The 236,016-nt window shown below is 37.4% G+C and overlaps 5 protein-coding genes and 1 long non-coding RNA gene across 17 annotated transcripts; 5 read left to right on the forward strand and 1 right to left on the reverse strand.

Annotated features, from left to right (window-relative positions):
* The first annotated feature begins 2,002 nt into the window (after positions 1-2,002).
* On the forward strand, positions 2,003-51,976 carry slc22a23 (solute carrier family 22 member 23). The gene is made up of 10 exons (XM_067362293.1): positions 2,003-3,386; positions 24,815-24,918; positions 26,164-26,318; positions 37,000-37,168; positions 39,182-39,309; positions 40,986-41,088; positions 41,795-42,030; positions 43,890-43,922; positions 44,941-45,064; positions 46,540-51,976. The coding sequence occupies exons 1-10, from the start codon at positions 2,964-2,966 to the stop codon at positions 47,837-47,839; spliced, it is 2,775 nt and encodes a 924-aa protein (XP_067218394.1). The 5' UTR covers positions 2,003-2,963; the 3' UTR covers positions 47,840-51,976.
* Positions 51,977-59,738: 7,762 nt separating this feature from the next.
* Positions 59,739-64,521, forward strand: tubb2 (tubulin, beta 2A class IIa). The gene is made up of 4 exons (XM_067362302.1): positions 59,739-59,850; positions 60,153-60,261; positions 60,804-60,914; positions 62,983-64,521. Exons 1-4 carry the CDS (start codon positions 59,794-59,796, stop codon positions 64,053-64,055), a joined length of 1,350 nt encoding a protein of 449 aa, XP_067218403.1. The 5' UTR covers positions 59,739-59,793; the 3' UTR covers positions 64,056-64,521.
* Positions 64,522-66,956: 2,435 nt separating this feature from the next.
* ssx2ipa (synovial sarcoma, X breakpoint 2 interacting protein a) lies at positions 66,957-80,224 on the reverse strand. 2 transcript variants are annotated; one of them, XM_067362300.1, is made up of 14 exons: positions 80,069-80,224; positions 76,509-76,634; positions 75,604-75,770; positions 75,175-75,375; positions 74,047-74,157; positions 73,475-73,610; positions 73,057-73,132; positions 72,793-72,973; positions 72,438-72,585; positions 70,129-70,265; positions 69,408-69,578; positions 68,668-68,785; positions 68,335-68,485; positions 66,957-67,924 (listed from the first exon to the last, which is right to left on the reverse strand). In XM_067362300.1, the coding sequence occupies exons 2-14, from the start codon at positions 76,564-76,566 to the stop codon at positions 67,813-67,815; spliced, it is 1,767 nt and encodes a 588-aa protein (XP_067218401.1). In that variant the 5' UTR covers positions 76,567-76,634; positions 80,069-80,224; the 3' UTR covers positions 66,957-67,812. The 2 variants fall into 2 exon arrangements, with proteins under 2 accessions (XP_067218401.1, XP_067218400.1); XM_067362299.1 differs by having other exon boundaries at positions 66,959-67,924; positions 69,408-69,581.
* Positions 80,225-82,876: 2,652 nt separating this feature from the next.
* On the forward strand, positions 82,877-223,251 carry LOC137002553 (NLR family CARD domain-containing protein 3-like). 11 transcript variants are annotated; one of them, XM_067362283.1, is made up of 20 exons: positions 175,205-175,264; positions 175,792-175,951; positions 177,504-177,600; positions 178,072-178,176; positions 178,752-178,829; positions 179,038-179,122; positions 179,382-179,577; positions 179,682-181,512; positions 188,480-188,650; positions 189,529-189,702; positions 192,157-192,327; positions 194,706-194,876; positions 195,845-196,018; positions 203,674-203,844; positions 214,932-215,105; positions 219,059-219,232; positions 220,343-220,516; positions 220,916-221,089; positions 221,272-221,433; positions 222,222-223,251. In XM_067362283.1, exons 3-20 carry the CDS (start codon positions 177,578-177,580, stop codon positions 222,226-222,228), a joined length of 4,215 nt encoding a protein of 1,404 aa, XP_067218384.1. In that variant the 5' UTR covers positions 175,205-175,264; positions 175,792-175,951; positions 177,504-177,577; the 3' UTR covers positions 222,229-223,251. The 11 variants fall into 11 exon arrangements, with proteins under 11 accessions (XP_067218381.1, XP_067218382.1, XP_067218386.1 ...); XM_067362280.1 differs by lacking the exons at positions 175,205-175,264; positions 175,792-175,951; positions 177,504-177,600; positions 178,752-178,829 and adding exons at positions 82,877-83,003; positions 83,574-83,670; positions 84,261-84,368; XM_067362281.1 differs by lacking the exons at positions 175,205-175,264; positions 175,792-175,951; positions 177,504-177,600; positions 178,752-178,829 and adding exons at positions 82,877-83,003; positions 83,574-83,670; positions 84,267-84,368.
* LOC137003027 (ribonuclease inhibitor-like) lies at positions 144,970-156,812 on the forward strand. Its single transcript, XM_067363034.1, has 6 exons — positions 144,970-144,977; positions 146,647-146,820; positions 148,263-148,436; positions 149,859-150,029; positions 151,675-151,848; positions 156,773-156,812. Exons 1-6 carry the CDS (start codon positions 144,970-144,972, stop codon positions 156,810-156,812), a joined length of 741 nt encoding a protein of 246 aa, XP_067219135.1.
* On the forward strand, positions 161,303-163,874 carry LOC137002570 (uncharacterized). The gene is made up of 3 exons (XR_010891890.1): positions 161,303-161,424; positions 162,050-162,208; positions 163,004-163,874. It is a non-coding gene; the product is annotated as an uncharacterized lncRNA (long non-coding RNA).
* Positions 223,252-236,016: the final 12,765 nt, after the last annotated feature.

Genomic DNA, 236,016 nt, shown 5'->3' on the forward strand with positions numbered 1-236,016 from the left:
CATTCAAGACCCATTGACTTTTGAACCTGCCATTCAATAGCAATAAAAATACAGCTTTTCTATAAAATGCGAACACTTTATTTGCAAAGTAAATTTGCAACTACATGTCAACGTATTCAGTTCAGTAACAGTCTACTAATACTCAAATGAGAATTAGTTGACATGCAGTTGCAAATTAATGAGTTGGCATGTAGTTGCAAAGTCACTTATATTTAGTAGAATCGAAAATAAAGTGTAACCTGAGAGTGTAATATTATATTTCATACCCAACCTGAAATACCCTTCTCCTGAGAACAAAAAATCATTCTGCTGTGACAGCGTATGTCTTAATGCCAATGTGGTTTGTTGTGTTAATCTGTGTACTAAGAAACACAAAAACATACTAACCACAAGCATTTCAAATGGGATGTTTAAATCATTACATTTGACCTTCCTGTGTGACAAACAATAGCACCAGCCTCCTCTATACAGTATTTCTCTTTTTTAATCAGACTGTTGAAAACAACTAAAACCGTAAAATAAGTCAATAGATAATCCAGTGTCTGCTTCATGACTCCCGGCTGGGATCGAAGGTTGAAGACTTTAATGAAAGGGTGTGACCAGCATCTCTTTTCTGTCACTGGAGGTGAACGTTCACACATTGACTGCAAACATAACAAAAGCCGGTGTTGATGTCAAGGTGAAAAACATAACTAAACAAAATGAAACTAAGTTGCAAGCAAATAAAACACTTCCTAATTTTGACACCCCAAATCACACATCAAATAAGATCCTAGTGTCTCGGGATTTTATTAAAGTATTGCTGTTTTCTGTTTATCAGGTGACTTTCAGTCAGAATATAAAGGGTCAGTGCAACAATGAGTTTAGTGAATGTGAAAACATGTGAAAACATGTTCTCTAAGCAAACTGTATGACTGCCTTCCAATCCACAATTTACTGTTCACTTTAAATGTTTTTTTCTCTTCTGGAAATAAAAATACATTATAAATAAACTATTAAACTATCTGTAACACTATTGGTGACCACTAGATGGCAGGGTTATTTAAATTATGCATTCTAAAAAATGCTTGGTTAAAAACAACCCATGTTGGGTTGAAAATGGACAAACCCAGTGATTGGGTTGGTTTTTAACCCAGTGGTTGAGTTAAATGTTTGACCAACCTGCTGGGCAGTTTTATTTAAACCAACTATTGTTTAAAAATTGCTATATGGCTAGCTTAAAATGAACCCAAAATAGTTGGGAAATTAAAAACCAGATGCAATTAGAGGCAAAAAATAATAGACAAAAGGTGAATGTTTATTAATAAGCTTTAATATTTTATTAATATTAATTTAATAGTTTAATAGTTTATTAATATAAATGTATTAATAAGCAATTTAATAAATGTTTATTGTTTAATAATTATTCATTGAACATTCATAAATGTTCATTTCCAACATACTTTGGGTTCATTTTAATTAAGCAATACAGTAATTTTTAAACAATAGTTGAGTTAAATAAAACTACCCAGCAGGTTGGGCAAACATTTAACCCTACCGCTGGGTTAAAACAACCCAATTGCTGGATTTGTCCATTTTCAACCCAACTTGGGTTGTTTTTAACCCAGCATTTTTAGAGTGTAGAGGCAGCAATAATAATCAAACTGAACATTTATTAATAGCCTAAGCAATTTAATACATTTTTATTGTTTAATTATTTTAAATTAATAAACGTTAATTTACAACATACTTTGGGTTCATTTTAATTAAGCAATACAGTAATTTTTTAACAATAGCTGAGTTAAATAAAACTACCCAGCAGGTTGAGCAAACATTTAACCCAACCACTGGGTTAAAACAACCCAATCGCTGGGTTTGTCCATTTTCTTGCAAAAAATGAACCCAAAATAAGTTGTAAATAAACATTTATTAATACGTTTAAGGAATAATAATAATTAAACAATAAACATTTATTAAATTGCGTATTAATAAATGTTCACCTTTTGATTATTATTGTTGCCTCTAGTAATTATGTCTGATTTTTAATTTCCAACCTACTTTGGGTTCATTTTAAGCCATATAGTCATTTTTAATCAATACATTTAACCCAGCCACTGGGTTTGTCCATTTTCAACCCAATTTGGGTTGTTTTTAACCCAGCATTTTTTGTTTGTGTTTGTTTTTCATAAAAATCCTAAGTTTTGGCTTCAAAATAAAACAAATAACTTCAGTGCAAGTTGTATGTTAAATTCAGAGTAAAATATATGCTAAATCAAAACAATATTTGTTCATGTTTAACACTTGCTCAAACTTATCTCGTCATTCAAATAGTTTTGCACCAGTTGGGGCCGGCAGAGAGCAGCAGTTACTGCCAAATGAAAACAGGAGGATCATCCTCACACTCAAAGATTTGATTAAATGCTTATTAATTGCTTGGTACTGTAAAACATAATGTTTTGTCCGAAAACACAAGTAGCACAGGCTTCTCATGATGAGCAAAAGTTGAGCGCACAGCCGAGACTGCAATCAATGCCATCCAATGAATGAGTGTTGACGGGGATGTTCACCGAAGTTCCGCCCTCGTCCGCTGTTTGCTCGGTCCATACCATCACCGGAGAGCGCGAGCGCACGCGAATTCAACAACTTGTGTCAGAACGCGAGATTCCTCAGCTCGTGAGGGGATCATGACGCACGTCTGCGCGTAATGTCACGCGCAGCGGGTCTGTGTGTGCTGGGACAGGTGTGTTACCTGTGGCTGTGAATGGTGGAAATGGACACCAAATGAACTGCTGTCCTTCAACATTGTTGTTTTCCGACTGGGAACTAGTGAGAGTGAGACTTTTGTCTATTGATTGATCGCGTGACGCTTTTTTAAACGGGTGAAGACACGCGCACCACTCCCTCAGCACTGGATGTAAAGCTCTCTTTTTGATTGCTGGTTCAGTGTGAACGGAGTTTGCCGCATTACCGAACCCGGCTGCAGTATGTGCGAGACGGTGATGGCCGTGTCTCAGCTGGACATCGAGCCTCATCCACCGGAGAACGGCTTCGTCACCCCCGAAACCAATAAATCGCCCGAGTTACTTACGCAGATCGACGGCGGCGTTTTGCCGAACGTGGGCGGATTTGGGAAGTATCAGAAGCAGCTGATCGTTTTAACATGGATCCCGGCCATTTTCATTGGCTTCAGCCAGTTCTCGGACAATTTCCTCCTGGCTCAGCCTCAGCCGAGCAGCCCGTGTGCTCAAGTGCAGCCGAACAACAGCGAGCTGTCGACGACCCTCCAGCCCGAGAGGTTCACCCTGGCCAACAATGAATTCAGAGGCACTGAGGCGTCATCACTCTGCATCTGTATGCAGTCAGGATATGAACTGAAAAACGGACTAGAGCAGAATGTTGTCACCAAGGTAAGAGTGCGTGTCCTAAACTGCAGTATTCCTTTTCCTTGGATAGACCAGGGATAAACCTGACTGGCAGGTAGTTTCATTGAGGGGAGGATCCACATGAATGCATGTGGAAAGGTGAGTTTGTTTACAAAGCTCGGAGGGCCTGCGGTACAGTGGAAAGGAGCCGCTCTCTGCACACACATAGGGAAAGAATGGCATTGCTGACTGAGATGAATATGAGTCATCTGCATCAACAGCTGAGAGGTGCCAGCCGTCACGGGGTGTCATGTCACCGGGTTCCCTCATGCTGACCAGATGACATAACCACGCTCTGTGCAATTTAACAAAAACAATCAACAGCACCCTTTTAACCGCTGGTGTCCTGCCCTTCGGCCTCCATTAGCGTGTCGGTGTATTGTGCAATGAGGAATATGGGTCAGCAAACTCTAAGGATTACATAGTAATTCTGAGCAGCCTACGGAGATAAGGGAAAGCCACCATATAGGCTTCTGGAGTTTAGTGTCACATTATGTCCTTCGCAGCTAATCTGCCTGTGCTTGAAGCAGAGGTATCTGCTGGAAGATTCCCTAATGGTAATAATAATAACAGTTTAGTGTGCTGGAGGTCTGACATCTTCATCTTTTTTCTCTGCCTGGATGCTTGTGTTTTATCATGTGCAACTAAATGGCAGATTAAAGGATTAGTTCACTGATCATTTACTCACCCCCGTGTCATCCAAGATGTTCATGTCTTTCTTTCTTCAGTTGAGAAAAATTAAGGTTTTTGAGGAAAACATTGCAGGATTTTTCTCCATATAGTGGACTTCACTGTTGTCAGTTTCAGTGCAGCTGATCCCAGACGAGGAATAAGAGTCTTATCTAGAGAAACCATCGCTTATCTAAAAAAAAAAGGCAAAATGATATACTTTTTAACCATAAATGCTCGTCTTGCACTGCTCTGTGATGCTCCACGCATTACGTAATCATGTTGGAAAGGTGTAGGCAGAAATTTCCATCTCATTTTCTCCTCCAGCATAGTTTTTACCTTTTTTTGTAAAGGTATTTTGACTTCGTGCATGTTCGCTTTGTAGACACTGGATTGGTACTTCCGCATACGTCATGCGTGACCTTTCCAACATGATTACATAATGCGTGGCGCATCGCAGAGCAGTGCAAGATGAGCATTTGTGGTTAAAAAGTATATCATTTTGACTTTTTTTTTTTTTTAGAAAATGACTGATGGTTTCACTAGATAAGACTCTTATTCCTCGTCTGGGATCATGTAGAGCTGCACTGAAACTGACATTTGGACCTTCAACAGTGAAGTCCATTATATGGAGAAAAATCCTGGACTGTTTTTCTTAATTTCTTTTTTCGACTGAAGAAAGAAAGACATGAACATCTTGGATGACATGGGGGTGAGTAAATTATCAGGAAATTTTCATTCTGAAGTGAACTAATCCTTCCATTCTCAGTAATTCTGGGTACTCCGCCATTTTAGTTCTGCTCAATAACTAGAAAAGTTGTTTTTCTCAAATGTGAGTAAAATAGACACGCAGCAGTGCACATAGCCTGCCGAGGAAATGAATCAGCAAACTTGTAGAAAAGCATAATTTTATCAATGACCTGTTGGCATGCCTCTCCATCATTTATTTATATATTTAGAAACTATGATCCATCTGTTCAGTTTGCAGGTGCAAGATAAGGCTGCTTGGTTATTGGCTTCATGGCAGTGAGGGATCACATGCTGCACTCTTAACAATGCTGGGTTAAAAACAACCCAAGTTGGGTTGAAAATGGACGAACCCAGAGGTTGGGTTAAATGTCTGCAGGGCAGTTTTAACTCAACTATTGTTTAAAAATTACTCTATTCCCAAAGTATGTTGGAAATAATTATTTACCAATGTTTAATAAATGAACATTTATTAATAAGTTTAATGAATAATAATTAAACAATAAACATTTATTAAATTGCTTATTAATAAATGTTCATCTTTTGATTATTATTGTTTCCTCTAGTAATTATGTGTCTGATTTTAAATTTCCAACCTATTTTGGGTTCATTTTAAGCCTGACATATAGTCATTTTTAAACAATAGTTGAGTTAAATAAAACTACCCAACACGTTGGGCAGACATTTAACCCAACCAATGGGTTTGTCCATTTTCAACCCAACTTGGGTTGCTTTTAACCCAGCATTTCTAGAGTGTGTGATGTGAATTCAGACCGCAATTTGAGAACTAAATGGTTTCTTTAATATATGACCTCCAAAACTGAACAAGGGATGATGTACAGCCAGTCATTTTTTTGTGTGTGTCGGGGTCCTGATCACACTGTCAGGTTTAACCGGCTAGCTGTACATTATCCTGCTTATTTACACAGCTGCTTGCCACCAAAGTAGATAATTTGGCATGAGATATTAACTTGAGTTGACATCTTATTAGCTCACTTAATTAACTTGAGTAACTCAAAACTACAAAATGTTATTCCTCTTTTAGGGGACTTCAGGGTTGAGAACCACTAGATTAGATGGTGTCGTCGGGTCAGATTGGGTCTAATTTTGTTGGGTCTGTCTGTCCAAAAATGTGCAATGCATATGGAAAGAATCTCACGCAGCCGAAATGAGGATTGTCAGTAACAGTGTCTTACATTGTTCAAACCGGAGTCGACACTGATGGAGAGACTCAGGAAGAAGTTACAACTTTTAGACGTTTCTGAATGGTTAGTGGATAAATTGATGTAGTTGCTGTTGAGTTGATTCAACTCATCCACTAGCATGTGCCGTCATGTTCATCCCAACATGGCCTCGCCTCCTTTGTTGTGTGTTCTCGGGGGCGGGGTTTATGTGAATTTTAGGGTTAGTGATGTCACTAACCCAGGAAGAAGCTTGTTGTAGGCCCTACCAGCTGTTTGTTGTAGTCCTTAAGCAGCGATTTCTGTAAAAAAATCTCTCTTTGCATTGAACTTTGAGCGTCGTAACATTGCAGATGTTGCTGTTTGAGCATAAACAACATTACACACTAACTAAAGTTAAACATGTGAAATCATAATCAAGGACCCCTTTAAACATGTAAGAATCCCTTACATATAGACCACGTCAAATATGGTAAACAGAAGCTCAAACATGCTTGACACATGAGAAAAACCTCATTGGTTCTTGCATGTGAAGAAAGCACGTTTGAGCTCCTGTTTACCATATCTGATGCATTTATTGAAACTGATCGTCATATAAACCGATTGCATCTCTTCAGAAGACTCAGTTTGATCCATTTGATTTATATGGGTAATTTTATCATATGGTCTTTATGCACTTTTTAAAGCTATTGATTATTACTTCGACTTTGAATGGATAGACAAAAAAATTATGAAAGGATAATTCAATGAAAGTCTTATGAGTTTAAAACAATATGAGGATGAGTAAATGATGACAGAAGTTGCCAAATCCAGAAGTTCCAATAACTTCATCCTCAGAATTTTTTAATTGATTTAGTTAAAGACCCGCTGTGATGGAAAACAACGTTTTAATGCTGTTTATATGTCTTTGTGGTGTTTTTAATATGCTTTAACACAAACCATGTGAAAAATTAATGTCAGCACCATTGCTGAGTATTTTCTCCTCAAAATTGCATTGAAAAAAAGACCCACGGATTGAAATCGCTGGTGTCTGTGACGTCACAAACTATCATGTAACCAATCACATCAACGTCTCGGTGGGCTTTAGCATATCATTAACTCACCGCTCTGAAGCAGGGGGTCTCAAAAGAAGGTTATCCCACTATATTTTTCTGTTATGAAAAATCGTCTAGATTTAGCAATATAGTGGATGAATGATGTTATGATGAACTATATGCCTTTCTCCACTGACGTTCAAAGCGTTTCTAAGGATAATGATTGTTAGGCAGCTGTCTGACTCGTGAATGTGAACATGGTTTGTGTAACATTAGCAAAACATTATTAGCTGTTTGATAGCGCAGTCAAGCAAAAGGATAATCATATTAATTACCGTTATGTGTCTGATGTTGTAAAGAGCGGAACCATTGTGCAGCGTTTACCTCAGTAAGTTGACCGAGTGGAACCGAGTGGAGGAGGGGCTAATTTGCATATTCATTGGAGCATATTAAATGAGGCAAGGGTGTAGAGTTACATTCAAATCAAGAAGAATTTTTTTTCACGGGAAAAAAATGTTTAAATATGTAATTTTGGAGATCAAAGATGAGTTTTAAGGGATACAATTATTAACTACAGGCGAACTTTAGATTTTTTTCATCTTTGTCGAGTTGGTGTCCTCACCCTCCAAGCCAGTTCTTTGTGTTCATTACATGAAGGATTGGTTTCAGGTAGGACACACTGACAGTAAGTCGCTGCCTCACAGGTTATTGGACATCTGTGCATTTCCATTGTGGCATCAGGTGTTTTGATTTACAGTCAGCTGAGAGACCTGAGACGATGCCCTCTGTTGCTCCAAAACCTGTTTATCACCTCCAGTCTCGCCTTTTCAGGCTCTGTTATGAGTGTATACTGTGAAAGGTGAAGTTCTTCCTTCTTCCTAACATCATCTTTTTCTTCCAACTGTGGGGGGAAAAAATCACACTTGCTTTTTACAATGTTCATCATGTTTTTTGAGCTTGAAAAAGCTCTGCGAAGTCCCTCCAGCGGGAGTTATTCTCTATGTCACTGTTTCTGAACTCCCTGAAACGTTGAATTTTCTTCCAAGAACATATACGTCACAATATTCCTCATTTAAATAATTCCAGCAGAATATGGTTGAGTTAGTTAGTAGTGTGTTGAAACTTGCGGTTATGGTAAGGGGCGGGACATTTCCCAAACACGCTCGAAGCACTTGACTAACCACAACACGCTGCTCTCCTGGGAAGAGAGGAGCTATATGAGGAAAATTATGAACATTCAAGCATGAAAACCTGTTCTAGTAGAGCCAACAAACAAAACTTTGAAAAACAGCATAATCCCAAATAGGTCCCATAGATCTCATTTCCTGCATTTAAATAAAACAACAAATAGTACAACAAATTAAATAATACATTTGAGTACTAAACTAAACACAGACGCTGAGTTTGTTTCTCATTTAAAATAATCTAATGTAATCTTTTACAAAGTGACAGTCTTCAGTATATTTGAGCTGTTGTCTGTAATGTTAGACACTTGCTGCTCCTAACAAAGACGTTTTTGCCTTGATGACATCTTAAAAAAGCTGACATTTATGCCAGAAGAGGTTTTTTAGCAAATATTTAGTACCTATTCAGTCTCCACTGACCAGTTCGTAAGTCGTGAGATGTAAATAAACATGCACACATCCTCAACACATAAAACACATGTAAGCAAACGCAGCAATTATACACAACGGAGTGAGAAAATAGTTTACATGCTTAATTTTTTCATGTTCATGGGATTTCTTTCAATCCAATCCAAATTTCATTGGGATCGTGCTCAATGGGATGGACTGAGGTGTTTATATGAAGGATTTTCAGTCCGTTTGAGTCATCCATCTGATTACTAACAGATTATTCGGGTGAATGTAAACAGCTATTGGTGTAGTATTTCACCTGCTTTAGCTTTAATTCAACATGCTTTGCATTTCTAATTCATTTCAGGGATAGCAACTGGACAAAAATTAATGTTTGATGATCTTTTGTTGAGTGTTTGTGTGTTTTTGAAGCTGACTTTTCTGACTGTGTGCCGGCACCATGTTTTTGCATAAATGATAGCTTCGGTTATTTCCTTGTGCATTTTGAGCTCCTCTCAGAAGGCATGATGCTCTGAAATACCCGAAAGATCAATATTTGTTCAGTTGAGTCAGGTTGGCTTTGAGGTGTGCTTGTGTTTGTTGATTTGAGGGACTTTGTCGTTGTGCATTGGTTATGTAGGTTTTTATGGCGCCGTCTCAAATATTGGTACAGATTTGTTGTATTGCACGTTGTAATCATTTGACACGTCTTGCAAATTACCTGGATCTCTGAAACAAATAGTTTAAAAAAAAAAAAATAGTGATCACATAGTGTCCCAAACTACTGATGTACAGTTTCTCTTTGGCAGGAAGTCATATTCATGTGTACTGTCCTCCCTGTTTTGTTCTCTCACTTGTACATCTAGTACGAGAACTACACAATGTCATCAATAATGTGAGCACAAAAATATCTATTCAATGCAACTATTCAAAGTTCCCACAAACAGAGTACAGGATGCTTCACAAAGTCTCAAAGAACTCCCAGTGTTTCCCATACATAGACTAGACTGTGGCGGCCCGCCACATTCTAATTTGTCCCGCCACAGTCTCAGAATGAAACGGAAATTAGGTTTATCGCGATGTATAAATTACCGTCTGATAATTGCGCTCTTTTATATGGCAAAAGTGGGAGACATAGAGCAAAATAAGTAGACTAGCACCAAATTAAGTTTTCGTGCACTATATTCAAAGTCATCTGAAGCCATTCCATAGCTTCATGTGAGGGACAGAAGAAATATACATCGATAAATTCACGTCAGAAACTCGTCTTCTCTCCGCTACAGCTGTCAATCATTCAGCATTCGCGTTCGGTAACGACAGTCAGCACGGTAACACTCCCATTATATTCCCATTATAATACTTGATATGTAGATAAAGAGCTGTGGATTTGCATAAAATGACTTTATCTTGCTGGAGTTTATTGCTGTTTCTGAACGATGTCATCATACTGGCTACAGGATGTCTGTTAGATCGGACTATGAATTCGTGTCACACCCACAATAACTGGAATTTAAAAATGAAAGAAACATATGATTAATAAACTGTTAGATGCAGATATACACAGGGATTCTCTTTGTACCGTGAACTTTTTATTGCGCAGCACAACTGCGCGCTCTGACTCGATATTGCTTCAAGCGCATCATTCTGCACCAGGGATGCGCATTAGCGGTTTTTGCTGTTGTTTTGAAGCGTTTCATATTATCATGGTTTTTCACACTGAAAGATTATTAATAGCCTATTTTGTTCTGTCGTATCTATAGCTTGTTGCCCCATTAAAAATCTGCACAATACATTTAAAATAAGCGCCTTTTAATGTTACATTAATATAAATACATTTAATTATTTACATATAAATCTAATATAAATCGTTTTTTTTTTCATTTCAGAATAAAAATAGTAATTTTAAACTTTTTATTAACATTTGGATTTATAAAATTACTGTGCAAAGTTTTTAGGCTAGAATATTTTTTGCTGCTGAATTATATACTCGCCTAGTTTACTTATTTATTTATTGGTCAGCTTATGAATATATTTTTATTCATTTGTTATTTTTCTCTATAATGAGATATTGTGTTTAGTGCATACTGGATTGGTTAACAAATCAAAGATACAGGCTCCCACTAATAAATTAATTCAACAAAGGTAACCTCTTTTGCTACATATTTTTAATGGTTTAAATGTGTGCTCTACATGTTTGACCACTTATGAACAATCATTTAGCCTACTATATGTTGTGTACATGACTAATGTGCCCTACCATCACCGATAAATAAATTACTTTTAGAGCATAAAATTGTTTACAAGAGAACAAATTTCTTTATTGATCTAGTCACATAATTTTGCTCTCAGAATACACCAGATTTATGCATTTAAATTTAAAATGTACAAAATTTTCCTAGAGGAACCGATGTCTACCCACCACAGTCTCACAAAATCCTGTGGGAAACACTGACTCCTGACTCAAAGAGATCAATTATAAAATAAAAGCTTTAACATGCTGACTGTTAATGCACTAAAGTAAAGTACAGTATCAGCTCTTTCAGCAACTCTCAACGTGCATTTTACAGTTGTTTGATAACTGCGTATCACTGTAAATGCATCGTAATTAAATGCACAACATTAACCCCCAGTCGATCTTGGCACATCCCTAACGAGAAGCAGCTTTACTGCGACAGTTTGCTCGCACAGATGATTTGGAGTTGTTTTGTAACAGTTTCACATTGGGTAAAAAAGCTCATACAATCTGTGAGGCATGATAATGGTCCAAAACTTGAGAGCACATCCCCAAAGGAATAGCTCAGAACAAAGAAATTATGTTTTTGGAAATACATTAATAGTGGAAAGAAGAAAAAGATATGAAAATAACTATGGCTGAACTTGATTCAATTATGGACAGCAGTTCCACATGGAGACTTGTTATCTCTACTCAGATACTACGTCATGTAAGATAAACTTGATTAAACTAAGTTTAGATGAGTTTACGCACTTCATTTTAGTTCATCCTACATGTTTTTATCATGTGAAACTGCTGTCCATGATTGAATCAAGTTGGTACTGGTTACATCAATGGTATTAGTGGTTGCTTTTTATTACGCCTATTATGACGCTTTTTCTTTTCAATTTGTAAAATAAGTCTTTGATGTCCCCAGAGTGTGTATGTGAAGTTTTAGCTCAAAATACCCCACAGATCATTTTTTATAACGTGTTAAAATTGCCAATTTTAGGGTGTGAGCAAAAACGTGCCGTTTTTGTGTGTGTCCCTTTAAATGCAAATGAGCTGCTGCTCCCGGCCCCCTTTCCAGAAGAGGGCGGAGCTTCAAGATCTCATGCTTCACCATACCGGCAACAACAAAACAGGACAATCTCACACACTGAAAATGTAAGAAACTGTCAGGAGCAGTGTTCAGCCTAGCGTTGTCTCTGATTGGCCATTGTGTTCACGCGTTCAACAGATATGTCTGTGATTGGCTACAGTGATCAATGTTTTAAAAACATGTTGTGAATTGATGCTCTTCAACACTAGTTCAGCCCGGGTGTGTCTCATACGTTCTGAAAAGTGAAGCCACGGGCTCTTTGATCGCCCCCTGGAGGCTGGATGCAGTACAGGTCATAAACCCCACCCTCTCAATGCAGTCGAATGAGACTTCAGTGAAAACTTAAAAATAAATTCTGCTTCAAATAAAACTTTCTGAAAGATGGTTCTGGTCATTTAAGGTAGTTGTTATCACGCTGATATATATTCAATTGTTCGTTTTTGTGATGATTTAGATTTTAGCTAGCAATTTGATGCTAGAAAAACGGGGCGTGTCGTCATAATTCAAAGTTGATTGACAGCTTGTCTGAGGACTGTCGGAGCTTCGAGGGGAGATTGAAGATGTAATAACTAACTGTTAATTTTCGATTTCTTTGTTATTTAACACCAACAAAATGAGTTGTTCAGCAGTAAACTGTACTAAGACCTACAGGATCTGACGGATATCTGAACCTTTTTCTGTAACATTAAATATGGGCGTTATAAGCTAATTAATAAATGTTATTAGTTAAGATAACACACCTAAGGTTAACCATGTCGGGAAAAAGCAGGTGATCGTTATCTGGCAGTTACTTATTATTTTTATGGGTATAAAATAATAATTAGCAGGACAAAACTAATGATAGCTTACTCTAATTACAGCAATCGATCTCCTGTAACGTTAGTTGAACTTGATTTAAAATGGCAGGACCGTTTCTGACGATTTAGAGTTGTTTCTAGTGGCATATTATATTGATTTTATCTACTGAATTTGCTGTTTCAAAAATATTATTGCTCTAGAAACAGAATAGCCTATTATTTTCTAGGTAGAATTTTAAATTGTATATAATTTTTATAGTCTATTTAAAATACATGAATGATGACGCAGTCGTCTGGGCGGAAGTTTGATATCGCGACTCCGCCTCCGGCTCCACTGACGATTCCTTCTGCGCATGCCCAGGCTCCAAACTTTTTTTTTTTTTGATGCATTGCGTAACATGTCAGCGCCCATTCGGTCGGCCATTTTGGCTTCAGTTCATTACAATGGAAGGAAGCGACGTTGCGTCGTCCATCTTTTTTTACAGTCTATGGTTCAGCCTTATATGCACAAAATGGAGGCGCTGAAAAGACCCTTGTTTGTGAAGCAGTCTGGCGCAAAATGATTGGTGCAAATGTGTAGACTTTACCAATTTTATTCAGGACATATCCTCAGTGACTCTGGTCCTCAGTTCTCATCCCTGTCCAGCCCCATGCTAAGCATGAAATCATCTTTTCTATATTTAATCGAGTTGAAACATGTTCTTTCTACATGAAAACATTGAGTTAAGCCAAAGAGTAACCATTTCCAGTTAAACATGATGCAGTCGAGTTTGAACGAGAACCCTGATACAAAGGAGCTATGTCAAAATGAATTATTGAAGTAAGAACTGATTTATTAATATCTTCTGGCCCGTGAAAGAGAGAGTCCCTCTGACAGAGTTGGGCAGGTCGGAAAAGTCCCTGTAAAATAGTCCGTGTTCTTATTCTCTGATCTCCTCAGACAACCTTTGAAAGTCATGGCCCTTTCAGATTTTGAGGACTATTCTAATTGCATCGGAGGCCCCGCAGGCTTTGACTTTAATAAGATGAGGTAAAATGAATAGGAGAATATCATCACTGGGAGAGGCAGAGCTGGAGAATCATGTGGACTGTCTAAAGTTGCATTCTGATGACAAGGGCAGGATCAGGCCTGAAGGCATTGGATTCAATAATAAGAGAGTAAATACTGAGCTCATGAAGTAATTCCCTTGAGGAATGGGACTGCTGGATATTCACTGTTTTGAGCTTCTTTCACTGGCTGTCTTTATCAATGATAAACGCACTGAATGGTACGGCTGATCCACTCAACCTTTTTATTTAATGAAAATAATAATGAACTCTTAGTTTATTCTGTGTACCGACATTCAAGCCATCCATAAGTCAAGGCCTGTGAATGATTGTGAAATAAAGTATGTTCTATTGAATTTAAGTTATTTGGATGACAGAAGTAAAGATGATGCCAGATTCTTATTTCCTATTAGATTGGCAGCTGTTTGATTGAATTACTTCTTCTTGAGTGTATTAGATTCTTGAGTGTGTGTGTGTGTGTGTACTTGTGCGTCTATTTTTGTGAGGACCGGTTTGAGTTTTAGACCGTCAGAGTGAGGACAAAGAGGGTAAAGTGAGTACATTTTGTCCGGTCCTCTTTTTCTGAAAGCCCTTTAAAGGCCTGTTTGAGGGTTTTAGAGATAAGGTAATAATTAGGTTAAGGGTCGGTTTAGGGTAAGGGTTCAGGTTAAACATTTAATTGTGATGGTAGGGCCCTAAGGAGCTAGAGATTGCAATATGTCAATGAATGTCCTCAAAGATTGACGTACAAGAATGTGTGAGTGTAGACATACTGTTCAAAAGTTTGGGGTCAGTAAGATTTTTGATTTAAGATTTAAGATTTTTGATTCATTTTCAGAAGAGCAGTATTTTTTTGAAATGGAAAACTCTGTAACATTATAAATGTGTTCTCTATTCTAAGTGTGCACAAGTGTAAGGTGTGTGTTTGTATGAGAGGAGGAGAAATGGAGAACTAAACCGAATGATACTGGGAAAACGGCCCTTTTTAATGCCATAATCGAATTCGTCAAGGAGCACATCATGCATTATAAATAGTTGGTCAAATGATCAAACATGTTTGATATCATAGGTAAGAATCACAGGTAAAAATAACCAATAACCATCATATAATCTGCAATTTTATGTGAAATCTGTTATCTTCAAGTGGACAAAATCTGCAGCAACGAACTAATGCTGACTGCAAAAGTCATAGTGTATAACAGCCTTAAGCTGCAAAAACAACTCTTTCTAAACTTCCATGATATCTTGATCCATGATCATCACCCACATTTACATACCAGTCATGCCTGTTGAGTGAGTCTCCTTTATTAAAGTCTTTATTAAAAACTGGAAATGCCTGTGTGTCATGGGTTCGAACAGAATGTTGGTCAATTAGAAATAATGTTCCCATGTTCAATTGGGTGTAATTTATTGGCCTAAATTTATCATACAATTTAAAAATCACATTTATTGGCTGATTTGATATATTGTGCATCCAAACCCTTAACATATATATAGTAAAAGAAGCCTAAAAGCTTACTTTGGAAATGGCTGAAATATATATTGTATATCAAACTATATTTTTAAAGTTTCAGAAGAAAATGCATGTCTTAACATGCATAAAGACAAAGATAAGGGGATCATTCAGGTCCTTGGATTGTTGCACTGCATGTGGGATTGGGAATGTGCTCTCTTGTTACCCATAGTTCTGTCTTCAAGAGAGAAAGAGAGAGAAAGAGTGGAGAGAAGAAGAGATAGAGAGGGAGAAAGGGGGAATTGTATTTGCCGGTGAAACAAGGGAGAGGCAAAAAGGGCTCATTGTGTTTAGCCTGCGGCGATGTGTTACTATAGCATAGTACAACCAGAACAATGAGAAACCATACATTGTATTTATTTTACAGGGATTAATTACTGTAAGCATGCAAATCAATCATTTCATTCTGTTCACAGGTTTGACAGAAAATGTCCTAATTCTCAGCACTTTTATTACAATAAATCAATGTATTGATCAACAAACTAAGCAATTTTCAAAATCATTATCATTCCTACATGAGAATAACATGAGACTTCTTTGAGGGATCATCACAGCAGCAGCAGTAAAATATGTCTTCACCAAATACACAAATGCATGAGGTACAAAACTAAAATACCTATTTGGAAGTGAGTGGAGAGGAAGATTATAGATTTGAGAAGCTGAGAACTGTGTCAAATCCAACTTTTTGATAAAGCTGTATTTTAAGACACATTTTGTTATTCATAAACTGTCGGTTTGTTTCTTTAAGGTCATTTTGAGTCCAGCTTATAAGTCTGAATGGAAATCTATGAATAAGCATTTTGTGTTTCCGACTAAAAGATCAAGTCACGCCAACTGATAAAGGATCAGTGAGTTGACCTGAACAGCTGGGTAAATACAGTGTGTGTGTGTGTGTGTGTGTGTGTGTGTGTGTGTGTGTGTGTGTGTGTGTGTGTGTGTGTGTGTGTGTGTGTGTGTGTGTGGGCGGGCCTCTGCAGAAAACTGAAGCTTACGTCCATCACTAGCTCAGAAAACGACACGAGAGCTTGTTCATCAAATGCTCGGTTAGCAATTGATGTGTTTTAAAAATTCATCAGAAAATGTATGATAATGAACAATACACTACGTCATCTGATCATCTTTCATCTTAACATCACATTTGTAGTATATATTTTCTTACTTTTTTCAGTGCCTGTTGTGTGTAACCTGTAGTTGTTAAGTTTTTCTAACCAGCAGTGGCAAATCGAGCAGAGGATGTGATTGGATAACTGGACTAACCAGCTGACCAATCGCATCACATCATCTCAAATGTTGGTTTGGTGGTTCTGAAGCGCCTGAGTCAGTCTGTCATCAGAATGATTTTGTTTAAAGGGGATCTATAATTCCCATTTCACAAGATGTAATATCAGTCTCTGGTGTCTCCAGAATGTGTCAGTGAAGTTTCAGCTCAAAATCCCCCACAGATCATTTATTATAGCTTGTCAAATTTGCCCCTATTTGGGTGTGAGCAAAAACACACAGTTTTTGTGTGTGTCCCTTTAAATGCAAATGAGCTGCCACCTTTCCAGAAGAGGGCGGAGCTTTAACAGCTCAACAACAACAAAGCTGGAGAATCTCACGCAGCCAAAATGAGGATTGTCAGTAACGGTGTTCAGCCTTACATTGTTCAAACCGGAGTCGACACTGATGGAGAGACTCAGGAAGAAGTTACAACTTTTAGACGTTTCTGAATGGTTAGTGGATAAATTGATGTTGATTCAAGTTGATTCAACTCATCCACTAGCATGTGCCGTCATGTTCATCTTTTGTGTTGAATTGATCCTCGTTTGTGAAGCAGTCCGGCGTAAAATGACGGCATGACAACAACACTCTACTACAACAACTCTTCCTCTTCTCTAAAGCAGCCCAACATGGCCCCGCCCCCTTTGTTGCGTGTTCTCGGGGGCGGGGTTTATGTAAAGCGTATTGAGATAAGAAAATATCTCCCTTTGCATTGAACTTTGAGCGTCGTAACTTTGCAGATGTTGTTTATGCTCAAACAGCAACATTACACACTAACTTAAGTTAAAAAAGTGAAATTATAATCAACCAACCCTTTAATTCACAAACACCAGCATCCGGACACAAGAGAACATGACAGCGTTCTTTGCATTTCATAAATTAAATTCACAACTTTGGAAGGAAACTGCTGTCTGTCTGATATTCAGAATGAACACTGACATTTACACATTTTGCTGATCTAATGTCGACCACTCTAATGAAGCTGAACATGACACACACACACACACATACACACACACATACACACACACACACACACACTTCAATAAAGAGGGAAAATTCCAGACTCTAAATAAATAACCAATTATACAGTATGTAGGAAGTTCAGGCAGACTTCAGATATACAAACAGTAACAGGATGGTTAATGTTAATGAGATGATTAAGAAAGCATCTGATCATAGTGATGTGGATATTTTTGCACATTTGCATAATGCCCGCCCACTTGCTGCTCTGGCCCGCCTTCAAAGAACATATGACATTTCGAGTCGCTGCTGTTTTTCTTCGCTGTTAGAGCATAAAACATTGCATGGACTTTAAGAGTGAGAATCGGTAATTTTAGCATGATACTTAAGCCACGATACAATATTATTGCTATTTTAAACATTTTGCGATATGCAGAGTTTTGAAATAACATATTGCGATTTATTACCTTTTTTCAACTGCAAATGTCCTCAAAGGAAAATTTTGTCTGCATATATTTTGGTAATATAAAATTAGCAAACAGGTTCGCTCCCGTGTGTATCTATGTAAGCGCTCGGTGAAGAGCGTCATTTATAACTATTTACTGTTTTTACAGCGTTGATCATTGAAGCCAATCACAGACATATCTGATGAGCGTGTGAACACAATAGCCAATCAGAGGGGTTTACGAATCCACTCAACAGCGCTCAAAGCGACACATTTTTAAATTGCAGCACCGACTGGTTCTGAAGTCAGTACTTTTGACAACTCTAAACTTCACTAAATTTAAAGCTCATAAAACCTTCAAACTTTAATACGGCTTTGTTGAGCCAACATCAAAGTTTGTCCCAGCCAATTTTTTAGCTAAATTTTTGCAATTCAGTTTATTGCAGAGGAAACATTTCTCATTTTCATTTAGATTTGTTTAACTAATATTTATATTTGGTTGCTTATGTTTGTTTCTCAAATTTTGCACTTCATTTAAGTTAACAGAAATGTTTTTAATAGTTTTAGTTAATGATAATAACCCTGATGCACAGAACATAAATTCATCCAAACAGTTTTGGGATGTTCAAAGACAGTAAACATTGCTCAGGACTTCTTTTCCCTCATAACCAAAGAATGGAAAATATCTTTGCTGTGAGTATATGAGGGCCTTTAGGGCTCAGCAGAGCGAACAGCCTGTAAATCCCTCCAGCCGGTCCTCAGACAGCGTGTCCTCCAGCTCCTGCCGTTCTCTGCTTCCTCTCGCTGGCCTCTTCAACATGATCAAATCACTGTTTCAAAGACTGTTGTAGTGTTTATTCTCCTAGATGAAGATGGAAATTTTATGCAGTGTGTGATCACAAACAATATAATGACTAACGTTCCTCCAGCGGGAGTTATTCTCTATATCAGTGTCACTGTTTCTGAACTCCCTGAAACATTGAGTATTCTTCCGGGAATGAACACATCAAAATATTCCTCATGTGAATAATTCATGCGCAGAATAAAGGGGCGTGGCCTGGTTGAGTTAGAGTGTGTTGAAACTGGCAGTTATGGTAAGCACTTGACCAATCACAGCACACTGGTCCAGCCAACCAATCAGAGCACATTGTGCTTTTCAGAAGGAGGGGCTTCATAGAGACAGGAACTAAACAGAGCGTTACTGACAGACTGGGAAGAGAGGAGCTGCAACAATGGAGAATATGAGCAAAATAATCAACATTCAAGCAGGAAAGCATTATGGTTGAGCCCAAAAAACAAGACTAAACAAAGCGTGTGAAGACTTCTGTTCTGAGTGCAACGTTTGAGGGGGTTCGGTTTGTGCCAAACGCAAAAGTTTATAAATAATCTTATTAATAAAAACATAAAAACACTAAAGTACACAAGGACAGTCAAAGATGTTCTTTATATGACAAGAAGGCTATAATCTATATTATTATATTATATTATATTATATTATATTATATTATATTATATTATATTATATTATATTATATTATATTATCATTATTATATCATATTATATTATATCATATTATTATATCATATTATTATATCATTATATTATATTATATTATATTATATTATATTATATTATATTATATTATATTATATTATATTATATTATATTAATTATATTATATTATATTATATTATATTATATTATTTTATTTTATTATAGGCTCCAGCATGAATGTAAAGTCGACCAAGTTTAAACTTGAATAAAAATAGAAATATTTTTAAAATATTTTGATATTTGCACATCTTAATAATGCACATCTGTGATTTTTCTGTTCTTCATGTGCTTTTTTTAAAAATAAAATGAATGTATATTAATTATGGCAATGGTATGTATGTATAGTCTTTAGCATCACATCTAATGTAAGTCTATAAATAGTATATTTCCTCCGACTCTTTCTACAGTCCAGAATGTTGAATCCTGTTCTCTGTAGTAAAGAGTCTCTGTCTGTGTGCGTCTCTCTTCCTCTGCTCTCGTTATGTGTCTCTCACACTCATGTTGTTCTTTCCTCTGAATTATAAAGTAATAAATGCCGTCGGAGCGAGGGCTGCCTGTTTATATGTGGTGTCTCTCACACGGGTCTGTTGCCAGGCAGAAACTATGCGGCAATCTCTTGTCATTTCCTCACTGGCGCTCATTCTGTTCTGCGCACCTTCCTTTTCCCCGATTCACTTATCAGTGAGGAAAGGTGGCTGATCGAGTATACAAATATACATATACTTACATTATTATAACATCTTCTCATAATCTCTCTCTCTCTCTCTGTTCTGAAATACGAACATGTCTTCATCGTCACACATTTGTTTGAAGAGTTAGCCTGTTTTGTAAGGTTATATTTGTTTTGTAATGTAAAACAGCTCTTATTACTTCACTTTACTTTTACAATGGCACCTACACTGTAAAATAGCATTTTTTTTTATTTTAAACTCTATAGTTATTTACTCTGTTTATCCAATTGATCCAATGTCTTTGAATTGACTAAATAAAAAACTCAACTTTCAAAGTGGGTAAAACCCAACATGCAAAAAATAGACAAAATATGAGTTGAGATTTTTTTGCAGTGTATTTTCTGCTAAAATATAATCGTGACTGCAGTTGCATGCATGTTTATTACTGTAAAACCATAATCAGGACCTTACACTAATATGGTAAATGCACTAAATGATGTTTGTTTTCTTACAAAAAGTTTGAATTAATCCAACACTACAATTTGTGTAAAAAATCAAATGAATGTAAAAGTGAAATGAAATGAAAGTATTATCATTTACTATAATGTATATACACTATCTACAGTATAATTTTACTTTTCTGGTGACAATTTTATGGAATGTAACATTTTTTGTAACTTTTTTTATTAGATTTAATTATGAGATGAAGTTAATTAGAATACAAACAGAAAAAATGAAAAAAATACATACACATTACCAGTCAAAAGTTTGGGATCGGTAAGATTTTTAATGCTTTTAAAAGAAGTTTCATCTGCTCACCAAGGCTGCATTTATTTAATTAAAAATACAGTAAAAACATTGTATAAATATATTTACAATTTAAAATAACTGTTTTCTGTTTGAATATATTTTATAAAGTAATTTATTTCTGTGATCAAAGTAATGATTTTCAGCATCATTACTCCAGTCTTCAGTGTCACATGATCCTTCAGAAATCATTCTGATATAATGATCTGCTGCTCAAGAAACATTTATGATTATTTTCAATGTTGAAAACAGTTGTGTATTTTTTTTTTCAGGATTCCTTGATGAATAGAAAGTTCAAAAGAACAGCATTTATCTGAAATACAAAGCTTCTGTAGCATTATACACTACTGTTCAAAAGTTTGGGGTCAGTAAGAATTTTTAGTTTTATTTTTTTGAAAAGAAATCAAAAACATTTATACTTTTATTCAGCAAGGATGCATTAAATCAATCAAAAGTGGCAGTAAAGACATTTATAATGTTACAAAAGTTTATATTTCAAATAAATGCTGTTCTTTTGAACTTTCTATTCATCAAATAATCCTGAAAAAAAATATTGTACACGATAAATGTTTCTTGAGCAGCAGATCAGCATATTAGAATGATTTCTGAAGGATCATGTGACACTGAAGACTGGAGTAATGATGCTGAAAATTCAGCTTTGATCACAGGAATAAATTACTTTATAAAATATATTCAAACAGAAAACAGTTATTTTGAATTGTAATAATATTTCACAATATTACTGTTTTTACTGTATTTTTAATTAAATAAATGCAGCCTTGGTGAGCAGACGAAACTTCTTTTAAAAACATTAAAAATCTTACCGATCCCAAGCTTTTGACTGGTAGTGTGTGTGTATATATATATGTGGGTATCTATATATGGATATTTTATATATATATATATATATATAATATTAGAGAGACAGAGAGAGAGAGGGAGAGAGAGAGTATATATATGTAAAGGAATGTCCCATTTTATATGGTAGAAGGTCGGAGTCACCAAGTTTTCGGGAACTGAATCTTGAGGTTTTTTAGGTAATTGAAAAAAGTTATTAAATATTTTGTCTCCAATTATTTAAATAGCAGATTTCATTCAAATTATGACTAGCAATTTTAGAAAATAGTTTATAGTTAAATATGAAAATGTTTTGTTAGAAATTACCATGGTAAAATTTTAGTTTTAAATCTTTAAGTGAATTTAAATAATTGAAATCCATATTTTTTTTTTTCTGTTTCAGTCACTACAAAATATTATAGAATTATAATAAGCCGAAAGGAGCTTGCTTGTCATTACTGATTTATGTTTTTGCCCTAATGTTTCTTTAAGAGACTTATTCTTTATTAACTTGATTAAATTAAGGTGAAAAAACAACATATGTTGTTCTGTATGACTGAGATGAACAGAGATGCGTGACACAGAATGACCAGCTGACACAGCAAACATTAATGACATTCACCCCATGTCGTAATTATCGTGATTACAAGATTTTAACTTGTAAAAAGCGTTTACGTTCTCGTAAAACTCATAATTACAACCTGTAAGCTGGGAATTTTCTGAGAACTCCTACTTGTACCACCTGACCACTGCAGATTCATTTTGGCATTGATAGTGTTGCCATAGAAGTGCATAATTCCCAGTCCGAGGGCGTGAACAGTGGCAGAACGTCACATGTGTCATCTCGAAATTACAGTAACTATGACATAGCGTGAACACAGCCTTAAATACACAGAGGAAGGTAATCAAACAAACAGGGAACAGGTGTGTACTTAATCAGAAACCAGGGAAACAAACTATGAACTAGAGCTCAGGACAGGGAAAAACCATGACAAAGAAACTAAACAATGAAACTGTATGTGTGACAATGACTGGCTGATGTTGGTCAGGAGGGTTGCCAGATGACACTAATCCTGAAGCATGCGACGGGAGCGGCTCAATCATGACACAATAGAGGAAACAAGATCCTGCAGCAGTTTCGCTTTGTATCTGTGGAACAGCAGGGGAAACCCAGGAAACACTAGCGCTCGTGCATGACAACTCAGAAACTCAGTACAAAACAATAAAACACAATTCAGCTGGTGGGTTGTGTTTTGGTTCTTTGGAAAATATGATATGGGTTTTTTTGTCTTTGTGCGCCTGCTTTGGAATCATTTGTTCAGCATAATTGAGCATTTGTGCTTTGTTGCACATTTTTACAGCACAAAATATTGAAGTGCAAACAGTGCTGATTTTCTAGGGTTTGACCTTTTAGAGTTTTGGTAGCCAGTGGTTTTCAGAAGAAAAGGGGAAATGGTGTGTAAGGTTATTTAAACAAAAAGTGATTTGTCTGCATGTCGTTGTGTCAGTGCTTTCACAAAAGTTTGTTTCTAAGGCCTCTAAATGATCAACATGATCAAAACTTTACTGATAAACCTGTCGCACATAATCTACTACATGCCTGCTGTCATCTGATTGATACTTTATACTGTTTTTAGTAAGAAAAATATAAGATATTTATATAATTAAGTAAAAAAATGTGGTGTAAAAATATTGTAGTTCACTTGTTGTTTTGCCGTGAAATCTTTGATGGTTTTTCAAAAGTAAACATAAGAATAACTTTGATATTGTTAGTAATATTTCAAGATGAACTGGACTGAAGCGACTTCAGTTTACTTTTTTTTAGAAAAAGCATGAGTATTTAATATGATCATCAGGCTTTTGAATGTTTATTTGTTTATCTCTCAGTCATCATTGTATTCCGTTGCATTATATGTTTGAAAAAGACATTATTGGAAGATATTGATATTTATATCATTTTCTGTAAGTATCTGCTTTACTGTTATAAAGATTGATTTACATTACAAGCATCAGAATTTCAACATTTGGCCATATTAATATCTGAATCTGCAGCAAATGTGTGCCTCTGAATAAATTTTAGGTGTTTTCCTCCTCGAGTTCGAGCTGCATATTCTCACCGTACCGTGCTATATGAGTCACAAAAGCCTGATGCATCATGATACAACACATAAAACACATAGGCAACTTTTTTTTATATTTTATTCCATCTCTCTCTCTCTCTCTCTCAAAAAAAAAAGTTTTTCTGACCTGTGATTTCATATGTCAGACTTTATAGGGTTAAAACATAGACATGAAAACAGTAATGTCATGCAATGTAAAGATGAGAGAAAAACAACAGCAAACAAACAAAACAATTTACCCCTAAAAAGACTAGAGCCTGTAAACAACCGCTGACAATCATTAGGGTCATGCTAGCAAGTTTTGCATGGTCAAACCTCAGTTTTTTCTATGAAAAATATTAGTTTTACATAAGAACTATATCCCCCTCTTAGTGGCTGCTGTGTTGAAATCACATGACTCACCTTATCTTGGCAATACCCCATTAGCAAACACTTCCTTTTGGGTTCATTGTGGGTGACAAATACACCTATGAATACGCTATACCACGGCATTGGGAACAAAATTACCATTTTGTGTGATTATTATTATTATTATTATTATTATTATTCTTTAAAAGTGAAGGGAAAGAAAAAAGGAAAATCTGTTCAAGAACAAAATCCCCTAAAACACTCCTAACAGATGTCATTTTGATTTTAACACGTCTGAATGTGTTTTTTTGTATTTGTAAGTTATACCACCTGTTCTTGCTAAAAATATTCTGAATTTAGTACAAGCATGTTGATTATTCATTAAAACAAAAACAATCCAAAAACAACAAAAAATGGCCACCAAATTATTGACAATAATGGCACATTTTAATATTATGTTTCTGCCAGTTGTGACAGAAAAGGTTGAAATGTTTTGAATAATCATTGTATCCCATCTTTCTGTCCCAACAGTGGAACCTAGTGTGTGACTCTGCCTGGATAGTTCATATTGCCAAATTCTCCCTGTTGGTGGGCTCCATCTTTGGATACTTGGTGTTGGGAGTTCTGGCAGATTGGTGAGTATGTCTAAAAATAGCTGGTGTAGTCGATAGTTACCTCGGGACGGGCATCCCGAGAAACAGAAAAGCAAATGGAAAATAATTAGTGTAGCTGCTGTTCATAACATTAAGCAAAGATAGTCATGGTCAATTGATCTGATATAACTGGAGTAACAAGAGATGTATTATGTAAATGCTTCGCTAAAGAGATGACTTTAATCTAGATTTAAACTGGGAGAGTGTGTCTGAGCCCCGAACATCATCAGGAAGGCTATTCCAGAGTTTAAGAGCCAAATGTGAAAACGCTTTCCCTCATTTAGTGGACTTAGATATCATAGGTACAACCAGAAGCCCAGAGTTTTGTGACCTTAAAGAGTGTGAAGGGTCTTATAGGTCAGTAGCAATACTTTGTAATTGATACAGAACTTAATGGGTAACCAGTGTAGAGATGATCAAATTGGTGTTACAGTATCATATTTTCTTGACCTGGTAAAAACTCTAGCAGCTGCATATTGGATTAGTTGTAGCTTGTTTATTGAGGAAGCAGGACAACCAGTTAGTAATTCATTACAGTAATTTAGTCGAGATGTCATGAACGTGACACCACAGCTCAGAAAGGACAAGTTGCTGTTTAATATAACACCCAGGTCTTTAACTGTCAGGATGGAGTAACAGATGCAGATTGTAGTCTGAGAGTTTCTGTGTACAAGTTTTTGGTCCAATAAGTAATACCTCAGTCTTACAGAGGAAAATTACAGGTCATCAAATATTTTATATCTTTAACTTTCTCTGCCAACTTGGATAATTTGGAGATTTCATCTGGTTGTGATGAAATATATAACTGAGTAGCATTGACAGTGGAAACTTAATTCCATATTTTCATATTTTCCTGTAATATTGCCAAGTGGCAGCATATATATTGAAAATAGCAGAGGGCCTAACACAGATCCTTGTGGCACTCCATATTTTACTGACTTTTATCTTTGATTTTTCCCCGTTTAAACAGACAAAATGGTAACCGACTGATAGGTACAATCTAAAGCACTTTAATGCCTGTCCCTGAATACCAGTGTAATTTTGTAGTCAATCTAAGGGTATGTTATGATCTATAGTGTTGAACGCAGCACTGAGATCAAGAAAAACTAGTATTGAGACATGTATCTGTATTAAGTCTGATTTTTTTTGCATGAAGGAGCACAATTATCTATCTATCTAGCAGCTTTTTGATTAAATGGTTCTTCTTTTGCCTTTTCTAACATTCAGGTTTGGAAGGCACCCGGTCCTGATCCTGTCCGTCTTCTTCATGTTAGTCTTCGGCATGACAGTGGCCTTCTCTGTCAACGTCCCAATGTTCAGCACCCTGCGCTTCTTTGAAGGGTTTTGCTTGGCAGGAATCACACTGTCCCTCTATGCCCTGAGTGAGTACTCTCTGTAATTCAACACCCGAATGAAGTCATGGTGCTCTTAGATTAAGCAGATTTAGAAGACAACATACCTTTGCATTCTTTGAGTCATCATTCTTCATTTTTGTGTAATTTTCATGTAGTATTGTTTTTTAGGAAATGCATTTAGAGGGCATTACTTACACAATATATACACATTCACATTATATATGCTTACTAATACACATTGCACTGTACACAAAATGTACAAGTACATTAACAGACAGAATGATACTGAGATATGGATACAATTCAAATCTGTAGGAATATTTAGCATTCAAACACCTGTTTTTACATATTGACATATACAGTTCTCTGCTTAATGCATTGATCACTGTTTTTAGCTTTTGTTTTTAGCTCTTTATCTTTCTACTTTGGCCACAAGTGTGACAAATACCCTGAACAGTCCTTGTTATAATGTGGGTCATGTTTGGGAGCCACAGAAAAGGATCAGGGTGTTTAAGTGTACAAAACACTGGCCAATTGGATGGAGAAAGAGGAGTGCTGTAACAGAGCATTTTATCCAAATCTTGCTTTGTGAAGGTCACATGATGCTAAACTCCCTTATGCTTGACTGACTGGATTGTGTGATTATTTTCAATCCTTCATCAGAAAGTCATTGCTGCTCTAGAGGAAAGGAAAGGGATGTTGTTTGAATGGTGTTTCTTACTGGACTGTTATGGATTCTGAGATTATTGAATGACAATGACTTCTAACTCATCTCTCTTCGCCTCAATATTTACACAAATATGCTATGTCTGCTAACAATTGTTTGTTAAAAAAATTGCTCTTCTTTGTTAGTATTACGTAGTACTAAGTTAGCAGTGAATTTTGAGTAAATGCATTGTGTTTGTGTGGCTGTTGGCCTTATAGATTTGTTCATTCTGCAACCTGAATTCTGGAAATGTTGGAAAGTTTTTTTAAATTGGAATTAGATTAAACTTAAAAGATTTTCAAATCACATGAGCCAATATTTTATTCACAATAGAACATAGATAACATAAATGTTTAAAGTGAGAAATTTTACAATTTTATGCACAAAATGAAACATATTTATATTTAGAGCATATGTTGCTCTAAAAACTTTATATACCTTTCAGCATTCATAATGCCATAGAGCCCAATTTGGACTCGTCTGACCATAGAACACTTTTCACCTTTGAAACATTTTAAATGAGCCTTGGCCCACAGGACATGACAGCGCTTCTGGACCATATTCACATATGGCTTCCTTTTTGCATGATGGAGCTTTAGTTGGCATCTGCAGATGGCACGGCGGATTGTGTTTACAGACAATGGTTTAGTTGGCATCTGCAGATGGCACGGCGGATTGTGTTTACAGACAATGGTTTAGTTGGCATCTGCAGATGGCACGGCGGATTGTGTTTACAGACAATGGTTTAGTTGGCATCTGCAGATGGCACAGCGGATTGTGTTTACCGACAGTTGTTTAGTTGGCATCTGCAGATGGCACGGCGGATTGTGTTTACCGATAGTGGTTTCTGGAAGTATTCCTGGGCCCATTTAGTAATGTCATTGACACAATCATGCTGATGAGTGATGCAATGTCGTCTGAGGGCCAGAAGACTATGAGCATCCAATAAAGGTCTTCAGCCTTGTCCGTTACACACAGAGATTTCTCCACTTTCTCTTTTGATGGTTATGCACTGTAGATGATGAGATTTGCAAAGCCTTTGCAATTTGGCGTTGAGGAACATTGTTTTTAAAGTATTCCACAATCTTTTTATGCACTCTTTGTGCAGGCATCAAAATTTGAAATGCGCTCATTTAGTGTATAAAAGTGAAAAATGTCTTAGTTTAAACATTTGTTATGTTATCTATGTTCTATTGTGAATAAAATATTGGCTCATGTGATTTGAAAGTCTTTTAGTTTTCATTTTATTTAAACTGAAAAAAGCGTACCAACATTTCCGGAATTCAGGTTGTAGACTGTTTTTAGTCAACAACTAACTCAATATATATGATTTGTGGTCTTCCCCTTAGACACAAAGGTTAATTGGCGTCTCTCAACTCTATTGTACTGTCTTCTCAGTTCGTTATATTGATTCAGATGGATTACTCATAGACTAAAGGTGACCTTCTACATGCTTAACAGTGAAGACATTTTCTGATGAGTGATAATCCTCTTTAGATGAACCCTGTCATTTCAATGGCCCTTGCAGTAATAGGGTTTGCCTCCAGTGCCTCACCTGACTGTCTGATGGCCCTCTTGCAAGCTTTGGCTACATGTTGTAATTACCTTACAGTGGGTGCGGTGGACTCTCAATTTACTTGTCATAGTAATTTGCTCGAGTCCATCAACCTTGAAAAGACTCCCCAGCTCTCCCAAAAATAGACCTGGCCTGGACTAGTGGCGTGCATCAGACATTTCCAAATGTTAAGGGGCTGTTTTATGATTCTGAATGGGTGCTAATGAAATTATACAATAAAAAGGGTGTTGAAACAATTTTTCACTGAGAAATTGATGTTTTCCTGTTTTACTGTACTTGCCCTTATGATATTCAACACTCAAATGACTATTTTTTCTGCTATGGAACACAAAACAGAACGAACCAGAAAGTATATGACTTATGCCTTAAATTTGATAAAGTCTTCTGAAGTCATATGATAGCTTTTTCATGAGCAGACCCTAATTTGTCATTCACTGATAATCACCTTCTGGCAGCACTCATATATTATTCTTATTCAAACTTGGTGGGTGAAGGGGGGAATTTCTGTTGCTATGCAAATGTCTTCCTTGACAAGCCCCACCCTTGAGCCTGATGCCTCTGGCATGAGACCAGGACAAAGTTGTACAGATACAGATGAAAAACAGTCTATTTGAAAGTTTAAAAAAAAAGTAATGTGCAGAGTCGGCTGTTGGCTATCCACTAGCATCCTCATTCATCTCAGTGACAGTATAAGAAGTGCTTGCTGCCGTATTTCCACAAGCCAATAACCTGAGCTGTAAATTCCATGTGACTAATCTAAAGCCACAGGGAAATTACATCATGTTAAAGCTGATGGCCAGATATCATCACAAGAATGCACATTGTTCCAAGCCCTTCACTATTGACTGTCCTGAGCTGTGGTGTCAAAGGCATCATACATACAGCACACAGTCTGTTGTCACTGGTCTACTGTGTTCTGATTGGTCAGATGGTTATGAACTCCCATTACTGTCTGAATTTCAGCTCTGGATCTCCCTCTCCAGTGCGTTTGCAGTGTTTGGTTCACTGTGTTAATATTTGTAAACCTGTGATGTGCAAGCAGGCCAGGGTCATTTGATAACATTGGCCAGTGTTTATGAAGGCATCTTCTGAGTGTCAATTGTATATGTTTTTTTGTTCATTTGACATTGCTTCAGTATCTGACAATATGGGGAAATGCCTTTCTCTGATCTACTGTATTCTGAAGCCCTGCTGAAGTTGCATAGGAGCCTGTTGCATAGTAACCTCACGAATTGCGTAACCTGTCTGGGTAGCATCCACGCAGAAGCAGCTCTCATGAAAACAGACTGGCCTCACTGTGTGGGCATGAGCTTCAGGAAGCGCTGGTCTCGCATCGCCCATCGCCAATCTGTGTTTGAGCAAAATGTCAAGAGGAGATTTAAAATCCAAATATACTTGGCTAGAGTGGAAAGACAAGAGGTTAGGTATAAATGTAAGTATAGTATCTAACAACATTGACTTTAGATAGTCAAAGATTCATTCTGGTTTTGATCTTTCCTCAGGTAGACTGTATATTATCTGTGTCTGTTGCGCTAATGTGTGGCATGCTGTTGAGTTCTGCTCAAATCTTAATTGTAAATAAAAGTAATTGGCTGAAAACAAGAATAAACAGTAATACGTGAGCACTAGCCAATAGGATTACTTCTTTCGCACTAGACCCCCCATCTGCCAAAGCAACCCGCTTGCAGAGTCTTCTGCTTGGTCTTAAAGGCTCTGTTTTTTTTTAAATGGTTATATTTGCAAATCGGACAATGATTTGTCAAAAAATAACCATTAATTTCCACTCAACAGCTCACAAAAGGCAGCAGAGAAGTCTGTAGATTGAGAGCAGTTCAAAAGAGGAACTGAACAGAACTGAAACTAGGCAATAACTCCAGAATCCAACAGGAACAACCATAGATTGAACACCAGACTGACTGAAACACGACTAGGCTAGACTGACTGGAACTGGTTGGAGACGGACCAACTTGGGGAATGATTCCCCAAATAACTGAGAACAAGATGAGAATATAAAGGAGAGAGAACAAGGACAGGTGGAAATAATTAATGTCAGTGTGGTCATGAATCAACTCAACAGAGGAGACTGGGGTTCGCCACACACAGCGGGTCGATCTATCCTGGACAACAACATGTTCTGTATTTTCACCCCAATAATGTTTATTAGAAGCACACTTATGGATTATAAATAAATGTACTTACTGGCGTTGCCTCAGAGGATAAAATACTTGGCACTGCCATGGATTTCAACACAAAAGATTTAGGGAAAACTGGCAGCGTGTTGAGCATGTTGAAAACAGTGACACAAACAAACAAAACTTTGTCATTTAATCGCTCTTGTAATTGATGGTGTCACTGCCAAGGAGGCCATCCCTGAAACCTCTGCCTGCCCAGTTATGGCTCTTTACCTGCCCTATTATGGCCAAAGAGGTTGTTTCTGTTTCATGATGTCCCAGGATAACAGTATCAATCACAGATGTGATTATTCGGGGTGCTTCAGGTACTAGGTTGAGACGACTGCTGGCTATATTTCACACACACTAAAAAAGTGTTACGTTTCTCTCATCCTTCGAGTCCTTAGCTAATGAGTGCACTGATTCAATCATGTTGTTTTGTGTGTACGTGAACAGAGACCTTTCAATGTATATGGTGTCCTAAGATAATAAGATGGCCTAGATAACAACACTATATGCTTAGGGTCATTATGGGGTTAGATTAGCCAAGACAGATGCTCAGTGAAACAATCATGTCCGTGTCCATCACACATCATGTTGCTTTAGTGAAATGCCTTTTAGACACAAACCTAGACTTCCAGGAAAAAAAACTAATAGTCCTACTTGGAAATGAATGGGCCTCTTTTGGAAAAATACTATGGAAGTCAATTGGGGCCAGAAACTGTTTGGTTAACCACATTCTTCAAAATATTGTCTTTTGTGTTCGACAGAAGAAGGTCATACAGGTTTAGAAAAAGTTAAGGGTGAGTAAAGGGCGACATTTTCATTTTTGGGTGAACTATCGCTTCAAACCTGCTTTTTGAGTCATGAAAACAAACTGATAAATGATCAAATCGGCAAATAAAACATTGCAATCACTTTGCATTGTTTCATTTATTTTCTTGTTAATAAATGCTTTTTATTGTATCTATGTTTGTTTTCTTGCTATCAAATCTTTAGCTCTTTTGTAATCGTAGAGAAGATGTGCAGTCAGTGTTTTGTTTGCTGACTGGAGTAAAGTTCAGTTGTTGTGCTGAGATTGTGTTCTTCAGAACTACATCAACAGCTGTTTATCTGTGACCTTTGACCAAATCTAACACCACCTGCACTTGACGAGCAGGTGTAACACTGTGTTTTTTCTCCAATTACTCTCTCCCTTCTCTCTTCATGTATGCTAGACACCGAAACACTGTTAAACCATTATAAATCAACTCAAAGATACCACCAGCTTCACATTAACATTTTATTGCATTAAAGATATACATTTTATCACTCAATCAAACTCAAATGCATTGCTAGCCCCATTCTCTTCCTGTTTGAGCTACAGGAACACTTATGAAAAACAAATTCTGTTATCTTTTACTCGCCCTCATGTCTTTCCCTGACACAGAAAGCCGGTGGTCCTGGCATGATGGAATGCATTTCAATATGTGACATAATGGCATGAAGCCATGAGTGACTCATGTGACAGGGGAAGGTCATAATGTCAGCCTCAGGCCAGACAAACAACCCAGATCCCTCATGGCGCCCTCTTCTGGTGCACAGAAAACCAGTCGTACTGATCGGCAGCCACAGATTTAGAGTTATTATTAGTCATTGTAATCAAAGTCTTGAACGTTGGCGGGTAGCAAAGTTGTTTACTATTATTATTATTATTTTTTTTTTAAGGAATTAAAGGGAATAAAGAGTAATAAAAGAAGTTCTAGGTCTGATTGTAGTTATGAAGTAATCAATTTAAACTATTTGCAATTATGTCAAGTATGTGGAAAATGCAAAACATTTCTTGTCTCGTCACATTCAGTTATGAATGAATTGAATAATGTAAATCAGGAGTGTCCAATCCTGATACTGGAGGGCAACTCCAATTAAAAGGGACCTATAATGTCCCTTTTACAAGATGTAATATAAGTCTCTGGTGTCCCCAGAATGTGTCTGTAAAGTTTCAGCTCAAAATACAGCACAGATAATTTATTACAGCTTGTCAAATTCGCCCCTATTTGGGTGTGAGCAAAAACACGCTGTTTTGGTGTGTGTCCCTTTAAATGCAAATGAGCTGCTGATCCCGCCCCCTTTCCAGAAGAGGGCGGAGCTTTAACAGCTCAACAACAACAAAGCTGGAGAATCTCACGCAGCCAAAATGAGGATTGTCAGTAACGGTGTTCAGCCTTACATTGTTCAAACCGGAGTCGACACTGATGGAGAGACTCAGGAAGAAGTTACAACTTTTAGACGTTTCTGAATGGTTAGTGGATAAATTGATGTAGTTGCTGTGGAGTTGATTCAACTCATCCACTAGCATGTGCCGTCATGTTCATCTTTTGTGTTGAATTGATCCTCGTTTGTGAAGCAGTCCGGCGTAAAATGACGGCATGTCAACAACACTCTACTACAACAACTCTTCCTCTTCTCTAAAGCAGCCCAACATGGCCCCGCCCCCTTTGTTGAGTGTTCTCAGGGGTGGGGTTTATGTAAATTTGAGGGTTTGTGATGTCACAAACCCGGCGAAGAAGCTCGTTGTAGTCCTTAAAAAGTGATTTCTGTAAAAGAAAATATCTCTCTTTGCATTGAACTTTGAGCGTCGTAACATTGCAGATGTTGTTTATGATCAAACAGCAACATTACACACTAACTAAAGTTAAAAAAGTGAAACCATAATCAAGGCCCCCATTAAACACACCTGCACCAGCTAATCAAGATCTCACTAGGCATACTAGAAACTGCAGGCAGGTGTGTTGAGGTAAACTGGAGCTAAACTCTGCAGGACAGAGTTAAAAATTAATAAATAATGGCATATCATTTCATAATGCCCCACCTTCTTTGATTTAATTGACCATCTCAGTCATTTTGACATTGACAAGTGCTGTTAGACCGCTGAGGCATTGTCCCCCTCAGTGTCAATGGTGGTTATGACCCCTAACTTAATTATAAAACAGTAAAAATGGTAGGTTTAGTGTTAGGGGATGGAATATACAGTTTATACAGAATAAAAATCATGTCTATGGAAACAAAACTGTGTGTTTAGTGGTTTTTCAGGAGCGGCTGAGCTGTGGGGACATTGGGGATTTGGATCAGATGGTTTAAGAAGCTCAAGGTTCTCTCTTCTGGCTTTGTCCAAAACCTAGTAAGCTGCCTTCATAGGCAGCTTTTTGAAAAATTATAGGGGTGACGGTTGTTCCAAAAGCAAGAGACATGAGGTTCATTTATGAGGTTCAGTTCCAGTTGAGATAATGTTGACTTAGAAGTCAGCGGTCTAAAGTCTGTAGGCCGTAGACAACAAAGCAAATGACTAAGGTTTTGAGCAGAAGGGCTTTTCTCACTGCTCTTAACCCGGGTTATCATCGCCCTAAACCTCGCTTTTAACTCCAGGTAAAGTAGCGTTTCACACTTGTGATTTAGAAGCAGGTATAATGCTGCTATAAAACCCTGCTTTTGCACTGTTAACCCTGCACTGCAGTGCCAAACGATCTTACCGTACCTTTTTATGTTTTATGTCTTTTAGTCTATTGAAATTACACTCATTTTTACAGTGCAATGCATGATTTAGTAATCTGTACTGTCAGTTCATAAACCACACTCACAAATTTGTAAACTTGTTTCCATTTTAGCAACAGTTTTATAAACCGTACCCTTAATTTCGCAATCTGTACTTACAGATTCATAAAACCATACTTGCTTTTTTTTTATTTGTAGCAAATTTGTATATCTATAAAAGTCTTCCCACTGATTCACTGATATCTGATATGATTACAGTGAGTGCATTGGTTACTGATTATTATTTCTGATTTATTTAGCATACACTTTTTATCCAAAGCGACTTGCAAGTAAGAAATACAGAAATACTGCCTGGTGAAAAACACTCATGGCATATTCACCTTTGCCCACTGGCATTTACACATTTCAAAGAGTGATGTTTCATCAGAAAGCTCCCTTCCCTCTCAATAAAACTCAGTGGAAGCATTCACTCGTGCACGTAATCTTCTTAACAGATCTCCAAAACTGCAAGCACATTATCTGCTTTACACCCTGTTTGAAACAGCAAAACAAACCGTTTGCAAAACACTAAGCACACTTCTGTACATTAGACACATTATTCAAAAATAACAGCTCTAGTTTTTCACTTGAAAACACAATCTGTTGATGTAGAGCTTGAGCACTATGCTTTGCTTTAAAACAATTTCATGTGGAAAACATAAGACATTTTCATTTTATTTATTTGATTGGTCAGTGTCGTTGTGGATTTTGGTTCTTTTGCTGTTGACGGCTGTAAGGACCTTTGAAATAACATTTGGTGAAGTGATATGAAACTAATGCGGTCAAGACCTGCCTGGAACTACTTTAGCTGTGCTTTTACTGGAAACTAATCACACACATTACAACGTTTGACAACCAATCAGAATCAAGCATTCAGCAGCCCCATTAGTATAATTCTAAAATATTAAATAGGCACACTGTGTTTATACTGTATATCCTCTTGTATATATCATGTAACATATTTTGTTATAGTTTGTGTGCTTGTGTTCACTTTTGTTAAAGGGTCATTGATGTGACGTGTCATTTTTTTGTTCAAAGGCCTTAATAAAAAAATAAAAAAAGATATGACACCCAAAGTATGTAAGGTAGTACAACTAGATCTCTTTTATTGAATCCAAAAGGTTTTAATTATATTTTGTTACATATAAAGGTATTTTAAAGATTCTGAAGTGTCAAAAGGTCATTCGGTTTAACCGTCCAAAAACCAATACAGCCATTTAATTTGTGATTAAAATCTCTAAAAATGTAATAAATGTATATATTTTTTATTCTGGCATGATTTTATAACATCATATATCAACATAGTGCAAAATGGTATTAAAATTATGTGTAGAAGTCGTTGCTTTGTTATGAGAAACAATGTCCGGAAAAATAAATTTCATTGATGTCATTCGGAGTAACCAATATAAAGGGACCATTTTGGATCAAGTCATGTGATCAATATCGTGTAACAGGATGTGACATCATTCAGACACCTGCAAAGGACCACTTGGTCATGAAATACAGTAACTAACTCTCTTTTAACTATTTGAAAAATTTATGTTTTCACTTGTTCAAAACATCAGGTCATTCGGTGCAACCGCTATAAAACATGGAAAATGTTGTAATATTTTAAAAACTTGTACTAAATATAAAATGTTTGATTGTCCTTTTGTTAGCTAGATATCAGCCTGTTAGCATTGTTTGAAAATATCGTCATTCGGTAAAACTGAAATTTTGGTTAAACCGAATGACTCTTTTGGTGACAAATTTTGTCCATCTTGTAAAAAATGACCAAAAGCAGTGATAATTGATTATAAAATCCACATAATCTCATTGTTGACACTTTATAAAACTTGAAAATTATGTTTTCCATTATGTTTTTTTTTACACTTTTAAAAACCTTTTTCATCAATGACCCTAAAATACATGATGACATTTAGTATCTAATGCAATGACAGTCGGACATTTTTAAGTGTAACTGAAGTGTTTATGGATCGTTGTCCTGCTGGGGTTATATTAAACAAACGTCCTATCTTAATTCTTGATTTCAGATTAGAAAAAGTCTTAAGTGAAATTACTATGGTTACTAAACAGGTCGGACAGGATAGTTCCTGCTGTTCATCATCTACAGTTAATCTGAGAATAGCGCAGTTTTCCTGTCAACTCCGTGCCTGAGCTCTTTTGAGCGCAGAGAATCATCGGCTTTCCTGCTCCTCATTGAAATTCTAGGCTTTTCTGAGGGATTGTGCAGTCTCTGTGTTGCAGTCGGAGCATTTTCTTGAATAGCTCTGTCTCAAGCTGTTGGCCCATGTCAGCAACTGCTGTATGTTCTGTGAGTTTGCCATCATTTGATATCGCAGTATTGGTCTGTCATTGAAGACCAGCCCGGCTGTCGGCCGTGTGCTTCTGCATGATGAATACTAATGAGTTTGAGTTCATTGACAGATGACAGGACAGAAGCCTTTGAATCAGGCTCATGCATGTCTTTTTAAAGTCCCATAAATGAATAAACCCTTTGAAACAGTCTCTTTGGGTTTTTCACAAAAAAAGATTGCAAGTCAGTATGGCTTAAATGTTCTTTAAAAGCTTAAATAAAGTCGTGTTATGTTGAAATGGTGTTTGCAATGTGCCTCAAGTCACTTTAAAATGGCTTAAGTTTGAGTTATAATGATGACCCTGATCGGACGTGTTTTTGGTCCGCAGGGATCGAGCTGTGTCTGCCGGGATGGCGCTTCTCCATGACCATGGTGGCAAACTTCATGATGTTGGCCGGGCAGCTGCTCATGCCAGGACTGGCTGCCCTCTGTCGGGACTGGCAGATTTTGCAAGCCGTCATAATCTGCCCTCTCATACTCATGCTGTCCTACATCTGGTGAGTACCGCTGTTCAATGATCCTTTTGTTCGGCCATTTTTAAAACCAACATTTGACTTTATTTATTTTAATTGTTTGACTCTTTTGAGTTTACAATGAAAGTTTATAGCAAACATTGTACATGCATTCAATACTGCAGCGACTGAAATAAGAGCAGCAAACACATCAGCTGTTTCCACACTTCATTAAGCAGCATAATCATTATCATCTGTGCAAGTAATAAGAAAAGTTTCTTAAGAACCACATTAGCGCATAGGAGGATTATATAACACAATGTTTCTTTAGTAGTCTGGAGGAATAACTGCTGAAAACTGGGCTTTGCATCAGTTAAAGATCTAAAAATTGTCATCTGACCATACATGACTCTATTTTGTCATTTCATCTGAATATCAACATTAGTCAGATTTAGTCAGTCAAAACAGTTTCAAGGTTAAATGATCTAATTTTGTGTCTAAAATAGTGATCTATGACAATTTTTTTGTGTCTATTTGTTAATGAGGGATTTGTGGACACATTAATGTTTTTACATTTATGGACTAAAAGCTATAATTTTTATTTTGAAGTTAAAAAAAAAAAGATAAAAGTAGACCATTGGGGTAAGATGAACCACCACATGGCATGTTGTTACTAGTATTATTATTTTTAAATTGGGTAACACTTTATTTTACAGTGTCATTTAATGTTACTATAGTAATAACTATAAATTACCAGTACATGTAATTAGTTACTAAATTATTCTGTATTACTCGGTACTTAAATATATAAATACAGTGTAACCGAGACACCTTAAAATAAAGTGTAACCATAAATTTAATAACTATTGTAATTAATCGGGTTATTATTATTCAGTATTTTCTTGAATTAGATGTACATTTCAGACATCTTTGCTTTCATTAAAACGATAACACTTTTGTATTGGGATATTCATATATTCACTATTAACTATGACTTTTCCCTCAATAAACTCCTAATTACTGCTTATTAATAGTTAGTAAGGTAGTTGTTAAGTTTAGATTTTGGGTAGGATTAAGAATGCAGAATAAGGCATTAATATGTGCTTAATAATTACTAATAAACAGCCAATATCCTAGTAATACACATGCTAATAAGCAACTAGTTAAAAGACCTTAAAAATAAAGTGTTACCATTAAAACATATAGGTTAGTTGAGTGAAATAATTAAATTTGCATTCATAGTGTGTTGCTATTATGACATATCTTCAATTTCTATTATAATATCTTCAAATATGGGCAATTAAGTATGTAAATTATCATATGCCTATATAAGTCACAGAATAATTTTAGCTTTCAGATGAATCTCTTTTACTAGGATTCTGCTTTGTCTGTCATCAGTTATTCAATTATTATCAATTAAATTGTCAAATTAAAACACTTTAAAAGATATATAAATATTAATAATAATTATGCATATGCTAAACTTCATATTTAAATATGTTACAGTTCAAAAGTGAATCCACATCATTGTTCTTAAGGGGGCATCTTCTTCCCCTTGTTACCCTACTTCAAGCAATATTTCAAGCAATATATATATATATATATATATATATATATAATATAATTATTATTATTTTTTTTTTTTTCAGGTGTTATTAATGAACTATTTACCATCAACCATGATTAATTTAAGGGCAAAACAGTCCAGTAACAGGGGAGTTATCTAACTGGTTATTAGATATACAAAAAAAATATAAATTGCTCTATAGTTCATGTTAGTTAATGCATTAATTAATGTTAACCAATGAGATCTTATTGTAAAGTGTTATGATCACATGAGACATGGAACAGTTAACGTATTGTAGAAAGGGTCATTTTTAACCATTTCATTCTTTACTTTATTGTTTATAAATTTTGTAACAGTTTCTTTGTTTCAGTGTTTTAGTCATTTATTTAGCAACTAACATTCAGTGATGAACATTCAGATTAGATTAGGTTAGTGCCTGTAGTTTAATACGATGTGATCATATGTAGTAAAATATATCCTTCATGCTTCAGGATTTTTCCAGAATCTCTGCGCTGGCTGCTTGCAACTCAGCAGTACAGCCGCTCCAAATGGATCATGGAGCGCGTCGCCAAGAAGAACGGGATCAATCTAGAGGAGGATGCTGAGGAACTCGTGACAGGTATACAACCAAAGACAAGACAAATGTTGGGCTGTATTTATAATGAGCAAAATATGATCAATAACCAGTGAAGCCAACTGTCGCAACTATAATATAATAACAACAATCACCACCAACCACCCGAGAGCGCTCCATTCGACCGAAGCCGACTGCACAGTGTATTCCGCCATCTTAAGTGAGATTCCAATCCGGAGTGAAAATGTTCATTTTGAACTGAAGGGCACTGCGAAAGGCATCGAATATATTTATTAGATACATAACGTGTGTACGTATTTTAAATTAGAAAGTAAGAGTGTAGGGACCCTGAGAGTCGGAACACTCCTTAGGTTTCTTTCTCATTTTTGATAATGCACTGCAAAAGGCTTTTTGATATCCTCAAATTGCAAACCATTAACCACACTTTTTTATTATTTATTTATTTATTTTTATATTTTCAAAGGAAGATTTGTTTTTTATGCAACAGTTTTGTCAAATTTGCCAAGGGAAATGTGATGACTCAGCAGCTTTTCTCATGTTTCTCTAATGTTGTTCAAAACTGGTATGGCTTTTTTTCAGTGGAACACAAAACTGGTTTTGCTAATTGGAATAATATCCCGTTTCAATATTCTGTCAGTCAGAGGCGTCACCGCAGGTGAATGATGCTTGCTCAATCTAAAGTCAACACTGTAGGTTGTGGTTGTGCTGCGGATGGACGGCTGCTGACAATGTAAACACTCAATGAGCCAAAGAGACTATCTGTGACTACCAACAGGAGCAAAAGTCAGCATTACATCACAGTGTATCCTGTTTATTTTCTTAATGCATGGTCATATTTGTGAATGAAGAAACAATCAAGCAGTTTAGATTTTATATACAGTCAAACCAAAAATTATTCTAATAGTTAATATAATAATAATATAATATATAATAGTTCATTTATGTAAGTGAGGATAGCAAAATACAGTAAACTGTGACATATTATGCCCAAAAATTCTTCATACAGTGGACTACCAGTAAAATTACTAAAAATTTGGAACCAAAAATTATTCAGACACTTTGACCTGACCATGTTTTGCTTAAGTGTTATCTGATATATAGTTTCTGACACAGTTTAATAATGAGATCTTGTCATATTTTATTACAATTTTTTTAAACTATAGTGAATAAACTGTAATAATGAATGAAATGTTCAAGGTGTCTGAATAAATTTTGGTTTGACTGTATCGTTTTACATAAGAATACCAAATATAGGCAGATTAAATTGTACATACTTATATGTCCAGCTTTAAATAAAGAGCTGGGTGATAATATAGTTTGATTTTGCAATGAAATAAAAAAAAAAAATCGGGAAGTTGAGATTTGCTGCGAATAACGTTGGATATAATATACTGTAATATATATAACTTTATGTATAGAGCTGTGCAATAAGACATGATGTCTTTGCACACATACAGTGATATAATAAAACATAATGCCTGTATGATGTATTATGCACTACTGCATTTTATATATAAACTCTTTCTCCTGCAGAATGTAAATTTCAGGGTGATAAAAAATGGTTCAAAATTGAATAGGAATATAATTTTTATATGCTAAGGTTTTTATGTGTTTGGAGCATTAGCAGGCAGACAGTGAGGCCGATTACTGGGATTTTGAACAAACCTCATGTTTTTCTTTCTTTTCTACATTGATTTCAGAGATGAACAGAGCCCTGCCAAAACCATCCAAGAAGACGTGCATTGTGAAAATGGTTGGCACAAGGAACCTGTGGAAGAATATAGTTGTGCTCTGCGTCAACTCGTAAATTTCTTTTTATTATGCACCAATCTGAGTCCTTTTGCACTTGTAGTCTAGTGTGAAATAGGATGATTATTAATTATTAAAAACATTCTGCTGCTGTTAAAGGGATAGTCCACCCAAAAAAATAAAATTCTGTCATTTACTCATTCTCATGTCATTTCAAACCCAGACTTTGGTTCGTTTTAATGAAACCTGAGAGATTTCTGTCCTTCCACTGACAGTCCAGGTAACCAAAACTTAGACTATCCAAAAAGGCCATAAAGCTGCTGTATAATGAATCGAGTGGTTTAATGCAAGTCTTGTGAAGATATACGATCACTTTATATGATGAAGATTTAATTTATGATTTTATTCACATATAAACAAACATGTGTGCATCACATACATTTCAGCTTCTATATGTGACGTGCTCCATGTATGTGTGTCGATCATTGTTTAGATGTAAATAAAGCCTAAATTAAATCTGTTCATCATGTTTGTTCTTCACAAGACTTGGATTAAACAGCTTGATTCATCTGGATTCGTTTTACGACCTTTTTGGATCTCTAAGTTACCTGGAAGGGACTGAAACCTCTCAGATTTCATTAAAAATGTATTAAGTTGCATTTTGAAGATGAATGAAAGTGATGACAGAATTTTAATTTTAGGGTGAACTAAACCTTTAAATCTGGCATCAAATAATCCTCTGTGTCTCTCCATCTCTCAGACTCACAGGTTATGGCATACATCACTGCTTTGCACGCAGCATGATGGACCAGGATGTGGAGATGACCACCATGTTCCATAACTTCTATGCCGACTACTACACCATGGCGGGCATCGCCGTGGCTTCATGCGTGGCACTTTGCCCTGCGGTGGGCGTGATGGGCCGGCGTGGAGGACTCCTCATGTTCATGATCATCACAGCCCTGGCGTCCCTCCTTCAGCTGGGCCTGCTAAACTGTGAGAGAACACACTAATAACAAACACTGCCTGAATCGAATTATACACAATCACCGTCATGGGAAACAATGACTACATTTACATGAACATGCAGAAAGCAGCGTTCTGAACCTTCATGTGAACACTTCCAGAGGTAATTGAAAACGCATTTGACCTTTGTGTTCAAACAGCCACAAAAGTCCGTCTACTCTCCGTCTGCTGATCTAATGGAAGCACTCTAGCCAGTCAGGATTTACACTTTGTCGGCTGAAGACCCAAGATTGGTTTGAAGATGACAAATGTACCCAGCACAATGTTCTCTCACCATTCCTGATTTCTGACACACACTCACAGCGTTCGAAATGAAAGTTAATGCTCTCCGTATGTTTTCTGTCATCTCTGGGCACATTCATATGAGCTTATTTTGTCGATTAGATTGAAAGATACTGAAAAAACCCTCCCCCAGTGCTTCCCACACATAGACTTTACTTGGGCGGGCCGCCCAGGTATATTAACGGCCGCCCAAGTATATTTGGAGACACATTTATGCTTTTATTAGTTTTATCCTCTTATACTTTTGTGTCCGCCCAATGTGTTAACTAGTGGAGAATCTCCCCTCGCCCTACGTGTTTCGTACCCAACAGCGCTTCAGACTGCTTCAAAGTGATTCTCAATCAATGAAAATCACAGATTTATGCCAAACGATTGCTAATGAACTCAAGTTGATGAATTATGACCGTCTACTTTATGACCTTTATATAAAATGTTTCAGAAGGTTGTAAGAATCTGAAGGATCAGCCCGCAATTGTGTAGACATTTCAAAATAAAAGTCCCGGTGTATTTCGGGCTTGTTTATAATTAAAAGTCCAAAGTTTTTTTCTTTGGGGCATTATTGGTATTTTAGTTACACAATATATTGTATTTAATTTAATTTAATTTCCATTTAATTCATAGTAAATTATTGTAGTCTCCCCCACAGGAAGAAAAGACTAAGAACATTATTTGACACTTATATATTATTCATTATATAAATTTTACTAGTAAAATCTGTGTCCCATTCACTGAGAGAGACACTATATGACAGCAAGAAGAACATAGGAGAAGGAGAACCTTTTAAATGCTGTAATTTTGCATAATTTACAGTGCATAATAATGCAAAATATTAGTATGTAATTAAATGTAATAGTATGCTATGTAATTAAAATTAATTTCAAAAAATAAAGTACAGCTAAAAATCACACATTATTTGTTGTTTGTCACATGTAGTAGACCATTTTTGTGCCGTGGGTAATAGGAGGATTTTAGTATATTTCAAGTGTATTTCAAACCTGTGGGAAGCACTGCTCCCCTTAAAGAAATCAGGACAGAAGTGTTTGAAATTGGACAAACACCATTAAAACAGACAGGAATGTGTCTTCCTCGTCCACTTGTGATCCGATCGACCGAAACACAACTTAATACCAGGTGTAAACCGAGCCTAAGAGATTAAGAGAGTTTCTGGCGGCCTTGGCCTTCTATAAGCTAAGTTCTTACAGGATCAACAACTAAACTAACGGAGCTTTAGCCGTTTTCTGGTGGAAGCCGCATGTACAGGATAATCAGGTTAAGAGAACATCATTAACACACACTTCAACAGCAGTTTTTTCGCTATTACTGGCTTTCTGCTGTGCATGTAAATATTGTGAATGTATCACAAGCTAAAAATGTTTGCAAGCTTTGTAGATCACATTTTTAACACTTACCTTTGGCATACACTACAAATTATTTTGGGGGGAATTTGAAGCACACTGCTTTGTACACTGAGCTGCAGACCACCTAGTTTCACATTTGTTGTTTTGTTTGTTTATCCCCTGCATGTGCTCCGTCCCTGATGAATGAAGTGTTGGGGAAGTACAGTGTTCAGCTCAATATTGGTAAAGTACAATGCTATTTATGCAATTTTCTCTTTATTTTTTCTCATTCTTCTGATGTTAAAATATCACCTATGCCAGTTTAGTATGCAGAGCAAGACATTTATAGGTTTATTTCACTAAAAAAGTGTAAACATTAGAGACAGTATCTGTGTCTATTCTGATAAAACATCAAATTACAAGAGAAGCTTGTTTTAAGTCTGATCCCTTCAGGTTTCATTTAACAAATATTCCTTGTATAACTAGTAAAATAATATTTTTTTATTATAAGTATAAAATTTCTTTAAATTTCTTTAAATCTCTTCAAATTAAGACAACAATGCTTAATGTTGAGTAACAGGAAACTGCTCTTTTTATTTCTTTATTATTTTCCAGAGGTACTTTGTGTAGAGTTATGTCAGGACAATCATCCACAATCTCAAAAATCTTACATACTTCACCTTCAAACATTGTTCTCAAGAAAAAACATAACAAAACAAGTTATTTTGGTGTGTACATAGTCCACATACCACAGTGTGAAAAATATTTTCATGTATGTTTTGTCTAAGCCACTATCAATTGGCTTGAGTAAATCAGCCAAAGCAATGTAAGATGCATGATTCAAGTTCTCCAGAAAACACCTTTTGTCAAAAAATGCCAGATAATGTTGTCTAAAGTGAAATATACCACATTTCACCAGAGAGTACTTGAGGAGAATGTGAGAACCAAAGTTGAACATTAATTTGACATTGCAACAAGATATTTACACAATACAAAACATGCAATAAAGAGCATGTGCAAGTTTAAACTTGAAAGTATTTGCAAGAAAGCCTTCAAACATCAAAACAATTGTTGGTGCTCTATGCTTAGAAGTGGGCAAAAGATTATCCAGGTAGATATCCTCAAATGCATATCTGTTGAAAACACACATTTCCCATGAGTTATCCATCACTTTTATATTGAGTTGCATATGTGATGTTTCTTTTTGAGGAAAAAATAATGAATGACTCATCATCGTGTCTTTCTCTCTCGCTCCCCACAGAACGCTCAGATACGCTGAAGTACAACTTTTCGGTGGCTTTCTCCATCATTGGCATGTTCTCCTCCCACGCTGTCAGCAACCTAAGCATCTTTTTTTGTGCTGAAATCACCCCTACTGTGATTAGGTGAGCCACGCCACATGGGAGGCTTTGAAGATTATAGTTTTATAAAGAAAAAAATCAAAAATGCTAGAGGTCTTTCTTGTTTAGACCTTCCTGCTTATTAATAATATGCATTTCCCCCATTGATTTTTATGGATATTTTGTTCCAGTTATGTTAGATGACACTTTGGTGGTAAAATGTGATATTGCATAAAAACCCTTTGATGTTTGATTTCAATGGGCCATTTATCAATATTAGTTATTGTGAATATAGTATGCAGTGATACTGCATTTTACACATGGCTGCTTTATCCACCTTATTTTTCCATAATTTATGACACAACACTTCATGTAATTTACTTTATGTAAATTTGCAGCAATCCACGTTTTCACTGTTATAAAAGAGGACAAAATCTCCAGGCTCAAAACAAGCGATACAAGCAATACTTACACGCATGTAAAATAATGTTAAATAATCACCAAACTTTGATATATGTTTTTAGCACATAAATCAAAACTGCCTAACATTGCTGAATGCAATGTCGAACCCATGATCTGTGTTTTGATCATCATTCTGAATCTGGACCTAGTCTTTGCCAAAAACATGATTTTTTTCAGCAATTTTGCTTTTTTGAAACTTAGCCATATTTAAGAGCTGATTTTAAAAAAAGAATGATAGAAGACACACTGCAATCAATAGGACATTTTTTTTGTTTGTTTTCTGTTCTTTCTTTTGATATTTTGCATGTTTAGTTTTTCATTCAACAAAATGAAAGTCATGAAAGTTTTGTGAAAATTATCAGAAATGCTGGCAACTTTTTTAAAAATGCTGGCGGGGAGAGAGTTAAAGGGTTAGTTCATCCAAAAATGAAAATTTCTGTCATTAATTACTCACCCTCATGTCGTTCCACACCTGTAAGTCCTTCATTCATCTTCAGAACACAAATTAAGATATTTTTGATGAAATCTGAGAGGTATCTGATTCCTTCATAGACAGAAATTTAACCACCACTTGTGCAGAAAGGTACTAAAGACATTGTTTCGTCTGCCCGAAACTGAGCTGGCATTCTGACGTAGAAGATATTGTTGAATAAAGTTGTAATTTTTGTTTTGTTTTTGCACACAAGAAGTATTCTCTTCACTTCATAACATTAAGGTTGAACCACTGCAGTCATGTCGACTTTTTTTTAACAATGTCTTTAGTACCTTTCTGGACCTCAAAATGTGCAATGATGTTGCAGCCTATGTGTGGTTCAGAAACCCTCGGATTTCATCAAAAATATATTAATTTGTGTTCTGAAGATGAACGAAAGTCTTACGGGTTTGGAACAACATGAGGGTTGACATGAGAATTTCATTTTTGGGTGAACTAACCCTTTAAAATAATATGGTAAAAAATACCAGTTTGCAATATCAAGCTGTTACAAGATGCCCCCCAATCTTACATGAAAAAATAAGGTGGATAAACCCCTAACCTTGTTGTTTTGTGTGCTGTATAGGGGTGGTGGGCTAGGCCTCGTACTGGCCAGTGCTGGTTTTGGCATGCTGACAGCACCCATCATGGAGCTGCATAACCAGAAAGGCTATTTTCTGCATCATATCATCTTCGCCTGCTGCACTCTTATCTGCATCATTTGCATCCTGCTGCTGCCAGAGACTCGCAATCAACCACTACCAGAAACATTAGCGGATGCAGAAAACTACACTCGCCAACCATTACTGCCACCTCGCAAGCCAGGCGAGCAACGCCTTCTGCTGACCAAGTCTGACAGCCGCGAGTACGCAAGGGTAGGCGACACGCCTCTCCACGAAGCAGCCGCCACTGCTATTTCCACTATGGACTCTACTGCCTCATCCGCCATCGATCTTCACATGCTCATTGACCAGCAAGTGACAGGTCAGGTAGAGCTATTCAATATGAAGACCTTGACTTCTTCCCAAGAGCAAAATGAACTCAAGCAAACCATTGAGGAGTATCCCAAAGCTGCAACCTCTGCCGAGGATCCTCTCCTAGCCTCTATCCCAAACACCTCTACACCAATCGCTATTAGTTCCATTCAGACATCCAAAACAGAATCTCCTCCTGATGTTGTCCTAACTCTTCTGTCGTCTTCCTCCACGGACACTCCTTTTTTCAGCAATCATGTCTTGGATTCCTCTACTTCTCCGTTATCGACAAAGATCCAGACTCCTTTGGAGTCTCCCATAACAGGTGCTGATGATTGCAACATCCAAGTTGAAGCTGCTTTTGCCTCTTCTTCGCCACAGCTTGTCGTCCACCCGACAGTGTCCTCCCCAGTAGACGACGCCATTCCTCTCTGCGCAATAAACCTGTCCGATCTACCACCTACATCCACTGGACAATCACCCAATGACATTCCTCCCTCTTCCTCAATAGACTCTCCTGTTAATCTAGTCACTGATATTCTAGCCCCTTCCCCAACCCAATTGTCATTACCTCCGATATTAGACCCAACTGGTCAAGGTAATGGCACCCCTGCCCAATCCCTCTCTTCACCCATAGATTCCGGCACTCCGTTGTTACACTTAGTTGCTTCACCTATGATGAACTCCATAGATTCTGGCCCATCTTCACCAGCTCTGCTGGAGTCTTTAGGTAATGGTACTACTCCTCATGCCACTGCACCTCATGCCACAAGCACTGACTCTGTTACAGAATCTGGCCACCCCCTCATGGCGGACTTGACCGTTTCCTCGCCTATTGACTCAGGTGTACCTAGAGACGCTGACTTGCACATCACGGAAACCAACACTGCCAGTGGGGAGACGTCTTCATGACGGACACATTCGCTCCACGTGACTTGATGGGCAGCCTTATTATTCTTACTGCTTGTTATCAAGAAGCAGTTCTTGCCGTGAGGGAGGCTCGTTTCAGTCATTGTTAGAAGTATTGTTATTTTCCAGCAGCCATGACCTGAGAATGGCAAAGCAAGGAGAAGGTATAAAAGGATCTGACTGAAAGGGAATGACCAACAGTCAAAGCTCAAAGGGTTTTTAACTCTCCCTTGGTTTCCAAGCCTTCTTACTGTGGTGCCAGTATCTGCTTTTTGGGCAGCTAGATCCAAAATTCCATGCGTTATCATTGAGCTTCTATTATTAAAACACTAAGACCAATAGTGACAAGTTCTTACTTGAGTTACTCAATGTAGTCTAGTGGTTAGGCTTACTCATATCTGCTTGTTTGATCGTAATTAACATTTAGGATCAAATGTGATTTTCTGTAATTAATTGACTGGAGTTAAGTTGCTATATTCAAGTGGGAATACAGCATCGGTGAGGTCCAGTATCAAAGGGAATTTCTCAAAAACCCAACAGTGTAGATTTAATGCTGGGAATGTTTGCCGATGTGTCCTGAAGTGAAAGGCAAATACCTCTATGAATTAGGTGTCAAATAAGCAATGTTCGGAAGTATATGTTGTAAAATAGATACTGCACAGAGACTGCTCAATGGTATGATTTATTGAGCTAATATGTTTTAATCACTGATTCTGGTGGGGAAAAAAAATAATTTTGAGGAATACAGATGATACTTCATGGCTGTGTAACACTGTCTAAGCGACCTACAATACACAAAATCAAGTGTATGCAACAGACTTATTGTGAATGTGAACAATTTTGTAATTTATGCTATTGTGGTACTGATGTACAGTGGTACTGACTGCTTTACTTTAAAAAAAAAAAAAAAGAAAAAGATTTTAGGTTATATTGTCTGTATCAATGAGTGTACGCCCATTGGTATTTTGTTACCATGTCTGTGTAAATGTATGTGGCACTTTATCGTTCACAATGACAAAAAAAGCATGTGAACATCTAAAATGAAACTTTCAATGAATGATTTCAAAGTAAGAAGAACAAATATGAATTTTTGAGGAATGAGTACAATTGCCATCTTTCATTTGTGGTCACTTTATAATCACAGCAATAATATATTTACAATATGTGACCCGTACTATGCCAGGAGTTTAAAACATTTCAATTTTATTTTCAAATTGTTTTATATCCTTAATCACAGTAAAGAGAACTAATTTTAATTTTTTAATGTCTGAAATTGTCCCCTAAAATTGGGGTGGGTGTGTTTATTCGTAAGTTTGGCGATAGTTGGTCGTGATCAAGGCTAAAACCATTCAAAGAAACTTTCACGGAGCTAAACCTGTTCTTGGCACAAAATGTAACATTACTTTGGATTTCTTGGGAAAAATGATTTCCAGTGATATTTTGAATCAATCCAGCTAACGTTTAGTTTCTTTTTATCTTCAATAAAAAGTATTATGGCCCTACAGTATGTAAAATTTTTTAAAAAGTTTTTGATTATTTGTTACTTTAAATGATGTCTTTTGTATTTTGTTATTTCAAGGACAGGGGCATTTTCTTCTCAAATATATCATGGCCTTCTTCTATCTGGTGACGTCCTTTAGCTTTTACTACTGTATTCTCATTTAGCTTTTCAGGATATCTTGTTACATTTGATATGTCCGCATATGACTGAGCATGTTACGACGGTCTCCAAAATCTCAAAAGAAACATCACACTTTTCCATTTTCCATTTGCAATGTGACTTGTTAGCGTGATTGATTTCAAACAGTTTAGACAAATATCAAAGACTCACATTTTTAAAAGTAAAAATCCCTACCGTTCAGTCATTCAACCTAATTTCCTAGCCAATAATTTTTTGAGAAAAATACATTACATAAGTGTGCAAATACTGAAGTGAACGCTTGGTCAGTGCATGAGTAACTGAGTTAATCTGTCCTCCACCACACAGCTCACTATTTGACACTCCACCAAACATTGAGTTTTTCATTAGGGTCAAATCGGATCACAAACAACATTTTTCCTTTAAACAATTTATATGCCTTAGTTCAAAGCCCAACACAACGCCGTGTGTCCACAAAAACTGCTGAAAACGCCTATCTGTGAACGCTTGAGAGCTTTTTCAGTTGAGACGCTTTGCATGCTATGATATGGAATATCTGGGGAAGTGTTACTAGTATATAATTTCATAAATAGGTTTTTTCTGTACTGTTTTTATATAAAAGAATGTCGATACAATGTAAAATATTTGCTCTGGCTCTTGTTTTAAATGATTTTGTTCCGCCCTGATAGCACACATACATCTCAGAGACGTCTATTTAATGTGCATGTTTACATCTGGAAGACGTATTTTTTTGTGTATCTGCAATACATCTATAGGACGTTTTCTGTCAGATGTCAAATAGATGTCTAGAAGATGTCTTTAAGATGTTTATGATTTAGAATGTATGTAAAGCTGATATCTTAAAGACGTCTATCAGATGTTTGTAAACAGCAGATGCTTCTTGCAGACATACGTGTGCTATCTGGATGTTGTTGTCCTGATAGCACACAAACATCTCGGAGACGTTTATTTGATGCGTTTTCACATCTGGAAGATGTATTTTTTAGAGTGTTTGCTCATCTGCAATACATCTATAGGACGTTTCCTGTCAGATGTCAAATAGAAGTTTAGATAATGTCTTTAAGATGTTTGGGATTTAGAATGTATGTAAAACTAACATCTTAAAGACGCTTTCCAGATGAATTGATCTTTAACAGATGGTTGGTCGTGTTGTATTTGTCCCGCTTTTTCTCCACTGTGATTGGACGGCTGGGTACAAAGTAACAGTGTTGAGCACTGCATTTTACCCAGAAAGTCCAGTTAAACATTCTTCAATTCAAGGCGACAGGTAAAAAAACGCAGAGCGAGTCTCAGTGCTTTGTTAAGCCCCGGTTATACTTTCTGTGTGCGCTAGGGTTCGCGTGATGTAAAAATCATCATGGAGTGTGTACGCGGAGGCTCTTTACAGACATCTGCGTGCATCCCATTTTTTTGTAAGCTACAAAAGCACCAACTGCGCATGCACTGGAAAAACAACGAATTTGAAGAGAGGCTGTGTGAAGAAGACTGTTGCTAAAACAATATGAAGACAGATGTGCAATAATAATGATGTGCAATAGTCCGTTTGTTTACTGTTCAAGTCGATGTACTGCGCATGTGTGGAAGACGTCTGCCGAGCGGACCCTAGCATACACTTTCAGTAGTATAAATGCAAGCAGTCCGCGTCCGTGCTGTCTGTGTATGCATCTGGAGTGGAGTATAACCAGGTCTTTACGCTCTTGGCGCTCCCATTGAAAACAATTGGAAAAATACGCTAGCCTCGGAAAAAAACGTTTGGTGGACACACGGCTTAAGAATACACTTAAGAAAGCTATAGTGTGACGATCCTCACATAGTCAAGACTCATTAACATTACACACACAGAAGTCACCCCAATAAGAACAATATTCCTTCGCTGCGTCCCAATTCAGAGGCTGTATCTCTTGAAGATCAGACTTGAAGATTGATAATAAACATTATATTCCTTCACGGACTAGGAAAAGAAGGCCACATTTGAAGGAGCTTTTGAAATGGGACAGCCTTTGGCGTTGCGCCACTGTCATGCATTCAACCTTTTAATGCAGCCTCTGAATTGGGAAGCACAACTTGTTTTCAAGTAACACCACTTGACATGCTAAACTTACATGCATAGCATGTGAAGGTTGGATGTCAATGGGGAAAAAAGTGCAGTGTTTAACGCTAAATTGCTGGGGTACTGTATACTTCACATTGGCGAATCAACCACTATATCATATATGAACCACATCAAATTTAGTAATTTTTTTGTAACCTCTTTCAGATTTTATAACTAACTGTGGTAAAGCCAAAATATGGTGGTAAGCTCTTCTGCACACCAGATCTGTCCGCTGTGACTTGGCCTGATCTAGAAAACTGAATATTAACTAGTCAATGCAAACTCTTCCAAATTCTAATTTGTGATATTTTGAGTATATACCTCGTTGACAAGGGTATTTAATACAGGTATTCCCTCAGAATGTACGCTCCGCTCCAAGAGCAGTGGCAAGAGGATGAATGTCAAAAAAATTGATTGTTTTGAGTTTCATGTACATTTTGTTAACATACATAATGCATTTGTATATAAAGTTGTATGTGTCGTAATATACTTTATTGAATAAAATATATTTGTTGAGATATTTGATTTACTGATGGATGTGTAAATATGTTGGCTGATAAAATAGTTTACAGAAACCTAAGTTAAGCCTATGATAGAGTTTCCCTGTAATACAGAATAATCAGTCAGCAGTTTGTTCTGTAAGGGACCAGGTTTCTGCATTTTATATTTACTGCATTTGAATCAGATTTGTATACAAGTTTCAGTGGTAAAATGAAGCAGAGTTAAAGTTAATGAGATAATTAAGCAATTAATAAGGCTGTGACTGAAGTCAGTTGTAGTTCTTGTGTTTCTTTTTTCTTCAGTGATTCTGCTTGTTAAATTGAGCTGAGACATGATTACAGAGGGTTTTTTCACAGCCTACCTGACTGAAAGGCCTCATTAATATGCAAGTCATTTCAGGTCATTAATATGCGATTCTTTTGTCTTCTCAGGTGTAAATGGCCCATTATTCATGATGATTCACGCCTCCACGCATACTGTGTTTCTGGACAAAAAGTGTCTTACAAAAACTAAATCAATATATTGTTTTATACACTGTAAAAAGTAATACCTAGATCTAACTTATAAAAAGTGAGGCAAGTGGCTGCATTGGATGTTTTAAGTTGAATCAACTTGCAGCCTTTTTTAAGTATAATAAACACTGTAACATTACTTAATACAAACACAACAAAATTAAGTTGAGTTAACTAATAGTACTAGTAATACTCAGTTGAATAAACCTACTTTTATTGGTACAGGTCACTTATTTATGGGTTGCTACAAGTTACCTGTACTCATTTTAATTAGGTTTTATTAACTTAATGTTCTTAGTGAAATTAACTTAATCATATGTGAAAAACATTTTAATTGAGTCCTGGCTATAACCTCAGAAAAGAAATCTAAATGTCTATATTCTAAGCACTACAGTGAATAAATTTACATAAACAGACTTTGTCAATAACAATTACAAATTCAACTGAAGAAGAAAAAGATGGGAAGATAGATTGAAGATAATAACATTTATTCAATGTCAACCAGTGATTTTTTTTACAGTGACTACAAAACAGCCAATAAATGTGGCCGTACATGTACACAATAATATAAAACAAACACTGTATAAGTGTATTTTCAACCTGTTCTGAACAGTAAAGTGAAATATCCAAACTGCCCAATCTACAATGTTTAGATGAAGGTAAATGTGAGCCATAACATCACATTGTATCACACTGGAACTGCAATGTCAAAAAGGATTACAGTGTTTCTATATTTTGAACAACTAGTCTTAAGGTCAAAAACAAACAAAAATCAAAAGTACTGGTAAAAGTTGATATTTGGTAAGCTCAACTACCAAAGTGATTGCATTTTTAAATTATGGCAAACAATTCCATATGCCATTAATAAATCATCTAAAACAACTTGGTGAGGACATTTGCATACTTGGATGATGGCTTAGGATGCATGGGGTCCAATCCCACAAAGAGCCTCTGATATACAGTATCTCAAAAGTGTTCACCAGTTTTGAGGGAAACATGAGGTCGAGGGCATAGGTATGTCCAAACAGGAGGCAGCATGCTTTCGACAGATTTGGCACCTCTGGCCACGGGCTGTCCTTCCTTCTATGATAATCCCAATCGTTTTGGGCTGATGGCACATGTAAATTTTCAGTGAGCAACTGCCAAGCTCAGCGTGCACCTCTGTTTCATCATGACTCTATTGGTGGAGACAAAAAAGAATCAAGAGTTTGGTCAGACAAACAGGTAATGAGATGAATATAGCAGACAGGTAGAAGACAGAGAAGACACAAAGTCAAAATTGTACTTTTGTTGCTAAAGGTGGTGGATACTAGATGGACACTGTGGCTAGAGCATGTGACCAGAGTGAAGTCTACCATGACAATGCCATAGTGTGGGTACTAAACTATCATGATCTACTGTAGCATGAGTGTTGTCTTTTTCTGGTTCAAAGGATGCATTACAATAAAACAATGCAATTGTCCTTGCCTGTACCCGATTGGTCATCACATAACTGTTTATTAAGCTACAGAGTTTAAATATCTTTCAAGAGCAAACATAATAACCCCATATCATCTCAATATTAATACATACAGACAGAAAAATAGACAAGTAGCTTTAAGCCCAATACATACGTGGTGGACACTGATGTGGTCTTCCTGTCTCTCCCCCATGTACTCAATCAGGCATCTCAGGACCACTTCTCTCCTTTTCTCCACAGAGGCATATGGTTCATGTCAAAAAGTACACTTTGATGATGTTGCCTTAAAAAGATGACAAAACAACATATTATTTTTACATTCAGTCTGGCATTGTTTATCAAGCAAACTGCCTCAAAGAAACACTGGTTGGTAATAAGAAACTGCTCTATTTGGTGATTTTTACCGTTTTTGTTTTTTTTTTGTGGGGAGAAGGAGACGATCATAGATGATCATATCTGCCTGGTAGGTACATAAAAACATCTTCAGAAATGTAATTGTATGGAGCCCAGACTATTGTTTGCAATTTTGCCTATGTTTTACTTACCTGGGAATAGTTATAGCTGTAATTGTATTTATTCTGAAGTTTTCTTACCTGGATGTGAAGCTTGAAGACCTCAGGTAACAAAAGTGCTTTGGTATCTAAAGACCAGGAAAATGCATGTTAGAATAAGGTTAAGGTAAATGTAACTTATTTAAGAAATAGGTTAGAAATTAATTGTTATTAATTGACTATGCAGCATAAAAAATATCTAAAATCAGACGACTATCTGTTGCTGATAACACGATCACCCCACAACAGCGGCATTCCCCCACCAGAGACTGTGTTGTTAAAAGTGCTGTAGTCATTTCTACTATGTGTTTTAAGGCTACTTTGGCTTTAATTTTACAAATAATATATCTTTTAATCATTAGTTAGCGTTAACTTAAACTAATATTTGACAAATGATAAGGTAAAAGTAGAAAAAAAAAAACTAGGAAAAAAAACATGTTAATATTAGTACTACTATAGTAGCTAACTAACGATTAAAATATATATTATTGGTAAAATTAAAGCCAAAGTAGACTTAAAACACATAGTAGGCATGACTACAGCACTTATTTAATTTCATATTAACAACACAGTCTCAACTGCCGTTGTCTGCCGATCGTTGCCTACAAGACCACACTGTTTAGCACTGTGCAGCCATCTTAACATGCCATGTACGTGTGCAGGATAGCCAGCTATACAGTACAATTTGCAAACCTAACCTCAGCTCCCTAGTGGAGTAATCAACAATCAACATCAACAATAATTCGGCTAAATTTGCTCAACTTACCGTGTTATCAGTCCCTGAAATTCAGATCCGCTGCAGCAAACAAACAGTTGAAGTGCCGAGAAAGATGCTGCATCTGCCTGGGAGTCCCGCGCCAGTGAAAAACGGATAATGCCAACTTAAAAAATTTAAAATATTTATGTTTGATGAACACACCTGCCACACCGACAGCTGCTCTAATAAATTGTGTTATGTCAACTCACTTTTTTAACATTTCTTGTACACAACAACCATATACAAATAACTACTCAAATAAATTGCAATAATTTTATATAAAATATATTGTTATATAAAAACTGAGGTATTTTAAGTAATGAGGAAGTATATTGATACTTTTTAGTATAAAACAAATAAAATAAACTAGATTACAACTATTTAAAGTATATAAAACCTACTTTGTGGGTGTAGCACTTTTTACAGTGTATGAAGGAGTAGTCAGCATAATGTTTACATAATTCTGAAGTAAAAACTCTAGTCTACAAACTCCAATAACCAGAAGTCTTGTGAATACAGATTTAATATATATTTTTTGGCTTTATTTCAGTGACTTAAGTTTTTTGTTTTTTCAATAACCACGCATAAACGTTATTCCTTCAAAAACACAAACATGTACATACATGTTCCTCACATATTATTGTAGCATAGTTTGTGCTGAATACAGTGTAATGACACTTGTGTTATAATGTGTTTATGAACAACTGAAAAAAGCACAGATGTCAGGGCATGTCAAAACTTCTCCTGGCCCCAAATCAGCCTCAGACTCCAGAGGGTTAATTAATTGCTTACAACAAATGCAACATTCATTTGCAGCGGTGGGCATAAAGTGTATTTAAAATAAATATAAAAAATACCTCAGTTGAAATGTATCAAAATACCAAATACTGTTGAAGAAAATACAAATACTGTATTTTGAAAATACACCAAATACATGTGAAATTGGCCAGTGAAGTATCACTATTAGGATGAAATCTATCTGGATCTATTCTGAATGCATAGAACATTTTGGTGTGTACAACTGCTTAGAAACTTTTGTTTTCATTTCACCTACCTCTACCACCAACTTCTTAAAGACTGAGTTTCTGGCCAGGTTAAAACTGCAGCCTATGACTTGTGGTAAACGCTACTAAATAAAAAAATTTAAAACTGTGGGAACCTTTCCTGCTGTCTAGCAAGGAGTAGCCTTGGGTGATATGGCCAAAATCATATCATGATATGACTAGTTTTCACAGTATGATATAGGTTTTGCCATGGCTTTGGACAGCGATTTGCAGGGAGGGTGGGATTGTATGCTTTCAATGCTAGCAGGCTAAAGTTAGCATTTCCCAGATCACCTACTGCACCTTAAAAAAATGAGTGTCAAGTTTTTCAGGTAGGTCTACAGTACAGAAGAAATACAGAAATTTAATAAAGGAATCAGATGTAAAATATAACTGTCTTCACTGTATGAATTAAATACACAATGATATTTATTAAAGCTACAAAAGTGATTCAGTCAAGAGCAGTGAGTGATTTTCTCTGACTTTTGTAGTTTAATTAACATTAATGGCACACACAGCAGCAGGATTATTAGGATGCTGTCACTTTAAGAGCTTATGCACAGACCCATTATACTGAAACATCCGGTTCTCGTTTAATTTCACTCAAGATATAAACCTACTGATATCTTTTGTGTTTATTCACATACAGAAAGCTGCCTGTCAGTGTGCGAATTCTGAATACGAGTTCTCTTTTCACTTTTTCATAACTCTTTTTAACATCTTTATTACTCATTTATTACTTATTTGTCCATGTTTCATCTTTCTAATGTGTCAATAACTCATGTCCACTAAAAGCTGCACAGATGTATTTGCATATATATAAACAATATAAAAAAAGTTAAATCAATTCACACATTATATCATCGTCACAATATATATCATCATATCACCTAGTCCTAACAAGCAGCAATGCTTAAACACATTTGACTGATTAACTATCAAGACTGACTGAAGACAAATGTTTAATTTTAACCTTATCAACAAGTAGATTCGACCATGACATCCTCAATTTATCTTATTCCTTATTAATGCAGAAAATCCGCTCTTACCTTCATCTACACCTGGTTTAGTGAACTGCTCATCACACTGAGCTTAACTCGTGTTTAAGGCCTGTTGTATGATCTGGGTTAAGCAAAGTTTCACAGTTGTAATTTTGAAAGGGACCACAAATTGCAGTACTAGAATGCCAGAATGTAGAAAGTGAGTCATGTAGGCGACAAACAATCAAAAATAAACCTTGCCTCAGCATCTCAGGGAAACAGTGACAATTCAACCGATAGATAAGCAGTCTAAACACGCTTGTTGAATGCTGTACATGTCCAGTTAATTTACAAAGCGTTTGTCAGTCAGGGCTGTGACCACCATAAAGAGGACAATTCTTCCTCTAATAAATGCTAATCTATCACTTTGCCCCACTTGTTCCATGAAACCCAGTAGCTGTCGTTGGCACCTTCACAACTCAGACATCATGAAGAAATATAAATGCTCTCACAGAACAGTGATAATTATATATATGTTGTTATGTATGTGTTTATAGTGTTCTGTGGAATGCATACTGTCACAGCCCACATGAAATAATACTATAGTAATTTATAGTAAATACTACTGTTTTGGAACCATACTATAGTAAATTGTAGTAGTATACTGTATATATTATAGTATTTACAACATGAATGCTACAGCATACTGTGGTATTAACTATAGTGAACTGATAAACTGTAATAAATACTGTAGCATAGCCTACTTTAGTTTTTATTACAGTAAACTAGTGTATTGTCATATATATATATATATATATATATATATATATATATATATATATATATATATATATATATATATACCCTAATATACAGAAAACTTAGTACAGTATTGGGTAATTTGTTTATATTACTATAGTTGTTATAATACCACATCAAATTAATTCAAGGACTTTACTATAGTGTAGTTCAAAAACACTATAGTATTTACTATAAATTACTATAGTAGGCCACTGACAGCATAATTATTTACAAAGTCATTTTAGTCATTTGAATTTCATTTCAAGAACAAAACTGGTTTATTTTGGTTTGATTTGCATGTTAAGTTAAACAGTGATTCAGCAGGTCTTGTTTCAGTTTATAGCTATAGCTATAACATGCAAATTTTTCATCTGAATTTAATAATATAGCACAGAAGTCAAAAATGAGAATGATATACGACAATAATATATATTTTATGGACCATTTTCACATTTCCAGGGTTCTCGGAAATGAAGTCATCATAGCTGGGAAACAACAGCAAATCTATAATTGTTGTAGCCCCATTTGCTCCAATAGCAATAAGAAAAATCCATGATAACGTTTCCATGACTTTCCAAAGGGGGGAAAGAAATATCGAGATTGATTACAGCAGTCAGAACAAAGGTCAAAACGTGTTAAAATATTATTTAATTTTGTTCACATTAAAGCTAGTAGCACATTAGCTAGTAGCCTACCACAGGTTTTTATTATATTTTTCCATGTTTAAAATATCCTTTTATTTCATCACACACACACACAAATGCTCTTAAACAATGTGAAATGTGGATAATGGATAAATAACTTCTTTAGAGCAATCGATTTAAACCCTTACTCAAGATATTAGAAAAATCACTAAAGGGGAGCATTGCTAATGTTAGCTTGCTAGCCTACCAGTTTTTATTTGTTTTCATGTTTTAATTTTTCATGTTTATTTCCTTTCATTTCATCGCAAAAAAAATGCTATTAAACATATTCTGAAATGTGGTGGTTTGATTTTTTGAGCAATGGATAAATATCTTCTGTTGATTTAGGCCTTGCTCAGAATATTAAAAAAATCACTAAAGGAGTTGGTTTCAATAAGATGGGCCTCCGCGTGTCTATAAGCGTGTCATAGTCAAGTGATTAAAGTTATAATTAAAAAAATAAATAAAAAAAAGTTTATTTCTTTCTTTATTTGGGTGTCTGGATCTGGTCTGCACACTAGTTATAGTCACTATATAGAGTCTCGCTGCCCTCTGCAGGAAAGAACTGGGAGTAAACAAATAAATATTCGTTTTGACTGTGGACTAGTAACAAAACTAGGATTACAACTAATTTTTACATGAAATTATTCAATATTATGTGAAAGGTGTGTGTGCTTTACGGCTTCGCGTTTTGTCGTAAACGTTGACTCAGCACTTTGAGCGCTCGAGCGCGTCACCGGTGGGTGTGACTGAAGGACACGCGCTGCTGCAGCACTTCCACTGCATCAAACCCGCGCCTCGTGATTGGCTGAGGGCGAGTGAGCTGGAGCTGACTGAGAAGATCTCTGATCGAGAAGCAGAGCCGCATCAGCTGCAGTCACAGACACAACGCATCCTTTCAGCATCACAGACGGTACAATGAGGGAAATTGTACATATCCAAGCCGGACAGTGCGGCAACCAGATTGGTGCCAAGGTAAGATTATATTTAATTATATCTCACAGTTTTTCGTAAATGTTTAGAATTTTTACTTTCTATTGCAAAAGAAAGAATTAAAAGAAAGGAAAATATGGGTTATAACTCACTGCTATTTGCAAGAAAATGCTGAGGGTGATTGTGTTTTATGATCATCCGTCATGGATGGGTGTGGTGAGGGTCTGCAGTGGCTCCTGTGCGGATCAATGCATCACACTGCAGTGTGCGTCATTTAATAACTTAGCAAATATGGATGGACATGTATTCAGAATTAAACCTACATTAACATTTGTGCGTTTCAGTTTTGGGAGGTGATCAGTGATGAACATGGGATTGATCCCACTGGCAGTTATCAAGGTGACAGTGAACTGCAGCTGGAGAGGATAAGTGTTTATTACAATGAGGCATCTGGTAAGTCAGCTTTGGCTCGATCTGATATTTTTGCATTGAGTATTTTGATGTGCATATCAGTTTTTGATTATATATACCGTGCATTTATTAGGTCACGGGGTCCAGATGGTCAGTTATGTCCCCATAGACTGCAGCTGTCGGTTATTGACTATTTCAGAGGCCCGTCTGACCTCATTCTTATAGGCTACATTACAGATTTTCAGTCAAATATAACCCAGTTGCATTATTTATATATTGTGGGGTATTAGCACAGTCATTCAACAATACCCAGATGTGTCTTTGTGGTTCTGGGGAAAAGAGTATGTCTGTAGCTGCTGTTGTCATCAGAAGGGTGGAGCAGGGTAGTGAAGATGGATGACGATGCACTTATTCACGAGGGTCAGCATTTACGATACGGACATGATGTTATAAAAATGAATGCATTAATTGCATTCATTGTATATTCTATTTCATTGTTTTAAGGTTGAATTATTTATATTTATTTATTTATTTTGTATGTTCCAACCTTTGCATGTTTACACCAAACCTATTTTATTCCACAGGAAACAAATATGTCCCTCGTGCCATCCTGGTGGACCTGGAGCCTGGCACTATGGACTCGGTCCGCTCTGGCCCATTTGGACAGATCTTCAGGCCAGATAATTTTGTGTTTGGTATGTTTATCACAAATTAAATTTTTTCCACAGCTTTTCCATTGTCTAGCATATAAAATCTGTGAAATTACGAGATTCTAACGTTGCTTATTTTAAAACAGAATACAGTACTCTTTTTTTTTTTTTTTACAAAACCAAAAATAAAGTGGGACTGAAGATGCTAAGCTCCAAAACAGCACCATAAAAACAGCCAATACTATTCATGTGCAATATTTCACGTCTTCTAAAGTTATAGAACAGGTCTAAATCTATAGAAACAGACTGTAATTTGCTTGTTATTTACTGAAAATCTTCCCCTCTGCCATACTTCTCAATCCACAATCATGCTTGCATTCAATTCAAATATACTGCACATGCATAACAAAAAAAAAAAAAATATATATTATTTCACTGCTGTTTGCATGAAACATGATTTTTCTGTCCATGTGAAGACCAACAGCATGTCCTGCTGATTAAATGCTCAAACTGTGCATGCATTGAAATGTCAATTAAGAATACTTTTAAAGGCTTAAGGCCTAGATACACCAAGCAAAATTTAAGAATGAATGGGTATGATGCATTTTGAACTAAATCTGGACAAAACAAAGTCATTTTTAAGTTTGTAACCACTTGACAGCACAAATTTTTTCAAAAAAATTCACAACGACAACATCTTCGAACTGCATGCAGTTGGGTCCATGCCGATTACATTATACTTGGGTGGGGCTTGAGGCTCCTCCCTCTATTTTGACGTGAATCTCCAGTTCAGGTTCTACAAGAACATGAACACACTGAGCAGCTGCTTCATAGCTGAATGTGTTTGCAATTTTAACTGAAAATCTGATTGCTGATAATGAAGAAATTTGCGAGTGGCAGTGTTTTTTTAGTCCTGTCTAATTCTTAAGCTGATTTGAAGCAATAGAGCGATATAAAAATAAACATTCATGGATACCTCTGCAATTCGACAGTCCATTCATGTTGTCATGTTTATTTTTTGAGAAATTAGCACGCAGCGTATATTTACGTTCGTCCAAACTCTTGTTCCCAGCAGCATTTGCAACCAGTACATCGCTGGCCATGCATTTCGAATTTCTTGTTTTACCCCTGAGCGAAAAATAAAACAGAACTTTGGCATTAGTATAAAAGGTCCTCGACATCTCTTCTCTGTTGATGAGGGCGGGGCAACCTGTCACTCACATGAGATTGACCAATAGCAAACCACAACCATCCAATCAATTCCCTATGGACAAAATCAAGCCCCACCCTACATTTGTTCTTGTTCCAGAAGCCATTTCACTCGGATATACACAATTTATTAGTGTATATTAGTAACGTTTGGCATCTGATAGAGTATTTGGAACCATGAAATGGTGACGCAAATGGTGAGCAGTTTGGGAAGAAAAGACTATTGCACCTTCCATTTTATGCTGACTTTAAACAGGAATATATAGGGGGAAACTGTGATCTAAATAGTGACCTACATCTATTCCTCACACAGCTGTATCATGTTGTATGGCAGAGGTTCTCAACATTAGTCCACTTTCCTACAGAGTTTAGCTCCACCCCTGATCGAACTCAGTTGTTTGTAGCTTTCTAGTAATCCTGAAGACCTTGATTAGCTTGTTAAGGTGAGTTTGATTAGGGTTGGAACCAAGATCTGCCTTAAAGTGGACCTCAAGGGCCAAAGTAAAGAACACTTATTATATGGCAGGGATGGACAACTCCGGTCCTGGAGGGCCTAATCAAACACACCTGAAACAGCTAATCAAGGTCTTTAGGATTAGTAGAAAGTTATAGGCAAGTGAGTTTTTATCAGGGATGGAGATAAACTCTGCAAGACACTGGCCCTCCAGGACCGGAGTTGTCCATCACTGTTATATGGACTACTTTTATGGTGCCGTTTTTGTCATAGCTCAGCAGCCCATCCTATAGATCATAAGTCGTTCAGTTTTAGAACAACATGAGGGCAAGTGAATGATGACAATTCATTTTTGGTTCAGCTAACCCTTTAATTCAAATCCTTGAAGTCAATTAATCAGTGTTTTTAATTTTATCAAGTTTAAACTGGGACACATGGGCTTTCTTTCAGGTCAAAGCGGAGCTGGGAACAATTGGGCCAAAGGCCACTACACAGAGGGAGCAGAGCTGGTGGACTCAGTGCTGGATGTGGTTAGGAAGGAGTCCGAGAACTGCGACTGCCTGCAGGGCTTCCAGCTCACACACTCCCTGGGCGGAGGCACCGGGTCTGGTATGGGCACTCTCCTCATTAGCAAGATCCGTGAGGAGTACCCTGACCGGATCATGAACACTTTCAGTGTCATGCCTTCACCCAAAGTGTCAGACACAGTGGTGGAGCCCTACAATGCTACACTCTCTGTGCATCAACTGGTGGAGAACACAGACGAGACCTTCTGCATTGACAACGAAGCACTCTACGACATCTGCTTTCGCACACTCAAACTTACCACTCCTACTTACGGCGACCTGAACCACCTTGTTTCGGCAACCATGAGTGGAGTCACCACCTGCCTGCGATTCCCGGGCCAACTTAACGCCGACCTGCGCAAGCTGGCAGTCAACATGGTGCCATTCCCTCGCCTCCACTTCTTCATGCCTGGCTTTGCACCTCTGACAAGTCGTGGAAGCCAGCAGTACCGTGCCCTTTCAGTGCCAGAGCTAACGCAGCAGATGTTTGATGCCAAGAACATGATGGCAGCCTGCGACCCACGCCACGGCCGCTACCTCACCGTGGCAGCCATCTTCCGTGGCCGCATGTCCATGAAGGAGGTGGATGAGCAGATGCTGAGTGTTCAGAACAAGAACAGTAGCTATTTCGTGGAATGGATCCCAAACAACGTCAAGACCGCAGTCTGCGACATCCCACCACGTGGGCTCAAAATGTCTGCCACATTCATCGGCAACAGCACAGCCATTCAAGAGCTGTTCCGCAGGATTTCAGAGCAGTTCACCGCCATGTTCAGACGCAAGGCTTTCCTGCACTGGTACACTGGCGAGGGAATGGATGAGATGGAGTTCACAGAGGCAGAGAGCAATATGAATGACCTGGTCTCTGAGTATCAGCAGTACCAAGACGCCACTGCTGATGAAGTGGGCGAGTATGAGGAGGACGATCTTGAAGATGAGGAAGACGTTCGCCATTGAGACAGCTCCCCAGAAAGCCAAGTGAATGATGTCCAGCACCCGTCTCTGGACGTAATGGGTGGAACTTGATCTAGTCCAGCTTCACCTCTATGGAGGTTAACCTAATTGAGTTTAGGGAGTGGCTGGACCTTCCAAGCTTGACCCATTGTGTCCCAAGAGGGGGATCTGGATGTCAAGCAACACCCATTAGCTTTGCGGTGAGCAGCCTCTCCAAAAAGCTGACCGCTATGTAGTTTACCATGTAGTTTTCAAAACCATTGCATTTAGTTTATCTGAAAATTTCCATAGCAATGCGAACAGTGCCGCTACATTATAATTCGAAAGGTGCTATTGTGTTTAATTGATGTTCAGAAAAGATACGAGTGAACAGTCATTCAGTGAACAGCGATCAGTCCATCTTGGGTACACTTACGATATGTTTTGTAACATATGCTTCAAACTGCAGTTGCCATGTAAAAAAATTAAAGTGGTCACTAATATACATTACTCAGTCTCTTGTCAATAATGGTTCAATTCAAGTTACACATACATTCATTGTTCAAATAAGAAAGAAAGAATTGGTTTTACCAGTTTACCCAGAGAAAACACACAGTCACAACAAACCCCTTAAGCCAGGGGTGTCCAATCCTGCTCCTGGAGGACCACTTTCCTTCAACGTTTAGCTCCAACTCACCTACCTGGAAGCTTCTAGTGATCCTGAAAACCTTGATTAGCTGGTTCAGGTGTATTTGATTGGGGGGTACACCTAAACTTTGCTGGAAGGTGGCTCTTTAGGAGCAGGATTGGACACCACTGTCTTAAGGCAAAAAAAGACCTTAGTATACAAGTATACTTAGTTGGATTCCCCTAAATCAGGGGTGTCAAACTCCAGCCCCACAGGATTTAGTTCCAACCCTTCTTCAACACACTTACATAAGCCTGAAATACATGATTAGCTGGATCAGGTGTGTTTAGTTAATAATTATAATAATTTGTTACATTTATATAGCACTTTACATATGGAAGGGGGAAATCTCCTAAACCACAACCAATGTGCAGCATCCACCTGGATGATGCAACGGCAGCCATATTGCAGAAGAACCAGCTTATTGGTGGACAGGAGACTGTGATGAACACCCTGTTGGCCTCACTTACACCTCTTCCAGTAGCAAGCTAGTTTTTTTTCAGCAGGTCTCACATCCAGGTATTGTCCACGCTCAACTCTGCTTAGCTTGTAGCTTGTAGCCCAAGACTGGTTGCCCAGTGCTGGGTTGAAGACTAACCTGATTCACCAATGTTGTAAGTTTGGGAGCTGGACTACTAGTTTGTTGACCAATGGCACCTGTATACATTTCGCTTTGTCTGTTCAGTTTGGTGGTGCAGAAATTACACCTTTATGATTTTCCTTTTTTACTGGAACAAAGTAACAGTTTAGGTCAAAATGAAACAGAATTTGCAACCAACTTTTCCATCATAATATAAAATTTCAAGTCAAAATGGTGAATATTAAAGTACACCGACTTCCTCTCTGATTTTTGCCACACTTTACGATGGTAGAGTCATTCTGCAGATTTTAGCCAGGCTGAGATAAAGGATTTCACAGAATATCGCATAGTATGTGATGGGCACAATTTTTTTAGCTTACATGTACATTACACGGTTCAAGTGACCTAATTCTGATTTTAGCTGTGACATGTCCCAACTGAAGGACACAAAGGTCGAACAGAGCATTGGGTAAATTGGACAGCCCAGCCTATGGAGGACTGCTCTTGTCACCTAGCAACTGTGACAGCTGCCATTGACGAGCAACAGTAACATTTGTACCTGCCTTTTTTTTTTTTTTTTTTAAATATTTTACTAAAATTGCATCTTAGTAAGATATATATATATAAAAAAAAAAAATGTAACCACTTTAAAGTTTTTTTTTAATGTTTTTACATTTGTATCAGAGCAAGTTCAATCAAGTTGAAACCCAATGTTATAATTAACAGTGTAATCTGGCATTTTCTCTCAAAAAAATCCTGTCGTCACCGGCACACAATGAATCTTGGGATAGTCTGGTCTATAAAGCATCCACTCATTTGACCCTTCTTGGCCGAGGAAACAAAGGATGCATTTGTAGGCTGCATTTAAAAGGCGGCTTTGAATTGGGACAGCCTTCATCACACCACTCTGACGCATTTGGCCTTGGAATTCAGCCTTCGGAGGATGAGGATGCAGCCTCTAAATTGGGACACAGCTATTGTTTTCATTTGGTATGCGTCTCCTAGCAACAAGGCACATGTTTCTGCATGAGTGCTGAGTTCACTAAGGCTCTGTTTTGGTCAATCGGATCACAAGTAGATGAGGCAGACACATACATTTACATCTAGTGTTTTAATATGTCTCTTTTGTCATATTAAGATGCCTAGTGTTTTAAAATCCTTTCCGATTTTAAAAGTTGTGTAGTGCATTTCGGCCTTTAACCATTTTGACCAATTGTTGATAGGATTGTGAAAAGTGAGTGTTGTACACCTGAATGAGGCAGTGTTTGGCTCAACTGCAGTGTGGCCTTGCATATGTCAGCAGTGTCTTATTGTAAGCATTTAAAGGGGTTAGTGTGTAATGTTGCTGTTTGAGCATAAACAACATCTGCAAAGTTACAACGTTCAAAGTTCAGTGTAAAGGGCTTAAGGACTACAATAAACGGCTGCTAGGGACTACAATGAGCTTCTTCCCTTCTTCCTTCCAACTCCACAGCAACTACATACATTTAGGCTGAACACCATTACCGACAATCCTCATTTTGGCTGCGTGAGATTCTCCAGCTTTGTTGTTGTTGAGCTGTTAAAGCTCCGCCCTTTTCTGGAAAGGGGGCCAGGAGCAGCAGCTCATTTGCATTTAAAGGGACAAACACAAAAACGGCGTGTTTTTGCTCACACCCAAATAGGGGCAAATTTGATAAGCTATTAATTTTGAGCTGAAACATCTCAGACATATTCTGAGGACACCAGTGACGTATATTACATCTTGTAAAAGGGGCAAAAAAATAGGGTCAATATTGATTTCATCAATGTTCTTTTTCAAATCTTTCAAACTTTATTGCATTGAATTAAAGAAATCGGTCTTCAAATGTGTAAACATGGATTCAAAAACTTCTACCAAAGACATTCTTGATTTTTCAATATAAATATTCAACATTCAAGTGACGAAAAAAGTGAATGAAAACAACCCATTCCATGTTTTGCATTGAGAGATGCAATTAATGCATAGTACTTAACATCAATCAATTATGATAAAAGTACAAAACTTTGAGCAATTCTAAATGTGAAATCTAGCCCAAGATGAGTGTTTTTTGCAACGACATAACGGCAAATGAAAATATCAATTTATAGTAATATTTAAAAGCTACATTAAACATTGCTCCTCTTAAAAGTGCTTTATGAATTAATGTCACATTTACATCCCGCACAAACATCACACAATCTGACTGCTGCATTTTTAAATTACTCTTATTACTACTATACAAAAAAAACCACATTGGCCACTTTACATATTTATCATCATGTGATTCAGAAGTGGTAAACACAAACAACTAAGCAAATGATTGTCTCTGAGATCAATTTGATCCAGCTAAGCACACCATCTGTTTTATTCAACCCTAAATCCCTTCAGGGACAACACAGCAGATAAGGAGCAGGTGGTTGGTCATCCAGTGATGAAAGGAAGACTCCTGTAACAACGGAGTGTGTCTTCAGTAGTGCGAGAAGAGTTTGATCAGTGTAATACTGACGTACCGTCAGATGGGGCTGTTCTCATCTCTGACCAACGAGATGACGCTGCAGTCTGTAGAGCAACTGCGCAGACGTGACTTGGGCAACATCTCACCACTCTGACATTTCCCATGGCCTCTGTGAGAGAGAAAACACATGGCAGTTATGATAGCAGATATGCTACTTATTTACTCACATTTCTCTGATACTATCCTATATTCTCCAAAGGCTATAAGGCTACTTGCCTCACAGACATGAGAAATATAAAAGCTCTACACACACTTGTGGTTTTCATGACCACTTGGGCCAAATCCCAGAAATACATCATGCAAGTAAACAAGTTTAATCAAAGACTGCAAGTGTGGCTATTGGGACAGACCTGCTCACAATGCTCAGGTCACAATGACCTGAGCCTAAAGGCCTGTATCAAGATTCTAAAATTCTCCTTTTGTGTTCCACTGGGAAAAAAATGGTCATGTGGGTTTGGAATGACATAAGGGTGAGTAAATAAATGACAGGAGGAATATTTCTTTAAAGCTGCTGGCTACCTGCTCTCTGGAATGAGCTGAAGCGTGCGGTAGAGGTCAGCAGTGGAGGGCATCTTCACCGGAGCAGCTTTAGGAGTGGAGAACACTGTGTAGGACAGGGACTTGGTCAGGAGGGGTGGAGTGGACTGCAGTTTGGCCTCGGGTTCAGTACCTAGAGATATGCACACCAAATGTGGATTCAAAAAGATCCTAAATGAATTAACCTTAGGAACTTACAGCAAAATGCTACAAGCAGAAAAGTGATGCATGTGAAACCGTAGGTCTCCCCCTGATTCTCACCATCAATCATTTGGTCACCACAAAGGAAATTGTCAGGTCTCCAGAGATACTCACTGATTGATAAAGCACTGTGAGGTTCAGGCAATGCAGGTCTTTTGCGGTCTACAAATGGAGTCATGTTCAAAAACTGGGTCTTCAGCCATGCAGCTCGATCCTCCTCAAATGTTTTCCTCTAAAGAGGGAAGAAACAAACAGGAAGTTGGTTAACCCTGCTTTGGTTTAAACCAGGTAGATGAAGCCCAATTTAATTAAAGAGGACCTATGATGCTTTTCTCCATGTTCATCTTTTAGTGTGTAATGTTTCTCTTTGAGCATGAAAAAGCTCTGCAAAGTTACAAAGCCCCTCCAGTTATTTTCTATATCAGTGTCAAGGTTTCTAAACTCCCTGAAACGCCTCCATTATAGTCTTGTGTGTTGTTCACACCACAATATTCCACATTTTTAATAATTCATATGCAGAATAAAGGGGCGGGGCCTGGTTGAGTTAGAGTGTGTTGAAACTGCCAGTTATGAATGTGTGAAGTCATCGATGCGCATCACAGAGCAAGTACGAGACGAGCATTTGTGGTTAAAAAGTATATAAATTTTTATTCTTTTTAGACTGATTGTGTCTGTACAGGCAGTCTCGTGCTGATGTATTCATCTTTATTACATAATATAAGCCCAGAAGAAAATGCTGTTTTGGCAGCTTGGTTTCAAAAAAAGTTATTTTTGCATTAAAGCATTTATGATTTCTGAAACTTGCAGTATGTTTTTAGTAAAACAATGACCTCTTTAATCCATTTATTCAGTACCTCGTGTCCCAAACGAATAGCAGCTTCAGTGAAATTCTTCCTTTCACGCTCAAAGTTTCTTTTCTGCTCATTGAAGAGTCTCCATTCCTCTTTCAGTCGCTCCTTCTCCTCCAGCGTGTAGCAGTCATTCAACAGAGCTGCCGTCTCATCGTCACATGGTGCGCTGAGCTGCTGCTGTAAACACACACTGCCATCAGAATCAACACATCCAGACATTTGAGTGCAAAACACACAATATGATCTACGTTGATCTAACCAGGTTTCAAAAATAAAAATAAATAAATAAATAAATAATACACTGACAGTTTGGGTCGGATTTCCAGACAAATCAAACAGAACAAAAATAACAGCGGTGAGAAAACAGCAGTTAAAAAAGCATCTGATCACAGCGATGTGGATATGTTTGCATCAGCTCTGCAATTCAGCACTCCAGTAAAGTCACATTATACAGCACTTTTACAGTAATATATTAATTGCAATATATTGTATTGTAACCCCTGTATCATGATACATATCATATCGCAAATTTCTTCATGATACATAGCACAATTCTATAAACAAGAAGTCAATTTTAATTTCATGGTGACCTTAAGTGCATTCAAATACTCGCACATCGTTGAACGTTTGAACACAGGTCTGCACGGAAAGAAAAATCAGACAAGTGAAATTAACTTCGGCCTCTCCTGAACATTAGTGTTTGATGTGTTCAGATGTTGGTCACCTGTAGAAGCTGCTGCTGCATGTGGATGAACTCTTTACACTGCTGCAACTCCAGTCTTATCCGCTGCATCTCCTCCTCATGTTCCTTCCTGGACATCAGCTCCTCTGCCTCACGCTCCTGACACGCCACCAGAGACACTGCAGCACATTCAGAAATATTCATATACCATGTCCATATACCATATAGCTTTTTGTTCAAAATTATCCATCCTGCTTTTCAAAAAGTGCTTTTGCATTGCCCTGATTCTACTACAGTAAGCTTATAAGTAGGAAATTGCATTTATACTTCACTCGCCAGTGTGTGTCTTGTCATCGGTAAATAGAGATATTTACTTTGACGCATGTCTGGTGTGGGAGTGGCAGAGGGTAGTTGTCACAATGAGTGAGAAAGGTTGACATGGAGCAGCTAAATCTCCAACCTTCGGAGAATCACCTGTTTTAAACAAACGCTGAAGAGAGGAGAGTCTGCTGGCAAAAGAGAGTGCGGCTCGTAATAAAACAAGAATCAACATTAGCTTAGCTTTTCAGACATGCTGAGAACCGATGGATTTGAAATGCCATAATAGCTACGGAGATGACGGCTTTTGATTGAACATAAATTGCCATGTGTAGCTCTCTAAAGAGTTGATTGTAAAGCATTATCTATTGTGAAGTTATTTTTAAGGGAGTACCGTGTCTATTAATGGGTAAAGCTACAGTAACGTCTTCTGCTAGTCAGCTAGAGATCTTTTCCATATAAACTGGCTATATCTCTTCAGCTTTGTGAACATTTTAAGAGCAGTAGGATAACCATATTCATCCACAATGTCATGCAGAACCGAAGCACAACCAAAAACAAATGTTATTCCACAAAATGAATGCGGTAGAGGGCCAAAAGGTATACTGTTACCATGTTTTTAACTAATATTTATGTTTGATTGTATTTCAGCTTTATTTCAATTAACAGAAATGCTTTTAATAGTTTTAGTTAGGAATAGCAACACTGATAACTCCCAAGTTATCTTCCATTCTTCTTGAAATCGCCCCATGCGTGACATCATGACGTCTTCAAAACCACCATGAAGGAGGTGTGCTCTTAAAGGGTTAGTTCACCTAAAAATGAAATTTCTGTCATTAATTACTTACACTGGAATTACCTTACGGGTGTGGAACAACATGAGGGCAAGTAATTAATGACAGAAAATGAATGTTTAGGTGAACTAACCCTTTAACAACATCAACCACAAGAATGATACTACTGTCAGGTAAAACTGACATTGTTCTGTCCCTGGATGTAGACTGCACCTCCATAAGCTGTGCATACCCTTTCAAAAGATCAAACTATTAGAAACGCATGGCTGAAGTTCATTCCTACGTGCCTGAATTACAATGCTTTTGTGTGTTCATCTCTTTTCACAACATGCTGCCGGTTTTTCTAAATATCTTGTGTTGAAAGCTACATCAGTGCCAAGTGTTTTGTCCTCCAAGGCAATGGCTGTGGTTACAAATTTTAATTTGATTTAGACTGAAACATGTATGACTCTATTGCTGTGTCCTAAATTCAGAGGCTATATTTTTTTTAAGTCTAACAGCGGAACAATGAAGGCTGTCCCAATTTGAAGACTCCTACAAATGCATCCTTCTTTCCCTGGGCCATGAAAGATAAGCCGAGTGGATCCATTGCAGTCTAGCCTATCCTAAGATTCATTAAGTGCTGGTGACAACAGGACGTTTTTGAGAGAAAATGCCAAATTACACTTTTAAATACAAGTATATAACAATATTAATGTTTAGAGAAAAAAACAACACTTTAAAGAGGTCAAACGTTGACATATCTTACTAAGATGTGATTTTATGGATAGTTTATACTCTTTATGTACAGAAATGGACCAAGGTGAACATTAGACTGGTTGTAAACCCTGTTGTGTTTTCAGACAGTTGAATATAACTTTCAAAGTTCAAAAGTTACTGCCACAACAGCAACGGCAGCTGTCACAGTTGCAAGGTAACAAGAGCAATCCTCCGTAGGCTGGAACGTCCAATTTAACAGAGCTTCTCTTGGTAACTTGGAAATGGGACACAGCTTATTACAGTTCAGGTCATCTTTAGCATCAAAACACACAGTGCAATGAACTTAGCCAATCACAGCAGCGGCCGTTTACTTGCGCTCCGTGAAACGAAGTGTTTGTGAGGATCAATTTTTACAAACATCTGAACTTTTTTGATGCAAAATAACTGCATAAGAACCTCCAAAATCATGATATAAAGATCTGAAAATGCATTTCATGACCCCTTTAAGAATTGAAGCATGAGATGACACTCAGGTTCTACCTTGGCTGTCGAGTCTCTCCATGTGGCTCTTGAGCTTCCTCCACTGCAGGCGGATGCTGTTGGTCAGCTGCTCTCGTGCCTGCTCACATGACTGCTCTAGAGTCTCTCGACTGGAGTCACCCGTCTCCTCCTCGCCCTCAGAGCCAGCCTGATGTCACACAATGAAAACATGTCATCACTCCCCCTCCTGTCGCTCCAAACCAACAAGTCAACATAACTTTTGTAATATTTAACATATTAAAAATAATATTTTTAAAGTTCAACTGACACTGTTCTGATGCACTGTTTGAAACATGCAATTTACAACCTTATTGCAACATATTGCTTATAAACAGCATGTGAGAAGACCTCAGACCTGCTCCAGGCTGTCATCTGGTGGCTCCAGTTTGACACAGAGTTTCTTTGGACTCAGAATGGCGATCATGTCCTTCTTCATGTGCTGAAGGACTTTTTTAAGCTCCGAGTTCTCCAGCATCAGAGACCTCTGCCGCGTCTCATAGTCACTCAGCAGAGCCCTGTACATCTCACCCTCGTGCCTAACAACACAAGAGCACATGTTTTACACTGTAAGAAATAAAACAGTCATGACACAGAGACCCACATGAGCGCAGGAGGTTACCTGGCCTCCATCTTGCCCGTCTTCCAAAGGCTTCTCTTGCCATCTGACCTTCCCACATAGTTTGACACTTCAATGGCTGAACACATGAGGACAGAGAAGAATTTATTAAACGCCAAATGAAATATTCCCATCAACACTGTTTTTCATCAGTCCGGATCTAAAAGGATCATCTTCATACCAGAGGGATAACTCTAAAAATATCCGGCAGGTAGCTGCACGTTTAAACAGTACAGACAAATCTTCCTGCACTGACTTCAGGGATAATACTATTATGAGATCAATCAATCCTTGCACCACAGGAAGTCATTAAAAACATCTTACCTGTGATGGAGGATGACTTCTCATGCCTGTGTTTCTTGGGAATATCCCAGACGAGACACCAGCTGTTAGAATAAAAGTAAAAAATAAAGGAGCTCACCGAGTTTCTTGTCTCTCTTGTCCACGAGCAGCTGGTTGAGCCGCTCCTTCAGTTTGGAGCACTCTCTCTCTTTACGCTTGGTGTCATGGTTGTACTGTGTGGCACGACTGGAGATGATGCTCTGCAGTTTCTGCACCTGCACCATATTAATCACACAGAGGAGTTGTGTGATTCATATGCACAGACACTGTATCTACACTCAAGTCTTAATATTTGTTTCTTCAACAATAAGTATATTGAGTTTTCAAACAAATTAATAAAATGAAAAAACAGACTTTATCTAGCTTTTTGCTAAGAATTTAGAGAAATATCAATGCAAAAATAATTTTTTTTTCGAACTTTAAGACATACATCATTTCTCAATTCTGTTTTTTGGAATACACTGATCATTCAGTTTGGCATTTGTGTAAAATTGATGGGTTTTGTTTGCTGGGGTTATAGTGTAAAATTAAACAACAGAATAAAAAAACGCTTTTTTATATAAAAATAAAACGCTGAGTACAGCAGCATGATGGGTGCAGTCGTCATGCCTGTCTGAGCATGAGCGTGTGAACTGACTGAGGTTCTCTTACTTCCTCTTTCTCAGACTTGAGGCAGTTCTGTAAGGTTTTGATCTTCAACTGTAGCTGTCGCTCACCCTCATGCAGGCCCGAGTTCTCTCTCCTCGTGTGCTCCAGCTGATCCTGAGAAACAAACACACACACACACACAGCAAATAAGAGCAGAAGTTCAGGATTTGACTTTACTACTAACAACCGTTTCCTCCTTAACTATTCGATTTTTGTTATGAATTAATCAATAATTAAACTCAGCACTACAGCATTGTGCAAAATAGATCTTACATATTAATTATTTAGATTAAAAAAAAAAAAAAAAGTACAACTCAAACTATGAAAAACATTTATGTTGACTTTATTGTATATAATTGTATTTTAATTCAGAATTGAGTTCAAAAATTTTGGATCTTTTTCTCACAAAAATATGAAGCAGCACAACTGTTTTCAACATTATTAATAATCAGAAATGTTTCTTGAGCATCAAATCATCATATTAGAATGATTTCTGAAGGATCATGTGACTCTGAAGGCTGGAGTAATGATGCTGACAATTCAGCTTTGATCACAGGAATAAATTACACTTTACAATAAATTCACACACAAAAGAGCCATTTTAAATTGTAATAATATTTCACAATATTGCTGTCTTACTGTATTTTTGATCAAATAAATGCAGTCCCGCTAAGCATAAGAGACTTTCAAAAAAAAAAAAAAAAAAAAAAAAAAAAAATGGTAGTGTAAATATTATTTGAAAAACTTAAACTAAATAAAAAATTAGAAAAGTCCCCTTGGCAATAAACTCTGAAATATGTTTAAGTTTAAGCACTAAAATTATTAACTGGAAATAAAACCTAAATAAAATTAAAATAAAAATTCAACCTAAATGGCAATATATAAAACTAAGAAAATTAAGAAGAAAAAAAATAGATGACAAAATTGCTAAAAATTAAACTAAAACCAAAAATAAAAAATGCTAATTCAAAATATAAAATAAAAATAAAATTTAATTAACAATATCTTGCATATGAAATATTTTAAAGTAGCAATAAAAGTATATATTCACTAAAGAAAACACATTATAAAATTCCCTGAGGTTTCCAACTCATTAGTTGTTGTTGTCTGGAGTAAGTAGAAAGCGAGTACTTTGAGTCTACAGTTGCTGTGCTGCAGGTGCTCGAGGTCACTGCCGTTCTTCAGCTGCTGGCTCTCCAGCTCATGTAGGGCACGCTGAGCTCTCCTCTGCAGCTGCAGCACTTCATACAGCAGGTTCAGAACCGGCACAGCGCTCAGACCGCCCGATTTACACTCCAAACTCACTCCAGTCAAGCCCAGCGAGCACACCTCCTGAGGAGAACCAGGAAAATGAGATCTGATCGTCTGCTCTGACAATTAAAATCAGAGGACAAACACAATCTCAAACCCATGATACCATGCATACTCCACATTCAAACTCAAAACTTGCTTTCTATCCCACCCAGGTCATTCATTAAAACAAAACTAGTAATATGAAAAAAAATAGTAATAGTTTATCAGACACATGAGCAATACTTTAAAACACCCTGTGTAATGTACCTGACTGATATATGCGATGCACTGCGATATGTTCTCCTCAGTGCAGAACGCACTTAACACGCTGTAGGAGGTTTTGGGCAGAGCCATGGTGGAGAGCAGTGAATGGGGAGAGTTTCGCCTGGAGGGAGACATGCTGATCCCAGAAATACTGGAAAGCTCTTTGGTGTCTGTTCAGAAGACAAAAGAAGGGCAGAGCCTGTAATTAAAGCCCGTTTTGACAAGTCTAACGTGACCTTTTTAACATGGTGTCAGGTAGCTGCACAAAAGGTAATATGGCAGAGTTTAAGTCCAGAAAAAGCTTTAAAACAACAACAACGTATATAGACACAAGCAGCAATTACGGGGCCAAGCAGAACAGATGCAAGATGAAGAATTAAGTGAGCATAACAAGGAGTACAAGAGCATGGTCATGATTTGACATAAGTTTCAACACTTTAGGCAGTGGTGTTGCCAAGATATTGAATCAAAATAAAGTTTTAAATAGCATTTCAGGATGATCTGACGAGGATCTGTGGAAAATTTGGTGAAAACGGCAGAATATATAGTCAGAAATTGATTGGGAACTTAGACCATGCAATGCATTCGGCTCGGCATGAGCTCAGGAATCAGAGGAAAAAATAAATTGTCTTTCTAGGCCTTATGGTTCAAGAGTTACAAGCCTCAACATGAGTGCAAATTTGACCTGTTGGAAAGACATAAATTATGACAATTCTCTTTTTGGGGTAAAACTACTCTTTCCAACTCATTACAGAAAGAAAAAAAGAGAACTGGGTTTCAATATAATGCAACGTTACAGATTAATTATAAACCATCCTTAAATTAGCTCAGTCTCTTAACAAGATCAGTCCAACTCTGAAAACGCTCACATGAGTCCTAGACACAATCTTTCCATGTTTGATGCTCACCGAGAGACGGATCTGGCATCATCGTTGGAGTCCACCAATCTCCCATATCAACATTCATCGGTTGTCCTGCTCTTCCAAGAGAGACGCAGGCCAGGAACTGCGCAGGCTAGCACTCGGCCATCACTCCTGAAACAGAAGAGCAGGCAGACTGGATTACACCGCAGCGGGCCTCTGAAGCCGGATTAAACAGCCATGGAATACCACTGTGGGATTACGGAGTTAGCGGGTGACGGAGGGGGTGGAGACAGGGAAGCATGAAGCACAGGAGGACTGAAGTGTTTTCAGCTTGTATAGCTGCACAGGCTGATGGCTTCTCTTACAAGAGCTTTAAACTTTAAGTTAATCAATCTAGATATCTACATTTACAAGAAAACGTCTGTGGTGCAGTAAAACTGTGACATAAGAGCTGCTGACTCACAGAGCTCCAGGTTATAATCTGACCTCGGTCACGTCTACGGCTGCAACAACAAACTGTCAACTAACAACCAATATTCAATGATGAAAAGGACCAACAATGGATTTCATCATTGATTAGTTGGGTCTGTGTGTTGTGTAAGCTATTAAAGTATTTTTAAAGTAGATAAAGAAACATGCTGTGTCCGAAACGGCACACTTTACTGAAGATACTACATTTGCTTTGAAACGTACTTTTGACCATTAAAAAAGTACAATCTATATATGAATGTGTGCAGTATAGGGGAGTAACAATTATATTGTGGCACAATATGACGCAATACAAAAATGCAACAATATTGTATCTTGGATAGTGGCAATACGTGTTTTGCATGAAAATTACTATGTGAGAAAAAAAAAAGTTTACTAGTTTTAGTGTCAGTACCTCATTAAACTACTATACATAATGTTGAAAGTAATGTATAATAATGCAATGGAGGAATAATTGCGTGTCCTGATAATGCCAAATGTCTTGTGTTACCAGTAAAAAGTGGCCTACATTATTTTAAATATATTTATCTAGTCAGTGACAGAGTGCAAAAATATTAGTCTAAAATAATTCTGTGTTTCAGCATTAGAATCATGAATATCTTTATTCTGGTGTCAACATTGTCCTGTTCATCAAATCCAAGCCTATTCATTTCCACTCCCAACGCAATACCAAATTTTACATTTTAATCAACAGTTCATTTTTTGTTATCCTTTTACCATATGTCTTGAAGAGTTTCTTAATAACATTGTATCATGAGTTCAGTATCGTGATATTGAATCGTGACATGAGGGTATAGAGTATGAATGAAATTCGGACTTGTGACCTGTGCTGCACAGTAACTGATTATATGTAATCTGGATTATGTAATCAGATTCCAAAAATTTGATTATATTATGTTTTAAAATGTTCATAATCAGATTTTTATTGATTACATGAATACATATTCATATAATGACAGCAAGTTGCACATAACTGATTTTCCCCAATGAATCTTTTCTATCAAATAAATTTTACTTTCTAAAAAAAAAAAAAAAAAAAGCATACTGCTTGTATACATTAGGAAACTTACATACATTCAAGCTTTTAGTCATTAGTCAGGTGAAATATATATAATAATATGTATTACATAACACATTTAGGGTAATATAATCAGACTACTTATTGATTACGTTCTTTTAGATAACTTTGGACCTTACTTGTTTATCATGTTGATTTGAATAGGATAAGCTTTTACCATTTTGATATAAAAATACAGAGAAAGAAAATACATTCCATTCTTTGTTATCAACATGAAGTGCATTAAATACTGCATTATATCAGGGATTCCCAGACTGCTGATCATGATGGTTTCGTGACTTCAATGAAAAGCTATTAATTAAATATTTTTTTAAAAAATTAAAAATGAATAATTTTAAACATACTAAAAAAAAAAAAAGAGGAAATATTTTTGTGTACCTGCATGTGATGTGACCATTAATAAACATCAGAGAAGAACCATGGACGAAATTATTATTATTATTAACTGTTTTTATTTGTTTTATTATTGACCTAACTTATTAATTTAAATCTCAGGGTATATTTATAGTAAATATATTCGGTCAAAGAGGTTCGGCTGTCAACAAGTTGGGGAATCCCTGCATTGCATCTAAATATGAAATGATGTGAATTTGAACATTTTAATGTGTTTGAAAGACAAAAGCCTTCCAGAGACAGAAATACATGATTAAACGACTTAATGAGTGATAATTCAAATATCAGGCCTAATTAATGTGATCATTAGGAGCTATTCTCTCAACAAGAGAGCACTAGTTAAAAGTGAAATGATTTCTGTAAATCCTGTGAATGTGATCAAATGCGGCGTGTGTCTCAGTTTTCAGAGATTGTCACATGACCAGTGGCTGATCTGTGTGTGCAGATCCACAAACCTGGAAGAGCTTCTAAACGTATATAAGCAGTATAATTTTAGACATGGAAAATTTAAAAGATAGAAAAGTAGTAGTAGGGAGAATCAATGAATTATGAATAGTTTACTGCCATTGTGAGAATAACGTAAATCAATAAAAAGTTGCATTATGAGAACACAAGTAAAACGAGTATTTTAAAATGAAATATAATCCAATTACAAGCACTTAACTTAAAAATTACACTTAATTTTTGGAATTTGATTACGTAATCCAGATCACATGTAATAATTTACTGTGCAGCTGTGTTCAAGGTTTATAAACATAAAGGTTTATGAGTGTGTGAATAATTAACCATCTATCCTCATGTCATTTCTTGTGTTTAAAACTGTACTTTGCTTTCAGTATGTCAGGATATTAAAAACTGCTTCCTGTAGTGAAGGTCACTATTGTTCACTAAGGTCAGTAGACCAAGTACTTTTACTCTCAAAAATACAATATTTTGCCCAGTCCACAAATCCTGTACCAGATTACTGCCTCACAGTAAAGAGTTAGTTTAGTGTTGAGCCTGTCCTATTTATAATCATTTATGTATATCTTTTTTATTTTTATTCATGCGTATTGTAATCTTGAATCAAAATAACTTAACTTCCCCTCCCTCTTTCACTAACGATCTCTTCTCTGATGACGTATTTACTGGCGTGAGGGCGGGGCAACTTGTCACTCACATGAGATCCACCAATAGCAAACCAGAACCATACAAACAAAATCGAATAAGTTTGTTTTCTTTGCTAGAATATAATTTTCTATTTCACTATATTGTTAGTCTCGTTTTAATCACTAGATGGCGGAAACGTGCACTGTGTGAAAAAGCTTCGAGTAATTAACACACATGATATATTTGTATTTAAAAACACCACTGTTTCAGAAATGTTGGTTTTGTCAACACTAACAGCTGCACCAGTCCAATCTGAGTTCTCACTACAACATTACTGAACAGAAAAGATATAAGTTATTCCACACAGATTTGTTTATTTTGAAATGAATGACCAGTGGGTTTCAGTTATCTACCTAGACAGCATTTTTACGCGGATTCAAACAAGTCCATTCAACCGTAGACACCCAGTCTATGTAGGAAACACCCGACATTAGAGACACAGCCAGAGTTTAACTTTTAGCACAGCAGCTAACACAGTAAACACAGACCGACTCACATCAGCAGCAGCTCCGCGGATCCACACAGATCACCATAAGCTCGAGTCACACTGACTAGATGAATCCCACTGATCAGTGTTAGAGAGAGAGACAGCAGTGTGAGGATCATCCACCTGCCCTGGAGCGAACGAGATGTTTGGGTGATTCGAAGCGCACCTCCGTTCTTCTGAATAAACAAACTCGACGCTCATTGGCCAGCCTGTTGTCAAGCAACCAGCACCTTGCCATTTCATTGGCTGGATCATTGCTCCTACCTGTCTGTAACGACACGCAACAGGTGTTAAACGACTGTGTGGAGGAGAAAACATTAATTATTAAACAAACAAACAAACAAACAAACTTTGTAACTGTAAATAATAATAAAATAAATAAATAAATACAAACGTAAATATTTTAATAGTATTTGTATATTTACCACAATATAATTGCTCAATTTATTTACATTTTTATATAGCTGATACCATTTATTTAGTAATTTATTATCTATTTGTTTCATTCACTCTTTTTAAAATTAATTTATTTATTTATTTGTTTCAAATATTTCTTCTATATGTGATACTGAAAAACAAAATAAGCAAATTATAAAAAATATAAATATAAAAATATATAAAAAATAATTTATTCAACAAATATTGTTCATGATAAACTCAACTAGAGCACTAAAGTATTTGAATTGTGTTACACAATGATGAATCACTACATATTTCTTTTTAATCTCTATTTCTCTTTAATTAATTAAATGATGATGAATTAGAAAGCTTTGGTGGCAATTAAAATACTAGCTATACCTATTTTCTGCATATTTGTAACCTATTTTATCCCCAAAGATGTCAAAGCCCTTCAGATTAGAATAAAGGTGTTGATTGTTAATGTTGAATTTCAGAGTTTCGCGGATTAAAGTCCGTATGAAACAGAAGTTGAGCTCATCTTTTCTTCTGTATTCTGATGTGTATCTGAGTGAAACGCTTCTGGAACAAGAACAAATGTAGGGCGGGGCTTGATTTTGTCCATGAGGAACTGATTGGATGATTGTTGAAACTAAAACTAATCCATATGAATTGAGTGGTTTAGTCCAAACTTTCTGAAGAGACATGATCACTTTATATGATGAACAGACTGAATTTCTGCTTCTATTCACATATAAACATTGATGAACATAAAGAGAAGCTCAACTGAACACAAACCTCATCGGCTCTTGATGAAGCTCAAACGTGTGGAGAAACACGAGAATCAAACTTTACAATTCAGATCATGTCATAATGAAGTTTTGCAAATGAATGAAAAAAATCTTTGGGAGACTTAAAAGATTTGTGAGCGAATACGCAAAGTTTCTGTGGGAAAGCAATACTTTTGGAAGCTGATGCTAAATTTCTTTGGACAATGCAAAAGCTCTGAAATATCATCCTCCCTCCATCTCATATTTTTGTCCCCTCAGGGGCTCCAATAATATCCTTCATTGTGTTTTTGATGTGGTTTTGTTTGTTCAGTGAACATTTCAATCTGCAGTAAGTTCATGATTGAGGATCAGAGTCACATGTTTACATTATTCTGTTTTGCCTTTACTTTATTTACACCAGCTGTGACACATTACAACATTTGCACCACTGCTTTGAAATATGACATTTGCATGTTGTTTAACACTTCACATGGTCTATAAAACTTACAGTTACGTCAATGATTAACCAAACATTAAAATAAAAAAGATAAAACGTGTACATCAGGGACAATGATATCAATGTAAGTGATGTGAGATTTATTAGACTCTTTCTGACACATGTTCAACATTGCCATCTGCTGGTTCTTTTGAGGAACACATTTAGAGTAAAATGTAACTGGATCCCAGTTTCAGCTGTTTAGGGGCACAGATTTTTTTTCTTTTTTCTTTTAAATTAAATAAAAATCATTTGCAGAACAAGAGTGGATCTGTAAACAACACAAGCTTGACTGCTGGAGAGAACAGAACCTGACATTAGAAATAATGCTCTAAAATGAGCGGCTAAACCTTTTCATGCTTTAACAACAACTTTTTTTATTTTTTTATTTTTTTATTAAGTTTTTATTACTTCTTAGGAAAGAGGAATGCTAATTTGTTCTAGAATAAACTGAGATTTTAAAGTGAACATTACTTGTAAGCAAACAGAAATAATCTCTAAAGGCTCTGAAGATGTTCTCAAAGATCAAAACAGCTTCAAAATTAATCAAATATAAAATGCTTCCTCAGGTCAGGTCAAGTAATATATAGTGTTTTGGGTGATGAACATTTAATTGATTGATGTCTGTAGGTGTCAACAACACTGTATATGACATGCACAAATCACATACTCTGGGAGGCCTTATAAATGTGTTAAGATAAAAAAATATATATATTAAATTAAAAATATATACATAGATATTCCATATTTTAGATATAGAGAGGCTGTCTTTAGAGGCAGATGGATCCACTATGGGCTGCACAAGATGGTGTCTGAGATGTTTATTTCTCCTGTGTGTTTCTATAATTTACTGCATTTATTTTTGTGCAAGTGAGATGAGTAAAGAGCATCTGTTGCATAAATCATTGTCAGTCTGGATTCTAATAGCAGTCTGGTCTAATACAAAACAAAAGGATTGAATGTACAAATACAAACCTCAGGATGTCATTTACAATATCCAGCATCTTAGATTATAGTGCAGAAACAGGGAATATAACAAATGCATTGTTGAAATGTTAATTTAAGTGGTCTTAAACAGGTTTAGACATAATGTGGTAGAAGATCCTCGCTCCAGTACAGCAGGTGGCGTTCAGCCTGTAAAACACACGAAGAAGAGGAAAACGAAAGTAACGTCACATCGCAGTGAACAACATCAACAGAGAATCCACAAGGAGGAGGAAAATGAGGAAGTTTATAAAAAATACTTATAAACTCTCTTCTTAGTGGACAAGACTTCAAGAAAGTAAGTGAGGGGGTGGGGGTGTATTTCTCAATTACCTTCAATAATCAACTTATTGAGAAAGAGTTATTGAAAATGAATATGTTTCTGAAGGTTTAGGCTGTTGATTTTGTGATGCGAAATCTTAGGTATTTTTGTACATTTGCAGTAGATGAAGCCTAAGTTCTTTTAATTTATTTTTATTAAATCGAATATTTCAGTTCATAACAATTATGATTAGTAGTTATACAGTATGACCATTATAATTCAGGTTACTTTTACTTTTTTAATCATTAAGTAATGATTAAGTGACAAACAATTCAGCAATTAATACATATTGTGTAAATATGATTGTGAAATTATATTAAACTGGAATAGATATTTAAACAAATTAGGTTTATGAATTCATATTTAGTGTCATGAGTCAGTTAAACTCATTAAACAATCTGAAATTATTAAGATCATTCAGTTATTTTACATGACAATATATTTGTAACTCACTTTATTTTATTCATTGTTTTTTCTGTTGTGTCTAACTCATCATTCTTCATTATTTTCATGTTCTTCATCTCTGTAAAATCTTGTCATTTCCAGGTCCTGCTGAACGATTGATTGTTTTCTCAAACCAGTGCTGATCAGAGGAGCGAGGAAAGGACTCTCTCTCTAAGATGAGTCTCTCAGAGAAACACAGGTAACACTGCGTCTGTTTCACACCATCATTTTAAACTCTATTGGAGTTTGTTTTTTCCTGTGAATAACAAAACTTGAATCAGTGTTTTATATTTCTCCAATTTTTAACTTTTTAAATTAACTCTGTCTATAAAAGGCGTTTGCCACAGGACTCTATAGACATATCACTGTTAATAATTTGTTAATTTCCTTCTAGACGTGACCACACTGAATTAATCCAAACATGACTTTTGTTTTTAGGTCATAATATTAATGACAGACATTAGGAAGCAACTAAACACTTAATTTAATTGAAGTTTGCTAACAAAACTGTGTTACACACACATTTCTGCTCCTCATTTCTGTTCATTAAAAAAACTTGACATTCTCTTAAAATGTTCATTTTTTTTTAACATATTTAATCTCACTCATGTACATTAAAGAAATCATTAAACCAAATGTGAGCCAGTAATATCAAATGATTAACTATAAAACTGTACATTGTGTGAGTGTGTGCATTTCTGTGTAGGATTAGATAAAGACACCGATGTGTTTCAGACACAGTTGAACCTCCTTTACTAAAGTGTTTCTCTCTGTTGTTTGTGTCATTAGTGTAAGATCAGGATCACATGTGTCCAGCTCTGTGTCTCTGAAGAGTGATCGGTCAAAAGAAGGAGAACCACCAAAGTTCAGTGGAGAAACACCATCATCTAATAAAAGGTATTTTGTGTGTTTACATTATAGAGTTGCATTATTTGTCACAGTGGTGTATGTGATTGAACTTGACTGAATAAAATAATGTCACAATAAAACTCAATTCCTGGGAACCTTATGAAACTCATTCAGTAACACAATTACACAGGCAGCCACAAAAAAATAGATCATGCTAGGGGTGTGCGATATAACGATTTTTGATCGTGGACGATTAAAATATCTCCACGATCTGCTGATGAAGAAACATCATAGTATCGTGCTACAGTGCTTTCTATAGTTGCAGTTCCAGCGCCTCCGTCTCAGCATACTGTTCAACATGACGTACATTCACATCACATTTTAATGCAGCGGTAGAGTAATATTCGCGGGACACTTCAATCCACAAAAGTTCATTATTTCATGTACCTTGCCGGTTAAACTTTCCTTTAGTGTGCTGATGCGCTGTTCTCACATGCGTTTTTCAGACCGCGTTCACCTGAAGCACACAGGCACTAAAAGCCTGTCAAACAGCGCCTGATTAGTTGATAAGTTATCTTCCGATTGCTCTAATACTGTCAAATACGCACAAAGTTTACATAAACACAGCTTGTTATGTCTAAAGTGAAAGTAAACATTTGAGAGAAAATTGGATGTGTGGCTGTATATTAGATATACGTGCAGGTCTTTACGTGCAGAGCAGCCTAATATTAACCATGCTGTCGCTTGTCCTTAAAGGGATAGTTCACCCAAAAATGAAAAATTCTGTTATTATTTACTCACTGTAATGTTGTTTCAAAACTGTATTAATTTCTTTCTTGTGCAGAACACAAAATAAAATATTTTGGAGAATGTGGGTTAACCAATCAGTTGCTGGTCTCTATTGACTTCCATGGTAGGAAAAACATAGTCACTGTGGACCAGCAACTGTCTGGTTACATTCTTCAATACAACTTTTATTTTCAACAGAAGAAAGAAACTTAAAACAACTTGAGAGAGTAAATTATGGCAGATTTTTTTGGGGGGGCAACTATCCCTAATTATCCTTAAAGAGAAAATCACCCACTGCTCTTGACTGAGAACTTTAATACATTTGCTTTATGAAGAATCAATGTATAATTTATACAGTGAAGTCTAGTGTTTTATTTTTATATTTGTTCATTTAATTTTTTACTTGAATGCTACTGTTAAATACACCTACTGTAGCTGAAAAAAACAAATAATTTTATTAATTTAATTTGTATAATGTGTAGCCTGTGTTTTTCTTCATTTTTAATAACAAAGATAAAATTAATAAGAAATAATAACAAATAACAGATAAAAAATAATAACAAAGATTTTTATCTTCACCACTTTGGCCTAAATGTCTGCCATTTTTTATTTTATTTTATATTTCGTTATAAAAATTTTTGTTTTTAAAATAGGGGAATTAGTTTGGCTGTAATGCTCAGTCACTTGCAAAATAGTAAAAACAACATGAAGAATCGTAATAAAAATCGTGAATCGTGATTTTCCTGAAAAAAATTGTGATATGATATTTTTGGCATATCGCCCACCCCTAGATCATGCAACTAAACATGTATATATCCATCCAACCATAGTCATAAATGGACAAATGCAGAGCTATACTGCATTTAATAATTATTTGCAACATTAAACCTTTTCAAATGAGACTAAATATCTCCTGTAGTAAAGTGTTTCTCTCTGTTCTTTGTGTCATTAGTGTAAGATCAGACTCACATGTGTCCAGCTCTGTGTCTCTGAAGAGTGACCGGTCAAAAGATGGATTACCACCAAACTTCAGTGGGGAAAAACCATCATCTAATAAAAGATATTTCATGTTTGTAATTTTTGGTCACACTTTGACTGTGGTAAAAAAGTTGTATCAGTGAATACCAATAATTTTTATGGCTAATGTTTTTTTTTTCTAGCTTTTTGTAATATTTTACCTAGAAAATCAGTATTTTATTTTATTTATTTGATTACAGGCTTCAATATGAGACATTAGACTCAGACGTTCAGACTCACGGGAAACACAAGACTTTCAAAAACAATCTCCTGTGGATATTCCAGGTAGGAAAACACATTTTCATACGTGTTTTAATATTTATAGCGAACAAAAATATGTTATTGAACAAAGAAGTTTTATTTAATTCCTCTTCATCACTTTTTTCCTTTTTAAGCACATTTATATATATATATATATATATATATATATATATATATATATATATATATATATATATATATATATATATATATATATATATATATATATGTATGTCAAAAGTAACAGCTGGTTAGCATGTTAGTCTTTTAAGTTTTTTCATACAAATAAATAATTATTGAATAAATAGTGTTAACCAAATGTAGATGCAAAATTTGGTTTAAATTGTGTTATTCTGTCTTTTTTCTTACTTTTGTTTGTAGGATCTTGAGAGCAAAATAATCACATTTCTGAAGGAAGAGCTGGAAAAGTTTAAGAAAATATTACAAAATGAGAACACACACAACTTTGTGAAGGACTTTAATGAGAATAGATGCAGTATCAAAGAAGCAGCTCTTGATCTCACACTACATTACCTGAGAGAGATGAAGCAAGATGAAGCTGCTGATGCTCTAGAAGGTCAGAGACTCATGACCATCTGTCAGACTTATTAATGTAGACTATCTATAAAACTGTAAATTAAGACTAAAACTATCTACCTTTTGTCCTTGTGTTTAGATGAGCTGATCTTCATTCATCAGCTAAAATGTGGCCTAAAGAAGAAGTATCAATGTGTGTTTGAAGGAATGGCGAAGCATGGTGACTCCATACTTCTGAATAACATCTACACAGATCTCTATATCACTCAGGGTGGCAGTGAACAGGTCAATACTGAACATGAGGTCAGACAGATTGAAGTTGCTTCCAGGCGTAATGAATCTCAAGAGATTCAGGTTAAATGCACAAATTTGTTTGAAGCTCCTGAACAAGATGAGGAGATCCGAACTGTACTGACAAAAGGAGTCGCTGGCATCGGAAAATCAGTCTCTGTGCAAAAGTTTGTTCTGGACTGGGCTGAAGAAAAAGAAAATCAAGATATCAGCTTCATATTTCCTCTTCCATTCAGAGAGATGAACTTAAAGGAGAAAGAAAAACTAAGTTTGATGGACCTTATAACTCATTTTTTCCCAGAGACAAAAGGACTGAACCTTACAAGAAGAAATCAATTCAAAGTCCTGTTCATCCTTGATGGATTGGACGAATGTCGCCTTCCTCTGAAGTTTGATTGTAATGAGACGTGGAGTGATGTATCGTCACCAGCCTCTCTGGATGTTCTCCTAACGAACCTCATGAAGGGAAATCTGCTTCCTTCTGCTCTCATCTGGATCACCACCAGACCAGCAGCTGCCAGTAAGATTCCTTCTGACTGTATCGACCGGCTGACAGAGATACGAGGATTCAGTGACGCTCAAAAGGAAGAGTACTTCAAAAAAAGATTCACAGATCAAAATCAGGCCAACACAATCATTGATCATGTTAAAAAATCAAAGAGTCTCTTTATCATGTGCCACATCCCAGTCTTCTGCTGGATTTCAGCCACTGTTCTCCTGAATATTCTGGAGGAGAAAAGAAATAATGATGTGAAAAACAATCAGGCTGATGAGATCTCTAAAACACTACAGGAATCAAATACTGAAGACACTCCCAAGACTCTGACACAAATGTACACACACTTTCTCCGCTTTCAGATCCAGCAGAGCCGGCGAAAGTATGATGGAGAATACGCAGCAGATGTTTCCTGGGATAAAGACGCCATCCTTTCACTGGGGAAACTGGCATTTCATCAGCTGGAGAGAAACAACGTGATCTTCTATGACACAGACCTGGAAGCCTGTGGTATTGACGTCTATAAGGCATCAGTGTACTCAGGCATGTGTACCCAGATCTTTAAGGAGGAAACAGGGATCATTTTTGGTACCATGTACTGCTTTGTTCACTTGAGCATTCAAGAGTTTATTGCAGCCCTTTATGCACATCTGTTTCTAGACATCAACAAGAAAAGTGTGTTTGTTCATGAGTCTACAGAACAGGAAAACAAAAATGAAACCATGATTGATTTTCTGAAGACTGCAGTGGACGAGGCGCTCGAGAGTGACAATGGACACCTGGACCTTTTCCTTCGCTTCCTCCTCGGTCTGTCAGTCCAGTCCAATCGACGACTCTTACGGGGTCTGTTGACACAGCAAGACAACAGTGACCAGATCAACAAGGAAATAGTTCAGTACATCAAGCAGAAATTAGAAGGTAATCTGTCTGCAGAGAGATCCATCAATCTGTTCTACTGTCTGAATGAACTGAACGACCAAACTCTGGTGAAGGAGATTCAGACCCACCTTAGCAAAGGAAGTCTCTCATCTGCTGACCTTTCACCTGCCCAGTGGTCTGCTTTGGTCTTTGTGTTGTTGACATCAGAGGAAGAGCTGGAGGAGTTTGAGCTTCAGAAATTCAAGAAATCAGACGAGTGTCTCAGTAGATTATTGCCAGTCATCAAAACCTCCAGAAAAGCTCTGTAAGTCATTTAATATGTTTTGTCATGTTTTGCTCTCATCTGAAAAATGCATTTATCCACATTAATCTATAGTGAAATCACAACATGAAAATGAACTTAAAGGCCCTGATATACTTCAAGTGAAGTTCTTTTTCGTTCTTCGTTTAGGGGTAAAACGAAGTTCGAAATACGTGAGCAGCGATATACTGTAATCGAACATCAGTAAACACAATAAAACTGAGAAACTAGCAAGGATTTGTGGATATGTTTGTTTGCACAAGCTCTGTAATTCGGCACTCCAGCAAAGTCACGTCGCGTTTATATTATAACACTTTATACAGTATATTCGTTTCGGCCTGATTTTGTTCGAAATTGTCATATCAGTTTGTTCTTCGATTTCGTTTGAAGTGTATTGGGGACTTTACCCAGTACAGCCTGACATATGAAATAATAGTCTGAAAAATACTATTTTTTTAATGGAGACATTTTATCAGTTTATCAAATATTTAGACAAAATATAAAAGAACATTTAAAAATGTTTAAATACTTGTTTTGTATCATATGATACAGCAGACTTTTATGACTCAAATTATATATTGGCTCATATTCCTAAGGAAGGAAAAATAGATACATTTTATTCAGATGCATACAATAATTGTAATTTGGTACAGATCTTTATTTATATTGACAGAAAATAAAATGAAATTCTGAAAGGTTATGATATAAAACAATGAGATTTTTATATAACAGGCTAAAAAAGTACAAATATATTATCAGTTGGTACTATGTATCTCCCAATAATTTGATATTTTAAATGCTTAGTTTTATGAGTAGTACTTTAGTTTTAATTGTGTTTGTACTGCAGAACGTAGATGATTGAGAGATTTACAAATAAACATTTATCAAAAGTCTGTTGTATCATATTTGATGTACACATTTTAAGATGGTTTTCTAAAAGTATTTTTTTTTTTATCGTTTAAATTAAAATATGTATTTCTAATTTAGTAAATATTAAGTAAAATAAATATAAATTTAATTTCAGCAATTGTTATGGATGTGTTTATACTATCATTAAATTAATGGTATTTCACCCATTGGCCACCCTGCTCTCTAAGATATCAGCATCGGCCATCGGTTGACCACTATGAATAATCAAGGAAACCTCAATTGCTTTAATCCAGTAAATGTTAATCTTGTAATATTAATAACTAATACACTTTTTTAGGTTATTAGATTTAAGTAATCTTAGCTTTACTTAAATCATTAAAGATTTCATAGCAACAAGACATATATATATATATATATATATATATATATATATATATATATATATATATATATATATAATGTGTGTGTGTGTGTGTGTGTGTGTGAATGCAGGCATTTTTTCAGACATCACTAACCCTAAAATTTACATAAACTCCAGAACATAAAATTTACATAAATTCTCCAGCTTTGTTGTTGTTGAGCTGTTAAAGCAACGCCTTCTTTTGGAAAGCGGTCTGCAAGCAGCAGCTCATTTGCATTTAATGGGACACACACAAAAAAGGCATGTTTTTGCTTACACTTACAATAGGGCCAAATTTGACAAACTATAATAAATGATCTGTGGGGTATTTTGAGCTGAATCTTCACAGACACATTGTGGGGACACCAGAGACTTATATTACATCTGGTAAAAGGGGCATTATAGGTCCCCTTTAAGTGTCCCCAAAGAAGCGATCCAAAGGCAACAGTGGCAAGAACCCAAACTCCATCAGGTGAAAGAAATATAGAAAAAATCATTGGAGAAACCAGGCTTAGTTATAAAAAGCTAGAAATCTTAACACATTTTTTTTTTTCATTCTTCATATTTTTCACATGCTTCATTTTACCCAGGAAATTTGTACAGGAAATACAAGTTTTTGAAGAGTATTCCTATTTATCTCAGCCTCTTTACTGTATATATGCTGTTTATGTAAAAATAATAATGAAAAATATATTTAATATTTGTATGTAGAAAATGTATTGTATGTGTTCCATCTAATTCTGTGATGTGATTTATTTCTCTTGTAGGTTAAATGACTGTAACTTAACAGACAAAAGCTGTTCAGCTCTGGCAATTCTTGGAGCAGATACTAATCTGAAAGAGCTGAACATGAACAATAATAATCTGCAGGATTCAGGAGTGAAGCTGCTCTGCACTGGACTGAAGAATCTAAACTGTAAATTGGAGATACTGAGGTAAGTTGAGCCACAGGAGTCAAATGCCGAGAGTGAGGTGCGATGACTGACAGGATGTTGTCAGAGGCAAAAGCGCAAGAGATCTTTTGTTAATAAATGTTGCATTTCTTTGTTTAAAGTTCCCCCTATTATGGACTTTTGAAAACAATCTTTCATGTAGTGTGAAACAGCTCCAAGTGAATGAAAACATCCTGCAAAGTCTTTAAACTTAAATCTTAAATCTGAAAGTGCACCGTATATTAAGTTATTGTCTCTCAAAAGTAAGAGTTGACTCTGAATCAATAAAACGAGTAATTTGTAAAACGAATCTTAAGCTGTTTCATTGTGACGTCACAGCGAAACATGAGCATATTGCCCGATCACTTATTGCGCGTTGTTACGACTCGCTCATTATAAGCCGTAACATAAAAGAGGCATTAGACCACAAAATCAAATTTCCAGAAAAATTTAATTCAACCAATTATACAAGCAAAAATAATGAGCAGAAAATCTAGGGGTATATCAGAAACAAAACAAAAAGAATAACAAAGGAATTATGCTACATGCACCAGGTCAACACAAAAATGAGTGAAGCCCTGAGGAATGTTCCCCAGAGAGTGCCTGTCCTCTAGGAATACAGCACCATTTTTATACTGTTGGTAATTAATGGGTGTGAACCAATTAGAAGCACCGCATTCTGCACCAGTAGGTTTAGTAGGCTGGGGTACGTCACAGCGTGCAGACGCCAGGGAAAACTTGAAACCCGAACCTTGTGCTGTGTGTTATCGTCATTTTACTGACGACTGCTTCTTCAATCTAAATGCGTTCAACGAGGGATTCGCAGGCTGGTTGTTATTGAAGGATGGGTCAGTACCCAGTTTATTTGGACCAGCTCTTTTCCTCCTCTGAATCATAACCTGTAAGTATGATTAATAATTGTTGCCACGTTTGACAGACTGACTGTTTTGTAGGAAAGAATGTAAGTTTTTTTTTTTTTTTTAAAGCCAAGATATAAAATTGCCCCAAACAAAAAGTCTCACCTGTTCTGATGTGCAATCCAACTGAAACTGCACAATTCTGTATGTCCTCTAAGTAAAAAAAAAAAAAAAAAACTTCTAGACAAATATGCGATTTAGCAAGGACTAAAATCCAGTGTCTTACATCCACACAGTTCTGAGTTTCAGTTCAATGGCCTAAGTAGAGTAACTTTACTGGACTGAAACCCTTATACGGTTCAGTCCGAACATGTCAGTGATGTCTCCGCATCCAAATTCCAAGCCAGAGTGACCTCATTCTCTGTAGCATGTACAATATGTATTTATCCTAGTTGTGTGTTGTGTTTTCGCTCCGTGCAGTTTGTACTGTAGATCTCCGGCTAAACCAGCTAACAGCAATATGTGTTCGCTCACAATTGTCTAGAAATGTGTCAAATGTTTTTTTTGTTGTTATTACTTGGAGTTATGATAAAAGATAGAGTAACACATTGGTGTACAACTGCAGAGCTTTATCAATATGGTTCTGCGTTGCACTAATGCATATACCATGACTGTTTGTGTGTTTACCACTGAGCTGTGGGCTAGGTTCGCTAACATAAACATCTCTGAGTCTTTATTTTTAGAACAGAGTGGAGTACTCCATGTTAACTAGCAGAAGTCATCTGACCAATCACCGCAGATTAGCGTCACGCAAACAAGGGGTTCGGCAAAATGAATCGTTGAGCGAATCATTTGGGAGTTTTTGAGCAAATAAGATAAAAATAAATGTTATAAGATAAATAAAATAGTATAAGACAAATAAAGTGTTTTTTGACGTTGCATGCTTTTAAACCTGTTGTTGGGGACTTCCAAAACAAAAATAGGAACCTTTCAAATGTCATAATAGGGGCACTTTAATATAAGTGAGTTTGTCTTTGTTTTATTGTTCCTGTGTTTTTCATTAAAAAATAATAATCAACTGAGAACTAAGCATTCGTTTAAAAACCCAAAGATCATTTATTTATTTGTTACAATGTGGGCATACCATATAATTCGTCTTATTCATTTTGGTAATAAAAGTCCAATGTTTAAAAAGCGCAATGGGCTCAGTGCACAAGATGGTGTCTTTGAGCTTTGGCGGTATGAGTGTGTGCATGTTTACCTCCACTCATACTCTTTCAGTCTTAGCGGTGTTCACATTTACTGTAAAAAGTAACTTGTATGAAGCTTGGCTAGGTATAATGAATGTTTTTTTTTTTTTTAATTAACCTGTTAGCATTCCACTGTACAACCCACGGTACACATACCTTTCAAAAGACACCAAAACCTAGCATACACTGCACATGGTTCAAGAACAGCATGCAATTTAGCCTTTTTTTTTTTAGGCGTTTTAGACAAATTTTACAGGAATGCTAAGGGGTTAAAGAAGATGGTGGTCTATACGTTCAGACTGTCAGTCCAAATCTGATTATTTGTGTATCCGATTGGAATCTGATCTAAAATTATTGACGTCCACATTGTATATCACAACTGTAAATATCTGATTTGTGTATTCATGCTGATCTTTCGTTTTCTGGAATATCTACATTGGTTTCTATTGCAATGATTTTGCGTTGGTAGGTATACGGCAAAAATAAACAACAACAACCGCAGGATGGAGGGGTTTGTAATACAGATGTTGTCTTATTTACAACATGACATTGTGTAGCCGCCACGCGCTGAACTACTGCGTCTTCTGAGGCAGTGACAGAAACATAGGAGGTGGGTATGTGTGGCTTTATTCCGCATTTTTATCTCTTCTGGTTTCAAAACATGTCTCCATTATATTGCTATTCTGCTCGTCCGGCACTTTGCAACAACACAACCTTGTTTCTGCAGCGACTTTCAGTATGTTTCCTATAACAATGTCTAACGTTTACATTCACATAAACCACACAAAATCCGATCAGAGCAGTCAGACTGAAACAGATTTCCAGAAATGTGTGTACTAGCAATAATCTTCGTTGTTCTCGGGCAAAGAATTGACTAGGGTCTTCGTTCAGATTTCAATGGTTTACTGACTGAATGTTCTTGTACAATAAACAGAAATAAAAAAAACTCTGGTCAAAAAACTGTAGCTCCGTATTTCTTTCTTTCTCACTAAGGGGCGCCAAAAACAAAAGGCGCCAAGGCAGTCCAATAATAAAATGGAGCAAACCATTACAGAATAAACATGGGGGTGTTTAACGAATATACATATATATCCAAACACATAAAAATGTATCTTATTCATGCATATCTAACTTTAATATTAAATTGAATTATTCAAATAATGGCTCTTATATGCCCAGCCCCTAATTGTATAGGCTGGCAAACTATATCAATTACCACTTAAAATTATCTAAAGCCATAAACCTTCAGAGTAAGACTCTTTGGAGTCACAACTTGAACTTCCATTCAAACTAAAGTCAGACAGCTTCATGTATAAGACATATTTTGGAGATGGGTCGATTCAGCGTGCTGCTCTTCGTCTGAACACACACACTGCGAACACATCCCTTAGAGTCAGGCATTGTCTTGATGATGCGGCCTATCATCCAGGAATTCCGAGGTGCATTGGAATCCACAATCAGGACAATGTCTCCAATCTCAAAATTTCTTTTCAGCCTGGACCATCGCTGACGTTCCTGCAGGAGAGGTAAGTATTCCAGCGTCCACGATGCCAGAGAAGATCTGCCAGGTATTGGATTTGTTTCCATCTACGCCTGGAATAGACATCATCTTTCTTGAACACACCTGGAGATAAGCTTACTTGTTTCCTCATCAGCAACAGATGGTTAGGGGTCAAGTGCTAAAAGTGCTTCACGCTTAGCCTCTGCCTTGACACGAGCAGAACTGGCCGAAGAAGCCACAGAACTACTTTTCACAGATCCACTTTTCCTTCTATGATGAGGAGCCATCACTTCTGACACACTATCACTTGGTTTAACACCATTGTCATCTTCATCTTGAGATTCATGCTCATCAGACTCATTTCCTTTATTTGTGGTTGAAATCCATTTTTTTTACAACAGGAGTAACATTTCAGCATTCAACTCCTCAAACTGACATAAGATCTGGCAGAAGACATCCAGTTCCTTTTCAACAGTCTTCACATCTTCTTTATCTTGCATTAATCTGTCAATTTCATTCGTCTTGCGAGTTAATTGTGCCAATTTCCCTTGTATCTCATTTTTAAGTCGATTCATTTTCTCTTCAGCCACCTTTGCAGCAGGCTTTGGCGCCCTCTTGTGGCCATTACCAGGCACATTCGCATGCACAGAATCATCCGCTATTCTCCTTAACACTCTGAGGTCTGAGGTATTGCCGGCGATACCACCGCGTTTTTTTTCTTACCAGTGTGAAAGAGACTCAAAATACTCCATCAGTGTTGCACATGCAATTAAGAGCTACACACCATTTTAATCTGTGGAATATCTTCTTTTATTTGTGTACACTCAGAGTAAAAACAAAATAAAAAAAAACTAACAAGATGCGTGATCTCTCGTCTCCCTCTGAATGAACTCCAATCTGATAGTTCTCAGAAAATGAACTGTAACTTAGTGAATACTAATGACACAAAAATGAGACTGATGTCTAACAAAACGTTGAAATGTCAGGTTTTAAATCGTGTAAGTCAAATCGAAAACAAAAATTCTGTGTTTATATAATCTGTATGAAAAGAGAGCCATGTCAGAAGTCCTTGATTCAGCTCATTATCCACTAATGCGGCCACGCCCACGGAGCCAGCGCTATTCAGAGGCAAATTCAGTCAATACATGCATTCATCGTCTCAATCGTGTATTTATTGTCTTGAAAAGTGTTTTGAATAACCATAGTTAGCGATCTCTGGCCTCTGTTAGTTCAGTTATTTCCTGGATTGCCTATTCTTCTTTGGCATTGGCATTTTTGGACTAAAAGTGCACAGAGCGCCCTCCGGCTGCAAGTATGAATTGTAAACACAGTATCCAGCGTTCACAGTGACGACAATAAATAATGAATAAATGCTCCTCTGTATAGAAAATTGACATAAACATGAGAATCCATCAATATTTCTCCAAATGTGCATGCTTTTAAGCTAAAAGCCTATATGAAATGCCATAGAGGTAACATAACTGTTCAGACACTTTGTATCATAGAAATGCATTATATTTTAATAATAGAATACCATTATTTTAAATTGTAATAATATTTCACAGTATTGCTGTTTTTTCTGTATGTTTGATTTACATTATGATGAGCTTGAGACATGATCAACAGAGGGTTTTTTCACAGCCTATCTGACTGAAAGCCCTCATTAATATGCAAGTCATTTCAGGTCATTATTATGTGATTCTTTTGTATTCTCAGGTGAGAATCACCCATTATTCATGATTATTCACGCCTCCACGCATACTGTGTTTCTTGACCAAAGATGTTTTAGAAAATTTAAATCTCTCTATTGTTTTATATGAAGGTGTAGGAATGATAATTTTTACATAATTTTGAAGCAATAACTCTAGTCTACAACCTCCAATACCCAGAAGTCTTGTGAACACAGATTTAATATATATTTTTTGGCTTTATTTCAGTGACTTAAGTTTTTTGTTTTTTCAATAACCACGCATAAACGTTATTCCTTCAAAAATACAAACATGTACATACATGTTCCTTACATATTATTGTAGCCTAGTTTGTGCTGAATACAGTGTAATGACACTTTTTCCATTAATATGTTTATGAACAACTGAAAAAAGCACAAATGTCAGGGCATGTCAAAACTTCTCCAGGCCCCAAATCAGCCTCAGACCCCTGAGGGTTAAAGTATATAATATAATAGAATACCATTATTTTAAATTGTAATAATATTTCACAGTATTGCTGTTTTTTCTGTATGTTTGATTTACACCATGATGAGCTTGAGACATGATCACAGAATGTAAATTTTGGTGTGGGTATTGCGCATAATTTTACTCATTCTCGCAGGTTGCGCATTTACAAAGTGGGAAATTATCGCAAATGTTTATTAGTAAATGAATCAACACAGATTATCACATCAAATCAGTAATTGGTTACCACTTATAGCACACTTGAACCCATAATCTATTACAAGTGTTAACTAAATACATTTTTAAAATACAGAGATAGTATATTAAAAGCACATTTTAGTTCATATTTCATGGTGTTTCAAAATAGCACAGTTGAGTACACTTAGATGTTCTTAAGATGATCTTAAGAAGTACTAAAGAAGAATCTTTAGTATATTAAGTACAAAAGTACAAAATTAGTGCATGAAAATAGAGCACTTTAAGTAGATATGCGGCCTGCGATACATCACTCTCGTGCGCGTTTCGGACAACTGACGGAAATCACTTGCCCACGCTTTTTTAAACCCATTTTGAACATCCAAGCGATTTTATCATTCAGTAGTAACGTACTTGGGAGCTCTGTGAGAGATGGTTTCTTTGCGCTTATACCAACAAACAACGCACACAAGCTGCCTGTATAGAGCTTGTGCGTTCCAAATTGAGTTGTTTTACCTTAAATGGTGAGTAGCCTATTCACGTAAACACAGTCGGTTATGTCTTACGTGAATTTAAAAAGTTTAATAGTATGCATCATCTCATATGTAATAGTAGCCTATATTGAATCTGTGAAGTAAAATACATGCTGCTGTCTGACTAAATAACGTTTGTAACTAAATTAATCGTATGGATTTACCTAATTAATGTATTAACAGTGACTATTCAGTGTTATTTCACATTTGATTACTTTATTACATTTCTGTAACTAGCATTTCTGTACCTGAATACTTCTGTAAGAACTTCCTAAACTTAAGTGAAAATATTATGTGATAAACATCATTGGTTCATGTTATCTAAACGATATGATCTTATGTACGTGCGTTGACATAGGCCTAAATGTCTAAATTAGATCGTTTGAATGACGCACTGACCTGTCGATCTTGTCTTGTAAGTCAGGATGAGCAAGTGACAGATGCTTGGCAAGGTTTGATGGTTCTTCATCATTTTTATAAGCAAAGAAATTCCAAATGATGACAACACTGAATAAAATACTATCACTAGTGATCATCAGATCCTTTTAACAATTTATTTTACACACTTTGTGTTTAAGTCTTCCACTTTGCTTTCTAGAAACCCAGTCAGTTTGGGTTAGATTTCTTTGTAGTTCAAGTATTAGCATTATAAACACTGAATTAATACCAGCATATGAAATTAAATTAAGGACATGCATCAGAACAATTGGGAATGTTGGACAATAAATATATAACGGAAAATAACAGCTTGATTTTGCAGTGTTGTCTAATGTCTGTTAAAGCAAAAGTGTCCAAAAGTGTGAATTATGCGATAACGGACACAGCAATGCATCATGTATTATAAGATCATTATGTTTGTAGCGTGATCCATTAAAACATACAATATAAAGAAACGGTTTTGACGGTTTTGCATCAGTTTGTGTAGCAAACAGTGGAACAGCAGCATATACCGAAATGAGCAAAATCAAGATATCGTACATGCCGTTTGAAAAAATATATATACCGGTATTTTCCCAGTACCGGTATACCACGCATCCTTATTCAGACTTGCTACATCTGATCAGATTTCAATCGGATATGCGCAAAAATCGGATATGGACTGACAGTCTGAATGAGGCTTATGAGACTCCAGCTTAAAAGCCAGAAAGATCTTGAGGCCTTAATTTCACACTCTGTATTCAAACTGAAAATCATGATCTAGTGAGCTTTCGTATTTCTGCTCTGTGGGACGTTTCTGTTCTTATGAGTTTGCTTTAGGACTGAGTGTCACTTGAGTTTCTTTTTTAAATATCTCTGACTATTGGACTTTGTTTTCAAGTATTTATATATTTATTTGTATATTTAAATGTTCAAAGAAAAGTGTTACATCTAAATAACTAACTTAAGCTTGTCTTTATAACAATAATTAAGTGTTTTATCTTATCAGTCATGTTTGTAGTGCAACAGACATTTATTTGAGAACTGAATTGACTCTTCTGCAGGTTTTTGAGTGCTGCTGCAGATGAAGCCTGTCAGTATGTGGAGAGAGTTGTGGGTAAAAACCCATTACTCCTAAGAGAGCTTATTTTGGGTTTTTTTGGCGCACAAAAAGTATTCTCGTTGCTTCATAACATTAAGGTTGAACCACTGTAGTCACATGAACTTTTTTAAATATGTCTTTACCTTTCTGGGCGTTTGAAAGTGTAAATTATCTTGCTGTCAATGCAGGCCACACTGAGCCATCAGATTTTATCAAAAATATTTTATTTTGTGTTCTGAAGATGAACAAAGGTCTTACAGTTGTAGAACGACATGAGGGAGAGTAATAAATGACAGAAATTTCATTTTTAGGTGAACTAACCCTTTAAACTCATAACAGAATCAAACATAAAGTCTGTTAGAACACCATCAGTGGAAACAGCTGATTCGTCACGTGGGTTTAATGTTTGCTGTCAGAATTTATTCTGCAAATGTTTCCATCTCCCATTATTCCCATTAACTCTCTTTCTCACAAGTCAAAAACCACCTCAAGCGAGTGTAAAAATGTTTTTGTGACTCTTTTTTTTTTTTCTCAAAATGTGGTGTTTCCATCGCTCGTTTCTGACGCTGTACTTCAAATGAAGTCTGTGACTTTAATTAGGTCATTCCCAAACTTTAATTTTCTCATTTTTTGACCATTTTCAGGATGCTTGCTGTGGATCATTCAGATCAAAGACTTTCACAGCTGTACAGTTTTAGATAACTGAAATGATGAAAGTGATGTTGATGTCTAACATGTTAAAGTTCTCTGTGTCTTTTGTTTTCCTCCATATTCAGTTGTCAGTTTTTACAACTAACTTTCAATACTTTTGTACAAAGAACAAAATAAAATTCACTTTGAGGATTTCTATTGTTCAGGTTTAACTGATTAATCATCTGAATGTTTTCATTCCTGTTCTAGACTCTCTAACTGCAGTGTAACAGAAGAAGGTTATAAAGCTCTGGCTTCAGCTCTGAGATCAAACCCTTCACACCTGATAGAGCTGGATCTCACAGGAAATGATCCTGGACAATCAGGAGTGAAGGAGCTCAATGATTTACTACAGGATCCAAACTGTCAGCTGAAGACACTGAGGTGAGACGGGATGAAATAATGAACAAAACTAGTTATATGCAGGCTAAATATTCATAACAAATATATTATTCTAGTTGTAGCACTCTATAGGTCCCTGTGTTTAGAGTGCTCTGGGTTCATTTACTGGCTTTCTTTATGAACTTAATGCAGTAAACTTACAACATGTCAACTTAGACAGAAGAATAAATAATCAAATGTTCAAATAATCCTTTTCCTTTTACTTTAATTTTCACTTAATTTGAGAAATTGAATATTCAAAAAATGTATTATTCACACTATATTACTTTACAGGACCCACTTATAGTGTCTGTGCATATTTCACACTTTTACACCACTTTACATTAATTTTCTGTCAGTTAGTAAACTTCACTGGGCCCAGACTCTTGTGAATGTATTAAACTCAAAATAGTCCCAAAATAAATACGGTGCAGGCCTGAACGACGCTCGTGTGCGTTGGGGAATAAAAACAATATTGCCGCTTCACTCTTGATAGAGTCAACAGTGATGGGAAACAATGTGATTACTCAAGATTGTAGCTCATATCTAAGTCCAGCGAAAGGATCCACGTGGAGAGTCAAGGATGGAGAAAAATGGCGCTGTATCAGGTACAGACAAAACATCACTGTGCGGTCCCGATCTGGGAATCCAGTGATCCCAGGGGAGCTTTCAGAAATTCCTGGCTACCTGAAGCGCTGTCTGGATATGGGAATCCAGCGCGGCCGGAGGAGCTCAGTCTCCGGTTGTTCTGATCAGTTGAGAATAACAAGTGCGTCACAGTCTTGTGTCTGCATTACCCGCACACACACGATTACTAATGTGACAGGAGTTCAACACTTTAACTTCTGTACGAAGTTACATAAACTCACTTCACTTAGTATAACTAAATTAACACCTTTATCCTAACTGCGTCACTCTCCGTGTCGTCTTCGTCCCCGCTTCTCTCTCGCTCTCCTCCTGCCCCCAACCTCTGACCAATCACACATCTCCAAACCGAACTGACATGTGAAAATACCCAATCAGAGCCTAAACTTTATACAATTTCAACAATATAAAGTTATGTTTATAATATAATACTCAGGAGTATACATACAATATTGAATAAACACAAAAACAATATAAAGATAAATCTTAATAAAAAAGTAAAATAAAAATGTATTTTTTCAACAGGGCTACATAGTTATACAATAAGCTGGATAATTTGTTGCATCAGAAACTAAATTTCTTCTAAATAACTTTTTCAAGTATTTATATATATATTTGTGTATTTAAATGTTCAAAAATAAAGTTATTTAGAATAAAATCTAAATAACTAACTAGAGCTTGTCTTTAGATCAATAATTAAGTGTTTTATCTTATCAATCATGTTTGTAACACGACAGACATTTAGTTGAGAACTGAATTGACTCTTCTGCAGGTTTTTGAGTGCTGCTGCAGATGAAGCCTGTCAGTATGTGGAGAGAGTTGTGGGTAAAAACCCGTTACTCCAGAGAGAGATGAATCTGAGTCATCATGAACTAGGAGACACACGAGTGAATCAGATCGCTGCTCTACTGCAGGATAAACACTGTCGACTCAACACACTGATGTGAGTATTGTTCATTTATTCAAAATATTACATTACTTTTTATTTTAATGTTACTGTAGCTGATAATAATATTTCTTCTCGTATTTCATTTAGAGCAGTTTTTTCTCAGCCTCAACAATGTAAAGTAATAAAATTAAACTGTTCAATTAAAAACACACAATTAAAGAGTTACCCTCAAGCTTTAAATATTTGACTAAGACAGTTTGATCATGGGTCAATAATTATTTCAGTTCCTGTAGAGGGAGAACAATGATTTTCTTCCAGAGCTCAGAAAACTCTTCAAATAAGTGATAGATTGAATCAGCTGCTCTACAAACACAGAGATGTCTTTCCTATCTTTCACAGGTTAATTCTGTGTAAATTAAATATAAGTGTGTATATATTGATGCTCTTTTTGAACATGACTGTTGAATGTGATCATGTTTACTGATTGCTGGTGTGTAACAGTTTTTTTTTTGTGACATCAGAACTGTTCATAACTGCTTTCAATTTAATGTTTGTATTTCACAAAATATAAAATGTCTAATTTTGGTGCAGCATATACTGTAACTTTTGAACAAGTGCATTTTAAAAATCTGTGATCAGAATCTGCCTGTAATAAGATCCACTGAAGGCAAGTTGACTGAACACAAGTGCAGCTTTATTCTAGTGATGTTACTCCTGATACTGAGGCTTCGAAGCTTGTGTCGAGAACGTCAGGTTCTTCCCGCCGGAGCTCCGTATCGAGGCTTGTATTGTTTTAGTGAAATGACGTCACCGGTGAAGTTCGAAGCCTCGTTTGAGTGAAGTGCTTCAAGAAGAGGTTCAACAATGTGTTTTTCCCTCTCGTGTTACACAAGCACTTCCACTTCTCTCTGTCCAGCTCATCTTAATCACTTTCACTTTTTTATCCGGTTTAAAGAACTTTGTTTTATGTTCAACAAAAGCATTGTATATTAATGTATCATGAACCACGTAACACACATTTTGATGCTGTCACACTCAAAAAAAAAAAAAAAAAAAAAAATTTATGCACCATATTTCCATTGACCAGCATGTGTCTTGTCATTGATTGATTGTCTTCTGCTTCAGGAAATACTTTTATTCCTTAATCTGTTAATGTTCGTTTATACAATTATTCATTGTTCATGTTCGTTCACAGTGGATTAACTAATGTTAACAGAAAACTTTTGTATTTAAACCTGTATTAGTAAATGTTGAAACTTACATTAAGGTTATTAAATGCTGTGCTAGTATTGTCCATCATTGGTTCATGTGAACTAATGTAGTTAATGTTACAAATGAAAGATTATTGTAAAGTGTTAGTGAGTCGACAATGTGTCTGAAAACAACCGACATAAACACATTTATCCCAGTGATCAAACCAAGGGTGACATTGACACGAACCAACCTTAAAGATGTGTTAACTAACATAAATAGATTGATGATTTCAAGCTTTGTATTGTTACAATGTCGGTAGTATATTTAAATGAACAATGTGTCGTCTTTCTCCATGTTACCTTCACCTGGATATCCCTGTTTATTTGTCAGCAAAAGTCTGCTGGATGAAGCTAAACATGTTAGTTGATCATCATAGATCTGAATCATTGTCTTTTCTCTTTCTGTCTTTAGTCTGTGGAGATGCAGAATTACAGAGAAACAGTGTGTCATCCTGACTTCAGCTCTGAAATCAAACCCGTCACACCTGAGAGAGCTGGACCTGAGCGGGAATGAACTAGGAGACTCTGGAGTGAAAAACCTCAGTGATCTACTGATGAACCCACAATTCAAGTTGGAGAAACTAGAGTTAGTATCATTATACTGCATTTACTGTTTAGTTTATTTTAAGTCAACAGGACACAATCACATCATTTGTAGCGCTTGTAAGGAAAAGGAGCAAAATTAGCTCAAATGAAATATTAGGAAATTATGAAGAGTTATTTAGTTTACGACCGAGCCATTCATCTGCTCAAGCCGTACTCAGCTCCTGTAGCAGATATGAATATCCACTATCATGAAAACACTGATTAGAGTTTTAAGAGAGAGAGTGATACGATGAACAGGATTCCTAGCAGACATTAAATTTTACAAGCACATAATACAAGACACTTTCTTTTAAAATCTACAAGAGACTTTATTTATTCTAACACAAACACACACATACACACACATTCATACATGTTACAGTAAGAAATGAAATGAGAGAGAAAGAGTTTTAAGAGAGAGAGTGATATGATGAACAGGATTCCTAGCAAAATATGCACTTCAAAGATCTGACTTGAACAAACCATGAATCATTCATTTAAATGCACCAGTTTCAGCTTTATAATCTGGAGTTACTTGCTTGAGTTGACATTAATTGTGAATCTTCTCATCGGCGTGCAGAGAAGGGTTTTCCAAGTCTATGATCTGTTGCAGGGTCTTTCAGGTCCGGATTGTGTTAGGTAAAACCAATCACGTTTGAGCTTGCTGGCAAATGAAATTTAGTCTCTTTGTCACTGGAGTTAAAAAGTTGAGCACTTTAAAGTAACTTTAACTTTTTAAGTCACTTTAAAATTACACTAATTACATAACCTGCAGTTCAGTAAGAAGTTAACTAACTTACCAGTTAATTGACTATATTCATGGCTACTTCCTGGTTGTGGTTAAGCCAGCTCAGGCATTTCCGGTGAACTGTTAGATGTTCATTCTGTTGTAACGAATGTGTAGCGGTTATTAATCAATTTATGGATGAAATATGAATATAATAATTCATAAGGTTATGAATAAATTATGATTCATATATCGACCCAACGGGGAATTAAACATATATTGTGAATCAATTACAACGAATTATAATCGATTACATATATGATTAGTTCTGGTTTAATAATTATTTAGAGAAACTGTTCGTTTGTCCAGCAAACTAAGTCCCTCACAGAATATTATAAACAGAGTTATTATCTGGCCATGAAAATAACTTGCTATTATAACATCAAAGCATAAAGCGATCGAAAAACGTTAAAATGACTTGGTTTTCAGTTGGAAGAACAAACAGAACAATCGAGCATGAATAACGTTTTAATATATGCAAGAGAGGGTTATAGGGTACTATGTGTCAAAAATGATTGATTTATGACCCCATAAAAATATCCCCCCCCCCTCCCTCTGGACTGGACACCTGTTTGGACACCTGTTTTTGTCCTCCCCCACTACCCCACTACCCCTCCCTACTACCCCCACTAAGGAATTTATGACTGTGTTTTGGACTTTGTGTGTTTTTGAAGTGAAAATGTTTGAAAACGATGCTTAAAGTTTTAAAATGTAAAACAGTGCATCGGGGTGACAGACATGGGTTTTTAAGGGATGTTTTTATTAAAGAAAGTTATTTCACATATTTAAATGTTTTTAAAAGACATTAATGAATTGTACAATTAAAACACAAAGACAATTTAAAAAAGTTCAGATCTTCTGAGACAAAAGTATAAAACAAGTGCACTAAGTAACATTAAGCACATTAAGTATATCAAGCAATAGCTGTTAAAATACAAATGGGTTTTTCAAGCAAAAACATTTCTAACATTTACTGTTAATGTTTTTAACAATAAATAATTCTTACACTGATCCGTGAAACACGTCCTTTCTCATCCCTGACAAATTCAGAATGAAGGCAGAATGGCCTGTGAAAACGCTCCCAAGTCTCCGCCCCTAACACGCCTCCAAACATCAACGTCATCCGCCCCTAACAGGGCCCACCTCAACACCGAAAGATAGAATGTGTATATTTAAAAAGCCCAGTTAAATAATTAAACACAAGATTTTAACAAAAAGTATCAAACAAACAATTGCATTAGCATTAAGTATATTAAACGGACACCTGTTTTGGCCACCTGTTTTTGTCCTCCCCCACTACCCCACTACCCCTCCCTACTACCCCCACTAAGGAATTTATGACTGTGTTTTGGACTTTGTGTGTTTTTGAAGTGAAAATGTTTGAAAACGATCAAAAAGTATTCAAAAATGGTGCTTAAAACTTTAAAATGTAAAACAGTGTATCGGGGTGACAGACATGGGTTTTAAGGGATGTTTTTATTAAAGAAAGTTTTTTTTTTTTTCCACATATTTGAATGTTTTTAAAAAGACATTAACGAATTGTACAAACACAAAGACAATTTAAAATGTTGTTAGATTTTCTGAAACAAAAGTATCAAACAAACACATTAACATTAAGTGTATTAAACAATAGTTGTTAAAAGACAAATGGGGTTTTCAAGCAAAACATTTCTAACATTTACTGTTAACGTTTTAACAATAAATAATTCTTACACTGATCCGTGAAACACGTCCTTTCTCATCACTGGCAAATTCAGAATAAAGTCAGAACGGCCTGTGAAAACGCTCCCAAGTCTCCGCCCCTAACACGCCTCCAAACATCGACGTCATCCGCCCCTAACAGGGCCCACCTCAACACCGAAAGATAGAATGTGTATATTTAAAAATCCCAGTTAAATAATTAAACACAAGATTTAAACAAAAAGTATCAAACAAACGCATTAGCATTAAGTATATTAAACAATAGGTGTTAAAAGACAAATGTTTTTTTAAAAAGCAAAAACATTTCTAACACTGCAATTTACTGTTAACGTTTTAGCAATAAATAATTCTTACACTGCACCATGAAAGACATCCTATCTCTTCGTTGTCAAATACAGAATGAAGTCAGAACGTCCTGTGAAATCGGTCCCAAGTCTCCGCCCCTAACACACCTCCAAACATCGATGTCATCCGCCCCTAACACGCCCCCCAACACCGGAGGGATAGATGAGAGCAGAGATGCACATTTAAATGGGAATAAAATAAAATAACGCTTATAAATAATGATGTTTTAACATTCTTTAGTTCATTAACTCATTAACTGTTTAAATTAATTTGAGTTCATTAATTGATTTATTCACTCTTTGATAGCATCATCCACCTCTCCCACTGGGGGAAATTTATATATGGAGTAAAGTATATTGAAACTGTTTAAAACTATGTGCTTTAAAATTTAAAAACATGAAACGTGGGAGGTAAACATTTTTTTCACACACATGTAACACTTTCACATCATTCAACTTTAAAGTGATGCGGTTTGTTAAAGACAAAAAAACATAGGCTAGCATTCAGGCATAGTAAAATGTTATCAGAAAAGGTCAAATGTGTGTATATATATATATATATATATATATATATATATATATATATATATATATATATATATATATATAGTAAAACATTATGCTTTAAAATTTTAAAATGTGAAAGAATGTATTGGGTGACAGTGACAGACATTAGGGAGTCAAGGAATGTTTTTATTAAAGAAAGTTTTGTTTCCACATACATCTGTATAGTTTTTATTTTGAAGACATAAAAATAAAGTGTACCGTTTAAAACACAAAGGCTTAAAAGATATTTTAAAGAGGTTACCAGAAAAAGTAAAAACAAGTTAGAGAAAGCATTTCAATTACATTAAAAACCAAAAAGTCAATGTTCAAACATTTAAAACATTTTCAGAAAAAAAGTAAAACAAGTCAGAAAAAGCCTTTTCATCACATGAAAAACATTAAAGTCAATGTCCAATCATTTAAAAATGTAAAACAAGTTTTCCAAACACAGTTTTAAAAACGGTAAAAAACAAAAGTCAGACATTTTAAAACGTTATCAGAAAAAGTGCTTTGAACTTTTAACAAAGGTAAAACAAGTTAGAGAACGTTTTTCACATACATTTGAAGAAAGCTTCTTTCACAATAACAAACATTTCACATAGGGTCTACAACTTTAATAACTTTTAAAATGATGTATACTGTTAAAACCCAAAGGCCTATCCAGACCTTTTTAAGCATTATCAGAAAAATGTAAAACAAGTTAGAGGATGTCTTTCACACAAGATAACAGAAAAATAACAGGGTAAAATATCAAACACGTGCATTAGCATTAAAACTATCAAGCAACAGTTGTTAAAAAGATGAATAGTTTTAAGCAAAACATTTTAACACTGCAATTTGCTGCTAAGGTTTTGTTTAGTTTTTAACAAAAATAACTCTTACACTGCTCCATGCAATACATCTTCACTCACCAGCGATAAAAGTAGAATGAGAATAGATCGGCATGTGAAGCCGCTGCCAAGTCTCCGCCCCCTAACACGCCCCCCAACACCGGAGGACAGACATGTGCAGAGGTGTATATTTAAATGGTAGTAAAATAATTAAACAAAATAATGTTTGTGAATAAAGTTTTAACATTTTTTTTTTTTTATCCATTAACTTATTGATTTATTCTTTCTTTGATAGCATCCTCTTCCACTGGGGGGGAATTTTTATGTGTTCCACCATTTGAGAATGTGTTTTTGGAGTAAAGTATATTGAAAACTATATGCTTTAAACTTTAAAAACACAAAACATTTTTTCACACACATGTAACACGTTCACATACAACTTTAAAATGATACGGATCGTTGAAAACTAAAACGTAGTATTCAGACACAGTAAAATGTTATCAGAAAAGGTTTCTGAAAACCATGTAAAACATTATGCTTTAAAATGCAAAACAAGGTTTTGAGGTTAAACAATGCAATCAAGGGTTGTTTTATTAAAACTCTTTTCATATATACATTTGAAGGGTGTTTTCCCCCACAAACAACATTACAAATGTTAAAAACAACAACAAAACAAAAAGTTTTTTTCACATGATGTTCAACAATCTCAAAAGAGGTCAACAGTGCTTCTAAAACAATGTCTCAAACATGCTGTAACGCAAAGTTAAAATGTTGCGTAGTCCAAAGAGAAAAACAGTGTTGTACCGGATGAAAAGATGCACGAGAGAGAGAGAGAGAGCTGTCATAATTTCCCCACGCCCCAGGGTTTAATAGGCTAATATAGCTAAACTTAAACGTCTGCATACATGAAGTGAGGAAAAATATACAAATAAACATTCAAGTCGGGTCACAAATAAAAGAGGAAAATTAAACAAAGAGATGCGGGTATCTCTTCTGCTGCTCACCTGAGCTATGTCCCTCTATGCACATGCGCAGTTGTCATTCTAACTCAAATTATGAATGAAAAGTGACCGTTACAATGCGTAAAGCATTAAACATAACACACAACAGTGGTTAAAATATGTCCAATAAGAAGTTTTCCCATTTTTAACATTTAACAGTGGCTTAATCTGTCCCGTTTCAGACGTCATCACTCGCAAATGACAAACATTTGAAAGAGGATTTTGTGTAAAGCTGCACGTACATCCAAAGGAAAGACATAGCCCACAACAAACAAAATAGCCTAATGAAATATACAAAATAACATTTAAAAATATGATTTTTGTTAATTTTAGTTAATTTAGTTATATTTACTCTTAGATCTTTTCAAGCCTAATACTTTCAAGGCTCTCCCCCTCTACAACAACAACAACAACAACAACACACACACACACACACAAACACAGTTGAACATCTAAACTTTTACGACATCACGAGTGATTGTATCATGCTGTTAGATAACGAGAAAGGATATCTGGTCGGGACGTAGAATCAGTAACGCGTGGATATTAGCTCTTCAAAGACTGTAAAACATCTAAGGATGTTTCGGGGTGTTTTACTACAGCTCTGGTGAATCTGGAAGAGTCTGACATTGTGAACTCTGGCATTGTGAACTTTGTTTGGCTTTGTAAACATAGGATTAATGCAGGTCGATTAGGACATTTTTTCCAAGTCATCTCAATGGCAAAATGTGTCCCAATCACCCCGAATTCATATTGCGTAGGTTTTCTCTACAAGAAATTGATGAAAACAGTAACATTACTGCAACTTTTAGTTTATCAAGTACTGTTATTTTACTGAAACAAGACAAAAAGAATGTTTCATTTACCCCCAACAGTTATTTTTCCCAGTTAGCCATAGGCCTATAGTTATTCCTTTTATTTTTCAGACCTAAAATGTTGATCACTACAGGCATAGTTCAAACATGCAATGCTCAAGAAAGCTCATTTTGGTGTAATCTTTGTGAGCTCTCACCCAGAACAGAAAACTTTGTATTAGGTGTTCTAGACAAAAGCTTCATACTAACAGAAAATATTATGTAAGTTAAACTGTGAGTGTACTTTAACGTTATACAATATTTTCAATACGAATATTATGGTTTCATGTTGCTTTAAAGATTTTTGTTTGTTATTTGCTAATACTTTTTCAACTAACACTTCAACATCCAGCCCAAGATGTACAGTATGAGCTAAGGATCTTAAAAGGCTGTTAATCTTAAAAGGCTAAGGCTGTTAAAAGGCATTCCACACTCTGGTAAAACCATTAGTTCAAATTTAAAAAAATTGTGTTTGCACAAAACTAAATTCAAGAGATGAGTTTACTACAAAAGTGTGTATAAGGCATATAGGACGGCACAAATTAAAGAGATGTATGAGCTAAGGATCTTATTTGGCCGCAAATAAACAGGTAATGGGATGTTCAAAGTGACACAATATACAGTTAGATATTCTCCTACTTCATATGTCTGCAAATAGTTGTGGCAAAATCTTTGAAAAGTGCCAATTAGCTATAAATAATACAGAAATCCTCTCTCCTGGTCTATTGCGAAACTTTGGTGATTTGTAAATGAAATTTTTTCCCCCACTAATCGCTGATGTTGTTTACATTTTGTTTCTTTGTTGTTTTATTTATTTATCTATTTTTGAACATTTGTACAGTTTGTAAAGACTGCTCTCTAAGCATGGTCAAACATGTTCACAGGAGTTCATGAAAACATAAATACAGCATAAAGAGAATTAAATGACCACCTTTCTACATGACACTGCTTAAGACTAAACAGATGACATTTCTTTTAGGTCATCTTTCTGGTATGTGTTCAATGTGGGATCACAAGACACAACGCCCCAACAACAAAAACAAGTGAGTCTTGCTGTTTTTCTGTTACCTAATACAACTATTACACCTCAGGTTTTTCTAACTATTACACTTAAAGCTGAGCATTTCACTGTTCTTTTGTGTATGTCTCTAAACATCCATTAAGTAAATTAATTACAGTTGAAAAGTAGTCATTTTAGGTAAAAGGTGGGATGATTCATGACTTTTAGGTGCCTGTCTATTAGGTCTGATCCACAAAACAGATGGTGTGCTTTATGTCTTAATAATTTGTTCTTCTGTTTATGAAAGCATGCTTTGAGATAACTTATATGTGAAACATGCTCAGTCACATTCAGTCACTCTGAATTCTAGTTCATATTAATTGAACGTTGTTATTCCCCAACATGTTTAACAATGCTAGTTTTCTCTGCCTCATCAAAGTTCCCACAAGTTCTAGTAGTATAGTGAATCTGAAACCATACCAAATATTAGCATGTAACAGTCTGGAGACATTTGTGTTTTTATGATTCTTTGATTTTTGTTTGCATTTCTTCTGAAACTTACTGTTTTAGAAATTGTTTACCAACTTTTAACATCAACATTCTCAACGTATTGCGTGTGATTGTAAGGTTTTGTGTGTCTGTTTTCCTTACACTTTTGGCTGGAAAAACAACAACTATGTTTATCTGCTGTAATGCTAGTGAGCTCAAGGTGTTCATAAATAGATTTTTGGGGCAGTACGTGTATACAGAATGTAGCAAAAGGATCTTTGAAATATTTTATTTTGTAAAACATCTGCGTAGCGAATGGTACCTTTAAAATCATTGTTTTATTATTAATATCATTAAGTTCTTTGTCATGATTATTATTTTTGCTTTTATTTTTACCTCCTAAAGAATCAGGTTTGCAAGTTGTGTAATACCGTTTTTATGAACTCTTGACCACAAAAGAATGAGTTAAGTGATTCAACCTTTTATTTCAACAATATATTGACGAATAGATACATACATTGAAATAATAAAGAAAATGATAAAAATAGCATTAAATAAAAACAGCAAAACAATAATAATGACATTACCGTTTGTCTAACCAAAAAAGAAAATCTCTGCAGGCTATCATGTTTTGTTCTAGCTGATTAGAGTTTCAACTATTTCATCAATGTCAGCTTTCTCATTTGTTGAAAACATACGTCAGTTACACATGTACACATACAGAGAACCTCTGTAACTTTGAACTTGTTGCTATATTCAGACATCACATCCAGAACTTTTTCAAATACTTACACAGACTGACTCTTTGGTGTTAATAATACACAAACTTGTTGTATGACTGATTGTATCAGGCCATGAATTTTTCAGGGCTCTTACAATGTCCATTTCATTTTTGAGATTTGTTACACATTTGGTATCCCCCTCACAATCGTTATTCAATTCAAATGCAGCATCGATGATCTTCATCAGAACTCTCCATCACACTCCATTTCAGAAATCTGCTGCGTTGAAGATAGACTTTTCAGAACTCAACTTTGTGCACGATATAAACTTTGTCTTCTATTCGATGCTGAATGATTTTAATAGTTTCTGGAATCTCCTGTGAGCGAGTCCTTAAACAATTGTCCAGGCCTTGTTGCGCATTAATGCTTTGAAGTTGTGGTTTATAGGTCAGACCCCCTGAAGCAGTATTAGTCGAAGAATCACAGTTTGCGTCAGTCTCAGACAATCCATGTAACAAACAGATAAATTTCCTTCAACCTTTAATCAACGATATGTAGCAGTAGCACAGGACTCCACTCCGTCAACCTGGTATTGCACTGAAGATCAACTCGTTAAAGAGAGCAACTGAGCTCTGTGTATCTTTGTGGGTTATCAGGACATCTGATTGGGGTAAACCCTCCCTCAATGGAGGGTGGTGTAAAGGGGGTTGTCGTCAAGCCATAAACAACTTTATAGAATTAAGGCAGGCCACAATGAAACAGGGATGTCTATTAATTACACCAAAAGATTCAGTTAGCATAATATGATTAAAGATTACAAGGACAAAAAAAAAAAAAAAACATGGGTGAATTGTTTACATTAAGATCCATAACATGAATTTAGAAAGAAGATAGGATGTATTTCATTTTGTGTAGGCTTTAAGCAATTTTTCCAAATATTAACATGGTAAAGTTCCGTTATAGACCTCTAGCTAATTAAAAATATATTGAGTAAAATTAAAACTTAAAACATGGCGTACATATTGTTCAAAGTTACAGAGGTTCTCTGTATGTGTACATGTGTAACTGACGTATGTTTTCAACAAATGAGAAAGCTGACATTGATGAAATAGTTGAAACTCTAATCAGCTAGAACAAAACATGATAGCCTGCAGAGATTTTCTTTTTTGGTTAGACAAACGGTAATGTCATTATTATTGTTTTGCTGTTTTTATTTAATGCTATTTTTATCATTTTCTTTATTATTTCAATGTATGTATCTATTCGTCAATATATTGTTGAAATAAAAGGTTGAATCACTTAACTCATTCTTTTGTGGTCAAGAGTTCATAAAAACGGTATTACACAACTTGCAAACCTGATTCTTTAGGAGGTAAAAATAAAAGCAAAAATAATAATCATGACAAAGAACTTAATGATATTAATAATAAAACAATGATTTTAAAGGTACCATTCGCTACGCAGATGTTTTACAAAATAAAATATTTCAAAGATCCTTTTGCTACATTCTGTATACACGTACTGCCCCAAAAATCTATTTATGAACACCTTGAGCTCACTAGCATTACAGCAGATAAACATAGTTGTTGTTTTTCCAGCCAAAAGTGTAAGGAAAACAGACACACAAAACCTTACAATCACACGCAATACGTTGAGAATGTTGATGTTAAAAGTTGGTAAACAATTTCTAAAACAGTAAGTTTCAGAAGAAATGCAAACAAAAATCAAAGAATCATAAAAACACAAATGTCTCCAGACTGTTACATGCTAATATTTGGTATGGTTTCAGATTCACTATACTACTAGAACTTGTGGGAACTTTGATGAGGCAGAGAAAACTAGCATTGTTAAACATGTTGGGGAATAACAACGTTCAATTAATATGAACTAGAATTCAGAGTGACTGAATGTGACTGAGCATGTTTCACATATAAGTTATCTCAAAGCATGCTTTCATAAACAGAAGAACAAATTATTAAGACATAAAGCACACCATCTGTTTTGTGGATCAGACCTAATAGACAGGCACCTAAAAGTCATGAATCATCCCACCTTTTACCTAAAATGACTACTTTTCAACTGTAATTAATTTACTTAATGGATGTTTAGAGACATACACAAAAGAACAGTGAAATGCTCAGCTTTAAGTGTAATAGTTAGAAAAACCTGAGGTGTAATAGTTGTATTAGGTAACAGAAAAACAGCAAGACTCACTTGTTTTTGTTGTTGGGGCGTTGTGTCTTGTGATCCCACATTGAACACATACCAGAAAAATGACCTAAAAGAAATGTCATCTGTTTAGTCTTAAGCAGTGTCATGTAGAAAGGTGGTCATTTAATTCTCTTTATGCTGTATTTATGTTTTCATGAACTCCTGTGAACATGTTTGACCATGCTTAGAGAGCAGTCTTTACAAACTGTACAAATGTTCAAAAATAGATAAATAAATAAAACAACAAAGAAACAAAATGTAAACAACATCAGCGATTAGTGGGGGAAAAAATTTCATTTACAAATCACCAAAGTTTCGCAATAGACCAGGAGAGAGGATTTCTGTATTATTTATAGCTAATTGGCACTTTTCAAAGATTTTGCCACAACTATTTGCAGACATATGAAGTAGGAGAATATCTAACTGTATATTGTGTCACTTTGAACATCCCATTACCTGTTTATTTGCGGCCAAATAAGATCCTTAGCTCATACATCTCTTTAATTTGTGCCGTCCTATATGCCTTATACACACTTTTGTAGTAAACTCATCTCTTGAATTTAGTTTTGTGCAAACACAATTTTTTAAAATTTGAACTAATGGTTTAACCAGAGTGTGGAATGCCTTTTAACAGCCTTAGCCTTTTAAGATTAACAGCCTTTTAAGATCCTTAGCTCATACTGTACATCTTGGGCTGGATGTTGAAGTGTTAGTTGAAAAAGTATTAGCAAATAACAAACAAAAATCTTTAAAGCAACATGAAACCATAATATTCGTATTGAAAATATTGTATAACGTTAAAGTACACTCACAGTTTAACTTACATAATATTTTCTGTTAGTATGAAGCTTTTGTCTAGAACACCTAATACAAAGTTTTCTGTTCTGGGTGAGAGCTCACAAAGATTACACCAAAATGAGCTTTCTTGAGCATTGCATGTTTGAACTATGCCTGTAGTGATCAACATTTTAGGTCTGAAAAATAAAAGGAATAACTATAGGCCTATGGCTAACTGGGAAAAATAACTGTTGGGGGTAAATGAAACATTCTTTTTGTCTTGTTTCAGTAAAATAACAGTACTTGATAAACTAAAAGTTGCAGTAATGTTACTGTTTTCATCAATTTCTTGTAGAGAAAACCTACGCAATATGAATTCGGGGTGATTGGGACACATTTTGCCATTGAGATGACTTGGAAAAAATGTCCTAATCGACCTGCATTAATCCTATGTTTACAAAGCCAAACAAAGTTCACAATGCCAGAGTTCACAATGTCAGACTCTTCCAGATTCACCAGAGCTGTAGTAAAACACCCCGAAACATCCTTAGATGTTTTACAGTCTTTGAAGAGCTAATATCCACGCGTTACTGATTCTACGTCCCGACCAGATATCCTTTCTCGTTATCTAACAGCATGATACAATCACTCGTGATGTCGTAAAAGTTTAGATGTTCAACTGTGTTTGTGTGTGTGTGTGTGTGTTGTTGTTGTTGTTGTTGTTGTAGAGGGGGAGAGCCTTGAAAGTATTAGGCTTGAAAAGATCTAAGAGTAAATATAACTAAATTAACTAAAATGAACAAAAATCATATTTTTAAATGTTATTTTGTATATTTCATTAGGCTATTTTGTTTGTTGTGGGCTATGTCTTTCCTTTGGATGTACGTGCAGCTTTACACAAAATCCTCTTTCAAATGTTTGTCATTTGCGAGTGATGACGTCTGAAACGGGACAGATTAAGCCACTGTTAAATGTTAAAAATGGGAAAACTTCTTATTGGACATATTTTAACCACTGTTGTGTGTTATGTTTAATGCTTTACGCATTGTAACGGTCACTTTTCATTCATAATTTGAGTTAGAATGACAACTGCGCATGTGCATAGAGGGACATAGCTCAGGTGAGCAGCAGAAGAGATACCCGCATCTCTTTGTTTAATTTTCCTCTTTTATTTGTGACCCGACTTGAATGTTTATTTGTATATTTTTCCTCACTTCATGTATGCAGACGTTTAAGTTTAGCTATATTAGCCTATTAAACCCTGGGGCGTGGGGAAATTATGACAGCTCTCTCTCTCTCTCTCGTGCATCTTTTCATCCGGTACAACACTGTTTTTCTCTTTGGACTACGCAACATTTTAACTTTGCGTTACAGCATGTTTGAGACATTGTTTTAGAAGCACTGTTGACCTCTTTTGAGATTGTTGAACATCATGTGAAAAAAACTTTTTGTTTTGTTGTTGTTTTTAACATTTGTAATGTTGTTTGTGGGGGGAAAACACCCTTCAAATGTATATATGAAAAGAGTTTTAATAAAACAACCCTTGATTGCATTGTTTAACCTCAAAACCTTGTTTTGCATTTTAAAGCATAATGTTTTACATGGTTTTCAGAAACCTTTTCTGATAACATTTTACTGTGTCTGAATACTACGTTTTAGTTTTCAACGATCCGTATCATTTTAAAGTTGTATGTGAACGTGTTACATGTGTGTGAAAAAATGTTTTGTGTTTTTAAAGTTTAAAGCATATAGTTTTCAATATACTTTACTCCAAAAACACATTCTCAAATGGTGGAACACATAAAAATTCCCCCCCAGTGGAAGAGGATGCTATCAAAGAAAGAATAAATCAATAAGTTAATGGATAAAAAAAAAAAAAAATGTTAAAACTTTATTCACAAACATTATTTTGTTTAATTATTTTACTACCATTTAAATATACACCTCTGCACATGTCTGTCCTCCGGTGTTGGGGGGCGTGTTAGGGGGCGGAGACTTGGCAGCGGCTTCACATGCCGATCTATTCTCATTCTACTTTTATCGCTGGTGAGTGAAGATGTATTGCATGGAGCAGTGTAAGAGTTATTTTTGTTAAAAACTAAACAAAACCTTAGCAGCAAATTGCAGTGTTAAAATGTTTTGCTTAAAACTATTCATCTTTTTAACAACTGTTGCTTGATAGTTTTAATGCTAATGCACGTGTTTGATATTTTACCCTGTTTTTTTTTTTACCCAGTAAATGTTAGAAATGTTTTTGCTTGAAAAACCCATTTGTATTTTAACAGCTATTGCTTGATGTACTTAATGTGCTTAATGTTACTTAGTGCACTTGTTTTATACTTTTGTCTCAGAAGATCTGAACTTTTTTAAATTGTCTTTGTGTTTTAATTGTACAATTCATTAATGTCTTTTAAAAACATTTAAATATGTGAAATAACTTTCTTTAATAAAAACATCCCTTAAAAACCCATGTCTGTCACCCCGATGCACTGTTTTACATTTTAAAACTTTAAGCATCGTTTTCAAACATTTTCACTTCAAAAACACACAAAGTCCAAAACACAGTCATAAATTCCTTAGTGGGGGTAGTAGGGAGGGGTAGTGGGGTAGTGGGGGAGGACAAAAACAGGTGGCCAAAACAGGTGTCCAGTCCAGAGGGAGGGGGGGGGATATTTTTATGGGGTCATAAATCAATCATTTTTGACACATAGTACCCTATAACCCTCTCTTATGCAAACTACGAATACAGAGGTTATACATCTAAATATATATACAAGAAAATACACACCTATGTACAAGAATAGAAGTAGAGAAGGAAAGAGAGAAGGCAAGTAGCAAACTCACAACCAGTCCTAAGCCAGCACGGAAATCAGTTTCATCATCTAAGATTGAGAAACGGCAGTATACTTGCATTGGTTGCGTGTGTCGAATTTCAGGTTAGCGCTGGTGCAGTTCGTTGGCTTCCTCCGTTCAGCGGGAAGGTTTGAACTGAGGGCGAGAGTGAGTTTCGCTGGAAGATGGCGATCCCGAAGCTGAGCGCGATGGCAGCGCGTGGTCACCGGAGAGGTCCGGGAACGTGCACGAGATGCTCGTGAGACAATCGGGGGAGAACACACAAGAAATTGTGCGTCTTTGCTTTTATGACAGATAAGCCGACACACCTCCTTGAGGTGGGGTAGCCAATAACATGGGTGCAAAGTTGGCGGGAAAGCTTTCCCTTTGTTTGGCCTCACGACTTAATCCAATGATTTATGACTACCAGATCAGATCTCCAAAAGGAGTGTGTTCTTCACAGTATCATTAAACACATAGAAAAATGCATTTGTCAGCTGTGTGACATATCTCAGTGAATAGCTCGTGTCCGGAGCTTTACGGAGAGACCAAACTCGATAGGTCAGAAAGGCATAGGAGAGAAGTTATGGTTTACAGACAAAATTATATCGTTAAAATGCACACTAGCACAAATACACTCATTTAAACACTAGGAAACATGCATAGGCCCTAAAAATATATGAAATATATATTTCAGCATAGTGGTAGTTTACATATACAGTTAAAAATGTATGATTGTGTGTTTCTGTGTGTGTCTGTGTGTGTGTTTTTGTGTGTCCCTGTGTGTGTGGGGTGTTGGAATGTGGATCTGGTCAGTCTCTGGGGGGGTTTTACAACCCAGTCCAGCATGCTAAAAGCGTTCTGAACATTCCAAAGTTTATTGATTATCCTGATACGTGTGCATACGCTACACTGTAGTTGCTGTACATCGACGCAAAACCATCAATGATTGACTTTTTAATGTTGTATTCATATTTTAATGCAGTTATCATATACCTAATTTTTATTGTTTTATTGATTGCAATAAAGACAAACCTATTGGGACCGTTTAAAAATGACATGTCTGTAATTAGACACGCACACACGCACATAATTTTCCAGCACTTATTATTTTTAATGTGATGACCACAAACATTACTTGTTCATCCTTCTGAGATTGTCCCCATTGTAAAAATCAAACGTTTCAAAATGTAGAAAATTCAACAATTGATAAACTTATTTTAAAATAAAAAACACAATAATTACCACTTTAACCAGCAGGTGGCGGCAGAGTAGCATTTATTTGCGCATATATTTCACTTTGTTTCGTTTTTTTAAATATTAAATTATAAACATTAATATTAAACATTATAAAATAACTAGGTTTAAAAATACATTTTGTCAATATGGAGTATTAAGTACTCATAAAATTTTATGAAAAACAATAACTTTTCTTGTGAATGAATTAGGCTCCACAGCAGCTGTCAGTCAGTGCAGCACAAGATCAATGATTTCAGCACACTTGTAAAAACACACATTCTATTTAATTAATCTAACTAGAGTGCACAATACATATTTAATTTTTGTTGCTTTTTTCACACAAAAGTGTGAAAACTGATGGTCGAAGAAAAAACTGAGTTTTTTTTTTTTTTTTTAAATCATTTCTTACGTTTGAATAACTAAATTAATGCTATGACTATTTAAGTGACTATATTCTGATTATAAACGAAGTATTACTGATGCTCAACACACCAGCAAATGACTCTCACCGGAAGTTTTCGAGCTATCTTATATTATTGCGGAAGTTCTAAAGAACACTCCATTTTATATAGTCAGTTGAGGTGTGGGAAACACTGGGACATGCCTTTATGTAATAATACGATATTATTTTGATTAAAATAAATAAATAATCTACTTCGAGTGGTAGACATTTGAATTTGAAAATAAATAGTATCAAAGACTTTATATAGACCTAAAGGGACTTTGATAGTGTTCAGGCCATTGAACAAAAGCCTCTTCCACCATAGACATCATATAGGTAGAAGCCCTATTGGCCGCTGGGGGCTGAGATTTGCGGCCGCCATCTTAGACCGGTCGTACTCCTAAGCTGCGTGCCAATTCGCCTACTTATACTACGTCCTAAAAGCATTTACTGTTTTTGTAAAGAAAAAGTACATACTTTTGAGTGTGTAGCAGAAGAGTAGACAAGCTTTGGGACATACTAACTCGTCATAACTGCGTCTTTAACGGACGTTCTGTCGCTTATTTACGCATCCTGTAACTGTTTAAACTACCCTGTCAATCATCTTGTCACAGTTAAAATACTCCACATTGAATTAAATTTATTTTCCTACCGTTTCGGAGAGAAATGTAGTCGCACGTTGATCTGCCAGTCATGAGTCTTTCATGCAGAGAACTCTCCTCATCTTTGCATAATGATGCATTTAAAAGTTAATGACCAAACGCATCGTTATAAAAGTTCACAATGCACATTGCAGATGAAATATAATGTGGATAACATTTAATAAATATCTTTTCGTCAGGTTATATTGATTATTAATTATTAAAGCCCCAACCGCTCTGCTTAACCATCGGACCTCGCAAGTGCTTTCCACATAACTTACTATTCAGATCAGAAAGAAGTTCGAAGCACTTGTTAGAATGCGTTCAATGCACGAAACTTACTTTTAGCGTTAGGTAACGTTAAGTGCCTATTACCAACACAATCCAATCTGAAGTTAACATATACATTGTTCGACCGGACATAATAATTGTTATTTGTGTTTGTGCACGTGATATCAGAAAGCAATGTATACACACATGACGGCAAAGCGCAAATCGAGTTACCCCTCCCACTTCTGCTAGTAGCCTATTACTGAGATATCTTACTGCAACTATCTGTTTCTGCTTCTTTATCATATTTATAGTGTGTGATTTATAAATGACCTTATATCCTACATCACATATTTTGATTTTGGACGTCTGGTCACTTTATATCTCATATCAGAATATTATATAACTGTTAAGCCTACTATGAATATTAAAATACACTGAACAATGTGTCCTGTATCATAGCTACATGAATGACCTTTGCAGCAAAAAAACCCGCGTCAAAATCAGTTAGGTATTCAGAGAGATATAATTAATTAAATGCGCTGACAGCTCATTGCACCTGTCAAACAAGTTACACTGAGTGGAGCTGGCGACCGGTCCAAGATGGCGGCTCCACGGCTCGTCCGTGCCAATAGGCAGTAGCGTTCGATAGGGCGTCTACCTATATGATGTCTATAGGTGTGTCTCAATCAGTTCCCTAGCTCCCGAGCTCGTGAATCAGTATATCGTGTACACGAATTCGGGCACTGGTAAGGACAGTAAAAGATGCTGGTTCACTACACATTGGGACACTTATGACTCTATTTCCGGCGACGTGACAACGTCCTCATTGTACAACATCACTACTGGTATTTATGAACAATAACAGAGCTGATATTTTCTGACATTACTTGTAATGTTATTTAAACTACATTATGATTAATTATTTGCTTGTTACTTATACGTGCAACATTTCAGCCGTGAATAAATTATAAGTGTTAGCTAGATTATGTTCATTACCTGTCTAGCCATGTATGTTTATGCTGAAATATAATAAAATAACGGTTTGTATTTTTAAAAACATCTATCGCGTACCGTTATGTGTAGTGAGTTGGCTCACGTGATTCAAGTTTCGCGCTTCAGAACTTCCGTTAAGGGAGCATAGTGAGCATCGATGCTCCCTGGTTTTCACGGTGCATTGTGGGACTTTTCAGGGAGCGAACGTTTCAGTGCCCTGGAAGGATTCTGTGAATGAGACAGCCCTTAAAATGGCCGACTCCCTGGTCAGTGCCCTGACTACTGAACTAGGGAGCTGATTGAGACACAGGGTATGTCTTCCACCATGTATTTTTCCTCTTCCTCTGTTGGTAAAGCAGAGTCTTGTGATGGGTTGTCAAGCCAGCCAATCAGAATTTAGCAGCCTCATCTCTGATTGGCTGGAATTGTGGCACATGTAACGCTCTGTTGTGTTGAGCGCGCGAGCCATCGGCGATTGAGAGCACTCAGTGTGGGTATGAGGAGAGCAAGCAAGTGAAACGTTGCACAGGTGAAAGAGAACTTCTGCGCACATCCAAATAAACTTCTTTTAAATGCAAAATTGACTTTCGTTCGCTCAAAATACTTTTTTATTTGCGAGACGAACATTTCTCCACAAAACTCAGTTCACGCGCGTGCGAAATGCCCTTTTGCGCGCTCAAAATATGATCTTGCGCGCGCGGAATTGTGGCACAAATGTAATTCCATAGGAACAAGACTTTCAAAAGACTAAAACTGAGGAACAGCCACCGGACACAGGTTTTGTGGATGTTTACAGCACAATGATGCCACCCACCAGAGGATCGCAGGAATCACATAATCCGTAGCCGTTTGGGGTCAGTTCATTAAAAAGAAGGCCATCAGATTCCTTATGCCAGGTTTCTGTTAAGCATATAATGTCCAGGTTGTAGTCTGTAATTATATCTGCCAAAAACGAAGCCTTGTTATTTATAGACCGTACATTTATGAGCATCGATTTCAGCAGACACGTAGAAGCCGGTGAGTCTGACGATGTCTCATTTTGCTATTTAATATATTCATATCTGATTCACCACGTGATATAGTTCAGATGTGTGTGTGGAAATGATGCATTGTGACTGCAGAACTTTTAGAGACGTTTAAAATTGTGCAAAACAATCCCACACCCTGTTGAGGTCCTGTTATAAAACACATGCAAACAGTATTACTGTAATTTAACATGAATAGTTAGTATGTTCCTACATTGAAACCGTTAACAATTTATTTATTTTTTTATATAATTGATAATGACGCTCTGCTCTGGTCCAAGTTAATTTATTCATGAAGTAGAAATATAATTAAACTTTGAAGCATTTTAAACTTTGTGGCTGTAAAATAGTTTCATATGCTGGAATCTGACAAATCTTTGCTGTGAAACAAGACAGAAGTGAGAACAGACTAAAAACAGTGTAACAAATTGTCATGAATGGCTGGTTGTAATGAAGCTCATGATGATGGAGAATACAATAACACTGTCTTTAATCACAAATCTAACATGTAGGAGAGATAAAACACAACCACTTCAACATAAACGACAGAACAATGAACAGACAGAACTAAGAGTTTAAATACACAGACAGAGTAATCAAGGTAAAACTGAACAGCTGCAGGAACTAATTAACAACAAGAACACTAACTAGGGAACACACACAGACAGCAACACTATGATAATAAAACACAACAAAACTGTTACACTAATAGATTATTCTGAAATGTTACATTTATACTGGACTAATGGTACTTTTCACTAAATCTTCTTTAATTAAGGAAAATGTGTATTTAGAGATGTGAAAGTAAATGTGGCGAAAGAGAAGATTATAGTTGTTAAATTGGACTATCTAGACCAGAGCAGGTGAAAATAGTCCATTTAAATATTAATTTTTCTATTGTTTCTGTATTCATCCTATATATTAATCTACAGTGATAAATTTACTTATTTTTGGGAGTGAGGACGGATCCAGACTTGGATTGTAACTAGTATCCTCAAATGCTCCTGTCTTGGTTTGTTCGTTTCTATCATTAAGTTTCCATGTTTTTGCTGGTTTATTAGTGACTGTATGACATTTATTCATGATTCATTTAACTCACACATGAACTGAACATGGATTTGAGTCATTTTCTCTTTCTATCTTCAGTCTGTATAGATGCAGTATTACAGAGAATCAGTGTGTCATCCTGACTTCAGCTCTGAAATCAAACCCGTCACACCTGAGAGAGCTGAACCTGAGAGGGAATAAACTAGGAGACTCTGGAGTGAAAAACCTCAGTGATCTACTGATGAACCCACAATTCAAGCTGGAGAAACTACAGTTAGTATCATTATACTGTATTTACTGTTTAGTTTATTTTAAGTCAACAGGGTACAAGTCACATCATTTGTAGCGCTGCATCTCCATCTGAAGAGATTCAGAAATGGTTTTAGTTAAAGGATTAGTTCACTTTCAAATGAAAATTAGCTCAAGCTTTACTCACCCTCAAGCCATCCTAGGTGTATATGACTTTCTTCTTTCTGATGGAAATAATCAAAGAAATATTAATAAATATCCTGACAGATCCAAGCTTTATAATGGCAGTGAACAGGATCAGTGAGTATGAGCTGAAGAAAGTGTCTCCATCCACATCCATCCATCATAAACGTACTCCACACGACTCCAGGGGTTAATAAAGACCTTCTGAAGTGAAGCGATGTGTTTGTGTAAAAAAATATCCATATTTAACAAGTTATGAAATCAAATATCGAGCTTCCACCAGATTCAAGTAATGAAGAAAGTGTAAACTTGTGTCACGTAAGTTACTCTTTTTCTGTACGTTGAATAGGGAAGGCGTAGGACGTAACGTAAGTTTTGTGAACTGCGAGAGTTTTACTTTCTTTGTACATTGAATAGGGAAGGCGGTCTAGTGGAAGCTACATATTTTACTTCATAATTTGTTTAAGTATAGATATTTTTTACACAAACACATGGTTTCTCTTCAGAAGGCCTTTATTAACCCCTGGAGTAAGATGACCAGATTCCTGAAATAGAAACCAGGGATATTTCCTGTTTGAGTGGCCAAATATCACAGATAGTTTGATGATTAGGATTTTTGGTCTGGTTTTAATACAATTCACCAAAAATTATTACACTATTAATAGTAACCATTGTAAAAGCATTTCAAAACAATATGCCTGTTATAACAAAAGTATGACTTTACAAAACACTTTACAAAAAATGAAAATATAAGAAGATGAGATGAATAAAATGGCATTTAACAAATATTTGTTTTCATTTTCACAAGCTGTTTTTTTAAAACTATTATTTTGCATTTTAGACACATTTTAAGCACCAAGTGTATTATTATTTACTTTATTATTACTATTTAATATATTCATATCTGATTATACCTTTTTAAAATTGTGCAAAACAATCCCGCACCCTGTTGAGGCCCTGTTATAAAACACATGCAAACAGTATTACTGTAATTTAAAGGAACACTCCACTTTTTTTGAAAACAGGCTCATTTTCCAACTCCCCTAGAGTTAAACAGTTGAGTTTTACCGTTTTCGAATCCATTCAGCCGATCTTCGTTTCTGGCGGTACCACTTTTAGCATAGCTTAGCATAGTTCATTGAATCGGATTAGACCGTTAGCATCGCGCTTAAAAATGACCAAAGAGTTTCGATATTTTTCCTATTTAAAACTTGACTCTTCTGTAGTTAAATCGTGTACTAAGACCGACGGAAAATGAAAAGTTGCGATTTTCTAGGCTGATATGGCTAGGAACTATACTCTCATTCTGGCGTAATAATCAAGGAACTTTGCTGCCGTATCATGGCTGCAGCAGGCGCAATGATATTACGCAGCGTCTCTCACAAACGTCTCCATGGTTACAAGGCACGTTCCCTGTGCAAGCAGGGGCTCACGGGCGCTGCGTAATATCATTGCACTGCTGCAGCCATGGAATGGCAGCAAAGTTCCTTGATTATTACGCCAGAATGAGAGTATAGTTCCTAGCCATATCAGCCTAGAAAAGCACAACTTTTTATTTTCCGTCGGTCTTAGTGCACGATTTAACTACAGAAGAGTCAAGTTTTAAATAGGAAAAATATCTAAACACTTTGGTCACTTTTAAGCGTGATGCTAACGGTCTAATCAGATTCAATGAACTATGCTAAGCTATGCTAAACGTGGTACCGCCAGACCCGGAGATCGGCTGAATGGATTCGAAAACGGTAAAACTCAACTGTTTAACTCTAGGGGAGTTGGAAAATGAGCCTGTTTTCAAAAAAAGTGGAGTGTTCCTTTAACATGAATAGTTAGTATGTTCCTACATTGAAACCGTTAACAATTTATTTATTTTTTTATATGATTGATAATGACGCTCTGCTCTGGTCCAAGTTAATTTATTCATGAAGTAGAAATATAATTAAACTTTGAAGCATTTTAAACTTTGTGGCTGTAAAATAGTTTCATATGCTGGAATCTGACAAATCTTTGCTGTGAAACAAGACAGAAGTGAGAACAGACTAAAAACAGTGTAACAAATTGTCATGAATGGCTGGTTGTAATGAAGCTCATGATGATGGAGAATACAATAACACTGTCTTTAATCACAAATCTAAAATGTGGGAGAGATAAAACACAACCACTTCAACATAAACGACAGAACAATGAACAGACAGAACTAAGAGTTTAAATACACAGACAGAGTAATCAAGGTAAAACTGAACAGCTGCAGGAACTAATTAACAACCAAGAACACTAACTAGGGAACACACACAGACAGCAACACTATGATAATAAAACACAACAAAACTGATACACAAATAGATTATTCTGAAATGTTACATTTATACTGGACTAATGATACGTTTCACTAAATCTTCTTTTATTAAACAAAATGTGTATTTAGAGATTGTAAATTACTCTTAAATGACTTAATAATCGATTCATGTATCAGATTTTCTTACGTTAATAATGAAAATAGTCCATTTAAATGTTGACTTTTCTATTGTTTTTCTATTGTTCCTATATTTTAATCTACAGTGATAAATGCACTTATTTTTGGGGTAACACTTTAGAATACTGATCCTTCATTAATGAATAACTACACAACTACTTACTCATTCATTAATCAGAGTTACTTGTTAGTTAATAGTAGTTACTAGAGTGTTAATAATGCATTATTCATTTGTTCCTGTGTAGTTACTCATTAATGAAGGATCAGTATTCTAAAGTGTTTCCATTTTTGGGAGTGAGGACGGATCCAGACATGGATTGTAACTAGTATCCTCAAATGCTCCTGTCTTGGTTTGTTCGTTTATGTCATTAAGTTTCCATGTTTTTGCGGGTTTATTAGTGACTGTATGACATTTATTCATGATTCATTTAACTCACACATGAACTGAACATGGATTTGAGTCATTTTCTCTTTCTGTCTTCAGTCTGAGTTACTGCAGTATTACAGAGAATCAGTGTGTCATCCTGACTTCAGCTCTGAAATCAAACCCGTCACACCTGAGAGAGCTGAACCTGTGGGGGAATGAACTAGGAGACTCTGGAGTGAAAAACCTCAGTGATCTACTGATGAACCCACAATTCAAGCTGGAGAAACTACAGTTAGTATCATTATACTGTATTTACTGATTAGTTTATTTTAAGTCAACAGGGTACAAGTCACATCATTTGTAGCGCTGCATCTCCATCTGAAGAAAGATTCAGAAATGGTTTTAGTTAAAGGATTAGTTCACTTTCAAATGAAAATTAGCCCAAGCTTTACTCACCCTCAAGCCATCCTAGGTGTATATGACTTTCTTCTTTCTGATGGACATAATCAAAGAAATATTAATAAATATTCTGACACATCTGAGCTTTATAATGGCAGTGAACAGGATCAGTGAGTTTGAGCTGAAGAAAGTGTCTCCATCCACATCCATCCATCATAAACGTACTCCACACGACTCCAGGGGTTAATAAAGACCTTCTGAAGTGAAGCGATGTGTTTGTGTAAAAAAATATCCATATTTAACAAGTTATGAAATCAAATATCGAGCTTCCACCAGATTCAAGTAATGAAGAAAGTGTAAACTTGTGTCACGTAAGTTACTCTTTTTCTGTACGTTGAATAGGGAAGGCGTAGGACGTAACGTAAGTTTTGTGAACTGCGAGAGTTTTACTTTCTTTGTACATTGAATAGGGAAGGCGGTCTAGTGGAAGCTACATATTTTACTTCATAATTTGTTTAAATATAGATATTTTTTACACAAACACATGGTTTCTCTTCAGAAGGCCTTTATTAACCCCTGGAGTAAGATGACCAGATTCCTGAAATAGAAACCAGGGATATTTCCTATTTGAGTGGCCAAATATCACAGATAGTTTGATGATTAGGATTTTTGGTCTGGTTTTAATACAATTCACCAAAATACTATTACACTATTAATATTAACCATTGTAAAAGCAGTTCAAAACAATATGCCTGTTATAACAAAAGTATGACTTTACAAAACACTTTACAAAAAAAAAAAATATATAAGAAGATGAGATAAATAAAATGGCATTTAACAAATATTTTTCATTTTCACAAGCTGTTTTTTTTAAACTATTATTTTGCATTTTAGACACATTTTAAGCAAGTGTATTATTATTTACTTTATTATTACTATTTAATATATTCATATCTGATTATACCTTTTAAAATTGTGCAAAACAATCCTGCACCCTCTTGAGGTCCTGTTATAAAACACATGCAAACAGTATTACTGTAATTTAACATGAATAGTAAGTATGTTCCTACATTGAAACCATCTCAGTTTTTTGTTTTGTTTTGTTTTATAATTGATAATGACGCTCTGCTCTGGTCCATGTTAAGTTATTCATGAAGTAGAAATATCATTAAACTTTGAAGCATTTTAAACTTTGTGGCTGTAAAATAGTTTCATATGCTGGAATCTGACAAATCTTTGCTGTGAAACAAGACAGAAGTGAGAACAGACTAAAAAACAGTGTAACAAATTGTCATGAATGGCTGGTTGTAATGAAGCTCATGATGATGGAGAATACAATAACACTGTCTTTAATCACAAATCTAACATGTAGGAGAGATAAAACACAACCACTTCAACATAAACGACAGAACAATGAACAATGAACTAAGAGTTTAAATACACAGACAGAGAAATCAAGGTAAAACTGAACAGCTGCAGGAACTAATTAACAACCAAGAACACTAACTAGGGAACACACACAGACAGCAACACCATGATAATAAAACACAACAAAACTGATACACTAATAGATTATTCTGAAATGTCACATTTATACTGGACTAATGGTACTTTTCACCAGTGATGGGAATAAGGGCGTTATAAATAAACAGCGTTACTAACGCTGTTACTTTTTTCAGTAACGAGTAATCATCAAACAAATTACTTTTTCTCCCGTTACAATGCCGTTACCGTTACTGACAAAAAAAATGCCGCGTTAGCCTACTGTAATTGAGCTGACTGAAGCGGTTTTCATCCGAGTAGGCTCTCTCTCAGCCATAAGACCTGCAAAGTTTTTTCTCTGGTGTGTGCTGCGGTTAGTCATACACAAATATAATTTTAAAATGAAAATAATAATGAACGATGCTCTGTGTGTGTGTCTGTGAGCATGCGAGCGGAGCGCGAGCTCAAACCAGAATACCCTTTGTGACATGCTGGATCGAAAATATGTGAAATAAGTTTTTCTAGTCGACTATTCATTTAAGCCATTAGTTGACTGGTCACAGTTATATTAATTTAATTTCTTAAATACTGGAATAAACCATAATAATGAGCGTTTATGTAATATAGACTATAGCACTCAAGCGCACGTATAAAGCTTGCCATAAAGAAACGACAAAAGTAATAATTATGAATGTGATGAAATACAGCAAGGAGACATTTTAATTGTTTATTAATAAAGTAATGTTTTCTGAATTAGTGTCGGCTGTGAAGATGAAGTTGACATTGCTGACTCTCATCATCTCCATGGACGCGCTTAGAGAGAAAATGCACATTTCATTCGGATTACATAATCAGAGTAACCTATTTCTTTTCGTTTTTAGATATGTCAAGCTTTCTGTAGATATATTTCTCATGTCTGCGAGGCAAGCAGCCTATACGCTGAGTTTCGGTTCTTTAGCCTATAAGTCGCGCTCCAGTGATCGCGCCAGTGATCGCGCCCGCAGATCCATGATTATATTGCCTGCTATATTTGCTTCTTTATTAAATCCAGGCAATCAGTTGATGAAACATTGATTAAAATTAAGATACAATTTTTACAAAATGAAATTCACTTTAAAGAAAGACTTTCTACAAAACAAAACTTAATGAAGTGGTCAAAATCATGTCTGACCCACTCCATGTCTCCCGATATATTGCGCATCTGATGCATCTTACTCATGCTGTTCACTTTTCATAATCAAGTAAATGAATTTAAAACATAACATAGGCCTATTTAAACATAAATATGAAACTACATTTTCTTTAATGTTTACAAACACGTATTGTACAGTACAGAGAAATTTCATAAGCAAGAGCGGATCATCAGTCACGAGTCGGATCAAGAATAATTTATTCTTAGACATATTTAATATTGGGGGCATTCAAGTTATTTGACATATTTAATTTTTTTTTAAAGTAACACAATAGTTACTTTCCCTGGTAATTAGTTACTTTTATAATGATGTAACTCAGTTACTAACTCCATTACTATTTGTGGGAAGTAACTAGTAACTATAACTAATTACTTTTTTTAAAGTAACGTGCCCAACACTGCTTTTCACTAAATCTTCTTTTATTAAACAAAATGTGTATTTAGAGATTGTAAATTACACTCTAAAATGACTTAATAATCGATTCATGTACAGTATAAGATTTTCTTACATTAATAATGAAAATAGTCCATTTAAATGTTCATTTTTCTATTGTTTCTGTATTGATCCTATATATTAATCTACAGTGATAAATTCACTTATTTTTGGGAGTGAGGACGGATCCAGACATGGATTGTAACTAGTATCCTCAAATGCTCCTGTCTTGGTTTGTTCGTTTATATCATTAAGTTTCCATGTTTTTGCTGGTTTATTAGTGACTGTATGACATTTATTCATGATTCATTTAACTCACACATGAACTGAACATGGATTTGAGTCATTTTCTCTTTCTGTCTTCAGTCTGAGTGTTTGCAGTATTACAGAGAAACAGTGTGTCATCCTGACTTCAGCTCTGAAATCAAACCCGTCACACCTGAGAGAGCTGAACCTGAGCTGGAATAAACTAGGAGACTCTGGAGTGAAAAACCTCAGTGATCTACTGATGAACCCGCAATTCAAGCTGGAGAAACTACAGTTAGTGTCATTATACTGTATTTACTGATTAGTTTATTTTAAGTCAACAGGGCACAATCACATCATTTGTAGCGCTGCATCTCCATCTGAAGAAAGATTCAGAAATGGTTTTAGTTAAAGGATTAGTTCACCATTGACTTTCATTGATGAATGTTCAGATGAGCCAAAATTGTTCAAACTCCAACTGTCAAAATTCAAATTTAAACAAATCGAAACCCATTAGACTCAATTAAACTGACATTCTGTGCTATTTCTAATCCACTGAAACTAATTCAGACTCATTTAATCTATCTATCGATCTCTCTATCTATCTATCTGTCTATCTATCTATCTGTCTATCTATAGCTATCTATCTATCTATCTATCTATAGCTATGTTCACACTGCAGCTAAATTCAGTTGTCAGTTCTCCTTTTAGTGTTTAATCCCGTTCTGTACACACACAGTTCAGTAAAATACGGGAGTGACAACCGCATTTACAGAAATTATTTGCAGTGTGTACAGAACCGAACTGAACAACTAGTTTAATGACGTTTTTTAACCTTCATCTGAGATGTGTCTCTCTTCACATACAAGAATCAAAATGCTTAAAATCACTTTAACAGTTTAAACTAAAACACTTTATACTCAATATCTCACAGTGAGTCTGAGTTCACATTATATTTGTGCAACATTTTCACCGTAATGATTTGTTTGTAAGATAATCTCTCTTCCTCTGTTTGTGTCTTTCTAGTCTACAGGGCTGTGACATTACAGATGTTTCTTCTTTAACTCAGTCTTTGACTAACTCAAAAGCACTGCAGTTTTTAAAAGAGCTTGATCTGAGTTTCAATAAGATCGGAGACTCAAAGCAGCGGCTCAGAGACGCGTTACGAGACTCAAACTGTGTCCTGAGGTGAGGAAACATCACCGTGATATTAAAGAGATCTTCATTTACCTCTAATATGTGAACAAACCTTTCAAATATTCATGATAGGAAATTATCATTAATCTTTATTGCAACAAAGGGTTTGTGTGAGAACAAAATGTGAAGTTATTAAAATGTTCAACACAAAGGAGGAAAGAGAACAAAAGCACACTGTCACAGCTTTATTCAACAACACCTGCTTTATTAACTGTGTCAGTAGTGAATCATTTCAGTCTGAAAATAGACTTGTTCATATTGTAGGAAAACGCTGCACTCCTGCTAAAATCAGTGCGTTCAGCTTCAGCTCACAGCCGTCCAGCCTCACATGAGAAATGTCTCTGTCTCTAGTGTGTTTTTACTTTGACAAGCAACACGTCACACTACTTTACACTCACTTTACTTTCAGTTATTTACTAAGAGCCCTACAAACATGTCTAAACTAGAGGACAAACGGCTTTAACTAAAGGATTGTGTTTTAATTCAGAATATCATTTGTATTTGCTCCCTGTGGTTTATTTCATACGCCGTACACTCAGTTTCTTCTTTACAGTCAGTCAATAGGAGTCACACCAACACAAACACACAAACATATCAATGTGATTCATGTTTCAATGTATTATATTTAAAACACAAATATCTCTGCAAGATCATGTAAAGTCAGTAATTAATCTGATTACAGGGATCTTTTTCTCAAAAAACATTTTTTTTAATAATACAGTAACTAATTTGCACTTTGTTCCTCTGAACACTGATTGTTTTCTCTTCTGTTTCACCTTACAGAGTAAATGATCAATCACCAAACACCTCTGGTGGATTGTTTACATCATGGTTAAAATCTGTGAAATCATCATGAGAGGAGCAGAAATCATCAGATGATCCACAGAAGAGTCTCACTACTGTGTCTATGAGGAGAAATAAATGTGTGATTAATGTGTGAATGTGTTTCATACAGATGGAAGAGACTCAGACTTCACAATGAAATAAAGCAGCATGTGTGTTAGAAACGTGATATTGAATGATTAATGTTGCTTTATCTGATCTATAGAGCTCATAGCCTATATCAGTTCAATTTACATTTATTTTGTTTAGCGCTTTTCACAATACTCAGTCCTATAGTTTTAAGCAGCTTTATAGGAAATGCTTTAACATTACAATTTGGAGTACATAATCTGTTATCAAAGGTGACTGTACAAGTTATGGCCTAACTTCAGACATATAGCCTACATACATAGGCTATATGTAGTTAGCTAACATTAATTTAAACAATGTAGCCTATTAAGGTAGAAACAATGAGCGATGTCCAGAAAAATGTGTAGACATAGCTTATATTAAACGCTGTAGCCTACTAAGAAAGCATAGGTACTACACAGAAAAATGTATTCATGCAGAATTTGATATTGTAATAGCCTATCACTTAGTAGGCTACATTAAGAGACCTTAAGCTTTTTCTTTATAACGGTTTTCTATAAGAGAAAAACACTTAATTAAACGAACTGCGTTCATATTAGGCTCATCTGCTTTGCTGTACATAGTATGGTTTAGTATGGTGTTTACTGAGTTTGGTCTTCTATGTCACACATTACACAAGCATTAAGCTTTAAACATGTATTTTAGGCTATTTCCACAACAAATCCATAATGGTATTCATAATGAAAATAGTTATAAAAAGTATAAAATAATCATAAACAAATTATAGCATTCATTACAAACAATATTTATTTTTAAAGCCTAAAATATTATTTAAATCGAAACTGTTGGGTTCTCATTCGGCACAAATCCAATTGTTTTTTAGCACTTGGACGTTAAAATATATTTACGCCTATTATGTTGTTAAACAATGCTTTCATGTCCCAAAACCACACCCTTCAGATGCGCAAAAACATGTTTGGAACAGGGCCGATTATTTCAATATTAGGGGAATGAAATATGAATTATAATCATTCTAAATAACCTGGTATTATTCATGAATATTCAATAAGAATATCGACAAACTTTAGGCTATTTTGTATTTGTCTAGATTGGCAATATGTGGCTATTATTTTCTTTTTAATATTTTTTCCAATACATGTAATCTTTTAAACACTATTATTATTTTTTAAACTCTGCCTTTGTGCAAATTAACTTGGATGTATAACAAACTTTAGTAGTTTAGGCTTTAAAATATTGTTTGTAGGTAACGAATGACAATATAATTTATGTTTATTTAATACTTATATTTTGTATAGAACAATTTAAAGGATTTGTTGTGAAAATAGCTTAAAATACGTTTTTACCGGCTATCCCGGCTTCAGGTTGGCATAGGGGCATTTAATCCCATAGGGGGGCACCACTACTTAGGTATTTTTAGTTCCCCTACAAATCTTTTCAATTTAATGGTATTCAGAAAAACAGAACAATAATGAAAAATATAATATATATTTTCCATATGCACTAGTATTTAGATGCTATAGCCTATTTATTATTTAAACTCTCTGATTGTACACAGATATTTAAAATGAGCAGTGGAACTTTTTCTGTATTTGGTTGACTGTATTTTGTTTTGACAATAAACAGGCTGTGAAGTCAAGTTATAGTAGGCTAGCTACTAAAACTGATAGTCTATGGCGCCGGCGCGTTCACTTGATTTTTTTTTTTTATAAAAGCGTAAACAACTTAAAATACTCAGACATTTATGGTCATAAGAGTAATACCATTCCAATCTGTGTAGGTATAACTATTATTGTAACTATTATTTGTACTCACACAATAAAACATTGCTTGAAAAATAAAGACAAGCAATGCCTTTCCGTGAACTTCTCAAAAATGAATGGAAACTCAGCATATTAGATGGTCTACTTGTCGAAACTTTGTACTTGTACTTTTTTTCTTTCATTTTCTTAATATGTTAATTATTTAGGTTTAATATATTTTGTGTATGCCTAGCTATATAGGAAGAAGCTATTTATTCCTTTTATAAGATTTTATCTCGTTTCTTCTCCGTTCACAGAAGCGCTGCATGCGATGCAATGAATCCTCCTGTTTTGTTGTTTCTTCTATATAGCCTAGGCTAAAACTGAACCCCTGGGATTTTTTCCTCATTCTAATTTCGTTTAATTCTAATTTAACATAATCTTGTCGGTTAATGAAAGGATCGCCTCAGGGGGGAGAAAGAAAATTATATTGAAATTTTCAACTCATATTTAGGCTATATTTTCTTAAATTTCAGGTTTATTTCGATTAGCATAAATGTTTTGAATAGTTTTTTTTTAGTTAACTATAGGCTAATATCCTTGCCTAGACAAAACACCCACAGAACTGCAGTATAGCCACAGTCATCGAAATTGATTTCGGACAGACTTCTGAGGCAGCGTATGATCTACAGCAATATAGCGCGAGCTTTGGTGAGAACTAAACAAATATTTAATTATTAGGCTACAGTAGCAATTTCTCGATAAAAATGATATCAAAATTTAAATATGTTGGTCAAAATCGTACATTTATACACAAAATGAGCAGCAAACGCAACTTTCGGACGCCATCGTTATTTTTCTAGCTCAACTGTCACAGAATGGAAAGCACAGAATTGTGGGATATCAAATGCAACTAAGGATACATCTATGCTTCCTTCAAAAATCGATCTGAGGAAGGTATCTCATGAGACAGGAAGTGAAGCTAACATTGGATTCGGACGTGCCTTGATGCCTTACTACCTTGAAATGTGTCCTCAGAAGGCAGCATTTTCCAGTTTTCGGACGCAGCCACTCTCTGACCGGGAGTCTCAGACTCATCGAGGCCAATAAACCTTTTAAGAATAATGACACAAATGTTGGAAAAGTAATGTAGATATTTTTGGAGGTACGCTATTGTCTCCACTTTCATTTATCAGTTTTATTTTGATAAATAGGTCAATGACAATATAGCATTATTGTTGTATCCGTAGTGTCAGGCCTGTTTACCGGTATTTTAGCTATATTATTTTTGAATAGGCCTATAATAAAATGTGACTGAAACACCAATGATAATTTTTTTCTCTTTTATTAGGCTAGAAACTGCATAGGCTATAATATTGTGTTCATTATTCTATGGGCATTGCCATCGATACAGGCATCGAAATGTATTTTACACTATATTTGCTTATGCTTTTCGAGTGCGGAAGTGTGATAAAGGCACTGATCTAGGATAAATTCTCTATTATAGATCAGATAAAGGTAGCCTATATGTTCACGTCATATATGCCTACAAAATATGTCGTTTTAACGACATAACATCTCGTTATTATGAGAAAAAGATGTCTTAACGACATAATTGAGTGGAAAAAATATTATGTATGAGGCAATACGCCACCGTAATATATAGCCAAGATGATCATACATGTGGTGTAGTATTTTATTGGCTCCTTACAAACTTACAAAGTTTTGGCCTTGATCGAAGGTATATTTATCCTGTCATCCCCCCACGGCTATTTTAAATAATAGTTTTACGTGTTCATATGCATATTTCATATTAATTATACTGGATTATAACTCAACAATTATAATCATCTGCCAAATTTATCCTTGATAATTCCATGTTGTTTTGGTTGAGTTTAATGATAATGCTGTCCTAAACCTATAACAGACTCAAAGCCCTAAAGAGAGAGCACACGCTTTCGACGTGCACTTTTGAGAACACTAAGGAAAGAGCGCGTTCTCTTCGCCTGATGGACACTTCAAACACACGTTTGCACTGTCTGTTTGGTTTACCTGTTTACACGTTCATAACGAGCGTTTTGTCTGACTCAAAACGCACGTATTCGATGCCCATTTTCGTTATGATAAACGCACGTCAAAAACGCGCGTTTTTTGTCACTCCAAAGCGCACGTCAAGAACGCGCGTTTTAATATCATTAAAGGTAGCGTTTAGGTTTAGGTTTAAGCGTTTAGGTACACAAAAACGCGCGTTCTTGACGCGCGTTTTCCATGATACCAAAGCGCGCGTTAAGAACGCGCGTTCTTAACGCAAATCACACGCGTCAGTGTGCAATCAGACGTCCGACCAGGCGTTTGTGAGTACTTTGGCTTGCCATAGTTGAGCGCGCGAGCCATCGGCGATTGAGAGCACTCAGTGTGGGTATGAGGAGAGCAAGCAAGTGAAACGTTGCACAGGTGAAAGAGAACATCTGCGCACATCCAAATAAACTTCTTTTAAATGCAAAATTGACTTTCTTTCGCTCAAAATACTTTTTTATTTTTTTTTATTTACTTTTTTAATTATTTGCGAGACGAACATTTCTCTGCAAAACTCAGTTCACGCCCTTTTGCGCGCTCAAAATATGATCTTGCGCACGCGGAATTGTGGCACAAATGTAATTCCATAGGAACAAGACTTTCAAAAGACTAAAACTGAGGAACAGCCACCGGACACAGGTTTTGTGGATGTTTACAGCACAATGATGCCACCCACCAGAGGATCGCGGTGAATCACATAATCCGTAGCCGTTTGGGGTCAGTTCATTAAAAAGAAGGCCATCAGATTCCCTATGCCAGGTTTCTGTTAAGCATATAATGTCCAGCTTGTAGTCTGTAATTATATCTGCCAAAAACGAAGCCTTGTTATTTATAGAACGCACATGTATGAGCATCGATTTCAGCAGACACGAAGAAGCCGGTGAGTCTGACGATGTCTCATTTCGCTATTTAATATATTCATATCTGATTCACCACGTGATATAGTTCAGATGTGTGTGTGGAAATGATGCATTGTGACTGCAGAACTTTTAGAGATGTTTAAAATTGTGCAAAACAATCCCGAACCCTGTTGAGGTCCTGTTATAAAACACATGCAGACAGTATTACTGTAATTTAACATGAATAGTTAGTATGTTCCTACATTGAAACCGTTAACAATTTATTTATTTTTTTATATAATTGATAATGACGCTCTGCTCTGGTCCAGGTTAAGTTATTCATGAAGTAGAAATATAATTAAACTTTGAAGCATTTTAAACTTTGTGGCTGTAAAATAGTTTCATATGCTGGAATCTGACAAATCTTTGCTGTGAAACAAGACAGAAGTGAGAACAGACTAAAAAACAGTGTAACAAATTGTCATGAATGGAGAATACAATAACACTGTCTTTAATCACAAATCTAACATGTAGGAGAGATAAAACACAACCACTTCAACATAAATGACAGAACAATGAACAGACAGAACTAAGAGTTTAAATACACAGACAGAGTAATCAAGGTAAAACTGAACAGCTGCAGGAACTAATTAACAACAAGAACACTAACTAGGGAACACACACAGACAGCAACACCATGATAATAAAACACAACAAAACTGTTACACTAATAGATTATTCTGAAATGTTACATTTATACTGGACTAATGGTACTTTTCACTAAATCTTCTTTTATTAAGGAAAATGTGTATTTAGAGATGTGAAAGTAAATGTGGCGAAAGAGAAGATTATAGTTGTTAAATTGGACTATCTAGACCAGAGCAGGTGAAAATAGTCCATTTAAATATTAATTTTTCTATTGTTTCTGTATTCATCCTATATATTAATCTACAGTGATAAATTTACTTATTTTTGGGAGTGAGGACGGATCCAGACTTGGATTGTAACTAGTATCCTCAAATGCTCCTGTCTTGGTTTGTTCGTTTATATCATTAAGTTTCCATGTTTTTGCTGGTTTATTAGTGACATTTATTCATGATTCATTTAACTCACACATGAACTGAACATGGATTTGAGTCATTTTCTCTTTCTGTTTTCAGTCTGTGTGGATGCAGTATTACAGAGAAACAGTGTGTCATCCTGACTTCAGCTCTGAAATCAAACCCGTCACACCTGAGAGAGCTGAACCTGAGCTGGAATGAACTAGGAGACTCTGGAGTGAAAAACCTCAGTGATCTACTGATGAACCCACAATTCAAGCTGGAGAAACTACAGTTAGTATCATTATACTGTATTTACTGTTTAGTTTATTTTAAGTCAACAGGGCACAAGTCACATCATTTGTAGCGCTGCATCTCCATCTGAAGAAAGATTCAGAAATGGTTTTAGTTAAAGGATTAGTTCACTTTCAAATGAAAATTAGCCCAAGCTTTACTCACCCTCAAGGCATCCTAGGTGTAAATGACTTTCTTCTTTCTGATGGACATAATCAAAGAAATATTCATAAATATCCTGACAGATCTGAGCTTTATAATGGCAGTGAACAGGATCAGTGAGTATGAGCTGAAGAAAGTGTCTCCATCCACATCCATCCATCATAAACGTACTCCACACGGCTCCAGGGGGTTAATAAAGGCCTTCTGAAGTGAAGCGATGTGTTTGTGTAAAAAAAAATCCATATTTAACAAGTTATGAAATCAAATATCGAGCTTCCACCAGATTCAAGTAATAAAGAAAGTGTTTTTTACTTCATAATTTGTTTAAGTATAGATATTTTTTACACAAACACATCGTTTCTCTTCAGAAGGCCTTTATTAACCCCTGGAGTAAGATGACCAGATTCCTGAAATAGAAACCAGGGATATTTCCTATTTGAGTGGCCAAATATCACAGATAGTTTGATGATTAGGATTTTTGGTCTGGTTTTAATACAATTCACCAAAAACTATTACACTATTAATAGTAACCATTGTAAAAGCAGTTCAAAACAATATGCCTGTTATAACAAAAGTATGACTTTACAAAAGCACTTTACAACAAATAAAAATATAAGAAGATGAGATAAATAAAATGGCATTTAACAAATATTTGTTTTCATTTTCACAATCTGTTTTTTTTTTAAAACTATTATTTTGCATTTTAGACACATTTTAAGCACCAAGTGTATTATTATTTACTTTATTATTACTATTTAATATATTCATATCTGATTCTACCTTTTAAAATTGTGCAAAACAATCCCGCACCCTGTTGAGGTCCTGTTATAAAACACATGCAGACAGTATTACTGTAATTTAACATGAATAGTTAGTATGTTCCTACATTGAAACCGTTAACAATGTTTTTTTTTTTTTTTTTTTTAATTGATAATGACGCTCTGCTCTGGTCCAGGTTAAGTTATTCATGAAGTAGAAATATAATTAAACTTTGAAGCATTTTAAACTTTGTGGCTGTAAAATAGTTTCATATGCTGGAATCTGACAAATCTTTGCTGTGAAACAAGACAGAAGTGAGAACAGACTAAAAACAGTGTAACAAATTGTCATGAATGGCTGGTTGTAATGAAGCTCACGATGATGGAGAATACAATAACACTGTCTTTAATCACAAATCTAACATGTAGGAGAGATAAAACACAACCACTTCAACATAAACGACAGAACAATGAACAGACAGAACTAAGAGTTTAAATACACAGACAGAGTAATCAAGGTAAAACTGAACAGCTGCAGGAAATAATTAACAGCAAGAACACTAACTAGGGAACACACACAGACAGCAACACCATGATAATAAAACACAACAAAACTGATACACAAATAGATTATTCTGAAATGTTACATTTATACTGGACTAATGGTACTTTTCACCAGTGATGGGAATAAGGGCGTTATAAATAAACAGCGTTACTAACGCCGTTACTTTTTTCAGTAACGAGTAATCATCAAACAAATTACTTTTTCTCCCATTACAATGCCGTTACCGTTACTGACAAAAAAAATGCCGCGTTACTATAATTGAGCTGACTGAAGCGGTTTTCATCCGAGTAGGCTCTCTCTCAGCCATAAGACCTGCAAAGTTTTTTCTCTGGTGTGTGCTGCGGTTAGTCATACACAAATATAATTTTAAAATGAAAATAATAATGAACGATGCTCTGTGTGTCTGATCCACATCAGGGAGGGGGATGAGTGGTTTTATCCAGTGTTGGGTAAGTTACTTCAAAAAAGTAATTACTTATTACAAATTACATCATCAATGCTGTATTTAAAATACTTTTTAAATTACTGTCTGAAAAGTAATTTAATTACTCAATAAGGAACTTACTAATTACTTAAAATCCCTATAAACCTTGACCGGATAGACAATAGAAAGGAAACTTTTAATAATTTAGTCAAACATGGAAAAGTCTTTTATAACTTTTAAAAACATTTTAACTTTATTAAAACATATAGCCTACTATACTAATTTTATTTACTTTATAATAATTACATTTCTTTTAGTAACGAATAGGGATGTCACTATACCAAAAATTTAGTAGTCTGTACCGATACCACCAAAAGTGCAAAATACTCTATACCACTGTAGAAATATATAAAAAAATAAAATAAAACGATGCTATATTTTATTGTTCCAGGGAGTTTTAATAGAAAAAATACCACAAATTGAATAATCAAATATAAAATAACTCTGCATAGTCATAACTGTATAAATTACATATAGATTAATCCTTATTAAAGCTTTTCTTTTGTTGTTTATCATTTATAATACAGACAGCTAATAGTAGACAGTAGCATGTTTTAAAGGCTGCTGTAAGACCTAATGGATGGAGACAATGCTGTTACACATGCTGTTCACATTCACACAACCATCGTAAATATACGCCAAAACGGTCAATTTGACATAACTTTGTTTGAAAGTTTGTGTAATAAACAGCAAAAAATTGACACTCGCGAGAGGTGGCTGTGTGTGTGCGCTTTGGCTGACTGAAGACCGTCTCTCAGAGAGCGCACGCTTTTTTTTCTCCCTAGGACATAGCATACATTTTACCATCAAAAAAGTGAAGTGATTAGAATATTTACATTCTGCAAAACAGCCACTCGCTTCTGCCGACATCTTCAGACAGCAACTGCACAGCCAACTGGTGCGAAGTTTCGAACTTACGTGCAACTGCACTACAACGATTTTAAAGAGGCAGCGATCACTTTTACCTTTAGACGACAAATTTAGATTTTAAATTCAGTATTGATTTAAACAAAACTGTTGAACTAATTTACAGTATGTAACTTAATAAAACAGTACGCTTTAAAATCATAATTGTAGTACATTGCGTTGTTTTAAACCCAAAACATCTTACTTAAACATTCTTCATTAACACTTATCCAGGCTATGTCATTTTAAAAAAAGAAGTAGTTTCAATGTAGCTAGCTACTTTTTGTTAGTAACTTGTAGTGTAGCTAACTACATTTTCAGAAGGGTAGCTTGACTGTAGTTTAATTACTTTAATTTATGAGTAGCTTGTCAAACTTCAGTTTCAGAGTAGCTTCCCCAACACTGAGTAGAAGTATAGATAAGCATAAGCAAATTCTAATAATAAACAGCACAGCATACATAGCAATAGTGTAAACAACATCACACGGCACACAGCTTACATTTCCTTTGTATGCAAATGTTCACACAAGCTTTAAAATACAACATTGAAAGATTCTTGACAATGAATACCCAGGTTACAACATGAATCCAACAAGCTAAGGAGTACTTGATAGTCTTGTATATACACATGTACACTCATATAACGTCTCCAAATACAACACCATGATCTAACAAAACACCAAAAACCATTCATTTAAAAAAAAAAAAAAACACTTACAGACAATGCCTTTTCCAAGAGTAAGTAAAGTGTGGATGGAGATTGGTATCGTCTGTGTGCACTCTCAAACATCTCACACAAAATGGCTGAACAGCACATGCTCTACTTAAATATAGGCATGTCACCCCTAGGGGTTGCTAAATTGTGAAACTAAAGCTGAGAACAGCATATGAACAGTAATCCCTTACTTTACTTTTTCAGTGGATATGTAATTTAATTACACAACCATCAAAGAGATGCAGAGATTTCTCGGTTTCACTAACTTTTACAGGCGATTCTTGCGTAACTTTAGCTCCATCGCAGCCCCTCTTACTTCAGTGTCCAAGGGAGGGAAAGGTAGTTTAACTTGGTCTCCAGAAGCTGACAGGGCTTTCAATCATCTGAAAGAATGTTTCTCCACGGCACCCATATTACATCACCCTGATCCTGAGTTCATGGTTGAGATCGATGCTTCAAGCACTGGGGTTGTAGCTATCCCCTCGCAACGTCATGGTAATCCATCCAAACTCTTCCCCCGTGCTTACTTCTCCCACAAACTCAATCAAGCAAAACAGAATTATGATGTGGGGAACTGCAAACTTCTTGCAATGAAAACAGCCTTCGAGGAGTGGCGGCATTGGCTAGAGGGGGCCAAATACCCCTTCTTAGTCCTCACTGATCATCACAACCTTGAATATCTTTGCTCAAAAGGATCCTCATTCTGTCGACCCCACATTACAGACTCTGTTGCTTCAAGCGCATCATTCTGTGCACAAGATGCGCATAAGCGCTCAGTGACGCTCTGTATTGAGTCTTTCATAATCATAGTCATGAATGGAGTCTAATGTTCGCTATGGCAGAATTTATTCGGGAAATGCATTTCCATCTCCTATTATTCCCATAAACTCTTTTTAGCACAAGTCAAAAATCACCTCAAGTGAGTGTAAACTTTTTTTTGTGACTTTTTTTCTGAAATTTGGTGATTTCATTGCTCGTTTCTGATGCTGTACTTTAAAATGTGCATAAAAACAGGGTGATGGAAACATAGCTAATGTGTGTCTTTCTCCATGTTACCTGCACCTGGATATCCTTGTTGATTTGTCAGCAAAAGTCTGCAGGATGAAGCTAAACATGTTAGTTGATCATTATAGATCTGAGTCATTGTCTTTTCACTTTCTGTCTTCAGTCTGAGTTACTGCAGAATTACAGAGAAACAGTGTGTCATCCTGACTTCAGCTCTGAAATCAAACCTGTCACACCTGAGAGAGCTGGACCTGAGCAGAAAAAGAGCATTAAACTTTGAAGCATTTTAAAGGGTTCACCCAAAAATGAAAATTCTGTCATTTATTACTCACCCTCATGCCATTTCACACCTGTAAATCTGTCGTTAACCTTCGGAACACAAATTAAGATATTTTAGTTGAAATTCGATGGCTCTGTGAGGCTTTCATAGGGAGCAATGGAATGTTCCTCTATCAAGATCCATAAAGGTACTAAAAACACATTTAAATCAGTTCATGTGAGTAAAAAACTAAATAACGACTTATTTAGTGATGGCCGATTTCAAAACACTGCTTCGGGAAGCATCGGATCATAAATGAATCAGTGTGTCGAATCTGCTGTTCGGAGCACCAAAGTCACGTGGTTTCAGCAGTTTGACACACGATCTGATTCATGATTCGAGACACTGATTCATTTATGCTCTGAAGTTTCCTGAAGCAGTGTTTTGAAATCGGCCATCATTAAATAAGTCGTTATTTTGTTTTTTTGGCGCACCAAAAAATATTCTCGTCACTTTATAATATTAATATTGAACCACTGTAAATGACAGAATTTTCATTTTTGGGTGAACTAACCCTTTAAACTTTGTTGGTTGTAAAATTGTTTCATATGCTGGAATCTGACAAATCTTTGCTGTGAAACAAGACTAGTGAGAACAGACTAAATAACAGTGAGTACATTTACATGGACAACAATATTCCGATATTAACACGATTAAGACAATACTCTGATTAAGAAACTACCATGTAAACAGCGATTTTTGATTAATCTCTATTAATCGAAGTACACTCGATTGTACAATAGTATATTTCTGTTATTTCAAGTTATACCGAACTGAAGACGTGAAGACGTTTGACTTCCTGTGTATATAATATGACAAATGTCGATAGTTTTATTAAATTAAATGGTGAAATGTTCATAAAGTGACGCTAAGAGCAGCTCTACAGATGAAGTTCATGTATGGTGAGTGAGACAGCAGACACTGAAATCATCGCGAGCTTAAAGTCCTTCCCAGATGACGTCAGTTTGACGGCTTGGGTTGAAAACGCTTAAACCACTTCCCTGCAACCGTTCATCTGCTATGAGCGAAAGATGGACAGGAGGAGCGCTAAAGTAAACTCTGCCCTCTATTCAATATTCTGTTTCACTTGGAAATACGTCACAACACTGGAGAAAAGTCGTTTGCAACTTCCGGTTCACGCAGACTTTAAGTATGTGTACTAGTAGACAATAGCAGTAATTTTTAGCTTTAATATTCGCAGACACTAGTCTGTATCGATATCTGATTGATTGTACAGCCCTACTTTTGATTTATTCATCCAAAGAATTGCTAAATTCCATGACGTTCCGCTTTATACAGTAAGTTCTATTTGTGACTGGATTCTGTGATTTCATCCGTGTTTTCTGCATTGTGGAAATCATTTGGCTCTGCATGGTATTTGCAGCATTAAAGAGAGTTAGTTTAGTGAGTTATTTATTGTTGTGTAATAAAGTTGTTTCCATTAGTGTAAGAAGGGTATGCAGTTAATAGAAGTCTGCTCTCTATACACTCTATATAGAGCTTCATTGCCATTGAATAGAGACAGCAGCTGTTTCAGCTCCACACCGGTATAGCGGTTTTTGAAAAATTCATATCGGTCTTGAAACCGGTATACCATATGAACAGGTATACTGCCCAGCACTAGTTACAGTGTGATTGAAGTTTATTTATTTAAGACAGCAGAGCTTATGTTTCATTCTTTATAGCAGTGCACCTTCTGGGGTTTCCCTATTGGTCACATTTTTTTTTATCTAGTTATATAAATAGATATGCAGAAATCTACCTTTTCAACAGAGAATAAAGAATAGAGAGATCAAATAAATAGTTAAAAAGAAACAGTATCTTCAGCACACAGAACTAGTGTAACTGGGTTTCAAGCATAGACTGTAAAAAAATATGGACGTAGTGTCCGTGACGTCTCCCATAGAGTTCTGAACAGCAGTTTTGAAGCGAAAATGAGGCCGCTGCCATCTTAGCAGCGCGTCACTCCCGAATAACTGAAAATGGGCAAAAAGGCGGGACGTAGTTGGAGCCCATGCGACTTGTTGCTGAAACCACACCCTCCTAGCGTGACATGATCATGTTAGCAGGAGCTATCTATCTTAGATACTATCTAAAATATTAATAAAGATAACAATATCATTAGAAAGTACTAAAGGTTTACTGTCAATCTACGTGTTTTTTTTTTTGTTTTGTTTTTTAAGACAACGTTATAGATGCTCCAACACCAGTAGGCTAAATAATTTGTGTGGGGTGTGCAAATAACACAAAAAATCAAATGGGACTTCATACATTTATAATGAAATAGAGATCACGAGATGAATCCAATCTGTGGCACTTGGGTAAAATGTCCATTGCAAAACAAAAAACAGTACTTTTTGTCCATGAAAGCATTAAATCCATTAAATGTTTATATATTATCCATTGTTTGCATTACATATATTCAGAATTATTTGCTCTTCATCATCGTTCTTCAAGAAAGGATGCAATCTGAGCATCGTTTATAATGCAAAACTCTATACGTATCTATATAGGTACCAGATATCTTTATCTCTCAAACTAATGAGCACGTGTCCAAAGTATAATTTTTCAAAATAATGCAGCAGTTTTAGTTGGATCCAAGCAGTGCTGTTGGAGTTGTATATCCTCTTTGTAGTAAATCTCAGGAACAAAACTTTTAGCCAATGCCACGAGGATCCAACAACATGTGTTCTGTTTATCTTCCGCATGCGAGCACATCTACACAGACGCGCATCTGTCTCGACTATTAATGCAGCAATCCATATATTGTATAAAATAATCCAGAAAAAAGGCACAAATACGGCTGAGATGCCAAATTCAGCGGCTGAAATTAGCTGCTGAGGTACCATGACGGCTCACAGACAGCAGCGGCAATCCACCTGTCACTCAAGTGACCACGCCCTTAATTATGCAGGCTTAATATAATTTAAACGGATGAGTTATAAAAAAATTCACCCCCCTCAGAGTTGTCATGAAGGGCAAAATTAGCAGTATACACCAAAACCACAATTTGAACCCGGCTGTAAACATGTTTTTTTTTCTGCTGTAAACTTGGCTGTTTTACCATGATGGTCAATGAGATTCTGCTCCCTTTTGGAGCCTGTCCCTAGCGGCCAGTTGATGAATCGCAGTTTAAGTCACTTCCGTATTGGCTTCACGAGAAACTGGGGGAGGTTACCGCTTGGTTTCAAGAGAGACTATTGGAAACTAAATGCTGCTGAAGCTCTTCAATGATCATCATAGATGTGAACTATTGTTATTTCTCTGTCTTCAGTCTGTGTGAATGCAGTATTACAGAGAAACAGTGTGTCATCCTGACTTCAGCTCTGAAATCAAACCCGTCACACCTGAGAGAGCTGAACTTGAGCAGGAATAAACTAGGAGACTCTGGAGTGAAGCACTTATGTGACGTACTGAAGGACTCACCCTGTAAACTGGAGAGATTGAGGTCAGTAACATTCTTCACATACAAGAATCAAAATGATTAAAATCACTTTAACAGTTTAAACTAAAACACTTTATACTCAGTATCTCACAATGAGTTGAAGTCTGAACTTGAATGGATTATATGCACGGTTACTTCCTGGTTGTCATTTAGCCACCTCGGGCATTTCCGGTGAACTGTTAGCTGTTGTACATTGACACAAATCCATCAATGGTTGACATTTTAATGTTGTATTCATATTTTAATGCAGTTATCACATTTACCTAATTTGCCAATTAACCAGTTTTATTGATTGCAGTAAAGATGAAGCTATTGGGACCGTTTAGTAATGCCGTGACTGTAATTAGACACACACACACATTTCCCCCCCAGCACTTCAAATGTTATTTTTAATGTGATGACCACAAACACAATTTGTTCATCCTTCTGAGATTGTCCCCATTGTAAAACCAAACGTTTAAAAATGTAGGAAATTCAAAATTTGATAGAAAACACTTTTTAAAAAATAAAAAAAGACAATAATTACCACTTTAACCAGCAGGTGGTGGCAAAGTAGCATTTATTTGCGCATATATCAGCCATTTCCTCTAATCGTTTTTCACATCGTTTTTGACTAAATATTAAACATTATAAAATAACTAGGTTTAAAAATACATTTTGTCAATGTGAAGTATGAAGTACTCACAAAATCTTAATAAAAACAATAACTTTTATTATGAATTAATTACACAGAAAGCGAGCACCGCGCTTTCCCTTTATAATCACAGCAGCTGTCAGTCAGTGCAGCGCAAGATCAATGATTTCAGCACACTTTTAAAAACACACATTTTATTCAATTAATCTAACTAAAGTGCACAATAAATATTAAATTTTTGAAGCGTTTTTGCGCATAAAAGTGTGAAAACTGATGGTCGAATTTAGCCGAGGAGGAACACTGAGGTACGACTTTATTTAGTATTTCTATGCTGTCTTACATTTGAATAACTAAATTAATGCTATTCCTGACCATTAAGTGACTATATTCTGATTATAAACTAAGTTTTACACTATATGCTCAACACACCAGCAAATGACTCTCACCTGAGGTTTTCCAGCTGGCTTAATGCGGAAGTTGTAAAGAATGCTCCGTGCATATAGTCCATTAGTCCATTCCCAAACTTTAATTTTCTCATTTTTCGACCATTTTCAGGTTGCTTGTTGTGGATCATTCAGATCAAAGGCTTTCACAGCTGTACAGTTTTAGATAATTGAAATCTTGAAAGTGATGTTGATGTCTAATATGTTAAAGCTCTCTGTGTCTTTTGTTTTCCTCCATATTCAGTTGTCAGTTTTTAGAACTAACTTTCAATACTTTTGTACAAAGAACAAAATAAAATTCACTTTGAGGATTTCTATTGTTCAGGTTTAACTGATTAATCATCTGAATGTTTTCATTCCTGTTCTAGACTCTCTAACTGCAGTGTGACAGAAGAAGGTTATAAAGCTCTGGCTTCAGCTCTGAGATCAAACCCTTCACACCTGATAGAGCTGGATCTCACAGGAAATGATCCTGGACAATCAGGAGTGAAGGAGCTCAGTGATTTACTACAGGATCCAAACTGTCATCTGAAGACACTGAGGTGAGACGGGATGAAATAATGAACAAAACTAGTTATATTCAGGCTAAATATTCATAACAAATATATTATTCTAGTTGTAGCACTCTATACGTCCCTGTGTTTAGAGTACCCTGGGTTCATTTACTGGCTTTCTTTATGAACTTAATGCAGTAAACTCACAACATGTCAACTTAGACAGAAGAATAAATAATCAAATGTTCAAATAATCATTGGTTTCTTTTTACTTTAATTTTCACTTAATTTGAGAAATTGAATATTCAAAAAATGTATTATTTACACTATATTACTTTACAGGACCCACTTATAGTGTCTGTGCATATTTCACACTTTTACACCACTTTACATTCATTTTCTATCAGTTAGTAAACTTCACTGGGCCCAGACTCTTATAAATGTATTAAACTCAAAATAGTCCCAAAATAAATACGGTGCAGGCCTGAACGATGCTCGTGTGCGTTGGGGCATAAAAACAATATTGCCGCTTCACTCTTGATAGAGTCAACAGTGATGGGAAACAATGTGATTACTCACGATTGTAGCTCATATCTAAGTCCAGCGAAAGGATCCACGTGTAGAGTCAAGGACGGAGAAAAACTCGGCTGCATCAGGTACAGACAAAACATCACTGTGCGGTCCCGATCTGGGAATCCAGTGATGCCAGAGGAGCTTTCAGGAATTCCTGGCTACCTGAAGCGCTGTCTGGATATGGGAATCCAGCGCAGCCGGAGGAGCTCAGTCTCCGGTTGTTCTGATCAGTTGAGAATAACAAGTACGTCACAGTCTTGTGTCTGCATTACCCGCACATACACGATTACTAATGTGACAGGAGTTCAACACTTTAACTTCTGTATGAAGTTACATGAACTCACTTCACTTAGTATAACTAAATTAACACCTTTATCCTAACTGTGTCACTCTCCGTGTCGTCTTCGTCCCCACTTCTCTCTCGCTCTCCTCCTGCCCCCGCCCTCTGACCAATCACACATCTCCAAACCGAACTGACATGTGAAAATACACAATCAGAGCCTAAACTTTATACAGTTTCAACAATATAAAGTTATGTTTATAATATAATACTCATGAGGAGTACACATACAATATATATTGAATAAACACAAAAACAATATAAAGATAAATCTTAATTAAAAATAAAAATGTATTTTTTCAACAGGGGTACATAGTTATACAATAAGCTGGACAATTGCATCAGAAACTAAATTTTTTTTAAATAACTATTAGATTTTTTCAAGTATTTATGTATTTATTTGTGTATTTAAATGTTCAAAAATAAAGTTATTTATAATAAAATCTAAATAACTAACTAGAGCTTGTCTTTAGAACAATAATTAAGTTTTTTATCTTATCAATCATGTTTGTAATGCAACAGACATTTAGTTGAGAACTGAATTGACTCTTCTGCAGGTTTTTGAGTGCTGCTGCAGATGAAGCCTGTCAGTATGTGAAGAGAGTTGTGGGTAAAAACCTGTTACTCCAGAGAGAGCTGAATCTGAGTGAACGTGAAATAGGAGACACACGAGTGAATCAGATCGCTGCTCTACTGCGGGATAAACACTGTCGACTCAACACACTGATGTGAGTATTGTTCATTTATTTAAAATATTACATTACTTTTTATTTTAATGTTACTGTAGCTGATAATAATATTTCCTCACAGTATTTCATTTGGAGCAGTTTTTTCTCAGCCTCAACAATGTAAAGTAACAAAATTAAACTGTTCAATTAAAAACACAATTAAAGAGTTACCCTCAAGCTTTAAATATAGAGAAGCTTTATAATAAGACAGTTTGATCATGGGTCAATAATTATTTCAGTTACTGTAGAGGGAGAACAATGATTTTCTTCCAGAGCTCAGAAAACTCTTCAAATAAGTGATAGACTGAAATCAGCTGCACTATAAACACAGAGATGTCTTTCCTAACTTTCACAGGTTAATTCTGTGTAAATTAAATATAAGTGTGTATATATTGATGCTCTTTGTGAACATGACTGCTGAATGTGATCATGTTTACTGATTGCTGGTGTGTAACAAAGTTTTTTTGTGACATCAGAACTGTTCATAAATGCTTTCAATTTAATGTTTGTGTTTCACAAAATGTAAAATGTAAAATTTTGGTCCAGCATATACTGTAACTTTTGAACAAATGCATTTTAAAAATCTGTGATCAGAATCTGCCTGTAATAAGATCCACTGAAGGCAAGTTGACTGAACACAAGTGCAGCTTTACTCTAGTGATGTTACTCCTGATACTGAGGCTTCGAAGCTTGTGTCGAGAACGTCAGGTTCTTCCCGCCGGAGCTCCGTATCGAGGCTTGTATTGTTTTAGTGAAATTACATCACCGTTAAAGTTTGAAGCCTCGTTTGAGTGCAGTGTTTCGAGAAGGGGTTCACATTTGGCAGAACAATGTGTTTTTTCCCTCTAGTGTTACACAAGCACTTCCACTTCTCTCTGTCCAGCTCATCTTAATCACTTTCACTTTTTTATCCGGTTTAAAGAACTTTTTTTCTCGTATCTTCAACAAAAGCATTGTGTTAATGTAACATGAACCACGTAACACACATTTTGATGCTGTCACAAAGTTTTTCCTGCACCATATTTCCATTGACCAGCATGTGTCTTGTCATTGTTTGATTGTCTTCTGCTTCAGGAAATATTTTTATTCCTTAATCTGTTAATGTTCGTTTATACAATTATTCATTGTTCATGTTCGTTCACAGTGGATTAACTAATGTTAACAAAACGTTTGTATTTTAAACTGTATTAGTAAATGTTGAAACTTACATTATTAAATTATTAAATGCTGTTATTAAATGCTGTGCTAGTATTGTCCATCATTGGTTCATGTGAACTAATGTAGTTAATGTTACAAATGAAAGATTGTTGTAAAGTGTCAGTGAGTCGACAATGTGTCTGAAAACAACCGACATAAACACATTTATCCCAGTGATCAAACCAAGGGTGACATTGACACGAAACAACCTTAAAGATTAAATTAAATGAATGAATGTGTAAACTAACATGAATAGATTGATGATTTCAACCTTTGTATTGTTACAGTGTCAGTAGTATATTTAAATGAACAATGTGTCGTCTTTCTCCATGTTACCTGCACCTGGATATCCCTGTTTATTTCTCAGCAAAAGTCTGCTGGATGAAGCTAAACATGTTAGTTGATCATCATAGATCTGAGTCATTGTCTTTTCTCTTTCTGTCTTCAGTCTGAGTTACTGCAGGATTACAGAGAAACAGTGTGTCATCCTGACTTCAGCTCTGAAATCAAACCCGTCACACCTGAGAGAGCTGAACCTGAGCAGGAATAAACTAGGAGACTCTGGAGTGAAAAACCTCAGTGATCTACTGATGAACCCACAATTCAAGCTGGAGAAACTACAGTTAGTATCATTATACTGTATTTACTGTTTAATTTATTTTAAGTCAACAGGGCACAAGTCACATCATTTGTAGCGCTTGTAAGGAAAAGGAGCAAAATTAGCTCAAATGAAATAATAGGAAATTATTAAGAGTTATTTAGTTTACGACCGAGCAATTCATCATATGTGTTGCAGTAAGAAAGGAAATGAGAGAGAAAGAGTTTTAAGAGAGAGAGTGATACGATGAACAGGATTCCTAGCAAAATATGCACTTCAGAAGATCTGACTTGAACGAACCATGAATCATTAATTTAAATGCACCAGTTTCAGCTTTATAATCTGGAGTTACTTGCTTGAGTTGACATTAAGTGTGAATCTTCTCATCGGCGTGCAGAGAAGGGTTTTCCAAGTCTATGATCTGTTGCAGGGTCTTTCAGGTCCAGATTATGTTAGGTAAAAACCAATCACGTTTGAGCTTGCTGGAAAAATGAAAGGAAGTCTTTTTGTCACTGGAGTTAAAGTTGAAGCGGCAAAAGTCATTGGTTGAACTTTGCAGAAACACTTAGAACATGAGACTCTCACGGAAAAGAAAATTAAGTAAAAGAAAAGAAAAGTGAGTGAAAGTTGGATGGCTTGAATGAGCTGCTGGTCTGTTCTTCTTGTTACTCCATGGTTACTCTTTTTTTTCTGCTTACGGTCACTGCTGACTAGTTCACTCCTGGGATATGACCATTTAAACTTAGGTGTTTGTCCCACTTCTGAGAGGATTTTTGGCCAATCAGATATTGTCCTGTTTCAAAAGGTGGCTTTTCTCCGCCCCAATCGTACATAGGTGTTACCTCCGGTCTCTGCTTTAGCAGACAGTACCATTTTAAACATCATTTCTATTAAATGGAATATGATACATTTTACACAGTTTTCATTCAAGCCATGATTTAGACATACATTAGAGATTTACATTCATTCCATATAAGGCATACTTTCAATCAGTCATTCAAAAGTATCACATTTACATGAATTGTGGGTGTTCTAAAGCATAACTGGTTACAGGTAGTATGTGTGGACATGATATAAAATGTATGTAGTTAAAAGATATTTGATAAGTCCATTTCAAATTGTTTGGAACAATTTTGATGCAGTTTTAGTTGTAGAAGTGTCTTTGTTGGTTTTTCTGTAAGGTTAGGTCACCCAGAGAAACAAAAGAGGTCTGCATTGTCTCTCTGTCTCTTTTGATCTGAAGATCAAAGACTCTTTATCTTCTTGGTGACCATTTGGTTTGTCACAAATAGCTTGAGCTTGTCACCTCTCCTTCTGTCAGGAAGCATAGGTGTCGTAAAAGTACAGAGCAGGGTTTTTTTGTAGACGGGCTGGAGCCGAAAATTATATTATATTATTTTATATTTATATTATATATAATATTATATTAGCTTGGGTTTTTTGGAATTATGTTTTGAAAGAATCATCTGAATGATTCATTTGTCTGGTTCGTCCACGGTTCCTACACGCTGCATCTCCATCTGAAGAAAGATTCAGAAATGGTTTTAGTTAAAGGATTAGAAAGCTTTCTAAAGCTAGAAAGATTATAAAGCTATAAAAGCTTCCCTAAAAAAAGAATGTTTTTAAACTGGATTTAAAAATGTGCAAGGATTCTGCATTTCGTATCTCTACAGGCAAGGAATTCCAGAGTTTAGGTGCAAGATTTGAAAAAGCCCAATCACCCATAGATCTCAGGCGAGTTACAGGGACGGTTAAAAGACCAGCATTGACAGATCTAAGATTTCTAACTGGGGTGTAGGGTGTCAATAGTTCAGCCAAATATTGAGGTGCCAAATTATTTAATGTTTTGTAAGTCAGTAGTAAAACTTTAAAATCAATACGGCATTTAACTGGCAGCCAGTGCAGTGATTTAAGAATAGGCGTGATATGCTCTCTTGCACTGGTTCTAGTCAAGATGTGTGCAGCTGAATTTTGTACCAACTGTAATTTGTTGAGAGTAATCAGCCAGCAAATATTTACAGTAGTCAATACAAGAAAAGACAAATGTGTTAATTAGCTTTTCTGCCACAGTAAAAGTTAACATTGTGTGCAATCTGTCAATATTTCTGAGGTGAAAGAAAGATACTTTAACAGTGTTTCTAACCTGTAAGCCGAACGTTAGGTTGGGATCAAATATCACCCCCAGATTTTTTAATTTGTCTTTAAACTGTACAATGGAGTCATCCTGATGTGGTGAACCAATAACAATGAGTTCGGTCTTATCACTGTTAAGGCAGAGAAAGTTGTGAGACATCCACTTCTTTACCTCAGAGATACTTTGAGACAGAGTACAGTAGAGATATCAACATTTACATCTGATTTTGAATGTACATATATCTGTGTGTCATCAGCATAAAAATGAAAGTTAAGACCAAGCGACCTTAAAAGCTGACCAATGGGAAATATATACAGACTAAATAGTAATGGACCAAGTATTGATCCTTGAGGAACACCTGATTTCATAACTCCTACTTCAGATCTTGAACCCCCCAATACAACAAATTGTTTACGGTCAGAGAGATAAGACTTGAACCAGTTCAGAGCAATCTCAGAAACACCAAAAACATACTCAAGACGTGAGAGTAAAGTACAATGATCAATGGTATCGAATGCTGCACTGAGATCAAGTAGAATCAATATAGATATATAACCAGAATCTGAGGCAATTAATAAATCATTTAAATTGTGCAACTTACGGAAACCAGACTGAAGGGGCTCAAATAGTTTGTTCACAGTCAGGTGAGCTTTTAATTGAGGAGCCACAACTTGTTCTAAGATTTTAGAAAGAAAAGGAAGGTTGGAGATGGGGCGAAAATTTTTAAGGTTCTTAAAATCAGCGTTATTTGTCTTTGGCACTGGGGTAACAGCAGCAATTTTAAGTACTGGCACCACACCAGTACTCAGAGAATCATTGAATCATTGACTGTACTCAGTACAGCAGGAGAGAGATTCAAAACATGACCTAAACAAGTTGGTATGGGGTCAACAACAGAAGTGGTTGCTTTCATACTTGAGACAATGTTACGCAGAGACTGTGAGTCCAAAGTAGGAAAGTTGGAAAGTGGAACAGCAGTAAAAACATAACCATTTGATGTGTTAACAGATGACACTTGTACAGTGGCAATATGATTTCATATGTCTTGCTGCTGAAGAACTGTAAAACCTGTTGCACAGATGAGCTGAAGCTGGCACACTGGACATATTATTCCTATAGAACTTTGGGTTGTTTTGCTGACTTGTTATCATTTGTGAGAAATAATCTGACCTAGCAGATACAATTTGTCCCTTATACTCAACCAGACTGTCTTTCCAGGCCTGGTGGTGGACAGTTAAGCTAGACATACGCCATCTACGCTCAATTTACAGCAATGAGCTTTGTAGGATCATAGTTCATCAGTGTACCAGGGCGCATTTCATACAAATAGGCGTGTGACGGTATCAAATTTTCATGTTGCGATTAATTGATGAAGCTTTTATCATGGTATACGGTATTATCACGATATTAAAATAAGTTGCAAAACCATTTTTTGTCATAGTTTAACAGGTTTAAGAACTCTTTTTGTAATAAAACAAAACAACTCTGACTGAAATTTTCAAACAGATTAAAATGCAAAAGAATTAGGCTATAAAGAACAACAGATAACACTTTACTCTATTTAATGCATTAACTAAGATTGAGCAATAGCTACATTTGTTACAGAAAGTGTTATTTTTTGTTAATGTTAGTTTAGAAACACAACTGATCATTGTTAGTTTTATCTCAGGTCCATTAAATAAGTTATTTTGATTTTAGTAATGTTATTAAATAGTAACTAAGAAATTAACATTAATTAATAATAATTAATACTTTATAAGTATTTTTATTGTCAGTTTAGTGATAATGAATTAACATGTTAACTAATGAAGCTGTATGTTTTCAAAGTTTTACTGAACAATAACAAATAATCAGAACATTTCTAATCATTAGGGCATGTTGTAGTCCAGATTAAAATATAAACATGTTTAGGTTTGAAAATAAATATCCTTTTAAGTCTTTTTTAAGTATTCAGTATTTGGTGCTGTGATGAACAACGCTGAGATTACAAAAAAATGAATGGCTGTTTGAAGCATTTTAAAAACTTCACTAGCGCAGTTACTTTGTTTGCACGGTTTCCGTGGTAACCGCTGCACGCTGCTGTTCCATCAGCGCCCTCTGCTGTCAGAGAGTGAACGCGCACTTTCATTCAGCTCGTCTCCTTCACTCGTTCAGTCATGTGCTTCTCGTGCACGTTGGGATTGTTTACATCTGAGCGCGTGTCCTTTTGACGCAGAATACAGCGGTGTTGTGCATTTTATACGATTGATGGGTAAAGTATTCTTAATTGCCTTATAAAAAATTTATAATTGGTAATAAATTATTATTTACGGTATTCTGAAGTGCCGATGATTACAATATCGTGCATATTCATTATCGCGATTTATCGCATTACCGAATATCGGCACAAGTCTACATACAAATGAGACAGATCAAGACTTTAAAGGAGCAAATCTGTCCAAACCAGTAGATAAAATAGAGTATAAGCCAGTTACTTTGTCATTCAACTCCTCAGATAGTAGTCCACAATCAGATGAAGAATTATTATTACTTTCTAGACTAGACTAGACTAGAGCAATTATTAAATATCTTTCTTGTTCCCCCTTTTTTGTTACATATACATGGCTAAAATGTGCCTAATATTTCTATAGGCTAATGAAATAATACCGGCATAAAAAAGAAATTCATTAGGCTATTTTGGGTGCCCCCTCAGCACTTGGTGCCCTACGCACAGTGCGTGATGCGCGTGGTGGGAGCGGCGGCGCTGCTCGAGAGGCTCAATGGATCTCCATTTATGATAGTTTATAGTGAGTGGAACAGTTTTGTTTGTTACAGGACAGTCCATATCGAAGAAGATCACCCGATGGTCAGATAATCCTAACTCTGTGATACACAGGTGAGAAATAAGCAATCCATTTAAGATGACAAGATCTAAAATGCAGCCTTTATTGTGAGTGGGAGAATCCACGAGTTGATGTAGCTCGAAGCTCTCCAATAACGATGCAAAATCTCTTGTGGTTGAACAGTCAGTATTGTCCATGTGAATGTTAAAATCCCCACAATGAAGACTCTCTTGAATTTAAGGATCAACACAGATAGCATATCAGCAAAATCTGTTCTAAAATCCTTATTTCTCTTTGGAGGCCTGTAGATAGTTGCTATAATAGTAGATATCGGTGCACAAATACTATTTGTGCCACAATTCCGCGCGCGCAAGATCATATTTTGAGCACGCAAAAGGGCATTTCACACGCGCATGAACTGAGTTTTGCGGAGAAATGTTCATCTCGCAAATAAAAAAAGTATTTTGAGCAAACGAAAATCAATTTTGCATTTAAAAGAAGTTTATTTGGATGTGCACAGATGTTCTCTTTCACCTGTGCAACGTTTCACTTGCTTGCTCTCCTCATACCCACACTGAGTGCTCTCAATCGCCGATGGCTCGCGCGCTCAACACAACAGAGCGTTACATGTGCCACAATTCCAGCCAATCAGAGATGAGGCTGCTAAATTCTGATTGGCTGGCTTGACAACCCATCACAAGACTCCCTGCTTTACCGACAGAGGAAGAGGAAAAATACATGGTGGAAGAGGCTTTTGTTCAATGGCTTGAACACTATCAAAGTCCCTTTAGGTCTATATAAAGTCTTTGATACTATTTATTTTCAAATTCAAATGTCTACCACTCGAAGTAGATTATTTATTTATTTATTTTAATCAAAATCATATCTTATTATTACATAAAGGCATGTCCCAGTGTTTCCCACACCTCAGTTAACTGGTAAGTAACTTTTGCCCTTTTAATTAGTTAAGAGTGTAAGCAAGGTACAATACTTGCCTCTGGATATTTAAAAATAAAACATATCAAATAAATGCAGAAATGCAATGTAATAACAGTAAAGTAATTATCAAAACACTATTTAGGATGGATAGTATGCACACTGGGATGCAGGCTTGTTCTCCCTCACTGCAAAAAAAAAAAAAAAAAATCTAATTATGTGGGTAACAATGACATATATGCAAATATAACAGTATAAATCTTGGGTGTGTGACCCACAAACTTACTGTTATATTTGCATATGTTATTGTTACCTACATTTTTATTTTATTTGTTTATTTATTTTTTTTATTTTTTGCAGTGAGGGAGAACAAGCCTGCATCCCAGTGTGCATACTATCCATCCTAAATAGTGTTTTGATAATTACTTTACTGTTATTACATTGCATTTCTGCATTTATTTGATATGTTTTATTTTTAAATATCCAGAGGCAAGTATTGTACTTTGTTTACGCTCTTAACTAATTAAAAGGGCAAAAGTTACTTACCAGTTAACTGAGGTGTGGGAAACACTGGGACATGCCTTTATGTAATAATACGATATGATTTTGATTAAAATAAATAATCTACTTCGAGTGGTAGACATTTGAATTTGAAAATAAATAGTATCAAAGACTTTATATAGACCTAAAGGGACTTTGATAGTGTTCAAGCCATTGAACAAAAGCCTCTTCCACCATGTATTTTTCCTCTTCCTCTGTCGGTAAAGCAGAGTCTTGTGATGGGTTGTCAAGCCAGCCAATCAGAATTTAGCAGCCTCATCTCTGATTGGCTGGAATTGTGGCACATGTAACGCTCTGTTGTGTTGAGCGCGCGAGCCATCGGCGATTGAGAGCACTCAGTGTGGGTATGAGGAGAGCAAGCAAGTGAAACGTTGCACAGGTGAAAGAGAACTTCTGCGCACATCCAAATAAACTTCTTTTAAATGCAAAATTGACTTTCGTTCGCTCAAAATACTTTTTTATTTGCAAGACGAACATTTCTCCGCAAAACTCAGTTCATGCGCGTGCGAAATGCCCTTTTGCGCGCTCAAAATATGATCTTGCGCGCGCGGAATTGTGGCACAAATGTAATTCCATAGGAACAAGACTTTCAAAAGACTAAAACTGAGGAACAGCCACCGGACACAGGTTTTGTGGATGTTTACAGCACAATGATGCCACCCACCAGAGGATCGCAGGAATCACATAATCCGTAGCCGTTTGGGGTCAGTTCATTAAAAAGAAGGCCATCAGATTCCTTATGCCAGGTTTCTGTTAAGCATATAATGTCCAGGTTGTAGTCTGTAATTATATCTGCCAAAAACGAAGCCTTGTTATTTATAGAACGCACATGTATGAGCATCGATTTCAGCAGACACGAAGAAGCCGGTGAGTCTGACGATGTCTCATTTTGCTATTTAATATATTCATATCTGATTCACCACGTGATATAGTTCAGATGTGTGTGTGGAAATGATGCGTTGTGACTGCAGAACTTTTAGAGATGTTGAGGTCCTGTTATAAAACACATGCAGACAGTATTACTGTAATTTAACATGAATAGTTAGTATGTTCCTACATTGAAACCGTTAACAATTTATTTATTTTTTTATATAATTGATAATGACGCTCTGCTCTGGTCCAGGTTAAGTTATTCATGAAGTAGAAATATAATTAAACTTTGAAGCATTTTAAACTTTGTGGCTGTAAAATAGTTTCATATGCTGGAATCTGACAAATCTTTGCTGTGAAACAAGACAGAAGTGAGAACAGACTAAAAAACAGTGTAACAAATTGTCATGAATGGAGAATACAATAACACTGTCTTTAATCACAAATCTAACATGTAGGAGAGATAAAACACAACCACTTCAACATAAACGACAGAACAATGAACAGACAGAACTAAGAGTTTAAATACACAGACAGAGTAATCAAGGTAAAACTGAACAGCTGCAGGAACTAATTAACAACAAGAACACTAACTAGGGAACACACACAGACAGCAACACCATGATAATAAAACACAACAAAACTGATACACAAATAGATTATTCTGAAATGTTACATTTATACTGGACTAATGCTACTTTTCACCAGTGATGGGAATAAGGGTGTTACTAACGCCGTTACTTTTTTCAGTAACGAGTAATCATCAAACTAATTACAATGCCGTTACCGTTACTGACAAAAAAATGCCGCGTTAGCCTACTATAATTGAGCTAACTGAAGCGGTTTTCATCCGAGTAGGCTCTCTCTCAGCCATAAGACCTGCAAAGTTTTTTCTCTGGTGTGTGCTGCGGTTAGTCATACACAAATATAATTTTAAAATGAAAATAATAATGAACGATGCTCTGTGTGTGTGTCTGTGAGCATGCGAGCGGAGCGCGAGCTCAAACCAGAATACCCTTTGTGACATGCTGGATCGAAAATATGTGAAATAAGTTTTTCTAGTCGACTATTCATTTAAGCCATTAGTTGACTGGTCACAGTTATATTAATTTAATTTCTTAAATACTGGAATAAACCATAATAATGAGCGTTTATGTAATATAGACTATAGCACTCAAGCGCACATATAAAGCTTTATTAAGCGGCAAAAGTAATAATTATGAATGTGATGAAATACAGCAAGGAGACATTTTAATTGTTTATTAATAAAGTAATGTTTTCTGAATTAGTGTCAGCTGTGAAGATGAAGTTGACATTGCTGACTCTCATCATCTCCATGGACGCGCTTAGAGAGAAAATGCACATTTCATTCGGATTACATTTCATATTTAAACATAAATATGAAACTACATTTTCTTTAATGCTTACAAACACGTATTGTACAGTACAGAGAAATTTCATAAGCAAGAGCGGATCATCAGTCACGAGTCGGATCAAGAATAATTTATTCTTAGACATATTTAATATCGGGGGCATTCAAGTTATTTGACATATTTAATTTTTTTAAAGTAACGCAATAGTTAGTTTCCCTGGTAATTAGTTACTTTTATAATGATGTAACTCAGTTACTAACTCCGTTACTATTTGTGAGAAGTAACTAGTAACTATAACTAATTACTTTTTTAAAGTAACGTGCCCAACACTGCTTTTCACTAAATCTTCTTTTATTAAACAAAATGTGTATTTAGAGATTGTAAATTACACTCTAAAATGACTTAATAATCGATTCATGTACAGTATAAGATTTTCTTACATTAATAATGAAAATAGTCCATTTAAATGTTCATTTTTCTATTGTTTCTGTATTGATCCTATATATTAATCTACAGTGATAAATTCACTTATTTTTGGGAGTGAGGACGGATCCAGACTTGGATTGTAACTAGTATCCTCAAATGCTCCTGTCTTGGTTTGTTTGTTTATATCATTAATTTTCCATGTTTTTGCTGGTTTATTAGTGACTGTATGACATTTATTCATGATTCATTTAACCCACACATGAACTGAACATGGATTTGAGTCATTTTCTCTTTCTATCTTCAGTCTGTTTGACTGCAGTATTACAGAGAAACAGTGTGTCATCCTGACTTCAGCTCTGAAATCAAACCCGTCACACCTGAGAGAGCTGAACCTGAGCTGGAATGAACTAGGAGACTCTGGAGTGAAAAACCTCAGTGATCTACTGATGAACCCGCAATTCAAGCTGGAGAAACTACAGTTAGTATCATTATACTGTATTTACTGTTTAGTTTATTTTAAGTCAACAGGGCACAAGTCACATCATGTGTAGCGCTGCATCTCCATCTGAAGAAAGATTCAGAAATGGTTTTAGTTAAAGGATTAGTTCACCATTGACTTTCATTGATGAATGTTCAAATGAGCCAAAACTGTTCAAACTCCAACTGAAAAATTCAAATTTAAACAAATCGAAACCCATTAGACTCAATTAAACTAATTCAGACTCATTTAATCTATCTATCTATAGCTATGTTCACACTGCAGCTAAATTCAGTTGTCAATTCTCCTTTTAGTGTTTAATCCCGTTCTGTACACACACAGTTCAGTAAAATACAGGAGTGACAACCGCATTTACAGAAATTATTTGCAGTGTGTACAGAACCGAACTGAACAACTAGTTTAATTATGTTTTTTAAAAATTTTCATGTGTCTCTCTTCACATACAAGAATCAAAATGCTTAAAATCACTTTAACAGTTTAAACTAAAACACTTTTTACTCAATATCTCACAATGAGTCTGAGATCACATTATATTTGTGCAACATTTTCACCTTAATGATTTGTTTGTAAGATAATCTCTCTTCCTCTGTTTGTGTCTTTCTAGTCTACGGGACTGTGGCATTACAGATGTTTCTTCTTTAACTCAGTCTTTGACAAACTCAAAAGCACTGCAGTTTTTAAAACATCTTGATCTGAGTAAGAATATGATCAGAGACTCAAAGCAGCTCAGTGACGTGTTACGAGACTCAAACTGTGACCTGAGGTGAGGAAACATCACTGTGATATTAAAGAGATCTTCATTTCCCTCTAATATGTGAACAAACCTTTGAAATATTCATGATAGGAAATTATCATTAATCTTTATTGCAACAAAGGGTTTGTGTGAGAACAAAATGTGAAGTTATTAAAATGTTCAACACAAAGGAGGAAAGAGCACAAAAGCACACTGTCACAGCTTTATTCAACAACACCTGCTTTATTAACTGTGTCAGTAGTGAATCATTTCAGTCTGAAAATAGACTTGTTCAGATTGTAGGAAAACGCTGCACTCCTGCTAAAATCAGTGCGTTCAGCTTCAGCTCACAGCCGTCCAGCCTCACATGAGAAATGTCTCTGTCTCTAGTGTGTTTTTACTCTGACAGGCAACACGTCACACTACTTTACACTCACTTTACTTTCAGTTATTTACTAAGAGCCCTACAAACATGTCTAAACTAGAGGACAAACGGCTTTAACTAAAGGATTGTGTTTTAATTCAGAATATCATTTGTATTTGCTCCCTGTGGTTTATTCCATACGCCGTACACTCATTAGTTTCTTCTTTACAGTCACTCATTAGGAGTCACACAAACACACAAACATATCAACGTGATTCATGGTTTAATGTATTATATTTAAAACACAAATATCTCTGCAAGATCATGTAAAGTCAGTAATTAATCTGATTACAGGGATCTTTTTCTCAAAAAACTTCTTTTTTTTTTAATATAATATAGTAACTAATTTGCACTTTGTTTCACTGAACACTGATTGTTTTCTCTTCTGTTTCACCTTACAGTGTTTAATCCAAACGTCTCTGGTGGATTGTTTAAATCATGAATCTGTGAAATCATCATGAGAGGAGCAGAAATCATCAGGTGATCCACAGAAGAGTCTCACTACTGTGTCTATGAGGAGAAATAAATGTGTGATTAATGTGTAAATGTGTTTCATACAGATGGAAGAGACTCAGACTTTACAATGAAATAAAGCAGCATGTGTGTTAGAAACGTGATATTGAATGATTAATGTTGCTTTAGTATTCAGCCAAATGATGGTTTAGTTTTATTTAAAGGTGAACAGGAGGAAGAAGCTCAGATGAGTCTGTCAGCAGAAATCTTCAGGCTCTTCAGTATCAGACCTACAAATATAATAATGTTTGGATTGAACTCATCCATAATGATTAAAATGTCTCTAATCATAAACGTGATTGTCAAGTATGGCACATAAATATATCAAAAGATATAAAGTGAGCTAAGTTGTTCGTAGAGACCATTGGTGGCAGTAGTTATACGAAGGCGGTAAGGATCTCAGACTGAAGTCTTCTGTATGAAGCAGTTGTTGAAGGTGGGAGTTTTGAGGCGTCAGATGCTGATCTTTATGAAGATTCATCAGTGAGAAAACAGAAACAATAACTTAATGGAAGAAACTTCAGTTTACTGTTGTAAAACTGTTAAGGCTAAGCACTTTGAGTTTGAACTTCATATTCTTACTGATCATGCTCACTGGAGAAGCATTGTGGCTGTGGAATACCCATAATCCCTCGCTCTTTAATAATTTTGTGTTTGGTCAAAGCAAAGATCTGTAAATATCTGGTATGTTAAATTAACATCTTTGAGCTTTGTTATAAAGTTGTGATTTGTGATAAGTGTGTTGTTTTTAGTTTTTTTGTAAAATTGTTCATAATGTTGAACTATAATTTTATGAGATATAAAATAAAATAATGATGAACTGTTAATCAAACTGAGCTCAACAGACTTCAAGATCAAAGGAAACATTGTAAGTTCATTAAAAAAAAATTAAATGAAGCTGAACTCAATTGGAGTTATTTGTTGCTGACAAATCTGTACATTTATTTCTGAATTTGTATATTCCTATTTTTACTTGTAATTTATTTTTAATTTGGATTCTTTTTCTTTTCTTTAAATTTCTGTCCATATGTCTACACTGAAGATAAAACAACATAATGAATAAAAATTTAAAACTACTCACAGACAAAACAGAAATAGGCCCTTATGCAGCAGAATATGTCCATTTGTGTTTAAAAAAAGTAGATTTTGATAGATGGATAGGCTCTTATCACTCAGTAATTCAACTCAAGTGAAGCTCCACTTACAGCAATTCACCAATAAATGCTGGAATATTTCATCAATCTACAAGTACTGACGGGAGAAGCTTTTCGAAACTCTGAATCAATTAAACCAATTGACTCACAAAATGATTCACTGTTTCGAAGGGTTTGAAACACCTCATGTTAGCGACAACTGCTTGTCTAAAGGATACAACAAGTAAATACAACAAAAATGTCTCTGGTTACCAAACATAACTAGTCTGGGTAAACCCAGCCTGATCTGCCGGCGATTTGATTTCGCTCGGCAACTCAAGCCTGTTTCACACATAATCCGTATGCAGTGCGTATATGTGTTGCTGAAGCAGGAAGCGGCCATTGTGCTTTCACACAGCACACGTTTGCAGTGCGTAATGTTATATTTATTACGTTTATATATTGACAGTTGCTGGAGTAGTTTAGTACACGTAAACATGACACAACTATTTGAAAACTTACTGTCGACACCAACAGCCGACGAAACAGCCGACGTTTCCCATGCCTTTTCCTTCGCATTCAAATCTTTGTTCAATAAATTCTGCGGGTCATACAGAATTGTATGTTTTTCCACCTCATCGATGAGACGAGTGTCATCCATGTCACCTTGTTTTTGAATAGGTTGGTTTAGGTCCGCCTGTCACGTCATTGCCTGCTGGGATGCGAGTTTCCCTCCAACGATGGGGAAAAACATATCTGATCGCATTATGCAAGTAAACACATTTTTCATAAAATAAAATAATTGTTTTGAAATGATACAACTGAACTGTGAAATTGAAATGTTTCCTTTTGGCTTGAATATAGCTTATTGCTGGCATGGCGTTAAATCTTAAAAAAAAAAAAAAAAAAAAAAAATTCTTTATGTAATGTACTAAATGTACAAAGTAGTTTAAATGTGCATACTTTCCTTTTTTTTTTTTTTTTTTTTTACAATTTCAGGTCAATCCATCTTCATTTTGCCCACACATAGACTCGGTACGTAAACGATCGCTGCACTGCTGCAGACGCACCGCTCCTGGAACGCAATGACGGACCGTAACTGCGTGCAGTGTGAGAACTCTAATCCGTTAACATGGGTGCGTAAAAAAATACGCAACGCATACGCACTGCAGACGGATTATGTGTGAAACAGGCGTCAGTCTGGAAACCCGTGCAATAGGCTTGTTTGAGATGCACCTAGCCTCGCCTGAAGTTCAGCCGAGAGTAGGCGGCTGCAGTGAGGGGAGGAGTGAAAAAAGTGCAGGCAAGACGGACAATTCTCCTTTCTCGTAGTGCATCAGACACCTGCGAGATCAAAGGCGGATATCGCGGGATTCACACTTGTGCACTGTGTTGCTGATAAACTGGATGTAATTTACATTCTGTTGCTTTTATATGAAAATAAACATAATGAACGAGACACCCAAAGTACTTATTTATTTCCATTCAAAGAATGTGTGTATCAATAATTTTTATTTTAATTACAGACATGTTTTTGTCATGATTGACTACAGGAAGCAAATGCAAGTAACGTCGTTTATTCAACAACAAGCAGTAACAGAAACACAGTCAATGAAAATGGGCAGGCTTCAGGTGGCGCAGGGACTGAGATGGTCGGCTGGTGACGTGACGTGGTGACTGAAGAGTGGCGGTGAGATGATTCCAGGTTCCAGACAGTAGACAAGGCACGAAGACAGTAATCCACAGAATGACGACGAACAACTGGGACTCCGGTCAGGAACAGACAAGACAACCACGAACAGGACACCAAACAACGATCTGACAAAGGAGAGATGAACGAGGTGAGTATAAAAAGACTGAGGTGATGAGCAGCAGGTGGGGAGAGTGATGAGTGGCAGCTGGGTCCACTGATCACCCACGTGGCCTGGGCACACCCACAAACACACTCGCACACAAACACAAACACACCCACTGCGGTCATAACACAGAGCACGCGACAAGAAGGAAACAATGCATCTGCGAACCGTGACAGTACCCCTCCTCCTAGGAATGCCTCCTGGCATTCCCCGACTCCCTTACCTGTCGATTGTAATCCTCGATAAGGGTGTGATCCAGAATGTCCCTGGCAGGAACCCAACTCCTCTCCTCCGGACCGTAACCTTCCCAGTCCACCAAGTACTGAAATCCGCGTCCCCTCCGCCTAGAGTCCAGAATACGAGTTACCGAATAAGCTGGCTCCCCATCTACGAGACGCGGCGGTGGGGGAACCGGGGCTGGCGGGTTAATCTCAGAATGAAAAACAGGTTTAATTTTGGAGACATGGAAGACGGAATGAATCCTCCTGTACACTGGAGGAAGTTTAAGGCGGACTGCCACCGGACTAATGATCTTGGTGACAGTGAACGGGCCAATAAATTTAGGAGCAAGCTTCTTAGAAACGGATCGGAGAGGAATGTCCTTGGTAGAAAGCCACACTTTTTGACCGACGACGTAAACCGGAGGCCTTGACCGGTGGCGATCGGCCTTGGCCTTGGTGCGTTCCCTCACTTGGAGGAGAGTCTCTCGGGCTCTCGTCCAAGTTCGGTGGCACCTCTGGACAAAGGCGTGGGCAGAGGGGACTGCGACCTCGGATTCCAGACTAGGAAAAATAGGTGGCTGGTAACCTACACTGCATTCAAACGGAGATAGTCCCGTGGACGACACTGGTAAAGTATTGTGTGCGTACTCCACCATTGAGAGTTGCTGACTCCAAGAGGAAGGATTCTTGGAGACCATACATCGCAACGTTCGCTCCAAATCCTGATTGGCTCTCTCAGTCTGACCATTGCTCTGGGGGTGAAACCCAGATGACAGACTAACAGTCGCCCCCAGCAATCTACAGAATTCCTGCCAAAATTTGGAAACGAATTGGGGACCCCTATCAGAGACCACGTCTACCGGGAGGCCATGAATCCGAAAGACGTGATCAATGACCGTAACCGCTGTCTCCTTGGCTGAGGGTAATTTGGGCAAGGGAATAAAATGAGCCACCTTCGAGAACCGGTCCACTACGGTTAAAACAACCGTGTTCCCTAGGGAGGGTGGGAGGGCGGTCACAAAATCTAGCGAGATATGGGACCAGGGTCTCGAAGGGACTGACAGCGGTTGAAGTAACCCCTCTGGGGCACGATTGGAAGTCTTACCAACGGCGCAGACTGAGCAAGCCAAGACAAAATCGCGAACGTCACGAGCCATGAGAGGCCACCAGAATCGTTGCTTAACCAAAAACTTAGTTCGACTGACTCCTGGATGACATGCCACGTTGGAACAATGACCCCACTGAATGACCATGGACCGTAATCCCTCCGGCACAAATAATCGGTTTGGTGGGCACTCGGGCGGAGGCGTTACCCCTTCTAGAGCCGACTTGACTCTCGATTCGACCTCCCATGTGAGTGTGGAGATAACTAATCTCTCGGGAAAAATGCACTCGGGAGTAGACGGGCGTTCGGAACGGTCAAAAATACGAGACAAAGAGTCGGGTTTGATGTTTTTGGAACCCGGGCGGTACGAGAGAGTAAAATCAAAACGTCCGAAAAAAAGTGCCCACCGAGCCTGCCTGGAGTTCAATCTTTTGGCAGTTCTGATGTATTCTAGGTTCTTATGATCGGTCCAGACGATAAAGGGTACCCCAGAGCCCTCTAACCAGTGGCGCCATTCCTCCAACGCTAACTTGACTGCCAGCAACTCCCGATTACCAATGTCGTAGTTACTTTCGGCGGGAGATAAGCGATGTGAAAAAAACGCGCACGGATGCATCTTATCGTCTGCGGAAGAACGCTGGGACAACACTGCACCTACCCCACCTCTGATGCGTCGACCTCCACCACAAACTGCCGTGATGGATCAGGGGCAACGAGAATAGGGGCTGAAACAAAGCGAGCCTTCAGTTTGGCAAACGCAGCTTCCGCTGCGTCTGACCACCTGAACGTAGTTTTGGGGGAGGTCAAGGCGATCAGAGGTGAGGCTAGTTGGCTGAAGTTGCGAATGAAACGCCGGTAAAAATTGGCGAACCCCAGAAACCTCTGTAGGGCCTTACAGGAATCTGGATTTGGCCAATCTACCACAGCCTTAACCTTCTCAGGGTCCATGCGTACTCCCTCAGTCGACACGATGTATCCTAGGAAAGGAACAGACTGTGCATGAAAAACGCATTTCTCCGCCTTGACAAAAAGCCCATTCACTAGCAACCTCTGAAGCACTCGTCGAACGTGCTGTACGTGTTCCTGGAGAGATGAGGAAAAAATCAATATGTCGTCCAGGTAGACATATAAGAACTGATCGACCATATCTCTCAGCACGTCATTGACGAGTGCCTGGAAGACCGCTGGGGAGTTGGAAAGCCCGAACGGCATGACCAAATATTCAAAGTGCCCCCTAGGGGTGTTAAAGGCGGTCTTCCATTCATCACCCTCCTTGATGCGGACCAAATGATAAGCATTTCTTAAATCCAATTTCGTGAAGACGGATGCTCCCTGCAACCTCTCGAAGGCTGAAGACATTAACGGCAAAGGATAGGTATTCTTTACCGTAATGTTGTTCAACCCCCGGTAATCAATACAAGGTCGCAGGGAACCATCCTTCTTCCCCACAAAAAAGAACCCCGCCCCCGCTGGAGAAGAGGAATGGCGAATGAACCCGGCTGCTAGTGAATCAGAAATATATTTCTCCATAGCCTCTCTTTCGGGAACCGAAAGTGAATATAACTTGCCCTTAGGCGGAGACTTCCCTGGTACTAGATCTATGGCACAGTCGTAGGGACGATGCGGAGGAAGAGAAGCAGCCCTGGACTTACTGAACACCTCCTTCAGGTCCTGGTACTCAACGGGCACGGTAGACAGATCCACTGCTTCCTCCTGTAAGACAGAACCAGAAACAGACGAACAAGCAGAGACAAGACAAGACTTATGACACTCCTCACTCCAGGCCACAATGCAGTTCTGGACCCAGTCTACCCGGGGGTTGTGTCTGGTGAACCAAGGATGACCAAGGACGACGGGGGTGTGAGGGGAGTCAAAAATAAAAAATTTAATCTGTTCAGAATGGTTGCCAGCGGTGATCAGGGTGATATCTTCAGTGATGTGAGAAATGGTGGGAAGACTCTGTCCATTGAGTGCGTGAACAGCGATTCTGTCGGTGAGTGGTCTGAAAGGAATGTGGAACTTGGTGGCGAAAGATTGGTCCATGAAGTTACCTTCTGCCCCGGAATCCAGAAGTGCGTTGCAGTTGTGAAGGTGATGTGACCATCCCAATCTCACCGGGAGGAGGGTGGATGTGGTTGAGGACTTTCCAGCGGAGATCCCACCCGACAGTAGCCTCAAACTTACTGCCGGGCTTGCCCTTTTAACGGGCAGTTGTAAGCGAAATGTCCCGCCTTGCCACAATATAAACAAAGTCCTTGGGACCTCCGCCTCTCCCGCTCCTCCCGGGAAAGCCGAGCTCGACCTACCTGCATGGGCTCATGATCTTGAATAGGACTGACCGTGTCCCCGCCGCTGGACCTCCGGATTTCCTCACTCCTGTGGACTGGACTTCTCCGCTCGGCCCTGGTCAGCCGAGCATCCACCCGGAGCGCCAGGTCGACGAGACCATTAAACGTGGTGGGAAGGTCCAGCGCGTAGATCTCCCTTTGAACACGGTCAGCCAACCCATGCAGGAACATGTCCCACTGCGCCTCCTCGTTCCAGTGACACTCTGCCGCCAATGTACGAAATTCGATGGAATAATCAGACACCGACTTCTCTCCTTGGCGTAGTTCCGCCAACTGTCTGGCAGCTTCTCTCCCCGCGACTGAGCGGTCGAACACTCTCTTCATTTCTGCGGAGAGTGACTGGAACGAGGTACAGCAGGGGTCTTGGTTCTCCCACACCGCCGTTCCCCAGAGCGACGCCTTCCCCGTCAGAAGCGTCAGTACGAAAGCCACTCTGCTTTGTTCGGTGCTGAAAGTGCGGGGCTGCAGAGCAAAGTGCATGGTACAATGTGTCAGAAAAGCTCTACAAAATCCTGGTTCACCTGAATAAGCTTCGGGTACTGGAAGACAAGGCTCCGAAGCGGCGACGCTCGCTGGTGTGGGTGGGGAAACGGCGGGTGTGGGCGGCGCAGCGGGAACACGATGCAGCTGGACTTGCTGGGTGAGCTCGGATACCTGCGCTACGAGAGCCTGCACGGCTCTTCCCGTCTCGTTGAGATTTCTCTCCTGTGACTCCATTCGACGAATGCTGCTGTTGACGAAATCCTCCAGTGAAGACTGCTGAGTGCTTGCTGCTTCCGCTCCTTGGTCAGATCGTTCTGTCATGATTGACTACAGGAAGCAAATGCAAGTAACGTCGTTTATTCAACAACAAGCAGTAACAGAAACACAGTCCATGAAAATGGGCAGGCTTCAGGTGGCGCAGGGACTGAGATGGTCGGCTGGTGACGTGACGTGGTGACTGAAGAGTGGCGGTGAGATGATTCCAGGTTCCAGACAGTAGACAAGGCACGAAGACAGTAATCCACAGAATGACGACGAACAACTGGGACTCCGGTCAGGAACAGACAAGACAACCACGAACAGGACACCAAACAACGATCTGACAAAGGAGAGATGAACGAGGTGAGTATAAAAAGACTGAGGTGATGAGCAGCAGGTGGGGAGAGTGATGAGTGGCAGCTGGGTCCACTGATCACCCACGTGGCCTGGGCACACCCACAAACACACTCGCACACAAACACAAACACACCCACTGCTGTCATAACACAGAGCACGCGACAAGAAGGAAACAATGCATCTGCGAACCGTGACAGTTTTTATATATTTTTATAAATATGATAAAAATCATATAACCCATAGAAAGATCACACAGTACTTTTGGAATATTCACACATAATTTATACGCATAAAATCATGGCATTAGAGTTTTAAAATCAAACATTTTAAATCAGATCAATACATCACGGTTGTTTAAACCAATAATCTTTAAGCTGTGTCGTCAGCAAGTCGTTTCCCATCATGCTTTTGGTCAGCGCAGTCGGTGGAGAGCAACTGCGCTCGACTGCAGAATCCGATGAGGACGCCTCACGCTCGCGAGAGGTTTTTGACACACGTCAGCATGACATCAGAGCAAGGTGGACCACCCTCGGACACATTTCTAACCGGCATGCATCTCGCGGTGATCACCGGTGATCGGTTCTGCGCAAAATTTGTTCATCTCAAACAAGCCTATTTACACTGAACCAGAACAGTATCAGAGTCGCCTTTTAACCTCTCGACGATGCTGAATGACTTCTTTAGTTAGCAAACAAATTGCTCGAAATACAGATCACTTTCATGTTTTTTTGTACAACCTGCAAAAATCACTTGATCCTGATTGAGACACGGTAAACCTGTCTGGAGTTTTCGCATCGCTCTGCAAAGTACGTCACCCGGATCATTGATCTGATTGGTTGAAGGACTATCCAATTGCGTGACTAATGCTCATTGATCACACCTCTTGTGCAGTAGGAAATACATAGCAAACTCCCCAGACCAATGTTCAATTTTAAATTGAGCTTGGTCTGGTGATAGCCAGACTAAAACATAACCTCAGTTCCCTGAAAGAAGGGAATGAGACACTGAATCAGAGCTGATGCTACGGGGTTTCCCGCCTTCCTCGAATCTACCATAGACAGGAATCTACTGAAGCCTTATGAAAACTCATGGCCCAGAATTCACCCGCCAATGGTGTTCAAGCACACAAAATAAAGGCGGGTCCCCCCACTGGACACCATTGCCTCAGAATCTTTGGACTGAAGCAGAGCGCAGCTGACTCTGAGCTACAAAGCACAGCAGCTTTTCACATGTCTCGTTCCCTCCTTTTAGGGAACCGAGGTCATGTTATGTAACCAGAGACATTCCCTTTTGAGTTCGGTTCACTCAACATCGCACCACAGTGTGAGCGCCGGCACCATCACAGTGTGCTGGAGTCGAATAATGCAAGCGACAGCAACACAGGTGTTACACCAAATTTTGTGATCATCGTATTCTGTGACCGTAGAGGGCGCTGTTGTCACTTGATCTCCATTACTGTACACAAACAGTGTAAATCCATAAGCAGATAAAGGTGAAATCTGTGTTGCACTTTTGATTAGAAGTGCTATTCACATCATAAATGCTTATTTGCTTGTCATATTATAGATTAAACACAATGTGGTTCTTTACAGAGTAGCCTTTAGTGTGTTTCAAACACTACAATCAACCCTTTAATGATGTTTAAATCATTGAAGATGTTCAAATTAGTGACTATAGGTCACAGTGCATTAAAATGTTATCGTGAGGACAGTCAGTCTGTTTTTGTCTGTTTGTTTTTTATTAAAATAATTAATTACATTAAGGCACAGGATAACAGTATTTTAGTAATGACAATAATTTCACACAGAATGGCTGTAACAAGGCTGTTTTAAGGTCACCTTACATCGCCTCCCCATTGTAGAGGATGTAAGTAGGAATGTAAAGGTTGTCTGCAACTTCGAGCATCATCAGCTTCAGAAATCTGAAACAATAAACTACGTTTATATGCAGCTTAAAGAAAATATTGATGAAACGTAAATGGTCTCCAATGTCATTATCATCAGGTGAATGTATAATGGACAGGACATGACATGCAGTACAGGTACAAACACTGCTCTTATCTATACTCATTGAATAAAATTACAAGAGACCGCTTGAATTTATCCAAAGACAATACATTTTCATAATTGTCTATTTATATAACATCTCTCATTAGTCAAAACATTGTTATGCTTTCTATAAAGTTTATCATTCTGGTGTAATTATATATTTATTATCTCAAAAGGGTAAATATTAATCATCATATTTGAATCAGTTAATCAAATTAACTTTATGTAGCTTAATTAATGTTCAGCCAGCAAATGCTCAGTGTTGATCGTCTATCAACTTTTCAATAATGATATTTTCCGTGGCCACAGAAAAATATTGTTTTCTTAGCATATAGCTGTGATCGTAATCGTTATCAGGGACATTTATAAGCAGATCAGAATCAACTTTCAAGAGTGTGCACACAACCAATGATGATGAAATTAACAACACAGCTGAGTTATATTCATGGATAATGGTAATTAAATTGTTTAGCTCATATAATGTATTGGTGATGTCAGCATTAATTACTGTATGTTCGTTGTTTTCAGGAGATGCTGCAGTTGGTGATGAAGTGATCAGACACTTTTATTCTACAGTTCTTGAAAAACTGAAGTACGGTTTCAGTTTGGACTACAGTATGCAGTTTAATAGTTGAACTGTGACATTTACATTTTGAATAATTGTTTTGATGGGATTTAATGCTGATCTGGAATTAAATTAACAGAAAACACAGGAGGGAGAGACAGACAACTCTGTGCCCTCATCGTCACAATTCCTTATGGAAAGCGATCTCTTCCTACGGCGGGAGAATCTAGGCTGTTCCTTTCTGCACGTGTTCATGTCTTGAGCTCAGCAGAGCTTGTGTTCATGATCTCAAGGTACAGCCACTCTGTGATTGGACGACTGCCCAGATGTTGACATACGAGAGACCATCTCCACTGAATGAGGACCAGCAGAGTAAAGTCCTGGATCTTTGTTTGTTTTGGGATCTTCCTGGTCCAATAGAAGAAAACAGAAGGTGGCTTTATGAACGTCTGCTGTCACATGTGGTTATTAAAATTTGTAGTTAGTGTTTGTGACAATGAAAAGTGCCCTTATTTCTATACATTTCAATTATATTTTGCAACTAATTTTACTTGAATAATTGTTAATTTTTCATCATTCTAATGACACTTTATATAAGAATAGTTTTTACTCGTTTACTGTTTAGATTGTGTTTATTCAGAGTTCATGATCTTTCACACAGAGATATATAATGTGTGTTATGGGGTATATCTTTTTATTTATGACTCACTGTTTTTATTTTATTTTTTATGACTTTCACTGATTTTACTGTAAACTTCTTTGAGGCAGCAGGTCATAACTGATGTTGTGCTAAACTTTGTCCTTCTGTGATTTTGTTTATTAGATTTCTTCCTTCATTTTGTGAATTTTCAGTCTGCAAATGTTCTATTATTTTGTTCTTTGTATAAGAATATAAAATTCTCATACGAATGATAACAGCAGGAACATGCTCTGATGTGGATTTTTATTTTTTGGAACCAAAACTTTATGGACTTTATGGTTCTTTCTGCATGCTGAACATCACATAAATAATCATCAACACATAAGAAATCAAATATTGTATGATTAGTTCTATTGATTCAGGATATAATGTGATGCAGTTGAGTTCATCACACCACGTGAAGTGTGTTTATGACCATCAGCTGGGTAAAGTCACGACAGGATCAAAAACCAGTTAGACGAGGAACTTTAGATGCTGCTTTTGGACTAAAACTTAAAAGCGTATTAGTGGACTTTGAACAGGAAAAGAATAAACCTGTTATGTTTAAGATAGATGAGACGATTCTGGATATATTTAATAAATTATGTAAAGGGCATAGAGGCAATGCAATTTTTAATTTTCCTTTAAAAAAAAAAGGAAAAAATTCTTCATAATGCAGGTTTATGCAGTTAGTGTCAGGGAGCAGAAAGGATTCAATGTGTAACAAATACAAACTCAGAATGTCAGTCATTTACAATATCCAGCATCTTAGATAATATTACAGGAACAGGGAAATAACAAATGCACTATTGAAATGTCCATTTAAGTGATTGTAAACATGATATTTATATGTGTGGTGGAATATCCTCGCTCCAGTACAGTAGGCGGCGGTGTGCAACTGTTCAGCTGGTTCAAAACCCTCCTGTAAAATAAGCGATGAAGAAGAAAACGAAAGTAACGTCACATGACTGTGAACATCATAGACATCATATAGGTAGACGCCCTATCGAACGCTACTGCCTATTGGCACGGACGAGCCGTGGAGCCGCCATCTTGGACCGGTCGCCAGCTCCACTCAGTGTAACTTGTTTGACAGGTGCAATGAGCTGTCAGCGCATTTAATTAATTATATCTCTCTGAATACCTAACTGATTTTGACGCGGGTTTTTTTGCTGCAAAGGTCATTCATGTAGCTATGATACAGGACACATTGTTCAGTGTATTTTAATATTCATAGTAGGCTTAACAGTTATATAATATTCTGATATAAGATATAAAGTGACCAGATGTCCAAAATCAAAATATGTGATGTAGGATATAAGGTAATTTATAAATCACACACTATAAATATGATAAAGAAGCAGAAACAGATAGTTGCAGTAAAACAAGATATCTCAGTAATACTAGCAGAAGTGGGAGGGGTAACTCGATTTGCGCTTTGCCGTCATGTGTGAATACATTGCTGCAAAACCATTTAATAGGCTATGTTAAAATCACAAACACTTTAAATTAAAACTTACAATAGACAAAAAAAAAAAAAAAACTTTATTTTTTCCACCTCTATGATGAGACGAGTGCTGTAATGTCGCCTTGTTTATCTAAAATCTTGTTTATCTAATTCAGCGCGTGCAGAACTCACCGCACTGCTGCAGATGCGCCGCCACTGTAACCACATCCGTGTGCAGTTTAAAGCTTGGAACAGTTTAAAGCTTCGCATGGAAACAATAGATGAGAACTGCAGATGGAGAATGTGTGAAAAGGACGTTAGTGGACAAGATTTCAAGTAAGTAAGGGGAGGTTTTGGGAAAATTGAATGTCACGGATGTTAAAACAAAGTTTTTTGAGAAAGGGTTATTGAAAACGAACATAAGATTTTCATTTCTGGTTTAGGCTGTTTTTTTTATGCAAAATCGAAATAATTTTTGAACGAGGCAGAGTAGACAGGTAGATCACACACATACACACACACACACACACACACACACACACACACATACACACACACACACACACACACACACACACACACACATACACACACACACACACACACACACACAAGCATCATATTTTGGATACAGACAAGCCAAGAACCTTTATGAATTTGTTTACTTGATTAGTAAAAGAAGATTTAACATTGATTATTTCAGTAGCATAAAAAAAAAAAAACTTTTTTTTTTTTTTTTTTTACCAAACTGGGAATATAGCCATTACATTAAAAGATTAGTTCACTTTCAAATTAAAATTTCCTGATAATTTACTCACCCCCATGTCATCCAAGATGTTCATGTCCTTCTCTCTTTAGTCGAAAAGAAATTAAGGTTTTTGATGAAAACATTCCAGGATTATTCTCCATATAGTGGACTTCAATGGCCTCCAAACGGTTGAATGTCAAAATTACAGTTTCATTGCAGCTTCAAAACGTTCTACACAATCCCAGATGAGGAATAAGGGTCTTATCTAGAGAAACCATTGCTTATTTTTTATCTCATTTTCTCGCCTGGGATCACTTAAAACTTTAACCTTCAACCGTTTGGGCTCCAGGGAAGTCCACTATATGGAGAAAAATCCTGAAATGTTTTCATCAAGCACCTTAATTTCTTTTCGACTGAAGAAAGAAACACATGAACATCTCGGATAACATGGGGATGAGTAAATTATCAGGAAAGTTTAATTTGAAAGTGAACTAATACTTTAAGAAAGCAATGAAAGAACTCAAAGCAGTCCATGACTTCAGTCTAATGTGAGTTATGCACTTTTGCAAAAACCTCCCGATAAAACCACATAAATTGTCCATAGCTACTGCAAAATGAATCTCTTATTTGTATCTTTTCTGCATTTTGTTGTTTATAATGATAAAAGAGAATTTGAGTGAATTCAGATTCAGATACTTTCTTTGACCCCACAGTCGAAATTCGCACCCTGAGTATGACCATTATAATGCAGCATACTTTTACTCAGTCAATTATTTTAGGATCATCTGAAACTGAAAGTGATGAAATAAACCATCATTGTGAACTTGAAGCAATAATAAAATGACAAACGATTAAACAATTAATAAATATTGGGTAAATATGATTATGAAATGATTTTAAACTGCAACAGAGAATATAACAAATTGGGTAAATTTCTGTTCTCCAGTGAATTCCTATTTAGAGTCATGAGTCAGTTAAACTCATTAAACAATCTGAAATTATTAAGATCATTCAGTTATTTTACATGACAATATATTTGTAACTCACTTTATTTTATTCATTGTTTTTGCTGTTGTGTCTAACTCATCATTCTTCATTATTTTCATGTTCTTCATCTCTGTAAAATCTTGTCATTTCCAGGTCCTGCTGAACGATTGATTGTTTTCTCAAACCAGTGCTGATCAGAGGAGCGAGGAAAGGACTCTCTCTCTAAGATGAGTCTCTCAGAGAAACACAGGTAACACTGTGTCTGTTTTCACAATCATTTTAAACTCTGCTGGAGTTTGTTTTTCCCTGTGAATAACAACACTTTAAGCATTGTTTCATATTTCTTCAATTTTGAACTTCTTAAATTAACTCTGACATTGACAGACATCAGGAAACAACTATACACTTAATGTAATCGAAGTAGGCTAACAAAACTGTGTCACACAGACATTTCTGCTCTCCATTTCTGTTCATTAAAAAACTTGACATGTTCTCTTAAAATGTTCAAATATTTTCAACATGTTTAATCTCACCCATGTACATTAAAGAAATCATTAAACTAATGTGAGCCAGTAAAATAAAATGATCATTAACTATAAAACTGTAAATTGTGTGAGTGTGTGCATTTCTGTGTAGGATTAGATAAAGACACCGATGTGTTTCAGACACAGTTGAACCTCCTTTACTAAAGTGTTTTTCTCTCTGTTGTTTGTGTCATTAGTGTAAGATCAGGATCACATGTGTCCAGCTCTGTGTCTCTGAAGAGTGATCGGTCAAAAGGTGTAGGACCAGTCTTCAGTGGGGAAAAACCATCATCTAATAAAAGGTATTTTGTGTGTTTATATTATAGAATTGCATTATTTGTCCACAGTGGTGTATGTGATTGAACTTGTTCAGATCACATTTATTTGTATATTGCTTTTCACAATACATATCATTTCAAAGCAGCTTCACAGGGAGTGCATGTCAGCATTACAATTTAGAGTGATCCGTTATCAGAGTCGTCTGTGTCCAAATAAAGTAATTTCAGAAATGTACATATATAATCACACAGTTAGCTAACAATGTAACAATGTATTCTATTTAATTTACAGTCACTGTTAGCAAAATAATTTAAGGTAGAAACAATGAGCTAATGTAAGTAATGAATACATGTTAACAATAATTAGGATATATAGAAATTTTTGGAATGTGCATGTTGATCCAGAGTTTGCTTCATTTGAAGTCCTCGCAAGGGTTGGCGCCATCTCTTCACAGGTGTTGCTCATCTGAAGTCTTCATAAGTCACAATAAAACTCAATTACTGGGAACCTTATAGAACTCATTCCAGTAACACAATTACACAGTGTTTTTTCAGTTACTTTGTGTCATTAGTGTAAGATCAGGATCACATGTGTCCAGCTCTGTGTCTCTGAAGAGAGACCGATCAAAACAAGAAGGACCAAACTTGAGTGGGAAAAAACCATCATCTAATAAAAGGTATTTTGTGTTTCTAATGTTTGGTCACACATTGACTGTGTAAAAAAAAAAAAAAAAGTTATATCAGTGAATACCAATCATGAAACATTTTTATGGTTTCAAGTTATCAAGTTTTCATGGCTAATCTTTTTTTTTTTTTTTTTCAGCTTTCTGTTATATTTTACCTGCAAAATCAATATTTTATTTTATTGTATTTATTTGATAACAGGCTTCGATATCAGACATTAGACTCAGACGTTCAGACTCACGGGAACCACAAGAATTTCAAAGACAATCTCCTGTGGATCTTCCAGGTAGGAAAAAATGTTTAATAGTTATACCAAACAAACATTATTTGTTATTGAACAAAGAAATTAAATTTAATTACTCTTGATCACTTAATTTTCTTTTTAAGCACTTTTTTTCTATTTGTGAAAAATAACAGCTGGTTAGCATGTTAGTCTTTTAACTGGATTTTTTTTTTTTTTATTAATTATTATTATTTATTAATTAATTGTGTTGACCAAATGTAGATGTACATGGCTATTGTCATTTTTCTTACTTTTTTTGTAGGATCTTGAGAGCAAAATAATCACATTTCTGAAGAAAGAGCTGGAAAAATTTAAGAAAATATTACAAAATGAGAACACAAAAAACTTAGTAAATGACTTTAATGAGAATAGATGCAGTATCAAAGAAGCAGTTCTTGATCTCACACTACATTACCTGAGAGAGATGAAGCAAGATGAAGCTGCTGATGCTCTAGAAGGTCAGAGACTCATGACCATCTGTCAGATTGACACTTATTGATGTAGACTATCTATAAAACTATAAATTAAGATTAAAACTATCTATTTTTGGTCCTGTGTCTAGTTGATCTGGTCTTCATTCATCAGTTAAAATGTGGCCTAAAGAAGAAGTATCAATGTGTGTTTGAAGGAATTGCGAAGCATGGTGACTCCACACTTCTGAATAACATCTACACAGATCTCTATATCACTCAGGGCGACAGTGAACAGGTCAATTCTGAACATGAGGTCAGACAGATTGAAGTTGCTTCCAGGCATCATGAAGCTCAAGAGATTCAGGTTAAATGCACAAATTTGTTCGAGGCTCCTGAACAAGACGAGGAGATCCGAACTGTACTGACAAAAGGAGTCGCTGGCATCGGAAAATCAGTCTCTGTGCAAAAGTTTGTTCTGGACTGGGCTGAAGGAAAAGAAAATCAAGATATCAGCTTCATATTTCCTCTTCCATTCAGAGAGATGAACTTAAAGGAGAAAGAAAGACTAAGTTTGATGGACCTTATAACTCATTTTTTCCCAGAGACAAAAGGACTGAACCTTACAAGAAGGAATCCATTCAAAGTCCTGTTCATCCTTGATGGATTGGATGAATGTCGCCTTCCTCTGAAGTTTGATTGTAATGAGATGTGGAGTGATGTATCGTCACCTGCCTCTGTGGATGTTCTCCTAACGAACCTCATGAAGGGAAATCTGCTTCCTTCTGCTCTCATCTGGATCACCACCAGACCAGCAGCTGCCAGTAAGATTCCTCCTGACTGTATCGACCGGCTGACAGAGATACGAGGATTCAGTGACGCACAAAAGGAAGAGTACTTCAAAAAAAGATTCACAGATCAAAATCAGGCCAACACAATCATTGATCATGTTAAAAAATCAAAGAGTCTCTTTATCATGTGCCACATCCCAGTCTTCTGCTGGATTTCAGCCACTGTTCTCCAGAACATTCTGGAGGAGAAAAGAAATAATGATGTGAAAAACAATCAGGCTGATGAGATCTCTAAAACACAACAGGAAACAAACACTGAAGACACTCCCAAGACTCTGACACAAATGTACACACACTTTCTCCGCTTTCAGATCCAGCAGAGCCGCCGAAAATATGATGGAGAATACGCAGCAGATGTTTACTGGGATAAAGATGCCTTCCTTTCACTGGGGAAACTGGCATTTCATCAGCTGGAGAGAAACAATGTGATCTTCTATGACACAGACCTGAAAGCCTGTGGTATTGAGGTCTATAAGGCATCAGTGTACTCAGGCATGTGTACCCAGATCTTTAAGGAGGAAACAGGGATCATTCTTGGTACCATGTACTGCTTTGTTCACTTGAGCATTCAAGAGTTTTTTGCAGCCCTTTATGCATATCTGTTTCTAGACATCAACAAGAAAAGTGTGTTTGTTCATGAGTCTACAGAAGAGGAAAACAAAAATGAAACCATGATTGATTTTCTCAAGACTGCAGTGGATAAGGCGCTTGATAGTGACAATGGACACCTGGACCTTTTCCTTCGCTTCCTCCTCGGTCTGTCAGTCCAGTCCAATCAACGACTCTTACGGGGTCTGTTGACACAGCAAGACGGCAATGACCAGAGCAACAAGGAAATAGTTCAGTACATCAAGCAGAAATTAGAAGATAATCTGTCTGCAGAGAGATCCATCAATCTGTTCTACTGTCTGAATGAACTGAACGACCAAAGTCTGGTGAAGGAGATTCAGACCCACCTTAGCAAAGGAAGTCTCTCATCTGGTGACCTTTCACCTGCCCAGTGGTCTGCTTTGGTCTTTGTGCTGTTGACATCAGAGGAAGAGCTGGAGGAGTTTGAGCTTCAGAAATTCAAGAAATCAGACGAGTGTCTCATTAGATTATCGGCAGTCATCAAAACCTCCAGAAGAGCTCTGTAAGTCATTTAATATGTTTTGTCATGTTTTGCTCTCATCTGAAAAATGCATTTATCTACATTATTCTATAGTGAATCCCCATCATGAAAATGAACATAAAGGCCCCGATATATTCAAGAGAATTTCTTTTTCGATCTTTGTTTAGGGGTAAAACGTAGCTTGAAATACTTGAGCAGCGATATACTGTAATTGAACATCTGACGCCGCCCACACTGCTGAGAATGATGGTTAAATGAATATGTAAAAATGTTGGGAGCTTTCCTCTCAGTAACAAAATAAACACAATAAAATTGAGAAACTAGCAAGGATTTGTGGATATGTTTGTTTACACAAGCTCTGTAATCGGCACTCCAGCAAAGTCACGTCCCGTTTATATTATAATACTTTATATATTCGTTTCGGCCTGATTTTGTTCGAAATGACGTCACATCAGTTTGTTCTTCGATTTCGTTTGAAGTATATTGGGGACTTTACCCGGTAAAGCCTGACATATGAAATAATAGTCTGATGAAATCTATTTTTTTTAATGGAGACAGTTTATCAAAATCTTTAGACAAAATTTAAAAGAACATTTAAAAATGTTTGCATATTTGTTTTGTATCATATGATACAACAGACTTTTATGACTCAAATTATATATTGTCTCACATTCCTACTTAAAGAAGGAAAAAAAGATCATTTTTATTCAGATGCATAAAAAAATCATAATTTGGTACAGATGTTATAAAACGATATTTTTATATAACAGGCTAAATAAAGTACAAATATATTATTATAAGTTGGTACTCTGTATCTCCCAATAATTTTATATATTTTATATTTTAAATGCTTAGTTTTATGGATAGTTCTGTAGTTTAATTATGTTTGTACTGCAATACGTAGATGATTGAGAGTTTTACAAATAATCATTTATCAAAAGTCTGTTGTATCATATTTGATGTAAACATTTTAAGTTTTCAACAAATTCGTTTTTTTATCAAGTTTAAATTAAAATATTTACTTGTAATTTAGTAAATTGTTACATGTGCACTCTGTTCGGACTTGTTTTTGGACTTGTGTTGTACTATTTCCCACCACTAGTCTGTTCCCATAGTTACTGATCACCTCATTATCACCACCATCTGTGTTCCATCACCCACCTTGTTATCCTATGTATATAAGCCCTGTGTTTTCAGTCATGTGTTGTCCGGTATTGTTCATGTGTAGTGTGGTTGTCTCCTCATTTTACCTGTCTATGAATTACCTTCTTTGTGGATTTATTAAAGAGAGTTCTACTTCTATCCTCCTCGTCATGCGTGTTAATGCTCACAACTAGCTATTGTAACAGAATACCGGACCAAAACAGTTATACAGATTGCGGCATGTTTTGTTGTTTTCCGTGTCAGTGTTTTTTCGTGTTTCACTGTTCTTTTTCGTCACCATGTACACACCTGCATTTCTGTTAATCTGCCCTGAGCAGATGGACCACTCCCTCGAGGCACATTTGGACGATTTTTTGTTTTTGGTACCATCAACACACTTCCCGGATAGCAGCCTTTGCAACTTCCTGTATGCCAGCCTCAACACCGCTACCAAAGCGCAGCTGTCCGGGGAAGGGCCTTGAGGGAGCTTCCCTGATTACGTGGAGTGGGTTCTGGCATTATGTGGATCTTCGATGACCGTGGATTTCTGCGACAACAATGCCAGTCCCACTCCTACTCCAGTGCCCAGCCATCAACAACCTGACTGCGAGGAACGGCAGCATGAGCCCACCGCAGACCGTGATAAGGACTTTGCCACGATGTTCGATCCAGCGCCAACGGGAGTGACCGAGCAGAACATCACCACGGAGCCTGAGCAACACAGGACTGACCAGGTGTGCGAGCCGGCTGTACCATCCGTCGCAAAGGGAATTCTAGTGGAATACGAGGGTATGGAAGTGAGCCCCACCCAAACTTCTGCCACTGAGAGTGAGTTTTTGGCATGCACTGGTGACTTTTTTGATTTTGGAGAGGTTAACCTGCTACCTGTTCTATTACCGTCCGATTCTAACTGGTATATGTCTAGTTCTCTGGTCCCTCCCAGCCTCCCTCTCCCACCACCTTTCCAAAATCATGTTGACACTCGTTCATCTTCTGAAGGATTTTGCTGCACTCTCCAAACCTCTCTTCTGTCCCAAGCCACGCCTGTCACCCAGTCATCGCTGTCTCCCATCTGCCTTTCAGTTTCTCCTCCATCTCCTCTCAGTGGTGGGGATCCACCTCGAGACTGCTGGAAGCCACCTCCTCCTGGGCTTGAGGAGCCTTGGGTTCCGCCTCCAGCCTCAGAGCTCTCCACTCCCCCTCTACCCCTCGACCTGGCTCCTACACCTACGCTCCTTCCACCCTTGTTGTCAGCTGGTGCCATCGGGCATTCGGCCTCGCTGGGTTCCCTCTGCACGTCGGCTCCACCTGGGTCGGACATCGCCACACCTCCACTGCGGACTTACGGGCCATCTGCTGCTCTCTGGCCCTCCACCCCTTTACCCTCCGCCCTCCCTCAGGCTCCACCTCTGCCCCCGATCGCTCCAGCTCCACCTCTGCCTCTGCCCTCTGGATACCTGCTTCCACCTCGGGGGGTCGTCGCTGTGGCTCTGTCGCGGTCGCTCAGGTCATCGGGGTCCCTACGAGTCTTCGACGCTCCGGCTGCAAAGTAGGCTCCAACTCTGATGTCATCGTCGCTTCCGATCGTCCCCATGGTGGCATCTATAACTACATCACCATGACTTCTCCTGCCTGTGACGCCACCATGGGGCGCAGTCTTGGCTGTGGCCTGGATGGGTATACGTCTTCCTCTGTTCAAGGCACCTCCCTGGTCTTCACCATCTACACTTCCCTGGATTTCTTTATACCTGCACCACCCTGGACTCTTGCACTTCGCCTCCTCCTGGTTAGCCGTCCGCCTCCTGAGCCACCTCCTACACCATCTTCAGCATCTCATCTTCATCTTCCCCTCTCCACGGCGCGGGAACGCGCCTTTCCGGGAGGGGGCGATATGTTACATGTGCACTCTGTTTTGGACTTGTTTCTGGACTTGTGTTGTACTATTTCCCACCACTAGTCTGTTCCCATAGTTACTGATCACCTCATTATCACCACCAGCTGTGTTCCATCAACCACCTTGTTATCCTATGTATATAAGCCCTGTGGTTTCAGTCATTTGTTGTCCGGTATCATTCATGTGTAGTGTAGTTGTCTCCTAGTTTTACCTGTCTATGGATTACCTTCTTTGTGGATTTATTAAAGAGTTCTACTTCTATCCTCCTCGTCGTGCAGGTTAATGCTTACAACCAGCTATTGTAACATAATTATAAAGTAAAATAAATATTAATTTAATTTAGGCAATTGTGGTGTTTTTACTATCATTAAATTAATGACATTTCACCCATTGGCTACCCTGCTCTCTAAGATATTAGTATCGGCCATCGGTTCACCACTATGAATAATCAAGGAAACTTAAATTGCTTTAATCCAGTTAATGTTAATCTTGAAATATTAATAACTAATACAATTTCTTAGGTTCTTAGATTTAAGTAATCTTAGCTACTTAAATCATTAAAGATTTCATAGCAACAAGATGTATGAATAGAGGCATTTTTTCAGACATCACTAACCCTAAAATTTACATAAACCCCACCCCCGAGAACATGCAACAAAAGGGGTGAGGCCATGTTGGGCTGCTTTAGAGAAGAGGAAGATTTGTTGTAATAGAGTGTTGTTGCCATTCCGTCATTTTACGCCGAACTGCTTCACAAACGAGGGTACATTCAATGCTGGATTTGCACAAAAGATTAACATGACGGCACATGCTAGTGGATGGATTGAATCCACTCCACAGCAACTACATAAATGTATCCACTGTAGGGCTAACACACCCTAGGAAGTAAAATTAGCTCAAATGAAATAATTTATCAGGGAATTATAAAGAGTTGTAAGTTTACGACCGAGCAACTGATTCGTCCAGCGTTCATTTGCTCGAGCCATAAGCTCTTCTGATTAGAGCAGGTAACTTAAATTGACAGTGTAAGACATTAAATCATAGAAGCACATAATACGAGACACTTTCTTTTAAACATCTACAAGATATTTTATTTATTCTTACACAAACTAATCTAAGACAAACACACTTACATACACACACACACACACACACACATTCATCTGCGTTGCAGTAAGACAGAAATGAGAGAGAAAGAGTAATATGATTAACAGAATTCCTATCAGTGTATTTCAAAGACCCGAAAGAACCATGAATCATTAATTTAAATGCACCAGTTCAGTTTCATCTGGAGGTACTTGCTTGCATTGACTTTTAAATGTGAATTTCCCTCGTCGTGCAGAGAAGGGCTTCCGAAGTCGATGATTTGTCCAGGGTCCATGTGAAACAATGAAAGAAAAGAAAGTCTCTTTGTCAGTGGAGTTGAAACAGCAAAAGTCGTTGGTTGAACTTTGCAGTAATACTTAGAACACAAGACTTTCAACGGAAAAGAAAATTAAGTAAAAGCAAAGAAAAGAAAAGTGAGTGAAACTTGAATGGCTTGATTGAGCGGCTCGTCTGTTCTTCTTGTTACTCCATGGTTCTGCTTACGTCAACAACAAAACTGTATCTAAAAAAAAAAAAACCTCAAGTCTTCTCTTGCAGTTTGGCTATTTAAGCTTAGTTGTTTTCACACCTCAGCGGAGTCTTGGCCAATCAGATATTGTCCTATTTCAAAAGGGCTTTCTCTGCCCCCAGTAAAACATGGGTGTTACATCCTGGTCTGCTTCAGCAGAGAGTGTCAATTTAACATAATTTCTATTAAATGGAATACAATACATTTTAAACAGATTTCATTCAAGTCAGGATATCAGGTGAACCCAGGTTCATTCAGTCAAAAATGAACACATTTACATGACTTGTTGAGTGTTTTAAAGCATAACTATTTGTGAACACATAATGTAAAATGTATGTAGTTAAAATATGTTTGATAAGTCCATTTAAAATTGTTTGGAACAATTTTGATGTAGTTTTAGTTGTATAACAGTCTCTGTTGAGTTTTCTGTGAGGTTAGGTCTTTTAGAGAACAAATGGGGCCTGCATTGTTTTCTCTGTTTCTTTGATCTGGGTGATCAAAGAATCTTATCTTCCTGGGTGACCATTTGGTTTGTCACTTTACCTGCTATCAGGAAGCATGGGGTGTCATAAAATTAATCCGCCTGGGTTTACTCTGCAGACGAGCTGGAGTCTGAACTTGATTCTGAATTAGGATTATGTTTAAAAGAATCATCTGAATGATTTAATTGTCTGGTTCGTCCACAGTTCCTACACCACTAACCATTCAGAAATGTCCAGTTTCATTCTAAAAGTTGTAACTTCTTCCTGAGTTTCTCCATCAGTGTCGAATGGTTTGAAAAATGTAAGGCTGAAGACTGTTACTGACAATCCTCATTTTGGCTGTGTGAGATTCTCCAGCTTTGTTGTTGTTGAGCAACCAAAGCATGAGCTGTTAAAGCTCCACCCTCTTCTGGAAAGAGGGCCAGGAGCAGCAACTCATTTGCATTTAAAGGGACACACACAAAAACGTAATGTTTTTGCTCACACCCAAGTATGGGCAATTTGACAAGCTATAATATATGATCTGTGAATTATTTTCAGATGAAACTTCACAGACACATTCTGGGGACAGAGACTTATATTACATTTTGTAAAAGGGATGTTATAGGTCCTCTTTAAATGATTAGTTTGCTTTCAAATGAAAATTTACCCAAGCTTTACTCACCATCAAGCCATTCTAGGTGTATATGACTTTTTTCTTTCTGATGAACATAATAGAAGAAATGTTAATAAATATCCTGACACATCTGAGCTTTATAATGGCAGTCAACAGAAGTCACGAATATGAGCTCAAGAAAGTGTCTCCATCCACATCCATCTGTCATAAACCTACTCCACACAGTTCCAGGGGGTTGATCCCTTAAACCCTGAGGGTATTTTTCTGAGTGACACAAAAAAGTAATGAATCATAACTCCAAAACTATAGCAAGGAGAGTCAAAAGGTTGGTATTGTTTAAAAGAATTTTATTTTAATTTTGGACATTTCTCAAGCTGAGAAACTGCAAATAAACTGCAAAATAAATAAATAAAATAATACAAATCTTTCTAATTTAAAATGGAATATCTCATGAAGGAAATAAGGTAGTAATAAGGAATAAGGATCATTCTTTTTTTGATGTTCCTATGTATGTGAGCTGTATCTGGATCAAATTGTGTGGTGATCGCATGAAGAAATCGAAAGTTACAGCATTTGGAACCAAGGTAGCCTTTGTTGTTTAGTCCTTGTCACCCCCTGATGGTCATTTTTAAAAGCGTTCTTTTCACGGGAGCATCTACTGTATGTTTACTGAATGTTTCATGAAATTATAACCAAAAATGCCATGTGATAGCATCTGTGCGCCTGTGGGGTTTTATGTGTCGTACATTTGTGAGCAATATCACTTGATCTGCTTATTGGGTTATGCTGATGTTAGACTCATTTTAATCATGAGAATCTGCTGTAAATAATGCTGTCGTAAAATGGTTGAATGCATTAAAAAAGCTTCTAACCTTTAAAATGATACCTATTTGTGTTATTCCTTTCAGTGGTTGCTTTTAGTAATTTGATTATGAATTTTTTCAGGGGGGTCCCACCGGTGGGACACTACAGGCTTAAGGGGATAATAAAGGCCTTCTGAAGCAAAGCAATACATTTGTGTAAAAAAAAATTCAATATATAAGTTATTAAGTCAAATATCAAGCTTCTGCCAGACCACCTTCCGTATTCAACGTATGAAGAAAGTGTAAAACTCTTGCAGTTCACAAAGCTTATGCTATGTCCTACGGCTTCCCTAGTCAACTTACGAAAAAACTGTAATTGACGTGATGAGTTATAATAATATAATAATTCTGTTTTGTGATTTATTTCTCTTGTAGGTTATATGACTGTAACTTAACAGACAAAAGCTGTTCAGCTCTGGCTGCAGTTCTTGGATCAGATACCAGTCTAAAAGAGCTGAACATGAACAATAATAATCTGCAGGATTCAGGAGTGAAGCTGCTCTGCACTGGACTGAAGAATTTAAACTGTAAATTGGAGATACTGAGGTAAGTTTAGCCACAGGAGTCACATGACGTTGCATTTCTTTGTTTAATATAAGTGTGTTTGTCTTTGTTTTATTGTTGTGTTTTTCATAAAATAATAATAATAATGAACTACGAACTAAGCATTCGTTTTAAAAATCTTTGGATATACCATATCATCCGTCTTATTCATTTTGGTAACAAAAGTCCAATGTTTAAAAAGCGAATTTGTCATTGTACTATTTTATTGTTGATGTGTTTTCATTAATAATAATGAGCCACAATCTAAGCATTCGTTTTAAATTAAGGGAAAAATACAAATACTTTTTATTTATTTGTAACAACGCAAGTATACCATGTCATCAGTCCTATTTGTTTTGTTGATAAAAGTTTGATGTTTAATATAAGCGAGTTTGTCATTGTACTATTTTATTGTTGTTGTGTTTCTTCATTAAGAGTAATATTGAATCGAGGAAAGGAAAGATCTAATGTTAAAGATCAAGATGGGCTCAGTGCACAAGATGGTGTCTTTGGGCTTTGGCAGTATGAGTGTGTGCATGTTTCCTTCCACTCTTACTCTTTTGGTCTTAGCGACGTTTGCATTTACTGTAAGATGAAACCTTTATATGAAACTTGGCTAGAAGATGGTATTCTATCAGAGACAAAAGAAAACATCATTTTTACATTATTGTGTACCTCTGTGGCTGTGCTGTAATTCATCAGTATACGCAGAGATTATCTTTCATTCTTTCTCCTCTTGTTTGCCTCCATATTCAGTTGTCAGTTTTTGCAACTAACTTTCAATACATTCATACAAAGAACAAAATAAAATTCTCTCTGAGGATTTATGTTGTTCAGGTTTAACTTATTAGCAAGGCTGAATGTTTTCATTCCTGTTCTAGACTCTCTAAATGCAGTGTAACAGAAGAAGGTTATAAAGCTCTGGCTTCAGCTCTGAGATCAAACCCTTCACACCTGATAGAGCTGGATCTCACAGGAAATGATCCTGGACAATCAGGAGTGAAGGAGCTTAGTGATTTACTACAGGATCCAAACTGTCAACTGAAGACACTTAGGTAAGACGGGATGAAATCATTAACAAAATTAGTTGTATGCAGGCTAAATATTCATAACAAATATATTATTTTAGTTATACATTAAGCTAGACAATTTGTTGCATCAAAATGATCAGATCAGATCAAATGCTGCAAGTTCTGACATGATGATAATAACCGTCAACACAGTTTAGCTGTGGTATATGTGCTGTATATGTGCTGTTCTGGAGTATGGTATACCTTGACAATTAACACAAGTTTGCACAATTTTGATTTTGTGCACACTTCTCATTACAAATTCTAGATAACATTTCAGTCAAATTGTTTTCTGAACACAGTTGTTTTCCATCAAGCCCAGATTTACTGTATCTCTACAGCAGGTCTATGAGTCTCCAGATGTTCAAAAAATGCACCTCCTGTTTAAAAGCCAGAAAGATATTGAGGCCTTAATTTAACACTCTGTATTCATACTGAAAATCATGATCTAGTGAGCTTTTGCCCTTCTGATCTGTGGGACATTTCTGTTCTAATGAGTTTTCTTTAGGACTGAGTGTCGCTCTAATTTCTTTTAAATAACACCATTAGACGTTGTTTTCAAGTATTTATAGTGGTGTGAAAAAGTCCTGATTTTTTATTTTTTTTGCATGTTTGTCACACTTTAATGTTTCAGACCATCAAACAACTTTAAATATGAATCAAAGATAGCACAAGTAAACACAACATGCAGTTTTTAAATGAAGGTTTTTATTATGAAGGGAAAACAAAATCCAAACCCACATGGCCCTGTGTGAAAAAGTGCTTGCCCCCTAAACTTAATAACTGGTTGGGCCACACTTAGCAGCAACAACTGCAATCAAGCGTTTGCGATAACTTGCAATGAGTCTGTTACAGTGCTGTGGAGGAATTTTGGCCCACTCATCTTTGCAGAATTGTTTGTAATTCTGCTACATTGGAGGGTTGAGTCATTGCTGCACTCTTGGAGTAATTTTGGTCAGCCATTCACTCCTGGGAAGGTTCACCACTGCTCCATGTTTTCGCCATTTGTGGATAATGGCTCTCACTGGGGTTCGCTGGAGTCCCAAAGCTTTAGAAATGGCTTTACAACCTCTTCCAGACTGATAGATCTCAATTACTTTCTTTCTCATTTGTTCCTGAATTTCTTTGGATCTCAACATGATGTGTAGCTTTTGAGGATCTTTAGGTCTACTTTACTTTGGTAGGCAGGTCCTATTTAAGTGATTTCTTGATTGCTAACAGGTGTGGCAGAGATCAGGCCTGGGTGTGGCTAGAGAAACTGAACTCAGGTGTAATAAACCACAGTTATGTTATGTTTTAACAGGGGGGAGGAAGGGGGGCAAGCACTTTTTCACACAGGGTCATGTGGGTTTGGATTTTGTTTTCCCTCATAGTAAAAACATTAATTCAAAAACTGCATGTTGTGTTTACGTGTGTTATCTTTGATTCATATTTACATTTGTTTGATGATCTGAAACATTAAAGGGTTAGTTCACCCAAAAATGAAAATTCTGTTTATTACTTACCATCATGCCGTTCCACACCCGTAAGACCTTTGTTCATCTTCGGAACACAAATTAAGATATTTTAGTTGAAATCCGATGGCTCAGTGAGGCCTCATTAGGGAGCAATGACATTTCCTCTCTCAAGATGAATAAAGGTACTAAAAACATATTTAAATCAGTTTGTGTGAGACAGTGGACCAATATTAATATTATAAAGCGACAAGAATATTTTTGGTGCGGCAAAAAAAAAAACAAAATAGCGACTTATTTAGTGATGGCCGATTTCAAAACACTGCTTCATGAAGTATTGGAGCACAATGAATCAGTGTATCGAATCATGATTCAGATCGTGTGTCAATCTTCCAACGGCTGAAATCACGTGACTTTGGCGTCTGAACAGCAGATTCGAGACATAATTCATTGCGCTCCGATGCTTCCTGAAGCATTGTTTTAAAATCTGCCATCACTTTATAAGACATTATAAAAAGTCGTTATTTTGGCGCACCAAAAATATTCTCGTCACTTTATAATATTAATATTGAGCCACTGTACTCACATGAACTGATTTAAATATGTTTTTTGTACCTTTATGGATCTTGAGAGAGGAAATGTCATTGCTCCCTATGAAGGCCTCAATGAGCCATCGGATTCCAACTAAAATATCTTAATTTGTGTTTCGAAGATGAACAAAGGTCTAACGGGAGTGGAACGGCATGAGGGTAAGTAATAAAGAACAGCATTTTCATTTTTGGGTAAGCTAACCCTTTAAAGTGTGACAAACATGCAAAAAAATAAAAAAAAATTAGCACCACTGTATATATTTATTTGTGTATTTATATGTTCAAAGAAAAGTGTTAAATATAAATAACTAACTAGAGCTTGTCTTTTTTATCATATCAATCATGTTTCTAATGAAACAGACATTTAGTTGAGAACTGAATTAACTCTTCTGCAGGTTTTTGATGGCTGCTGCAGATGAAGCCTGTCAGTATGTGGAGAGAATTGTGGGTAAAAACCCGTTACTCCTGAGAGAGCTGAATCTGAGTAAACATGAACTAGGAGACACAGGAGTGAATCAGATCGCTGCTCTACTGCAGGATAAACACTGTCAACTCAACACACTGACGTGGGTATTGTTCATTTATTTAAAATATTACATTACTTTTAATTGTAATGTTACTGATATTTCCTCACATATTTTAGTCAGAGCAGTTTTTTCTCAGTCACAACAATAAAAAGAAATGCAATTAAACAGGAAATTAAAAACACAATTTAAATGTGACACCACACTTTAAATATTTAATTAATAATTTAATTAGTTCAGTTACTGTAAAGGGAGAACAGTGGTTTTCTTACATAGCTTAGAAAACTCTTCAAAGTGACACAAAAAAGTAAAGATTTGTAACTCCAAATCTATAGCAAGGAGAGTCAAAAGGTTGGTATCGTTTGAAAGATTTATTTTTTTATTTTGGACATTTCTCATGCTGAGAAACTGCAAATGAACTGCAAAATAAATAAATAAATAAAATAATACAAATCTTTCTAATTTAAAATGGAATATCTCATGAAGGAAATAAGTTAGCGGGATCATTCTTTTTTTGATGTTCCTATATATATGAGCTGTGTCTAGATCAAATTGTGTGGGGATCGCATGAAGAAATCAAAAGTTACAGTATTTGGAACCAAGGTAGCCTTTGTTGTTTAGTCCTTGTCACCCCTTGAAGGTCATTTTTAAAATCGTTGTTTCACGTGGAGAAACTCGTGAACGACAAATGGGATTATGTTGATCTTGGACTCATTTCAATCGGGAGCATCTACTGTAATAATTATTACTGTATAAGTAATAATGTGCCATTTTCTACAATCTATATGTTTCATGAAATTATAACCAAAAATGCCATGTGATAGCATTTGTGCGCCTGTGGGGTTTTATGTGTCGTAAATTTGTGAGCAATATCACGTAATCTGTTTATTGGATTATGGTGATGTTAGACTTATTTTAATCGTGAGAATCTGCTGTAAATAATGATGTCGTAAAATGGTTAGATGCATTAAAAAAGCTGAGTTTTTAAGCTTTAAAATGATACCTATTATTCCTTTCAGTGGTTGCTTTTAGTAATTTGATTATGAATTTTTTCATGGGGGGTCCCACCGGTGGGACACTTCGGGCTTAAGGGGTTAATAAAGGCCTTCTGAAGTGAAGCGATACTGTATATTGTAACAGAAGACCGGACCTAAACAGCGGAACACAAGTATGAGCCACCCCGGATTTGGATTTGGTTGACGCTTTGGTTGAAGGAAACTTCATCTCTGGTGCCCTCTGCCGTCAGCTTGGCCTCAAGACCAAGACTACGCCGTCAACCTACCAGATCCACTCAATAACCGGTAGACCTGTGAGCAGAAGACATGTGAGTCGGAGTATTGGACCATTACAACTCCAAGTTGGGATACTTCATGTGGAGAACATCCATTTGCTGGTTCTGGAGGGATCACCGCTGACGTTATTCTAGGGCGTCCGTGGTTGGAGCAGCACAAGACGGGAGAAGTCCTGAAGTAGAGCGACACCTGTTTTCTGAACTGTTTCTATGCACTTCCAGTTCCAACCGAGAACTTCTTGCTGGCAAGTTGGCCTTCGAGGAGTGGAGGCATTGGCTGGAGGGAGCCAGACATCCCTTTCTGGTTCTAACCGACCATAAAAACCTGGAGTATCTTCGAGCAGCTAAAAGACTCAACCCCAGACAGTCCCATTGGGCGTTGTTCTTCACACGCTTTAACTTCCCCCTCTCTTATCGACCTGGATCCAGAAACATCAAGACTTCATGCTCCAGAAGAAAACTGTATACTCATTGTTGTGGACAGATTTTCTAAATCCTGTCGTTTTATTCCTCTGAAGGGACTCCCTAGTGCCATGGAAACTGTGGAGATCATGTTCAACCACGTATTCCGATACTTCGGAATCCCTGAAGATATTGTCTCGGATAGAGGACCACAGTTCATCTCTCGGGTGTGGAGAGCATTCTTCTCGCTCCTAGGTGTGACCGTCAGCCTCTCGTCGGGATACCATCCTCAATCGAACGGGCAGATGAAACGGAGATCGGCCGCTTCCTCCATACCTTCTGTCATGGCCACCAGGACTCTTGGAACCAGTACCTGGGTTGGGCCAAGTACGCACAGAACTCCCTATGCCAGCCATCCACCGGACTCGGGCACTCACACACTCAGTCACATTGTCTGGTCTTGTTCACATCAAGGAACTTACCAGTATGCTTACTTAAACATCCCGAAGTGTGATCTTCTGTCTCTGTCTCTTATGAAGTCAAATATCAAGCTTCTGCCAGACCACCTTCCGTATTCAACGTACGAAGAAAGTGTAAAACTCTTGCAGTTCACAAAGCTTATGCTATGTCCTACACCTTCTTAGTCAACTTACGAAAAAAGTATAATTGACGTGACACAAGTTATAATAATATAATAATTCTGTTTTGTGATTTATTTCTCTTGTAGGTTAAATGACTGTAACTTAACAGACAAAAGCTGTTCAGCTCTGGCTGCAGTTCTTGGATCAGATAACAATCTGAAAGATCTGAACATGAACAATAATAATCTGCAGGATTCAGGAGTGAAGCTGCTCTGCACTGGACTGAAGAATTTAAATTGTAAATTGGAGATACTGAGGTAAGTTTAGCCACAGGAGTCACATGACGAGAGTAGGGTGCAGTGACTGACAGGATGTTGTCAGAGGGAAAAGCGCAAGAGAACTTTTGTTAATAAACGTTGCATTACTTTGTTTAATATAAGTGAGTTTGTCTTTGTTTTATTGTTGTTGTGTTTTTCATAAAATAATAATAATAATGAACTACGAACTAAGCATACGTTTTAAAGTCCAAAGATTTTTTTATTTATTTGTTACAATGTTGGGTATACCATATCATCCGTTTTATTCATTTTGGTAACAAAAGTCCAACGTTTAAAAAGCGAATTTGTCATTGTACTATTTTATTGTTGATGTGTTTTCATTAATAACACAATCTAAGCATTTGTTTTAAATTAAGGGAAAAATACAAATACCTTTTATTTATTTGTAACAACACAAGTATACCATGTCATCAGTCCTATTTGTTTTGTTGATAAAAGTTTGATATTTAATATAAGCGAGTTTGTCATTGTACTATTTTATTGTTGTTGTGTTTCTTCATTAAGAGTAATTGAATCAAGGAAAGGAAAGATCTAATGTTAAAGATCAAGTTGGGCTCAGTGCACAAGGTGGTGTCTTTGAGCTTTGGCAGTATGAGTGTGTGCATGTTTCCTTCCACTCTTACTCTTTTGGTCTTAGCGACGTTTGCTTTTACTGTAAGAAGAATCCTTTATATGAAACTTGGCTAGAAGATGGTGTTCTATCAGAGACAAAAGAAAACATCATTTTTACATTATTGTGAACCTCTGTGGCTGTGCTGTAATTCATCAGTATACGCAGAGATTATCTTTCATTCTTTCTCCTCTTGTTTGCCTCCATATTCGGTTGTCAGTTTTTGCAACTAACTTTCAATACATTCATAAAAAGAACAAAATAAAATTCTCTCTGAGGATTTATGTTGTTCAGGTTTAACTTATTAACCAGCTGAATGTTTTCATTCCTGTTCTAGACTCTCTAAATGCAGTGTAACAGAACAAGGTTATAAAGCTCTGGCTTCAGCTCTGAGATCAAACCCTTCACACCTGATAGAGCTGGATCTCACAGGAAATGATCCTGGACAATCAGGAGTGAAGGAGCTTAGTGATTTACTACAGGATCCAAACTGTCAACTGAAGACACTGAGGTAAGACGGGATGAAATCATTAACAAAATTAGTTGTATGCAGGCTAAATATTCATAACAAATATATTATTTTAGTTATACATTAAGCTAGACAATTTGTTGCATCAATATGATCAAGATTAGATAAAATGCTGCAAGTTCTGATGATGATAACAATCAACACAATTTAGTTGTGGTACAAGCTACAGGTCAAATACACATCATGGATCAGTATATGTGCTGTTCTGGAGTATGGTATACCTTGACAATTAACATGCACAATTTTGATTTTGTGCACACTTCTCATTACAAATTCTAGATAACCTTTCAGTCAAATTGTTTTGTGAACACAGATGTTTTCCATCAAGCCCAGATTCACTGTATCTCTACAGCAGGTCTATGAGTCTCCAGATGTTCAAAACATGCAGTTTCACAGTTTTCTCTGCTGATGTTTCTCACACATCCTGTTTAAGAGCCAGAAAGATCTTGAGACCTTAATTTCACACTTTGTATTCATACTGAAAATCATGATCTAGTGAGCTTTTGCCCTTCTGATCCATGGGAAGTGTCTGTTCTTATGAGTTTGCTTTAGGACTGAGTGTTGCTCTAATTTCTTTTAAATAACACCATTAGACTTTGTTTTCAAGTATTTATACTGGTGTGAAAAAGTCCTGATTTTTAATTTTTTTGCATGTTTGTCACACTTTAATGTTTCAGATCATCAAACAAAGTTAAATATGAATCAAAGATAGCACAAGTAAACACAACATGCAGTTTTTAAATGAAGGTTTTTATTATGAAGGGAAAACAAAATTCAAACCCACATGGCCCTGTGTGAAAAAGTGCTTGCCCCCTAAACTTAATAACTGGTTGGGCCACCCTTAGCTGCAACAACTGCAATCAAGTGTAAGGCTGGACGTTTATGCTGCTATTTTGAACCAATAATCGGAAACAAAAAGCAGTTGAAGGATGATGTGCATAATTCAGTTATTTATCTGACTGTTACAGACACGCCAGGTTCCAGCACCCTCCAATCACAGCGCACAGCATCTCCTGAATACTGATCACCGCCACCTGCACCTCATCAGCGCACTCATCACCAGCACTACTTAAGACACACTCACACACAGTCACATTGTCCGGTCTCGTTTGCATCTAAGGACTTACCTGAATGCTTATCTCAAGGACTCCTCTTGCTACTTACCTGTACTCCGGGTTTCCTAGCTCCTCTACACGATTCCTATCTGGCGTGAAGTGTTGTCTGAAGTCGTCTGCTCCAGTCAGCAAGTATCATTCTCCATTGTCACTCTGCAAACACAAAGGACTGTGTCATTCTCCATATCACTCGTACATCACTAAAGTGCATCTGTTACTCACCTGTCATCATCGTAATACTCTGCTTGTGTTCAATAAACAACCTGTTATTCCTATCTTCTGTCTCCTGCCTGGTCCTATTGTAACAGAAGACCGGACCATTACAGCGGAATACAAGCATGAGTCAACCCGATCCGTTCCAAGAGCTGGTAGATGCTTTTCGCCGCACATTTGCGGTACAACCACCGGTCCCAGATCCGCCACCAGCTCCAGCACCCATCATCACTTCCGCATCCACCGCCACTTCTTCTTCTCCTGTAGCGCACTTCAGTCCCATGGCCCAACCGGCGCCCTACGCTGGTGCGGCGAATGATTGCAACGGCGTTCTTCTGCAAGTGTCTCTGATCCTGGAGATGCAACCGCACTTATTTCCCACAGAACACTCCAAGTTAGCGTAAATTATCTCTCACCTTTAAGGCAAAGCGCTGGATTGGGCCGATTCTATCTGGTCACAGAAGCATCCAGTAACACAGACATATGCTGGCTTCGTTGAACACTTCAGGGAAGTGTTTGGAAAACCATCCTGGGATTCATCCATTGGTGAGAAGCTTTACAGATTAAAACAAGGAAAGTTGTCTGTTAACGAATATGCTTTGCAATTTAGAACCCTGGCTGCCCGGAGCGGATGGAATGAACAAGCGCTGTTGACGTCATACCGTCAAGGTTTGGATCCTCAAGTGTGGTTGCATCTCGCTGCATACGAGGATACCATCGGGCTCGAACGTTTCATCCAGCTGTCTATACGCTTCGCCACTCATATGCAGTCGTGTCTCGAAGAGCACCAGGGTCAGAGTCTCACTAACACCATCCTCTGCCGCCCAGAATCTGTCAGCACTCCAGAACCAGTTCCTGAACCCATGCAAATAGAATCATCATGGTTAAGTTCTGAGGAAAGACAGAGAAGGCTGACCCAGAATCTCTGCCTCTACTGCGGTTTACCAGGACATGTACTCTCCTCATGTCCTACCCGTCCTGCACGTCCTATGGTGAGTGCCATTATTTCAACTCTCCAGACTTCAAAGCCACTCACCACGACGATCACAGTTACTGCCGCTGATATTTCTCTTCCAGTATGTGCCCTCATCGATTCTGGGTCAGTGGGAAACTTCATCTCTGGCGCCCTCTGTCACCAACTCAACATCAAGACCCAGATTATGCCTAAAGCTTTCCAGATCCAAGCCATAACTGGAAAATCTGTAAGTCGAAGACATGTCAACCGGATTACGAAACCCATCCACATTCAAGTCGGCGTTCTTCATCAAGAATTCATTCAACTACTGGTTCTGGAGGGTTCCACTGCTGACATGATTCTAGGGCGCCCATGGTTGCAGCTTCACGATCCCATCCTCTCTTGGAACACTGGGGAAGTCCTGAAGTGGGGCGACCATTGCTTCTCCGAGTGTTTCTCCAACCTGCCTGTTCCCAAGTCTCCTTGCTCCAATCCATTTCCAGTCTGTGCAACATCCATTGAGAGCCCGCTCGAGAAGAGATCTGTGGACATTCCGACCTGTTACGCCCCCTTCAGAGACGTATTCTGCCCCAAGAGAGCCTCCAAGCTGCCTCCACACCGGCCATGGGACTGCGCCATCGACCTGCATCCGGGTGAGTCAGTGCCACGGGGCAAAATTTACCCCCTATCCATCCCGGAGGAGAAGGCCATGGTGGAGTACATCGAGGAGGCTTTGGCTCAAGGATATATCCGACCATCCAATTCCCCTGCTGCATCCAGCTTTTTCTTCATGGCCAAAAAGGACGGAGGCTTGCGGCCCTGCATTGATTACCGTGCTCTAAACTCCATCACTGTCAAGTTCCGTTATCCCCTTCCTCTCATCCCTGCGGCCTTGGAACACCTCCGCGGAGCCACTGTGTTCACCAAGTTAGACCTCCGAAGCACCTACAACCTGATCCGAATACGTGAGGGGGACGAATGGAAGACCGTCTTCGTCACGCCACTGGCCACTACGAGTACCTTGTCATGCCGTATGGCCTGGCCAACGCCCCCTCCGTATTCCAGGACTTCATCCACGAGGTGCTCCAGGAGTTCCTCCATAAGTTCGTGCTGGTATATATCGACGATATCCTAATATACTCCCGGAGTATGGCCGAACACCAACGCCACGTTGCTGAGGTCCTGCAATGCCTGAGGGCTTTCCAACTCTATCTCAAAGCTGAGAAATGCACCTTCCATCAGCCCTCAGTGCAGTTCCTTGGATACAACATCGACCACAGTGGCATCCGGATGGACGAGGGGAAGGTGGAAGCCATCAGAAACTGGCCAACACCCACCACGATCAAAGAACTTCAACGTTTCCTCGGATTCTCCAATTTCTATCGAAGGTTTATTCACAACTACAACTCCATAACCAGTCCACTCACCATTCTTCTCCGCCATAAGTCCAAGTCTCTGTCCTGGACCCCAGCTGCCACCAAAGCTTTCGAGACACTCAAGCAAGCCTTCACGACCGCTCCACTCCTGGTACACCCGGATCCCGACAAGCCCTTCATCGTGGAAGTCTCCTTTCGCAGCAGCAGGGGAACCCGAGCCGTCTCCATCCATGCGCCTTCTTCTCCCGTAAGCTCAACCCGGCGGAGGTAACTATGACATCGGCAATCGGGAACTTCTAGCCGTCAAGTTGGCTCTAGAGGAGTGGAGGCATTGGTTAGAGGGAGCTCAGCACCCCTTTGTAGTACTGACCGATCACAAGAACCTGGAATACATTCGAGCTGCCAAGAGACTTAACCCCAGACAAGCCCGATGGGCCCTCTTCTTTACCAGGTTCAATTTCACCATCTCCTACCGCCCTGGTCCGAAAAACTTCAAGGCTGACGCTCTGTCCCGAATCCATGCTCCTGACGAGGTCAGTGAAGAACCTGAGCCCATCCTGCCTGAAAACCTGTTCGTAAGCCCCATAACCTGGTCTCCAGAAACTATCCCTCCTTCCAATGCCTCCACCAACACTCCACCGGGTTGTCCCGAGGGCTTACAATACATCACCCGAGCAAGACGCACCCCACTGATCCACTCTGCACACTCCTCACTTGGCACTGGCCACCCGGGGGTCAATGAGACCCTCTCGCTGCTAAAAGAGCACTTCTGGGGGTTGTACTGTCACAGACACGCCAGGTTCCAGCACCCTCCAATCACAGCGCACAGCATCTCCTGAATACTGATCACCGCCACCTGCACCTCATCAGCGCACTCATCACCAGCACTACTGAAGACACACTCACACACAGTCACATTGTCCGGTCTCGTTTGCATCTAAGGACTTTCCTGATTGCTTACCTCAAGGACTCCTCTTGCTACTTACCTGTACTCCGGGTTTCCTAGCTCCTCTCCACGATTCCTATCTGGCGTGAAGTGTTGTCTGAAGTCGTCTGCTCCAGTCAGCAAGTATCATTCTCCACTGTCACTCTGTCATTCTCCATATCACTCGTACATCACTAAAGTGCATCTGCTACTCACCTGTCATCATCGTAATACTCTGGTTGTGTTCAATAAACAACCTGTTATTCCTATCTTCTGTCTCCTGCCTGGTCCTATTGTAACACTGACTCTATTAAAGTTATTTTTTACCTCTTATTCATTAAAGGTAAAAGTCTTTCTTAGAACTGATAGGAAAACATAGGATTTAACCTGAACGTTTAGATAACGAAAGATACAATCAATTTAGCTTTCAACATTATCAGTTACAAAATTAAAGATTCTCAAAACCTTTAAAGCAGGCAAAGTTATTTATTAAGTTACATGTTTAATTATTCAGACAGCAGAATGGAACAACATACTGTATAAAAAACTTAGTTGTAACAGATAATGCACTGCTGTGCAGAAGAGGCCTTAAAAGCAGCCTTTCTTGTATTAAGAGGTTACGCATCGGTGTGCGGGAGTGGCAGGGTTAAAGCCTTTCTCCCCGAACATCGGTTACCTTTCCTTCTTATACCCTGAGCAAAGCATTGTTTTATATGAGTGGAATACCAACACCAAAACCAGCTGACAGGAAATCAAAAGAGATGGCAAATGGGTGGTGATCAAGAAGGGGAGAAGTACATTAGCATATTCTCCTTAATGCATGTTTAAGAAATACCTAGATTGAACATTAGGATACTTTAATGTCTCCATTAAGTACACAACCATTCAGTTCAGTTTATAAGCTGTCAGATGAGACCAATGACATAGTTAGTTAGAAAACACTAGTAGATAAATACCATGTAGTTGAAAGCATATATGTCATGTGAATCAAATGGTACAGATGAGGTGTATTGAGGTGTAAACGACTCTGTCTCTCCAGACAGAACCATCCTGTGCCTGGAGTGTCCCAACAGTCCTTAAACAGCATATTGATAAATCCCTCGCTCTAGATAGGCATTAGCATACTGTGATGATAAAGGCCATTGTGCCACGTTTAATTCACATGTATACATTATAAAGGGATTTCTGAAGTAATAGGGCAGTAAAGAGTTCTACACATATTTGCTCAGCCCTACAAAAGCGTTTGCGATAACTTGTAATGAATCTGTTACAGCACTGTGGAGGAATTTTGGCTCACTCATCTTTGCAGAATTGTTTGTAATTCTGCCACATTGGAGGGTTTTCGAGTGTGAACCATCTTTTTAAGGTCATGCCACAGCATCTCAATAGGATTGAGGTCAGAACTTTGATTAGGCCAATCCAAAGTCTTCATTTTGTTTTTCTTCAGCCATTCAGAGGTGGACTTGCTGGTGTGTTTTGGATCATTGTCCTGCTGCAGTACCCAAGTTCACTTCAGCTTGAAGTCATGAACAGATGGCCGGACATTGTCCTTTAGGATTTTTTGATTGACAGCAGAATTCATAGTTCCATTTATCACAGCAAGTCTTCCAGGTCCTGAAGCAGCAAAACAGCCCCAGACCATCACACTACCACCACCATATTTTACTGTTGGTATGATGTTCTTTTTCTGAAATGCTGTGTTACTTTTACGATAGATGTAATGGGACACACACCTTCCAAAATTTTCAATTTTTGTCTCGTCCCAAAAGTCTTGGGGATCATCAATATGTTTTCTGGCAAAACTGAGACAAGCCTTTATGTTCTTTTTGCTCAGCAGCGGTTTTCGTCTTGGAACTCTGCCATGCAGGCCATTTTTTCCCAGTCTCTTTCTTATGGTGGAGCCATGAACACTGACCTTAACTGAGCACTTTTTCACACAGGGCCATGTGGGTTTGGATTTCGTTTTCCCTTCATAATAAAAACCTTCATTTAAAAACTGCATGTTGTGTTTACTTGTGTTATCTTTGATTCATATTTAAATTTGTTTGATGATCTAAAACATTAATGGGTTAGTTCACCCAAAAATGAAAATTCTGTCATTTATTACTTACCATCATGCCGTTCCACACCTGTAAGACCTTCGTTCATCTTTGGAACACAAATTAAGATATTTTAGTTGAAATCCGATGGCTCAGTGAGGCCTCCATAGGGAGCAATGACATTTCCTCTGTCAAGATGCATAAAGGTACTAAAAACATATTTAAATCATATCATGTGAGTACAGTGGCTCAATATTAATATTATAAAGCGTCGAGAATATTTTTGGTGCGCCAAAAAAAACGAAATAACGACTTATTTAGTTATGGCCGATTTCAAAACACTGCTTCAGGAAGCATCGGAGCACAATGAATCAGTGTATCGAATCATGATTCAGATCGCGTGTCAAACTGCCAACAGCTGAAATCACGTGACTATGGCACTCCGAACAGCAGATTCGATACACTGATTCATTGTACTCTGATGATTCCTGAAGCATTGTTTTGAAATCGGCCATCACTTTATAAGACATTATAAAAAGTCGTTATTTTGATTTTTTTGGTGCACCAAAAATATTCTTGTCACTTTATAATATTAATATTGAGCCACTGTACTCACATTAACTGATTTAAATATGTTTTTGGTACCTTTATGGATCTTGAGAGAGGAAATGTCATTGCTCCCTATGAAGGCCTCACTGAGCCATCAGATTTCAACTAAAATATTTTAATTTGTGTTCCGAAGATGAACGAAGGTCTTACGGGTGTGGAATGGCATAAGGGTAAGTAATAAAGTCCAGAATTTTCCTTTTTGGGTGAACTAACCCTTTAAAGTGTGACAAACATGCAAAAAAATAAAAAATGAGCACCACTGTATATGTTTATTTGTGTATTTAAATGTTCAAAGAAAAGTTATTTACATCTAAATAACTAACTAGAGCTTGTATTTTTTATCTTATCAAGCATGTTTGTAATGCAACAAACATGTAGTTGAGAACAGAATTAACTCTTCTGCAGGTTTTTGAGTGCTGCTGCAGATGAAGCCTGTCAGTATGTGGAAAGAGTTGTGGGTAAAAACCTGTTTCTCCTGAGAGAGCTGAATCTGAGTAAACATGAACTAGGAGACACAGGAGTGAATCAGATCGCTGCTCTACTGCAGGATAAACACTGTCAACTCAACACACTGACGTGAGTATTGTTCATTTATTTAAAATATTACATTACTTTTAATTGTAATGTTACTGATAATATTTCCTCACATATTTTAGGCAGAGCAGTTTTTTCTCAGTCACAACAATGTAAAGAAATACAATTAAACAGGAAATTAAAGACACAATTTAAATGTGACACCAAGCTTTAAATAATTAATTAATAATTGAATTATTTCAGTTACTGTAAAGGGAGAACAGTGGTTTTCTTCCAGAGCTTAGAAAAATCTTCAAATAAGTGATAGATTGAAAAAAACAGCTTCACTATAAACATAGTGTGGTGTAGTTATACACATTTATGGTGTAATTGCATATTGACGCCACTAGAGGGCCACCTTGGTTTTACAGCTGGGGAGTTACCATGAGTGAGTAAGTGAGTGATCCTGGAGTCATCCACACAGGCTGGTGAGCAGCACAAGTTGTTAGTTCGTGTTCAGTAATAAATACATTAGTCCTGAGATATACACCTCCGTGTGTGTAGTTTATTAAATACACTACACCAGAAGAAACACTACATGGTGTCAGAAGAGAGTTGTTTCATGAACTCGAACCCGCATTTGACAGCACTGAGACACGACGGGAAAAAAGTCGGCGCATTGTGACTGTAGTGAGTCTGCCATACACAACATACACATGGATCAGTTCAGACTACCACCTCCATTAGTCCTGACAGGAAATACAGGCGAAAACTGGAGGAGATGGATTCAGCGGTTCAACATTTATATGACTGCATCAGGATCAGACTCAAAAAGTGAGAAGGTAAAAATAGCCATTCTACTTCATGCATTAGGAGAGGAGGCCCTAGAAGTATACAATTCTCTGTCTATAGAGCCAGAAGGGGAAAATGAAACAATGCAAGATGTAGTGGCTGCACTGGAGAAGTATTGCTTACCAAGAAAGAATGTTGTTTTCGAGAGGCATCAGTTCTGGGCTTACCCTATGTCTGATTCGATCACATCGATAAGTACATCACAGAACTAAAACAAAAGAGTAAAGACTGTGAGTTCGGCTCTACAGAATCTGACATGATAAGAGACAAGATTGTGTTCAGTATCGGTGATCAGCGGTTAAAAGAGAGGCTCCTAAGTGAAATAAACCTGACCCTCTAAAAAACAGTGGACATTTGTAGAGCAGCAGAGGCAGCAAAAACACAGATTCAAGCAATGGGAGAGCAGAATAAAACTGTTCACGCCATTAAAAAGAAGACAAAAGATTCGAAACAGAACAAGAGATATGAAAAGACATCATCTCAACAACCAAAGGCAAATTCGGACTCATTCACCTGCAAAAAGTGTAGAAAGTCTCACCCTCCACGACAGTGTCCAGCCTATGGAGCTACATGTCATGCTTGTGGAAAACGTAATCACTTTGCCTCAGTGTGCATGTCTGGAAAACAGGACACACAGCATAAACTCAAAAGAAATGTCGCTGTTGATTCCCTATTCATCGGGACAGTAGAACTAAAAGAGGCCCCTAGCTCTGGACAGAACGCGTGGTACACAGATATAGACATTGGAAATGTGACAGTGAAGTTCAATCTGGACTCAGGGGCTGAAGCCAATATTTTACCTCTCGACATTTATCAGTCTCTACACGAAACTGCGCTGTTGCAACCGACTTTGACTATGCTGGTGACGTATGGAGGAACAAAACTAAAGCCAGAAGGTGTGGCCAAGCTGCAGTCACACCCAAAGCGCAAGTTTGCTTACCCTTTTACATCACCAGACATTCATCCATTCCAATACTTGGTAAGGAAGCATGTGAACGGATGCAGCTGCTGAAAAGAGTCTAGACTGTTGTAATGATGCATCCTACCTCCAAAGAGGAGTTGATAGCAAAACATCCAACAGTTTTTGAAGGACTTGGTCAGTTTCCAGGTGAACATCATATTCATGTCGATCCGAAAGCAATCCCAGTCATACATGGCTGTAGAAAAATTCCCTTAGCAGTGCTTGGCAAACTGAAGGGCACACTGGATCAGCTGTTGCAAGCAGATGTTATAGCACCAGTCACCCAGCCCACTCCATGGGTTAACAGTCTTGTCGTCACTGAAAAAAAGAATGGGTCATTACGAGTTTGCCTGGATCCTTGTGACCTGAATAAAGCCATTCTTCGTCAACACTTCTCTATCCCAACAACGGAAGATGTACTGTGTAAGCTTGCAGGAAAGAATTTTTTTTTTTGATGAAAAAGATGGTTATTGGCAAATCAAACTTGACACAGACTCCTCCCTGCTATGCACATTCAATACGCCATGGGGTAGATACAGATTCAAACGTCTGCCATTTGGTGTCAAGACTGCTAGTGAAGTCTTCCAGCAGTACAATAATGAAGTGTTCGGTGACATAGAAGGTGTACATATCGTTGCTGATGACATGATTGTCGCAGCTGCCACAGAACAAGAACATGACATCATTGTGGCTAAAATTATGGAGAGAGCAAAACAACACAATGTGAAATTCAACCCTGACAAGATTCAGTACAAGGTGAACAACGTGCATTTCATGGGACATGTGATAACTCCACAGGGGGTGAAAGCAGATGATGGCAAGATACAGGCAGTAGTAAGAATGCCAACACCTACAGATAGACAATCACTACAGCGTCTTTTGGGCATGATCAGATATCTCGCCCCGTTTATCCCAGGTGAGGCATCACTCACAGCACCTCTCAGACAGCTGCTGAGAAAAGACATTGCATTCCAGTGGCAACCTGAACATGACACTGCATTGTCTGCACTCAAAACGGCACTGACCAACACACCAGCTCTCAGGTACTATGACCTCAACATAGCACTCACCATACAAACAGATGCATCTAAAGATGGATTGGGATCATGTCTACTGCAAGAGGGACAACCAATAGCATATGCATCCAGGGCTTTAACAGATACGGAACAGAACTATGCCCAGATTGAAAAAGAATTGTTGGCAATAGTTTTCTCCACCAAAAAGTTCCATCAGTATGTGTATGGACGCAGTGTGAATGTCCAGTCGGACCATAAGCCATTGGAGGCTATCTTCAAGAAACCACTGAGCAAAGCGCCAGCGAGACTCCAACGTATGCTCTTACAGCTACAAAAATATGACCTCATCGTCCACTACACACCAGGGAAGGACATGTTAATTGCTGATGCATTGTCACGCGCTGTTGCTGATGGTCAGCACACAAGTACAGAAGATCTCAGTGATGAAAGAGTTGTATATGCGCTTGAAGCAACAGCAGCTCTCAGTGAAGACATGCTAAAGCAACTTGCAGAAGCTACTGCAAGAGACAGTACTCACCAGTTGCTTGTGAAGATGCAAAAGACAGGATGGCCGAAATTTAGAAAGCAACTTGATCCCTCGATTCATCAGTACTGGCCTGTTAGGCATACTCTGGCTGTGCGAGATTGTATATTACTTGTATCTGACAGGATCCTGATTCCAGAGTCAATGAGATCAGAGATGCTTAGAGAACTACACATCTCACATCAGGGGATGCAACGTACGAAAGCGCATGCCAGAAAGTTTATGTATTGGCCTAGTATGACCAAACATATTGAACATATGGTCGAGACATGTCCAACGTGCCAACAATTCCAGCCCAGGAACCAGAAGGAGCCGCTCATCTCTCATGACATCCCAGAGCTACCCTGGTTAAAAGTTGTAGCTGACATCTTCGAAATCAGAGGTCAGTCGTTTCTTCTGATTGTTGACTATATGTTTCCAGAGGTAATGAATATCAAAGACAAGACAGCAACCACTGTTATTGAAAAGATGAAAGCAGTATATGCCAGGCATGGCATTCCTAAAGAGCTAGTGTTTGACCATGTACCATTCGCAAGCTATGAAATGAAGAAATTTGCTGCAGAGTGGGGTATCAAGCTGACACACTCAAGCCCGACATACCCTCAGTCAAATGGATTGGCAGAGAGAACTGTCAAAACCATCAAATGTGCCCTGAAAAAAGCAGCACAGTCCGGCATGGACCATCACCTTGCTTTGCTTTCAATAAGAAATACTCCCATCACTGGCATGTCTTACTCACCTGCATAGGTTCTGATGGGAAGAGTTCTGAGGAGCACCTTACCAGCATCCAGTGCAGTCCTGCGACCTACAACCCCCAAGGGTGTTCATCAGGCGCTTCAAACCCTGCAAAAGAAGCAAGCTTGTCACTACAATGTGGGAGCAAAACCCCTGCCAGAACTGCATGCAGGAAATACTGTCCACATTGAAACAGACAGAGGGTGGCAGCCGGGTCTCATTGTCTCCAAGCCAGATGAGCCAAGGTCATACAATGTGGTCAATGCAGCCAGACGACAGTTTCGTCACAACAGGCGCCATCTGAGAAAAACAACTCACAATCACTAAGAAACATTCGACCCTGCAGGTGAGCCACAAGATGGTACACACTCTCACATCCCAGGAGCACATGAAGTGACAGATCAGTCTGTTCAGTGGGTGCCAGATCAATCCTCGCATAAAAGCAGTACCACAACCACCAGGAGTGGTCGGGTGGTGAAAGTCCCTGTGAGGTTTCAGGAGTACTGTATGAACTGACTATATATTTGCCTAATAATTAAGGTTAAAAGTGTTTAAGCCTTGAACTGCTTATTTGACAAGATGTTAAGATAAATGAAAAAAAAGAAAAATTAAAATGTTCCTGTTATGTGGGCTTTAAGGTCTATATTCATTGTTTATATGTCCTGTTTATAGCTAATATTGTTTTCTAAGAAAAAGGGGGATGTGGTGTAGTTATACACATTTATGGTGTAATTGCATATTGACGCCACTAGAGGGCCACCTTGGTTTTACTGCTGGGGAGTTACCATGAGTGAGTAAGTGAGTGATCCTGGGCTGCGTTCCAGTTCGGTTTTAGACACGCACTCGCGAACTTCCCTAAACACTTCCCCTCGGGGGAATCCCTGCCGCCATTTTGAAGTGCATTCCACTTCGTGAAGTGGACGAGGGAAGTTTATATGGACAGACCCTCGCTCCCTCGATTTTGACCGAGGGAGCGAGTCTACTTCATATGTACACTTCAGGCAGCTCCATAACCCACAATGCAACACGATTGTGACGTCACCGCATATCGCGTTTAATTTACCCCACCACAAACAACTCTATGATATATTAATTATTTTTTAAACATTTAAAACACACATATATACATATAGAATGCTGTATTAAACAATTTTGTAAGGGGAAAAAAATAAATAATAAATCAGCTCCATTGCGGATTCCAAGTGATCAAGGGCTTAGGACGTTCCAGTTCAGCCCATTGCAAAGGTTCCGCCAGAAGTGGGCACTCGTGCAACGTAAGCAATGACGTACATCCGAGTCAACGAGACCGAGTGAAGTTAGCGAGGGAAGGGCATTTAAAAACCGAACTGGAACGCAGCCCTGGAGTCATCCACACAGGCTGGTGAGCAGCACAAGTTGCTAGTTCGTGTTCAGTAATAAATACATTAGTCCTGAGATATACACCTCCGTGTGTGTAGTTTCTTAAATGCACTACACCAGAAAAAACACTACACATAGATATGTCTTTCCTACCTTTCACAGGTTAATTCTGTGTAAATTAAATATAATTGTGTATATATTGATTGCTGTTTTTGAACATGACTGCTGAATGTGATCATGTTTACTGATTGCTGGCGTGTAACAATTTTTTTTTTTTTGTGACATCAGAACTGCTCATAATTACTTTCAATTTAATGTTTGTATTTCACAAAATGTAAAATGTCTTATTTTGGTGCAGAATATACTGTAACTTTTGAACAAGTGCATTTTGAGAATCTGTAATCAGTATCTGCCTGTAATAAGATCCACTGAAGGCAAGTTGACTGAACACAAGTGCAGCTTTATTCTAGTGATGTTATTCCTGATCCAGAGGCTTTAAAGCTTGTGTCGAGAACATCAGCCGGAGCTGCATATCGAGGCTTGAATTGTTTTAGTGAAATGACGTCACCGGTGACGTTCGAAGCCTCGTTTGAGTGCAGTGTTTTTTTCCCTCTCATGTTACACAATCACTTCCACTTCTCTCTGTCCAGTCCACCTTAATCACTTTTACTTTTTTATCCAGTTTAAAGAACTTTGTTCCCTTTCGTGGGAACATCGACGCTACGTCCAATGACGTGATGGGAACCCTCTGCATTTTGTGTTCGTGAAGCACCTCTGTATCCAACCAATGAAGAAACGTGACGTCAGAGGCGGGTGACGTCACAGACCAGGAAACTATAAAGCATACCCAGAACAAAGAACGCCAGCTTCTGTTGTCTTCAGCAAGCGCTATCTGTATCTTGTCTGTCTTATTTATTGTCGTTTGTCCCTGCTATTGCACACAGTGATCAATTCGCCCGACAAGAGTTTCAAAGCACAAAAATAAGAAAATATATATATAAATGGCGGAAAAGCAGCAATTTATGAAGTGTGTTCCTCCCTGCCCGTGTTTCATTTCGGGTGGGGATACACTCGAGATGTGTGTGAGATGCCTGGGAGTTGAGCACGCACAGGCAGCTCTCGAGGGAGCTGTCTGTGTGCACTGTGAACGTCTCACTCTCAGAGTGCTGCGATCACGCCGGGCGCTCTTTGAGGAGGGCGCCGCGGTGAGTGTTCCCCGCGGGTCTGGTCCTGCTGCTGCTGAGGCACAGCGAAGGCTGCACTCGTGGGGTTGACAAATGGATCTAGCAGAGGGGGGAGAGATGGGCCCAGCCTTATCGCTCCCCTTACCTGCTAGACCCAGGGTCTCTCCTTTGGCGGTGGAAGCACGCGCTGCGGTTTCTTCCCCCCAGAGGGAGACACCGGCACTCAATATATCTTCCTCCGAGGAGGAGGAGATGTGGAGATGAGGAACCACCATCCTCAGGCTTATTCGGCGACAGGTCAGGCTGCAGCATGCCTGCATACAATGTCTATCTTGCAGGCATACCAAGCCGACCTGCTGCGGGAAATAGATGAGAGTGGGAAAGCATCATTTGAGGCGATACACAAGCTTAATAAGGTGACAGAGGCATCTATGGCTCAATCTCTCAGAAATAAAAGAAAGAGATAAAAATGTGCTGATGGACGCGCCGCTGTCTCCTGGTGGCCTGTTCGGCGACGCAGTAACAACTGTCGTCGACAGGTTCCAAGAGACACGAAAGCAATCAGCGGCGCTCCAAAAGCTTCTTCCCCGTCGCTCTCATCCCCCCGAGGCTGCTGGGCGGGAGCAGCCTCGGCCGACAGCCAGCTCCTCGGCGCACAGAGCGCAGCAGTAAGCCAGTGTGGCCACTCGTGCTCCCCCGCAGAAAGCTTGGGGACCGGGGCGGTCGGCACAGGCGAAGCCTTCCGGGTGTAGGGTGGATCTGAGGACCGTCATTATCTCCCGGAAGGCTTCCAAGAAAAAGTTCTGACGCCAGTCGTCCAGGGCTTTTGAGGGCAGTCCCCTCCGGGGAGGTTCGGCTATTAAAACATCAGATACCCGTTCCTCTCCGGTGCCCTCAGGGGGCCGTTGTGCCAACCCTGCCACCCAGTGTGCGTCAAGGCGCAGCGGTCTCCACCAATCCTCCGAGGAGGGTCGGTCAGCGCTTGATTCGTTTGTCTGCTGGTGCGCTGTGTCAGATGAACAAGCCAAGTGCTCAAAAAACACCAGAGACCAGTCTTGAGAGACTGGTACCCTTAGTAGAATATGTGGAAGAATGGAAACGTCTCCTGAACATTTCGAAATGGTTGCTGCTCATGGTAGAACAGGGTTACAGAATTCATTTCGGTTCTCGACCGCCCAAGTTCAACTGGGTTCTTCCCACTGTGGTAGCCCCAGAGCAGTCTCTGGTGATGGAACAAGAGGTTACAACGCTTTTGCAAAAAGGAGCTATAGAAAGGGTTTTACAGCCATTACTTCATTGTTCCAAAAAAGGATGGAGGTTTGCGTCCGATCATAGATTTACGTGTGTTAAATCGATCTGTAAAGAAGTTGAAGTTCAAAATGCTTACACTCAAACAGATTATTCCACAGATCAGGTCCGAGGACTGGCGCGATTGACTCCTGCTCGTGTGAATTCCATTCTCTGGGCTGTGAATGGGGTGAAGTTAGGCCAGTCACTCACTGTAAAACAGTTCCAGAGGCTGTTGGGTCTGATGGCAGCTGCATCCAGCTTTATTACTATTGGCCTCCTGCACATGAGACCCTTACAGTGGTGGCTCAGGACCAAGGGGTTCTCACTGAGGGGAAATCCTTTTTGCATGATCAAAGTCAACACTACGGTGGTCTCATATATAAAACATCAGGGGGGTTTGCGGTCTCGCCTTCTGTGCAAACTGGTCAGCCGCATCCTCCTGTGGGCCCAGGGAAAACTCCTTTCATTGAAAGCAGCATATATTACGGGGTGGTTAAATGTGGGAGCGGACGCTCTGTTGAGGCAAAGCGCGAGACCACGGGAATGGAAACTCCACAACGAGGTGGTGAAGTTGATATGGAAAACTTACGGTTGAGCTCAAGTCGATCTATTCGCCACAGAGGAGTCAACTCAGTGCCCTCTGTGGTACTCTCTGGAGCACCCAGCACCTCTACGGCTGGATGCTATGCTACAGACATGGCTGAGGCTATGTCTGTACGCATTTCCCCCAGTCTCATTGCTCCCGGGAGTTCTGGAGAAGGTTCCCCAGGAGAGGGTTGACCTAATATTGGTGGCCCCTTACTGGCCGACCAGAATATGGTTTGCGGATCTAATATCTCTCCTTCACTGCTCTCTTATGGAGCTTCCTCTCAGGCAGGATCTCCTGTCACAAGCGGGCGGCACGATTCTCCATCCCTGCCCAGAAATGTGGAAACTGTGGGCCTGGCCTCTGAGGGGGCAAGGCTCATAGAATCCGGTCTCCCAACTGAGGTTGTGGAGACCATCTTTCAATCCAGAGCTCCCTCCATGAGGAAGTTGTATAAGTATAAGTGGAAACCATTCGCTACATGGTGTGGCCAACGTAATATGGACCCTGTCCAGTCTCCTATTAGCTTCGTGCTACAGTTCCTTCAGGAAAAGTTATCAGAAGGTTTAACCCCTTCAACATTGTAGGTATATATTGCAGCCATATCGGCTTATCATAATCCTGTAGGGGGTTCCTCGGTGGGTCGAGACCCCCTGGTTATACACTTCCTCCGCGGTGCACTGAGGTTGAGACCTGCAGTGCGCACAAAAACTCTGACCTGGGACCTAGCTATTTATATATTTATTTGTGTATGTTAATGTATCTTGAACCATGTAACACACATTTTGGCACTGTCATACTCAAAAAAAAGAAAAGAAATAGTTTTTCCTGCCCCATATTTCCATTGACCAGCATGTGTCTCTGTGTGCATTAGAAGTCTTCGAGAAATGAACCACTTTTCAACACATCTGTCTGGAAAGCTTCAAAGCTTCATCCCGCCACCACTACTTTATTCAAATAAACATGAACAAAATTAAAATTAGGGATGGGTAGTTCGATTCCCAGTGTCGACACACATCTGAAGTTTTCAACACACTAGTGCTTTGAAACAATGTTCTGGAGCATTGCTTGAAATGAGGCTGTCACGTGACATGTGGAAATGAAGCTTCGTTACCTCACTAACACGTCACGTCGGGCTCAAACAAATGAATATTTCCTAAAGCTGGTGAAGTGATTAGTAAGAAGCCGCTTAAGCTCCAGCACAGTAAAAAAAAAAAAAAAATTCTTGAATAAAAATATGAAATTGCATTTGCATTTGTGCCTTTGTGTGTGTGTGTGTGTGTGTTTTAAATATGCATGTTTTGTAAGGAACACACCAAAAAAAGGTGCAATGAAATCACAGAAAAAAATCACAGACCTAATTTATTGGCATATTAAACAATCTATTTAGAAGGTGAAAAGATACAAGTTTGATGTGAGTAAAAACAAAGTCTTTATTGTCATTGTCATTGTATTGTGTAAAATGCAATGAAATTTCGCTGCACACACGCACCACCATCTTTCTAATGACATATATGGTTAATAAATATAGCTACAAATAAACCTTAATGACATCCCAACAAACAAAACTGAATAACACAGGTAGTGTAGGGATTTTTATTGGACACCAGATGGCAAAGTAGAGCACCGTTTCAAAAGCTTCGAAGCACCGATCCATTTTGTTGTAAAAGCCTCACTGCTTCAAAAGCTTCGTTCGGCACATACCTAATTAAAATAACAAAGAAACACTATACTAAGAAACATGAACATAAACCTCACCAACAGCAGCTGAACAAATCCAGACAAAAGATAATGATAAAATGAGGGCTATATAGACACTAATGAACAAACACCTGAACACAACGAACCAATGAAAACGTGTCACATGAAACAAGGAACCAATCAGAACATGACACATGAACAGGGGCGCACATGATCACATGAGGAGCAAGACTGTGAGAATTATACAAAATAAAAGACATGACAACATAAACTAAAATAAACCCAGAACAGACGTGACACTGCCTCACGGTGCAGCACTAAAACAGATTAACCTTTTCCAAAACTTGTTTGATTGTCTTCTGCTTCAGGAAATACTTTATTCCTTAATCTGTTAATGTTCGTTTATACAATTATTCATTGTTCATGTTCGTTCAAAGTGGATTAACTAATGTTAACAGAAAACGTTTGTATTTAAAAATGTATTAGTAAATGATGAAACTGACATTAAAGTTATTAAATGCTGTACTAGTATTATTCGTCATTGGTTTATGTTAACTAACGTAGTTAATGTTCAAAAATGAAAGATTATTGTAAAGTGTTAGTGAGTCGAAAATGTGTCTGAAAACAACCGACACAAACACATTTGTCCCAGTGATCAAACCAAGGGTGACATTGACACAAAAGTACCTTAAAGATGATATGAAATGAATGTGTCAACTAACATAAATAGATTGATGATTTCAGCCTTTGTATTGTTTCAATGTCGGTAGTATATTTAAATGAACAATGTGTCGTCTTTCTCCATGTTACCTGCACCTCGATATCCCTGTTTATTTGTCTGCAAATGTCTGCTGGATGAAGATAAACATGTTAGTTGATCAACACAGATCTGAGTCATTGTCTTTTCTCTTTCTTTCTTCAGTCTGAGTAGATGCAGAATTACAGAGAAACAGTGTGTCATCCTGACTTCAGCACTGAAATCAAACCCGTCACACCTGACGGAGCTGGACCTGAGCTGGAATAATCTAGGAGACTCTGGAGTGAAAAACCTCAGTGATCTACTGATGAACCCACAATTCAAGCTGGAGAAACTACAGTTAGTATCATTATACTGTATTTAACATTTAATTTGTTTTAAAACAACAGGGCACAAGTCACATCATTTGCACACTCAAAAAAATAACTCTTTGAACAAACATAAAAAAATCATGGAAAGGATTTCCACATGATTAAGTTGCTTTATTTCAGCATTATGCAATTCTGTTATTCCAATTTAATGTACTTATATGGGGTCAACTTAATTTATTAAGGTTGATTCAACTTATTTACTATGGTTGGGCACAGCTTAATTTAATAGTGTCAGCCCACCTAATTTGCAATGTTTTGGACCAACTCATTTACTTAAGTTGATCCAATCTATGCAATTTAAGTTAGCCTAACAAAAGTGCTTAAAGGATTAGTTCACTTTTAAATAAACTTTTGCTGATAATTTACTCACCCCCATGTCATCCAAGATGTCAATGTCTTTCTTTCTTAAGTGGAAAAGAAATTAAGGTTTTTGATGAAAACATTCCAGGATTTTTCTCCATATAATGGACTTCAATGGGCACCAAACGGTTCAAGGTCCAAATGACAGTTTCGGTGCAGCTTCAAAGGGCTTTAACCCTTGAGGGACGGATTGGGCGGTACCGCCCAAAATGGCATACTTTTACAAATGTGTAGTTATCTCAAAAACTATTAATGCTAGAGAGATGCGTTTTTTTGCCGTCTTCCTCAGATTCCACTGAAAACAGCGGTATCCAGTTTGTATATTAAACGCGCTTCCGTTATTGCGCAATACCACTGCGTAAACAGGCCAATGAAAACGATTATGTTAGGCAGATTCAACCAATGTAAAAATTGCTGCTGGGAGGAATATTTTTCTAACCCAATCAGAGGAAGGTTACCATGATGTATTCTAGCCATTCAGAGGACTCTGTAGCTCTGCTGTAGCCTTGTAAAAGCTCGCTGGCCTATAGTAAAAGACCGGCAGCCGGGTGTAATCAATAAGCGATTGGAGAATCAGGTATCAGGTCGAGAAAGCAGAAAGCGATCGGAGTGTTACAGAGAGCGATCTGAGTATTAGCGAGCACAAAGAGATAAATTCGAGAGAGATATAGCATTATTACAGAATTGTTTTATCAAAATGGCAAGCAGTAAAAGATTTACGGCAGAACAAGCTCTGGAACAATTACTGGAAAATGACGAGGAGAAATCTGGAGCAGACAGCCTTGCTTTGCTCATTGGCATGCCTAGGACTGTTTGTAAAAAAAGTTAATTATTTAATTGTTCTTTACACATTTGATTAAACAATAACACATTTCTGTCAAGCAAAGAGTTTGAAAAAATTTTTTTTTTTTTGTTCTATATTCTGTGATGTGTGATTTTCAGTAATAAATGACAAAAATCTAATTTTCGTTTTTGAAATTCTCTAGTTTACTGTACATTTTCTTTCACTCATACTTCCTTTCTAAACACATTACATGCATGCTTATGGTAGCTTAGGGTCTTCTGAATCCATAGATACCAAACACAAGGTGTTCCATCTCCTTTACATATGATTTATAAGCCCAAATATAAAAATAGAGAAAACAGACCAAAAAGGGCTTAGTCCCAAAAATAAAAAAACGCCTAGGACTGTTTGTAAATAAAGTTAATTATTTAACTGTTCTTTACACATTTGATTGAACATTAACCCATTTCTGTCAAGCAAAGGGTTTGAAAAATATATTTTTGGGTCAAAAACTTTTCACTATTGTTGTGTGAGGTAGGATTTTCAGTAATAAATGAGAAAAATCTCATTTTCGTTTTTGAAATTCTCTAGTTTATTGTACAATTTTTCACTCATACTTCCTTTATAAACATATTGCATGCATGCTTATTGTAGCTTAGGGTCTTCTGAATCCATTGATACCAAATACATGGTGGTCCATCATCATTACGTATGGTTTATAAGCCGAAATGTAAAAATAGAGAAAACGGACCAAAAAGGGCTTGGTCCCCTAAGGGTTAAATGATACCAGACAATGAATAAGGGTCTTATCTAGCGAAACGATCGGTCATTTAAAAAAATAAATAAAAAAGTTAATAAAATTTAATAATAAAAAAATAAATTAATAAAAAATAAAAGTTAATAAAAAATAAAAAAAGTTGTCACGTAATACGCAATTACGTTGAAAAGGTCATGCTTGACGTAGGCGGAAATACGAGTCGGTGTTGACAAGTTCAACGTGCAAATACTAAGTCAAACGTTGTTTACAAAAAAAGGTAAAACAACAATGTCGGACGATTTTGATCTTCGAGGAGAAGATGAGTTTTTCGCCCTGCCCTACCTTTTTGAACCACAATACACAGAGGAAGAAATTAGCCAGATGGAAGAGACTGCTGCAGCGACACACACCTCTCAAACATCGGGCAGATGAAGATCTAACGAGACGTGGTGGTGCACATGTGGCAAATGCCAACCATTGCCAACAGAGGAAGAATCTCAATGCTGCCACGACTGGAACATTTCAATCAGTCGGTGAGTCCCTGTTTCCATCTCGCTGCATTACCGGACAAAATGGATTTCCACCGTTACTGAGCAACAGCGTTTTAAGGGGGTCGCACACCGGACATGAAGCTCAGTGCCGCGCCACGTCTTTAAAATTCGAACGCATTGTTTTCAATGAGTGTACACACACCGGCGGCGACATTCGGCGCCTGTCTGCGGCGCCCAGCTATGACTCAGGAAGTTGTTCAAAATCATGCCATGCCACAGAGCGCCATGTACATTGTTTTACATTAAATGTATATTATATTTCTCTCAAATTGCTGACTTCACCCTGTGCTATAAGATACATCAGTTTTACATTCTTAGTTTAACAGCTTGAATAAAGTCTAAAAATGTATAATAAACATAGCCTTTTCTTTCATTTTGCTTTGTTGTGACATCTTTCCATGTACACTAACCTCAGTGCGAAATATTAAGGCATAGGCATATGTAACGTTTGGTGCCCATTGAAGTCCATTATATGGAGAAAAATCCTGGAATGTTTTCATCAAAAACCTTAATTTATTTTCGGCTGAAGAAAGAAAGACATGAACATCTTGGATGACATGGGTGTGAGTAAATTATCAGCAAAAGTTTATTTAAAGTGAACTAATCCTTTAATGCTGAAAGAAAGCCATTTAATCACGCGGAAATCCTTTCCATGATTTAATTACAATTATTCAAAGAATAGCTTTTGAGTGTTAATAAATTAAAACCTTTCTATCAGCGCTGCATCTCCATCTGAAGAAAGATTCAGAAATTGTATTAGTTAACAGGTTTGTATGTGTATCAGTAAAAATTAATATAAAAAAGCATTAAACTTTGAAGCATTTTAAACTTTGTGGTTTTAAAATTGTTTCATATGCTGGAATCTGACAAATCTTTGCTGTGAAACAAGACAGAAGTGAGAACAGACTAAAAAACAGTGTAACAAATTGTCATAAATGGCTGGTTGTAATGAAGCTCAAGGGCGATGGAGAATACAATAACACTGTCTTTAATCACAAATCTAACACATATGAGAGATAAAACACAACCACTTTATCATAAATGACAGAACAATGAACAGACAGAACTAAGAGTTTAAATACACAGACAGAGTAATCAAGGTAAAACTGAACAGCTGCAGGAACTAATTAACAACCAAGAACACTAACTAGGGAACACACACAGACAGCAACACCATGATAATAAAACACAACAAAACTATTACACAAGTAGATTATGCTGAAAGGTTACATTTATACTGGACTAATGGTACTTTTCATTAAATCTTCTTTTATTATACAAAATGTGTATTTAGAGGTTGTAAATTACACTCCAAAATGACTTAATAATCGATTCAAGTATAATATATTCATGTATTAAACATTTGAAAATAGTTAATTTAAATGTTAATTTTTCTATTGTTACTATATTGATCCCATATATTAATGTACTGAACATGGATTTGAGTCATTTTCTCTTTCTGTCATCAGTCTGAGTGAATGCAGTATTACAGAGAAACAGTGTGTCATCCTGACTTCAGCTCTGAAATCAAACCTGTCACACCTGAGAGAGCTGAACCTGAGCGGGAATAAACTAGGAGACTCTGGAGTGAAAAACCTCAGTGATCTACTGATGAACCCGCAATTCAAGCTGGAGAAACTACAGTTAGTATCATTATACTGTATTTACTGATTAGTTTATTTTAAGTCAACAGGGCACAATCACATCATTTGTAGCGCTGCATCTCCATCTGAAGAGATTCAGAAATGGTTTTAGTTAAAGGATTAGTTCACTTTCAAATTAAAATTAGCCCAAGCTTTACTCACCCTCAAGCCATTCCAGGTGTAATGACTTTCTTCTTTCTGATGAACATAATCAAAGAAATATTAATAAATGTCCTTATGCATCCAAGCTTTATAATGGCAGTGAACGGGATCAATGAGTATGTAGTGATTTTGGACTAGCCTCACTCGAGGGTACCATGAATTTAGTGGTTTATGGTCTTAGATATTAATATTACCTTCTATTTCTCTCTGCTGTTTTCTTGCCTCTTTGCCAGATTATTATACGTGTTTTCTTACGTGTTACTCGGCTCTTTGTGCTAACCAGCCTCCATTTAGTGTTCTTTGTATTGTTAGTCTTAGTCTCAGTCTTGTCTGTTTGGTCCCACCGTGTATGTCATACCTGTTCTCTGCCTAGTCTCCCTTCAGCCTGAGATCGCTTGGTCACCTGCCATCTGTGGTGCTGGGTATTCTGGTTGGGGACTGAGTTTTCACATTGCTGCGAGCCCTCTGTCAAGCTCAGGACTCCTCTTCAGTTTATTTGAACTTTTAGTTCTCCAGCTGCGAGCATCCAAGAAGCTGGTGCTCGGCAGACTGCCTGTGTTTCTCTGAAACAAGACAGAAGTGAGAACAGACTAAAAAACAGTGTAACAAATTGTCATGAATGGCTGGTTGTAATGAAGATCACGATGATGGAGGATACAATAACACTGTCTTTAATCACAAATTTAACGCGTAGAAAAGATAAAACACAATTTTATATATATATTAATCTACAGTGATAAACTCACTTATTTTTGGGAGTGAGGATGGATCCAGACTTGGATTGTAACTAGTTTCCTTAAATGCTCCTGTCTTGGTTTGTTCGTTTATATCATTAAGTTTCCATGATTTTGCTGGTTTATTAGTGACTGTATGACATTTATTCATGATTCATTTAACTCACACATGAACTGAACATGGATTTGAGTCCTTTTCTCTTTCTGTCTTCAGTCTGTATGGATGCTGGATTACAGAGAAACAGTGTGTCATCCTGACTTCAGCTCTGAAATCAAACCCGTCACACCTGAGAGAGCTGAACCTCAGCTGGAATAAACTAGGAGACTCTGGAGTGAAAAACCTCAGTGATCTACTGATGAACCCACAATTCAAGCTGGAGAAACTACAGTTAGTATCATTATACTGTACAGCAGTTACAGTGTGATTGAAGTTTATTTATTTTAAGACAGCAGGACTTATGTTTCATTCTTTATAGCAGTGCACTTTCTGGGGATTCCCTATTGGTCACATTTTCGGTTTTTGTTATTTTTATCTAGTTAGTAATTGTTGAATTACCAGCATTTGATATGATGATTGTGTACTTGCAGAAATCTGCATTTTCAACAGAGAATAAAGAATAGAGACATCAAATAAATAGTTAAAATGAAAGTGAAGAAACGGTATCTTCAGCACACAGAACTAGTGTAACTGGGCTTCAAAACAGACTATTGGAAACTAAATGCTGCTGCAGCTCTTCAATAAGATGATCATCATAGATGTGAACTATTGTTATTTCTCTGTCTTTAGACTGTGTGGATGCAGTATTACAGAGAAACAGTGTGTCATCCTGACTTCAGCTCTGAAATCAAACCTGTCACACCTGAGAGAGCTGGACCTCAGTATAAATAAAATAGGAAACACAGGAGTGAAGCACTTATGTGACGTACTGAAGGATTCACACTGTAAACTGGAGAGATTGAGGTCAGTAACATTCTTCACATACAAGAATCAAAATGATTAAAATCACTTTAACAGTTTAAACTAAAACACTTTATACTCAATATCTCACAATGAGTCTGAGTTCACATTATATTGTGAAAAATTCTTCCCCTTAATGATTTGTTTGTAAGATGATCTCTCTTCCTCTGTTTGTGTCTTTCTAGTCTACTGGACTGTGGCATTACAGATGTTTCTTCTTTAACTCAGTCTTTGACTAACTCAAAAGCACTGCAGTTTTTAAAACATCTTGATCTGAGACACAATACAATCAGAGACTCAAAGCAGCAGCTCAGAGACGTGTTACGAGACTCAAACTGTGAACTGAGGTGAGGAAACATCACTGAGATATTAAATATATCTTCATTTACCTCTGATATGTGAACAAACCTTTCCAATTTTCGTGAAAGGAAATGATCACTAAGCTTTATTGAAACAAAGGGTTTGTGTGAGAACAAAATGTGAAGTTATTAAAAGGAGGAAAGAGACAAAGGAGGAAAGAGAACAAAAGCACACTGTCACAGCTTTATTCAACAACTGCTTTATTAACTGTGTCAGTAGTGAATCACTTCAGTCTGAAAATAGACTTGTTCAGATTGTAGGAAAACGCTGCACTCCTGCTAAAATCAGTGCGTTCAGCTTCAGCTCACAGCCGTCCAGCCTCACATGAGAAATGTCTCTGTCTCTAGTGTGTTTTTACTTTGACAAGCAACACGTCACACTACTTTACACTCACTTTACTTTCAGTTATTTACTAAGAGCCCTACAAACATGTTTAAACTAGAGGACAAATGGCTTTAACTAAAGGATTGTGTTTTAATTCAGAATATCATTTGTATTTGCTCCCTGTGGTTTATTTCATACACCGTTCACTCATTAGTTTCTTCTTTACAGTCACTCAATAGGAGTCACACCAACACAAACATATCAACGTGATTCGTGGTTTAAATGTATTATATTTAAAACACAAATATCTCTGTCATGTAAAGTCAATGATTAATCTGATTACAGGAATTTAATGTAACTTCTTTTTACTTAAAAAAAAACAGTAATTGAAATATAGTAACTAATTTGCACTTTGAACACTGATTGTTTTCTCTTCTTTTTCACCTTACAGAGTTTAATCGCCAATAGAATTCAGATAGCGATCAGCTGCCAAACACGTCTGGTGGATGCTGTATATCATAGTGTGAAATCATCATGAGAGGAGCAGAAACCATCAGGTGATCCACAGAAGAGTCTCACTATTGTGTCTATGAGGAGAAATAAATGTGTGATTAATGTGTAAATGTGTTTCATACAGATGGAAGAGACTCAGATTTTACAATGAAATAAAGCAGCATGTGTGTTAGAAACATGATTAATGAATGATTATTGTTGCTTTAGTATTCAGCCAAATGAAGGTTTAGTTTTATTTAAAGGTGAACAGGAGGAAGAAGCTCAGATGAGTCTGTCAGCCGAAATCTTCAGGCTCTTCAGTATCAGACCTACAAATATAATAATGTTTGGACTGAACTCATCCATAACTTTTAAAATGTTTCTAATCATAAACGTGATTATCAAGTACAGCACATAAATGTATCAAAATATATTAAATGAGCTAAGTTGTTCGTAGAGACCATTGGTGGCAGTAGTTATACGAAGGTGGTAAGGATCTCAAACTGAAGTCTTCGGTATGAAGCAGTTGTTGAAGGTGGGAGTTTTGAGGCTTCAGAAGCTGATCTTTATGAGGATTCATCAGTGAGAAAACAGAAACAATAACTTAATGTACTGTGAAAAGAAAGAAACTTCAGTTTACTATTGTAAAACTGTTAAGGCTAAGCACTTTGAACTTTATATTCCTACTGATCATGCTCACTGGAGTAGCACTGTGGCTGTGGAATACCCATAATCCCTTGATCTTTAATAATTTTGTGTTTGGTCAAAGCAAAGATCTGTAAATAACAGTATGTTGAATTAACATCTTTGAGCTTTGTTGTAAAGTTGTGATTTGTGATAAGTGTTTTGTTGTTTTTTGTAAAATTGTTTATAGTGCTGAACTATAATCTCTAAATTTTCATCAAACAGATGATGATGGACTGTTGATCAAATGAGCTCAACAGACTTCATGATCAAAGAGAACATCGTAAGTTCACAAAAAAAAAGTAAAACTAAATGTAAAGTTAAATGAAGCTGAACTCAACTGGAGTGTTATTTGTGAATTTATATATTCCTATTTTTTTATTTGTCTTTTTTTTTATTCTCTTGTGGTAAATTTCTTTGTCCATACTGAAGATAAAAGAACATAATGAATAAAAAAATGTTAAAACGACTCACCGACAGATAGATGGATAGGCTATGAGTGAAAACATCTACTTTATGATTTATTTGTTGATTTTGGCAGATTTTCTCCTCTTACCACACAGTAATTCAACTCCAGGGAAGCTCCACTTACAGCAATTCACCAATAAATGCTGTAATATTTCCATCAGTCTGCAAGTACTGACCGGAGAAGCTTTTCGAAACTCTGAATCAATTAAACCAATTGACTCACAATATGATTCACTGTTTCGAAGCGCTTGAAATGCCTCATGTTAGCGACACCTGCTGGTCTAAATGGTGTAAATAAAACAAAAATGTCCAAATGTAACCTCAGTTCCCTGAACGAGACACTGCATCAGAGCTGATACTATGGGGTTTGAACTACTGAAGCTTTATGAAAACTCATGGCTCAGAATTCACCCGCCAATGGCGTTCAAGCACACAAAATGAAGGCAGGTCCCCCTGCTGGACACCATTGCCTCAGAATCTTTGGACTGAAGCAGAGCACAGCTGACATGACTCTGAGCTACAAAAAACAGAAGCTTTATGCAATGTCTCGTTCCCTCCTTTCAGGGAAACAAGGTTATGTTGGGTAACCAGAGATGTTCCCTTTTGAGTTCGGTTCACTCGACATTGCATCAGAGTTGACACTATGGGGATCTCATAAATCCTGCCGTGTTCATAGCGAGGGTCAAGCTCAGCTGCAAAACAGCCATTGACCTTCAGCTAAAACACTTCATGCAGTGGAAGACCTCATAAACTCAGTGGCATAGCAGCTAAAAGAGCAAGTTACACAAGCATTATACTACCCCTTGTGAAAAAAAGTGCACTTTAGTATACTTTTATAAAGTGTACTTATTGCACAAATAATATACTTAAAAAGAACACACTTAAGTGTGAATTGTAATGTTTTCAGCCGCTTAAGTGCATTCTATTTGTAATTAATTTTAAATATATCACAGATTAAGTTCATATTAAAAGCAATAAGTTGAATTTCTGAGTGAGTTACTTAAGTGCGACTTTAATACAATTTATGTACTTTGAAATATGGTAAAAGTGTACTTCCGAATGTACTGACAAGTAATTAATGTGAACTAAAATATACTTCAATGTAATTTACATTCTGTCACGGTAGAACAAAGCAAACAGGTAGATCCAAGTGCAGCGATAGGGGTTTATTTAGGGCAAATCCAAAAGCGTAATCCAGTTAACAAGCAGGGGTCAAAATCCAAAAACAGCAGTCCAACAAAAAAATAGAAACAAAACCAGCGAACAAGAAAACCTGGGAACAGACATCTGGGGTGACATTAACAACGAACCACAAACACAGACAGAAACACCTCAGTATAAATACACAAACACTAATGAAATGATGCCAAACAGGTGAGTGCAATGATAATGAGATAATGAAACCGGGGAGTGTGTGATGGGATATGTAGTCCTTGGGGTGAAAACAGTCCAGGATGGAGTGCCCTCAAGTGGCTAATTCGGGCACTCTCACTGACGGTCGTGACATTACCCCCCTCAAAGGAGCGGCTACCAGACGCTCTACCAGAAAAAAAACAAAAAAAAAAAACACCAGCAACTCAGGAGGGAGGTGGACAGGAGGAGGATCAGGGGGAGGGTTGGTGGGTCAGATCCTGGGTGTCCTACTGGACACCAGGGCGGTGCTGGAGGATCTAACCAGGTGACCACTGGCAGGTTTGGAGTCCTGACTGATTGCCAGGGTGGCGCTGGAGGAACCGCCCAGGCTGGTTCCAGTCGTTCAGACGGCCCGGGCCGTGGCGGCAGGGCAGAAGGCTTGGATGAAGGCAGCAGAACAGAGGGTCTCGGCGGCGGTGGCAGGACAGAAGGTCTGGGCGGCGGTGGCAGGGCAGAAGGTCTGGGCGGCGGTGGCAGGGCAGAAGGCTTGGATGACAGCGGCAGGACAGAAGATCTGGACGGTGGCAGGGCAGAAGGCTTGGATGCTGGCAGAGCAGAAGGCTTGGACAGCGACGGCAGGGCAGGAGGCTTGGACGGCGGCAGCAGGGCTGGCGGCCTGGGAGGCGGCAGCGGCAGGGCAAGGCGCTTCGTTGGCGCCGGCAGGGCAAGGCGCTTCGTTGGCGCCGGCAGGGCAAGGCGCTTCGTTGGCGCCGGCAGGGCAAGGCGCTTCGTTGGCGCCGGCAGGGCAAGGCGCTTCGTTGGCGCCGGCAGGGCAAGGCGCTTCGTTGGCGCCGGCAGGGCAAGGCGCTTCGTTGGCGCCGGCAGGGCAAGGCGCTTCGTTGGCGCCGGCAGGGCAAGGCGCTTCGTTGGCGCCGGCAGGGCAAGGCGCTTCGTTGGCGCCGGCAGGGCAAGGCGCTTCGTTGGCGCCGGCAGGGCAAGGCGCTTCGTTGGCGCCGGCAGGGCAAGGCGCTTCGTTGGCGCCGGCAGGGCAAGGCGCTTCGTTGGCGCCGGCAGGGCAAGGCGCTTCGTTGGCGCCGGCAGGGCAAGGCGCTTCGTTGGCGCCGGCACGGCAAGGCGCTTCGTTGGCGCCGGCACGGCAAGGCGCTTCGTTGGCGCCGGCACGGCAAGGCGCTTCGTTGGCGCCGGCACGGCAAGGCGCTTCGTTGGCGCCGGCAGGGCAAGGCGCTTCGTTGGCGCCGGCAGGGCAAGGCGCTTCGTTGGCGCCGGCAGGGCAAGGCGCTTCGTTGGCGCCGGCAGGGCAAGGCGCTTCGTTGGCGCCGGCAGGGCAAGGCGCTTCGGTGAAGCCAGAGCAGCCTCTATAGTCGGAGGGTCTTGCAGATCGGAGGAAGCCCTCTTCCTCCTTCTCCTCCGCTTATGAGAGTGAGGCGGTGGCTCACCCAAAGTGGACTCACCGGCCGGAGCGGGCTCTGGAGTGGACTCACCGGCCGGAGCGGGCTCTGGAGTGGACTCACCGGCCGGAGCGGACCCACTGGCTGGAGCGGACCCACTGGCTGGAGCGGACCCACTGGCTGGAGCGGACTCACTGGCTGGAGCGGACTCACTGGCTGGAGCGGACTCACTGGCTGGAGCGGGCTCACTGGCTGGAGCGGGCTCACTGGCTGGAGCGGGCTCACTGGCTGGAGCGGCCTCCAGGCCTCGAAAGATGAAGGAAGCCTTTGGGCTGGAACATTTACACTGGTGACGGCCTCCGTGCCCGTATGAGGATGACTCTGCGAAGCCCGTTCTCTCCGACTGCTGAGATAAGCAGCAAATCTCCAGAAGTCAACACTCCGTAGCCCCTCGCATTGGGGCAACGGCTCATCAAGGCAGCGATTAAAAAGATCTTTCAAAGCCGCATCATTGTAACTAAGCCCCACTGCCATCGCCCAAAAGACCTTGGCAAAGCAGCCTACCTCCCATCCGTCTTGCCGTAGGGCCCTCAATGCCCGAAGTTGAGCCATCCGCTCCTTACTGTGGACCGGGAAAGGGATCCGGAACTCCATGCCGGTGGATCTATTATCTGGTGGTTCGTTCTGTCACGGTAGAACACAAAGCAAACAGGTAGATCCAAGTGCAGCGGTAGGGGTTTATTTAGGGCAAATCCAAAAGCGTAATCCAGTTAACAAGCAGGGGTCAAAATCCAAAAACAGCAGTCCAACAAAAAACTAGAAACAAAACCAGCGAACAAGAAAACCTGGGAACAGACATCTGGGGTGACATTAACAACGAACCACAAACACAGACAGAAACACCTCAGTATAAATACACAAACACTAATGAAATGATGCCAAACAGGTGAGTGCAATGATAATGAGATAATGAGTCCGGGGAGTGCGTGATGGGATATGTAGTCCTTGGGGTGAAAACAGTCCAGGATGGAGTGCCCTCAAGTGGCTAATTCGGGCACTCTCACTGACGGTCGTGACACATGTACACTGTTATATAATTTAATACATTTGTAATTACATTATTTACATTTGTTATTACATTATTTGTAGTTACATATAATAATGAAGTTACAATTTAGTATATTTCAAAATAAAATCAAAACCCTCTACATTTATTGACAAAACAATCTCTAAAACAAATACACAAAAACCTTTTTGTTGATGCACAAGAAAAAGCCAAGAAACACTATACAAACACAAACAATTACTACACTTTAACTCTCATATAGAAAGAGTCTGGAGGACAGAGAGGCTTATATGCACTATCATTTTCTCCCTCACATACAAAGGTACCTAAAACCTACCCATCACTTTCTGCATTTTTATAAAATCATTCGGTATGATCTATAAGATGATAAATGAGATACAAACAAAAATGTATACAAACAAAATGTAAAGAAAAGAAAAGATTCAAAATTTTGGGTAACACTTTACAATAACTTTTTATTAGTTAACTATTTTAGTTAACTATGAATGAAAAATACTTCAAAGCATTTATTAATCCTGGTTAATAATCATTTTAACATTTACTTATGTAACTTTTGATTTTAATCACGCATATGTTAATAGATAATGCACTGTAAACTAACATGAACAATGACTATACATTTGTAACGAAGTTCGTAAATATGGGAAGAAGGAGGCGGGAACCGGCGAACATTCAACAAACTTTAATATAAAATAAACAAAGAACAAAACGAAAGTAATGCCGGCAGACCCTCGCGGACGTCTGCCGGCCACACAAACATAATGAAACATAACATAAAGTCCAGGCCTGGTCCTCTCTCGTCCTTCATTGTAGTCGCTCCTCCTTTTATGCTCCCGGAGCTCCTCCATGAGGGACTCAAGACTAGTGCTGTTCCCTCACGGCTCTCGCCCGCCCTGGTCGCCACATACCCCAATCGCCCCTCGCAGGCCGGGGGGTACTCCCGAGACTGCGCTCTACTCCCCCCCCGGGGCCTGTCTCGGCGGCCGCAGCGCCTGGGGGTAAGGACAGACGAGACGAGAGAAAGGAGACGGAAGCAAGGGGAGCGACAGGACGAGAGAGGGGAGAGAGGAAAAAGAAAGAGGAAAAACAAATTCTGGGTCCGGTTCCCAGACACACTGCCGCTCGGTCCTCAGCCTGCCGAGAAGCTTTTCCTCGCAGTGCCACATGCGATGGCACTGGACGCTTGGTGGACGGCCCGATCCTCGACCGCCTCCTGGCGGCCGGCGATGGCTCCTCCGGCTGAGGGCAGCCGGCAGCGAGTCCCCCGTCCCCTGCTCCTCCCCTTCATGGCGGACGGCAGCAGGCTCCGGCCCACGGCGGACGGCGGCGACTCCTCCGCTCCCTCCTGACCTGGACGGCAGCCACCCCACCTTGTCCCAGGAGCACGGCATCCGGGTCTCCGTCCCACCTTTCACTATGCTCCAGCACCACCGCCTCGGGCAGCCTCTTGCGGTTTTCACTCCCACACTGCCCGAACTCCGCAGCACCGCGATCCCCCTCAGCAGCGAGGGCTCTCCGGCAGCATGTCCCTCCTTCCTCCCGGGTTTCGGCACCAATGTAACAAGGTCAGTAGATGTGGGAAGAAGGAGGCGGGAACCGGCGAACGTTGAACCAAACTTTAATACCAAAATAAACAAAGAACGAAACTAAAGTAATGCCGGCAGACCCTCGCGGACGTCTGCCGGCCACACAAACATAATAAAACATAACATAAAGTCCAGGCCTGGTCCTCTCTCGTCCTTCACGGTAGTCGCTCCTCCTTTTATGCTCCCGGAGCTCCTCCGTGAGGGACTCAAGGCCGGTGCGCCTCCCAGGTGAAGCTCATTAATACTCGCGCCACCGGCCTCGCACCGTTCCCTCACGGCTCTCGCCCGCCCTGGTCGCCACAACATTTTATTAACTAACTTGAAAAAACTATATTTTTTATTACCTAATGTTAACAAAAGATGAATAAATACAGTAAAAAGTTAATGCACATAGTTAGATCATGTTGTCTAATATATTAATTGATGTTAACAAATGAGACCTTATTGTAAAGTGTTATCGAACCTAGTTACTTATAAGCTCTGAAACCTTTACTAGCAGGAATATTAAACAGGACCAAAAGGTTTCTTCTAAAATCTTTCTCCAGCATTACAGTGAATGTAATTTTGAAAAGAAAAACAAAACAAAAAACTTGACAAATTCCAAAGGCACAAAAACAAGAAACCAAAATTGTCTATCACCATCTTTTTTGAAGTTGTAGGAAAAAGTGCTCAGTGTGTCCCAGAAGCTCTCCATCGGCAGGAAACCTCAAATGTCCATGAAGCTGCGCACCATCTCTACACAGTATGCGTAAATGGACATGTTCCAAAGAGGCAGGAAAGTAAAAAAAAAATACCTTGAGGAAAAAGATAAACAGAAGGAAAACAATTGTTTGTAAACAGAGTCTGTCCATTATTATAATTGGCTCAACTGAATGAAAGCAATATAGAGATATAGTTGCACTCCAAAGTTTATATACACCTTTGTAGTTTTGAAAATAATCAAAAATTAACAAAGACATTTGATGTCCTTTTCCACCACCCTCCTAGACCCATTTGGTATTCCTAAAGGCAAAGAGTTGCTGATAGTGATTGAAGCCAAGATGTGTACTGTGTAACGATCATCTCCTCCACTTTAATACCAGTTACAGTGTGAAATAAATATGAATGAACATCTGAAGGTATGTTACAAGATACAGTACAACTGATCCATAACATGTCACATTTAATCGCTCAGATCAGTGTTTCAACCGCGGAAAGACGTCAATAAAACAGCGTGTAAACAATGTCACGTAACGTCACATTTACTTCAGAAAAATCACATTCAGCATAAACTCATTAGTCAGCTATAGAGAGGAGCATTCTGTTAATTATATGCACCACATTACATATTCATTATAATTTTATTTTAAATTTTTATTTTATTTATAATTGATTTATGTATTTAATGCATGTTTGAATAAATTATTTATGACAGCCATGATTTAAATGTTTATATTTCAAAAAACGAATTGGAGTAGAAATATGATTATGTAATTCTAAAGTTAGTATTATAACTTTATTATAAAAAAAAACTATTTATGTAATTTAAGTGTTTGTATGTAAATAAGTTAATTTTAACCTTCAATATTATAGTTATATAGTACCAAGTGACTCCCTCATCTAGTTTATAGCATTATTTGAGAGAATTTTTTTCCTCAAGAAAATTTGTCATTAACTGTATCTGATATACATCCAAAATAAACGATATTGAATCGAAATCGAATCGCAAGCTTGTGAATAGAAATCTAATCGAATCGTGAACATTGTCAATACCCAGCCCTACTGAATACTGTTAGACTTAGCTGAAAAATATAAAGCACTATTTATTTCATTTGTATCTTTGTTCTATATTTATCTATGCTTATAATTTGTTCATTATTTTCTATGTGCATTCACTCACCTACAAAATCAACCCAATCCTCCTAGAATGATTACTTCTTTCCAAATAGAGCTATTTGAGTCATCTGGTGAATTTTTTTCATATCGCAATATATATATTGCAGAATTTTTTTTTTTGCCAATATCGTGCAGTCCTTAACCAAATATTATTAAACTATTTAAATTATAAATGATGTGCTAACTAGTTTTGATTAGGTATTAACTTTGATGTGCAATGATCTCCCACATATTTTGCTATTATAACTGCACTTATTTCCGTTGTTGGTATAAGTGGCAGTGAGTGGTAATAGCAAGATGGTAGAAAACTATAAGTTTCTTGTCTGATAACGTTTCTTTAGTCATTTGGCCATCCTGCAGCCTAAACCACTGTAGGCAAATCACATTAACACCTTGCAGTATTCGCAAAATAATTTTAACAATAAAAGGGATCATAAAAATGTGCATGTTGTTTTTTTATTTAGTACTTCCCTGATGAAGCAGTTCATTCTGCAAGGTGTAAGCAAACTTTTGAACGCAACTGCATCACCTAAGATGAATTACCTCAGTCATCAGGACAACACTGTAGTAGAATCCTAGAAGAAAATCCTTCACATTTCCCACAAACACCAGGATTCCAGTGACCACACCATCTTCACTGACACTGGCCTTTAAACATAGAGAACATTTTTATAAATGTTATTATTCCTACTTTACAGGGAATTAAACATAACTTTATCAATTACACAAATATAGATAAATAACCCAAGACCCAAGCAAATTGAGCGGGCTTTCACACAGAATGCGTTTTGCTTTGAAAATAATGATATAATATCATTATAAATATATAATGATGAGATGGGGATTTGTAAGTGCACAGGTGAGAATGTATTACTTGCAAATAGAAAAGATTTAAAGCATTTAAAAGCTATAAGGATAGTTGATGGCAGTGTTTAGCTTGTAATGTGTGATCAGGATGTGCTGGCTGAATTAATGGCAAAACTTGTAACATCACCTCATCAATATGGGTCTTTGATTCCACACAGCTTGCACTGTATCTCCATTGACAGATCTGTACTGATCCTACAAAATGAATATATAACTAGATAAGCACAAAAAAATTACATATTACAAACACAAACAGTAATTGAACACCTCACTTTTCAAATGCAAAAAGAAAAACAGATTATAAGCAGTATTTCTAGAGGGGGTGATATATTGAACATTGCTGGTGGTTATAATAGCGTTTAGATGGATTAAATGTAAATGTCTTTGAATGTTACAAGATCAGATCTTTGAATTTAGTTCTGCAAATTTAACCTTGTCATTTAAAATGATTTAAAAAGTCAGAATTCAATTAAAATATTTTCAGCAACCAAATTCTTTAAACACGCCCACACACGCGATCACATTCATATATAAGAAATTATTATAATGCAATCATTAAAAAAATATAGTAAACATGATTAATTCCCCTCCATATTGCGATTAAACTAAACAAGTTACACTCTTAATGGCAATAAGAACTGCTATGTTACGGTGAAAAAAATAAAAATGAAGAGAGCATATATCAAGATACTTACTTGCTTCTTTATTTGTAGTACATAACGTCTCATCTGTAGTCATCCAAACGTGCAATCCTTTATTTTCTTCTTCTTTGATCAGCAAAGTTGCCTCGCGCATCGCGATCACAGAAAGATGGGTGAAAGTGCATTTTTCAAACTCTGGTGAAGTAGTACGCCGTCATGACGTAGTATTTTGGCGCATGCGCATTAAACCAAAAGTTTATAGGCTATGTGCATGATTTAATTTCTGTTCAAATTGAAGTTTTTCTAGTTCATTGTAGTGTTGTCACGATACCAAAATTTTGACTTTGATACGATACCCAACTTAAACGATACTATGGCAAAAACCTAAAACAGTAGGAAAAGTAAATAAATAACATATGACAGAACTTCTTTCTTCACCAGTGTGCAGCTGAAAATTCTGGATTTGAGCTTCATTGCCATGAAGTTACAGAGTTAGATTTAATATAATTTTTAAAGTTTATTATTTTCATGCTCATGAAAATTGCAAATTATGTGCTATTATGCTTTTTTCCTGTTTTTTTTTTTTTGTTTTTTTTATACATGTAAGCAGGGCTTGGCATTAACTTTTTTCGTTCACCAGCCACTGTGGCTAGTGGTTTTCCAAAGTAACTAGCCACTCAGCATTTTCACTGGCCACAATTTTGATTTTGGTAAATTACATTTTATATGATATGATTTATATGATTATATTAAATTTCTTTGAGTCATTTTACTTGATTTAGAAGATTTAAAACACTTTCAAACTTTTAAATGCAGACTGACCACTCAAATCAAGATTACATTGTATATCAGCTGGTATGTACAGGTGGGAAAGAGGTGGACAATATCAGCATGAGCTAGTATGAGAACAAGTTATTTGTGTTAGGCTATATAAAAGAACAAAGAAGCAAATTACAAAAACAACAGTAAATTAAAAATAATCTTTTTTTTTTTTTGCAGATACACTAGGATTATTCAACATATAGCCTACATTTATTTAACATCTTTTGTTGTTTGATTAACATTAATGACAGACAGGTAGGCCTATTTAATTGGGCTGCTGAATGCATGGACATAACTGACAAATATCCAGTTATTACCCACCTGTTAACGTCCACTTAAGCCATAACCGACTGTACTCTCGCGAGATACTCCACACGATGGACATTTAGAGTCTAGACATCTGTGTGCACGTTTATTTGACTATTCAGGCGCGAGGAGAACTGATCGCGCGCGCGACAGAGAGAGAGAGAGAGCGCACGCGACAGAGCGCTTCTGTTGTGTGTCATTCAGCGCAATTCCGCCTATCCCTCCTTCACTAACTGCACGTAAATAACGAATTGTGCGATTGGAATTAGAGCTATAATATAATTAGAGCAATGTTATTAAAGCATAAATTGGTTTAATATAACTGTATATTCCCTTCACATATTTATGTATTTTTAAATTAATTTTATTTTAGCAACCAGATATCACTTATTAGACTCAATAATACACCTCTTTGCGGATGTCTGCTTGCATGAGTAATATAAATAACACTCATTTAATTTTTGAGAGCATAAACATAACGCTGGCATCACATTCACTAACCTGTTGCTCTTTAAATTCTTTGTACAAATCGGGATGTTTGTCGGCAAGATGCTTTTGACTCCCCTGACTAACATATTTTGCAGACGGGCTTTGTGGTGTCCGTGGGCTTGGCCTGACTGTCGGCAATGTAAGCAAAATAATGCCATATTTTGCTTTGTGCATCTGCTTTCTCAAGAATTTGTGGATGGTCTGCAAGAGCACATGTATATGCAACCATACCTCTCGTTTTGTCACCATAAAAGCCGTTGCGCAGTTGAGAGGAATTAACACACCTTAGAAGCAGCGCGCTGCACGCACACTGCCCCCTGCTGTCGCACATTAGGAAATACAGCTGGTACTCAAAGTACCGGTACTAATAAAATGAAGAACCGTACCGTTTCTAAAAGCAGGGTATCGCGATACCTTTCTAGTACCAGTATATCGTGCAACACTAGTTCATTGTTGTAGTTCGACTGTACGTTTAGGGAACTTGACTCATTCACCTAACTAAAAGTCAATCATTTTTACAGTTTAGTCTGATTAAAATTATTAATGTATTTTAACTGAATATGAATTCAAATTAATTTTGTTTAGATTTGTTAAACCTTTGCTTGCAACTAATGCAATTAAATATGTTTATTCGACTTAGAACAACATAATGATATTAAAATTATTAGACACATGTAAAGTACAGCACTATTGCATTAAGTATCACAAATTCAGCACTCCACAAATGACATTTTATGTCAAATATTATGTAGAAAACTGACACTAATTGAGTTTAGAGCAGGAGCTAGTGATAAAAATTTCAACAATAAGTTGTAGTGGATTATACTGTATAAGCAAGTGTATTGAAATTCAAAAGAAAAATACATTTCAGGTGTATTAATGCACACAATATACTATATATTAAAGACTAAGCACATTTAAAATACATTAACAAATGTCATTTTGGACAACACACTTAAATTGAAATTAAAATAAATTATTTTTTCATGTGCTTTAGCATATTAGTCAATACATCAAAATAAGTATACTTATTTAAAACACTATAAAGTCATAATTAAGTAAAAATTAAGTGCATTTTTAAAAAAGTTTAGAAATATTGTCATTAAAGTGTACTTTCTTTAAGTACAACTTAATTAGACATTAATACAAAGTGCATTTTTTAAAAGTGCACTTAAGCATGTTAATAAATATTGTCATTAAAGTGTACTTTCTTTAAGTAAAACTTAGAGATCATTAAAAAGTGCATTTTTAAAAAGTGCACTTAAGCATGTTTATAAATTTTGTCATTAAAGTGTACTTTCTGTAAGTAAAACTTAATTAGACATTATTACAAAGTGCATTTTTAAAAAGTGCACTTAAGCGTGTTAATAAATATTGTAATTAAAATGTACTTTCTTTAAGTACAAATTAATTAGACATTATTACAAAGTGCATTTTTAAAAAGTGCACTTAAGCATGTTAATAATCTTAATAAACTCACTTAATTTTGACTTATTTTTCCTAAAAACAAGAAAATAATTTTTACTTGTCAAGAAAATGCTTCTTGATCTAAGAATTTTTAGATATACAGATCAAGATGGCGCCGCGCATGGCAGCCACAGTGCTTAGCTCTTCAGTGTTTGTTCTGTTTTTGTTAGTTTTTCCTGTTTTCTGTTTTTCAAACACCATCAGCTTTACCAGGGATGAACTGCTGAACATTCAGCAGTATACACCACAAAATCTTTTACCGGATTTCGATTATTCAGACGTTTTGTTGAATGTTGTAGTCGGCGGAGCGGCAGCGCTGTTTAGACGCTTCAGGACGCGCAGACGGGGAAAGCGCGCCGGCGCCCTCGTGAAGCTCAGACAGCGCGGATTAAGAACGCCGCTGCCTAGCATCCATCTGGCGAATCTCCGCTCTCTGCCCAACAAAACGGACGAACTCCTTCTGCTATCCCGGACCAATAAGGATTTCTCGAACTCGGCTGCTCTGTGCTTCACGGAAACCTGGCTGAACGACGCCATTCCGGACAGCGTGTTAAGTCTGCCGGGCTTTCAGCTGTTTAGATCAGATCGCGACGCAGAATCAACGGGGAAATCGCGCGGCGGCGGGACGTGCTTTTACATCAACGAAAGGTGGTGTTCAGATGTAACGGTGTTAAAGAAGATGTGCTGTCCAGATCTTGAA

The sequence above is a fragment of the Chanodichthys erythropterus genome, chromosome 16 (assembly GCF_024489055.1).
Source record: "Chanodichthys erythropterus isolate Z2021 chromosome 16, ASM2448905v1, whole genome shotgun sequence".
In the NCBI taxonomy this organism is placed as follows: domain Eukaryota; kingdom Metazoa; phylum Chordata; class Actinopteri; order Cypriniformes; family Xenocyprididae; genus Chanodichthys; species Chanodichthys erythropterus.

Excerpts from the sequence above, each read along its gene's own strand:
- ssx2ipa (XM_067362299.1), bottom strand. The coding sequence starts at position 76,566 with ATGAATGTTGATATGGGAGATTGGTGGACTCCAACGATGATGCCAGAT. Across the intron at positions 73,133-73,474 it reads CAAGAGAGACAAGAAACTCG|CCATTGAAGTGTCAAACTAT; the intron begins GTGAGCTCCTTT and ends TCATGTGTTCAG. Across the intron at positions 70,266-72,437 it reads GGAGAGACTCGACAGCCAAG|TGTCTCTGGTGGCGTGTCAG; the intron begins GTAGAACCTGAG and ends AATGTGCTGCAG.
- LOC137003027 (XM_067363034.1), top strand. Across the intron at positions 146,821-148,262 it reads TGTAAACTGGAGAGATTGAG|ACTCTCTAACTGCAGTGTGA; the intron begins GTCAGTAACATT and ends TTCCTGTTCTAG. Across the intron at positions 150,030-151,674 it reads TGTCGACTCAACACACTGAT|TCTGAGTTACTGCAGGATTA; the intron begins GTGAGTATTGTT and ends TTCTGTCTTCAG.
- LOC137002553 (XM_067362280.1), top strand. The coding sequence starts at position 83,648 with ATGAGTCTCTCAGAGAAACACAG. Across the intron at positions 188,651-189,528 it reads TGTAAATTGGAGATACTGAG|ACTCTCTAAATGCAGTGTAA; the intron begins GTAAGTTTAGCC and ends TTCCTGTTCTAG. Across the intron at positions 220,517-220,915 it reads TTCAAGCTGGAGAAACTACA|ACTGTGTGGATGCAGTATTA; the intron begins GTTAGTATCATT and ends CTCTGTCTTTAG.
- tubb2 (XM_067362302.1), top strand. The coding sequence starts at position 59,794 with ATGAGGGAAATTGTACATATCCAAGCCGGACAGTGCGGCAACCAGATT. Across the intron at positions 59,851-60,152 it reads GCAACCAGATTGGTGCCAAG|TTTTGGGAGGTGATCAGTGA; the intron begins GTAAGATTATAT and ends TGTGCGTTTCAG. Across the intron at positions 60,262-60,803 it reads TTATTACAATGAGGCATCTG|GAAACAAATATGTCCCTCGT; the intron begins GTAAGTCAGCTT and ends TTTATTCCACAG.
- slc22a23 (XM_067362293.1), top strand. The coding sequence starts at position 2,964 with ATGTGCGAGACGGTGATGGCCGTGTCTCAGCTGGACATCGAGCCTCAT. Across the intron at positions 26,319-36,999 it reads ACTGTCCCTCTATGCCCTGA|GGATCGAGCTGTGTCTGCCG; the intron begins GTGAGTACTCTC and ends TTTGGTCCGCAG. Across the intron at positions 43,923-44,940 it reads CAGTGTTCAGCTCAATATTG|AACGCTCAGATACGCTGAAG; the intron begins GTAAAGTACAAT and ends CGCTCCCCACAG.